The sequence below is a fragment of the Nyctereutes procyonoides genome, unplaced genomic scaffold (assembly GCF_905146905.1).
Source record: "Nyctereutes procyonoides isolate TBG_1078 unplaced genomic scaffold, NYPRO_anot_genome, whole genome shotgun sequence".
NCBI lineage: Eukaryota > Metazoa > Chordata > Mammalia > Carnivora > Canidae > Nyctereutes > Nyctereutes procyonoides.
The window spans coordinates 4,852,143-5,140,500 of NW_026575140.1; the positions used below are offsets into that span (position 1 = coordinate 4,852,143).

The 288,358-nt window shown below is 44.1% G+C and overlaps 2 protein-coding genes across 5 annotated transcripts; both read right to left on the minus strand.

The window, feature by feature from the left end:
- Nucleotides 1-32,525: 32,525 nt before the first annotated feature.
- CDH11 (cadherin 11) lies at nt 32,526-179,816 on the minus strand. Of its 4 annotated transcripts, none has more exons than XM_055305676.1 (13): nt 179,694-179,816; nt 117,374-117,498; nt 78,807-79,206; nt 73,836-74,130; nt 70,825-70,944; nt 68,732-68,899; nt 64,041-64,228; nt 57,854-58,107; nt 51,691-51,827; nt 50,909-51,042; nt 50,560-50,677; nt 36,020-36,271; nt 32,526-33,864 (listed from the first exon to the last, which is right to left on the minus strand). In XM_055305676.1, exons 3-13 carry the CDS (start codon nt 79,032-79,034, stop codon nt 33,368-33,370), a joined length of 2,391 nt encoding a protein of 796 aa, XP_055161651.1. In that variant the 5' UTR covers nt 79,035-79,206; nt 117,374-117,498; nt 179,694-179,816; the 3' UTR covers nt 32,526-33,367. The 4 variants fall into 4 exon arrangements, with proteins under 4 accessions (XP_055161651.1, XP_055161652.1, XP_055161654.1 ...); XM_055305677.1 differs by lacking the exon at nt 179,694-179,816 and adding an exon at nt 177,466-177,695; XM_055305679.1 differs by lacking the exons at nt 117,374-117,498; nt 179,694-179,816 and adding an exon at nt 87,214-87,275.
- LOC129496599 (basic proline-rich protein-like) lies at nt 179,690-181,732 on the minus strand. Its single transcript, XM_055304702.1, has 2 exons — nt 180,048-181,732; nt 179,690-179,849 (listed from the first exon to the last, which is right to left on the minus strand). The coding sequence occupies exons 1-2, from the start codon at nt 181,730-181,732 to the stop codon at nt 179,690-179,692; spliced, it is 1,845 nt and encodes a 614-aa protein (XP_055160677.1).
- Between the last annotated feature and the right edge of the window lie 106,626 nt (nt 181,733-288,358).

Genomic DNA, 288,358 nt, shown 5'->3' on the forward strand with positions numbered 1-288,358 from the left:
CTTTTTGTTAACCTGCAGCTTCAAGTTTTCATGAGCTAGAAACAATATTCTTCATAGCGTGTGTCCTCACAAAGGAAGGCCCCTCTGGGGTCTCCCTGAAGAGTGCTCCATAAGCTGGGACAGCGCTATTACAGACAAACCCAAGGCACAATCAACTCCCCAGACTGGAGGAACAAGTCTCCAGTTGTCCTCTTGATTTCACCTCTGGAATGCTCCACCTCCCTGGCCTACATCAGAACCCCCCTGGCCATGCTGCCTCGGCCTCGGGCTGGGTCACACGCAGCCTCCTGGTTGCCACAGTGGGTCTCTGGGTGGTCTCCCTGACACGGGCCCTAGGATTCTCAATGAGTCTCTAAAACGGTGATCCTCAGGTATGCACGAAGCGTGTGGTCAAGGTGGGCAGAGTGAGCGGCTGAGGAGATGGGGGGAGGAAATTAGTATCCAGCGAGCATTCTTTAAATGTGAACCAGCTTAAAAATACATGTGTGCGTATACATGTACACATCTCTATGTGCACACGCCCACAAGGAGGCATAACAGCACGTGTGTGCCTTCACACTGACAGATACATGCATGTTGATATAAATATATACAACGATAGTACTTGTCTAGCTAACCACTTAGCTATCACCCTGGTGCACCTATGACTTCCGGTGCTTTTCACCATCATTCTTAGACATCCACAAAAACAATGCTCCCGATCATAGGATGTCCTAAAGGTCCCTCCTAGCTAGACCTCAGACCTTTCATCTGTTTGAGATTACGTATTTGTCAGAGGGAGAGAATGTTGACCTTTAACTTCATTGTCAGAGGACTGGAACTATAAGCAATGTCTCTTCCTTCATTCATCATTCGGTGGCTATTTATTTACAGTTTAGGCACTGCCTGAGCTGCGGGGTTGCAATTATCAAAATAATTCAGTATCTCTCCAAAAGGTTTACAGTTTACTGGAAGAGACAGGCGAGTAGATGGGCGATCAATGGGATAATTTCTGCAGCAGAGAAGTATGCAGGATACTCATCCCCCTCCAAAAAAAAAAAAATTCTCTTGTATATGCCAAATATGCTATTAGAAAGCAGTAATTTTAGGAAATGGTTTTGCTCAAAGGAAACAGACACTTAAGAAACTAAACTATGGCAGCAGATAGTTTAAACCCAACAACTAAGCATCTCTTGATCTTGCTTTTGAATAAAAGAAGAGGAAGACACTAATGAACTCCTGATAAGGCTCCTTATCTGCTAAAATTTGGAGGGACAAGACAGTCAAAAGCCAGAAGGAATCAGAATCAAGGTAAGAAGAAATAGCTGAAACCCCAGTCACTTTTATGGTCTGTATACGGTGATGGTGACACACGCCTCTTGCCACGGTACAAAGGTGAAATGGCGACATGTATCAGGCCCACCACCATGATGTGGTGCTGAGAATAGACGGCTGATACCTGATAGCTCAGCTTTCTCTGTGAGCATGACGTCTCCATGGTCTTGATGATATATTTTTAAATTAGATTATTTTTTGGTTATTGAGTTGTATGAATCTTGTAAATATTGTGGACATTAAATCCTTAACAGATGTAGGGTTTGCCATCAAAAAACTTTCTTAATATGAATTCCTTAGTTAAATCCTTCAAAGGACTTGAATATTTTTATGACCCTTGATGGTTTGTGTACTACGTTCCAAAAGGTCTCATTGATTTTTCCCATCTCCTGTAACATGACAATTTACCAGTTGACCCCAAATCTAAAACACCAGATTACTCTATTTTTTCTCTTTTTTTGGTTATATAACAGATAAAAACATTCCATCTGTGTCCTCATTGCTGCTTATGATTTGTTCTTCCTCACTTGAGAATTTTTCTTTACTAACATATCTATCATATCTGGAATCATTTTATCAAAATACAAATTCTACAAGTATTTTAGATATCGCCAAGTTCACTGATGATTTTAAGTACTTTTTTTTCTGCATCTGACTTTTTATTGCACTGTAGAGAAAATTTCATTTTATGGGGATAAAACTATTGGATTTTTCCTTTAAGACTTACCGCTTCAAAATTGACAAGTATTTTCTCCTAGAAAGACATCAGAAAGTGTTGATTTTGCTTTACTTTTCCATGCTTGTGGATTATTTTGTACATAAGCCCTTTACTCATCAGGAATCTGTAATCACTGCCAATGCAAATGATTTATTGACACTTGCACCCCCTCAAAGATCTGCTAAGTTTTACCAACATCATTTATAAAACGTCCCTTCCCTCCAATTATACAATGATAAGTTGAAATCATATGGGTAAGTACACATACACGTTTTCCCTCCTGTCTCGTTGATCCATTTGTCTGATTTTGTACAAGCACCACGCTGTGTTAACTTTGCTTCTGTATAGTAGATCTTTATATCCAAAAGAGCTAGCATCTCCTAATTCTTTAAACCTTTACTTGACATGTATATGCCCAAGTATATTTTATAGTAATTTTACTTAGTTGCAGGACATTTCCTTTTGATGTTTTATTTAGGATTACATGAAATATATGCATTAACTTGTAGAGACATATCAAGCAAATGGCTTGGATTCTTCATAGTAAAATTTCATAACATTCCCAATGCCCCTTAGGAATCAAAGGAAAAGGTGATTACTTTGTGCCTCTACTCAGGACTTAATTTCGATAGTGCTCCCTTAGGACCAAATTTCTTACCTACTAGAGGTCCATATGTGTTATAAGATTTTTATTTCTACTTCCTGACTGTGACATTAATCAAACAAAGCAATAGCAAATCAATGACTGGCAGTGGACTTAGATTTTATCTGCTAAAGGGATGCCTGGGTGGCTCAGCATTTTAGGGCCTACCTGCGGCCCAGGGCATGATCCTGGAGTCCCAGGATCGAGTCCTACGTCAGGGTCCCTGTGTAGATCCTGCTTCTCCCTCTGCCTGTGTCTCTGCTTCTCTCTCTCTCTCTCTCTCTCTCCCTCCCTCTCTCTCTCTCTCTCTCTCTCTCTCTGTGTCTCATGAATAAATAAATAAAATCTTAAAAAAAAAGATTTTACCTGCAAAAGAAAAAAAACATTGGCAGTGCCATGCTGAGTTTGGGTGCATAATCTTGGCTTGAGAATAGGAAAAGGGTCTGGTGATTATGCAGGGCAGTCACGTTGGGGTACCAGCCTTTTTTTCTATGCTCAGTTCAAGTATTACTGATATTAAATGTCCGTGTATCACCACAGTAAGCATGTGTAGCTATTAAAACTTTTCTTTCCTGAGTCATTTGAGGTAGACATCTTAGAGAACATTATATATTTAAAATTTTCATCACAACTCTAGGAACACTGAAGCTTTGGTTAGACCTGGATAGTTTATGAGAGGAGAATGAACTTTAATTAAGGTCTTGCTACCGGTGTGGCCCTGTTGGGCACTGCTCGGACTGTGCCACCTTCATTTCTCATGAACTCTCTGAGGGAGGGACGTTTCCAAATCCTCATTCTATGGCTGATGACATTAAGTTTCAGAGTCGGGGGACTGAAGTGTCCATAACAGACATCTAAGCCCCTGTTTTGGCCCATTCTTGCTTACTGGCGTATCTTGATAACTTGCAAAGAAGTCTTTTTGAACACACGTGTCTGAACACCTCTGAGGACAAGCACTCAGGCCCCTTCCTCCAAGGATAGCTCGATTCATTCTGGTTCAACTTTGGTTTGACCATTTAAAAACAAACAACAAAACGACACTCTTTATATTAAATTAGATCCAGTTTCCTTACCATTTCTAACCTTAGGCTTTGTTTGAATGTTCTGAACTTTGGGAAAAAAATGTTCTTATCTCTCCGCTGAAATACAACACAAAGGGATTGGAGGCGTCAACCATTCCCACTGAGTGACAAACTCAGCATATGCAGAGACAGAGAAACTGGTCCCAGTTCTGGTATCCTCACAGTTAGGAACTTTTCCAAAGGACCGCATCCTTCATCCTGGGGGCAGCAAGGAAATCCCGTTTCCTCTCAGCTGTGGGGCTTTCACCGAAAACTCTCTGGACTTCATCCTGATCCCGGGATAACCTGTGTCCTCAACATCCATTTCTGAGATTGTTCAGGGAGATGTCACCTTTCCTTTCCCGTGAAGTAGAGAGAAACCAGAATTTTAAATGACTTTTCTTTCATTTCCTTTGCCACCTCTCAGGTGATAGCTTTTCAGTGTCTTGTTTGATTCGTCTTTGAGTCCTTTGGAGAATGGATGGGTGACTAGTCCCTTAGTGAGTCTTCCTGAAATCTCATTTCTCTCGGCTCTGCTTCAGAGAGGAGCTAGAGACCAGGCCGTTCAAGGTTATGCCCTCTAATGAGGGTCTGGAGTAACAGGTTCCTGGTATGGAATTTGATGTCAAGAATGATCAACATCCAAACTGTATGAAATTATTTTCTGACTCCAGCTGACCATGCACTTTTCTTTGCAGCTACAACTTCATTAAGTGGGGGAGTGAGTTTCCAACAAGAAAAGGTCAACATTTCCATTCGGGCATTCAAACATCTCCAAGATGGGTTTGAGGCTTTAGAGTTCTATTGATCCTGTCCTCCTCATGCTGAGCACAGAACTTTGCCCAGAATAGATGGGCCATGTCAATCAAAGCTCACCAGTGGGGCTGTTTATTTTCTGTTTGATTCACGGGGCTATCAAATATTGAAGTTGAAGGAGACCAAAGTAATTCTACTTCAGTATAAATTTGCAGATGAGACTTTACTTTCAACAACTGATACATTCCTGAAACTAAAATTCATGAAGAATACTTTGAAACTACAAACTTTTCTCCTGCGTGGATTTGGTCTATATTTACCAGATACCCATAAAACATAAAAACACTAAAGCTGGGATTTCCAGAGCAGACACTGAATCTGTCTGAAAGAAACTATTGTGATTAAGTGACTTAGAAATGGAAAACACTGTTGATCAGGGAAGAGGGGTCTTGGTTAGGAACATAACAGATATTGGTGGCATTCGCACATGCGGAGATGAAGAATATGCTCCTGAAAGAAGGGATGGTCCATCTGGGACTAGTCTACCTAAATTACATTAATAATGATAACAAGTTCTTAAATTAACTGTATACTTGTATACTTTTATGGCAATTAATTGCATCCTAATATTTTAATTTAATATATATATATTATATAAATATATTATATTATATATATTTAATATGATATATATATATATATATCATGTGTAAGCTTTTCTTCCCAACAGCATAAGTTATACAATAGATTTTGTTCATCAGTTTTTTTAATGAGCCTCATACTTTTGAAGCTATTTCTTTCCCTTCTCTGAGTGGATTACATCCATACCTCCTCCCCCAAACCTGAAAGATATATTGAAAAGCTTTCCTGACATCATGCAAAATCTTCATTTTCCAAGTTGGCCTTTGTCTTTCCACTCCAAGATCACTTGCTTTAATGTTTAACACTAGCAGTGAATATATCAACTCAACATTACATAAAATGATCCAATCACTTATAATCACATTCACCTTGGTCTAAGGGGTTTTTACAAAACTTTGAATATATGCCTTCATGTTATTTTGTGAATGTACATAGATCTCCAGCACCTTTATATCTCTAGCATCTTGGTTAATTAAGTTCATAGGTTTTATATTTTACTTTTTCTGTTTGTTAAAGAGAGATCAGTTTCTCCCACTTTAAGCTTTCTTATCCTTCTTTTCTTTGAAGAATAAGGTGGCCAGATTCTGACTTTCCTGACCCAGAATTTATTTTTTTAATTTATTTTTATTTTTTGAAGATTTTATTTATTTATTCATGACACACACAGAGAGAGAGAGAGAGAGGCAGAGACACAGGCAGAGAGAGAAGCAGGCTCCATGCAGGGAGCCCGATGTGGGACTCGATCCCGGGTCTCCAGGATCAGGCCCTGAGCCAAAGCCAGATGCTCAACCACTGAGCCACCCAGGCATCCCCTGACTTAGAATTTAATACCTATGTTTAATATGAATTTTATGTAAGTTATCTCTTTACATGAAAAATGTATGAATATCCAGTGGATATGTAAGGTAATTGTGAGAAACTCCTATGGCTACATATGTGAAGGCCCTGCCGTGGGAAGAGGAGAGGAGCCTGAGCAGAGCAGGTCTTCTTGCCTCTATTATATTGCTCTGTGACATGAGTTACAGTGATCACAGCTCCTTCTACCCTTTATGTCTGGAAACTGGTCAAGCACCCAAGGTGGTGCTTCACTTCTACTCCGAAGCAGGTCTTGTGGCCTTTTCTGCACCCTCTCACTTAGCTGACCTCCGCTCACTTCTGGAAGTGACCCTGAAGAAGTCACCATTTACCTGGGTAATGTTGGGTCTTGATGGTGACTCTTTGTATGTCCCCTCTTTGTGCTCTTCTAGTTGCTTTTCCTCTGGTCCCAGAGTTAAGTCCCCTTCCTGAGGGCCACATAGGGCTGCACAGACATGGCTAGCAATGTATGTGAAGGTTGTACTGAAGGTTTTATTATAGTGGAACAAAGTGCAACCTACTTTTTTTTTTTCCTCCTCAAGACACAGGCCACACTGATTGCCTCTTCAGAAGTAAGACTTTCTCATTCTGGTTCTTTCCTACTCGAGAGGGATGACTTCTTCCCAGAGCAGTTGATAGCTGGAGTACCCATTCTCTTTAGGAAGTACTGTCCCACCCCTATTGCCAGCACTGCCTCTAGGAGTGTGGTCTGGTTATGACTGCCATGAGATCCTAACATGGTGCACAGATGTCAGCACCTTTCTCAAGGCATGAGTTACTCATCTTTTATGCCTCCACACATGAGATGACCTGGGCTGACACTGGTTTACTTAGTCTCTTCCCATAATGGCTTCAGAAAAATCATTATTTTTATTTTTGTTTAAGATCTTAAAATTTCATTTGTTTGAGAGAGAGACAGAGAGAGAGCATAAGAGGGAGAAGCAGACTCCCTGCTGAGTGGTAAGCCAGATGCAGGGCTCCATCCCAGTACCCAGGATCATGACCTGAACTGTAGGCAGATGCCTAACCAACTGAGCCACCCAGGAGCCCCTATGGCTTCAGAAAATCTTGATATCAATAGTCTCCTCATCAAGAGAAAGCCAACCTTGCACAATAAACTAATTGACTGACTTCATCCTGTCCCCACATACTCCTCCCAAGCTCATCCTCCTCCCTGTTTCCTTTCTCTTCATATTCCCACCACCTTTGAACATACAAAGTACATTCAGCAAATGTTGTGATGAACCTGGACTTGGGTAGGTGTTGTGGGCAGAGCTAACTTCAATAAGAGGGGTCAGGAAAAAAGTACTGAAGGAGTATCCATGAGGAAGAGTAACCATTTTGACGGAAGCAATGTGGGGAGGTGTCATGGAAGTAGTATCACAAAAGTTGGCTCTTGAATTAGGTGATTATCTGAGAACAAGCACCCTTTATTACTCAAGTGTATGCCAGGAATATTCTCTATTTGTACATCATTGATGTGATTTTATTTCTTTTCATCTCTTGGGTGATACCCAGCAGCTCATTCCATTAATTTTTACCTAGAAACTCTGGCATACTCTCTCTGTGTCTTAATATTTATCTTTCTAAGAACTCCCATACACTGCATGGAAATGTAAATTGATGCGGAAGTCTTGCAAAGCAATTTGGCATTAATGGATCAAGAGTCTTAAAAATGTTCATACAGGGTTATTATGATCCAGCAATTCCACTTCTAGAAATCCATCCAAATGAAATAACCTAAGACATAGGGGAAAATAAATATGCAGAAATATATTTGCAGAAATATGTTTATCAAACCATAGTCTCCCATCATGTTGACATAGCAATAAAAAAACTAAATAGATAATGAAAGAAATTATTAAGTGATAATACATTCACGTGATGGACTGTTATGCAGCCATTAAAATGGTGCTTCTGATGTATTGTGAAGAGAAGCCGATAGTGTAGAAATGTACATCGAATATGGTAAACTTGCCTATGAAAGAAATAGTCTAAAAGCAAAAAGAAGTAGGGTGGGGGAAAGGAAAGGGAACAGAAATGTTGGCAGCCAGATTCTGTGTCAATTGTTTTCACTCTTTTGTTTCTACTTTACTGAACATTCTAAGTACTTTGAATGGAAAAGCATTATTTTTTTTAGTGTATAATATTTGCAGTAAATTTGTAAGAATACTTTTTCACCAAAAGATTTATATTCCTCTTTGCCAGGGCCATGTTTTGTGCATAGAGGTGTACAGCCCAGATGTCTCCATTTGCTTTCCTTCGTTATCAGACTCGGATCCCCATAAATTTAACATATGTCTGAGTCTCCTCCGCCCACACGCACATGCAACATCAGACACTGAGGCCAACTCACTCCCTTCCTGGTCAGGGTCATTTCCATCCAGCCCACCCACAGAGCACAGAGAGTCTGGCTATTTTATTTTATTTTTAAAAGATTTTATTTATTTATTCATGAGAGATAGAGAGAGAGAGAGAGGCAGAGACACAGGCAGAGGGAGAAGCAGGCTCCATGCCGGGAGCCCGACGCGGGACTCGATCCCAGGCCCTGGGCTAAAGGCAGCGCTAAACTGCTGAGCCACCCAGGCTGCCCTGGCTATTTTAATATACAATAAACATACATATTTCTTTAACTTGTCTGGTGATTCTCACTCTTACATTTTGCTCAATACACAATCCCAATTTATTAAATCCAAACTCTGTTCTGATCCAGCTGTTACTCCTACTGCCCCTGTCTTGGCGAGCTCCATGGTTTGGTTTCCACAAGTGTAAATATCAGCTCTTTTTGAAAGGTCTTTGCACCTTATACTGCAAGTCTTTCTGCTACCCCAGAACATTCTGTGGCAAGATTTCCATAAACTCTTACAATCCATGTTTAACGCCAGTGCATTCATTCTTCTCACATTTTGTGATGATGTACGTATTGTTGCCTCAGGTCTTCCACTGCCTCCACCTGTCACGTACCTCAGATCATCAAGCATGAAATTTAGTCCAGGTACTAAGTGAGATTGCCCAGTAGCCTCCTCTGCAGTTGGATCTGCTGCTAAAACATACATAATCTCATGCTGGTCTCTTTCTTACCATGTTCTCTCTTTTTTCTCTCCCTCTGGAAGAACTCCAGCATGGGCACCTCCACTTTGTATAATTAACCAATAAACAGGCATGTTTAGAGTGCCGGCCACTTGAAAAGTTTAGTGCCACACCTACGGGAAAGCCAGAGAAAGAAAAATAGATGTTCTTTCCCTCAGAGATCAAATAGTCTAACAAGAGAGATAAGATGGGTTTGGTTAGCACCTAAATCTAAAGTATAGCAGATAAAACAAGCAGAGGAAAGAGGACAGGAAGGAAGGAAGGAAATGAAGAAAGGAAGGAAGGAAGGAAGCTTCCTTATCAAGCTCCTTCCATATGCCAAGTACATAAAAATCTGCTACAGAGAAATAAAGCCAAGGATTTGAAAGAACTCGATAAGCACTCTCAACTATATTTATTTTCATAGAAAGAACAGAATGATAAATGGAAACTGAATGTGTTGGGAGAGGGGTGAATTTGGAATCCAAGCTTAAGAAATAGAAGTTTATACAGATGAAATCAAAATTACAAAAAAACAAAAACAATCACTTAGAATGTCTAGAAATTTTCCCAAGGGATACTTGAAAGAAGGAATAGGTATTTAAGAAAATTTACTAAAATCTCAATACAAAAAGCAAGAGTCTATGATATTTGAGTGAGGACACACTTCTTTTCTTCCTAGCCTTGTATTACAGAAACTCTGTCCTGGGCACGCTACTCTGGGCAGGTGCCCCCAAGAAAATAAAGTTTGTGTCTTCCCAGGCTCACCCTTTGGGGTCACCAACCCACTTGGGAAGCGCAGGCTGCTGGTAGTTTTTATCCCCAGCCCCATATCATAAAGGCTCTCTGTTCTATTCCAGTCAATAGTGACTGAAAGGTATAAGGCCCCTTCTTCTACCCATCCCCTGCTCCTGGGGGAAGCTCAATTTCAGGTGGGATGGGTCCAGAATGCTTCTTATCCACACCACCCTCTATCAACTACACCCCATCACCTCGTTCCCAGTGCAGTGCTAGAGAGGGTTCCATGCATGCTTGCAAGCTGAGAAGACCATGCGCTCCTACTTTCCCTCAGTGTTCACTAAGAGAACATCGGTGTCCCTCTGGGGAAAGTGGGTCCCATTCCCAATTCCTTTTCAGTCCCTGGAGGAAAGGCAGATGGTACTGACATGAGCTCCACACTCTGATTCCTTGCCTATGGGTGCACTATGGTCTGAATGTCTGAGTCCTCCCCAAAGTCATGTGTTGAAATCCTGACCGCCCCCCCCCCAAAGGTGATGGTATTAGCACATGGGGACTTTGGAGGTACTAACGCCGTGAGGATGGACCCCGCTGCAATGGGGTAGTGGCTCATAAAAGAGGATCCAGAGGGAAGTCTAGCCCCTTCTACCATATGAAGACACAGTGAGAGTGCTGGCTATGAACTAGGGAGAGAGGCCTTACAGCTATGCTGGCATCACCCATAGCCCAGGCTTCTAGCCTCCAGAACTGTGAGGAATAAATGCTTGCCATTGACAAGTGACCCAGTCCATTGTATTTGTTATAGCAGCTCCCAAAGGACTAAGACGATGAGCATTGTGGAAAACAGATGATCTTGGTGGAAATCAGTTCAGAGGTGGCAGGTAGATCCATGATAGAAGCAAACTGGCCCAGCTTACAGGCACCTAATAGAAGGAACCAAGGAAACCAAGAGAGTGGAAGACCAGAGTCAATTCTGGAAGTCGGGAAGGCTATGCACATGTGCTAGGCTAAATCCACTCATAAGGAAGCAGAAAAGAACTTGAATTTTTCTAACCATACACTGACCCCTTCACACAGAGCAGGGAAGCCTCTCTGGTACGTGAGGTTTAAACACAACCCTTGACCAAACACTAGGTACTTTGATGCAGAGGCAACCAGGCTTAGAAATGAAACCATTCTCAACCTTGTCAGTCTGGAAGACGGTGAGCATGCCATGGATGTACCTATGTAGGAGAGATCAGAGGGGAAGCTCCCATCTACAGTACCTGGTTGAACATGGGGCAAAATGCCATAAATTCCTTAAACTCTAATAGCAGCCTCCAAGCCCTACACATATACAGTGGTAGAGGGTAAGAACACAATTAGCTCAAGGGGCTTATGCACAACTTTTGACCAATACGTGGTTCACGCGGACCCAGGGTGAGCACTAGCAGCCTGTCTAAAGATGGAAAAAAAGGGCTGAGGGGGTCTGAGTGGGACATTGGAGACTGCACACTTCTGGGGGAAAAGTCTTTACGGAATTATTCAGCCAAGTCACAAAGCAAATTCATTGACCAAGCAAATGAGAAACGGCAATGACCCCCTGGGAGAGATTAGTTACCAGAGTTGCTACAACATATTATTTAAAATGTCTAATTTTCAACCAAAAAATTACAAGACATGCAAGAAACAATATATTGCTACAATACATTATCTAAATGTCCTATTTCCAATGAAAAATATGAGACACGTGAGAAATAGTCACATTAGACAATATATTGTATGAATTAATTTGTATGTAATGTTCAGAATGGGACAATGCATGGAGGCAGAAAATTGATGAGTAGCAGGAGTTGGGGAGTGAGGCTTGGGGCCATGGGTTGTGACTGCCTGCAAATACAGTGCTTCTTTCAAGGGACTGAAAATACTCTAAAATTAGATTGTGCTCATCATCACATAACTCTGTCAATATATTAAAAAAAGCATTGAGTTGTACACTCCAAATTCAAATCTTATGACATAGGAGTTATATATTAATACACTTGTCTAAAAAGTATGTTATAATTTGTGCTGGTGGCCTTCATTATATGGTGGCTACCTAATACACTGGGGTAGAGATGGGTACCTATAGTTTTTGGGGAGAGTTGGTAAGGAAAAATAAACTCAAGCAGAACTTTTAAATTACCTTTTCTTAGCACTGACATGTTATTCTGGAATGAGGGGTTTGAGACAAAGAGAAGCTAATGTGTTCCATCTAAGAATGTTCATTTTAGGAGAAATATTTGTCTAATATTAATTATTTTAGGAGAAATATTTGTCTAATATTTAGTCCAATGTCCTCTTGTATTTATGCTGCAGGAGAAAGAGTGGTCAGATGCCAAAAACGTATAGGGGAGAGATTCCAGAAAAGAGATGATGACTTGGAGTGAAAAGGAAAGAGGAGCAGAAATTGGAGGATGATCAGACTGAGAGGGGAGGTTGTTGCAAGCAATGGGCTCTGCATGCCCCAAAAACAGTGAGAAGCAGTAGATCTGGTTTGAGGACTTCTGGAACCCGCAGGTCTTGCAGACCCCTCACTTGAGCGGACCTAGATCTTCCAGGTGGTCTTCAGCTGGGATCTCTACGGGCGTCTGCTGAATGACACTGCTGCCTTGATTCCTGCCTGCATGCCCATAGTTGGTAGCTGTCCTGCTCGCTTGGTGGCTAGGCTTTCAGTGTTTCTTGGTGCCTGATGGGAGATGAGGATGGAAGAGGTTAGACTGGAATCACGGAAGGTCTCAAATACCTTGCCAGAGGTTGGCTTCCATCTCGTTCTGTAAGCCGTGTTGACTTTGAAGCAGCTGGCAATCACAATCCGATTCGCAGTCTAGAGCAATGTTTTTGAGCACTCTCTTGGGGACGGGATTCATGAGACTAGATGAGGTAGGGTGAGAGATGGCTGAGGAGGCTGTTTCAAGTGTCTTCATAGAAGCCAATGATGGCAGTCGTAGGGGAAGAAGCAAGAAACATTTCGAAGGTAAAACCAACATTCCAATGACCAATTATTTGTAAGAGTGAGAAATTGGAGAAAGGAAAGGTACGGGCCAGGCCTCAAGCAGAAAGTCCATTACAGTTGTGATCTGAGCTCGGCGATCTGGTAACGTTTAGAGCAGAAAAGGAAAAAGAATTGAAAGCAGCAAAAGTTGAGTAACTCAGATTAATTGAAAGCCAACTCGGGTTTTTTTTTTTTTTTTTTTTTTTTTTAATGCCCTATCCTGAATGTCGATCAGGGCAATGAAGCTGGAAGGATGACTTTCTCTTCCGTTAATTTTCTTTACCCGGTGTAACTTCTCCCCAACCTCTCTCCTCCTCCTCCCCCTAAACACGTTTCCCCGGGTCCCATCCGAAGGGCCTCATCTGTGTTCTTTCTCCCGTCTCCTCCTCACATTGGACCTCCAAAGCCACAAACAACCAGCCTGGCCTTGCAGGTTCTGCCTCTGGGGACAGGCGAGGTCAAGAAACCCAGCAAGTGAGCACAGAATCCATGTAGCCGGGATCACCAGCTTGATAGTTCGTTCCATCACACATTCTGGACTTGAGAGTCACCGAATCCTTTCCCTGGAATTCCTTAGTATTTGTCAGGCTCTACAGGTTCTGCTTCGGTCACAAAGCAAAGTCCCCAGCTCTACCAAAACATTTTATCATTTTTTTTAATTAAAAAAAAAAAAAGTAGCAACTAAGATGTCAGAGCACAGCCACCTGTTGGAAAACACCCCTTTCTGCCCACAATGCTTGGGGCAAGCCTGTGGGCCGGGACAACTGAAGGCCGGGACAGTTGCTGCACAGAGGGATGATGGAGATGACGTTTATCGATCGTATTAACAGATGCAGTCACCTTCCTGCACCCCCACGCATGCCAGATGGGCCTAAGAGGGACGAATGAATATGTGAAGAAGATGTTCCGTCCCATGCTTGGCCCGAAGGCGACCTCCCTTTGTCCCCGGAGCTTTGGCACCAGCATCTTCTGTTGCCCATTTTCCCAATGTGTTCATTTAAGCAAATTCCTCTCTAGAAAGTATTGGCCTGTCTGTTGCTTAGTCTACGAAGCAGATGGGGTGCACTTTATAGTTCAATCAGGAATCCAAATTAAAGTCATCGGCTTGTTCTTAATGGGATTAATGGGAGTTGAAGAATCCATGCTGGCAGCCTGAGAAGCTGTCTGGCGTTGACAGGAGGCCCGCCCCATGTTAAGTACACACGGGTGTGCCAAGGGGCTGGATCTCCGCCGCCTGGGGTTTCGGATCTGGACCAGAAAGCCCGCTAAGAGGGTGGCACAGGGTAGAGATGCTCTAAGCATCTCATTGTTACTAAGGCCAACAAGTGTTGGAGCCTAATGCCCTTGCCCATTTATTTTATTGAGGTGTAAGTTATATGCAGTAAAATTCACACTGTTAAGCACATGGTTCTGCTCGTCTAGACACACACAGTCCTGTGACCACCACGGTAATAGAGACATGGAAGCGAGTTCCCCGATCCCCCTCTGTAGTCACGTTCTCCCCCAGCCTCCAACCCTTGGCAGACGCTGGTCGGCTTGCGTCCCTACAGTCCTGCCTTAGCAAGAACATGATAAAAATGGGAACATGCAGAATGGAACCTTGTGAGCTTCTTTCGCTGAGCATAAATGCTTCCAGCGTTCATATATCATATATAAGTGTTCATATATATGTGTATCACTAGCTTGTTCTTTTTATTGGATGTACCGCAGTTTATTCACTAATCCCCCAGTTTACGGACATGTTAAGCTCTGTCCAGTTTTTAGTGACGACGAATAAAGCCACTGTAAACATTTGCATACAGGGTTTCGTGTGGACATAAGTCTTATTTTACTTGTTTCAATGCTTCAGAGTGTCTATGAGGAATTACTTAAAGGGTTTCCAAAGCAGTTGTACTATTTTGCACGTAACCAGCACCGTGCTGGAACTCCAGTTGGCCCATGTTCTCACCGACACTTGGTATTTTGTTGTCCGTGTTTGTTTTATGTCAGCTCTTCTAATAGTTGTGCAGTAGAGGCCATCAGTTTGGCTCTCATTGTGGCTTCAATTTGTGTTTCTCTCACGACGAATTCCGTTCAGCATCGTTGCATGTGTTTATTTTTCATCTCTACACCTTCTTCAGTGAAGTGTCTGTTCAGATCTTTTATTCACTTTTAAAAAATCTGTTTTATAATCATTGAACTTTAAGAGGTGTTTAGGTTTTCCAGATACAAGTCCTTTAACAGAATGTGTGAGTGCGGGTGTTATTTTTTAACGAGTCTGCGACTTGTTCTTTCATTAAGAGCAGAGGGTTCATAATTTTGATGGAGTAAAATTTGTCCAGATTTTTCCGTTATGGATCAGGCTAAAAAAAACTTTGTCTAAGGCAAGGTCACAAGGATTTTCTCCTATATTTTCTTCTTGACATTTCATAGTTTCAGGCCTTAACATTGAGATGTATTAACCATTTTGAGTTAATTTTTGTATAAGGTGTGGACAGGTGGAGGTTCTTTTTTTTACACATGGATATTTTCATTACAATTACATTTTCATTCCGATCTTAATCATTATTGTTGCTCATAGTTTCAATTTATATATCTGAAAATATGTACCACTTAATTTGTTATTTAATTAACATTTAATTTTACTGTTTCTCTTTTCGTCTTTTTCTTCTTCATCCTTCTCTCCCCCTCTTCCTCCTCCTAATTCTTTTGATATTGAAATTGCCAACAATTGACTATTTTGACCTATAAAAGCAGAAATTTAAGCTGGTAGGTCTCTTCTTACTAAATTGGTTTTTGACATTTCTCCATATGTGTTATGAATAGATTTTTGTGTCTGTTGCCTTCAACTTCTTATTTTTCTCAGAAAGTTCTCATTGTAAACCAATAATATGATTCTAGCATTTAACAAATGTCAAGACTGAAAGGTACACATTTTGAAAGAATATGTGAGAATTAAACCCATGAGCGAACATCATTTAGTTGGACAACACCACTGACTCACTCCTGCCCATAAATCATGGGGAGATGAAGTCATTGAATAGTTATGGGTCCAGGCCTTATGGAAAAACAATTTGAAATTAGCTTTCAGATGTCCCCCTTTTTTGGCAATTTGTCAAAATGAGCAATACCTTCTGAAAATGCAAGGTTGGATACTCAAATATATCCTGCAAGAAAAACAAAAGGGCAAAGCATTAAATATTTTGATATTAGAGTTCATAGGGTTCTTTTTTCCTCCCCCGAGAGGAAAAAAGCTGGATTTTCTTAAAGAAGGCTTTATAAAACTTGTAATATTTCTCATAGTAATAATGAGAAATACAGGTGTTTAGGCCCTATATTACCTCCTATATTACTCCTGTAACAGCTCCATCCAACCCTAACATTCCTGGGCTTGATAAGTGTATGTAGAACTGGCAAAAAAAAATAGGACCCTTAGATCCTATCCTAATCTCTGACAGTATAGATAAGCAATAGTCCTCACCAGTGATCCTGTAGCATCTCTTCAAATACTGCCGGTAATAGGGAGCTTAGTGTCTTCCAAAGATGTAAATAGCATAGTCCTCAGTTCTTCCTTACACTGAGAATATGTATTTGTTATTATTCCCACCCATCAACTCACCTAGAGGAAGCCCAACCCCACCCCATAGGATAATCTTTGGGGTTATTATCAGTCCTAAACACGTCCAGACAGGTCTGTTTTCTAATCTAATAACACTCTGACCTTTCCTCCTTATCTTTTTTTTTTTTAATTTTTGTTTGTTTTATTTATTTATGATAGGCACACAGTGAGAGAGAGAGAAGCAGAGACACAGGCAGAGGGAGAAGCAGGCTCCATGCACCGGGAGCCCGACGTGGGATTCGATCCCGGGTCTCCAGGATCGCGCCCTGGGCCAAAGGCAGGCGCTAAACCGCTGCGCCACCCAGGGATCCCCTCCTCCTTATCTTTTTGAAATGTTCTAAAATCTTTTACCACTTAGACAGATGTCAATTTGTTAGTGTTTTTTGATAACTGGAGTTTTCACGTCTAGAAACAATTGTGCAGTTGTGGTATGACCAAGGAAGCCAGAAATCTATCATCTTCCCCCTTATTCTTTTGAACAAATAAAGGTCTGTATTTGGGAAATAAAATGATTACAAAGACAAGACATTAATGCCATAATGAAAGCTCTGTGTGGGTTGGCTTGGATGCCTGCGCTAAACTCCAGTCAGAGCTCCTCAACATGACTATCTTGTCCTTCTTATTCTTGTATTATTTTTCTCCAAGAGATCCATTTCATATGGTGTAACTGGGGTTGCTCTTCTCCTCCCCACTGTGTGGTGTGGGCTTCCCCAGCCATGGTACCCTGACCCCTGCTCAGTGGGATTGGTTCAGGGACTGCCATCTTCTTCTCCAAGCCAGCCTAGCCTTTTCTTGAATTGTGCTAGAACCATCATTTTGTTTTCTAGCATTATGGACCTAAACAATATGTACACCTGGGGCTATTTCAGGCTAGGGTGGTTAATTTTACCTGCCAACTAGGCTAGGTTACCCACCATGCCCAGTATTTAATCAAGCATTATTTTAGACATAAGGTGTTTTTCAGATTTATTTACTTTAGAGAGAGAGGGAGGGAGAGAGAGAGAGAGAGAGAGAGAGAGAGCAGGGGGAGGGGCAGAGGGAGAGGGAGAAGGAGAGAGAATCCTCAAGCAGACTCCCTACCAAGCAGGGAGCCTGACACAGGTAGACCCTGAGATCATGACCTGAGCTGAAGTCAAGAGTTGGCCAATTAACTGACAGCCACCCAGGGGCCCTGAGATTGACATTTAAATCAGTAGACTTCGAGCAAGGCACATTGCCCTCATGTCCAATCAGTTGAGGAACTTAATAGAGAAAAGACTGCTATTTCTAGAAGAAGAGGAAATCCTGCAAGCTGACTTTGATTCAAACTGAAACTCTTCCCCAGGTGTCCAGCCTGCCAGTCTCCCTGCCGGTTCCAGGCTTCCCAAGCCCGCACAGTCATACAAGCCAATAGATCTCTCTTCGCTCTGTGTGTGTGTGTGTGTGTGTGTGTGTGTGTGTGCATCAGCACACACAGCGATACCGCTGTCCACGCTTGTGAACATACGCATGCACCTGGTTCTCCATGTTTGAGTGACACTCCTGGGTAGATTTTCAGAAGCAGAATGCCAGCCCATGACAACCTGGCTTATGGAGACATCTGACAAATTAATTCTCCAAAGAAGTAAACCAATTTACACTTCCATTGTCAAAACATTAAGGCATTTAGTTCTGTGAATTCTTGCCAATATTACTGTTATAATTTTAACATTTTTTGGTTCTATCTTGTTTTCACTGAAATAGAGCAGTTTAAATGCTACGGTAGTTTAGTATCTATTTATTTGATTACTAATTGGTAGGAATATATATATGCATATGTATATATATGTGATTTGTTCTATGTTTTGTTGGTTAAATTTCCTCTTTTGTGGTTTGTGCATAAACTTTACTCATGTATCTCTTAGTATCTTTTTGATTTATGGGAGCTGTTTGGATGTTAATTATATGGTCCCTTTACTTGCTCTAGTTCACATAAATATGCTCCCTTGTCTATCTTTTGCCTTCCTGGTTCAGTTGCCTTTGCTCTTGCTTGTTCCCACTGCTTGAAATGCTCTTTCACTGGGCGTCTCTGTGATTAGCAGCTCAGCCCTTCAGGGTTTCACCAGGACATCACCTTCTCAGTGAGGCCTTCCCTGGCCTGTATAAAGTTTGAGGATTTTCTCTCCTCCACCTGAAAGTTTCTTTTCACTTTCCCTAGTTCATTTATTTTTTTTCTCTTTACCACTTGTCACCATATAACTCTAGCTATAGCTCTCTATATAGATGCATTTACTGATTTATCGTACTGATTTTCTGCCCCCCTCCACCACCAGAATGATACAGCAGACTACTTTTGCTAAATATTGATGAGACTTCATTCTCCTTATATGTTCTGCCCCACTCTATCCTGTTTTAAGGAGGCTGCCAGAATGTTTTGTCCTTCCGGCCTCAAGGATATTTGCCCTGCAGAAAGCAGACATAGCCTAAAGCAAAATATTGTTTCAGATTGTTTATAAAAGTTTAGACTCAATGAAGAAATAATAACAGCAAGCGGGGAGACATCCAGTACTTCACCTCCACTCTCAACTAAGACAAAGAGGCGTGATGTCCCTCTGACTGAGCTGACCCACAGGCTACCCTTCGGCATGACCCCAAGGACCTCGGCGTACGTCAGAGGAGATGGGGTGCAGGGTGAATAAAGAAGTGAACCTCCGGACATTAGATTTTTTTATTTTTAATTCTAGAGAGTCAGGACTCTAATTCGGCCGGTGTGGCTTGCACAAGCAAGATGTTTGTTGAAACTACATAGAGATGGAGATCAAAGTTCGTTTCCCCATTTCCCAGAAGGCTTCTGGATTCCAGTGCAACCCTGAGTAGGACATTCAGGGAAAACCACAGGTGGGGTTCAGTTCCCCCAGTTTGGCAGAATGGGCATACCGCACGGAGATTAAATTGACCTAAAAGAAAAAAGGAAGGTAATCCTTCTTCAGGACTGTGGTCTGAGATGCAGACATACACACTTTCCCTGGGAGAGTTGGTGGTTGCAGCTCGAACCCAGTGACACCAAAGCAACAGAGTTGGGTTGGTACTTAATCCAGTAGGATGTTTTGCCCGCTGATAGCTACCCCGGAGAGACCTTATCATCCCAAGTGGCAGGCTGTGACTGTGGACCTGAAGGAACCATGTTAATGGGCTATAAAGTAAGGCAGGCAGCCAGTGGTATCTCCAAGCAACTGCATTTGGGTCACCTTCTGGCAGCAATGCCATCATACCCTGACCAATAGTATGGGCGGAGGAGTGTTGGTCATATAGCTGCTGGCTCTTCACATCTCCATTACGTAACACGGAGCCCCCTGGCTTACGAAAGGACTCCCCTCAGGTGGCTCCCTTGTCCACTTTACCTTTACTCCATGTGGCAGGGCATTGCCTTCGGTGGGATGGCATTCACTTCGGTTCTGTGTGCATATATGACGTATGCTTTATATCACACCTTTCAGAATAGCTCAGAACCTTTCCTCAGATGTGGTCTGTACGCCAGAAGCAACAGCGTCACCTAGGAGCTTGTTACAGACGTATAATCTAGGGTTCACTCCAGCCCTACTGAGGCAGTTTACAACAAAATCTCCCATTGATTCACACGAACATTAACATTTGAGATGTGCTGGCGTAGATCGGTCGCTGAGCAGGTAGCTCAGCCTTTACTGTGGGTGCGTTGGCATTTCAGTGGTCAGGAATCGCCCCTAGATACTGGCCTTGGGTGCAAAATTTAAGGGCGTGCTAAAAACTCAGTTATCAAGATAAATAAAACGTCATCCAAATTTGTTAAGAAAATAAAAATTAATGATGATTAACGAAAAATTCATGATGAAGAAAATATCAGCTTTTATTTATTTATTTATTTGTTTGTTTGTTTATTTATTTATTTTTCTGCTTCTGCATTTTGGCTCTGTCACTGTTAGCTGTATGGCTTTTTTTTTTTGTAAATTTATTTTTTATTGGTATTCAATTTGCCAACATATAGAATAACACCCAGTGCTCATCTCATCAAGTGTCCCCCTCAGACTGCCCATCACTCAGTCACCCCCACCCCCCGCCCACCTCCCCTTCCACCACCCCTAGTTGGTTTCCCAGAGTGGAGTCTCTCAAAATATCAGCTTTTAAAATAAAGACAGTTACTATTATTAATGTTTCCTTTTACTTCTGGTTCCAATACTGCTAGATAAGGCAATGATTAAAAAAACACAGATTTGTAAATACCATTCTACTCTGAATCAATTGGTCTTGGATAAGGGCAAGGTAGTACCCAAAATAGCAACAACCGTCAAGCCAGATGAGCATTTATTTGTTGGAGAAAGCAAGTCATCTGTCCTATTAAGTTTCCTATCAAGTTATGTGCCTGGGTCAGGACTTAATTATTGCCTGATCATCCCCAGAACCTAATCCATGTGAAGGCCAGGACTTGGTGTATTTTGCTGTTGTTATTTTCCCTGGGCTCTGATGAGTTCCCAGGTTGCAATCAGGTGCTTAATAAATATTACTAATTTAGTGAACAAATAAGTGGTGATTCATCTGTACAATGTAATATTGTGTAGCAATTTAAGTGTTTTCTAGAGAACCTTTTAGCTGATATTGGATACTCCTTATATGTTAAATATAGGAAGCATAAAACTGTATAAACAATATGAACCCAATATTTTTTTTCCTCCCAGTATCTCTATATCTTGGGGAAGAGAGTTATCTTTTTAAAAACTAGCCTTAAAATTTAAACCTACAAAGAGATGTTGATATGCTGCAATATTTCTCTAAGATGAGTACGATCAAGGTTTATGTACCTTTTCTTTTCTTTCCTTCCTAGAATAGGCTAATCACCCTTCTGCATTCATGGGAAAAGTCGCCCCGGCCATCAGGAACCTATCACACTATCAACACACTGGAACGAAATTATTGGTAAGATGACCATAAAAGTTTTTACCCATAATGGGTAAGTTTGGAGAATGAAAAGGGGGCACTATTCAAAATTATCCTATGACTGCAAACATGAGGACTGCCTTGGGAAGAACCAGGACATGTGGTCACTGTGGTTATTAGTAATACCCCACAGGAAAACTCTGCTTCTACTAGTTTCAAATAAGCAAACAAAGAAACAAAAGAATGGCTAGGAGGATCTTCAGGACTTCAGTCCATCTTGCTGGAAATTAAAAAAAAAAATCTCACATAATCAGTGGTATCTAAAATATATTCTTTATTTAGGGTTGTATGAAAAATGTTGAACAATTGAAAGGGAATCACTATGATTATTAAACGGATTCAATTTCTAGAACAGAGTAGGCTGCCAATAAATTGTCCATTTGATCTCTGAGTGTGAGAATCATGTGCGTGTTGCACCCCATTACAGGTAAGAGCAGACGTCAAATATTTAGCAGAATGACTAGAAACTATTTTAGCTCCCTTTCTGCCAACTAGTCTGGGTTTAATAATCCATCATAGCTAAAACAAAAACCTATCTTATTGACTTGAAACTCACTTCATGACAAAGCCCACTACATTTTTGTGGGTCATTAAAATGGGATTTTGACACTTTCTTTCATTTAAACATTGGCTCCCTGAGCAAAAACAACCAGAAGATCCCTGTGTGCAGCTCACATAGGGCTATGCCCCTTCATTTAGAGAGAGTCTCTTCTTTGGCATCAGGGATGCCTAGCTTTTGGTGCTGTAGCTTTTCAGATGTTGAAAAAGCTAGAGGGCAACCCTCATATGGGGTTAACAATTGCCGATCACCTACTCCCCCACAGTATCTGAAATCCCTGTATTAAAGGAATGATGTAGTCATATGCTTTCTGATCCTCATTTGATTGATATCATTGCTATTAATAAATGGTACCGAAAGGAGAAGCTGAATGAAAAGTCCCACTCAAAACTACAAATTAAAAGCCTAGTGTTGATAATGATTATTATTGTTATTTGGTACAGCCAATAATTATTTATTGAGCCCCAGTGTATGCCAGGCACTGCTCTGGACTCTGAGTGTACAGTGGTGAACAGCACAAATCAACTGTCTTCATGGGACTGTCACTACAGTGAAGCAGGGGACGTGAACAGTGCACACACACATAGGCATTCATTATGATGTTGGGTGGGGGTAAGTGCAGAGACAGAAAAAAACGAGATAAGTAGCTAGAAAAGTACACAGTAACAAGAACTCAGTGTCATTTTATCTAAGACGATCAATGAAAAGCTGAAGAGGTGACATTTAGGTAGAGCAATGGTGGGTAGGCAGGGAAGGTCATTCTTGTATCCAGGCATGAAAAAAGAAAAATCTTTAGGAAGAAGTGATTTGACAGCTAGTAATTCTGCTACTAGATAGCTAATGCACAAGTAGGAGAAGTGCATTTTCTTTCCAGATCCTCTTCTCAGTCTTTTGATTCTTCTTTCCTTCCTTCCTTCCTTCCTTCCTTCCTTCCTTCCTTCCTTCCTTCCTTCCTCTTTCTTTCTTTCTTTCTTTCTTTCTTTCTTTCTTTCTTTCTTTCTTTCTTTCTTTCTTTCTTTCTTTCTTTCTTTCTTTCTTTCTTCTTCTTTCTTTCTTTCTTTCTTTCTTTCTTTCTTTCTTTCTTTCTTTTTCTTCTTTCTCTTTTCTTCTTTTTGTATATTTTTTATTGGAGTTCAATTTGCCAACATATAGCATCCCACCCAGTGCTCATCCCATCCAGTGCCCGTCACCCAGTCACCCCCACCCCCCGCCCACCCCCCTTTCCACTACCCCTAGTTCATTTCCCAGAGTTAGGAGTCTCTCATGTTCTGTCTCCCTCACTGATATTTCCCACTCATTTTCTCTTCTTTCCCTTTATTCTCTTTCATTACCTTTTATATTCCCCAAATGAATGAGACCATATGATGTTTGTCCTCCTTCCATTGACTTATTTCACTCAGCATAATACCCTCCAGCTCCATCCACGTAAAAGCAAATGGTGGGTATTTGTCATTTCTAATGGCTGAGGAATATTCCAGTGTATACATAACAGTGTACATCTTCTTTATCCATTCATCTGTTGATGGACACCGAGGCTGCTTCTACAGTGTGGCTATTGTGGACGTTGCTGCTAGAAACATCGGGGTGCAGATGTCCCGGCGTTTCATTGCATCTGTATCTTTGGGGTAAATCCCCAGAAGTGCATTGCTGGGTCCTAGGGCAGGTCTATTTTTAACTCTGAGGAACCTCCACACAGTTTTCCAGAGTGGAGGCACCAGGTCACATTCCCACCAACAGTGCAGGAGGGTTCCCCTTGCTCCACATCCTCTCCAACATTTGTGGTTTCCTGCCTTGTTAATCTTCCCCATTCTCACTGAGGTGAGGTGGGATCTCATTGTGGTTTTGATTTGTATTTCCCTGATGGCCAGTGATGCGGAGCATGTTCTCATGTGCTTGTTGGCCATGTCTACGTCTTCCTCTGTGAGATTTCTGTCTTTTGATTCTTGAAGCAAATTAACTTACTTTCCACAACTTCAGTTCTCTCATTCATAAAATGGGCTGTTTGGATACCATCTTTGTCGTCAAGACTCCCAGCGTACCAGTGAATTCAGTCTTGCCCTTCACCACCCACCCTCTGCCCAAACATCATACCTGTGTAACAGATGTACTATTCACATTATATATATATATATATATATATATATATATATATATATATATATATGTAGCTTGGGTTTTTTATTGTTTTTTTAAATTATTATCTTTTTATTTATTTAGCTGAACAGATATACTTTTAAATGTTTTTGCAGCCAATTCCAATGTGGAGGACAGGGAGATTACCCCATCATCAAGCAAACTATGAACACGCAGCTGGATGTCCTACTCAACTCTGACACTATTCTGACTTGGAGATAGTGTCAGATTCCACAGATGAAGGACTCAGTCCAGTGAGACTGTCCCCACCCCACCTTGCCAACTTCAGATGCTAGCTCCAAATGCAGGTGGTCTCCTGTGCTTCTGATTGACCGGCTATAGATCAGAGGTTACAGCAAACCCCCTCCCCGATTTAATTAATATGCTAGAGCAGTTCACAGAACTCAGAAAAATGTTTTACCTACCAGAGTACCGGTTTATTATAAAAGGATATAACTCAGGAACAGCCAGATGGAAGCAGAGCACAAGGCAAGGTCTGGGGAAAGGCTCAGAATTCCATGCTTTCTCTGAGTGGCCATTCTGCCCAAACCTCAGGTGTTCACCAGCCTGGAAGTTCTCTGAATCCCGTCCTTTTGGTTTTTATGGAGACTTCATTATCGGCAGGATTGATTAAGTCATTGGCTATTGGTGGTTAATTCAATTTCCAGCTCTTTTCCCCTCCCTGCAGGTCTGGGTGGAGGGCCTTCAAATCCCAACCATCTAATCAAATGGTTGGTCCTCCTGGCAACTATCCTCTATCCTTAAGTGGGGTCCAAAAGTCATCTCATTAACTGAACAAGGCACCTTGGTTGTTTTCATCACTTAAGAAATCCAAAGGGTTTTAGGAGTGCTGCCAGAAAGGGGAAGAAGATTAAACATATTATTTCTCATTATAAATTGCAATATCACAATTTTAAAAGGAAACATTATATTATTGCTATGAGTGGAAAACTCTCCATAGTACAGAGGGTAACTGCACAATAAATACATGGAAAGAAAACCATTTTTATTAAATTCTAGCTACAGATTTGCTGCTGAAGACTTTAATCTTGAGGCTTTATTTCCCATTCCTAAAAGAGAATCTACAATAGCTAGACACACAACCTCAAACTAGCCCTTACTCCATTAGAACAGGCAATAAAAATTTAACCAACACCCTTAAGAGGCCAACAATTATTTATTGAATATCTACAACATAGCAGGCTCTGTTCTAGGCTCCAGGTTACACAGTAAAAAAGATTAAACCTTTGCTCACCCTGAAGCTTACATTCTAGAATGTAAATACATTTACTGAAAGGAAACTGCATTGAAAAGTTAAAAATAGGGACGCCTGGGTGGCTCAGCGGTTGAGCATCTGCCTTTCGCCCAGGATGTGATCCCGGGGTCCTGGGATCGAGTCTCACATCAGGCTCCCTGCAGGGAGCCTGCTTCTCCCTCTGCCTGTGTCTCTGCCTCTCTCTCTAAGTCTCTTATGAATAAATAAATAAATAAAGTCTTTAAAAAATAAAAATATCAGAAAGCAATATGTGCTCTTGTTAAGGAAAAAATGATTCATGACACTTGCCATGTCCCAGTGAGGCACACTTTATTCAAGTAGGGCTACTACAGAGGGACTTTCTAGTAGGGAAAAGAGCAGAGACTCAATTCCAACTTGAACAAGTGAGGATTTATGCCCCAGAAGCAGACAGGGATCAATGGATAGAAAATTACTAATTAATTCTTTCTAGACCTACACAACAGGATTCTTGCTGAAGTGAGGCAAGGGTGATTAAACTGAGAGTAGTCAGATACTAAGGGTAGGGAATTTTCACTACATTGACTTAACAGGATTCTTGCTCAAAACAGATTCTACAAAAACAGAAGAATGGCCAAATTCAGGCCTTTTGGAACAGAGGACTCAGAGGAGCCTGATTACAGTTTGGTCAAAGTAGACGGTCTTTGTCACTCTGCAGAGAATTGCAGATGGGAAATATGGTGGACAGGGAATAGGAGGCTGCTTTAGACTGGGTGTGTGGTCATGCAATGAGCCAACTTAGAGGGAAGTGGATTCCCAACAGAATTCCCAGCAGAATTGTGAGTACATTATCTGTTTAGTAACTTGAAAGAGAATACCTTTCTCCCTTTAAAACATGTTGTTAATTCAGTGTCACTTTTAAACCATTTCTTCCAACCATCAGAGATGCAGAAATGCACATTCCACACTTGGAAAACAGTGGACCACTGGGATCAAGAGTCCTTATAGCCTGGGCCTAGGCATCACCATTTCCCTGCTGGCACGGAAGTTACTGGGCTGGGAGCACCTCTGGGGCCATTAATTTCTGCACAACAAGATCCAGTCCCCATTTTGAAGCCTACCCTGAGGCCACTGGATCAAGTCTTCCAAAGAGAATCCAAAGAGTCCCTTAAATTTGCTTCTGGATCTGAGGTTAACTCTGGAAGCAATTACAGATGCTGGAAAGATCCAGTTTACAGTAGGAAGAAGCCCAAATCACAGCAAACACAGCAACAATAGAATCATTCATCTTTGCAGCAATTTATACATTTAGCTAATTTCCTATGTAGGTCATACTTTCTGGAATTCTTGGAGCCATGCCAGACAGAGATTACACATCCCTATCATATAAGGTAAACAAGACCCACAGAAATTAAGCAAATTTTTTCAGGGCTAGCAGGTCAGACACATCATCTGACAGCACTTCCGTCTGTTCAGGTTGCTTTGGACCCAATTTGATCTGAGTGTTTTTTGGGTGACTATGCAGGGAGGAATATCAAGTCACACAAAATCTAAATCCAAATTATTATAATGATTCTAGTAAGAGATAGGGTGGGGAGCAAGAAAGGATACCCAGATGAATTCTCTTCTCCATTTCTAGGAGTTTAGAATTCTGTAAATTTAGAACACGAAATGAAGGATTTATTTCCCTTTATCCATCCATCACTGTAATCCTGCCCCGAATATTTACTTTGTGCCTTTTTTGTGCTGAACATCCAAAATGTAGGAGAGAAAAGGCAGATGCCCCATAGGAAGCCTAATCTAATTTGCTAGGTCAGCATCATCAAACTGATCACCTCATTACTAATCCATAACAGAAAGTTATTGGAAAATTGTACTTGCAAGCACACTATTATTTCTTCCACATGCCAGTTAGTGTCAGTAAAAAAATTTAAAAGGAGAAATTTACTATAGTATCAAATAATTTCCAATTTTCTAAGTGCTAAATGAAGTAAAAATTGTGGTTAAATTAAACTCATTGGAGTTGTTAAGAAAGAAAAGAATTCCAATAAAATTATATGTCTTTGAATCTAAATATTTTCAGAGAATTGTGTCTACAAAGAAGGAGCACTGTTGTTTCAACAAATGAGCAAAAATATATCAAATATGAAATTCCTTATATTAGAAATGTCAGTTTTTGCAGTTCTTGACAAGCTCGTCCAAATTTCAAATACCATATGATATATAGTTTCTATCCAATTCAATACAATTCATAATCATGTGAATTTACTTATTGTCTTCTAATAAAATATTTAAAAGCTATTTTGCATGTTGCTTTGCCAGTTTTATGCTACATATTGCAATCAAACAGAAGTGAACTCATTTGTCAGAAAATTTGTCTTAATTTAAAAAAAAAGATTATTTTTGGCGGTAGGAAACTTGCTCATTCTCTGCCTCAACTAAACTACAATTTTCTACATTTTATTGTTGGCTCCAGAGAGAGACAAGAGTAAACTGATTTTGAAGAGGAAACGAGAAGCATGAGGTGGTCTATTCCTTTACCTTGTCCTGAAATCTGGAACAGGGAAAAGACTGTGGACACTAACCGTAAAATCACCCCCTTCTATGAAGTGTTTCCCCTGTTCTAGGAGCTGGTAGTGGCTCTAGACACAGGAGCTTATTGACCCTTTGCCACCCCTTGGCAGTGTGGAGATTGTTATTTGCATCGTGTGTTTGTGGAAGACGAAGTTCAGAGAGGTCAGGATGCCTGTCTGAAGTCCCACAGCTGGTGAGTGCTGGAGCCACGTTTTGCACTTAGGTGTGTATTGAATGCCACACCCGACAAGAGGTATGTTGCTTTCACCCTTGAGCTGAAGAGTCGGGCTCTGAGCAGTATGGGGTGCACTGCCTCTGCGAGACCATGAGAGAGAACCAAGTAGTGGCAGTTAGTTGGTTAAATCGACAAAGAACTATAGAATCATGTTCAAAATGAGGAGACACTTGGAAGGAAGAAGGCCCTTTGGACAAGATGGCAGCCTCTGTCATTAAAAACAAATGATTAGTTGAGTTAGTCTACGAGATGAAAATTCCGGGCTCACCCCTAGGCCATTGGGACCTGAGAGACGTGCCTGACATGAACTTTTTTAAAAACACAATTTTAATCCCATAGAATGAAATATCAAATTTCTGCGTGAAGCATAATACAAGCAGCTATAAAATGGCTACTCGTTTTTTTTTTTTTTTTTTAATATTCAACTTTCAACACTCACATTGTAGAAGCATGTGGACCCCCACAGCAACGAGGCCCAGACCTGTCCCATCTGTCAGTCTGGATGTGGAAGGGGGTGCTGAGGCAATGGAGGCCTGAGTAGGCCCCCCCGCAATCCAGCTCTGCAATGAACGGCCAAACCCATGGGGGAGGGATGGGGGGAGTTTGCCTCCCATCTTAATTACCCGGTTTCGGCCTAGTCACTGATGATGAAGAATAACATCATTGTTGGCTCTTGAACCTGTTTAAAGGATAAGTCCCTGGACCCAGATGGAAGAAATGGGACCGATCCCATCCAGCTTTGACGACCGCTTCCCGCTGATGCTTGGGAGAGACGCTCAGCCTCCTCTTCACCATCTCCACCAGTATGGCACATCTTTTGCCTTCTAACAGGACTGAGATCAGCTTTCCACATCCCATCTGTGCTCTCCCACACAGCAGGAGCTCAAAAAAAGCCTCACTAATTGATGAAGAGAATTAGCGAATTAACTAATAGTCCCTTATTTTTCAAAGCATTTGACATACACGGATAAGGTTTCTGCTTACTGATTATCCTTATTAATAAAACTAAAGTCAGCATTACTCGTCAGCACCAGAGGGACTGACTTACTTCATGATAGAAACACTCCCCTCAGTTGACAGAGAACAGTGAACCCCAATTAGAAACATGGTCACTCTGGAGACTAAGTATCGTTGGATGACCTCCACTCTATGTGCCCACCCCACCTCTGTAGGGAGCTAGCAGAAAATCCCTGTCTCTGATAACCTACCTGACAGTAGCTCCATCTGTCACACGAGCACCTCCAATTTACAAGTCTAACAGAAACTTAATTCAGCTTTTTCCCCCACTTCTCCCTTGGGATTCATAACCACAGACACTGAGGTCACAAGTCAGTCCATTTTTCAGATAAAGAAGCTGAAAATCAGACTGGCATTCTCCAATCAGCCATCACATCTGGATAATCTACCTTATTGATGTGCCATCATCCACTCAAGAAATAATCCTCACATACTCGTTGTGTTTCAGGCACCATGCAAGGACCTAGGCTTATGGTAAACACGATCCCTGCCATCCTGAAGCTTGCACCCTGCTGTGGCAGCCAGACTCACCCCCACAGGAAAAGCCAGTAAGTAAAGTAAGTTCAAAGAGTTGCAGCGGATACAAAGGAAGCCAACAAAGCACGGCTGACTTTGGGTGGAAAGGGAGCCCGTTTAGTCTGTAGGAGGAACTGATGGGCGGCTAGTGTGGTTGGAGAACAGTGCACTGAAAAGAGAATGGGATAAGATAGTTTGCAGGGTCCTGGTCATGGAAAGCAACAAAGTAAGGGAATTGGAATTTGTTTAAAGACTTTGGGAAACCAGTGAAGGGGTTTGGTTATGGGGTCTTGTGATCTGAGTTGTGTGTTAATATCCTTCTGGCTGCTTTGTGAAGAAGTTGGAAGACAGAGAGAATGGCTAAGGGTTTGTCTCAGTCCTGGATCAGAGGTGAGGATGGCTGATGGCAGCCTCTCCTCCTTCCCATCTCCCATGTACTGAATTGTTTGAGGCCCTCATTATATCTTAACTTCCACAAAAACATTCTTGGAATGCCTGTAGGTGGAGATGTTCCTAATCTGTCCTCCAAACTGCCTACCTCGTAGATTTAGCCACTCTTGGGCTCAGAGATCCTGATTCACTTCCTACCTTCCACTCACCACCACCACTTCCTACCTTCCACTCACCACCAACTGCACCAGGAAGAGTCCTACAGAGGCTCTCAAAAGGAGGTGAAGGAGACTCACAATTAGCTAGGGACAACCAAAGATACTTGTGACCAGGTCCCACCTGCCATGCAGATGCCCAGTCTTACTCTGGGCACCATGAATCTGCATTTGTAGGTGGTTTCTCCCAGTGATGTAGATCATCTGCTCTCTTCTCCTCCCCACCATCCCCAGGAACACTGGCCTTTAAGATATAATTTAGCTGAACACAAGATCTGTCCAGAATGGCTGCACCTGACCTACCCTCCTCCATTCATGGTCAACATCTCACCATCTCCTGTTATGTCTCTTATATATTTTGTTCTCTCAATCTTGAGGGAGAGAAAGCGTCCTGATTCACTGTCTGGGAAGGTGAGTGGGCACAGAGGTTGTTGTTTTATAATTATAAGGCAACAGGAAAGACATTTTGGAACAGGATCGAGAAGACCAGAAGATGTCAAGGAAGGTAGCAAGATTCATTGTACATCCTGAAGTCACTGGCAGGGTCTACCAAATAAGATTTTGTTGAATGAATGAATGGTCGAATGAATGAATGAATGAATGAATGATGAATGCAGACAAAAGCCACTACTCAAGGGCAAGAAGAACAGAGCAGTGTTCCTTCTTTCACTGAATCGGTGTCATAAAGCAGTAATTACTCCATATCGAAATAAGGGAGAACCATTTAAGTGAAGATTGCTTTTAAGGCAATATGTTCCAAATGAAAGAGGACTCCACTAGTTGGGAAAGACATTTTATTTCCAAGCTTCTAAGAGGGTTCTACAAACAATAGAGGCTTAAAGTAAAAAAAGAGAAGATTAAGAAAAAAGAAAAACAAGTATTTTAACTATTGAAAATTAGACAGCTTTTTTTTTAAAAAAAAAAAACTTAAACATAAAAAATGTAAAAATGTAGTTGTCAAATCTAATCTAAATACATTCCTAGACAAAAAGGATCATCCATGGTGATGGGGTTACTTACAGCTGTATTCTTGTTTAAGTGCTATTCATCTTCCTTTTGAATTATTTCTTTATTTCAAATTCAATTGGAGATCTGTGCAAATCTAGCAAAATATTCTTTGGATTACAAAAACTACATAAAAAATGAACAAAACCTGCAATTATGGAAGTATTGAGAATGTGCAATCCTTCATTGCAATGAAAGATTCCAAAGTGACATTGTCCACAGAATTTATTCCACTGAAGGGTTCAGACAATTTGATTTTAATGCAAAGGAAAATGAAAGTGAGCACTTCATGAAAACATTTCTCTTCTTATGCATTTGGACTGACTCATAAAAATAGAATGTAGCAGGATATCAAGAAATGCTCGAAACAAACTTTCACAATAAAGTAAAAAAAAAAAAAAAGGAAAAAAGAAAAGACAATCTAAAAATTGTCTGCAATCCAGGAGAAAGCCTGTGCCTTGTGTCTGGGGGGAAAGAGGGAAAACACGTGTAGCATGACTCCGTGTGCCATGTGATCTTTCCCCGAGTATTGCTACATTTTGACGTTTGGCCCAACTGCACAGGTGAGATGTCCTTCGCCGAAGTCCCAGTCCCCAGGCAGCCAGGTGGGTCTTCCAGGGGCAGGAGGCTTCGGCCCTCAGAATCCACCATGGTCCCTGCGCTCATTCTGAGCTTATTGCCCAAAGGGTATTTTAAAATAAAGGTCTGGAAATGAATTGCTCTCTCTTTCATCAAAATTTGAAATGCCACATTATTTTACGAGGAGTTACATTCACAGGAGGAACAAATAAGTGATTTCAAGAGTCAAAGTTGTTACGATATCCTGGCAAAATCAAAGTCACGGGAAATAGAGTAACACCGGATGTTTGATAATGACACATGGCAAATTTATACTTTTGACTCTTCAGCCCCCTCACCCCCTCAGTGCTCAGCATGGGGCATATAACACACATCCATGGACCCTCATGGATCCATCCCTCATAGACACCGAATTGCTAATATGCAAGATAAATGCCCATCATATAACAAGCACTGCAGACTCGGAGACTGACCTAGATCGTTAGCATCCTTCGTTTTCAAAAGATGTATGCAAAGGGAAGCCAGGAAGCTGACACTGAGAAAGGCCGAGAGAGCTTTACACGGTGTTGCAGACTCGCGTCCGGAGAAAACAGATTTGATTTTAAATAAACAATAAAAGCAGCAGACTACAGCAGCTCACGAAAAGGGGTATGAAAAGATCACAATGATCTTAAATTAGACATATAAATGGGTCATCAGAAACACGTTTTTCAATGTTAAGAATGAAACCCAGGATTAAAAAAGAATCTGTTTTTATTTCAAAGGTTGCTTCTTATATTGAAGCTCATATTAAAGCAACAGTACAATGTTCATAAAATATAAGTGTGATGCCGTAACATTTCTTACATGTCAGAATACTGATATTTGTATGTATACTAAAATAAGAACTTTAAAATTGTACAAATAGATACATTAAAAATGGCATAGAAATAGGGAGCCTCTCACTGAAACAAGACAGTTATATCTGGCACGTATTAGTTTAAGATGAAAGTAGAAGCAAAAAGATTTACAAGAATCAGCAGTAACAAGATTGATGCTCAAGAGACATAATTGTACATTGTATTGTACATACATTGTATGGGTTTAAGCTGGCTGAATATTATATATTTCAAGTTTAAAAATGCACTACATATAGAGTGTCCGTAGTTTAAGGCGAAATTACAGCTCAGAACTGTTGTCCTTTCTAATTTTGTGGAAGCTTCTTTGACAAATAAAATAAAAAAAAAAAAAAGAAGAAGAAGAAAGAAAGACTTAGATGTTCGTAACACACAAACAATTTCCCTTCATTGTAAGTTCACCGTTAGACTTCTCCTTCACTTAAATATTTTGTACGCCAAGTGGTTTTTCTCTAGGGAAGTTGATAAACAACTTCAATATTTGCCTTTTTGCGAGAAAAGGTACTTCACAGTATTTACCACTTTGATGTCCTTGCAGTTTTATTAAATGTATCCTCTCTGTAAAACTTTGCTTGTTTTAAATGAGCCTTTCCTTGTTTTAAAAAAATACCTGTTTACATATCTTCTAGATTCTTCAGAACGCCAGACACAGTTCTTAAGGCCAAATTTGTATCGTTATTGTTAAGAGTCGTCATCAAAAGTGTCTTTGGAACCGTACAAGTCTGCTAGTTTCTTAAAACGAGGTCCCCAGTTCTGTAGGTAGTCATAGTCCAAGTCCGAATCTGTGGTGGCCGACTCTAGGGAGCTCAGGGACCCGGCCACCGAGCCCCTGCCTTCGTAACCGTAGATTTGGATTGAATCATAAGGAGGGGCAGTGGGGTCATTATCCGCCTCCTGTATTCTCGTATTGATGAAGTCATCGACGTCCACGCTGTTGGGTGCCGGCCGGAGCCCGGGTCTAGGCATGTACTGATACTCGGGTTTTATGTCTTTGCGAGGGATGAAGCCATTGATCCCGTCTGGATTCTGGAGGGTGGCAATATCAAAGGCTTCTGTGTCTTCCTCCCCACCCCCTTCGTCGTCGTACGTGATGATGTTCTCACGGACGTCTTCCTCCTCAAAGACGATGAGTGGTTCTTTCTTTTGCCTTCTCAGGGTCACAAACAGCACTACGATCACTACAAGGAAAGCACAGGAAAGTGAGCACAGATCAGGTGTCCCTGGAGTCCGTGCCCCCACCCCCCAACCTCGAGCCCTGCTCACCGTAGGGTGTGGGGGCCTACGCTCAGAATAGGAACCAGTCTATCACTCTAGGAAACCAGAGCTTCACCTGGAGTCCCCCAAAGATGCGCAAAACCACCCTCCACCTGGCTCTTCCTCCGCCAAGCGCTGCCAGGAAAATAGGATTCCAAACCAACTGGCAGCTGGAACTATTCTGAGCTCTTTACGAGTCCGACACTATTTGGAAGTCATCTTCCTGAGAATTAGGAAGATTCTAAATCGACTGGTCTACAGCCTCTTAAAAATGGCTTATGTTGGTTTCTTTTTCCAAAAGGGGACAGCTGTGTCACCAAAGCTGATGAATAAGGACAGAGACCTGCGGTCCTACCTTTCTATAGGGGTGAGGCTCGGTCCTGCCCAGAGGGCCGGGGTCAGAGCAGGGGGGTGATGAACAGTGATCCTACTGGACCTTCCTAAGAAACTTACCGTAAGAACCACTGGGGAGGGGGGGTGCTTATAATGACCCCCAGGAGACAAATGTCCTCTATTTATTCAAACACAGGAAGGTAGCATCGGCTGTACCCCAGGGAAAGCAGCTGTGTCCTCCCTGAGAGGCAACTCCCCTATGCTCAGGAACCTAGGGTGGGTGGGCAGCACTGCCTAACAGGAAACTGAGACACAGCTCAATTCTTCGTCCTCCACCTCCTCACAAGAGGCTTCTACAATATTCCATGAGAACGGCCTCCACACATGCAGCTCCGCCAAAAAAAAGGTTTGTGCCTGAATCTGGCAAGAGGCTGAGAGCCCCTCCAGGGCCACCATCACTGGGACATACAAGGAGGGGGGAGTCCTTGATCCCCCAAGGCTGGATGCAGCACCCGGTACCCAATTCTCAGGAACTCTTTGGGGACCTGAACTCACCGACTCTTCCCTACGCAGCTGGGCCCCCTCAACTCATTCAACGGAGAACCAAACACCACGGGCCAAGCATGAATTCCGTGTCAGAAACCCCTGGGTGTGCAAGCTGATTCTCCTGCTGCCTGACTTCTCTTCCCAAAGCCCGCGGAGGTCAACCGAGGGCACCGCTGTTCTTACCAGAGGAGATCAGGGCGCCAGTGGGGCACCAACCCAGCCTGCAGGGCGGGAGAAGGCCCCTGGGTCCGGAGGGGCGGAGGCTCGGCCCGATGCTACGATGCGCTTGGCCAGGCCCTGAGGCCTTCCTGTGAGGTCTCTGGCCTCGAGATTAGTCTTTCCAGCTCTCGCCCTTCTCCTTCCTCCACTAAGGCAACCGTGGCTCGAACCCCAGGCCTCTGCCCACTGACCTCTCCTGCATGACCTCAGGGGCGCCCTCCGCACCCCGCTGCCGCCCTGCAGCCCTGCCATCCTGCAACTGCCCCTCGGAACCTGGCCTGACCCTGGAGAGTGCACAACCTCGACCCCGCCCCCACGCCCCGCGGCCCGCCGCCCCCCCCCCCCCCCCGCCTTTTCTCCGGTCCTGGCCTCGGCCCGCGGCCCACCCTGGAGGCCGCCTGCACCCCGGGGAGCCCCTCCCCCATCGCCTCGGGTCGTGGCCTCCGCCGGTGGCCCACCCTGGAGGCTGCCTGCACCTGCGGGGAGCCACCCCCATTGCCCCGGGTCCTGGTCTACGCCCGCAGCCCACCCTGGAGCCCTCCCCCTCCCGCCCTCGTTGGCTCAGGTCCTGGCCTCCACCCGTGGCCCACCCTGGGAGCCCTCCCGGCCACCCCCGTCGACTCAGGTCCTGGCCTCCGCCGGAAACCCACCCTGGAGGCCGCCTGCACCTCAGGGAGCCCTCCCGGCCTGCCACCCCCCCCCGTCGTCTGGGGTCCTGGCTTCCCCCCCGCAGACCACCCTGGAGGCCGCCTGCACCCCGGGGAGCCCTCCCCCTCCCGCCCTCGTCGGCTCAGGTCCTGGCCTCCACCCGAGGCCCACCTGGAGGCCGCCTGCACCCCGGGGAGCCCTCCCCCTCCCGCCCTCGTCGGCTCAGGTCCCGGCCTCCACCCGAGGCCCACCTGGAGGCCGCCTGCACCCCGTGAGCCCTCCCGCACCCCCTCCCGTCGGGCCCCCGCCCCCGCGGCCCGCGGCCGCCCTTACCCAGCAGGATGACGATGCAGGCGAGGATGGCGATGAGCGCGCCGGTGCTGAGGCCGGCGTTCAGCACGTAGGCCTCGGCGTTGCAGGAGAGCAGCGCCCCGTGCACGTCGCACCCGCACACTTTGATGGTCAGGGTGTTGGTGCTGCTCATGGGCGGGATCCCGCCGTCGCTGATGACCACGGGCAGCAGGTACAGGTCCTGCTTCTGGCGGCTGAAGCCCCCGCGCCGGGCGTACACGCCTGCGGTGCTGTCTGCGGGGAGAGCACAGGGGCTCGCGGCCGGCGCGCACCGGCTCCGCACCCCCCCCCCGGGTCTCCACCGCGTGGGGCCCGACCTGGCACCGGGCCGCGCCTTACTCCGTGGATCCGAATGCCCACACGGATGCGGCCTTGGGCGCCCCGGCCTCAGAGCAGCGCAGGGTGGGCCTGGGCCGCGGGCGCCCCGAGAGCACAGACAGACCGACTCCGCACGCGGGGGTCACAGGACACACAGAAAACCCTTCTTCTTCACGTTTGCACGTTCCTGCTCGATGGCCAGCCTTTGGCCAATTGCTGTGCCCGTGTGCGTAAGAGATCTCCAGCCCACACACAGACCTCGCCCAAACCGTAAACCCACTTGTGAGCCCTAAAGGAAAATATTATCTTTGAGGACAAAATATTTTATGAACCCAGCAGCAGCTGTATAGTTTCTTTTTTGTTATGTTTAAAATCCAATTTTAAGGGATCCCTGGGTGGCGCAGGGGTTTAGCGCCTGCCTTTGGCCCAGGGCGCCATCCTGGAGACCAGGGATGGAATCCCACGTCGGGCTCCCTACATGGAGCCTGCCCCTCCCTCTGCCTGTGTCTCTGCCTCTCTCTCTCTCTCTCTCTGTGACTATCATGAATAAATAAATAAATTAATTAATTAATTAACTAAAAAAAAAATCCAATTTTAAGGTGTATAGTTTCTTTGAAATCTAGGCACCATCCACCACCTCATTAAATATGTGGTACCTCCTGCTCAAAATAATCCCGAGGTCTCTCTGTTGTCCACACAGCACAGCCCCCTCTACAGAGCAAACCACGAGATTTTCCCCTTATGATTCTACTCCACTTCCAGGGTCTCATCCCACCCATCCCAGTGGCCCAGGACAGCCGGACACGCAGGCGGCCTTCTGTTTCCGCAGCACACCCAGCTTCCCACCTGCCCCTTAGCCACTGTCCGGCTTCCCTGGAAGCTGTTCCTGTAGCGCGACAGCTAGACTCCTCAAGCCTCAAAACTGGACTGAAAAGTCATCGCGTCAGGGAGGCCTCTCCTGTCATCTCCTTCGTGGCCCACAGCACCCTGTGTTCTTACAGAAACCCATACCGCACCGGTGTGCCACTGTTGGTGGGCTTAACCGCTTCGACCTCACCTGGACTGTGAACTTCAAACACTAGGGAACTTCATCCGATTCACCTCAGTCTCTCCAGTGTTGGACACGCAAGAGACATTCAGTAAGTATTTTCTGAACACATGGCACGACTGTGTTCTGAGAGAAGTTAAAGCAAAATTCCAGATGTTGGCTTCCATATATTGATTTTTTTTTAGAGATTTTATTTATTTATTCATGAGAGACACACACACAGAGAGAGAGAGAGAGACAGAGACAGAGACAGAGACAGAGACGCAGGCAGAGGGAGAAGCAGGCTCCATGCAGAGAACCAGACATGGGACTCAATCCCAGGACTCCAGGATCAGGCCCTGGGCCGAAGGCGGCACTAAATCGCTGAACCCACCAGGTGTCCCAAGCTTCCATATATTTCACAATCTTTTGTGACCTAAGCCCCCAGCTACTTCCTCATCATATTTTTTTTTTTGCAGATCTGTACCAACCCAACGATACCTTTTTTTTTTTTTCTTCAGGTTGTATGCTCTGGGGGAAACACGGGTAACCACAAAAGAGGTGAGATTTTTAGTGTGTTCGATCAAATTACATAGTACACACAGTGCACACGCACACCTTCAGTGTGGCCTGCCTCTGCCTGTGAGTTCAGAAGCAGTAACTTGCAGCGATATGAGTGTTATAACAACATCATCACCCAATAGCCGGCAGGTTTTAGGTGGACGGACAGTACCGTGAATTAGTTCTTGTCATAGGAAGAAATATCTTAGAATCTCAAAATTAAATTGATATCTTCTAGATGAAAGGAAATGTAGTAGTACATTTTATATGAGATGAAATATATTAGATATAAAAGGTAGATTGAATCTGATTTAGGGGTGAGAAGATATTCTGAGGACTGCAGAAGGCAAGGGGTGTGAATGCCCTGATTTTTGATAAAGCTGCATGAGGACAGATTCTCTGCCCGTCGTTGCCAACATCTCAAACAAAACAAGGCAGAAGACTTAGCCCCCATTTCTGTATTTTTTGAATTGCATAACTGGCATATATTGTCCTTATCACTGGGAAAAAAATTATATGTACTATAGAGAACCATGAAAAAATAGAGTATGTTGGCCAAATAGACTATTAACTGAAAATTCAGTTTCCTGACTGTTCGCTCCTGTTGAGCTTATACCATTGTTCTATGCCTAAGGATCACAAAAAATTTACATGTCTAAAACAAATTCTTTCAAAATATGCGATTTTTCCCTTCTCATGCATTGGAGTTCAAATAAGACTTTGACAAATGAAAAGTGACACTATCTACCCCATTTTAATGATATGAATTATCACTAATGCCACTATGAATAAAAGTGAAAATTAAAAATCAAAGAAGAAAAGGGAATTAATTAAATAGCTTGGCCAAATACACTTCTCCGATCTGGGCGACAGCCCCAACAGATCATTTATTTAGTTTGTCTACTGGGTCACACCCTGTCAGCCAGGGTGTTGTTTGGAGGGGATGTAAACTGAGTGTTTTGCTTTTGTACACCTGCAGAAGGCACAATTTAAAATCTAGTCTTCAACGTGTCATCCACGAAAAACTTAGCCTCCAGGTCACAGCATGCCAGCCTCCACATGACAGTACCTGAAAATCGAACGCGAAAGGGAAACTCGGATCTGGGCAGGACGCGAGCAGTGAATGCAGCACGTCTGGTGAATTCTGAACACGCGAGTCCCCTCAGACACGCGCCAACTATTCTATAGAAGCTCGTCTAGGTACCCGGATGACCGAATCACTTGAGCCTCTGAGCGACAGACCTGTAGAATCTTGAGAACTTTAAAAAAGCAAGTTCTTTTATCCAAACATGTTTCACATATGGGTTTTAAGGTTAGTTTAACAGGTGGGAAAGAGGTGGACTGGGCGTCTCTCCTTGGACATACGCCCATCAACATGCCTTAGAAGGCCTCATCTGTCCTGTAGGGCCTCACTTGGTCATCCTTGAAATGAGGACACCGGGTGATATCAAGCGTGCCTCGCAGGTACCAAATACTGTGCTCAAGGTCACACAGGTTATCACAGGGCTCAAGGAATCCTTCTACCAGAACGCTTAACACCCAGGACTGCCATCCTCCAGGGCTGGTGAACTAGAGGACGGTAGACTGGCACGAGGCATTAGAAACGTGACTAACCAGCCTGGCATGGCCCTAAGGTGGTTGATGTCATTTAAATGAATTAAAGAGTTCCCCCCTCTAAATCCAAGTGGCTCCAGAACAACGGGAGAGTAAGCCTTTTTTTTTTTTTTTTTTTTTTTTTTTTTTTTTTTTTGTGGGGATAGCCATTTTAGAGGGGTCGGTGCTGTGTCCTGTGATGGCCTTTCTTGTGGTCCCTTGTGATCACTGATCTTCTAGTAACACAGATAGAGCCACCACTGTAGGCAGGAACTTCATAAAACAACACCTCTAGATAAACAAAATGAAAAAGAAACAAACTAGCCATAGCACTAAAAATCACTATTCTGGAAATCAATTCTGCATCCTAAGTTTGACTACAGATTTTTTTTTCTTTCATTCAAATTAGCAATCACTGTTCATCTATGTTTAAGAGGGCCCCCTTATTTTGGACACACATATCCTAAGGTTTATGGGTGGCCTGTGGATAAAAGAGCTTCTCCTGAGGCCACATTTTCAGGCAAGTGTCAGACTTGCCCCATGGTTCATAACATGAGGCAGAACAAGGCAAATGTTATCAATGTTTAAATTTCCATCAAGAGATTTCTCAGATCCTCCTCCTTTATGAAGTATCCAAAGAGCAAATCTCTCAATATTTGGGGTCAAACAAGCTTGGGTTTGAATCTTGAATCATCTACATATTAATCGCCTGACTTTAGTCATATTAAGTAAATGTCCTGTTTCTATCTTCTCACCCAGGAAACTAATACTTTTAAATGTTAAAATGATTCCATTCATAAAGGTACTTAGCGCAGCGACAGACTGTTGGAGATGCTCAGTAAATATTAATTCTTTCCTGGAAGCGATCCTCTCTCAGCAATAAACTAACGAGGAAGAGGAACTTATTGGCAGAGAGAGGAAAGTGAATTCCTGGAAATGTCATAGCAGCTTGGAATGCAACTGCCTCCGCAGAAGGGCTCATCATCCAGAGGTAAGAACAGAGTTCATGCTCTTCAGTCCTGGGCAACATATTTCCCGTGGTAAGAAATGTTTTTCAAGCACCTTGCTTTTTCTTACCGACAGCCAGTGTTCTCATCCCTGGCCACAGACACCTCACTGGTTTCATTTTCCCTCTAGTCCAGCAAAACCTTGCAAATGGGGTCATTAATTACTAGAATATGTCATGCACAAATTGTAGTGTTTCTATTAATGGAAAATAAATTCAGATTTCAAAATTTTATGTCTACATCCTGGACTCCTAATTACATGCTGTTTTTACCTGCACACTTTGTCATTACACTAACACAATGTAAAGGTACCTGATAATGATGGTCTCCATGGTACCCGTTTGGGGATGCAAACATAAGGGTTATGATGATGATGTAGCCCATCGGAGGGATACATACAACTGACATGAAAGGGGAAATTATGATGGGGAATCAGCCCTCGATAGATAGACTACGCTGGATGCAATCTTGTATCAGCCAAAAAAAAAAAAAAAACCACCGGGAACATGTTTTTGTTTTGTTTTCTGTCGGATACAAGATTTTGCAAAATGGGCAGCATATGGGCATAGACCCTGCATATAAAAAAATCCGAAAAAGAGAAACCACTGCAGCAAAGGATTTGCATGTTGTGGTCTCCCCATGACGTTAGGAGGAAGGCTTGACCTAAGGTGAAGGAATGAGTCAGCTCAGTAGCGTCCTCGAAGCTCTTAAGATGGCCTTTGGTTGGCTACTCTGTTTCCTCTGTCCTGTCATTGTTCAATCTGATCAGATGAGGTCCCCTCTCTAGAGACTCTTAGAGAGCTGACGCCGAGCCTTGCTCCTGTTTTGTTCACTTCCGACCCAAATCTACGTGCTCTATCCTTACTGCACAAACCTGAGATGAAGTAGGTCAATCTACCACTTTAGAAGCTCCCACGCACTTGAAGACAGTTATACAGTCAGTTGCTAGAAGAATAATCATTATTTGATTACTTTCCTCTGAGCCCTACCACATATTTCCCTAGAAATGTGGCAATAGCTCTATCAGGATCATGGAAAAAAAAACGTATGTATGTATATATACAGATATATACATCTACATACTATACATATATATATATATATATATGAATATAGTATGTGTCTCAGAAGTCTTAATGGAGTTTTAAGCTTTAATACTTTTATAAGTATATATGCTACGCAATTGCAAAAGACATCATTGGAATGTTTAATTACTTAGATTTAATTTTTTTAATCTTAATTTTTTTTTAAGTGAATTACACCACTGTGGGACTTGAACTCATGATCCCAAGGTCGCAAGTCACATGCTCTAACAAGTGAGCCAGTCAGGTGCCCCTAGTTATTTAGATTTTAAATACTCATTTAGATATGTGATTATTCAAAACTTAATTGAAGCTTTTGATGCCATATTTGCCATCCTCAACTGAGGAACTGAAATAATAGAAATTTCAAATAAAACTTGTAAAGTTTGTATTTTTTATATTTTGGATATTACTTCTGCTCATAGATGACCTTAATAGCTTATGTATACATATTAATGAAGAAAATTGTCTGACCCAAGACTCTGATGGCTATAATGTCTTCCAACTGAGTTAAGGAGTTGTACGCCAAGAGGAGATCATCACGATCTTTTAATTAACACCTTTGATACTGAGGGATCAGCAAAACATGAATTACAATACATAACATTGCAGGAATAACTTTATATGCATGTGTGCATGAGACATCTAAGTGTGCACTGTTGGTTGGTATTAATAGACTTTTCTTTATTGTATTTACCACTTCCCTTAAAATTAACTCTTCCGCCATTGTTGTACCAGGAAAATTCTCTCCTCCGTGATAGGGAGGGAAAAATAAACGTACTGCCTAAGTATTTCTTGTTTTAAGACAAGGACAACTACCAAGGAATTCAGTGAGATATAAACATTTAGGGTCTTTAAGTGAGTTGAGAAATCCCAGGAGTTAGTTAAATCAGTGACCAAAGGAAATCTTGAAAGACTAATGTGTCTGTTCCACCAAAATGACCTTTTTGTTGTTGTTGTTGGGCTGGGGAGGGAGTGAGTTCCCAGATAAGCCATGTTGTAATGGACAAACTGCCACAGTGAAATTCAGGCAGGAAAGGAACATAATTATTTACACAGAGAAAATGGCAGTGCATTAAAAGACATCTGCCATTTTGATCTGCCAAGAGAGCATCTTCCATATTGAAGCAATTAAGAGGGAAAAAAAATTCCATAGAAATCTATTTGGCTATCTTTAAATAACAAAAGTAAAAAACCAGAAGCATATTTTGATGCTATCTGATACTGCTCATTAAAAAAAAAAAAATGTTCTAAGCTTAGGGGGTAAAAAAAAAAGGTGAGGTGGGAGAGAAAAAAAGATGTTTGCTAATTGGTCTAATCTGGGTGAATCTGTCGTGACTATCCTGATTTATTCAGCCAAACCTGCATTTCATGCACATTTTTTGTTGTTTTGGTTTGATTTTTGCATTTTTTAGTAGTTCAAACTAAACTCTGAATGCATCAGGTATCAGAGCTCATTTGATCTTCAACTTGGCCCACCTTAGATAATACACTTGCCAAATTTCAAGGTCATCTCTGCCTGGATCCAAACCCTAGATGTCCTATTTAACTTTGTGGAATAATAGATAATGAATGGAAAGAAGAGGTGGGTTATGTGCTACTGACTCCTCAGAACATTCCAACATTATAAGGTGGGTGTTTTTTTCAGCCTGAAGCTTATATCATAACATAATCATTTCCCCCTAACCATAGTGGATCCCTGAAATTTCTGAGACACATCACATTTCCCCCCCCCCCCCCAGACATTCTTTCATTTTAATCCTTGCATTTGGTCTGTAAGTGCTGGGACATTGCCCCCACTGAGCTCATGTTCTAATGGGAGACAGACAGGGAAATGAGTATTTAAAATGCAAGAAAGGGAAAAATATGAAAAACTATGGCAGTGTCCCTTCCTCATAGGATGGAGCACTCAAGACGGGACGAGGATAGCCTGCAAAGCTTTGCTTCAGTGACTTCATTTATGGGGAGACCTGAAAGAGGAGAAATAGGCAGGAGGAGTCCATTCCTGGCAGAGCAAAGTATATCAGAACAGCTCATTTTCCCATGATTATGGAAGATAGAAAGAAGAGACTGTAATCAGGGAACTATGAAATTACCTAGTTTTTGATGGAAGTCACGCTGACACAAGATACAGAAGAAACATCAAAGGTGAAGAATGTCAAATGAAATAGGGAAGCTGCTGCCCAATGTTGAAAGGGCTGCTCTTTCAATTTGTTGACTTAAAATCCTAAGAGTATTTTTGCTGGTGTTAAAATAGGGGCTTATTGCAAGCTCCTAAAACTGCCCTCTCTTGCTCAAATGACTGAGCAGTGTTTCAATAGCTAAATAACCCCATGATCTGATTTGCCTCCAACTTTCTTATTGGAGAGCAAGCAACTCTGGGATTCTGGGAACCTGGGATGCGTTCCACTGTGCCTAGCTTCCGTTGTTTCAGTGCCTTCCTCTCAAAACAGCAGCTCAGTCTATGAGTTAGGACTGATGTAATAATTGGCAATTAAAAAAAATAAATGAAGCAGTAAGAGGATTAATTATGTGTCAAATATTTATGTTAAGATTGTTCCCCTTCTAGCGATAAAGAGTAAAACCAATCATTTAATCGCTAACCCTTGCTCTTCCGCTATATTTTATCAAATGATCACTGTTTGGAAGAAGAGGTTTGGAAATTAAAAATATGAGGTTCAATATTAGGATATTTCAATTTAATTACTTTAACAAATCATTAGGTTAAAGGACAAAATCATACTCTCCTCTGGTAAGAATTCAAAAATTGTGATAAAAACTGAACATCTATTTTTTTTTTTAAAGTTCCATGCCTGGCCTGGAGCCCAACGTGGGACTTGAACTCATGACCCTAAGATCAAGACCTTAGTGAGATCAAGAGTTGGATGCTTAACCGACTGAGCCACCTAGGTGCCCCTGAACATTTCTTTTTAAAAAAAAAATAAAATAATGATGGAAAGGAAATCTCCTAAAATACATACCCCACAACACAGATCTTAGTTTGAATATCACTACCAATATTATGCTTAAGGGTGAAACTTTAGAAACTCTTGACTAACACGTAAAACAAGAATGGCTGTTATTATTGCTGTTATTTAACAATCTATAAGTGCAAATATATACAAATAGACAGCATAAAAAAAACCCATCAAATGTTAAAAAAAAAAAGACAAAGCAAAATATTATTTAATTTTTATGTGGTTGTCTCCTTAGAAAAATCCAGAAAAATTAGCTGGGGTGTTATATCACTTTAGAACAATGTACAATAATAAACAAATTAATTTAAAAAGCTATAGTTTATACTAAAAATGTTCACTTAGGAAATATAATTTAAAAATCCACTTCACAACAGCATCCAAAATATAAGGTAGTTAGCCATCAGCTTAATAAGAAATACATAGAAGACAATTACAAAACCTTCCTGATGGCAATAAAAAGAGAACTGATTCAGTGGAAAGTCAGATCACACTTCTGGATGGAGAGAATATTTAAAAAAATTTTGTTCTTAAACTATAAGGTGGGTATTCTTAAATTATAAGCCATAAATTTGAGATAAACTCAATAAATTCACAAAGATACTTATTAAGCACTTGAAAAATAATTCTAAAAATGATCTGCAGGAACAAAGAAGCCAAAGTCTGAGAGTAATAAGAGTAATAAAATGAAAATAATGTAGAGAAAGCATCTGTCAGATTTTAACATATATGCATATGAAATATTAAGGAAAATTATAATACCAGAGCAAATAGAATGGTAGAATTGAAGATCCAAAAAATCTCGTACAGTTGACTCTTGAACAATATGGGCACTGGGGTACCAGCCCCCCATGCTGTCTAAAATCTGCTTATAACTTTTGACATTTCCAAAACTTAACTAATAGCCTGCTGTTGACCAGAAGCCTCACTGGTAACATGAACAGCTGATTAACACATTTTTTGTATGTTACATGTTATGTACCGTATTTCTACAATAAAGTAAGGTGGAGAAAAGAAAATATTATTACAAAAATCCTCAGGAAGAGAAAATATGTTTATAGTATGGTACTGGTTTTATCTAAAAAAAAAAAAAATTCCATGTGTAAGGGGACCTATGCCATTCAAAAATCTGCTTTGTTCAAGGGCCAACTGTACCATGTAATATAGATAACAATAAAGATAGTGCTGTGAAGCAGGTGGGAATGACCAATTATTTCTTAAATGATATTTAGGTAATGGCCAACAAATGGGAGCTACACAATTATTTCACATGGACAAATGGTTGAAACGGAACACAGGATGTGTAAGAAAGAAAAAAAAAGGTGAATATTGACATCAATTTTGGATGAGGAAAGCTTTGCTAAAGATAATATTAAACAGAGAAAAACTGGTACTCAAAGTACAAGGTCTATAATTATGAACACAGCACAATTAGAAGCGAAAGGGCATTGCACCCCTGAGAAATTCTATGTAGTAGGCATGACAGGTCCAAGGTTAATAACATCCAAAGATGGAGAGACTTTACAAGTCAATTGCAAATTGATGAATATACAATTTAAAAAATGGACAAAGATCATGAATAGCCAATTTACGAAAGAAAAAGAAAAGAAATGATCAATACTTATTTTTAAAGATCCTAGGTTTACTAATAATGAAAGTCATTGACATTATGGACTGTGATTATATTTCACTTCTCAATTTACCAATGATTTTAAAAGAGTAATAATATCTAGAGTTGGCTTGACTGTGAGGAAATGAGTCCCGAACCTATTTTACTTATGGTATTATAAATATTTCTGGTAGTATACATATTTCTGATGGACACTTAACTATCAAAGGCTTTGGATCCAATAATTCAACTCTAGAAATTTATCCTAAAACCCTAATTAGATATTTGACAAAAGAGTGTGCAAATAATGTACCTACACCATGGTCAACTGAGACCAGACACCTTTACGATAGAAGTTAGGAAGATATTCAGAAGAGAATGTTGATGTAAGCATACTGATGCCGGTAAATGTGTTTCATATATTATTAGGTGGGAAAAAATGGACATGGATCTCATGATCGCCTTTTATAAAGCTCATATATACGTGCATGCCAAAAAAAAAGTCTGGACAGAAATGAAAACGAGCGATGATTATTTCTGATTAGTCTATTACCAAGTTATTATTTATAAAAGTATTTCTGCTTGTTTGTATTTTCTAACTTTCCTACAAAGAATATATGCTAATTATATAGTACAAGGAAATCATGAAGTTCTTTGCAAATATAGATTACTACAATTATCGTGGCTGTGATTTAAATTGAACCTGAAGTACAGTGTGTCTGTCCCATTTCCCCTGGAACCTTAGATTGCATGGAACTTCAGATTTTTCCTCTTCTGAAGATTATTATTTAACTATAAGGTAAACAAAGATTTTTTTTTTAAAGAATTAACTAGAAAAGACATGAGCTTTATATTCACTGTGTAGAGTGTATACCTGATGGAACCCTCCAAGTACCCAAGCTTGTTCGTTATTTCACTGATAGGCAGTGTGGCCTTGGGCAAGTCTTTGAAGCTCCTGATGTCTCATACTCCTTTATCCAGGAGGTGGGGATGAAAGTATCCATGCCTAATCCCACGAGGAACTAAATGGATTTGAGGAATTAAGTGAAACAATGGCCATGACAAAGTTTTATAAATTAATGAAGAGCTAGCTAGATGGGAAGGGTTTTTCTCAACATTTTTTTCTTTGCACTTCTCTCATCCATTACAGATTTCTTGTGTTTTTAGAGATGCCATAAGTCTGATATTTTCAAAGTAAATGCATCTCAAAACCAGGGCAGGTCAGCTCTTCATCTGCCCGAACAGCATCATTTGTGATATTAACAGCCCAAGATGGACTTAAATGTTGAAGAGTCATCCAGTGTTCTACTCACCGGCTCCCTGCTGAGTCATCTGTGAAGCTTGGCTACAGAACGGAGTAAGGGAAAAATGAAATAAAAGACTTGGGTGTATTCAGATGGCTTCCCTCGTATTTCTAAAGACGTGTAATGCTTATGGTGAGTTTAGGCAAACACAATCCTGATTATTTACGTGGCATAATGGAAGTAAACACTCAAGGAGAAAGAAACCTGATGCTTTTACTCAGCGTGATATAAACCATTATCTCATGTTTTCTATGGAAAACAGTCTCAGCCGAGAAATTTGGTAACTCAGTAGGCTATTAATAGGATGTGGAATGTGATTACTCCTTTTGGATTACTTCAATATGTAATTACTTCTAGGAGCTAGCAGAAAGAGACTCTATTAAATGATAATTATAGGACTGTATTTGCTTTAAGGTTTTGTAATAGCTCTAAACATGGGAGTTTTCATTAACTGTTTGCCATAGTTAATAAAGTCATTTTTCTTAAAAAGTAGCAATTCCCTGCAAAAGTGGTAGCTCCGCATAGGATTAGACTCTTACAGGGAAGAGCAGGGGAGACAGATTGTGTACTGGGCTGGCTCATCCATGATAACAGAAGCTCTTTGAAAATATCGAGGGCTTTCCTGAGGTGTCGTGACAAAGTAAAATACTTCTAACTCCCCAGAGAATAATGTTTTAGTATAATGTTTTCAGATGGTTAACAGCAGCTAAATATTATTGTACACCTAAAAACAAGGAAGACAAGGCAGGTGATGGAGGCGACGTTGGTGCAGTGAGAAAAACCTAGAAACACCTGCTGTGTCCGGAGGTGTCCAGCCATAAAACAGGAATGTTGCTGGGCATACGATCCAGGAGTTAGACCACAAATGTAAGTTGGGGATTATAAGAAAACACAGAGACGAGTCTGACCATAAATATTTGAGTCAAAAGATCATAAAAGAGGGAGTGACGGACGGTGCATGTGAGAACAGCGGAGTTTTCCAGAGTCAATCACCTTACTATTGATAAAACTAAATGTATGCTGAAATATTTTGTGAAGAAGTAACTTCTTCGTCATAAAACTGGCAAACGCCTAGGCTTATGTCAGTGTAGCAATCTATTGACCCGGGGTGGGACCCCAAAATAGTTTGAAAATTAAGAAAAATCCAAGAGTGGAGGCAGAGATTCTCGTCCTCTACCCCGAAGTGTACCGTATCTTAGAAAGCACTATGAAAACACTGTATGCTACCTTCTTCAGGTTAGCTCAGGAAACACTTACTAAGTGGCCACTACATGCCAGGGCCTCCCTGCTTTGGAGAAACGTTTCTTTATGAAAGGAAATTCCTATATTACACACGCGCACCACTAGTGCTACGTGAGCTCCCTGTTGAAAACTACTCCTCTATCTCAGGGCTGTGCAGAGTTATCTCTCAAAGGCGCTTGAGGCACTCACAGGTGCCCATCAACCAAAGCCAACAAGTAAAAGACAAAACCCTAGATGAACTATAAAATTAAAGCACTTTAAGTACTATTTCTATTTCAAAATGATAGGAATCATTTACTAAGTGAAGGGCAGGTTGTTTCCTAGGGTTGCTTGAAAACACAGGTCTCTCGTGCCACTACCTTCACACCCAGGCTCTCAAGAGCATATCCACTGCGAAGAGCAAGGCATCTGCAGAGAAAAATCTGTCGTGGCACCTAGGACATTTTATCCTACAGTCTCCTTTGATATGTGCTTGATTTAAAAAGGCCATCATTAAATGTTCAAATCAGCTTCAGAACTAATAATAAAGTATGTTGGATCATATCCCCTCAAATGCAAGTAGCGTGGGGAACTCCTGGGCTTTAATAATCAACCGCTTAGGGCCAGTGGTTACGTTAGGGCTGTAGCCTCTAGCCTCTGAGAGCCTGGATTTAAAGCCGCATAGGTCTGACTCCTATGCGGCTGATTGACTCTGAACAAGTTACCTGGTGATTCTGCGCCCCATCTTCCTCATCTTCAAACGGGAAGGATAATAACCACCCTGACCTACAGTGTGCCGAGAGAATGAAATCAGAGATTGGGGGAAGGGTCTGGGCCTGGTGTCTGGAGCGTAGCTGCTGGGATTTATAATACTGATGATAGTGATGACAGTGATGGGGAAGCGACAGTACATATTAGGTTAACTTGAGCTCCCCGAAGCCTGATCTCAGTCACTGGGAAAGCAATCAATCCATAACCCGGCGCCCAGCGAATGTGTGGCTACCGAAAGCGTATGTACTGAGGGGGACCACCTTTTATTCTTATGTCAAATGATGGCATTTGTCTCCCCGTTATCCACAGACCTGCCTTGTCACAGGCTCATAGGAACAGCCGCAGACCAAAAATAGCCTGGCCAGAAGTCAAGAAACTTATTTTTTGATCCTGGCTTGCTCCCAGCTTTGTCAAGGGACTCTATCAGCTTGGTCCTATTCAACAAGAACAACTACTTCGAACGATTTGTAAGTCTAGAACCTCTCGGATGAAATGCGAAGCAGGAGTGACATCAGATGTCGCCATATTTCTGGTGGCCAAATAATGCTTTGCTCACACCCTTCAGGCAATAATTCTGCAACCACCTTTAGGTTTCAAGCTCTGTACCCAACCACACCGCATTAAAACCGGGCTTGGAAGGGAAGGCCAGCTGAAAGACTACACTGCCTTACAAAGTTGAACTAATCTCTTTTAATGCTTTATTTGATATCAATATTCATAGAGCCATGCTTCCCCCCAAGGGTTTATCAACCTCTTAAAAAAAAGATAAATGAAGTTGTTTGCATACTGACCCCGTAAGCTTCCCCACATGGTTTCCCCACTGCTTCATGAACATCAAAGCCAACAAAAAGAGTAAAATAAAATTAGAATCACTTATTCATATGCACCAAGTGAGCCCACACGGCTCAAAATAAAGGTGGCATTATTATTTCTTGTTTGTTCTTCAACAGAGAGGCATTATTAAGGTTAGGGAAAACACTTGTGCTCTGCAATATAAAAGCCATTCATTCGCCCATTTCTACTTCTCTGAATGCATAGGAACCTTGGTACGAACCTCTGTTGTCTCTGACTGTGAAATTTGGATTGTGAATGATTTCAGGGGGTAGACTGAAGATAAATCTTGGTCCATTGGCTGTGTCATCCTTGTCATCTGCACTAATTGTGACAATTGGCTGAAAGAGAAAGGTGGCCCATAAATAAATCACGCTGACATTGGCACATCATTTATTCAAAACTTCCTGGCCGGCCAAGAAGGCTGGGTTTAACAAGAGAACATAGTTACGTTAAAGTAGGGCTCTGAAACCCTCTTGGGCAGTGGGAAGTATCTCTAGATGAAGCTCTCAAGACTAAACTCTGCTTCCAAATGCCCTGTTTGCAGCCAGGGAAGGAGAAAGCATCATTACCTGGTTAGAAAGTGGCTTGGTCTGATCACTCTCACAGATGAAGCCTTCATAAGGGGCAGCAAACTTGGGAGCGTTATCATTGACGTCAAGGACCCTGATGGCCACCGGGACTTTGGCTTCCTGATGCCTATTGTCTGAAAGAAGAGAATTCAGACAGTAAATACAAGCCCTCCGTGACATTCGAGTGTGTGATCGAGTTTGAGAACCACTGGTCTTTAGGTAAACAAACACCCCCAAATCTTGGCTCTAAGAGTTCTACTGCTCTGGGTTTGTGGAGGGATAAAGTGGGGGATCCTTCGGTGATGGCTGTGAGCTTCAAGCTGCTGAAGGCTATCAGCTCCCTTGCCAGGACTATTCCCCAGGTCAAAAAAAGAAAAAAAAGAAAAGAAAGAAAGAAAGAAAATATCTCTGTGTGTTTCTATCTCTTCTTCGATCGATGACCAAGAATAAATTTTAAAGTTTGAAAAAATATGCTTAAGACTAAAAAATATATACTATCTCAGCTGTCTGCCATTTTCCAAAATATCTATAGAGTCTGATGGAATAAAATTTGGGAAGATAGAACCAAAACCCTTAGGGGAGGGATGCCCGGGTGGCTCAGCAGTTGGGCGCCTGCCCCTGGCTCAGGGTCCTGGGATCGAGTCTCATGTTGGGCTCCCTGCGAGGAGCCTGCTTCTCCCTCTCCCTGTGTCTCTGCCCACCTCCCCCCTCTCTCTCTGTGTCTCTCATGAATAAATAAATAAATCTTAAAAAAAAAACAAAACCCTTAGGAGAATACTTACGGATTTCTGCTGCAAAAACGGATATGTTGAGCCAGGCGGTTTCCTCTCTGTCCAAAGGTTTCGTGGTTTTAATAAAACCGTCTTCTGGATTAATAGTGAAAAACCTGTCGAGGTCAGTATGACGATCGATTGAATACCTAAGCAGAATGCAAATGAGGCAATTAGACAGAGACATTTTGAGCAGCTTAATATTTGAATATTTTCTCCATGCTATGTTTAAAACAACTTTTTCAATGAATTGCTTGAACTAGGTTTCCTTTTTAATCAAATTTACTTTTTAAACTTCCTACATGAATCTTTTATAGAAACTATTTTGCCACATTGGGATTCTTTATTCAGTACAATGAATGAAAGAGCTTTTAGCATATATTTGATTGAGAAGCATAATGACATGTTGCATATTTCTTCATATTTACTACAATCACCCACCATTTGAATATTTATGAAACTGCCTTTGGGTGGGATTGCCTTGCTCCCAAACTACTCAGAAAGTCACAAATGTATCAAACCTTTATCAGATTTTTGCATTGCATATTAAATATCAAATAGTTTCAAGTTTATCTAAATTTATCATCAAGGATCATTTATGGTCCTAAAAAATCAGTTTTCTCCTTATTTAAAGAAAAATGCCAACTCTATTTTAAATGGATTTATTTAGTTTATTTATTTGGTTTTAGGGATTCCCGGGTAGCTTGGTTCTGAATTCCACGGTGAAATCCGCAAAGCAGGCTTGGTGATTATTTGTAGAACAAGCTCCCCACACTACCATGATGGGCTGTGCCTAATAGCATGGCTGGAAGGTTTCAGCTACTCCTGCCCACTAGAAAATTTGCTTTTTTTCTAATAAAAGACAAAATAATTTCCAGAATATTACTGGACTGTGTTTATGCCAAAGTGTAGGAGGGCGAAGGGACAAGAAGAACGGCCTATATTGAGGTGTAGTAAGGTAAGTTGCCCAGGACACCCGGAGTTCTAAGTACTGGAGGGCTGACTTTAAGAAGTCTGTTGAATTCCAAAGCCCCTTTCCTTTTCATTCTGTCATCCTTCCTCCAAAATGAAGAGAAAAGGTGATTGGGTTAACTCTGGGAGTCATCCTGGGCTTCATAACTGGGTGGCTTACTGCTCTTGGAGGGCTAAGCAGCACTTTCCTAAAGTTCACAGAATACATAAGTCTGAAGGCGTTCATCAAGGGTAATAAAACCCAAAATACGTTAAAGGTGACAAAGACCATGGATGGCATAGAATGTACCCTCTTCAATGTACAAATGATGGGATTTGCTAATGGCCAATCATCTAGTTTCTGGGGAAGCCAACACTAGAATCCAGATCTTCCAATTCTAGATCATGTTTCCAGAGGGGTCCCCCACATGGAGCAGCACTTCACAGGACAAAAGACAAGAGCTCATCCTTTGAAGCTCCCTGCGGGGATGGAATGATGAATCCCTGCCCCCCTCAGGAAACTGAAGATAAACCATTTACACCTCGTAAATGTCGGAGAGGCTCAGTTAACACAGCCTTCAGCAGATAGCCCTCTGTGAAAAGGAGGCAAAAATAAGAGACTGTCTCTTTCCCCTGCCACCAGGGAGTTAACTATCTAGTTGACATGACAAGACACACTCACGGGGAGAGAGATAATTAACAATTCAAAGTGTTATTCTCTAGAAACAAAGGGCATGCATGCATTTTGAGTTCGTAAAGTCCTAGATGCAAGTTTATGCTCCAGCACTTGTAAGCTCCGTGATACTGGAAAAGTCTCTTAAGTGCTTTGAATCTCAGCCTCCTTATCTTTTAAACTGGAATATTAGTAGTACCTAACTTTTGGCTTATTGGTAGGAATTACAGAATTACAGGAAATTACACATTAAGATATATAACCTAGCGGCTCGCATACTGTAAACAGTGCAACAGAGAGTTGCTCTTCTTCTTGTTGCTGCTGTCACACTGCGTGGGTGGATCATGGCAGCTCTCAAATGTCAGTCTACAGAGTATGACCTGCATCCCACCGCCAGCGAAAAATCATAGAAGGTTTTCGATTAGAGGAACAAAGAAATGGAATTGGACTATTGCGATGATTAATACAGTAGGAGGGACAAGATGGTCTAAGCAAGAGAGAGTGGAGGAAGGCCAGAGAAATGGTTAGGATCTGAATGAGGCGATGGGTACCGGAAAGGGGATAGGAGTGAGAGAGGGGACGCAAGGCTGTGTGGCGAAGAGAGCACCAGTGGGACACAGTTGATATTGGGGAGGCTGGGGGAGTCCTGGAGAGTTCCTCGGCTGGGTGTCAGAAAAGGAGACATTGAGAAACACAAAAACAAAACCAGCTTAGCAAGCAGATGAGGTTAGACTCCCCTGGCGACATGCTGCCATGCTCGGAGAGTAACAAGCCAGGCCTACCTCAGGTTTCACAGATGCAAGGTGAAGTAGGTAGGATGTACTTTTTTTACAAAAGTGTGTCACCATAAGTATGAGCTCAAAAATAAGAATAGGTACAGAGTAGAATTAGGGAGAAAGATCAGCCCTGAGGCAGAAAATAAATCTGGAGCATTAATTCAATCATGCGATGGGTAGGAATGCTGTAGATGAGGGGACGGAGAGAGAGAAAGGTGCAAGTCAGAAGGACGTGTCTCAGGGACTCCCCACTGTCAGGCCAGGGATCTGGTGAAGACCCCAGCGTGGTCCTGTCTGACGCACGAACAGATTACTGCCAAGGTAGCTAAGAAGAGAGACTGCCTCCGAAAGCCAAGAGTGAACAGAAGCGTGTTGAACGCTACAGAGTCTGAGAAGAAAGATCTGCAGAATTTCCGCAAGCTAAGAGTCTGGTGGACACTGTAATGTCCTACCCAGGTGTCCGAGGGCATGAATTCCTATACAGGTGAAGATCAACAATCAGGGAATTAGGTAGTGAGGACAGGAGGGCAGGAGGCAGACTGCGTAAGAAGCTTTCAATGCTCTGTAATTTGTTTGGGGAACAGAGACGGAGCGGGTAAGGGGGGTGGTGTTCAAGAGCCATACTGAGCATCTTTGGATAATTATAGACACAGAAATTGCCGACACACACAGAACAGCTACCAGTGAAAACATGACCCAAATAACCAATCGCAGATGCGGATCCTGGAGACATGAGGCACAGAGGAAATGAGCAGTTGTTCCAAGAGTTTTTACGTCATCTCTCTTCCAGAACGTTGCTACGGCACCTCGATACTCTCAGGCCAAAGCTAACTCATTTAAAATCTACACCATGGCCATTTTGGAGTCGTTTAAAGGTGTCGGTACACCACTCCTCAGTCATCACGCCACGTATCTTCCTGCCTAGAGAGAACACCACCCTCAAACCTTCTTGGGAACTCGGTTTGGTGGTAGCGGTTAGGGTAGAGCAAGAAACTCAGAATGGACTGAAGACGGATCTGGACTCCAGATTCAGCCCTCCAGATTCAACTGCCAGGCACCTTTGAAGAATGCACCCCCCCGCCACCACCCCAAGCTCAGTACTTCCAGTCCCATCCTAAAGCAGTCATCGCTTCAAAGGGTGTCTGAGGATTAGTTTAAATAACATAGACAACACCTTGTCTGGGGCTAAGCAGATGCCCACTAGAGGGCAATTCTCTTCCTTTCTCCCCGAAGAGAGACAACGTTCAAGGGTTGAAAGGCAACTAACAACCTTCTCATTCGGGCCTTCCTCCTGCATTTCCTTTGGTGTCAACAGGAAAACTCCACTGTTCTTGGCAAACATTTTCTCATGCTCAGATTTGTCTACTCTTTTCCCCAGCTCTACCGAGGTATGATTGACAGATAATAAAAAGTCTATATATAATGTATGCAATAGGGTGTTTTGATATAAGTATTCTTTGTGTAATGATTACCGTGGTCAAGCTGATTAATAGGTTCATCGCCTCTCATGGTTATCATTTCCTGTGTGTGTGGCGAGAACACTTAAGATGGACCGTCTTAGCAAATTGCAAGTATACAATACATGTTTAAATAGGATTATCAGGCTGTACATTAGATCTCTGGAACTTACTCATTTTATGAATGAAAGTCATACCCAAAGACCAATATCTCCTCATGTTTCCACCCCTTAGTGGCAACTACCCTGGCAACCACCATTCTGCTTTGTGTTTCTCAAAGTTTGAATTTTTAAGATTCCACAAAGTAGTATCATGCTGTTTGTCTTTCTGTGTGCCTGATGTATTTCTTTTAGCAGAATGACTTCCAAATTCACCCAAATCATCATAAATGATAGGATTCCCTTGTCCTTTTAAAGCCTAATTTATATATATATATATATTATATATATTATAATATATATATATACACACACACACGTACACACACATATATATCACATTTTCTTGATCCATTTATCCACTGATGGAGACTTAGGTTGTTTCCATGTCTTGGCTATTGAGACTAATGCAGCAGTGAACAAGGAGTGCAGGTATCTCTTCAAGATAGAGCCATTATGAAAAACAGGAGAGCAGTTCCTCAAAATGCAGCTGGTGGCTGAACTGTTCCTGTGGCTGTAGCTTATCTACCCTGGAACCAGACAGACTGTCCCAGGCCCTCTTTGAGTGTGCCGAGGACAACACATAGGGAGTCACCGAGATTTTGTGTGGTGAGCACTGTGAGGTGGAAGCTGCATCGGATCCATCGGTAGGGTGTCTTGGAAAAATTTCTAGAAAAGGTGACACCCAAGGGGTGGTGGGAAAATGAGTGTCATGTGCAAGTGTGAAAGAAGGGGGAGCAGGGCTCCCAAGCGGAGGAGGAACATGCGAAGGTCAGGAATCAGGAGAGAGTAGGTGAGGCTTCAAAGAATAGGAAGTGGAGCAGGTTAGCTGCAGCTCGGAGTCTGAGGCTAGAGGAAAATGGACCAAAAAGGGAAGAGATGAGCAGCGCACAGCAGGAATCAGGGTGGAGAGGCTTCGAGAGCCTTATACTAAATAAGAGAGTTGGGATTATTCTGGAGGGAGCTGCAAGGGGGAATGATTTGATCACTGATAACGGAAGTCTGAAGTCTCACGTGATGTTTGGAAGTAGAGTTAAAAATGCTCAGTCTGGCTATAGGACAAGAGAAAGGTGGGGGAGAAACACCAGAAGGAGGCAGAGGAAGAAGTCCAGGCGAGAAAGGAATCATTGTGGGGCGCCTGCGGGGCTCAGTCCATTAAGCCTCTGACTCTTGATTTGGGTTCAGGTCGTGATGCCGAGCCCTGAGTCAGGCTCCACGCTCAGCACAGAGTCTGCCTGTCCCTCTCCCTCTGCTCCTCTCCTGCTCTCTCTCTTACTCTTTCTCAAATAAATAAATAAAATCTTTAAAAAAAAAAAAGGCATCAGTGGAAGGGCCACGGACAAATAAACCCCCACTAGACTCCAAGGCCGGGGCAGGTGTCAGTTAGCCTAGCACTTCTGGCCCCATCCCCATCCTCGGCGTCCTTCTCCGGCTGTCTTCCTCCCTTTCTCCTCTCCCTCCTCTTCCTCAGAGCCTCATCGGTCACTAACACAGGTGTGGGGGCGCAGGGTTCTGAACCACTTTCTAGCTAGCTTTGTTAAGGCACAAAGATACATTCGCAATAGTGAAAGCAGCCTACAATTGTACGGCCCTTTGTTATCTCTTCAAAGTGCTCAGCTGCCATCGGATAGACAGAGCGAGTCTCCTAGCTCCCTGTTCCCTGGCTGTGTCGTCCTGGCCGAGTCACATTGCACCCTCCCCGGCCACCCCAGACACCATTTCCCCTCAATTGACGTGACAATAATTCCTATAAAATAAAGTTGAAAGGCTACATTAGATCATGTGTCTAACGCAAGTGATAGGGTCCCTGGAGCCTAGAACGGTGTTCAATACATTGTAATCATGATGACTACCTCAGGTCCTTACTCCTGCCTCCCCACAGTTCCCTGAGGCAGGCCCCACTGAGAGGGGCATCACCTAGTACACACGGGCCAGTCTGCGGTGGACAGAAAGTAGGTAGGTTGAACAAGCCTGTCCAAAAAGTTAGTGGCAGAGAGCAAGGAAAACTCAGGTCTTCTAAAGCTTAGTCTCGTGTACACTGCCTTGATCCTGATCATCTTGGGCCCTTTCTGAAACCGAAGGATGTGCTTCCCTCAGGGCTTTCCTAAAACCTCTTGCCTCTAAGATTCCTCATCCAGGCATTTACATAAATGCCTGTACCTTATGGGGCTGTTGGCAGCATCAGGGTCTTTGGCATGCACTCTCCCAACCACAGTGCCAGCGGCTGCATTTTCTTGGACTTCATGGATGTAACTCGGGGCCAAGAACATGGGGGGCTCATCAGCGTCTTCCACTGCAATCTTCACCGTCACAGTGTCCTTGAAAGGCCCGTTGCTGATGAACTTCGGGTCAATGTGCACGTTGGCCGCCTCTACCTTCAAGCTGTATGCTCTTTTGGTTTCAAAATCTACGGGCTGACAAGAGAGAAGAGAAGATTGACAACCAATTCCTCGAAAGAGTCGTGAAGAGAAAGACCGGATTGTTTCACAGGGCAGAGTGAATAGCTCCTCAAAGGGAGAAAATCGGGGTCTATTCAATATCCAATTACCTGAGCCATTCGGTCAGAAAATCAGACAAATCAATTGCTGAGGTGTGGACTGTGCTCCGTGGGTAATTCAGGAGCACAACAGACACAGAAGGATCACATCATCGAAAATGAACTTCATTCTATAATGACAACACTAAGGCTGTCCAGATCACTCCCTAAAATCATCCAAGGCGAGGAATTAAAACACTACAAAAGTAAACGTTGTGGCCCATTCTGTAAAGTACCAAAAATCTCGGCAATAAAAACACCCACTGAATTTCAGCACAAGTATGTCTTGTTAAAGGACTGTTCTCGTTCACACACACACACACACACACACACACACACAGTTGGCTGTTGACAGCCTGATTTTTGGTTTTCTGACCATGCAGCATTTCCCAAAGTCTGGGACCCTTACCGACATGGCCCTTAAGATGACTTCAGGGACGTTATGGGTGATTTTGGTGGATGGATTTGTTGAATGACATTAACTTACTTATGAAGTTACTTATTGACACTCGTATTCCTTTTCTAATTCTTCCATTACCAGACACACCAAGGATACCTCAATATACCTCAGGATAGTCCTAGTTTTTAACACATATGATGTTTCCTAATCTCCTTTTGAGAGACTGTGATACGACTGTCTAGCTAGAATGTAATGACGTCATGCTGTTTTGTTTGCATCCATCTCTAGGTTACCCTCCATTTAAGGCAAGTGATAAAGGCCACTGAGAATAAGGCTTCCCTGTTAAAAGAATGCACATATGTTTAAAAGAAGCCCACTTAAAGAATAAAAATATCAACAGTAGAGATTTTATGCAGATTCAAAAAAAAAATTGAGGAGTTAGTATTTGAATGACTGGAGTTATTGAGAAATTGATGGGAAACACTCCGTGTTTCTGAATGAGCGAATCAATCAGCAAAAGGTGAAAAGTACAGCTGTGGCAGAGAAACAAGCCCTGATGCCTAGGAAACAGAACTTTCTAATTAGCACTCTGGATGATGCTGAACTACCAAATGTTTGGAAAGAGTTGGGTCTTTTAAGGTTAGCATCTGCCTGCCATGCTGTTGTCAACCGCCTGGCAAACGCTTATTGTGAATGGGCATATAATCATAGGGTTTAGTCCTGACCTAATTCTACAAAGCTCAAAATTCAGGATGATTCCAGTTTTGGGGAGGAGAAACACATTCAAAGTTTTTCCATCATCTTCCCAATCCTTTCACCCCAGATTCAGGGAACACTGTTCTTCCTGAAGGAAAATCAGACCCTGGTGATCCACCCTTCTGGAACTCAACAGCTTCTTTGTCCTTCTCTGGGTTACTGAGCAGCAGAAAGGAATGTTTATTGATGGGCTACAGGTATGAGATTGCTGCAATTTGTCAAACATCTCTGCCATTATTACACAAAATAGAGAACTGCAATATCAGAGTTCTGAGACCAGGTAAGGAGAAGCATTCTAACCTCAGGTAAGCCTGTTGATGCTCTCAGAGCAGAACTCCTGGACCTCCATTTAGGCATATGGCTTGGGACTCAGAGTCCAGAGCCATGGTCCCAATGGACAGCACTGTTCACGTTGAGGCTAGTATAGTCACCCTGCGGTCTGCCCAATACTTTTCAGATTCTAAGCAAAAGTCCCCAAATCCTTGCAAACATTTTTCTGGAATGCCCTTTCCTACTTTAGTGAGACCTGACTAAGTCTTCAGGTGGTCAGCGCAATCCTCATTGCTTGTGAAGTCAACTTCCCTGAGCCGCCTTTCTGCAGCCCCTCGTTCTCACCCCTGCCGGGGGTGGTGGGTGGGGGGCATCCCAAAGGATCCTGTTGAGTCTTGTTGATCTTTGCTTCCCCACTCCCCAGGATTGACTGTAACAAGTGAGCATCTACACTAATTATTTTGACTGAATGGGGAGCAGGGCTGATGGATGAATAACCTTTACACATTTGCCTACAATTTATACCTTGACTCCTTCCAAAAAAAAAAAAAAAATTAAGGTAGTTTCCCCTGTGAACATTTATATCCATGTTATGAGTAGTTGAAATAAAGCTAAATGAGGCAACACACTTACGTAAACCATAAAAATCTTAATACCCCTTAGTTTACTAATCCCACCTCTGAGATTTCTCCCCGAGGGATTAATTCAATAGAAAACCAAAACAAACAATATTCGAAAATGCATGGTGTTTGTCAGACATAATAAAGGGTTATATCTAACCAGGGAAAACATACCCACAAATCACCAAACCCAACTGTGAGATTTTATTAAAGAAATAATGGTCCATCAATAGGATGGGATGTTATGTAGTCATTGAAAATGATTATGTGTGTTATATAACAGCATGCAAAATGTTTGTGATGTGCCAGTAAGTTAATAAATCAGATCACTCTATGATCGCAACCGTGTCAAATGTTATGTATCCACATGTATATGCGTGTGGACAAAGAGTAGAAAAAATACTCAGACATAAAACTAGTGATATTAAAATAGTGGATATTTAAATGTCTTCTAATGCTGCGCTCACACTGCTTTACAAGGACTTTATTTGGTTGAAAGTAAATAGCGCAGAAACTGCGCCAGGATCTCGGGGCCCTAAACAGGAGCCCCCTTGATCAAGGGTGTTGCAATGAACAAATTGGATTCTCCTCCCCAAGTCCACGGAGCCATCGACATGTTTCATCTTCACTTCGCACTGGTTCTTTGGCTAACCGCACAGAGCCTGTCTGAATATCCTGAGGGCAGGTTCTCTCTTCTGCACCATTACACCTCTGACACTTGCTGTGTCTGACACGGAGTCAATACTCAAGAAATATTTATTGCTTCCTCAGCTATTTGATACGTGAATGACTCTACTTCCTAGATATCTCTTAAACTCCTCACCCTAATCTCTTCTGCCTTCTTCAGTTCTCGGTAATTTCTCCCTTGGATTCCAACAACAGTGTTTCAACGGGTCCCACGGTATCCATCTCAAACTCAAGACTGAATTTATTCAGGTTTCTTCAGTGTAGCCTTCAATGTACACCAGCCCTTCAGGAGCTCTTTTTTTTTTTTTTTTCTCTTCTTACCTATTTTGGGAATTCCTACTTCTCTAGGAGTAAATTCTTACTCGTATAAGAAGTTATTCATAACCCATATTCATAGATTTTATCACACTTGGTTCTCAACTGGGGAGTGATTTTGCTCTCTGTCACCCCGGGGATATGAGGCAATGTCTAGAGCTATTTTTAAATCATCACAACAGGTGGGGTGCAGTAGTCTGTGTGCTTCCGTCTAGCAAGGAGAGGCCAGGGAGGACGCTCAACTTCCTGCAATGCACAGAACAGCCCAGGATGACCAAGAATCATCTGTCCTGAAATGTTAATAGCACCCAGGCTGAGAAAACCTGCTCTATTTTAATTGTCTTTTCACTTAACTGTTCTCTTCAACTGTGACCTCCCGATAGCCCGGACTCTGTCTCAACTTAAGACGTCCAGCCTCTCACAAGAGGCCTGATGACAAAGGGTAAGAACTCAATAACTCTTGATAGAAAATGGCTGAATGAAGAAATGAGTAAAAATACTATATTAAAGAATATTTTAAGAGAAAATATGTGTCTATGATCTCTCTTTAATCTCATATTATTAAACCACATATAATGACTTCCATAGGCTCCATCATTTTAAACTATTGAATTCACCCCTCAAAAATTCTTTTCTTTCCTGGTGGACATTTAGAACTTTGTGCTACAAGTTGAAGCAAACGTCCTCTTCCTAAGGAAATAACATCTTACAGTGTGCTAAACCTAAACTTCAGTGCTTTATAGAAGATTATTCCTTTGCCTGGAATAAACACACTGAATTGGGGGGGGAATGTGCAAATTAATCAATGCAGAGAGCTCATTTGCAATGTGTGAGTTCCATGGGGTGATTTAAATGTTTCAGGATATTAGAGACATAGTAAGTGTTTACACCCTGCATACATTGAAATCAGGTGACAACCTTAGCATAACCAACTACCCAATTACTTGAACAAGCGAAGGGTGGGAGGCAGGAATTGCCGATGTCAGTGCTCATATGTCAGTGTCATACAGAAGGGATAGTGATATTAATTAACAAGGTAAGTTGACAGCTCTATGCTAATACACTCAGCTACTTTCTAGAGGAAAACCAGAGGGCATGAGTACCATAGCCCTTTGTGGCTGATGATCAGACTGCCGTGGCCACTAATTCACTGTCACTAATGTTGACTTTTCCAAGTAGCCAAAGTTCACCTCAACTTCCATATTCTTTTACAAAAGAGTCATCTCCTACGTTCTCTCTGTTTTGCGTCCCACGGTATATCTCCCAAACCCAACAATGTCCGCAAGTATTGCAAAAAGTCAGCTTCCTAGAGCACATCTCTCCCGGCTTCCCTAACTAAAAGATTCCTCCCAGGAAATTTCTCAACCTACTCCTGCCTGCTCTCCAGCTACCAGCCTCTTTATTGATTCTTCAAATTAATTTTTTATCGGTGTTACAGTCCAATCTTTCCCATCACACCGAGGAGCTTAATATTCATGCTACAAAACCAAGTTGAAAATGAATGCTTGATTAAAACCAAGGTAATCCCATCATCCAATTCAGATTTAATGCTCCACACACTTTGATGATGGAGAGGTGTTGATTTCTCAAGTGGTAAATCAGGGGGGAAAACCATTTTAGAAAATACTGTAACTATTTCTTCACTTGAAAGTGAATCTTATGTGGCTTCCTTTATAATCCTTTTCTGGCCCAGCTGCTTCCAAAATGTCTTGAGTAGTAAGTTGAATGCCTTAGGTTTGAATTTCACATCCATGGGCTGCCAGCCACGTGACTATGACGAGATCAAATTATTTCATCTGTCTGAACCTCAGTCTCCTCATAATTAAATTGAGGTACCATTGTCCATTGGGATAACACTATCTACCTTATATAATTTTTCTGAAAAATAAATGTTTGTAAGATGTTCAGATTTCATTTAGCCTATATTTAGTATATTATATTTTATAAAAGATTTTATTTATTTATTCATGAGACACACAGAAAGAGAGAGAGAGAGAGGCAGAGACACAGACAGAGGGAGAAGCAGGCTCCACGCAGGGAGCCCGACGTGGGACTTGATCCTGGATCCTGGGATCATGCCCTGGGCCGAAGGCAGACACTCAACCAGGGAGCCACCCAGGCATCCCTAGCTTATATTTAGCTTGAGTAAATTTTAGATTTTTTTTTTTTTAAAGGACAAATAGTAAAGTCCTCTTTGCTGTGAGTTAATTCCAAGACACAGTTTTTAAGGGCATTTCAGCTGACTCTGGGGGGTGGTTCATTACTGCTGATTCACGGGCTCAATCTTGAGAGAGAATCAAGCAGAGGATTGGCTCAAGTTTCACAGAGGGCCCAGCAATGCAGTGGCCCTTAGAGACTTCAGATGGGAGACATTCTGAACAGCCAGTATGAACCGACTTAGCTGGGCAGAGCCAAAGAAGGAACCCCTTACATGCTCATGGCTATTTCTTCAAAATCTAGCTTTATCTAGCTATCTACCCTTCCAGGTAAAAACTGTGCCAAATCACAGAAAAACCAACAAGCAGTCAGCTGGCATTCCCAGCCCCCCTTTGCTAGCCCTCCCTAGTAGGAGGGAGGGGATGCAGTAAGAGAAGGGGACGCAGTCCTGTTATGTCCCCAGAGCTGGGAGCGGAACCGTGAGGTCAAGTCAGGCCCCAGCTGCCCATATTCTCATTTCTCAGCCTCCCAGTGTGTGTTCCCCACAGGTCACCTTGGCAGGGCTGGCCAGCCTGCTCACACACCTGCTTCCTCACCCTAACTCACCTTTTTCAGTTTGACCACGCCCTCCTGTGTCTCATAGTCCGTCGTGATCTCAAACAATTCCATACCGTCTCCATCAACAATATTGTATGTGACTAAGCCATTTTCTCCAATATCTGGGTCTTTTGCCTTTACTCTTCCTACTTCTTCCCCGGGGACAGCCGCTTCTGACACAGACATCTGGTACACGCCTAGAAGAAGAAGACATCTATTTTTATTTCCCTTTTTATTTGGCAGCTGTAAGATTTTAGATTTCATTGAATCCCAATAAATTTCTCAAAGGGTTTGAAATTGAACTCTCTATTGATTGAAAACATGAAAGTAGTGAATGGATGGGAAGGAGGATCCCACATGGCCTGCTTGTCAAAGAAATGTGTTCTACAAAGGATGATGAAACAGTATCAGGGTCCAGGGTGATGTGGTGGGGTCACCTGCCACATGTGAGAAAGGAAAACAATTCTCAGTTACATTTCCCAACAGGAAGTGATGGAGGACCACGTACGCCTTTATACATTCAAAGAGCAAAGACACCTTTTCATGTCTTCTGAGTGGTCCACCAGTTAATTCCAAGGCACTGCCAGATACCCAGGAAAACAACCTTCTCTTTAAAAAACTTCCACAGCCCCATATTTTTTAAACATCAAATGCAAATTTTATCCTTCGAAGTTTGACTCTTCTAACTCTATATATGACTCTCCTCTTAGACCACCTCTTTCACTGTTTGGTCAATAAGCACTGCCTTATTGGGAAAGCTTTCCCACAGTGTGGTCTGTCCATATATATTTATTTAACATTTACTGGGAACCTAATAAGTGCCAGGTGCTCCTCTAGCCCCTGGTGACTCAGTGGTAAATAAAACCATCAAGTTTCTTCTCTTACTGAGGCAAACTGAAGAGAAAGAGAGAGAGAGAGAGAAAGCAAATGTAGACCTACTATGATGTCATTGCCAGGAAGAAGACAAATAAAGTAGGGTAAGTGGTAGAGGGTAACAAGACTGTGTGACTGTATGTTTGTGTACAGTGGTTTGCGAGGGGGATGGTGCGTGCCTGAATGCACGTCTGGGTGTGCGTGAGTGTGCGGTTTTGCGGTACACACATGCGTGCATGAGTGTCAGTGTGTATATGCATGTGTGTGTGTGTACACTTGTGTTAAATATGTCCACGTGAGAAGAAGAAAGAGAGAGAATCGAGATTGATTTGACGTTGTTTGGTCCTTCAGAGAAGACATCCCTCGGAAGAAGGCATCCGAACTCCCTTGAAGGGAGTTAGCAATCAATCCTGTGAAACTCTGGATATAAAAATTACAAAGTGAAGGACAAATGGCAAAAATCCCAAAGTGGGCACATACCAAAGACATACAGAAGCAAGAAGTCAAGTGTGGCTGGAGCTTTCTGTAAGAGGTGAGGGCACATGGGTAGGCTGGGACCCATCTATGTAAAAAGGCCATTGCAGGAGAGGGAAAGACGTCAGGTTTTGTTTAAACTTGGTGGAAGCCCCTAGAAGGTTTTCAGTAGAGAAGCCAGAGAGATGATCTTATCTGCATTTTCACATTTCAAAAATATGATGTGTGAAATAATATAGAGAAACATGGGCTGGAAACCTTGTCTCTACCACTTCCCAGCTGAGTGGTTTTGGACAAGTTACTTAAACTCTTCTAAGTTTTAGGTTCCCTGCCATGGATTTTATCAGTTCTAATATTCTGTCTATATTTATCTATATTATGTGGCTTCGAATGTTTTCAGGTTGACCCATGTTGAACCTAATCACACCATAATCTGCATAGTCAAGGACAACTGGAGGTGTAGTCGTCGTAGATAAGCCTCTGTAGACAATTACCAATTTACACGAAGCTTTACAGAAACCTTTTCTGAGCTGGTTTTCTCCAAATCTCATTAGAGTTCGTGCAATGACCACAGTTTCTGCACCGAAGCCTTGTAACTTTATTATATGATCGTGTGTGAGCCAGGGCACTAATGGCTGCCTGCTAACAATCCTGTTTGTTTTCTCCTTCTACACACCAAACAATTTTGCAGTGTGGATAAGGGAGCGTGAAGTCTGTTAGAATGCTCTCTGAGCCCTAAGATTCCTGGAGGTGATGAACCCTGTGCCTGGCCAGGCGAAGCAATCTCTCTTCCCCTCTCCTTGGGCCCCACGAGAACTGCTTCTTGCCTTGTAATCCTACCTCAGTATCTCCTTTGTGCAGATGGTTGACTTTGGATTCCTCTGAAAGACCGTGGTGCCTTCCTGGGGCCATATTGTTTGCCTGCCTTGTTCCCACGTTTGCAAAAAGTGCCATCGCTCGGACAATAAACCCCCAGGTTCCACCAGCTACTCTCCTAATCTAGTGTCAAATCCTCCGCGTACGAGCAGCACCAGCAACGTTACAATCACACTGTACCTCTGTCTATATCTACATGTCCATAAACAGATTTATGTTCAAGTTCTGAATTTTCTATATTTTCAAAAAATTTTTTGATTAAGTCTTTAATTTTAATTCCACTGTAGTTAATGTGCAGTGTTATATTAGTTTCAAGTGTACAATATAGCGATTCAACAGTTCATACACCACTCGGTGCTCATCAGGACAAGTGCCTTCCTTAATCCCCATCACCTATTTCACCCATCCGCCCCACCCATCTCCCTTCTGGTAACCATCAGTTTGGTCTCTACAGTTGAATCTGTTTCTTGGTTTTGTTTGATTCTTATTTTTTTTTAAGATTTTATTTATTTATTCACAAGAGACAGAGACAGAGAGAAAGAGAGAGAGAGAGAGAGAGGCAGAGACACAGGCAGAGGGAGAAGCAGGGTCCATGCAGGGAGCCCGACATGGGACTCGATCCCGGGTCTCCAGGATCACACCCTGGGCTGCAGGCGGTGCTAAACTGCTGAGCCACCCAGGCAGCCCCACATTTTCCTAATCCATTCATCTATCGATGGACACTTGGGCTGCTTCCATAATTCGGTTATTGTCATAGTCAGGAATGCTGCTATAAAGACAAAAGTGCATGTATCCCTTTGAATTAGTGTTTTTGTATTTTAGGGGTAAATGCCCAGTAATGCGATTACTGGATCATAAGGTAGTTCTATTTTCAACTTTTTGAGGAACCTCCATACTCTTCTCCACAGTGGTTGTGTTAGTTTTCATTCCCACCAACGGTGCAAGAGGGTTCCCCTCTCTCAGCATCTTCACCAATACCTCTTATTTCTTGTGTTTTTGATTTTAGACATTCTGACAGGTGTAAGGTGGTATTTCTTTGTGGCTTTGATTTGCACTTCCCCAATGGTAAGTGATGTTGAGCATCTTTTCCTGTGTCTATCGGCCATCTGTATGTATTCTGTTTCTGTCTTTTGCCTATTTTTAGCTGGATTATTTTTTGTTTTTTTGGGTTACTTTGCTACATTCTTTGCGCAACTTACTACACCTTTCACGGAACCCAATTTTATCTGTAAAATGTAGGCTCTTGTAGAGATACTCAATAGTAGTTACTATTCATTATATGATAGTAGTTGTGATTATGATGATTACTAATCTTTTTTAAAGATTTTATTTATTTATTCAGGAGAGAGAGAGAGAGAGAGGCAGAGACACAGGCAGAGGGAGAAGCAGGCTTCATGCAGGGAGCCCAACGTAGGACTCGATCCCGGGACTCCAGGATCAGGCCCTGGGCTGAACACAGGCTGCCTGATGATTACTAATCTTAAAAAATCATTTCTTCTTTTATTTCCCTCAGCAATCCTATCAATTTTGTAGGAGGACCACAATCCCCTAGATAATAATACTGTTGTTGAGAACTTATGCCAAATATCATAAGATTTCATAGTAGTCTATTTAGTTCTAACAACACCCTATTAATTAAGACCTTTGGAAGACTGTATTCTCTGAAAATGGCCAAAGCCATATCTCCCATCCCACATGCTTTTCCTTCAACATGACTTCGACAGTCTTTCCATTGAAAAATGAGGTCCTCTAGGACTCACTTAAGTTTGAGTAGTCTTATGACCACAGTGGAAATGATGTCATTTCTGTAGTTAGGTCACAAGAGGCAATACAGTCTCTGCTGGATATCCTTGGGGCTCTCACTTTCAGAACCTATCCACGCCATTCCTTGGTGACCCCCACATGGAGAGAAACCAACAACCAATGCCAACGCATCAGCCATGTCACTGAGCATTCTTTGAAATGGATCCTCCAGCCTCAGTCAAGCCATCCTCACTTGGTGCTATGGAAACAAAGACAAGGGGTCTCCTCCAAGTTTTGCCCAAATTACAGACTTGTGACAAAAATAAATGATTATTATTGTTTTATACAAAGGTTTTGGGCAGTCTATTTTAAAGCAATAGATAAGTTACTCAGGTACTACTACCTCCAGATTAGAAATGAGAACATTGAGATAGAGAGGGATTAATTAATTGCTAGACTGCATAGCAAGTATCTAGTGAAATACCTAGCAAAACAGATTTTCTGTATCTAGGATCACAGAATTTTTTTAATCTCTTTTTTAACTTACTACTTTTATTCTATTTTCACTTTTTTATGCGGCTGTTGTATTGTTTTTGTTTTCATTTTTTGGCATGAATGATAAAGAGACTCCATTCTTCTAGATTTCTTCTTGAAAGCTGAGTAAAGCAGGAATGGGTCAGAGAAGGGCTGGCTGTGGCACCATTAAAATGTGAAAGCCAAGCCCACCTACTTACTCTGCGGAAACTTTGGTGGGTTGTCATTGACATCAGTCAGTGTGATCGTCACTTTGGTTGTCCCTGAGAGGCCACCCATGTGTCCACCCATGTCCTTGGCCTGGATCACCACGTGGTACTCCTCCTTGGCTTCCCTGTCCATGTTGGGAAGGGCTGTCCTGATGATACCTGGACAGGTGAGTGGGAAATATCATATCATTGATAACAACATTAAAACAACAACAACAAAAAAAGTTCTAGGCATTGGGGAAGCAAAGAGGAATAAAACAGAACCTGCCCTCACACAAGAGTCACTTCAACATGATAGTTATAGCTAAAAATAGCCATACTTAAGAGCACCATATAGATAGATGTCTTTCTCAGCAAATTGTCATAATTATTAATATAGCATTAAAATTTTATGTGCTTTATATGTTGCATTGTAAATGCAAGTAATAACCTCACTATTCTCAGGCATAACACTTGAGGTTCCTAAAGGATGAAATATTTGAGGGCCCGTTGCATGGATACCCATGACTAGACTCATGCTTTTGAAATGCCAGCAGAATCTTTTGAAAGTCTATCCCAGCGCACAATTCTTAGAATTCAACCTAATATGGCTTATATTAGGTTAAAAGTAGGCAGCATGTATTCCATGCAATATGTTGAAATGTAATTATTAAATTTTAAAAGAGTGAGCCAAATGAGTTAAAAGTACACACAATGCTCATACAAACATTTACTGTTTGTACTCCTACCACCCATCACCGACAATGGTGGTAAGTTAATGATCAAATTCTACATGGTCCCGGGCTATTAGCACATGATTGGCATGAAAACCACGCTCACTGAAACCTCTTGAGAACATGTCCAAGCTGCTCTTCTTCTCTGCAGATATGGTAACATTTATAGTGGAAATAAGAAGAAAGCCTCCTGTCCCTCTCTTAGCCCTGATGTCTGTATTTCTCAGCAACACCCTTGAACTCACTGAGTCTCATGTCTGATCTGTCAAACACTTCGGTAGGTTCAAATAGGTTATTTCTAACCAGGAGTCCTTGAGAAAAATGAAGGTTGCAACTGGAATTCCTCCATCGGTTTTCAGCATCTCACATCTGGATGCTAAAAATCTGGGTGCAATCCCACATTGATCCTTAGTTAATCTGGAAAGGCTAAACAGCAAATGCCTTTGATGGAATCATAGCAAGTAACCCCACAGGTTGTGTTCTGAAGCAAAGTGGCTACAAATAAATAATAACAAAGGTCAATGGAAATTACATCCAGCAAATGGACGAAATGTCTGATTGACAGGCCCTATGTATACATATTAATATATATATATATATTCATATAATTAAAGTATACCAACAAATGTGGTTTATTAGTAAATATCTTTTAAATGTATCAGGCATATTGTACAAAAAGAAAGCAGTTTGGGGGAATATATTATAGATTAGAAGTTTCACAAGATTCCAGTGTTTATTCTAAACAAAGGACCCCGGAATAAAGTTTGGGATAAATGAAGTGGAACAATTTGGTTTTGGTGGTTATATTTTTTTCACCCTTTTGATTTGCTGTCTTTTTTCCTGTAAGAACTGTGCAGAGCCTTCTTTCTGGATAATGCCTGTTGGGGATCTGTAAGCACAGGGGAGGAACATGCCACCTCCTAAACACATGTGAACATTATTAACATCCATTCCCAGCACCCCGCGTGGTGGGCTGCAAAGCAAGCTTTGAGAGCTGCCAGTTTTCATCAGCCCTCAAGTTCAATGGGTCTTCACTGGGGTCCACAGTTGATACTTACGAAAAAATTCAACTATTTTAAGATATGCTCTTAAGTTTAAATTAAATTTTAAGATATGGTTTTAAAACAAAGGTTGTATTTTAAGATTATATTTATTAAAATGGCCTGGTGACGGAGGGGCAGAGACTATAACAGATAAAGTTCGTTGGAAGCTAACCACACCCAGGCACATGCACGCACAGTGTCTACTCCTCCCCACAATCTTATGAGGTGGCCTTCCTCATATTTGAGAAGACTGAGACTCAAGTAGGTTTAGTGAGTCGGCCTGGACTCCTTATGTCGTGTCATGGGTCACAGCGACATTACACGGTACCTGTCTGTGCTTCCACTGAAAAGTAGGGCTGTCCTTCCAGGATACTGTACACTAACTTGGCGCTGTTTCCATACGTAGGATCATCGGCATCTGAGGCGGTCACCTGGATGACCGACGTTCCTTAAAAAGTGAAATAAATTCATTAGCAACACCTCCCCAGCTTTTTAAGTTCTATTCCAGTTTATGAAGTTCCATCTTAAAATTAAAAACTGAGAAAAGCCCTACAATTATGTAACATGCTCTCACTTCTCTGGGGGTAGAGGTGTAAAACAATCTTCCTTTCTTCCTCCTTTTCTTCCTTTCCTCTTTCCTTCCTTAAAAACAAAACAAAACAAAAACCCACACACACACACAAAAAAAAAAAACAACGCCCATCGCTTAAAAATGAACTTTCTAAATTCCTAGTACATTGTGCTATGCTTAGCAGTTCAAGTAATAATAACATTATTGTGAAAACATTCTAAGACCCATGCAGTTGGAATGTACGGTACATCAAATAATTAAATAAAAATCTTCTCAAAGAGTATAATAAAGAATAATTAATGATGAATTGCTTTTTGTAAAAGGACAGAGAGCAGTCTTCCATCTGTAGCAGAGCAATAAATATATCGTTTTATTGTTGCTTTGCATGTAATAAAATAGCTCCTAATACTACATTCTAATTAATTTATGGCTGTAAATATTGCACAGAATGTTGTTCCCTGGTGACATGAAAATTGCATCTTCCCACCTCTAACGGGTCTGGCACTCATTTAATAGAAACCACCCATAGACGTCGGTGGGTCCGAAGGCCAGGAAACCAGAGAAATGAAGGGAGATGAGATATTCTGTTTCTCCTGGAAAAGCCTCTCTCCTTTGACGGTCACAAAGACTGGAGGCCCCAAGGTGCCGGGTGACAGAGTGGGGTGTGGTGCCAGAGGAAGAGAAACGGAATTGAGGGCCTTGTGCCAGGCGCTGTTTCGGGCACGTCCCATGCGTTGTGCCAGCCTCGCTCTGCTTCTCACGTTGACATCGGCTGCATTGTGAGGAATTAGGTGTGAGAGGTCTGAACGTTTGCAATCTATCTTGCTAAGTGGATTATCGCGAGTCCGGAGTCTAACCCTATCCAGCAACCAAGTGAACGCAGTCTCTCTGTGACATTTGCAACAGAGGGCAAGGTTCCGTGTGGGGGGCAGGGGAGCCCGTTTACACAGCCTCTGTCAACCCTTTAATTTACTATTGTCAGTGATTTTTATGCGGTGTAAAAGTCAATCTTGCTTTTTTTCTAATTACTTTTCTGTAATTCATTATTTGTTGCAAATGGCTCTTCTGGAACTCTTCCCGTTCAACCAGGCACTATTCTAGGTAGTAGGGGTCTATAAAGGGGCAGAGCCCCTAGTTTCTACCATCGCGGTAGAGCTAGGGAAATCATCAAGGCTCTATGCTTCACTTGCTTCTGGAACTCCGCTAAATCCATTACGGCTCCTTGTAATTTCCATCTGCGTAACTTAACCCTCCACACGGTTTAGATTATCCTCACTCTATAGATGACACAATGAAAACCGAGAAAGATGTGACCAGTCACCCAGGTTCACCTGGCTGGTGAGGGGCACGGCCAGGACTTCAATCTGGTACGACGACAACAGACTCTACTCTCGTAAGCCGTGGCAGAGAGCCTGGGTGTCATCCCGAAGCATCAGGAGCCCCCAGAGGTGGGGACAATGTAAATTCCTCTGGAATATTCTTCTGGATGACCGGTCTTTCCTTCTGGGTCAGTTGCCGATGCTACTGCTGTCCCCTATTTAACAATCTGGCTCATGTCTGCTTCTTTCTCATTAACATCCCTAGGTAAATACCAAGAGACTAAAGGGCTGGTCATGGTCAGGGAAGAGGAGCAAGGAGTGAGGCCTGGACTTCATAAAACATGAGAAGAGCCTGACTTTATCTGGAGGATGAAAAAAAAAAAACGAGAGATTCTTCTTCTTCTTCTTTTTTAATCCCGAGTTCTACATGCAGAGTGGAAAGAGCTTAGGGTCTCAGGGTTACTTCTGCATCTAACTTTTCTTGAGCAAGTTGGTTCCTATTCTTGCTGCTTGGTTTTCTCATCTGTAAAATGGGCAGCTTGGCTCTGGTGATCCTTTCATCCATTTGGGCTCTAAAATCTCCGATTCATATAATCGGACTCATTCCCTGATCAAAACAGCCCTGATGATTGTCTGAAAGACAAACCCTTCCATGTGTCTCGAAAGACCACAACTGCATGCGTTCTATGAAGCCTTTTCCTGCCAGGAAAAGGTGTCCAGGGGAAGAAATCTTTCGGAGAAATATTCTTTAACAGTGCAGGGTGTCTTCAGGTCTGACGAAAAGATAGATCTACTTCTAAATTGTTCTAGCAGGTGGTGACATAGTGCCATGGTTCTATGTGTATTCTGTGGCCACTAAATAGCTCAGGTGCCCTGGGATGAATTAGTTGACCTGTTTGTAGCTTGGATTTCCCATCCGCAAAATAGGTCAGAGGACCTACCTCACTGCAAAGAGGAATCATCGCAAAAATTAAACGCAGCGATGCCGTGTAAGTCATTAGCTAGCATGAGGCCCGCCTTCAACCAGTATTGCCGACACTGGGACTCCAACAGACATCAACGTGCACTAGTAACTGGACCACGCGGCCTCGAATCCCGTAAGATCCCACACTCTTCCCCTACTCTTTACAGAAAGGGATACTAACGCTAAGATAGAGCCAACTGGATCCGAGTTACATGGCGAAGGGGCGCCCGAGCCCGGATAACAGGATCGGGTCGTGTTCTCGCCACTCGGCCACACGTCCTTGCGTTGTGTCAGTTTAGGTCTTAAAATCTCGGGTCCATTTTAAATATTTGAAACTTCAACTACACAAATAACATTTCCTGTCGCTACGCCATGGAAGAGGCGCATAAATTCACCTTTCCTGATTTAGGAGAAGAGGCACCCGCCCGCCCACCCACAGGGACCCCAGGCCTGCAGTTGGGGTCGGCCTCCCCTGCCCTACGCACCCACGTTGGACCTCTCAGGCACGTTCGCGTGATAGGTCTCGTGCAGGAACTCAGGAGGGTTGTCGTTAATGTCCTGGACCTTGACAATGAACTCCGATGGTGGCTCCAGCGGCCGGTTCGTGTCCCTGTCCACCGCCTGAGCCATGAGGGTGTACTGGGCTCTCTCCTCTCGGTCCAGTGTCTTGGTGGCATGGATGTTCCCTGATTTGTCATCAATCACAAAAATGGTTCCGGCTCCTTCACCTGAGAGAATGTATTTAATGTTCCCATCACCAGAGTCAATATCGGAATGAAGCTAGGGAGAGAGAAATCGAGATGTTAATCCCGGGAGGGATGCCACGGAGAGACACGGACTCACTCGAACGCCGTTCGCTACAGGACGCTCTCCACGTCCACTCACTGACGCAGACCCACACACACACCGTGACAGGGAGACGCTCTCACTTTTTGTACAAGTGAGCATGGAATCTTAGAGAAGCTACTTGCCGGGATCCCTGGGTGGCGCAGCGGTTTGGCGCCTGCCTTTGGCCCAGAGTGTGATCCTGGAGACCCGGGATCGAATCCCACATCGGGCTCCGGTGCATGGAGCCTGCTTCTCCCTCTGCCTGTGTCTCTGCCTCTCTCTCTTTCTCTCTCGGTGACTATCATAAATAAATAAAAATTAAAAAAAAAAAAAAAGAAGAAGCTACTTGCCTTGGCCAAGGTGGCACAGCTGGGTGCAGTGAACCCGGCGTTCAAACTTGACCCTGAGTTTTTTAGATTTTAAGATTGACGCTCTCCCTCATTAATATGCACACATAACAAAATAGATGCACAGATTCACATTCACACAAATACGCACACAAAATACATATCCACACGCACAGTAATGGGATTATTTTGTTTTGTTTGTTTGTTTTTTTGGGGGGGATTATTTTGGAAGAAATATATACTTGACCTAAAAATTAAAAAAAAACAAGCATTTATGCTATACATAAGCCTTCTCAGTTCTGCTTCCCACTTCTTGGATTTCTCTGCTCACACGCAACGGTTGTTACCAGTTTCTGCGAATCCTCTAAGACACCGGGTTTTACGCATTATGCTAGGCTATGTGTACAGAGAGATGCATAAATGTCCCAGCTTATTTTTGTGCAACACGCCACTGTCCACCTCTGTTCTCCTAGAACAGTAAACTCAGGAGGCCTCTCGCACTGGAACACGTGGATCGACCTCACCCACTGGATGGATCTGTCATCCTGCTTTAGCTGTCCTCTCCCAAAGGACACTAAGGTCGCCTTCAGGCTTCCGTTACTACAAGCAACTCATCAGTCAGACCCTCCCAGGGGACCCTCCGTGAGAGACACGAGGCGTGAGGGCCTGGGGATGTGGCCTGCCCGGAGGAAACGCCCCATCTGATCCTAGGCACTGTGGGGGTAGGATGGCTTGACAAACACACAGCTTCTTACACGATACAGAGAACCTTAAACATCTCTAGGGGTTTTCTTCCCTCCTCTGACGAAGCCCAGGGCAACAATGGTACTTGCCTAAGTCCACATTTGGCAGGGCCAGGGCAAGACCCCGCTCTCCTGCCTACTCACCCCTGCCTTGATTCTGCTCCGTGCTTCAGAACGTGGAACCAAAGGCCACGTCTGACTTTCCTGTAGCGACAACACTTCACCTTTCCTCGATGTCACCTCCATGTGTGAAGCTTCCACCCTCACCTGAGTGCCTCTGCCCTCTCTATGCCACTTGTCAGAGGAGAAAAGCATTGCTTTCACCATTTCCACAGGCCTCAAGGGTAGCCGAGCGGCTAGGAAGCCCTTGATTCTACCCCCATGTGAGAAACCCCGGCATAAACCGAACAGTGTTGTGCGGATGGCATTGATGATAATGACAATATTTCTTATTTTCAATGACAATTTAATACTGATAGTAGAAGCAAAGTGATTTTAATATTATTATCGATGCCATTTAAATTATCATTGTTATGACACCGAGCCCAGAGAGCTTGTTCGGAATCACAAAGCGGGGTTGCACACACTGCTTTTTAAACATTTTTGTGTTGTTGTGAGTTCCCAAAAAGCATCTAATTGATTTGCGGGGCCTCCGTGAAACACCACCTATGCCAGCGTGGGGACAGACCTGCGGGCATAAATCGGGAAGACCGTTTTGATTCTAGTTCACAGTCTTTCTCAGGAAAATTAAAAATAAAGACATACTTTGCTTCGGAACTTGTTAACATTTATAACAAGCTTTGTGTGGTCATGGAATAATATTTAGTACGTTGCCCCTGAATAAGGCAGTTTGTGAGTTAAGTATGAGGCTGTTGAACGGCCTCCAAAGGATGAACGGAATTGCCCGGATCCGGATCCTCTTCATAGGATTTCCACGGTGAGGGCAGGATCCCTGCTGCCGTCCCCCTGGCTTCTCCCCCCAACACCCCCCTCCACCCTGTGGTTTGCATTTGTCCGTTTTCTCTGCCTCAGACCTGGCAAAAGTTAGGGGCTCAGTCTTGTGAATAAGAAACAAGGAAATAAACGCTTATTTTAAAGGGAGTTACTAGAAGGGACGTTTCCAGGGGCTTTCATGTAGCACATGTGAGCGTGGCCAAGTTTCTGTAACATTAAATGGATTCTAGTTCATGATGAACCAAATAACTGCAAAAGAAAAATGTAAAAACATAGCACTCAATATTTTTCTCTACTTTGTTTTCAAATCTGGAAGCTGGATATCAATTCCTTCTTTTTCTCCCTCCAACAAAGATGACCCATACAACTGACAACGGTATTTATTAGGTTCGACACAAAAAGCAGTTTGGGAAACCATTCAATCCTATCAGGGGACCCCGTTGCTGCGGCACACACAGCCAACTGCTAACGCCAAAGACTGATGGTGTCCCCTCTGCAGAGCACAGCGGGGCACAGACTGTGTTTCCTGCAGGAAATCTGAACGTCCGTCGCTTGCCAAAGTCTACTTTTCCAGAGCATCGTAAAGCACTCAACCTTGAATGCTGTCAACTCAAAGGTCATCCCGTCTACTCCCGTTCACAGGGAACTATGCATCTGCATTATCTCCAAAGGAAGAGCCAGAGGATCCAGACACCTTTTTCTTCGAACACCATCTCATCTGATGTCTCACTCTCCGTCTCCGGTGCCTGTATTTTAAAGACCACCAACTGCTTACTTTCCTCCATGCTTTTCCCTACGCTCCCTTCCAGCAGGCATGTCAACTGCTTACAAGGAAAGGGTCCTCCAGGTCCTGTCCCTTCCGCAGTCCCCCACCCCGACACGCACACTGTTCCCCATTGAGAAAGTCCCCAGGCCAAAGGTTCTACACTCTCAGAGCAAGTCAGGCATAGCTCCCACGTTGTTCGAGCTGCGCGGCTCCCCCCATGACTGAAGCCTCGTCTTCCTCTCTGGGCACAGAGCCCATCTCCTCATGGAGGGAATTCACATGCCAATTATTCCCCTGGGTTCCCATTTCCCCAGACTACTTCTATTTTGGGTATAATCTTTCCATTTTGGGGGTATACTTGAATGAAATTCTCTCGGGACACGTCTGTGAAAAGGCACTTTGCCACCCGAACAACCTTATTGAGATGCTAATAGGAACCCCTTCCAAATATGTCAATTATATAAATATGCATTGCTGTTCTCATGTTAAAGAACAGCTGAAATAACCCGTCGGGATATCGGAGGCCTAGCAGTTAGCATCCCGCAGATCTCCTCTTGTCCTCTCTCCCTTCAGTGGATAACCTCTCATCCTTCAGGTCACACGTTATCATCATGTTCTCTATGAAACCTGCCTCTAACCCTCCCAAACGTTCCCATGTACGTGTATGATTACTTCTGTTGAATTTCTTCGTCATCCTATTCTTTATTTTAGGGTGTGTGTGTGTGTGTGTTTAAATTTATTTTTTTTAATTTTTATTTATTTATGATAGTCACAGAGAGAGAGAGAGAGAGACACAGGCAGAGGGAGAAGCAGGCTCCACGCACCGGGAGCCCGACGTGGGATTCGATCCCGGGTCTCCAGGATCGCGCCCTGGGCCAAAGGCAGGCGCTAAACCGCTGCGCCACCCAGGGATCCCTGTGTGTGTGTTTTAATTCCTTAGGTAAGTGTGTCTTTTTCACTGGGGTCTGAACTCTTTGAAGTCAGGGATATTTTAACCCTAGTTTTGCCATTTGCCCACCTCTTCCCCAGAGCTCAGGAGGCTTTCATTCTCGTGTAGATGATCACCTGTCCCCTTGTAGTTAAGGCCGCTATCCTCTGACAAAGGGATGCACGGTTTAAAATCAATGATAACAGGTGACACATTTGTTAGTGTATGTTGGACTGCCTGCCCTTTGCACTTTCTTGGAGGAGGTTCACAGGGAAGGCGGTCCAAGTACTGCTAAGACTCTCAAGTCACTCCAGCTGGGTGTTGCCACTCCTGAGCCAAGGCCACAAAACCCCACCCATTCTTAAGACACAGCCACTCATCTCATGGAGTATTCATTTACAGAGGCCGCCCTAAAACTGGGCTTAGTACCAGGACCTTGGGACAAGGATGACACTGGTCCACTCCAGTGAAGGAGACGGACAAACACAGACCCATGTAATGTAAGAAGGAAAGCTCTCATGAAGAGCAGGGAGGGTTCTGAGAAGGCAAGGGGGGGGGGTGCGGATAGCCTACGCTCAGGGAAATGCCCTCCGTTGGAGAATGGATAAATAAATAATGGTTTCAACTCAGTAGACTATGGTGCAGCCATTGAAAATGGAGTTTAAAGGTAGACTATTAAGTGGAAAAACAGAAGTGTTGGTAACATGGTCAACTCTATGAATTGAGAAGAAAAACAAAGGGCTGAAAGGATGTTTGAGCAATGATCTTATGGTTCTTGTTGAAGCACCCTTAGTGGGTTTGCCCCGTCCTGGGAATTTTCTTTTTGGGTCATATCCTCCTACTGGCACGGCGGAGAGAGAGACAGAAGCCCTGCGGGGCAGCAGCCTTACCCTGCCCACGAGCACGGGGTCAGGCCCGGTGTACTCCTCTATCACGAAGAACTGGTTCCAGACCCAGCCTCTCTTGGAGCGCTGCAGCACCTGCCCCTCCTTGCCCTTCTCGTGGTGCCCGTGGAACGAGGGGCGCAGGTGGCTCCGCCGCTCTGTGGCCAAGGCCTGGCTGTGGCACAGCACGCCCAGGCACACCAGGGCGGCTTGTAAACAGTAGTGCTCCTTCATTTTTGGTTACGTGGTAGGCACAGGAGAATGCGGCTGTCACCCCTTACACCGACCCTGTGGCGGCCTGGCCGGTGGTGGCCTCCCGGACGCGTCACGCAGACCTCTCTTGGAGCGGAAGGTCTCTGCTCACCGAGCACATCACGTCAGGGCTGCGCACTCCCCCAGTCGGCTTCTGCAGGAAGAGAGGAAGGGCAGATTAGCGGCAGGCTCCTTCCCCAACTCCTTCAATGCCACCCCATACACGGTGGGCCACAGGAGCGCTGCCTTTGGGTACTGAGGGGGCAGGATGAGGAAGAAACAGGCCCCGGGCTCACTCTCGCTCGCTTACTCTCTCTCACAGCTCACCCCATGGCAGGTGGGATAAAGACACAGACAAAGAAACCCCTCGAGGTCTGTATGAGGATGGACGCGTGTGTGCTGTGCAATCTAGCTGCCAAGGTCTCAGAGTCAGTTTAACCACTGACTAACTCTGGGTTTGGGGTAAGCTAACAGCTCTTTGCACTCAGCTTGCTCATTTATGAAATGGGGATGCTAATCATACTCACTGCAAGGTTGACACGGGGATTAAATGACTTACGCCTCTAAATCCCTTAGCACAACGTCTGGTACACAGCAAGCACTCCATACTGATCTGTTATTATTATTGATCACAATTGTTCTAGGGTATGTTTTCATAATGGGGAAACTCTGGGCATATGAGAGTCCAGGAGATGAACATCTAAGGGATGGGGATTAAGGGTGGACATGGCGGAGAGTGGGGGCAGCTGTGGAGACTCCCCAAGTGCAGGGTGGCTGTGCTCCACCCTGAAGCAAGAGCTACTGTGATCAGAAGGGAGTAGATGGGAGGACCGTGCAGAGGAACTATGTTCCCCAAAGCCCGGAGCTCGCCACAAGCACAGCACATCCCAACGTTGGTCAGCATGACTGGATGGTATAAGGAGAAAGGCAGCAATGGACCCCGCCAGAGCAAGGAGACTGAGGCAGATCCTGAGAAACCACCCATGATCACAAAAACATGTGTCAGTGAAATAATGGGTTATCCTCATGGTGGATAAATGAATGCTATGGTATCAACTTAATGAGCAAGATTTGCTCTTGTTGGATCAAAGGTCCACCCGAGAACCTGAAGATCCTTCCTTAACCTGACAGTCTTAGAAAGGATACTTTATAAGCTTTTTTCAACCACGTGACGCAATATGAAAGAGCACTCCCCACCAGCTGGTCCAAAGACCTTGTTCCTGGCACCCAGTCATGGCTCAGCTACTCATCAGTAGAGGATGAGCCTTCCACAGCCCTCGTAGATTTCTGACCTGCAGTTACTCTGGTCTTCAATTTCTGCCTTGGGTTCCTGGACTTCTTCACTAAACCTAGTTTTGCTGCTGCTGGAAATTTAATTATGTCCTTTGGAACTCCCCTTGCTTCTTCCCCTCTCTTGGCACCCTGCAATTTCTTCTGGACAATTGTCATCTTCCCCCGGTGTGCCACCCAGACTTCAGCTGGAACCCTAGGTCCCAGAATCAGGCAATCCCCATTACCATGCCCGCCAGGGACAAGAGCTATTCACAGAAGATTGTTAGGCATGGAGGGTAACACTCTGGTACTAAAGATGACACCTCATTTCAGCACCAGTGAGTCTAAATGAGGTGAGCCTCTTGAGCACTGCAGAAACAAAATCATGTAATTCTTAGCTATCTAGTACTAAGGTAGTGGTGATAAGGGGAGGAGAACAAAAGGGAAGGTGCATGAATCTTGGCATAGTGGCATGTACCTAGACCTGGAGGTCAGATAGACCTCGGTTAGAATACCACTTCTACATCTTACAACATAGGTGACGTTGGTCATATCAGTCAGGCATCCTGAGCCTCTAGGAGTGGTCTCATCTAAACCACGGGGAGGGCAAGTTGCTGCCCACATACGGGGCTTCATACAGAGTTGGGAACTGGACACAGCATGGGTCTCTTCCTTTCTTCCTAGAATGCCGCAACCCAAGCCCATAGGTGTCGCTCAATAGAAGGAGATGCTCTTGCCTTGCAGATGGAGATGCTCAGAGAAGGATGGTGAGGTGTTTTCTCTAAGAGAGGAATTGAGGCATAAGAGGTACATGGGGATACCATAGCCATCTGGTCTTGGTAGTCTGAAAATAAGGGAATTGATGAAATTCTAATTTGTTGGAGCAGGACATTTTTCTTTCTGATGGTCTTTGGCTTCGCCAAGCCAAGCCTTTCTGCTTCCTTTGTCATATAGCAAAATGTATCTAAGAGGCCACAGATGTGCAGATAATTTTGGGTGTCCATCACTGCCCCCCCATATATTCTATAACGTATTTTGTTAGTCTCTATTCGAGGAATAGGAGTCCAATATCTGTTGGAGACAGACATCTCAGGGTATGGTGAAGGTTGTGTGGAAGAGAGAGAGAGATTAAAAAGGCAGTGTCATCATTCAACAGCTTCGTCCTCAGACTTGGGCATGCTAATAATACATCAAATGCTGCTTCTTGCAATCCAAACTAACTGTGTGAAAAAAAAAAAAAAGCACAGAGAAGGGACCCAGGAGAAGTCAGATCCTAAAATGAGTCAATGTGAAGCAATAGAACGATCCCTGGTTTAAGCCAGGAAGCCAGATATATGGTTGAGAATCTGTCAGTACCTTATCATGGGACTGCATCATTCCTGTGTTGGTACATTCTCTCCAAAATAAAGCCTTTGGGTGACATTTTCTACAAATGGCTTCCAGTTTCATATTCGTGATTGGAGCTCCAGTGAGTGATTGTTGGGGATTTCTTCTGATTCATATGCTGTCTCTTTATTAAACTGGATGCATCTTAATGATTGGAATTATACCTTATATATAATTATAGATCCAGTGACTGTGCTTTTGAAAGCAAGCCATCAGGGATGCCCGGGTGGCTCAGCGGTTGAGCGCCTGCCTTCGGCCCAGGGCGTGATCCTGGAGTCCCGGGATCCAGTCCCACACCGGGCTCCCTGCGTGGAGCCTGCTTCTCCCTCTGCCTGTGTCTCTGCCTCACTCTCTTTCTGTATCACATGAATAAATAAATAAAATCTTAGGAAAAAAAGAAAGCCAACAATAAAAGTTGAATGTATGATCTGAACCACATACTTCAAGTGCAAACTTGATACTGCTACCATAGAATCTCAAGAAGAAGAAACAGAAAAGACCATATGGTGCGACAGCGACAAGATCCCTGCCCATTTTACACCATGCCAAGTATTAAGTGTTCATTCACATGGTGATAAATTATTCTTGCATATAAACTGTGAAGTGTATTTGAAAGAAAGGGTTTAATTAAAGTTCATATTTCTGCACCTCTTTCTTCTGGCTGCCATTTTGCTGTAAAGCACAATTATTTCTGACACCAGAAGTGTTAAAACTAGATGACAACTTTTCTCCCTTGATAAAAAAAAAAAAATCTAGCTTGATACTAATGAATTTAAGAGTTTCCACATGACCCAAAAACAACGAACCCATTACCAAAAAGATGAAATTTTCTACCTTCTTCTTTTGAAAAGAATAGCAAAACCAACTGGGCTCTTAAAAATAACTCATTATTTGAAAGTACTTATATGACTATATGTAATATGTAATATTATTTTAAAGATTAGTCTCAGATATATATATATATATGATGAATTTTAAGACATAGCTTAAAAAATACTCACTTTCAGAATGAAAACTCACTTAGCAAAAGCTTTCTCTAGCTACTGTTCTCATAACTTTACAAATACTAATTCAGCTATTTATTTCGATAACAAATTTATGAATAGGTACTATCAATATTCTTATTATAAAGGATGAGGAAGCTGGAGCCCAGATAAGTGAAGCAATTTGTGCAAAGCTATGCTTCTGGGAAATAGCAGAGCTGGAATTTGAACCCATGCCATCTGGCTCTGGTGTCTGTGTTCTTAATCAGTGAACAATACCAACTCCTGCTATTTGTTTCTGTCTCCATTCGTAAGGAAATGATATGGTTCCTATGCTGGATACTGGAACCTAGAAGGCACCTGAAGTAAACCAACGCTAGACCTTGGTATACACTAACAATATGACTGATTAAAATAGTAATAATAGTTAATATGCATCCAGCATTATGATCTGCCTAATACTCTTCTAAATGCTTTCTATGAGTTGAGTCATCAAATTTTCACAATAACCCTTCACCGATAGTAGTATTGCTATTGTAAGCAGTCTGAGGCATAGCCAAGATTAAGTCACTTGCCCACGGTTACAGAATCAAGCGGGTGGAGGAGCTGGGACACGAGCCTCGGATATTTGGCTCCAAGACCTGTATCCTCATCCCCTACGATCCTGCGCTACACCGCCTTTCTAAGAGAAGGATGCTGAGCAAATATAGACACACTTCGTGATACACACATAACAGCCTTAAAATGATAATAATTTAAGTTTTGGTGGCACCGGTGGTGGCTAAAATACTAAAACCAAACCAGAAAGAGGAGGATAAAGCATTTTATCGCAGTGACCAAAGTGAAGACGAACAGGAAGTAATTGCATCAACAACACAGTACAACCAGCCTTTAAACAACACATTACGCAAAAGTTAATCTTTGCTTTTTTTTTTTTAATTCTTAAATGACTTGTTTCAAAATTTCTAAATGTATAAGTTTCAAAAATGTGTTCAGGGAGATTCATTTTTTTTTTTTGTTTGTTTGTTTCCTTAAAGAAATGCTTCTAAAATCTAGAGACCTGATTGATGTGTTCAATGGTAAAGAGTTTGCAGGGAACATACGTGAAAATTAATAGGAGACTGCCCTCCTAAGAAGACTTTGACATCAGTAATAATTAGGGAAATATATCAATGTTCTAATTGGTTTTAATAAAGACCCCCAAGGCAAGTCTCAAACAATCCTTCCATTAAAGCACTTTCTAGCAGTACGCCAGGATGTCTAAGCATTGGGGTTCCACTGAAACATATAGGCGGACCTCATTTTATAGTGGGAGCATATTGCTTGCAAGGAAAAATAAATGCTGTTGAAAGTCACAGGAGTAATAACATGACAGGAAAATGGATTTGCAAAACCACCAGCTCTAAGTGGAAGGCTCACCCCTCTATCTTGAGAGCAGATAGCCCGTCATAAGCTATTGCGCCTTGAGCATAAAACCCTCTTGCTGTGCCTGCTTTTGTCTCCGTAAAAGAGAATGACATATACGGGTGTTTAAGCATATTTGGACTCCTGCTGGAAATTGTTATCGGGTAGAGAAAGAAAGACGAAAGCGCTTAGCAGAAAGCGAGTGGCTTTGGTTTTTCAGCTTTCTCCTCCCCACAGAGCTGGAAGGATCAGACGGGCTGACCTGTTCTTTTCATTTCCAGGGAGCTAATTTACAGTTAAAGACGGGTTATCGTCACGTTAGGAATATGATCGAGGCCCACACCAGAACTCAAAACCCCATTCTGCATGTGCAGGTCCCCTTGCGGGGGAGCCCGGGGGGCTCTGCTCTCCACTTCAACAAACACAGCTTTGTGACCAATCGGATTCTATTATGCAAATTAATTCAAGCATATTTTATTCCCCGTTCAGATCTCATCACTCAGCACTGGGCTGGTCTCTGGTTTCAAATCAAATCACAGGATTTATGCCAGGCCCGTGGAAATCACGGAGAATGGGGAAAGGAAGCATTAGAAGAACCACTGAATCCTAGTTCTTCTTCCCTGATTCCTACACTTGGAGCAAAGCGTAAGCTTGGGGTCGTGATCCCTTCTGCTCAGGTGCAAAACACGGGAAAGACGGCGGAAAGGGCATTGTTGCTCCACGGCCCCAACACCAAATTCCAGCATCAAAGTGTGCAGCAAATGGGGCCCCTTATCAAGGACCATAACGTTCTCTAGGGGAGAGGGGAAAATTTTAAAGTGCTTCAATCTAAGTCTGATTCTCTACTTCCAGAGAAATAGAGAACCACATGAGTATCTCAGCTTTGAAAGTGGCAAGATCACTCACTGCCTGGTGTTGGGCAGACCCGTGTCCAATCCTGGCTCCATCACTTACAGGCTGCCTAACATTAGGCAACGACTGTAGAGGTTATCCTTGACCAAGTGCTCGATTTTTCCAGGGATGGGCACTCTACGCAGGGCTTGGCACTTATATCATTTGATGGCACCTTTACCACGACTTTTATGTAAAGATCACCCAAATTGTATCCGCAAGGATAGTGAGGCACAGAGCGGTTGAGAAAGTCACCTGAGGGAACACCCTAAATCACTAGCAAGGCTGCAATTCAAATTTAAGTTTATGTGACAGCAAAACCCATGCTTTAGCTTTAGCTGACTCCCGAACCCTGGGAGTCCATGTTCCTCATCTTTGATACAAGGAGACTGCACGATCCATCCTCAAGGATCATCTCAGCTCCAAAACTGTATTCGATATTGAAAATAATCCTCGTTCAACAAGAATTTCATTTATTTTTAAAGGATGTACAACCAACCTTTATATCCTCAGGCTCGCACGGCCACAAAGTATCATTGCAATCCACCATCACTTCCCAGACCCCAAACATGTAGAATCATTCCGTGATTATTTACTTAGCTCTTCAAATAATTAAGTAAACGTCCATTAATAAGATGATTAAATACAATGTGTGCAATGAAGTACTTGTTATTTGTGCTCTACTCAATCCTTAAGACAGTCTTTTTCTCACTGTAATATCTTAAAATGTTAATCATCAAGATGAATAAAATATGTCAACACATACAGGAAATAATGTCAGCCGTGTCATCTCAGTCTGTGAATAAACACTGTCTATGAATGTGTGGAAAGAGAAAGATTTTATTTTCATTTTTTTTTTTTTGCATGAGCTAAAATACCTGAGGGAAAATTAGGGCACAAATGGCAATGATAAACAGATGCTCAACATGATGCAACTTCATTTGCGGTATCAGAGGCCTGTACGTAAATCTCCCTTTGTCTCAGAGCAGTAAATATCTATAAAGCTTTCTTTATTTGCTGGTTCCTTCATTCAGCAATAACTTTTCACAGTGCCAGGCCTGGGTTGGACCCCGGGGGATACATAGGCTGCTGTGTACCTCTGCTCTGTATGTAGACCGTACTTGAACAACAGTGAGACAGTCTCCTAGGCGGATGAATAATGGTGTGATGGGCTCGGTGCAAGCAGGACTTCCGTACACAGTACTGAGGAAACAGGGAGCACACCTCTACAGATGAATTTGTACCATATCATTCTGGTCTTTTGGTCCTAGCCCACTCCAGCTTCTTCCAAGTAAACACCTATCTCCACGATCTCCACCATCTGAAGCTCCCACTCTCATCTTGAGCCATGGCTGATTGAGCTGCATCTACTCCAGGAATAACCAAATCTTAAATTGATCGCTGATTGTTTTCCCCTGCATAATCTGGCTCATAAGGACAAGCTGGGTGAATAGGATCTGCCTGGGAACTTGAACAAAAGAAAACAGGAACCGTGTTCCAGTGAGTGAGGGAACTCAAACAGGAAGGTGACGGGCTGCCCGAGGGATGGCACAGTCATCCTCCATGGCCAAAGATTTGGTAAAATCAAGGGTATAAGCAAGCCACTTAGTAACCAAACAGAAACAAACTTGGTCTCTGTCCCTAAGCCAGGTATAGGGCACAACACATGGCCCTCTGTTCTGAAAATCCTGGTGATCAAGGACTGCCCTCCGGTTGCTGTCTACTTGGGCCCCAAAATACTGATCTTCTTTCTGTTCCTGAGTTTCCATATAGGGAATGACAATAGGTCTCCTCTGAGTGAGCCAACTGGAATGCTTTCTTTAATCCTCAGACAGCAAACCTAGAAAACTATAATAATCAAGAGGAATAAGTTAGGTGGTTCTGATAAAGGGTGCAGCACTATAGTTGTGGAGATCATTTGTTCACACATAGCAAACGCCTCCTTCATTTATGAACACACAAGAAACACTGGAGCCACAGGGAGACTTTCACAACAGAAGTCAAGACACTTGTGTTCTGGCAAAGGTTCTGTCACTGAACAGTTGTGGAACTTTAGAAAAAAATCCTTCTTCCTCCTAGACTTTCTACTTCCCCTAAAAGAGGAGGCCGACAATAGCCTACTAAGGTCTTCCACGTCTACGGAGGCCTGTGAGTCTGTGCTGCGCTGAGACACAGCAACCTTCCCCAGATGGAGGTTTCACCTAACTTAGAAAGTCTGGACCCACCTGGCAGGACTGCTCCATGCACATCTCCAGGAGGCTGCACTTACACCAGATACAATGGTAGTGGCGCCCTCTGGAACGAGACGGTGCAGACCGTGTTAATGTGACAGGCTTTGAGTCCCAACATAAGGATCAGAGCTTCACCTGGTAGGCAATGGGCATCCAGAGACTGGCGGAATCCAAGCTGTCGGAGGTATACAGGAGAAAGTGCCACGAGAACTGGGAGTTCTGACACAATTGTTAAGAGCATGGGCTCAGGAGTCAGGTGGGGTTAGAGGAGTAGAGCTCAAGAGTTCCCGCTTGTTCACCAGGTGTATGACTCGGCCTCCATGAGTCTCCATGCCGCCATGGTGAAAACATGAGGACCACTCTTAGAGGGAGAGTTTAAAGGAAAGGAGATGATGCACGGGGAGAGTCACGTATGAACTTGACATGGCCTGGCATAGGGCAGGTGATCAATATGATAAATCAGGAATTTTGTTCCTTCAACAAGAATACACAAGTATGTAGTAAAAGCCCCGGATACGCTGGTATGACCTACTATCAATAAAGTGACTACATACAACATGTAGTAAAGTGCGAGCCTTACGGAAGGCTGAAAGAGGCTGTCCATTAAGAGGAGATAAGCAAAATAATACTTAGAACAGGAATTGTTAAATACGACAACACAAATAAATGAGGGAAATGAGATATAGTAGACAGTGTTGTCCAAGAGAAATATAATGCATTACAGGTATAATTTTAAATTATGTAGATGCCACATTTTTAAAAGTTTAAAAAATGGGTATGTTAATTTTAACAACATATTTTATTTAATCTAGTATGCCTCAAATGGTATCATTTTAATATGAAATAAATATATGAATTATTGAGGTATTTTATACATACACATGCTCCGGTTATTTATTTATTTTTGGTCCTAAATCTTCAGAGCCCAGTGCATATTTTAAACTTACAGCACATCTCTGTTTGGACTAGCCACATGTCAAGAGCTCAAAAGCCTTATGTGGCTAGTGGCTACCATCTAGGACAGCACAGGAGATTCTAGAATATCTGGATAGAGAAGGGCATGTGGCCAACAAAGATTTATTACAGTCATTCAAATGAGGGGTAACATGTTCTAGATAGGAAAAATAAGCCTCCGGTAGAGGAAAGGAGGCCCTTCTGGAAACCATGCAGATGTGTAGGGTCTTGGGAACGGGACAGGTGGAGGACAGAGCATGAGGCTATAGTCTGAAGATGGTGCTGCTGTTCCTGGCTTCAATAGGAGAGGGACTGGTCTGGGGATAAAGAGCATGCATTTGGTTTCAGACGTGTGAAGTTTGTGAAGCCTAGGGACTGATGCTCACGTGGAAAGTTTCAGAGTGGAGCTAGGTTTCTGAGTTCTTCCAAGAGGAGGCATCATCAGCGTTACCACTTCTGTTCCCAGTCTGGGCGTCCCGCTGCACTCTGTGCTAGAGTCCCAGAACTGGATGAAACCCTTCCCTACACCTTCCACTCAGTCTTTCTTCAGAGGACAAATAGGAAAAGGGAGATAGTGAAATGACAAGCAACTTGTGCAAAATAAGAAAACAAAAGCAAAAACCAATGTGAACAAAACCTGAAGTCCTCCCTCTGGAGAGGAAAAACGAAAGAGAAAGCACCGAGTGAAAGATAATTTATACAGCATCTACCCTGCCCTCTTGCACCCCAAACCCGGCTTAAAAGCAGTCGTCCCTTGCAAACTACTTCTCCGGAACTAACCAGTTCACATTCTCTAAGGGAAAAACACATTCATAAATAAGGACCTGGGAGCTCTCTTTGAGGACTGACAGTGGAGAACAGGAAGAGGGAAAACAATCTGCATATTATCGCTGGATATTATCTGCAGGGAACCACTTTCCACAAAGAATATTTTTTTTTAAAGTATGAACAATAAGGGGAGGAATTATCCCAAGGTGGTCCTAATAACTGACAAGGGCTTGATGTGGTTTTTCTGAAATAATTACTAAGACAAGGGGAGAGAGTGCTTTAAATCACCACTGCCGAGGCTTCAGAATCCTGCAACAGCCAGCCTGTGACCCCAATCCACTGTGGTCCACATGCAGCCATCCGGCGTAATCAGCCTCCGAACAGAAGTGAGGAATGCAGAAAGTCAAGCTGCTTCCAATTATCGGAAGCTAGATTCTGACCAGAGTGTGGGTGGGCTGTTCTGGAGGTCTCTTTCTAACCTACCTCCCCCAACCATGCTATCACGCTAAGAGCAGACTAAACTTTGCCACATTTTTAATGGCTTTTTTTTTGAGGGGGGGAGGGTATCTTTACATATACCACAGAAGGTTTTCTCCCCCTCTTATTTTTAGAAAGTAGACACCAACAATAGCCTCATAATGATCTCATTGTAGTCTCAAATAATCCAATCTTTGAAGCCTGATTCTTTCTTTTCAGATGTATTAACGTCATTTATCAAAAGTAATGGGATTTTTTAAAAAGTTGAACATAAAAGAAAAGTAATGGGATACAGCAAACCAGTCAAGTGCCTTGTACATGTGCAGAGCATTTTCTGAAGCATATGCTGAGCACTTTCAGACAGGCAGGACTTTCAAAGGCAACGTTAAGTGTCTTTTGTGGGTCTCAGATAATATGGTTCACTTAATTAGATTTTCCGTAATCCCAGGTTAATCCTATTGTGAATTACAGATGTGAATTTTGACTTGCCTGGCAGAAACATCTATTGCTACAAATGCATTTCTGGAAAAAAAAAATTACCTTATTTATAATTCATTACTGGAATCATTACCATAGGGACTGCCTCTTTTTCTCCTTCCTCCAAGTAGAAGTGACCATTTCCACTCCCTTGGACCACATTGGCCTTTTAAGCAATTTAATAAGGACACTTCTAATAATTTTTGTCCTTGATTATGTCTTCCTCTTCCCCAAGATATATGGAGTTCTCTAAGAATTAGGAACATACCCAATTCCTCACTGAATTCCTTGCAACTGAGTATAATGTGTATAGCTGGCATGGCCTCTGTCCTTCATGAAGCTTAACATTTAGACTCGTGTCCCTAGAACTTGACTGCACATTAGAATTAGCTGAGGAGTCTTAAAAATTCCATTGCCGGGCCTTACTCAACACCAAGCAAAATCAATGAAAACCAGGTATCACTACTTTTGAACTTCCCCAGGTGGTTCTGGTGTATCTTTGAGGTGAGAACCGCTGGGCTAGAGCTACGCCATCCAATATGGCGGCAACCTAGACACACGTGGCCTTTTAAGTTTAGTTCATTAAATTAAACACAATTAAAAATGTACGTCCTCACTTCAAGTGCTCAGTGGTCACTTTTATTATTGAAAAAAAAAGTTCTGTTAGTATCTGTTGGTTTTAGGCTCTAAAAGATCTTCATCTGAAGCATAAAGGGTCTATAGAATGGAGAAGATATACAAGAAAGAACACTCTGCTAGACACGCAAAGGTCTGCCACAAACTCATTGTGCAACGCCCGGTGGTCTAGACCTCTGTTTTCCTATCTGTGAAATGAAGGGCTGGATAGGATGGATGGCTCTCCAGAGATGACCAGCAGAATGTCCCGAAAATCTAAGAGGGAAGAGGCCACAATGGGTGGGGACAGCTGAACGGGTCCCCCCCGCCCCCCACACACAGCCAACAGAGGTGCAACCAGACTCAGCAAAATGTGTCCTTGCAAAGCTGTTCTGCTGCATTAAAAAAAAATAAAGGAAGAAAAGAAAGCACTTCTGAGATCTTGATACCGAACAGACTCCCTCTCTCAGCCCATCAGTGAGTTAGTAAATTCCGGCTTCAGCGCCCATGATCTCCTGGGTTAGGGAGGGGGCCCAGCTCGGGGAACCGTGGGGCCACTGACAGCTGACAACTCACTTCACCTCCCTGAGCCTGTTTTCTCTTATGACAAAAATAGGACGAATGATGCCTGACCTCCCGGGTTCCCCAGTTAATCTGAGGGTGGAATGAGATAATAGGGAAGGTTTTTATAAAAGTGTAATGGCCGCTGCCCAGGTGAGGGGAGCAGATGGAGAAATCCTGACAGGAACGGCAACTTCCATTTCTTTGGGTCATTTTTTATTAAAGTTTTGGCTTTTAGCAGCACAGGTTGTAGATGAATGCAAACGACCCGTCAGCATTACAGGAAGGAGATGCGACTCCACTCCTCTTCTCTGCGAGGGATATGAACTCTGTCAGGGGCTGCCAATGGGCTCCTCCCTATACCGGGGCACATCTCTGTGCTCCTGGACCCAGAAGGATTTTGCAGTGGTGACTTGTGAGGATACGGACCCTGGGTGTAGCTCCCCGACTGGGGGATGGCGTGTGTGGTGGCGAGACGGCTGATTCGAACAAGAAAAGCTGTGAAAATAGATCAGAGCCCCAGACTCAATAGGGATCCAGGCCAGAAGGCCCTCTGCAGAGACCAGAGCCTCTCAATTATCCATAATCGACGATGGGAATGGAACAATCATGGCAAGTGTGGCCAAAGCTGCCAGGAACTTGTCACATGAGATGGCATGGGCTTTTCCAGCTGGAGAAGTTCCAGGAGGCCATCCTGGCAAAAAGCACTCATCTTCCATTCAGCCTCTGCTGGGCGAGGACAAGGCCATCCCTGAGCACCTAGTGCGGCAGGCCCTGCGCTAGGTGCTTCCCGTGCGTTCTTTGTCGCCTCTTTCCCTCCAGCATCCTCAGGATTGTTGTGTTATTGCATCCATTGTCCAGATAAGGAAACAAGGGCATGAGGCACTTCACTTTCGGAGCACTCCCTTTAGCTCAGGTGACTAGTTAGCCCCGAAAATGAAACCTGAAGCCATAAATGGTCCATTCGGAAGCTCTTGCCTATCTACCCTTCGTGTTAAACTTCTCTGTAATTCTCCTATGGAGCTCTTATTATTATTTTTTTTCTTTCCGGGGATGGGCGGTCAGAACTCAGCTAGATTTTACTCCACATGTAAGCATTTAATAGCAGCCATTTAAGAAATATTGGTGGAGACTTGGATTTTCTGCAGTAGTTTAGTTAAGAAACATGTTCTTTGTCCTCAGGAAGCACATAGGTTACTGGGAGTCTTAGAGAATGGGTGTTTCGCCCAAGGGTCAACCATCACCAGCTCCTTTGATGTTTCCATAGAGGGTCTCCCCCCACTGTTGATGTTCTCCAGCCTGCCCCACTCTTCCAAGTAGTCCTTGAGTGAATGAAGCATGATTTTCCCCTCCCTCATAATGTTTTCCACATAAGAACAAAATTTTGCTCTACATCCTTCATTGCCTCAGCCTCCAAAGAAGGTGCTAATGATTAATAAAAGGCAAGTGGTGCAGGGGACCGTGGGAAGGCAGCCAGACAATAAATATCTTCTAACAAAGAAGCCAGCTCAACATGAGGCAGGTCTGTGAGATCCCATGAGCTAATCGTTGTTGAAAAGAATGGGCATGTTGCTCAGGGAAGGAGGAGTTACACGGTGGAAGAGGCAAATCCCACACATCAATATTTCATCTGAGGGCATGAGGTGAGGCCCGGAATCACTCTCTTGACAGGAAGAGCGGCTGTTACCCAACAGCTACTCACACCACTGGTCAATTCAGTACCCACGCTGCAAAGACTCAATCCTGTTTTCAACAGGAAAGAGGTGATATGAGCTGGGTTTTGTTCATTTGTTTGTTTATAAGATTACATAAAAAAGCAAAATAACATGAAATTTTAATCAGTTGATAGAGTACCAGTGTGACAAAGTCCAAACAGACATTTCCTCAGGCAGGCCCGTCTCCCTAGGAGAAGCACGCACAGCCAGGAGTAAGTTTTACCATCGCTCGCAGGCATCTTACATTGATCAACTAAGTACCTCCTTCCAAAAAGATTTTACTGGAAGAACAAAATCTGCAATCCATGGTACCACTGGTAATGCGGAAAGTGCTCTCTGGAATTACTCAGCAAGGGAAAGTCCTTTTAGATCACAGCTGCCTCATCCGCCAAGGAGCACATGAATGAGGAACAACAAAATGATCGCTCTACGTCATGAACTTTGCCATCGGGGACTTACGACATCCTTGGCAAGACATCCGTGATGGAAATGCCCACCTTTGCATCTCCAGGATGGCTGCTCATGAGGCCGCAGAAACATGGCTTGGTCTCCTGGTTCAGAGCCTACTCCTGCTTTTTTTTTTTTTCCTAAGATTTTATTTATTTATTCATTGGAGACACAGAGAAAGGCAGAGACACAGGCAGAGGGAGAAGCAGGCTCCCTATGGGGAGCCTGACGCGGGACTTGATCCCAGAATCCCGGGATCATGACCTGAGCCAAAGGCAGATGCTCAACCGTTGAGCCACCCCAGATGCCCCCCAATTCCTGCTTCTAATCCTACCATGATACTGGGTCCCTCAGGCGTGGGCTCTGTGCACCCCCGCCCCCAGTCTTAGGTCCAATCCTCCATCTATTCCACATCCAGACATTCTCAGATCTCAAGTCCAGCCATCTAACCAAGCACACCCAGCACTCACGAGGTAGGGGTCGGGGAGAGATTCAGAACTTGAAAGCTAGTTGATTTGAAGAATGTACACACTCAGAGAACAACAGCTCCAGATCAAGTTGGCTCAGTAAAATCACTAAACATGAAGGGAGGTCAAGATATACTCAGAATGGGAGAGCCACTTTATGAACAGAAGAGACAGGGCCTAGATCTAGGTGGAAGATGGGTAGGTTTCTGCAAGTAGAAATGGTAGGAGGGCACCATAGCCTCCTTCCCAGCCCTCCTCTGAAGGCAAGTTTGTACCCTGTTTCATGTGAAACTCCCCGTCTTGTTATCCCTGCAACTGCTGCTTTGCTGAGAAGCCTGGCTGGACTGCTGAGGGCTTTGAGGTTCCACTCAGGCCATGCCAGGTTTTTCTCCGGGGTCTGCCCCTGCCCCTAGCATGTTTACCTACTGCTTGGGGTCCCATCTCCACCTGGACAGGGGAGACAGTAAATGATGCTGCCTTATGCCTGTATCTAGGTTTCTCTGGCAGACACTGCGCTCTTCCCCCAGAGGATCCTCTTCGTACCGACCCAGATCAAGGACTCTGGGGTCTTAATAGGGTCTACTGCCTTCGAGCTGTTCGATCTCCCCACCTCCCAACACACTCACACATGCCTGTGTCTCACCTCCCTTCCCTTCTTCACTCTGCAGCAGAGATCTCCCAACAGACCTTAGGGCTGAGTCTTCGTGAGGTGCTGCCAGATTCTGCTCTGTCCTGTCCGGAGTGAGCTGAGCCAGGCTTTGGTTGATACATAATTTATGTCCTTGTCTTATGTCAGTATTGTACCAGTTTGCACATGGGCTCCAACAGATGCCCAACCCTCAGTGCTTGGGTAAACATTAGGATCTTGCTGCTGAGAACAAAGGTTTAAGTGGTACACAGGGATGCGTCCTGGTGACTTGGTTCCCACACAAAAAAGGGAATGACTTTTCAGGCTGAAGAGTGATGCCACCATAAAGTAAATGGAGTGCAGGTTTTTTGACAGGAGGAGGGGATGGAAGTATCGTTTGGGGAAAATTCAAAGCGAAACACAAGTGGGACCCAAATCAAAAGCTAGAAAAAATATTCCTGGGGTCATTAGAAAAGAGCCGAAAAGACATTTCATTGAACGTATTTAAGAGAAGCAAAGTCTTCAAATAATTACAAATCACAAACTCGGCACGGAGATCGAAATGTGAGCATAAAAAGATACATTTTTTTCCCTGCAAAAAGTAATAAAGATATGATTTCTTTTTCCCAGTGAAGCCATCTTGGAAAAGAAAATCGTGATAAAAAGGAGAAACTCATATTACAGCAGAACAGTGGCAATTTTATATCGGTTCCTTAGAAAGTATGGGGAATTGAAACTTTATACTGAAGACAAGTGGACGTCATATATGCTGGCTAAATGGATTCTTGAGATGCTGTGCCCTTACCCCGTCGTGTGGCTTCGGTTCTCCTCAAAACAGTTCCTCTGCCACTTTCTCAATATCTTATACAACACAAAATTCCTACGTTTTTTTAAGAGAGGACCTGGCCTTAATGGGAATTCCCCTGGTACTTGCAGTCAGGCTTGTGGTGTGCTGAAGTGACAAAACCACTTTGCAAGTTCCCTTAAGGCTGTCTTAATGCGGCTGGTTTCTCTTGAGTTGTGTCCCATGTTAAACTAACTCTTGCTTTTCTGAGAGGAGATGGATTTCTAGGAATAATCATCACAAGCTTGCAAAAAGCACGTCGTGCTAAAGTAGAAAACTTATGACTTAGGACTGAATATTCATTTATTCATTTAAGGCTCAGAAAATCTGTGTGTTTCAAATTCTGTCATTCCCATGATGTCAAGTCTGTTACATCATAATGGCCATGTCATCTACTTTCGTGGGAGCTAAAGGTGCCAGACTTAGCAAAAAAAAAAAAATAATAATAATAATAATAATAAATAAATAAATAAATTAAATTTTAAAAAATAAAGAAAATAAAAAATACAGGACACCAATTAAATTAGAATTTCAGATAAACAACACTTGTTCTTAGTAAGACTATGTCCCATACAATTTGGAGGAATACATTTATACTAAAATTATTATTTTCTCCAATCTGAAATCCACATTTCACTGGAAGAGTGAAATTATCTGACAGAGTGAAAACTCATTTGTAAAAATTAAAAAAAAAAAAAGTGGACTAGGCAAGCCAATTTCCAAGCATCAAGTTATTTTTATCCGAAATCCCAGAGTCATTCTGTCCCCAAACATCTTCTATGTGAACTCTGAAAGCTCTGGCCTAGTCCTCGGGGAAGCAGCGTCACTGCACAGAGAGATCACATCTGGGGAAATGTAAACAGTTTGGGAACTTTTAACATCATTGTAACTGAGGTCAGAGAAAACCAAGGAAGGGCCTTGGATTTCCTCAGAGAAGATGGAACAGGCCCTTGGATATTGACAGGTGACCTCCGGTGTAAAAGGCCTAAGGATGAGAGGATTATCTGCAGTGCTAATTGATCGAGGAATTGGGAGTAATATCGTCTTTCATCCTCTGAGTTGACACTAGTTCTCAGAAAACAACCAATACCCAAATCTTGGAGTCAGGATCATTTATATTAGAAGCACATACCATGCGCGACTAGTAGGAACTTTCAAGAATGCAGCCCTCACAGATGTTTGTTCACAGACACACAAAAAATGGTAGAAATGCTTTCACCAAACTTGCCCAGAGCATGAGGTGGGAACCCAGTCCTGAGCTAAGAAGAGGCAATGACAAGAAGAGGCTGCCACGGTCCTCACAACTCTGGAAGCGTCAGGGTGGGTGGCGCCGGGAGGCAGCCCAGAACGTGGGAAGCATGTCATGAAAGGTGCTTTGATGGGGCATCAGTGGATGAGAGAGCTCAGTGGAGACACATAAACCAGGGTTCAAGGATGTGGCTGCCCATGGAAGATCTACTTGGTAAATCTGGATGGCGTCTTGAAGGCATGTACGTGAAGGGATGAGACCTTCCAGGGTAGGAAGGGCAATCCAGCCGCTGGGAACAACAGGAGCCAACACCTCGGACGAGAAATGAGAGTCTGTGTTCAGGTCACAGTAGGAAGTTGAGATAGTAAAAGTGCAAAGGCTGGGCAAGAAAGAGGAAGTGGGGGACGCCTGGGGGGCTCAGCGGTTGAGCGCCTGTCTTCAGCCTAGGGTGTGATCCTGGAGACCCAGGATCGAGTCCCACGTCGGGCTCCCTGCATGGATCCTGCTTCTCCCTCTGCCTGTCTCTCTCTCTCTCTCTCTCTCTCTCTCTCTCATTTTCTCTCTCTCTGCATCTCTCATGAGTAAATAAATGAAATCTTAAAAAAGAAAAGAAAAGAAAAGAAAGAAAAGAAAAGAAAGAAAAGAAAAGAAAAGAAAAGAAAAGAAAAGAAAAGAAAAGAAAAGAAAAGAAAAGAAAAGAAAAGAAAAGAAAGAGGAAGTGGTGGGGCGGGACATGTAGGCAGGTGGAAGACCACAGCTGCTCAAATAATAAACAGTAATTATAATAAAATTTGCTCTTTGGCCAATGCTCGGGTTCATACCTGTTCCACAGCCTGCAGAGTCGGAAAGTCACTAGCGGGTCAGCTGCCCACGCAGAAATAGCCACAGTGTCCCTCAGTCAAATTTAATGGGTGTCTGCTTCAGTTATTCGTTTTCCATCAGGATGTGTTAAGCCTTAGAACTGAGAAGCAGCCTATGGCTCAGATTCAGAATGAGTGCCTGACTGCTGTGGGGGGCAAAAAAACCCCAAAACAACCACCTGGGTCCCGCTTTCAAGGTCTGGTGGGTGGGGAAGAGGCAGGGAATAAAGAGAAAGGGAAAGACACTTACTACGTACCTCTACTGGGCCATGAGCAAGGCCATACTCCCTACAGTCTTAGGAGGCGGGATAATGATTCCTATGTGACGAATGAAACAAAATCGGAGGACTTAAGTCCTCAAGTTCTGACATCAGATAAAATGGCGTAACCTAAATTTGACCCCAGCTATAGGAAATAAGCCCAAATACACGTGCCAAGGGTTCTCCGAACCCCCAGCAAAAACAGCTAAGGCAAAGTGGCTCATGATATAACCAAGGTGGTGCCTATGCAAAGAAGGAAATTAATTTCATTCTGATTTCCCCCGATCTGTACTGTTTGTACCAAATCACAGCCATCTTTGCAAAATTAAGGGCATTAGTTATCTCCCCATTCAGTCGGAGCAGCATTACACTTGCATGCAGACGTTCCCAGCTAAGCGGAGGAATATCAAGTTTTTACAAAATCATTCATCAAGAGGTGAGACCTAACCCTGATTAGCGTTTCAATAAGAAGCCTAGGACTAAATAGAGAATAAGTGCACGATCACAGCGGCAATTAGGCACCTTCTCGACAGCCACATTTTTCCTTAGACCAATCGAGTTCAAGCAAATGAGAAATTTTTTCCTTTCTCTCTTTTTTTTTCCCCCTGATGTGAAGTGAACTGCCTGAAATAACTGAAGAGGTGACAGCAAGCTTGTTAAAGAAAACGTTTGCCCATTAAGCGAGGCTTAATTAAACAGAGCACAGGCGAATCATTCTTCCATCTAAGATGAGGTGCACCCTGGTAAAATTACTCGGCTTGCAGCACTTGGTCTGGGAGGCCTATGATGACACCCACCAGTAAACGGGGGGAAAAGATAACAAAACACGTTTAGGCTTCAAGAAATATCACATGTCACTTTGCAAAGCAGTGGATGAGTTGGAGATGCACACGTGCAAGTGAAGTTAATCAAAGATTACTTTCTGTCTCCAATTATGGCTGTCTTTAGATTTACCCAGAGTGACGAAGCTACATTCTCTTGTCCCCTTAGATGGGCCATTTGGAATTGCTGACAAGAGGCTTAGCCTCAGTACCACGAAGGGCTAGTGACAGGAATTGTCCGGGAGGACATTATCGGTGCTCCACGACGATGGGGATCACGTAGGTTCTGTTCGTCTCCTTACCTTCAGCAGGTAGCACGATACTGACCATGGTGGGGCGCAGAGCGGAGATGGGATTAGCATGGAATTAGGTCTCCCAAAGAGATGCTGGAGTCCTAACCCCAGTGCCTGTGAAAGGGACCTTATTTAGAAATACGGTTTTTGCAAATGATGAACTGAAGACGAAGTCATTAGGGTAGATTCTAGTCCAGTACTGGTGTCCTTATAAACAGGGGGGCTTTAGACATGGGGTGGGGGCACCATTCATAAGCCAAAGAGTGTCTGAGGGTATCAGAAGCTGGAGGAACATATGGCAATCCCCCCTCGCAGCCCTCGGAAGAAGTCAACTCTGCCGACACCTTGATTTTTAGACTTCTGGCCTCCAGAACTGTGATTTGATAAATTTCGGTTGTTTAAGCCACCCAGTGTATGGCACTTTGTTCCCATGGCAGCTCTGGAACACTCACTCAGTTGGGGAAGAGCAGGGTGCGGTCTGACCTGGGTGATTTCTCAGTCTCCCCGCCACCCTTCTTCCAGGACACTGGTCCCATGTGAGCCGGCCCAACTACCACGACCGAGGGCACTGGGGTTAAAGCTGGCCTCTGCTCGTCCTCATCTCACGGCCTCATCTGAAGAGCAGAGGTACTAGTATAGCACAGTTCTCCTCGCCTTGTTGTGAGGATTAAATGAGGTCATTCCTGTGATGTGCTGGACACTGTGTGGGGCATATAGCAAGTGCTCAGTAAACCCTACAGGGCATTATCAACATTGAAACCTTGGCGCCTTGAACCTCATAGTGGTAAGGTCAATTTTACATTGCTCTGATTTCCACTGAAGCAGCGTGGACATGGCTGTCACCGGACCGTCCAAATGGAGTCAGCTGGTCACCTGAGGTCCTTGGAGTCCAGGGAGTCCCCTCCTCACTGCACGGGCATGGCCGGGGTGTTCACACTGGCTGTAACGCGTGGTCGTCCACTCCATCCACCCACCTCCCCACCACCCAAGAGGAGGCATTGGAATCTGCCAAGACCTGGCCCTGCCAGAACTGACCTCTGAGGCCTGGAGGTCAGCAGGGCCAGTACGGTGTCGGGAAGTGGAGTGCTGAGCGTTGGTGGCGGCGGTCTCAGGGAGCCGCTGGGAGCCCACCCGGAGGCACGGACTCTAACCGTGATTAGCATTTCTCAGTGAGGGGCCGATGGGGAAAGACACGATGTCTGTCCATCAGAGGGGTAAGAGGACTGCAATTAGGAGGTTCCCGGGTCCCCTGAACTAGGTGATATACCGGGGGCTCTGTGATGGGTATCCCAGTTACTGTTCACCGCAGCTCAGCGAGGCGGGCATCACCATCTCTATTTCATGAAAGAGGGAAGTGTGGTTTAGGGGATCTTTGGTAACTCGGGGCAAAGTCGCAAAGCACATGGTGTGCAAACCTGGCGGAACCAGAGCTGTCCCAGCTAAGCACTGTGCCCCGCTGCCTGCTGGCATCTGCCGCACTGTCCCTGCTAGAAAGTCGCTCTCAGTCGGCGGTTACTAATATTTAAATCAGATTGAACACTGTATTGTCAGACCCATCTGCTGATAGTTTGTAGCCATATACTTAGAAAGGCATAAATGCTTTTTGAATGCCGGCAGTACGCGTCCTTAATTTTCTGCATTGTTTATGAATTGCCTGGAATAGAGCAATCACAATAATAATTCATACTTTATCGCACTTCGTCATTTACAAAGGGCTTTCACAAACATTAGCTCATTTTACACATCAGCCCACAAAGGTAAGGGCTATTATTACCCTCATTTTATTGATGGGGAACCAAGGAATAAGTCATACTCTTTAATGTTCAGGGATGCTAGTGAACAGGAAAGCTGCCATCCTGCGAGGAGGGCTTAGGCTGAAAATCCTGCCCCAAGAAAGGAAAAAAAATATTCCCTGATGGGGAACGAAGTTTCCACTTGGGAGTGGACAGCTCCCAAATCAACCACGATTCAGCCTTCAGTTGGATGCTTCTCCTCCAGAAGGACGCAGCTGATTAATAGCAGCCCGTGATGAGGGTGGCTCCCAATTACTGGGTGCTTGTCTCACGCTCAGCACTGAGCCGAGCCCTCTGCAGGCCTTATTTAATCGGCATTCAGCCCAATGGGGTTAGAGATGAAGATACTGAAGCTCTGAGAAGTAGTAACTCACCCAAGGTCAAACAGCTCGTGAGACCCCCTAACCGTCCAATCTTAGAGGCTTAACTTTTTAACAATTTGATTGTAAGGTGTGCTGACCCTTGAGCACTGCCTTTCTCATAGAGAAAAAAAATTCTATGGTGTCTTGTTTTGTTTTTTCCTCTCTCCCAGAGCCTCCTGACCCTCACCGTGGCTTGCGCTAGGTTGGGAATGCCATGCGTTGTTGACTCAAGGCTTGGCTTCCTTCTGCTCAGGACTCTACGAGGCGCTGGATCTAACACTGCACCTGCTTGTGAGGTGCCCATGTTCCCAGTCCTCAGGAACTGCGCAGACACCTGAATCCATGCATCCAGAAGTCCTGATGGAGAAGCTTCTGGCTTCTAAAACAATTGCAGATCCAACTCATTAGAGCCACAAACTCATGCTTCGTGGCATAATCTCCCAACACTGTCTTGTCTCTGGATACATCCGATGAGCTTCCGATATTCTCCCCAAACATATCCTTCCCATTTCCAAAATGATTCAAAACACAGACCCCCCAAAACAGCTCCAGAGGCGTCATGGGTGAAGACGGTGCCACAGTCGGGTCAGGTGCCCAGCCGAGGGTGGCTGACTCTGAAGGCGAGATGGGAGGCTTAAGTCTTACTCTGAACATCCATCGTTCACCTCTCTGCCAAAGCAACTAGGAGAAGACTGGATTTGAGAGGGGAGACAGGGCCGAAACGAAGAGGCCTGGGCAGATGGCGATGCTTTTTGTAAAAATTTGGGGTGAAAGAGAAAAAATGCTGCAACACAATATGCGGTGGCCTGAGCTCTCGGTCCATTAGGGGGAGCGGGGCCCCGCGGAGGTGACCCAGGGACCCGGACGGGAGCCAGCACGCGGGGAGCGCACCTGACCGCTCAGGCGGAGGCAGGGCCTGCCGCTGCAGCCACGAAGCTCTGGCTCGGACTTGAGGCATTAATCCAATTTCCCTTTCCTTGTGCCACTTACCAGCTGTGAGGCATCAGGCAAATTGTTCAATCTTTCTCGGGCTCCGTTTTCTCATTTGAAAAATGGAGATAAAATGCTCCCCCGCACAAGGCAAAGTGGCGGGATTAAATGACAGCAAGATGTGTCTGACACACAGTGGGCTTCTTCCCCTTTCCATCTTTGTCCTCTGCGATCCTTGATCTGTGAGCACGTAACTTCTACACAGAAGAATTCAGCCCCCGCCTCCTGCATCCCAGCAGCCGGAGCTCGGACAACCCCCTTGTCCACACGGTTACCCAGGGTGCCCAGGGCCAGCCCCTGAGATATGTCCCCGTGCGACCTGGCCTAGGCCAGAAGCACCCACAGTCTGGAAGCCCCAGGAAGCCTCACAGCCCCAGAAGCTGAGTTGTTTCCCTCGCTGCTATTTTCCAACAGGCTATTTTCCCTGAAAGGCCAGTAAATACAGCTCACATGAGCTTGCACATTTGGCGTGGGAGTGGGGGGGCCCTCGTGCTCAGGTACTGCAGTGCAAAGGTCTTCAGTGGAAGTAAGAACCCCCGAGTCAAGCCCTTGCCCTCACCTCAGTCTACCAAGAAGCAAGCTGAGGTGTAGAAAGGAGGCTCGCCTGGGCCGAGGCAGCCCTGCTGCGGGGCCAGCTCTGCACACCGACCACCTTCCTTTCCGGACTAAGAGGAGTGGGAGCCTGCAGCCTCTGCCGAGCAGGGATTCCGCTCCGCCGGGGAGCAGAACCGTGGGACTCAGGGCTGTGGTAAGCCTCGGCTGTCCCCCGGGGGTGCGGAAGCAGACGTGGTATCAGGACTTCTAAGGAGAAGCCTGAACCTTTGTTGAGTTAGGAGTCTGCGCTGGGTGTTTGACGTGCATGGTCTCATTTGATTTTTGCAACAGCTCCAAGAATAGGGACACTGTCCCTTCCCCAGAGATGTCCCCAGATAGTTCTCAGCATGCGCGGGTCCCCCCTGTATGGCAAAGATTAAGGGCCTTGAGATGGGCACGTAGCCGGGGCTCCACGTAATCACAGGATCCTTACAAGAGGGAGGCAGGAGGGCCGGAGAAAGGGGAGATGTGGTGACAAACACGGAGGGTGGTGTGGTGGGCTTCGAAGAGAGAGGAAGAAGCCATTAGCCAAGAGATGGATGCAGGAGGCCCTGAGACGCTGAAAAGGACAAAAAATAAGGTTCTCCCCTAGGGCCTCCAGAAGGAAACCGGCCCTGGCACCCACCTGATTTCAGCCCGTAGGACTCATTTCAGACTTCTGGTCTCCAAAATTCTCCGGTAATAAAGCTGTGTTGTTTTCAGCCACCAAGTTTGTGGTGGTTTCTTACAACAGCGGTGCCAGACTAAATCACCCATTTCGCAGATGAGCAAGCTGAAGCTTGCTTGGAATCCAATCACCCGGCTACAGTCACGGAAGCAGGGATGATCTACACGGGGCGACTCCGTGGCCCGTGCTCTTATATGCTGGACTACATCACGCTGGGGAAGGAGGGGGGCGGGTGCGATCTCACAACCTAAAAAGTGAAAGGGGGCACCTGGGTGGCTCAGCGGTTGAGCATCTGCTTTTGGCTCAGGTCATGATCCCAGGGTCCCGGGATCGAGTCCCACGTCGGGCTCCCTGCATGGAGCCTGCTTCTCCCTCTGCCTGTGTCTCTGCCCCTCTCTGTGTGTCTCATGAATAAATAAAATCTTTAAAAACAAGAAAGGCCTTCCTCAGCCCTGTGTGATAGTCAGGAGGGTCACAGTTTCCTGTTCTATTGAAACAAGAACAAAAGTCATTAGCTCGAGAGAGTAGCTGTTCCATTCAGGAGCACAGGTAGAGGCAGAACTGAAATCCCGACCCTGCTGGGCTCTTTCCAGGACGCCACTCCCGCCCCATGGACTGTGCTGCTTCTGAGTTTGTGGGGCATTTACATGGGCGCTGCCCTTCTGCAAGGAGAAGCACCTGCCCGTGGTGACCAGTGTGGGGTCAGCCAGCCCAGGGGAAGCCCTACCTGTGGCCACCTTGACAGGCTGACACTCGAGCCAGCTCTCCTCACAATGTGCATGCACACGTTGTGTGTGTGTGTGTGGGGGGTGCGTGGAGAAAGGACCTGGCTATCACCTGGAATCCATCAACTGCTGAGAACCCCGGTCTACACAGCCCCACATTTGGAAACACCCGGTTGCATATCTGTGATCCTACAGACTCCTGCATGGACATCAGCTCCACTCCGAGTCCTCTCTGGGGAGCCTTTCTAGGCGACACGCATTGGTCTAAGTGCTTTAGAGGTGGTATCCTCTTCAGTTGTCACACGGTCCCTATAGAACAGGCACCGCTTATTGGGTGGTTGTTATGGTCGCTGGGAGCAGCCCGGAGCACTCACCCTGCTAGCCGCGGGCGGGCAGAGACGAGATCAGAATCCAGGTGTTTCCACTTGTGAGTCAACCTTCGATGAAGGAGAAGAGCAACTACCCTGAAGGAGGCAAGGGCGTATTTCGGGAAGTATGAGCCTTTAATTATTACGACTGTTATTATTAACGCTATTATTATTTTATTGTTCTTTGAACGCTTTTAGAGCTAAAGAAAAAAGTCAACGGAATGGGAAAAGCGGATGTCAGCTGCGTTGAGACTCCCCCTTCGGAAATCCCCATCCCTCCCTACGGTGTGAGGACCCGATTGTATTTATGCTCCTTGAATGCAGCCAGCGGGGGGCTGCGGGATTCGGGCTCTGGCGGGAGATGCAGACAGAGCTTTTGTTTTGACCTCGCTGCTCAGGTTAATGCATCCCGATTCCTCCGCGGGCTGTTTCCCAGGATGCTGTCATTCCAGTGTCTCCGTGGAAGTGAATTAAATGCAGGAGTATTTACAAATCTTGAGTCAGATTTCCATCCTGCCCGACAGGATGAGAACCTGCCCCACCATTTACGCCAGTAAGCGGAGAAGGACATCAAAGCTCCGGTACTGACTGCAGGCGGGGATAATGACCCAAGTGGCTTTAATCGAGACAGCAAAGTGCACCTGCTCCTCCTGCGGAGGGGACAAGGAGCAGCATTCGCATCTCTGCTTAACGGGCAGGACACCTAACTCCAGCCTCGTCTCTAAACATCCGTGGATCCCACGACTCTATGGTTTCACCTCGACGTTCCGCTCGCATCGGGGGAGAAGGCTGCGGGGACACACGGAGGCCTGCGTGGGGGCAGGTGCACCTCGAGTGCCTGCAGCGGGGGCTGCGGGGCTCCTTCCGCACAACTGGTGAGAGAGGGAATGTGTTGCGGAGGCAAACCGGTCCCCTCTTTGTTGCCGTTCATGTTATTACTTCACTCTGGGATCGATTTTTCTGGGCACGAGCAAGGGGTGGTGGGGCGGGTGGGGAGCATCTGGGCTCTGGAGCGACGAGGTCTGGAGGTAAAGTCCCACCCAGCCCCACGACCCGCCAGCCACGTGCCTTCACGGGCAGGCCACGAACCGACCGGCCTCTCCATTTCCTCATCTGTAGAATGGGTCTGCGCTTCCTGCCTATCCATGTTAATGTGCCCTACCCGCCCTTTTTTCTTCTGTTTGAACTAAGCCCAATATTCTGAGCATATAACAAATTGATTAGAACTCAGCTGTAAAAAAAAATTAAAAATTAAAAAAAGAACTCAGCTGTGTAGAATTTGCAGACCTAAAAGATTGTCTTTTTGAGATAAAATCTGATCAGTATCATTAAGTCCACCCTTTGAAAGTGCACAATTGTGTTTTTTTTTTTTTTTTTTAGTTTATTTTCAAAGTTCTGCATGAATCCACCACTGCCTAGTTCTAGAACATTTTCACCACCACCCAGAAGCAAACTCATTGCCAGGAGCCGCTACTATATTTAGAACATAGGTTGCTAATCACCATCTTGCTATTCTTCAAGGTCCAAGAAATCTCTGAGGTTCACACTGTATTACTCCTGGACTTACCGTCAGCACCAAAGTGTCAGACATTTGATATTTCCCCTCCGCAGCTCTTAGATTGACAGCGGACGTCCCCTCAGCCCTGCCAAGTACATGGCATGTTCGTGCAGCTCAAAGGCCGTGTTTCCTGCATTTTCTATCCCCCCAGCACCTCAGCTCAAGGCTGAACACACACGTGGGTGCTGGCTAAACTCCTGACTTTTTTTTTTAATTTATTTATTTATGAGAGAGAGAGAGAGAGAGAGAGAGAGAGAGAGGCAGAGACCCAGGCAGAGGGAGAAGCAGGCCCCATGCAGGGAGCCTGATGTAGGACTCGATCCCAGGACCCCGGGGTCACACCCTGGGCCGAAGGCAGGTGCTCAACCGCTGAGCCCCCCGCCCCGGGGTCCCTCACTCCTGCCTCCTGCCTGAATGGCCAATCGTCACCTCTGAAGCCCAGCACGTCTGTCGTCGCTCTGCTGCCCCGCACGCCAGAGCCTCCGCAAGCTGTCACGTTCCGCGCTCACCCCCCAAAGCATGTGCTGTTCATTTTTCATCTTAATGAACTGTCCGGTCGAGTTTAGCAACGGGAACAGCGAGAGTAGCACGCTCGGGACGTCTTACGCCTTTTGCTATGGTCACACAGCTTCTCCCTCCAACGCCGGCGCATAATTGAAATAAAAGATCTCAATGGCGACAAACACCATTTGTCAAGAACGAAGGGGAGTAAGGGCTAGATCTCAAAAACTCCTGCTAACGAGCTTTAGAAACCTGGATCGTCGGGGTGCTCCCCGACTGACACCTGCCCAGGCACCGCAGCGCCGGCTACTGCTCTCGGTGTTGGCTTGGGCGCAACCACTCTGGGTACCAACCCCACGGGAGCCCTGATTTCCCGGAGTATTACAGGTGCACCCTCCCCCGGGGGAGGTGGGTCGGGAACTGGGGCGCCCGAAAGGCTGAGGGGGTGCACGGCCGCCCCAGCAGGGGACGTTCAGGACTTCGGGCGGCCCAGGCACGGGGCTGCTGGTTGGGCAGCGCCACCTCGATGCCCGCTGGGCCGGGCCTGCGGCGCCGGGGCCGGGAGCTCATCGAGGAGGAGGAAAAGACAAAAGGAGACGCACCAAAGAATAGTGTCCGCAGCCCCCGACGGCTGTGGTGAAGGGCTGGGTGGAAAGATGAAATGGGGAGCAACGGGCTGGGCGCGGGACGGGGCGTCGAGGCGGCGCTGGCTGCTGACCAGGGGCCGGGGGAACAGCCTGCGGGGCCCTGAGGCTGGAAAGGGCCGGGCCGGGGTGTGTCAGGGACGGCCCGGCAACACGGTGGGGGCCTGCATGTGATCCCGATGGGATGGGGTCATGACATACTGCTGGGGAAGGCCCAAGGGCCCTGGCGGTCCATGCCCCCCCACCCCCGCCGGGGCACATCAGGCCTACACCTGCCCCCGCTCCCTCCTCGCTTTTCAATTCGGCTTCGGATCGGGACCCCGTGCCTCAGGCCTCCTCGCTGGCAGCCGGGCTCTCCTGGGCCGCCCCGACCCAGCCCTGGCGCTGGGCTCCCTGGAAGGGCCGAGGGGGAGCCCCCCACCCCCCTGGGAGCAGGACTCCTGTGTAAGCAAGGAGCAGGGCCCAGCGGGGCTTCTCTTGCCCTCCACCCGCGCCCGGGCAGCCCGAAGGCTCCGGCCACACACACCACCTCCCCCAGGGGCAGGAACAGGACTGAAATCCGTCTTGATTTCAGGTCCCTGTGGCAAGAGGTCCCTGCTGTCCCGCTTCCCGGGTGGCCCACGCTCCCGTTCCGGGGAAACCATGGAGACCCAGTGCATGCAGGGCTCACGGGGACCCGGGGCCTTGCCACCCACTGCTCAGGTGGCAGCCTGGGCACCCGAGGGCAGTGTCGCACGGGGCGCCCACTGCGTGCCCTGGACCACCCTGCGGGGGGAGCAGGGTGGAGAAGGGCGGCCGGTGGGGGCCCGACGACAGGCTCGGGTCACCCTGTGGCACCTGGGCCAGGCCGGGCTGATCGAGGCCACACGGGCAGGCTGCCCCGAGGGTCACGGTTGGGGCTGGAGCTGCCACTCGAGGGCGCTGAGGAAGCTGCACCTGCGTGGGGGTAGGGGTGTCCTCTTGGCCCGGATGGAAGGGCGGGGGGCAGTCTGGGTTGGTGGAGCCCGAGGAGTCCTCGAGGGACCAGGGCTCAGAGTCACGGCTCCCACCACGCCCTGGCTGTGACCCCGGGCAGACGACAGCTATCCCCCAGACTCTGCTCAACCTCCCTGTGCCTCAGCTTACTCTTCCAGAGAATGGGATGCACAGCGTCCCCGCGCGGGGCTCAAGGAGCAGGATGCACAGACGCTGGGGCAGCAGGACGCTGTCCCTCTGGAACACGGCCCTGGGCAGCGGGCACTGCCGTGTGCGGGGAGCCGGCCACACTCAGCAGCAGGGGCCCGGGGACAGAGGCCGCCTCCCCCAGGAAGGCCGCTCGCCCAGCCCACGCCCTGCGATGCAGGCCCCAGCACTGAGCAGCCCGCCTGCGGCCTGGAAGATCTTGCAGGCCTAGAGGCGGTAAGTGGCAACGAGGTCACACGGGAAGCCACACGGGCTTCTCCACCAGGCTCGTGCCTGGGCCCGAAATACTCGAGAGGCTCACGGGAATTTTTTTTTTTTGCCTGATTATTAATTAATTAATTCATTCATTCATTTATTCATTCATTCATTCTTTTTTTCCGATTATTTTCTTAATGGAGATATAATTGACATATGACATCATATTCGTTCCAGGTGTACAACATACTGGTTAATACGTTTACACTGCAAGACGATCACCACCATAAACCTGGTTAACACCTGGCACCCCATTTAGCTGTATTTTTTTCTTATGACGCGAGCTTTTAGGATCCACTTTCTCAGCAACTTTCAAATATACGCTACGGTATCATTAACTGTAGTCAGCATGCTGCACACTGCGTGCCCAGGACTGATTTATTTTATAATGGGGAACTTTGTACCCTTTGATCACCTTCACCTATTTTGCCCACCCCCGTCCCCCGACGACCCCCTGCCTCTGGCAACCGCCAGTCTGTTCTCTGTATCCGTGAATTCGGTTTTACATTTTGTTTTGCTTTGTTTTAAGATTGTACGTATAAGTGAGATTGTACGGTTCTTGTCTTCCTCTGCCTGACATATTTCCCTTAGCGTAATGCCGTCAAGGGCCATCCACGTCGGTATAAACGGCAAGATTTCCTTTTTTATGGCTACATAATATTCCTGCGTGACACTGTCCTTATCCACTCGTCTGTCTGTGGACATGCTTCCGTGTCGTGGCTACTATAAATAATGTGCAATGAACATGGGGGTGCAGATATCTTTTCAAGTGAGTGTTTTTGCCCCCTCTGGGTAAACACCCAGAAGTGGAATTACCGGGTCATACGGTAGTTCTATCTTTAATTTTTTGAGAACCCTCCATAGTCTTTTGCACAGTGGCTGTTACCACTTTACATTCCCACCAAGGGTGCACTGAATTCCCTTTTCCCCACATCCTCACACAGCAACTTTGTAATTTCTTTTTTTTTTTAATTTTTTTTTTATTTATGATAGTCACACAGAGAGAGAGAGAGAGGCAGAGACACAGGCAGAGGGAGAAGCAGGCTCCATGCACCGGGAGCCCGACGTGGGATTCGATCCTGGGTCTCCAGGATCACGCCCTGGGCCAAAGGCAGGCGCCAAACCGCTGCGCCACCCAGGGATCCCCTGTAATTTCTTTTAAAGTCAGAAGGGGAATTAATTGCCTTTTTTTTGGAGGGGGGAGATTATATTCGTCTTTATAACAAATCACCCATAGAATATATTTATTTTTTATGGTAGAAGGAGCTCTTGAAAGTGAAGGTGCCTGGGGTCCATGGAAGGCATATGGAAACCCCCCCCCCAAGGCGCCAACACTTTGGAGGGAAAGAAGTGACCACCTGTCCCACTGGCCCAGGGAACCCCACCCGGAGGAGAGGACTCTTCTCTACATATCTAGAGAAATGGGGAAAGAGGCGGAAACCTCGTGCAAGGGAATCCGTACGGAATCACCCCAGGGAGTCCCAGGACTACCAGCAATAAGCTATGGATGGAGCATAAATGGGGGCTGATGTGGGGATGGCTTGGGGGCTTCAGGAGACGAGAGGGAGGGGAGGCGGGATCCTGGCCGTCTTACGAGCCACGCGCCCTGTAACTTATCCTGCAAGAGACCATGGTCTTCCGAAGCTTAAGCTTTTCAAGGTAAGCAACTTTGCATTTGGATTTTGGAGAAATCCTGCAACAGCTTGGAGGAGAGGTGCTGAGGAGGCCGTTCTCCCAGGAGCCGGGGTGCTGCCACCCTGGCCGTGCCCGGGGGAGCACGGGGTGCTCGCTGCCCTCGCAGGTCCCGCTCCGACCCCAGAGGACCTGAAGGCTCACCAGCAAGGCAGGCTTCTTCTTTGCCCCCAGCCTCATGTCAACGGGTTGGGGCAATGAAGAACAATCCTGCTGGGTCCAGGTTTCAAGTGGAAATTCTGCAGTGAAAGTGGGGAGCGTGGAGAGGCCCGAGACAGGATCTGTTAGGGACAGACACACGGTACTCGGGGGAACTTACTAGACGTTCGTTTAGAGAGGCACCTTCTCACCCAGCCCTTCCTGGCAAGTCTGTGGCCGGATTTTTCACAGTTCATTTTCTTATAAAAAAGAGAGAGAGAGAGAGAGAGAGAAAGAGAGAGAGAGAGAGAAAGAAAGGAAAGAGAATGTATAAGAACTGTTGCTGTGGCAACCTAACAGCCTTTGCAATGGTGCTGAGATTCTAAAATCCAGAGCCTCTTGAAAAGATGAACTCACTGGCCCCTCCGCGATTTTTCTGAAGCTTCCAAATAGAGGCATCTGCCAGGTGTCAGGCTGCAGCCTCCTAGACCCTCGGCAGACACAGCTAATTGGAGGCAGATTTTAGCACGGCCTGTGACTGGTCCTTCTCTGCAGTCTCCGACTTCCTTGAGCTCCGAGGCCCCCACAGGGCACGGGGTAATTTGGGTTAGTAGCCTCCGGAGGAGAGGCCGATTCTCTGGCTTAGGAATCACGCGAGGCCACCGAGAGCCGACAGGCCATGGCCTGATTTTTTTGTCCTGCCCCAGTGGGAGCAGCGGAACCTCCTGGACAGAACATAAGGAAACAGGTAGACGCAGAGGGTGGTCGGGGGACACCCCCTCACTGGCATAGGAGTCCCACGAAAATAGGAACCACAGTAGGTCTTATTCCCAGGTGAACACGTGGCATTAGTGCGGGGCAAAGCGTCAGTCGACGGGTGTTCCATGTGCGAATGAAAGGCTGCCTGGCCAGGAAGTCCCTCCGTAGAGATCTTACCCCGCCGCTCTCAGCTCCACCTGCCTCCTCCAGCTGAGATGCATCTCTCTGGCTGCCCCCCCCCCAAGATCACCATCACACGGTCTGCAGAGAGCACGCACATGTCTTAACACAAAGCATGAAAGAGGCCGCGAAGGATTTCAATAATTATTTGATGAGTGACTGAATGAATACCTGAAAACTATCCTCCTGGGCCCAGAGCTCTTGACCACAAAACCATCTCGCACTGTCTTCTTGGGTTACTTCCTGCCCGTCACAGTATTCAGAGTCCCTCTCACGTAGAATAAAACCGTCCCTTGCCATGGCATGCACGCAGGAAGCGCGCAGATGATAACTAGAGCAGTGCTCGGGGGGCTTTGATCTCTGAAAGGAGAGAATCCTACACCAGGCTTTGAGGTTGCCGTGCTGAAGCTGACAAACAGAAGACCTCTACTGTCTCAAGGGCCGGGTGTCGGAAGTGAAGGGATCAGATTTTACCCGACTGTGTTGTGTGTTCCCACCCCGGACCACTGGGCCCAGAAGGCAAGTGCAGAGAGCTCGCTCACCTGCCCGAGACGCTCCCCGCTTGCTGAGTGAGCACCTGACAAGGCAGGGAGAAACCTCTGCCAGAGATGAGCACAGGTGGGTATCGAGTGGCCCAGAGAAGGGCCCTCCCCGCTATCTCCATCCTGGAGGCAGATTTGCTGCTCATGGCATCTCAGAGCAACTGACACAAGGAGGACCATGTTCTAGATTTCCAGGAAACCTGGGGTGTCCAGGAAGTAAGTGCTGGGGAGGCAAAGCCTCACACAGATCTCTGGGTAACTGACATCCAAGCTGTACCTTAATTAGGGATTAAATCCATACAATCGTTGCACGGAACATGGCAAATGATTAAAAAAAAATCAGCTATCTTAGATGATGGGCTTAATTTTTATTATTTTTTTATTTTTTAAAGGTTTTATTTATTCATGAGACGCACACAGAGAGAGGCAGAGACACAGGCAGAGGGAGAAGCAGGCTCCATGCAGGGAGCCCGACGTGGGACTCGATCCCAGGATCCCGGGACCGTGCTCTGAGCCCGGCGTTGAACCATTGAGCCACCCAGGCGTCCCTGGATGATGGGTTTATATGAATTCATTGTGTTATTTTTGCAACTTTCTTCAGGTTTGTGATTTTTCTTGCTTTTAAAAAAGTTTAAAGTCAAAGGAGAGCAAGTCAAATGAATAAGGGGGAAAAAAACCTAATAAAGGTTTCTTTTTCTAGAACAGCGTGCATACCAGTGTGTGTAGTCAGATACCCTCTACATATGCAGAGGTGGAGAAAGTGACTCTGTGGATACTTGTGGTTGTAATAATCATCCAGGAAATCTCTGGACAGCCTCAGAGGAATCCAAAAATAGTAACTGCCTCCACAGGGAAGGAAATTCATGGATGAGAGGAGGCGCGGAGGGAGACGGGATTCTCTGTAGACCTTTTATCACCTTTTGAATTTCAGACCATCTTCATCTATTGAGCTGTCTTAGCTGCTTAAAGATAATAAAGATGAAAACAAACAAACCACCTAGTCACGACGAACAGTGGCCCTAGAACTGTACTGAGCCTTCTCTCTCTCTCTCTCTTTCTCTCTCTCTCTCTCTCTCTCACTTCTGCACTACAAGATCCTTCCTGGCCTTTTCTTGGTAAACTCCTACGCATGCTCCATGTCTAAATCCAAAGGTCACCTCCCCACTGAAGCTTCTCTTGGTTTCGTCTCCCAGAGTCACCCCTCGACGCTCCTAGGGCAGCCTGGACCTGTCTAGAAGGAGCTATGCATCACGGTTATTTGTCTGCCATGGTTATTTGGCTCCATCACACAGAGGGAAGTTCTTCTAAGACACGGCTTTAGTTTCACTCCTGTATTCCCCCAAAGCATGTGCATTTGGCCCCCCTGTTTCATTTCCAGCACTTATTCCAATGGCTAAAACAAGAACAGTCCTCAAGAGGTGGATGGTTCTCTTTGCCTCCTCGCCCTGTGTGTTCCCTCTCACTCAGTGAACACACTCAGCTGCATCCTAATGCCTTAGCCAGAAGCTGCCGGGGCTCCTTCAGAACCCACGTGGAGATTTAGGCCATGGCCACACCCGGAGAGCCATGATACAGTAGCCCCCTAACTTCCTTAGGACTGCAGGGCAAGCTACGGAAGGGTGCTCAGGAGGAGGGACCCTGGCCTCCCCCATTGTTGATCGCGTCCCTTAGCCAGTTGACTTTCAGCTCTCTGGACCTCAGGATGCTCGTCTATGAAAGAATCGTGATGACTGCACGTACCACTCCAAGTCCTGGTGACGTCCGACAAGATCGCGCAGCAGAGCGCAGTGCCTGCCTGCGGGCAGGCTCCCTAAACACCAGCTCTCACTGTTGTTACCAGGCGTGGCCTCGGAGTCGTGTTCATCGGTAGCTAAATACAGCAGGATTCAAGACCCGCAACTCCGGTGGAAGGTCTGTCCTTTAGCATTGATCGGGGCCGAGATAGGCCCCTCGTGTTGCCCCGCACATGAGCGCTGCCCGTAATTCTCAGCTGACGGCAGGACCCACAGTCACATCACACGCACCCAAGATCTGCAAAGAAGTCCGCAGGTGGACTGTGTCTGCTTTTTTATTCAGGTGACACCAGCTACAGACAGATACTTGGCCTCTTTCTCCACAGTGGCCTACATCCCGAAATAGGCAATGTGCATTCACAGACAGACCCAGCAGGCCCGGGGGGTTGGAAGGCAGGCTGCCAACATTTCGAACGAAGCCGAGCCTGGTGGGTATACTTCGGCACAGGTGAGCCTCAGCCCTCCCCCCCTTCCCCACCAAAGTGGCTTTTGGGGATTGATTTTTGTGCAAATGAAAGATAACTGGGTGACCTGTGACCACTGGGCCCTGCTGATTAGCACTCATGCGTGTAAGCTTTCCATGAGCCTAAGGCCAAATACTTTCCACTTTAAGACAATCCTATCTGTGCCCCAGTGCCCTAGAATAAAGGCCCAGGGAGGTAGCAGGCGGAGAAGCCCTATCCTGGAGCTACCCCAGGTAATTCTTCCCCTGCTCTGAAGAGGAACCCAAGGGAAGTGTGTGCCAGGAATGAGGTTCAAGTGGATCTCCCTGGAGGTCAGCCAGAGAGCTGATCTTGTAGGCCCAAACCGCTTCCCTACCACTTGTTAAAAGGCTTTCTCTTTCTTTATCCCTCTCTCCACCCCATCTCTCCTTTTCCTTCCTACCTGGACGTTGAGCACTTTGTACAGAGCAATTAACGGTCAGCTCATCGATGAAAAGGGAGGTGCCCCTCCTGCTCTGCGAGCCTACCCGGCACACCGCAGGTGCCTTCCCGAAATGCTGCCATTGTGAATTGACGGGGGATCAAGAATCTGAGTCTGGAGCCTAAGCTGTTGGTTAATTGTGTTTTGTTCTTCGAAACCTTACAGTATAATCACCAACAAGTCTTTCCTTTCTTTAAGGAGAATAATAATTAAAAAAAAAATCCTCTCTGTAAAACAAGAATCTTAGCCCGAAAGATCAAACGGCCATTCTGTTTGTACCACGCTGTGTTTTGTTTTTGTTTTTGTTTTTTTAACCCAAGGGGGTTACAAGCATTAGAATAGTTTACCTTCCTCTCCTTGGAAGAAAGCTAAGCAAGATTCTTCAAAACAGGCGTTCTTAATTTCTAAGCAGAAAAAAAAAATAATAATAAAAAGAAACTAACAGGTTTCCTGGAAGAGAAATTAAATTCAAGTACTTTCTATTTAAGTTCTGACTCTGCTTCATTGATACCTTATTCTAATTGTCCCCATTATCTAGAAAAATAGGAAATGTCGGTTGCATATTCTGTTGAAGAATTCACAGGGCCGATGAAATGAAGAGACCCATTTGGCTTGGCAGAAATGAGATGATCATCACTCACAGACATGTCTACAGGAGAGATGCGTCTCATCTGCTGAGCCAGGCTTCGGAGGAGCAAATGAGTGCAAAATATGCTAATTTGCGGGGAGCCAGGCACATACTCCAGATCATACTGGTGCTTTCGCAGGGAAGTGCCTCTCCGCTCCCTGAAGGGCATTTCCATTCACTGGCTTATTTCCCATAACAAACATGGGCCAGAGCAAGGGAGAAAGAGTTGGGGAGCTCCCCAAGTTGCAATTTTGTCCTCCAATAGATCCACATTCAAATATGAGTATCCAATACCTGGGAAGTCGCCACAGAGATAGGGTCTAGTCATCATCTATGTCACAAAAGCTTGCAGGGGGTGGTGGGGGGACTGGAGCGGGTGTAGGTAAAGAGTCCCGCCTCCCTTGCAGGAACTGGTTTATCTGTTTGTCTGTGTTTTTGGTCCACAACAGAGCAGATTGATTCAGGGCTAAGAGACTTAAGCTCCAGCTGAAGTCAGACTTCTTAATGATAAACATTTCCAAGGATAAAAATTACGTCAATATGGCCAGAGGCAAGTGAGTTACATTCTCCAAGACTCGGTTTTCTCATTTAGCACATCTTGGACATTTATAATACCTACCTCATTAGGTTTCTGCAAGGATTGTGGGAGGCCACAATGTCTTTCAATATCTTGTTTGCCTGACGTGTACTAGGCACTCAGTACCTGTTAGCTGCCATTATTATGACTTTTCTCTCTGTAACATCAGCTCCCCTTCCTCATGTTCTAGTCAAAATATAAAGTCTCTATTCATGTGTTTGATGGATATTTATTGGGAACCTACTTTGGTCCAGACACAGTGCTTGCAACTAGGAGCACAGTGGTCCTCAAATAAGTCCTGCCCTCAAGAACCTCCGGGTCTAGCTGAGAAGACAGGTAATCAAATAGACAATTCCAGCCCACTGCTGACAACGCAGTAGACGGTGTAATCTCTGACTACCAACGTGCTGTAGAGGAGATACCCACGGCTCAGCCTTCAGGGATGAGAGAATTCTTTAGAGGTGCTGAGGTCCAAGCCACGACACAAAGCGACCAAGAGTTGGCTTGGGAAGAGAGGGAGATTATCGGGCTTTGGGGAAGTGACAGTTGTATCCTACAGTATCCCACAGTGGAGGTGTCTGCTAAAGGCTGGGTGGACAGAGAGAATGGCCAAGAGAGGAGTCCAGACAGTAAAACAGTGGCTCCTACCCCGAGAGGGTCCCAGACATTTACGAAGGAATTCAGATCTCTGACACTAAAAAGATTAAGTAGGAAAGTAGCACCTATCGGGACATAGGGATGTTGTTTACAGTATTTGTATGGAAGATGTATCAGGGGCAAGGTGACTGGTCGGGTGGCAACCGTCATAACTCTGGAGAAAGAGGACCAGGCTTATGTTTGCAGGATGGCAGTGGGGAGACAAGAGATATTAAAAAAAATATATGTATTTCAGAGATAACCAGACTATCATCAGTAGGAATCAACAGAAATAAATTGCTTTTGGAGGTAAGGCACTGAGAGGCATACAGTAGCACCTCCATATTTCTGACCTGGATGAATTTTGATGCTACCCCGAAACACGACATAGAGGACAAAGTTACGTATTGGGCCTCTGCATTTAAGGCATCTGTTGGACATCCATATGGAGATGAGACATAGACATATGGATTGATGGACTTAGAACCCTAAAATGTAGGGAGTCATGCCAATAGAATTATTTCTTACATTCTATCTGGATAGCTGGATGTTCGATAAAAATAGCTCTAGTTATCACTGACAAGATAGATAAGATAAAAGGATTCAGAGAATCCTAAAACTTAAGAACGGTTAATGACCCTAGGTCCAACTACCCTGTGGCCTGGAGAGGAGCTCATTAATCGAAGGGTACAGGGACAGTGAGGGGCAGAGCTGGGCCTGAGATCTGAAATCAGCCTTTTTGGCTTATGATCTTGTGGTCGGTCTTTGGAGGTCTAAAAGGTTCAGCCTCCTGGCCATGGGATATAAGCCTCCCTGTTCATATTTATAGAATTCTCTTCAAAAGAATAAAAGGAGGAAAAAGCAACATGGCAATTGTCTTAGTCTGCCCAGCTAAGTCTTTCCTTGGGAACCCAGTTCCTTTTTGCTCCTCTGAGTTTTCTAGTCATTCCTCTCCCACAAATATACAAACAACAACAACCACAAAATCCATCGCCCTTGTACTAGTACAGAACAGGTGTTCACTAAAGAGAACCCAAGAACAACAGCGAATAATCACATTCTTCAAAGACTCAGAAACTAGGCCAACTTCCGTCTCAGATTCTGCTTTTGATTTGGCGCAGGTTCAAACAAAGGCAGGTTGGAGGAAGGGGCCTGCTGGGCATCATTTCCATCCCCACATTCATAATACAGTAAAGTAGCTCCATCTTACCTTCTTCACCCATTGGATACCTGCTGCCAATTTCTATAACACACTCCACCCATCGGATTGGTCACTCAACAAATGACAAGCGGAACGAGTGTCACAGGGCCACGGAGTCGAAAATACGGTGATTTCTGCAAAAAGTGAAAGGATCATTATTAACCTGGAGGCGACATGAATCAACGAAATGACACACTACTAGACACCGGGGATACACCGTTGCACAGACAGGCTTTTCTCTTAGAGCAGAGCAGTCCAGGTGTGGAGAGAAAGATGTAGGCAAAGTATTGCCATCGTGCGAAAACTGGGGAAAACCTGCCGTGGGTTTAGAACAACCGAAAGATGGTGTGACTAACTCTATGTGCACTTAGTACTTTGACGAAAAGATAAGAGCAGCCATCATCCAGCCCCCTACCCTTCCTACGGACGTCACATACATTTGCTCTGCCACGAGCAACAGACCTGTAGGGGGGATAGCAACTCTCGGAGCCCGTTTCTGAGATGACCCACGTTCTATCTGAGTCCAAAGTAGGTCCCCTCCCTCTGCAAGGGGGAGCCACTGTTCTGGTGCTGCCAGAGCCTTGTGCAATGACAGTCCCAAGGGCACAGAGGGACAGCGGTGGCTGCGGTGATAGGAGATGTCATCCCTACACCAGCAGGCCTGAGCACGGGGCGGACAGAGCCGCAATTCTTCCTCGAGACTACATTTTTCTCTGCCCCCTCCCGCGCTACAGCACTCTGGATTTCTGTGTGGGGGCCGTGTTCCGCCTGGATTCTGGTCTGATTCATCCTCATATCTCCCAAGTGTCTAACACATTCCCTAGCCCAGAGCAGCTGTTCAATGTATGTCTGTTCAGTGAATGAAGAGAGGAATACGGGGCGTCTGAACAGCTGTCGTCTTCAAAAACTGAGGCACCGAACCAAGGAAGGTGGTTGCTGGCATAGCTTTAACACAATGGCACGAAGGATTTCTTGAATGTCCTTCATCTCCAGGGTTTCTACCTTCTAGGATCAACCCAGACTGCATTAGCATCTGAAACAGCTCCTGGGGCACCCGGGTGGCTCAGTCAGTGAAGCGCCCCACTCTTGGTTTTGGCTCAGGCTGTGATCTCACGGTCATGAGGCCGAGCCCCGCATCCAGCTCTGCACTCAGCGTGGAATCTGCTTGGGATTCTTTCCTCCTCCCTCTCCCTCTGCTCCTTCCCCTTGCTCTCTCTCTCTCTCTCTCTCTCGCTCTCAAATAAATAAAATATATATTTTTAAAAAAGAACGGAAATAGCTTCTTATTTGACTTTACTTATTATGCTTCTTTTTTTGTTTCCAAATCCATTTTTCTTATCTCATCTTGGTTCCACCCAACAGCTCCTCCTCATGCACCATGCCTTCCTCCCCCCCAAAACAGCAATGACAGCAGCAACAAGCAAACACCCTCCTTGGTGAAGGGCTACAGATAAATTACGTATCCAAAATGCGTCCATAGCATCTCGATACGGTGATTATAGCAAGAACAAGGAAATTTCCTACTGTGTGCTATTTCCAGGATGTTGAGGACAGACTAGCAATGGGATTATTCGCAGATGAACATGGAGTCAGAGAGAAAAAGCCACCTGGACGATTCAGAGAACACATAACTGATGAAGGTCCCTACTTTGCAACCACACTGCATGTTGAGCCAGTCTTCAAAAATGGCCCCCTCCCAAATGAACCATACGTCTCACATATTCATGCCCCAGGGCCCCTCCTCTGTGAATCTGAGTTGTCTGTCCTTGGGTCACCAATGAAACATAGCAAAGGGACACTCTATGATTTCGAAACCGAGTCCTAAGAAACCTTGCAGCCTGCCTTGTGCTCGTGGAAAGCTGCATCTGGAAGAAGTCAGCTGTCATGTCAGAGGTCTAAAGACTCTAGACCCAGATGCTATGAGGAAGCCCCAGGTAGCCAAGGGGAGAAGCTGCATGGAAGGAGAGAGAGGAGAGAGAGAGAGAGAGAGAGAGAGAGAGAGAGAGAGAGAGAGAGAGAGAGAGATTGAGACGCCCAGCCGTACCTAGTTATTCTAGGCATCCGAGCCAGGGTGCCAGCTGGGAAGCAAAGATGCCATCTTGGACATCCAACTCAGTCAACCTTCATGCACCTCCACCATCTGACTACACAGCGTGAGAGACCCCAAGTGAAAACCACCCAGATGACTTCACTAAACTCAACTATAAAAGGTAATAGTGAATTGTTACAAGCCGCTAAATTGAGGACCGTGTGTTCCTCAGCAGCGGATAACCAGTACGCCATAAATGGAACAGGGATCTGCCACTGCCACGGCCTCACTAGTGCATTCTCTTTAAATACGTGTCACCACTGTGGTTGTCCTAAGCCCCTCCGAGTATCTCACCCCACTACGCGAAGGGTGAGACTCTTGGCCAAGGTGTGCAGCCAAAGAGATCCAAGGTGGGACCAGAATTCAGCAGACACGACAGGCTCTGCTCCTTCTCTCTGCACCCCCAGTATGCAGTCAGCTCGTAATACAGCTGTATCTGTAGCCAGCGTGCTTTGAAAAGTTTACTTCTCAAATCCATAAAATCTAATTGAACTCCCACTTGGCCTTGCACCGCTTACTTCCCTGCAAAATATCCCCTATAAAATCCCTTTCACCAAAAGTCTGCACAGACAATTAAGAGGTTTGGAAGGAAAGCAAAAATAGCTGGGTGAATTGTCTATGAATTCCGAGGACTGCAAACACTCGAGAGAGACAGGATGTAGGTTGTGTGGAAATGTTGGTATACAACTGTACCGAGCTTCTTAGAAAAGAAAACAAAGGCTTAGAAAAAAATCTTAGCTGTCTCTGTGCTTTCAGCAGAGTTGACGGGAAGAGAGCTTGTTGGGGCTGAGAGGTCCTTGCGTGTCTACTGCCCATCTTCTCTTTCCACTAGAGTCCCTGCCTGGAATGTTGACTTTCCTTCCTCTTCCCATGACTCCCCCAGACCTGGAGTCATGCGTTCCCTTCTGAGCCATGGAAATCCAATGTAGCCCCGTGGCATCTACCCTCATCTACTCTCAGACCGTCTCCTCGTCCTCTCTCAGGGCCTGTGCGCCATCATGGGCCTGCTCCGAGGACAGGGTCACGGCCTCTGCGCCCCGTCCAGTGCTGTGCTCAGCCACCGGCAGCCCTGAGCCCCCTAGGGGCACAGACGCCTCCTGCCGTAGATGACTGCGGAGAGACTGAGAAGTCAGGGGAAAGAACACGGAAGCCAAGGGCATCGAGAAGGTTGGGGAAATCTCTAGCAAGCGTACAGAAAGCAAGGAGAAACGCCAGGGAGGGAGGGTGGCACATTTCCCTTGCTGAGCTCTGAGTGTTGAGAAGGTTCCGTACATGCAAGTCCATAGGCTTCCCTTTGACCCAGAAGTCTCTCTGTCCTTCTCTGAGGGTCTCTGCTCCACATCAAGCACCTTGGCCTACAGATCTGCAAGTGTGGATGCTCTTCAGGAGCGTGGACTCAGCCAGGCCAGGCATGGGCTGGGATCTTGTTAACAGTACAGGGGCAACAAGGACAGCAGTAGGTAGTGCTGGGGGGTGGGGTCGGGGGGAGGGTAAGGGCTGGAAGTACTTGCATTAAGTTAAAATAGTTCCCACCTCACTGACTCCATCAACAGGATCCTGGGCCACCTGCTGTGTGTGCGATGCTGGTGTAGGTGGGGGGGGAGGGGGGAGAGGTGAAAAGGCCAAGAGCTGTCACGGAGGGGAGCAGGGGAGCCCAAGGTCACAGTGACAGCTCCATTTTATAGACAGAAGAAAGCAGCTAAGCGGTAAGTGCCCACATGCTTAGAGCCGGGGAGCCGCATGGCCCGACGGGTCCCCAACAACCCACCCCTCTCCTGGCGGATTTGAGGCCTGCTTCCCGGGGGAAATCATACCCGCCCCTCTAGGACATCAGCCCAGAAAACGTCTACTTTTTTAGTAAAACAACACAACAGAGAATCTCCAGTGCTTTGGTAGGGAGCTGACTGGAACGAACGGTGATTAAATAGATTAGTATTAAACCAACAGATGAAATCTCCGGGTTCGGAGGCCGCCACGTTCTGGCAAAGAAGCCCAGCAGAGGCCATGCGCCTTCCAGTTGGAGTGGAAAGACCAAGCGGTCCTGTCGTCCCACTGAAGCTGCTGCTGCGTCTAGTTCTGTGGGCAGGAGAAGGGGCAGCAGAGGGGCGCCTGGCTCTGCCCCTGCCCCCGCTCCCCCCACCCGCGACAGGGCCTTCTTCCTTTTGTGGGTGTCCTGTCTGCCTGACATTGCTGAAGGGATGAATAAACGCCATTAATAATCATCACTGGGTGTTTCTCTTTCCTGTTATGGCCCAAGTTCCAAAACCATATGGCGAAGCATATTTTGTAAGATAGGTTTATGGATTTTGAATTTTTTTGAAAAAAAATAGTGAGGGGGAGGAGTGGGCTCTTGAATGCGAGGAGACATTCGGTTGGAGGGCACGCTTCGCCCCTCCGAGCCCCTCTGACTTGGGGCAGGCGACTCCGGGCTGCACTTCGTCACTAGGCAATGGGAGTAGCGACTGGTTGGCAGGATGGCGCTCCGTGGGCAGCTGTGACCGCGGAGAGACGCCCGCTGTGTTCTCCATCGTGCATGCGACCTAAGGGTTAGCTTGGCCCTTTACCGTGAATTCACCACTCAGATGGCCCCCTGGCCCGGGCGCCACCCACAGAGGCCGGCGCTCGGCTCCGCGCAGCACAGACCCCGCGCACGGGGTGTCAACCCGGTGGACGTTTCCCACACCAGCCTTTCTCAGATGGAGACACGGCGCCTCAAGAAATTCAGGGGACCCTCAACCTCCCGGCTCCGCTCAGACGCCTGCTCCCATTGAGGGAGGAGGACTGCCTGGGGCTCACGCCAGCCTGCAAAACCTCCAGCCCAGGCCCTGCGCCAGGGGGGATGACGACGGGGATGACAGCGGGGACAAGGGTGGGGATGACGGCAGGGATGATGGTGGGGATGACGAGGCGGATGATGGTGGGGATGATGGTGGGGATGACCATGGGGATGATGGCGGGATGACGAGGAGGGATGATGGCAGGGATGACTGTGGGGATGACGAGGATGACAGAGGGAGATGACAGTGGGGATGACTATCGGGATTATGGGGGGATGAGGGCCGGGATGACTGCTGGGATGATGGCAGGGAGGCAGCGGGGATGACTGTAGGGATGACGGTGGGGATGACAGCGGGGATGACAGAGGGGGACGATGGCGGGGATGATGAGGGGAATGATGGTGGGGATGACGGCAGGGATGAGGATGACGACAGGGATGACGGGAGGGATGACGGCAGGGGATGACTGGGGATGACTGCTGGGATGATGGCAGGGAAAGCGGCAGGGGATGATGGCGGGGATGACTGTGGGGATGACTATCAGGATGATGGGGGATGAGGGCGGGGATGACTGCGGGGATCATGGCAGGGAGGCAGCGGGGATGACTGTGGGGATGAAGGCGGGGGATGATGGTGGGGGATGACTGCGGGGATGACGGCAAGGATGAGGGTGGGGGATGGGGGTGGGGGATGAGGGTGGGGATGACGGCAGGGATGACGTCCAACGTCGGCCCGCAGTTACGGGAAAACACCCCGAAAGCCGTCCTGGCCTCCGAGTGGATCGGCCGCAGCGGCGCTTTAAATCAAACTCTTAACACGCTGATCTCTATTTCTCCGGAGCAGCTTTTCTGAGTGAGCCATGCCTTTGGAGGCACCTAACACAAAGTGACAACCTTCGCCGTTTCCACAGCGCGGTGGCCGGGCGCAGAGAGAGCCCATTGTCACCATGGTAATTACCGCACAATACCTGGCGGCCAAGGGCCGGGCAGGAGGCGCGGGCAGCGGCTGAATCCGGCATTGTCCGGGCCCCATAAAAAGATCAGAAGCCCTGAAAAGCCAGGGAGCGGGATCTCACAGCTCTTTCGCTGGGCCCTGAAAGGACCTTTGTGCTGCCACCATAAATTCTGGGTTCTCCGGGCACTTGACAACTGAAGCCGGGGACAATAGAATTCTTGTGTCCAACAAAACACTCCTTGTCCGATGCCAGTCTTATCAGCCGCATTTACAAATGTCTTTCGTTGTACCCAAATAATTCCCCATTAGAAGGACTATTGGGAGCAGAACTAAATAAATATTCACAGCCTTTGTGATATCGTTGGGAAATGAATAAACAAACAGTCATCTAGCATATGAGCAGAGCCTCCTGCTACTCTACATTTTATCCCTATTTCTTGCCCAAATGATGTCGTTTCGATTTCTCTCCCTTAACGTGTCAAGAGCCGTGACACTGGAAGCGCCGCTTTGACTGGCCACCTCCTGCGCGCCCCGCTCCGCACCGCCCGGGGCTGCCCCCGCGCTGCTCCTTGGGTTGATCGGGCCAAGGCCCCGGGGCGGGGTGGGGGGTCCCACCTCCCCACAGAGATGGGGACCCAACCTCCGGGGAGGTAAGTCACTTAGGCAACACAACACAGCTAATTAATAGTAAAATACAAATTCAGATCTGGGGGTCCCTGGCTCCTAAGGCTCCGCCTCCCCGCTACGCCTTGATGGGTTCCCTACTGAACAGAAAAGGAATAAAACATCAGCAAAAGGGGGAAATCTAAGCACATCCACCGTAAAGTCACCAACGCACACGGAGTCTGTTTATATACTGTTCCAGAACCTGAGAACACTTAGCAGGAAAATAAAGAGGCTTTCTTCAAGAGAGCATATTTTACTTTTGCCCTAGAATACCAGCAATTTTGCATTTTAACCTTCCGAGGGGAGGAAGCGGGGGCAGGCAAACAAAAATAAACACAAGCCAGCTTCGGGAAGGTTTCGGGGATGTCTATGCAGTCACACTGGTAAAGTCTTAGAAAGAATCAGGGATAAAGAAAGCAAGCGGGGCGCCTGCAATCACGACCGCCCAGAACAACACTTAAGCCTCCTGCTGCGGTTTATTTTATTTTATCTTGCTTATCTGTCTCCTTGTTGTGAACGAACAGATCTCTCAGCATTTGACGGGAACGCACACAGCAAAGCAGAAACTCCCTTCCGGATGGAAGCACTGACTAGGAGGCAACACTCTTTACATTAAAAAAAAAAAAAAAAAAAAAAATCTGACAATATTAGAGCTCTAAATGGCTTCCTGTCGGGTCAGGAGTCGTCTACGCGGTCTGCCCCTTCCAATGTTGCATCCAAGGAAACTTCGAGCTTCCAGAAGACGGAAAGGTGAGATGTAATATCTGACACTCATTTTTGTCTGGCCCGGGTCAGTACATGGTAACCCTCGGCAGAGCTCGGCTTATTGGGCAAGTAGATGAATGGTAGTAGTTACAGGGAGAACCACCAGGAACCTGGATCCTAAAAATTTTTTAGACATGAAAATCTACCTTTTTTATGTACTTGATGTCAAAGTACAGGTAGAATTTATCATTTTTTTTTTAAGGACTTCAATGATGTCCTCACTTGGCCCAAATTGTGTAGCCTTGGTAAAAGCAATGTTGAGCTGTTCTGGTTTGTTTCCTAAAACACCTAAAATCTGCACCTAAGAATCGGCCATCATTTTGCAAACGATTGGCTATTAACAAGACCGGGTGACCAACAGGTACTTCCTGACGGATGGTAAATCCAACAACTGAGTTTGAAAAATGTGATCGATATTTCCCAAATGCTTCAGATGCCAAGTGAAGCATTTAATCATCTTTGAGGATTTAAGGGCATGGTTACAGCCATGTACACATGACGCGAACTATTTCAGCTCTTCTCTCCCCCCAGGAGCCAGGTGTTAAGTAGACACAACTTAATCCAAGCAAGCAGAGAAGATTTCTAATATTTATTGAGAGTTTGTAACGTGCCATGTCCTGAGCTAAGTGTGTGTGTGTGTGTGTGTGTGTGTGTGAGAGAGAGAGAGAGAGAGAGAAATAATCTTATACATCAGGTACTATGATTTTCTTTATTCTGTAGCTAAGAAAGGTGGAGTGAAATTGCCCTCATTCACAGAGCCACAGAGCACGGAAGCCAGGATTTGGACGCAGGGAGTTTGAACCAAAGGAATCCATCCAACAGCCATACGCAACTGCTCTCTGCAGACACAAATTAGGGCACTAATTTAGGAAAAGAGTCCAATGATTTTTTTTTAAGTGACCAGTGACTATATCATTTTACCAGACTACTAAACTATCCACGGGGAGAGAGAGACAGAGAGAGAGAGAGAGAGAGAGAGAACAGCCACTGACCAAGCACCTCCAAAGAAATGATGAACAATATATAGCTCAAGGCCTGAGATTTTATTTTATTTTATTTTTTTAAAGATTTATTTATTTATTTATTTATTTATTTATTTATTTATTTATTTATTTATTTATGATAGACATAGAGAGAGAGAGAGAGAGGCAGAGACACAGGCAGAGGGAGAAGCAGGCTCCATGCACCGGGAGCTCGATGTGGGATTCGATTCCGGGTCTCCAGGATCACGCCCTGGGCCAAAGGCAGGCGCCAAACCGCTGCGCCACCCAGGGATCCCCAGGCCTGAGATTTTAATAGTTCATCAAATCTGGGGAACTTCCATACAACCAAGAAATCAACTCATTTGCAAAACGCCATATTCACACACACACACACACACACACACACACACACACCCCAGAGCTTTTGCTCCATGCTGGAAGTAGGCACAGCCTGCTACCACCTCTGAAAGCAAGAAAAGCGAAATGCCCCGTCCACAGCAATGCGAATGATTTATGATATAACAGGAGAGCGTCCTCTCTGGGGCCATTATGCTTGGAAAGAAACAAAGTCTCTCAAAAATTAAGTGGGACTGTCCTTTTGCAATGTAAAATTAATGACATTTCCTTGAAAAAAAAATGCCATTTTGGCATTCACCCCTTCTGAGACACTGATCCTAGCGATCACAACTGTACACACTCATAATGTTCATACGCATCACGAAGGAAAAAGCTCGTATATTTTCTTGCCCGGTGTATGTCCATTGGACAAAGGTGCAAACTAAATGCTCCCAGATAGCTTTGGAACAATGGAGCTGGTAAATGAAGGACTGTGTCCCTGATCCTGAGGTCTCACCTACGTGCAAGTGCCTCTGACGGCCCACAGTCGGTTGTGACTTATAATTTTATCCAGGTACAAATGCAAATTTGGCCACAGGAGGACTGACACGAGCCAGCGAGCGAGTCTAGCAGGCACCCTGCGTCCTCATCGCACCTCATTAAGTCCAGTGGATTCATTCGGGGGCAGCAGCGGAAGCGGGTCATTAAAATGTTTCAGTTCTAGTTTGCTGCACTTTATTGGTGGAATGATATTCTTCACTTGTATACACAAATTGTGACATTCTTGAAGATCTAGGGAAAACTCACGCGCCAATACCAAGAATCTAATATCCCCATAGAAAGCTTTCTCCAGGCCGTTCCCTCAGGACGCACCTCCCAGATTTACGGATGTACACCCACCCTCAAAGTTTCATTTCTTTCCTTCTTTTGTTTTCATCTCTTTTTTAAATACTCAAATAAAGTCTGCTTTTACTAATTCCATTGATAAGAACGAAGAATAAAGACCAAAATAGCATTATCAACAGCTGAGTAGAGTTGGGTCATTTTCCCGGGCTGGGCTTGGGTCAACGGCGTGGAAGTGACAGGCAAATGTCTTGGCTCTGGGACATCTTCCATTGCAACTTTCACTTATTAAATCTCTCTCTTAGGACTTCATCCAAGAAACCACGCTGGATTTTCAAGCAGGTTTTCTCTATGCCTTCTTGGCTTTGATATCCGTGGTTGTCGGAAATCTAAGTATGTAAAGTTACACACACACACACACACGTACTACTCACTTGTTGGTTTCTCATCTCTGAGAAATACTTAGAACACATTTCTTATCTGGCAACTTATAAAATGAATTTTGACATAGGCTATTGGGGTGGATTTGAAAGTCACTAAGTTTCTTTCCTGTTTGGAGTCTACAAAATTCTAAAATTGCAATAATCAGTTCCCTCCCTGAAAGCAGCCCACCATCCCCCTGCAGAGCTCCGACCACACTCGGGGGACCCCTGAGCTAGAGGGATCTCTAGGCCCTATTCGCCCTCTAACAGTGTTTCATGGGCCCACCCTGGTGCCATGATGAAGACCATCCATACAAGGACGCTTCATGCGCAGAAGACGGTGAGGATGCAAGGGACCCCGCGGTAGCTGGTGGAGTGGTGACGAAGAGCTACAGCTAGGTTTCATGTCCCTGACAAGATGGACTGGTCCCCTTGAAGAAAGCCAGGAGACCCTCTCCAGGGGCCAAATCAAGTGGTTACAACAGCAAGCAAACAGGGAGGGCCCGGGGAGGGAGTTAGGCAGATGGAGGGAAGCACGGCCCCTGCTGGGAGATGGAAGTCAGGGCGGGGAGGCCCGCTCCCATGAGGGCTCTACTACTCAGCAGTCCCATGACTTAGGACTCTTACCTATAAAACGGACGTTCTTGGGACACGTGAGAGAGGTAATGCACCAAATTATGCTAATGTTTCCGGCACAGGCTTACAGTTCACTAAATATTATCAGTCAGCAGCATCATGAGCAAAAACTTACCAGTTTTCAACCACAAGGACTCTATGTTAAGAAATATTAAGGGGGGGGAATCCCTGGGTGGTGCAGCGGTTTGGCGCCTGCCTTTGGCCCAGGGCGTGATCCTGGAGACCCGGGATCGAATCCCACGTCGGGCTCCCGGTGCATGGAGCCTGCTTCTCCCTCTGCCTGTGTCTCTGCCTCTCTCTCTCTCTCTGTGTGACTATCATAAATAAATAAATAAATAAAAAATTAAAAAAAAAGAAATATTAAGGGGCTCCTGGTGGCTCAGTTGATTAAGTGTCTGCCTTTGCCTGAGGCCATGATCCCGGGGTCCTGGGATTGAGTCCTGCACCGGGCTCCCTGCTCAGGGGGGATCCTGCTTCTCCCTCTTCCTTTGCTGCTCCCCTTGCCTGTGCTCTCTTGCTTTCTCTGTCAAATAAGTCAATAACATCTTTAAAAAAAAAAAAAAAAGAAAGAAAGTAATAGGGACGCCTGGGTGGCTCAGCAGTTGAGCATCTGCCTTCGGCTCAGGGCATGATCCCAGATCCTGGGGTCGAATCCCCCATTGGGCTCCCTGCATGGAGCCTGCTTCTCCCTCTGCCTGTGTCTCTCTCATAAATAAATAAATAAAATATTTTTAAAAAAATTAAAAAAAAGAAATACTGAAGAAATGAGTGCAACGCCTGACCCAAGAGGAGCCCCACAAATTGCTACTATTATTTTTGACGTTAGATGACAATGAGGCAGGACGTAGGCAATTCTCTTCCAATCCAGGTCTCAACAAAGAGAAAGTCTCCATTTGTACTAACGCCTGAACAAGCATCTCTTTTTAGAAAAGGTTGTCTCAGGTCCAGAATAGATTTGATTATATCGTTTCTTTCAATTATATCAAGTCGGGGGCTACTTTCCATTTGTCACAGGAGGTACTAGTTTAACTATCGATGATAGTGATATAATTTTCCTCCCAAAAATATTAAAAAAAAAACCATAATGAGTCAAAAGAAAATATTAAGCAAATAATTGTGTGGGTGGCACCTCAATATTTTGAAGACAACCATGAATGGCTTAATGATGATTTTACAGATGGAGAGATTAAGCCCTGAGTGGGAAGTGGGTGAAGAGGACGGCCCACGTGGACCCTGCCTCTGGCGGCCCAGGCCTCTCTGCAGCCCCTCACCCATCCCACGGGCTGGGCCACGTGTGGGGAGGACGGTGAGGAATGACTGTGCTCCTCTTCCAAGGGTGGGAATGAAATTCAAAGGAGGGGACAAACGTCAGCCGAGACCTGGGGACAGAGGTGGGCGCAGAGCCTAGTAGCTCTCCAGGAATCCAAGTCTTCATGGAGAAGAAAGTAGGCTGGAAACTCACAGGCACCGAAGCCACCTCGGTCCGTCTCTCCCTATAATTCACGGCACTCATTTTACAGGTACTTGACTTTATTCCCACGAAGTTTAAGGCCCCCCACAAAGATGCAGGCGCCCCAGAAACAGCCGGTGCTGCTTCACATGGTGAAAGTGAGAAGAGGAGAAATGGCAGCAGGAAGGGGCAATCGGAACACAGGGTCGGGCGCCAAGCCCCGGCGGAGAAGTCCTAAACCCGTCGGGGCCGCGTGGCACCAGGGGCCGAGGACACGCAGCCAGACACAGGAACCCAGAGCCCACCCAGCGAAGACTGGCCTTCGGGTCCACCACAGCCAGACGCTCCGGAGACAGACGCCGGACGCCCCTGAGCCCATTGCTGCCGCCGGGACGCCCCGACCCTGCCGCAGCCAACGAGCAGCACCCTTAGCGCAAAGGTCATCGAACCAGAATCCTGGGCGGCGAGCAGCGGCCGGAGCCCAGCAAGGGGCCCGGGGCCTCCCACGGGGGCGGCCGCGGCCAGGACCTGGGCCCAGGAGGCCGTGAGCTGCTCCCTGGGCTCCCGGCTCGCTCCACCGCGGGCTCGAGCCACGGAAGGGCTCGAGGTCTGGCCCCTGCTCTGGCCCTGTGCTCGGCTGGTCACGTGCACGGCCCCTACTTGCAGTGGGGGACCTGAGGACGCAGAGGATGGTGGCACCCCGCGGCCTCCAGGCCGCCAGGGCCCAGCCTGCTGCCCGCTGCACTGTGACCACCCTGTCGCCGTCCGGGTGGCTCTCCGGCAGGGGGCCAGCAGGCTGTGGCCTGGCCTGGGGCAGCCAGGTTTGCACCCACTCGGCCCGGCTCCTGCACCTACCTTACTCGCCTTTGCACAGAAGGCGCGTCCCCCTTGTCTTCTCCAGGAGTGTCCTGTGTCCTGCCGGGCCCTGGCCGAGTCGCGGCCTCCTGACAACCCACCTCCCTCCCGGCCTCCCAGGTGCACAGCCGCTCACTGGCCGCGGCGCCACCTCCGTCGGGCAGTGTCCCCCGCGCCTGCGGTGCCAGATGCTGGGCCACACGCCGGGCAGCAGCCCCGCGGGGCCTCCTGGCAGAGGGAGGCTCACTGAGGGCAGAGCGGGAAGACGGCAGAAAGGTAAAGCCGACAGGTAGGGACACGGAATACAGGAACCTCCACAAGGACGCTAACCCGGCGGCGTCATGCCCTCCCGGCCCCTGGCCTGCCACCCCACCCGTGGGCTGCTCGAGGGGTCTCCTGTCGCATCTGCGGCCTCCTCCTCTGTGCGCCCTGAGCCGTAATCACAGCGAGCCAGACTCGAGGTCTCGGGGCGTCACCAACCACCAGGCCGAGGGCTTCCGGGGGCCCAGAGGCCGTGGCAGGGCAGGGCGGCGTGGGGGGTGCTGGGGTCCCCAGCTAACTGCTTGCTTCCATTCAATCCACAGCCAGGGCTTATCCACTTTATACATATCAGGGTTTGGGTGCAGGCTTTATATACCAAAATCTGAATGGAATCCACGGAATCGAGAGGCGGAAAAACAGAACTAGTGAGTCTAGGAGGTAAATGGCTCCTGTGAATCCCTACAGAACCTCACTGCAAACAGACGTGCACGTAACGGTATGGACGGGCGTACACGGCCACAGACACACGTGCACGGGGGCGGGGGGAGCGAGGGCATCACACGGGAGGGGGGCGGGGGCAGAGTGCGGAAGGGGGAGGACAGGGACGCCATAGGGGCTAGCCCTGGGCCGCCAAGGGGCCGAGCTCCTCCCTGCCCCGCTGTCTCCCTGGAGCTCCGCCGCCTGGCAGTCTGACCCTCCTTCCTGACCTGGAGGATGTGCAGGTGCCGGCCTCTCGCGGAGGTTCAGGCTTGGAGGTGGGGGCCACTTAAGGGCAAACAGAGGGAGGGAAGGAGGGGGAAGGAAGTAATGCGTGAAGCAAGGGGTGGAGGAGGGAGGAGGGAGAGGAGGGAGGGAGGGAGGAAGGAGGGAAGGAAGAAAGGAAGGAAGGAAGGAAGGAAGGAGGGAGGGAGGGAGGGAGGGAGGGAGGGAGGGAGGGAAGGAGGAAGGAGAGGAGGAAGGAGAGAAGGAAGGAAGGAAGGAAGGAAGGAAGGAAGGAAGGAAGGAAGGAAGAAGGAGGAGGAGGAGGAGGAGGAGGAGGAGGAGGGAGGGAGGGAGGGAGGGAAGGAGGAAGGAGAGAAGGAAGGAAGGAGGGAAGGAAGGAGGGAAGGAAGGAAGGAGGGAGGGAGGGAGGAGAGAAGGAAGGAGGAAGGAGGGAGGGAGGAAAGGAGGGAGGGAGGGAGGAAGGGAGGGAGGGAGGAAGGAAGGGAGGGAGGAAGGAAGAAGGGAAGGAAGGAAGGAAGGAAGGAAGGAAGGAAGGAAGGAAGGAAGGAGAGAAGGAAGGAAGGAGGGAAGGAAGGAGGGAGGGAAGGAGGGAGGGAGGGAAGGAGGGAGGGAAGGAGGGAGGGAAGGAGGGAGGGAAGGAAGGAAGGAAGGAAGGAAGGAAGGAGGGAAGGAAGGAGGGAAGGAAGGAAGGAAGGAGAGAAGGAAGGAAGGAGGGAAGGAAGGAGGGAGGGAAGGAGGGAGGGAAGGAGGGAGGGAGGGAAGGAGGGAGGGAAGGAGGGAGGGAAGGAGGGAGGGAAGGAGGGAGGGAAGGAGGGAGGGAAGGAGGGAGGGAAGGAAGGAGGGAAGGAAGGAGGGAAGGAAGGAAGGAAGGAAGGAAGGAGGGAAGGAAGGAGGGAGGGAAGGAGGGAGGGAAGGAGGGAAAGGAAGGAGGGAAGGAAGGAGGGAAGGAAGGAGGGAAGGAAGGAAGGAGGGAAGGAAGGAAGGAGGGAAGGAAGGAGGGAAGGAAGGAGGGAAGGAAGGAAGGAAGGAAGGAAGGAAGGAAGGAAGGAAGGAAGGAGAGAAGGGAGGAAGGAGGGAAGGAAGGAAGGAGGGAAGGAAGGAAGGAAGGAAGGAAGGAAGGAAGGAAGGAAGGAAGGAAGGAAGGAGGGAAGGAAGGAGGGAAGGAAGGAAGGAGGGAAGGAAGGAAGGAAGGAAGGAGGGAAGGAAGGAGGGAAGGAAGGAGGGAAGGAAGGAAGGAAGGAAGGAAGGAGGGAAGGAAGGAGGGAAGGAAGGAGGGAAGGAAGGAGGGAAGGAAGGAGGGAAGGAAGGAGGGAAGGAAGGAGGGAAGGAAGGAAGGAAGGAAGGAAGGAAGGAAGGAAGGAAGGAAGGAAGGAAGGAGGGAAGGAAGGAGGGAAGGAAGGAGGGAAGGAGGGAAGGCAGGCTACTTTTGGTGGCCCCGATGCCACATGGTGCTGCAGGCAGCTGATGGAGGCTCATGAGCAGCGCCTCTCTGGGGACGCCACCCCGTGAACACGGTGACCTCCTTCAAGGACCGATCCCAAGAGGCTGGAGCTGCGACCGAGCGCACACTTTCACGTCACCCCGTTTCTTTCTGTCTTTCCCGTTGTTTGCTCCTGAAGAAACTGAAAGGACCGGGTCCGCTTTCCCGAGCAGTCACATCCGCACTGCTCCTGTCGCTCTGCCTTCCAGTCACACGCCACCCAGCCTCAGACATGAGGACAACGCTCCTCGCCTTGGGGAAGACTCTTCCTCCCTAAGTCATCCTCATTGTTTAAATTCCAAAAGAAAAAGAATAGAAAAGTAACCAAGAAGTCATGCTTTTGATTGACTCCAGGTTTCTCTATGTGCGTATGTCAAGTGTCCTTTGCTCATTAGGGAGGGGGCCTTGGAGCTGTAGCAAACGGACTCCCATGGAATCAATGACTAAGCGCAAGGCCTCTAGATATTGCCAATCACTTATAATCCCACTCTACTTCACCCAGATTCCCAGGAAGAATACTATCCTTCACTTCCTGTGAAGCCCAAAGTGCCTTCTTGTAATAGGAAAATGTGTACGACGGTGCACGCTGCCCCGCAATGCAAAGCGGTTCTTGCCCAAAGTCACAATTATGTGAATTATAAAGCAACGTGGAAAAAATACGTTGGACCATTTCCACGTAGTTCATTATGAAAGAAAACCTTTTCTCCAGTTACAATAATGTAAAAAATACTCCCAAGTTAAGTCCTGGAAGGGAGGAGAAAATTAAGGACTATGAGTCAGAGCGAGTGAACGGTGGGTGATCTTTCCCCTTTCTGCTTCCTCACTGGCTTACATAATTGTTAAAAAAAAATATTATCTGTCCTGGACACAATGTTTTGTTTTTTGTTTTTTTTTTGCTTTTACAAATTCTCACCATGCAACTGTGTTTCTTTTGCAGAGTAAATACCTGAGCCAGCCACACCCCCAGAGAGCCCTTGGTGTGATCACTGAGCGTCGCCTTCACTCTCCTGTACCGTCCAAACAAACCCCCACCTGAGAAAACAAAAATTCCAAAACAAAAAAAAAAAAAGCAAACACTAAAAAAAAAAAAAAAAAAAAAACCTACTCTACTTCAAGATGCAAAACGACCAGTTAATGCATTCCAAATTAGAAACAGGAAAATAGCTCATGACACTAAATGACTGAATCGGTGACGTGCCAACTGAAACACTGATACCATCACTTTGATTCTAAAATACCCTCTGCTGTGGGAGAAGCCAAGAAGGGAGGCCAGCAGCTACCAAACAGGTAACATGAGCTGGTTCCCTGGAGGCCCCTTCGGCCCTTCAAGGTCCTTCATCCAGGCTTCCCCACTGACCACCTCAGTGCACCCGGGGCCGCGCTGGGAATCCGTGATGAGCAGAGGTAGGTCCTTGCCCTGGAGGAGTGTACAATCCTCATCTAATTTGGCTGCTCTTAGCTTAAGCCTGGGTAGAGTTACACAGAAGATCTCTTGAGATTTTCCTCCGAGTCCAGAATAAATGAGCCAGGAACCAGATAATGGGCTGTAAATACCACAGCTGGCTGGCACGCCAGGGGTGCCGAGTTCAAGCCCAGGCTCTCACGCGGTGACCGTGGCCAGATCTCTCAGCCGCTCAGAGCTTCAGAGGGAACAATCAGGCAGCGAGTGGGCTGAAGGTCTTCCTTCCAGTATCTTAGGGGGCAACCGATTCATTCGTACTCGGCGTTTTCACAGACTTCAGACTAAGCTATAAACAGAGACTTCAAGCAGTAACATACCGTAGATTTGAGAGGTTACAAGAGATTTCCATCACCAGACGAAGAATGTGTAACTATGGGGGGTGATGATGTCAACTAAACTGATGGTGGTGGTCGTTTCACAAAATTCACGTATCTGGAGTCATCATGTTGTATGTCAGCTCTATCTCAGGAAGACTGGGGGAAGCAACTAAGCCAGAAGCCAGAAAGCTTGGAAAGAACCCTGGGCACTCTTCTGTCCACAAAAGCAAATACCTATCCAGAAGGAAAGGGGAGGAAGGAAGCGAGGAGCTGTGACTATAATCTCCAGGGGAAGGTTTCAGGTTCAAGTCCTGCCTCTGGCTTTGGAATTAAATATATGTCAGGGCATCTGGGAGGCTCAGTCGGTTAAGTGTCTGACTGTCGATCTCAGCACAGGCCTTGATCTCAGGGTTGAGAGGTCAAGCCTTGTGTTGGGCTCCATGCTGGGCATGGAGCCTACTTTGAAAAATAATATATATTATTTATATAAATAAATATATATTATTTATTATATATTAAAAACATATCAATATGTATCATATTAATATAAAAATGATATTTATTATTTATATAAATACTTATATTTTATGTATTATATATTAATCATATATTAATATATCAACATAAAATAATATATATTATTTATATAAATAATTATATATTATTTATTATATATTAATTATATATCAATACATTATATCAATATACAGAACATGAAGACTTCTAACTCTGGGAAATGAACTGGGGGTGGTGGAGGGGGAGGAGGGCGGGGGGTGGGGGTGAGTGGGTGACGGGCACGGAGGGGGACGCTTGACGGGATGAGCACTGGGTGTTATTCTGTATGTTGGTAAATTGAACACCAATAAAAATTAATTTATAAAAAAAATAAATAAAATAAAATAAAATATGATTATTTATGTAAATGATTATTTATTATATGTCATATATTTATGTATTATATTAATATATATTAATATATGGTTAATCGTATATTAAAATATGTTAATATAAATATGTAATTATTTATATAAATGATTTTTAATATATTTTAATATATACTTAATTATATATTATATTATAAATAATCATACATATATATATATTTTTTTAAGTATATCTTTGAGCAGGTGACTCAACTCTACAAGTAGTTTCCTCACCTGAAAAGTGCCATCTGTGAAGCCTAACCCACATGATATGCAAGGCACCCCGCACCACTCCAAGCACACAGACGGTGCTCGATACAGTTTACCCAAATTAAAATGATGAGTTAATAAGAATAGTATATACTGGAAGCTCCTGAATCTTGTTCACTTCTCCGTTTCCAGCACCTGACATAGGTCAGTCTCGTGGAAGGTGCTTTAGTGAAATAAATAAATGTTAACACTGATTAACTCATACTGATTAGAAGCTCTGATTGGCAATTACGCACCTACGATTAATTAAAAGTGAGAACACAGATCGGTTATGACTTCAGAAATGCAGCCTCTTTGGGGGCAGTATCTCTCAAAACGCAAAGTAAAATGACGATGCAAAGGTCACGGAATCTGGGACACGCCAGCAAAACCAACCTCCCACTTGGCTTCTGAGATCAGCAGAGGCCAAAGCCAGATGCCTGAGTCACGGGCCGGCAATGCTGCGGCAGGGACCAGTTGGAGGCATGTGCTGTCCCAGTAACTGTCCCAACTGAGCTCTTCATTCATTGAACAAACAGTTCAAAAGGTCCTTTGAGCAACTCCGTGGTGCCCTTTGGCAGAAGAGAGGCAAACAGAGCTGACACCAAGCGCGGAAGACGTGAGAACCCGTGCTCCGGGGAGAGGGCTAAGCAGCAAGTGAGAAGGGATCGATCCAGGGAAACCGGCAAGGCCATTAACTATTCCAGGCAAAGCCACGGGACTGCTGTCCAAAAGCAGAGTCCCAACATAGCAACAGAAAGTGTCAGCCTTCATTTAGGCGACCGCCACACGCCCCCCACCCCCTGCCCCCGCCCAGGCCTGCGTGCACACGCGCGTGTGTGCACACCGATGCATTCCCACGCACGCACACGGCCCAAGTAGGTAGAAAGGACTCTGAAATAACAGAGTGCACTTTGAGTCTCAGTGAGCAAACTGTTCTAATGCATTTATTCTGATGAGCCAGGGGGGACGTGGTGGCTCTGTAACTAGGTCAGGCACCAATTGGTAGTCAACGCCACAGAGCCCGAAGATTTAATGAGGAGGAGACCAGACAAAGACGCACGATGGAAATAGTGCCCCGAGCACGTGGCCCCAGACTCCGCAATCTGGCAGCAGGGTCCGGTCCACGCTATTTCTCCTGGATGCACCAGAACCACCTTCCAGAAACTCCTAAGATAGGCTGGGCAGCCCACGCCAAGCTGCTGGGCCCTCAGCAGAATTAAAAACAGCCCCTGCATCGGACGCAGAGGGAGCTGCGTGGACGGATGCAGAGGGACCAGCCAAGGCGGAGCAGGGAGCAGAGGCCACGGCCCAGGCGAGACAGTGAAATGGCCCCACCCCGACCTCAAGCTGCGTGCGCAAAGCCAGTGCCCTCTGCCGGATGCCCGCGTCCCCACCCCCCCTCGTCTGGGCTGGGCCGTGTCGCTGGCACCCGCGCTCCGGCCGGCAGATGGGGAGGCCAGGCTTGTTGAACCCAGTGCCTACTCACTCCACCGTCACGAAGGCCACCCAGCAGCTGCTAGCCACCTAGAATCTTCCTTGAGAGGCAGGATCCAGGGTGACAACAGGCCAGCTCCCGAAGGCGGCTTTCTGCTTTGCTCTTAGGGCATCTCCTGGGAGGAGACCAGACGCCGCAGGGCCGGGAGAGGGTGCAGCCCGGCTTTGTTCTGGAAAGCCCGGAGCAGCAGCCTCCCAGGACAGCCTGCTGGCAGGCCTGTGAATGAGCCACTGTGGTGAGACACCCCCCCACTGCTAATGAGCCCACGCACACGGCAGCCCGGGGGGGACGCGCAGGCCCCGCTGCACAGCAGGCAGAGCAGAAGCAAAGGGGGGGCGGCCAGGGTCCCCCACCTGGACTCCCAGCAGAGGGCCCTGAGCCATGGGCCTGCCTGGACCTCAACGCCTCCCCTCCCTTCCCCTCCCCTCCTGGCCCGTCAAAAAGAAGATTGTAGCCAACACTGTATGGGGATCTCTAAAAGGCAACCACCCATGTCTCCACTCTCGTGTCACTGTCTTCAAGAGCATTTTAACATAGAAAATGGAAAAGGGGCAGGTTTTCAGAGTGAAAAAACTTGGCAACCGAATACACGTTGAAGAAAAAAATGTGCATGAATTTGCTTTAGAACTTTGACGATCGGGGATCCCTGGTGGCTCAGGGGTTTAGCACCTGCCTTTGGCCCAGGGAGTGATCCTGGAGTCCCGGGATCGAGCCCCACATCGGGCTCCCTGCAAGGAGCCTGCTTCTCCCTCTGCCTGTGTCTCTGCCTCTCTCTCTCTCTCTCTCTCCCCTCTCTCTATGACTATCATGAATAATAATAAAAAAAAATCTTTAAAAAAAAGAACTTTGACGATCACGCAAATTCATTTTATGCTGTTTTACTGCCAATTTGCAGAGCCGAGGGGCGGGGGCTCTGGGGGCAGCTGCCTGGGTCGGACCCCCACCTCCTCCTACCTATGGACAAGTCACCTCACCTCTGGGTACACCTCCAGCCCCTCGTCCCCGAAACGGAGACCAACACAGTACCTCCCCCACAGGGTTCTCGGAAAAATTGAGGACGTTAAGGCCCGTGGCACAGCGGCATCCGGCAAGCCCGCCACACACGCCGCGCCGGTCCAGCAGCGTCCACGGTGGTGTAGCTTGGAGCTTCGCCGCTCCGCTTAGGACGCAGGGTCCTTGGGTGTGATCCTGGGGCTGGGGACCCAGTAACACACACAGGGCATGCAGGCCAAGTGGAAACCCCTCCATGCAAGATTACCTGCTGCAAACTTAGAATATTTCGAGAAAATGGAAACCAGAGCTCCCAGACCTCCTGCAGTACTTTGTCCTGCTCCCACCCTCCAAGAACCAGAAAGGAGAAAGACTGCAGATCTCCAGGGACCTTTATTTATTTATTTATTTATTTATTTATTTATTTATTTATTTATTTTTAGGATTTTACTTATTTATTCATGAGAGGCCTAGAGAGAGAGGCAGAGACACAGGCAGAGGGAGGAGCAGGCTCCCTGCGGGGAGCCCGACGCGGGACTGGATCCCGGGACTCCAGGATCATGACCTGAGCCCAAGGCAGATGCTCAACTGTGGACCCACTCAGGGGTCCCTCCTGGTAGCTTTTTAAACAACCTCAAAAAGCATTTTGAAAGTGCTGCAGTAAATATTGCTTATGCTGATCACCGCTTTGCTTGGCACCCTGAAAGTCTGGGCCTGGAGGGACTCCCTCGGCCCCTAGTAGCCCCGGTTGGGAGGTAAGTCCTCACTTTCCCAGCATTCCTCAGAGAGCCCGCGCCCACTAGTAGGTCACCTGAGCACCTCATTAAAATACCGCTTCTGCCCCAGGACGTCTAGGGCAGGGACCTGGGGTCCCACGTATCCAGCAGGTGCGCAGGGGGTGGCCAAGGGGCTGCCGCGCCTCCCCACGCTGGCAGGAATACTAAGCACCTGAGCTTCACTTTGGTGCGTCCCTTTAATGTCCTGGTTGTTTGCAGACAAGTTGGAGACTCTTTCATTATTCATGGGACCTGCTGTTGTTAAATCTGCAGCTAAGTCCTTGGACCCAGAGGCAGGGAACATTTGTTGTTTTGTTTTGTTCTAAATCAAACAAATAGAATAAAGCAAATACCCATTGACTCCTGGTGACTGCCCTTTGGGGAGTTCGTTTAACTTTCTCTTTCCCTTGCTCCTCCGCCTGTGGGAGCAGGGGCAGGGACGTCACAGCCGATGGGGCTGTGTCCTGGTCAGCACTGCGGAAACGCCCAGGCCCGAAAAGGAGCAAGTCGCTGGGAATAAAGCGGCCCCGGGTCAGTATACCGGGATCGGCCATCAGGGCACCTTTCACTGCCCTTCGGGAAAACTCCAAGGGACCACAAGCAAGAGCACAGAGCTTTGGGCTTTGGGGGTTTAGGCGGAGGTCCCATTACTTGCCAGCTGAGCTAGCTCGGCAAGTGACTGAACCTTGGTTTCTCTGTCTGGAATGTGATCCTAAAGGTGTCTAACACAGGACTGCTGCTCCGAGCCCAGTCACCCTTGCATGTGCAAGATACGTCAAAAATAGTTTTTCCCAAAGTCCAAAGTCCAGCACCTGAAAAACTGAACATTAATAAGAAGCTCTCGGGACACCCAGGTGGCTCCGCGCTTAAGCGTCTGCCTTCGGCCCAGGGCGTGACCCCGGGGGTCCCGGAATCGAGTCCCTCCTTGGGCTCCCTGCAGGGAGCCTGCTTCTCCCTCTGCCTGTGTCTCTGCCTCTCTCTCTGTGTCTCTCATGAATATATACATAAAGAATCTTTAAAAAAATAGTTAATACAAAAATAAGAAGCTCTCGTGGATGCCCCCTTGTTTGCCCCTTGGCAAACCTTCTGTTTCCAGGTCTGAGCCCTTCTCAGAATGTCTGCGTGTGTTCGAAAGAGTGTTTTTCTTTATAAATCTTCCCTAACTACTGCACAGAATACTGCAATAATTATTAGGGAATTAGTAAATCATCTTCCATCTTGAGTGAAAGAAATGGTTAATTTTTTTAAATTAAAATGCATGTGGGGGGCCCCTAGGTGGCTCAGCGGTTGGGCGCCTGCCTTCAGCTCAGGGCCTGATCCTGGGGTCCCGGGATCGGGTCCTGCGTCGGGCTCCCTGCAGGGAGCCTGCTTCTTCCTCTGCCTGTGTCTCTGCCTCTCTCCATGTCTCTCATGAATAAATAAACAAAATCTTAAAAAATAAAAAAAAATGCATGTACATGGCAATATCCTTAAGAAAGGAACCAAGCATCCCCGTACACACACGGCCTCGGGCTCCCGTCCTCCGCATCCCGCAGCCCTGTGTTCTCTACGTGGCGGGGCCTGGCTGGCGTGGCCGGTAACGCGCTCATCCCCCCACAATGTGGGGGTGTGCGTTGCCACACTGCTCGGCCAGCGTGATGAAGGGAAGGGGAAAGAGGACTGAACCCAATGGCTGTCAGCCAGGCCTTTAATTTTCACTGTGGTAGGAGCGGAGCATCAGACAAGCTTGCTTATCTCTGACAGAGAGGCAGCCACTCAGGCAGAGGATCACAGGAGTCCACATGTGCAGTGGCCTCTTAGGCGACACTGTCTGAAAGCCCTGGCCCCACTCTCCATGCGGGGCGAGGGGACTCTTCATCAAATCCTACTCACAGGACATCTGTGCCACTGCTCATGTAAACAAGCCCCTCAGCTCCCATTCAAGCATTGTTGCAAATTTTCCTCTTCTGGACACAATTGCTCCAGGCTGTGGGCCTCTGCAAAGAACCCTTCTTCCTCGAGGGATTTCTCTGTCTAAACAGGATTTATGATGATCCGTTGGCAAGGATCTTTGAATCACTGCCTTTCACAGTAGAGCAGAGGAGTACGTCAGGAGCATCTACCTCCAACAGCAAGGCATCCCTGGAGATTTATCTGTTTGGATGAAGTGGGCACAGCCCGATGCTCCCAGGATGCTGCCCCCCACCCCCCCCCCGGACAAGTGGCCGCTGCCGGAGATGACACGGCGTTCAACAGAGCGGCTGTGTGACCTCGCCGCAGTAGTCGAACCTCTCTGAACGCGGTTTCCAAGCTGTCGCTGCTCTAGGACGGAGACGGCGAGGGCTTAGCCCTGGGGCTACCGCTAGAGGCGGTTTCGGAAGGCTGCTAAGGAGGCTCAGGCGGCCGTGCGGGACACTGCATAGTCACAAATACGCGACGCGTGAACAGCGCAGTGCTTCTCCCAAAGTCCAGAAGCAGCACCGGGGAAGCTGGACGTTAATGAGACCCCCCCCAGCCGGGCGGTGATTTGCAGTCTCCGCCTGACATCATCAAGCACCTGGAGTTCCCTGCACCTGCTTTGGGGGGGCGGGGGGCGCCACACACCTGTGGTTTTCTGGAAAGGACACGTGATAAGAAAGAAGTGCACGGGCCGGGCCTGCCAGCACTCTGCCCCGGGGAGGGCCAGCGGGGGGCCGGAGGACGTGCTCGGGGTGCCTCTGGGGGTCGCGGGGCAGACGGACTGTGTTTCAGCTAAAGGAGCCCACACCCTGCCCCCACGCCACGCTCTGTAAGCTCAAATTTCATCTGTACCAATTCTAGAAGATTTTCTTTGACTTATCCGCTGCAAGGCCCCTTCCCACTCCCGCATCCCGGCTCCAGAGGCAAGGCCGTCTTTGCTTGTCCTTCTCTCTTCCGTGGGTGATGCGACAGGCCAGAAGAGAAAGCGCTCCGTCCCGGGGCTCCCGGGCTGCTCCCCCCGGAGGAGCCCCAGTAACTCGGTCCACGGACCGCAGCCTGGACAAGGGGGCACGGGCGCAGGGACGGGCAGACAGACGGGCTCTCGCTGATCCGGCCCACCCAGCCTGGGGCCTGTGGCCCTCGTAACCCTATAGGCACCCGGTAAGGGTGCCGGGGCACCCCTATTTTTTTTCGAGGGGCAGCTGAGACATGAGAGCCTAAGCAACCTGGCCACGGGCAGGAAGGGACTTATCAGGGACATGATGGAAGCCGGGCCTGCCTGATGGCACCTCCTGCACACCCTCCTGCACGCCCATCTGCACACCCTGATGCACACCCTCCTGCACACCCTGATGCACACCCTCCTGCACACTCTCCTGCACACCCGCACTGTGGTATCCTGGAGTGGGGAAATCCCACAGCCGCTCATGCCCACTCAAACACTCCGCGCAAAGGTCGAAGGAAGCAAAAGCTGCAGCAGGTGTGACTTCTGACCTAACCGTTCCAACATGGAAATACCTGAAAATCACTTGATCTCTCTAAAGGTCATTTTTTCTTATTTGAGAAAAAAAAATGGGCATAAGCAACTTCACCGATGATTACACGTGGATGAAACGAGATAAGGGAGCAAAGAGCCTGGCACCTCGTGGAAGCTCACTGCATGTGCGTATCCTCCTTTCTTGGCTTCAGAAAAAAAAATATATATATATATATGTGTGTATATATAATAAGGCAGCAGAATAAACATTTAATGTAAAGAGGATAATTAACACTGGAAACCAGGATATGGCCCGCTCCCACTACACAGGCGGTCCTCCAGGGCACAAACCCAATGGCGACTGAGGAAAGACCAAGGGAAAAAAGAAAATTAGCGAATGCTGACTCTCACCCACATGGTCTCCCAACATGCTCCGTGTAGCCAAGACAAGACGAAAGTGAATTACAAGGTGCCTGGAAAGGAACTGTACAGGTTTTACAATCAACACAATATGCCTAAAGGAGGAAATCCTTTTAAATTAAATATTAAGCCGTCACACAGCTACAGAACTCACCATATCGAGTTTCACAAATATTTATGATGGGACGCATAAAAGAGCTCTAACATCACAGGGGCTGCTCTTCTGTTCATCCTCAAGACTTTGCAGCATCTTACCTCTGCCTATCAAGGATAAAGCGGACCCTTTTCAGGCACTTGGCTTCGACCTACCTTAGCCAGAAAGGCGCCCGCAAGTTGTCTGTGTGCTTAGCACCCGCGTTGGCTTCACTCACAGATGGGGAACCACGAAGGTGTTTAGCTTAAGTGTGTCTGAGGCAGAAGGTGGCAATGATGATGATCCCCTGACTCCTGGGCTGTCCCCGCTCTCTCCAGCTGTCCCCCCGCAGGCCCAGGAGATGCATTAAGGCCGAAGGCAAACTACGGCATCGTCTGCTCGTTCTTCTGGACGTTTCTTTCCTATTCATATCCTGACGATATAGACGAGTGACACCACCCTCCCTGACGCTGAGAGTGAAATCCAGAGAGCTCAGTCTGCGGTGGTGTCTGTCTGCAAGGCTTTACAGTTCCTTGCTCTCACTCTGCTGCTTTCACGGGCAGAAAAGCGGGCCACGGCTCCCTACTAGTGAGTCAACACTCGCGTGCTTCCTGAGCTCAAAACCTCTGCGCTGGGCTCGACGCGTGTGATGCGTTAGCGTCCCCGGCAGCAGCAGGCCCACTTAACGTGGCAGGAGGGATGGGACATCTCTGGCATCAGCGTCGCTGAGGACGCTGCTTCCTGCTACACCATGACCCCAATAAGGGTGTAGAGGCCCCAGAGGAAACCAGGGGCTCCCCTGTGAACACACAGTTGAAAAGAATCTCCCCGTCGCCCTGGGAGAAACTGTGTCCAGAAACTTTTCACAATGCTGATATCAGCCTCCAAATATAAATAATTCTGGCCTCATAGCCATTGTGATCGATAAGTCACCAAGCATTTATCAGGTGCCCCGTCCTGCTGGGCTTTGCACAGTCGTGCTCAGGTACAAAGTAGGGGTTCCCGTGGGGGGATCCCGGCCAGTGACTCGGAGCCCTGCTCCGAAAGGACGACGCAGAGCCAACACCACTTGGGGAATCCGTGGCAGAGGCTTCCCCGAAACCCGGGGGCCGCTGGTGGCCCAGCCTCAGGCCATGTGTTCACCAATTGCTCTCCGGGCTCCCCGCCTAACAGTGACTGCGAAGGGACACCAGCTTTCAGGGGGAAAGTGTCATCATCCAGCGCGATGTGGCTGCGCTTGTTCCTGAAAAACTAGGGGGGCTCCAGTCGTGTGCAAGTACAGCCATCGCCATCAACTCTACGGATTTGGACAAGCCTTCCGCGTGCAGGGACACAGTGCAGGGGACCCAGGCAGCAACTCTTCACGAGCGGGCGCCGCACGCCGGGAGCTGGGAAACATCTCGGTGTCTGCATGAACGTCATGATCGAGTCAGTGATTACTAATAGAAAACCAATAGGTAGTGATCCCTGGGTGGCGCAGCGGTTTGGCGCCTGCCTTTGGCCCAGGGCGCGATCCTGGAGACCCGGGATCGAATCCCACATCGGGCTCCCGGTGCATGGAGCCTGCTTCTCCCTCTGCCTGTGTCTCTGCCCCTCTCTCTCTCTCTCTCTGTGTGTGTGACTATCATAAATTAAAAAAAAAAAAATAAAAAAAGAAAAAAAAAAGAAAACCAATAGGTAAAAAAAGAAGAAAGAAAGAAAAGAAAAAGAAAACCAATAGGAGGGAACAGCTGGCATAGGCTAGTTGGTCAGAAAACCATCTCCCACAGGTCTGTTTTAAGGGTGGAAAAGAAGCCTTGAAGGACAGGAAAGAATGAGCCATAAGAAAAAAAATGGTGTTTTTAAATATGTTCGTTTTTTTCTACCATGATATTCTTGGAATTTTATCATAGAGAAAACGTCAGTTTTCCCCTAAGATGTTTTCTGAATAGATACGTGTATATTTATATTCATGTGTACGCCGTTACTTTGATACTCGTAGTAGGATGCATCTCACCCTGTGCATGCGTACGAGTGTGTGCGGTGTGTCTGTGTTGCCCAATCAGCGTTCAGCTGTGACTCTGTGATTGGGTTTTGATGCTTAAATTCCCTCCCAAGGCCTGAACATGGAAAATCTTTCACAGCCCGGAGTCCTTCCCCTTCCTTGGTCCAGCTGAGCCCTCCAGCTTGCCAAGGGCACGGTCCAGTCACACCAGATCACTTGCATCCCTTCACCATGCCAGGTATGCTTATGCCTCTACCATCTGCACAACGAGAAACGGGATGACCTTCTTTCCCTTATCCACGAGGCAAATTTCATTTCAGTCCTTAAAACTTGTCTCTTCTCTCCAGCCTTGTCTGCCTGACTCATCAAGTGGAATTAATTGATCAATCTCCTGGAAAGCTCTCTTTGCTTTTTTATAATTCTGACTTCACATTTCATTAATATTATCCATCCAATGCCCAGGCTTTACTTATTGATATTTTTTTTCTAATTACCAAGATAATGCATACCCGGCATCAAAATTTTGGGAAATAAAATGCGTAAATAAGAAAATAAGCATTTCCTTCCACTATTTTTCTCCTAGTTCTTTAAAAAGATTTTGTTTATTTATTCATGAGACACACACACACAGAGCAGCAGAGACACAGGCAGAGGGAGAAGCGGGCTCCCCTCTGGGGAACCTGATGTGGGACTCGATCCCAGGACTCCTGAATCAGGACCTGAGCCAAAGGCAGGTGCTCAACCACTGAGCCACCCAGGTGTCCCATATTTTTCCCCTATTTTTACACAGTTGGAATCTTTCTTCTATCGCTTCTGACCTTGCACCTGCTAAACATTCTTTACGAATCCTGCTTCTCATGGAAGCATAGGGGCCTGCCAGGATGTACAACAAACTATATAACCATTCAATCCCTTACTACTGGGCTACTTGGTAGTTTAAAAGTCCCCATTATTGTAAGTAACAATGCAGCAGACTTAATTGTACATTAATCTTTGTCCATAAACCCGCTCATTCTCTTAGAATGGATGCTTAGAAGCAAAATTGCTGTGACCAAAGAGGTGAGATTTTAAACCTCTCTGTACATATTGCAGATTAATTCCAGCAAAGATATTTTAATTAGCACAGCCCACCAATATTATAACGGAATGTCATTACAGTCTCCCTGTCCCCTCATGGTAACAATCCCTCCCTCCACCCGCAGATTTTTTTTTTTTAAGGTGAAAAGGCATCGTTGCTTGAATTTCTCTTCCTTTGAATAGCAACATAGTGGAATTCTTCATGGGGTGATGGCATTTTTCTTATCCCTTTACAAGAGCTCTTTATTCAAATACTAAAATACTTCTTGAGTTCCTATTTGTTTTGAGTAGCTTCCAGATGTGCTCTTTAGTCATAATTTCGCTTATGATACTTTTGATGTACACAAGTTGGCACTTTAATTTGTTCATTCTTTTCTCTGTGATTTTTTTTTCCCTTAATGATTGTATCTTCACTTGCCTGGCTCCCTGGTGTACCATGACCTCCATTAGGACAGGTGTCCTACTTTATTCATCTTTGTGTCTCCAGCATTTTATGGAATGGCAGTGCCCGGAATAGAATCGTCACTCAATAAATCCTTGCCAGATTGTAGTGTACTGTATTTTCTTACTAAAGTAATATCTCAAATGATTTGCTTTTATATATTAAAATGTACATATTTATAATTTATATAGGTTGGGTATATTTAATATTGGATAATACTACATATATATATATTTACCTCTCTATATTCGATATTTCAGTATTTCTCTTAAATATTTAAATTGATGCATCAAACCACATATTCTGAGAATCGGTATAAAAATTTAACGGTATCCCAAGGATGAGCCATTTCGTGTCATGGTAATGATAGAATGGCTTTCACACAAGATAGGCAGGATCTGCTGCTGATTGCGCTGCAACAGAGCCTATCGAACGGTGGCTTCCTTGAGTTATCTATCAGTGTAGAATGTGGTTTGTCAGCATCAAAACCCAGAACGCCCCAAAGTAAGCCTGAATATTTTTTTTGTATTCTTCAAACCATAAAGACATCATTATCACTCAAAAATCTTCACTCTGAATATATTCTGAGACAAAACTTATTAATTTCAAAGAGCAATGTACTCTACAGATGTGTTCTGAAATCCACTGAAAACACAGTTGGGACCTGTAGTGAGACACAGAACGGATTCAAGGAAATGTCATGCGAAATCTGCACAGAGAGGGAGGAGAGCAAAGGAGAGAGAAGGGGCTGACAACCCACTTGGGTCCACGCCCTGTGCTCAGGGCTTCTCCAGTGTCACTGCTTCTCATTGTAGGTGGAGATTGCCCCTCCGCCCCCCGCCCTTTGGAGTAAACCACGGAGCTGCTGGTCCACCCACATCCTTTTCAAGAAGGTTCAGCTTCCTGGGCTATACCAGGTTAAGTTCTTCCCAAAGGTACCCTGATACCTGGCCAGGTAGAGGGCTCATCTGAGCATTGTCTGCCCCGGTGCCAACTAGGAATCTCACCCTTTAACAGGTGACAGCTATGTGGAGAGGAAGAAAGGAAGGGGCCAGGGCCCAAGCTCCATACAGGGTGCTACACTGCCCATAGGACGGGCTAGATGAGTGAGCCCCTCATCACGAGAAGGAGAACAGCTGGTTAAAAAAAAAAAAAAAGCGCCACCCAGTGTCTGAGCACAGGTCAGGAGAAGTAGACCACACCACCTGCTAGTCAAAGAAGCCGGAATGGATGCCTGACGCTCCACTTTCCCCGCCGAAATCCACTCAGAGTCCCGGCTCTACTCTTTCTCGCCTCAACCCAAATGCGAAATGCAAAGTCCAGGCTGAATTTAATTCCAGGAGAAACAAAGCCCTCTGGGAAGAAGGAATTATTTGTTAATAAATGTCTAGTATCATCTTCTTATATCCATTTATTTAGTCATTCATTCGTTCAAGGCTTAACACTCAATTAAAGGCAGAATGCTTAGTGGATAATGGAATGGATTCTGGCATCGGGAAGCTCTGAGTTGGTCCAGTCCACACCACACCACTGAGCCAGACAACCCCCAGGTGCCCCAGTGCTGGTTTAAAGGTGTTCACCTGACAATAACATATTCAGTTGCACAATTGCTTTTATGTGTTTTCTGTATTGTATCTAGGAAGAACATAGTTTAAAATAATATTAGCAAAAAAATAAATAAATAAAATAATATTAGCAACAAAATAAAAATCATCACTCTCCTCTCTTTGGGTAGGAGTTAATTAGCTTATAGGACTGAATAAAAAAAAAAAGGATTGCTGATTCATCCCAGTTTCCAATGTCTTCTGTATTTTCCACAAGTGCTTGAAAAATTATTTCTAACCTCGCCCATCCCTGTCGCTTATTGCTGGCGATTACCAGCCGGAGTCATGCAGAGGTTAAAACAGCATAGTGGAATAATTAAGCATAGGAGCCCCGAAGTCAGATAACCGGAGTTGTCACCCGGTGCCACATTAGTCACTGGACTCCAGCTCTCCGAGCTCGAGTTGCTCCTTCTGTAAAATGAGATAAGTAACTGTGCCTTCCTCACTGGGTGTGTTGGGAGTATTAGCCGAAGATTGTCATACCGGATTCTGAAAATAGCTTGAATAATTGCTTACATGATCTATTCATCAGGTGCTGAACGTGCGCCAGAGCCAGACCTGGAGGCTGGGGACACAGGGAGGCCGGATCCGTCCTTTCATCTTTCCTGGGAAACCCTCTCACTCTCTAGCTGCGGCTCTCTGTTTTGTGGCTGAAACTCAACAATTTTAGGCACTGCAGTTACTCTCCATTTAAAATGAGGGAAGTAAAGGTCACAAGACTACAACGCATATCCATGGTTACATGTCTTCTGACATTCTTTGGGCATTTGCTGATTACCGAGCCCTGGGCAGAGCACTTTCCTTCCCATGCCTCATTTAATGCTCAAAATCACCCTGTGAGACTATCATTATACTCTTCCTCGCATATGAAAAGTAAGGCTCCCAGATAATCGGTCGCTTTCCCAAAAGCCACACAGCTGTAAATGTCAAAACCAAGATTCGAACGAACTAGCTTTACCGGAGGAGCCTGCCCCTTGGTTGAAAACCCGGTGGGTCTCGTCATGCTATTTTGATGCTGCTCTTAAGGGACCAAACCATTATCTCCTTGGTAGGACCATTACCTGCTGTAAAGGCATCATTTGCCTGGGACATGGGTTCTAAAATCTCTTCTGGATTTCGGGATCTCTAAGTGGGTGAGATTCTCTAAAAGGAATTGTGATCTGAAAGAAGGAACTGTCTCGTCCTTTCTAGAAACTGGGACGGTGGATGGCCTGCAGCTAGCTAGCACCAGAGATGGAGAAGCAACACCTTGGGCCAGGTTCTCAGACTTTACAAACCACCCAAATCACCTGGATGGCTTCTTTTTTAAAAATTTTATTTATTTATTCATGAGAGACACACACAGAGAGGCAGAGACACAGGCAGAGGGAGAGGCAGGCCCCATGCAGGGAGCCCGACATGGGACTTGATTCCGGGTCTCCAGTATCAGGCCCTGGGCCAAAGGCGGCGCTAAACCGCTGAGCCACCCGGGCTGGCCATCCTGGATGGCTTCTTAAAACCACCCCAAGGGTGTCCGATTCAGAAAGTCACAGGGTGGGTCCCCCAAAATGCATTTCTGACACAGCCCCCCCGGGATGTCTGATGCTGCCATCCAGGGAGCACAGCTTGAAAGTCAAGTCTAGACTCCTGTGTGTTGGATCTGGGATATTAGGATGTTTCTTCTTTGTGCTGCAAATGCCTGAGCCTCTGCAGAGAAAGCTGTGATGAAGTAAAGAATGGGACGGTGAGGGTGGAAACTTTCTGAAAGTAAAAGCAAGCTAATGCAACACTTCTCAAACTTTAGAGGGCCTCACAATCACCTGGAAGCTTGTTCTAAAAGCGGCTTCTCAGAGCCCACCTAAGTGAAGGCCCTGGATGCTTCCTTTGGAGCAAGGTCCCCAGGTCATGCGGGAGCAGATGGTGCAGGGAGGTGCAGCCACCTCCTCTGAAACCTTGTAACATACAGACAAGTCCCAGGGCATGAAAGGAAATCTGTCCCACGACCCCTGGCTTTGAAGGCCAGGGTTTTTCGTCTAGAGATTGGGCATCCCACAAAGCTGTATAATATACTAAGTATAATAATATACTCTTATTAGGTATTCCACAACAGATCATAAGAGAAGGAAAGTGTATTAAAAATTTTTTTCATTTTTTTTCATGGACACATCTAAGTCAAATATTCGACTTTGGGATCTTCAGAGTGAATTTCAAATAAGAAAAAAAATGAGATCATTTGAGATGAAAGAAACTCCTAGACCAGCATACCCTGGACCCTTACGATTTGGAGCAGCCTTCAGAGTTAGGTGTGAATTGGAAATGTCCCAGAAGATAGGTACTGGGTAATCAGAGCTATTACATTTTGCACCTGACACAGTATCGCTTCCTCCAACAACGACAGCAGCATAGCCGGAGCAATTTCGATGTCTTAATCACTTTCCCTTCGTTTCAGAATCCAGGGAATTTAGTCTAATTCTCCATATCTTCCCTTAGGAATTAGGAAGTGTCAGCTACCACAGAGACTATGCAAGTGGCTTTGTATGAGAAATGTTTGCTGCAATTCAGAGGACTGTGTAACTGAGTTAACAAGTTGCAGGAAACACGTCTGCATCCTGGACTGGAACGGAGGGCCTGACCACGAGAAGGTATCGAGCAGCAAGGGCTGGATTATTAACGCCAATCATTCTCCACACGCCGCTGTAGTGAGCAAATTCTGAATTTCGTGCTCTTAACGTTTTGATTACAGTGGATAAAAATGATGGAAGTGAACAACCCCACTGCGGGCTACACGTGGAGAGGGGGCAGTTTATGCAAACCAGAGGGATTAGGTGGATTTTTCCTGATGCGACCTGTTCCATGGGACGTTCTCAGGGCTGATCCACAAACACCATGACTTAGAAAGAGAAATGTTGGTGAATTTGGCCAATCCTATCTCATCGGGTCCTTCTGCCAGGTGAGGACATCTTGAGAGCGTAGCTCAGTCTCCTGGAAGGTGTGCAGAGTCATCTTTTCATACAGCCAAGATTTCTGTGCGTGAGGTCTCCTTACTTTGACACTGATTAATGCCTTTTTTTCTGGTCCTTAGTAGTAATTAATCCTCAAGGAGGAACGCTTTGAAAATGTAGGGTTTAAAATAAACTAAATAAAGTTGACTGACTACGTAAACAAATGACAGGATAATGAATGGACAATCTTCTGACCCTCTCCTAACTATCATTCGTTACCATGATGATTTATTCCCTTCTGATTATTTTAACCAGTTCAAAAAATTTCAGAGTAGAGATTGTGGTTCACACACATTTTTTTTTTTTAAATCATGCACCTGATGATCAAGCCTCTACCACAAGTATTTTTCCATATGATGGAGACTTTCTTCCTAAATCTGATGAATGACTTCACAGATTCAGGTTGTATGAATGAACTGTTAGTATGTAAAGATTTCCTCCGAGGGATAGGCATGCAGGGCGTTTTTATGTTTAAAACCAATAAAAAAAAAATGTGATGAGTCATTTGTATGAGCTTTACCGAGGTACAATTTCCAGACTGTAAGAAACCACCTGGGAAAACACTTTTTCATGATTCAATCTTTGGGCTTCGGAGCGTTTCCTAAGGCGAGACATCCAGAGGTAAAAGGACAAAGACGAAGGGTCGGTAAATGTTTAGGCTCAGGATAAACGTTGCCTGATGCCCCCTGGTATTGATTTATGATTCCATCAGCAAGGTATTAGAGTGCTCATCTCATTTCACCCCGGTCAGCACGAATATTAGTATTGTTATTTAAGGCTCTGTCACTTTTAATGAAAAACCCAAGATGTCATCATTTGGTTCAAAAATGGAAACTGCACTTAAGAATTTTCATTTTCACTTTTGATGCACTTTGGCCACGTTGGTCCTTTCATCCTGCTTGGTTACGATGACGTGTTCTTCAGATGGATCTCCCTTATTGAAATTCTTGGTCAAAATTAAGGTTGAATGTGAGCACGCAGGCAAGTTGCAGGCAGCCCGAATAACAGCCTCACCTAAGCTAAGAGGGCGGGACTCGGACGCCGGGCCCCTGGTCCTGAGCTGCGTCACCCCAGCCAAGGGTCTGACGTCTTGGGCCAGCATGTTCCTCATCACTAAAAGCACAGTTGGGACAGCGGATCATCAGACAAAGGTTGCAGACACTTAAGCAGGCAACTGACATGTCTCCAGGTCATTTTTTGAGACAGGAGTCTCATTTTTTAAGAAGGAATGTTACATTGATTTAACAGACACCTAGAATCAAGTCAGAGTTTGCTTTCAAAGCAGTGTCTGTCTGGGCCTAGCAGACGATTAAGTAAAACCGTGTTTGAATAACACGAAAATGATTTCCAAATGTTCTTCTACCTTCTTGTTCCAATACCCTTTCTAAAAATTTGTTCTTAAAACTATCAGAAAATGGTAAAACAACTAATTATGCATGAATTACTCTCATGACTTATTCCATTCTCCTGAGGCATGCTGCGATTCAAAAAAATGAAGGATTTGTAACTGTTAGTTATCAGCACTTCATGTAACTTTTGATTCAAGTAACAAATAGCATTTCAGTTCTCTGTAGTCATTATGCCACTAAATTGCAAAGGAAAGAAGCCAATTCTAATGAATTGTAACCATAGTTTCTTTTGCGTATTACATATTAGAAGTGGGTAGCACTTTAAATTATGGTACACAAAACAGCATATAATTAATTCTGAATAAAAGATAATGTATTCTTGCTAAATACGAGTTATTTTAAAATCTCTTAATGAAGAACTAAGCATATGCTGTGCTGCACTGTGCAAGTGTTTAGCATATGCCGTTAGAGCCAACATTTTGCATTTATTATTATATTTATTTTCAATAATAATATATTATTTTAAGTGAACACAAAAAAACTTAATCACTAACATTCCAAATGTGGAAAATATATGCAAATTATAGGAAACTTTCTGGCTCCCCATAAGTTGTCACTAAATAACTTTTTGATGACATGGTACGATTGCAATTTGCAACAGAATGAGAAAAATGGAAAAGACTGTTACTTTTAAATCGCAGAACATATGCACAATGAATTTTAAAATTCAGATATGGAGAGAAACATTTCTATTCTGAAAATTGACATGTTCTGAGTTTTCATGGAATAACAAAGCTTAAAACCCAGACTTTAAGTTCGACCTGATTCAGTATTGGGTTCATAATTCCCTTTCTGACATTGTGCTTCCCCTTTTCAGATAATGTATCCTGAAGGTTCTACACTCTCACAACGACCACGCTGTCGCTCTGGACCGAGTGTGAGCCCAATTCCTCGTTCTGCCTCTTACATAATGTCATCACCGTTATCACCACCACCACCATCATCACCATCACCATTCAAACAACAATAAACCTTGGGCCAAATTCTTTTCAGTCTTACTCTCCCCATCTGCACCTTGATGATGCTTAATGGCCTATAAACCAGTCACGTGACCACGGGCAACTCCCCCCCTTGTCTCTAAGCTTTTAGAGCTCTGGGCCACGACATGACTCTGCTAAGGTCCTTTTTATTCCCAGCATGTCTTCCATCCCTTTCTTCAGCTCTTCTTGAGCACCCCCAGAAATACACAACAAAACCAGGTTTTCTAAACTCACATATGCTTTCTATTCTTGTTTCATTTAAATGTGGAAAGAAAAAAAAAACGTGGAGAGTAAAAAATGAATTGCAATATCACCAAAGCTTAGAATTAAAGACAAAATGTACAGTTTATTTTTAATTCAAGGTTTAGCTTCTACTCCAGAGGAATAATAACTAATTCATCAGAAACGGATTGAACTAGAAGGAACCACTCTTCCATCCTTCGTCAAATACCCCCAGATTTGAAGTAGCTTTCGATGTTCTTCTTTCTCAAGTACTAATGTGCGGTAATGAAAAATCGAAAAAGAATAAAATTTAAAACTAAACTAATTAATCATACCATCCCTCCATGATTGCTGCTATTTCGGAATAATACCCTTCTGCTCTCTGGTACGCATGGAGAAAGTTGAAATCACACTGGACAGTTAATTCGGTGGTTTACTTTGCACCTCTTAACATTTTATCCCAAGCATATGTCCCTGTAGCGACAGATTCTTTGTTAATATGCCCAGTGACATTACAGCTTATCATAAAAATATACCATATTTATTTCACCAATCTCTTGTTAGATATTTAAGGATTCTTTCTTTCTTTCTTTCTTTCTTTCTTTCTTTCTTTCTTCTTTCTTATGCTGAATACTTAATGCTTGCAATTACTTTAACATTTTAAGACATTTTGGTAAGCATTAATTCCAAAAAAAGTGAAATGAATATTGTAAAATCTCAGTAGAAGTGACATCATTATTTCAAAATAATTTTGGTGGTTTATTTTTCACCTAAACAGTCATCCTTAGCATTTTCTGTGAACTGCTTCATACATCAAACCAGCTCCATTACCAATGTCCTGAATTATCTCAGATTTCTTCCCACCACCACTGTTACCATGGAACAGAGATATTTATTTCTATATGCTTCTTCTCCCTCCAGATTAGGCTTCTCTTCAGGAAGATTCTAGAGGATTAAACACCATAGTTTCCGCGCTCTGCTTAAGGTAAGGCACCTAGTAGGTGCTCAATAAACATTAATTGAATCGACTAAAACATCCTGAAAATTATTTACTAGATCCTATCCCTTCCCCAGAGCTACAGATGCATCTCTTGCTCAAGTTGCAAAGATCCTTCTTTTTATTCTCCTTTATTCATATCCTGGCACATTCCACAAAAAATTCAGACAGGAAACCTCTTCTTCTTAAATTCATTCTGTCTTCTACTGCTAATGCTGAGCTGGATTTGCAAAGGACAAAGCTGTTCTTTCAGATGTCATTTTAACTGTTTATTCTGCAAGCATAAACAGGAGGATCAAACAATGTCACCTCCTCAGAGTATTCTTGGGAGAATGACCCATTTCACCTTTCTTTAGCAAGGAAGACCCATTTCACCTCTTTTTCTATTAGCTGACTCTATGACAGAGTCCATATGACAACTACCCCAATCTGAAATTGTCCCATCACGGATGCTCTCTGACTCTTCCAACAGAACCCTCACAGATGGCAGGGTCAGGCTTATTCACTCATTAGTCTCTATTCCACAGCACTGTGAATGGTACACCGTAGTGCGTCAGAACTGGAAAACTTCTCAGCGGCCACTAAGTTTAACCCCATTATTAAAAAAAAAAAGAATACACACGCACACTCAAAAACAGATGCCCCAAGAGGGATAGTTTAGCCCCAATATTAAAAAAATATATATTATTTTCATGAATATATTTTATATATAAATATATTATAAATATATAAAAATATGTATATATGTATATATGTGTATATATACATATATATATTTAATGCACACACACACACACACACACACACATACAAACAGATGCCCCAAGAGGGATAGTTATTTGTCCAAGGTTTATGTAAAATAACAGTATCTAGATGTGAATTTAGAATTCCCAACTCCCAGGCCAGGGTTCCTTCGACAGCTGCCCAATGATGGCCATCTCCAAGCCCGGAGTAGAGAAGGAGACCTTCACTTCCACTGAGCCCAGAGAGAAAACAATGCTTTGAACCAAATGGATAGGATCTCTCTCTTCTTTGTCTTTGGCACTATCCAACCCCTCTCTAAGTATAGAATTGCCTTATGCAGCCATTGGACTATCAACCTTAATAAAGATAGGGCAGCTATTATTATCTTCCTACTGGTAGAGACACTGGGGCACAAAGGAGCTAAGGAACATGGCCATACCCATATGACCAAGCCCAGACCAGGTACCAGGAGTCCACTCACAAGTCCATGGACTTGGTGCATCTCCTGAATTCTCCTGCAACACTTCAAACCACAAGCCTTTTCTAATCCATGCACAGACCAATGAGCCATGATTTTGCAGTGCATAGTGGTGTCTTCTCACCTTGAGAGAATTTACATAGAAGAAAAAGAAATAGACAAAAAGAACCCTGTGTTAATGTCATTTATGTTGTGACATGATAAAAAATTTTTTTGACAGATTCATCAAACTTCCAGTAGTGACAGCAGCAAACTGTTTCTATTTTTTCAAGAGTTCACGGGAGGCCAAAGGCCAAAAACCATCTCAGATGTTGTATCTGTTCATTATTTATTTCTGAGACTCTAAGGCTCTTAGAAGCCCAGTGACCCGCTTCCAGGCAGGTGAGCACTGAGGCCATAAAGGGAAATGGCCTTGTCTGAAGTTACTACAGGAGGCAAGTGACAGGTGCCCAGAACTCAGAGCTTTCAGTGGCTCTGAGAGTGGTGTGGTTCTGGAACATTCAGCAGCTCTGATTCACTCAGGTATATTATTCTATTTCTAGCTCATAGCATCTTGGCTCCTTCTGGGAGAAAGCCATGGGGCAGCACGTCTAAGAAATGTGGACAAGAGGGCAGGGGAGAGTCTGGGCTGAGACATGACCTTACAAATCCCATGGAAGTGTCACTATCTAAGCATCTTGGTTACTCAGCAGATCCAGTATACCTGGGCCCCTGCTTGAACTAAGCAACCCTAGAGACGCACCTGGATATATACATCCATGCACATGTGTAACCATATAGGCACCACGCGCATGTGTAACTTTTTGTTTATGCTTGGGGAATTGTTAAAGGTACTGGTCTCCCTATAAGGCCCTTTGGGAGAAATTCTACTGGCCTCAGTGTCAAGAAATGTTTTGTCTCACCTGGACACTAATGTATTATTATTCGGTGGTGCTTGTATAACCCTCGGTGTTTCTCCAGTTGCTTGGTTACTAGGAAACAATGCTCTATGTCATAAATTATGGTATGCTCTTTGTTCCATCTTTCCACCTTACTCTTACTTTGCCTTCATCCTAATTTCTTTAAAACTTCCCTTTCTTGAAATCTTAGCACGTTGCTGGTATTTATGAAGGCCACTTCAACACCTCTTGAGAACAGGAAAGGCCATAAATAAATGGACAAGTAAATAGGCCACACTGTTTGAGCTCCTCACATGGCCAACCACTGGGAATCCAATCACCTTTCTCCTGGCAGTCTGCCCAGAGCTTTAGTTAAACCCGAACAAACACTAATTCCTTATTAAGAAAGAGTTGGTCCTTACATCCATCCAAGGAGCATATACTCAAAGAACAGTCTTCTAGCTAATTAATTTTGCTTTCCGTTATTCAACATTCAAGAGGCCTTTTTAATGTCTCTAAATGTGCACAGTATAGCATGTATCAGAACATTCTGGAAATTACCAGTTTAATTATATCCTTGTCCCCCAGACTTTTAGAACTTTGAAGCTAAGGACTACGATAGTTCTCTCTCTCTCTCTCTCTCTGTGTGTGCCTAGTACCTAGCCCTGTGGCTATTCCTCAGTCAATATGTTGTTAGATAAATGGATGCTTGCTAAAATAACACCAGCACACACGTGTGCACGTCTGTACACATCACATATATTTATGCACGCGTGTACCTATATTGCCATCCACTACACAAGCATATCTCCCCAGAACCTGTGAGGCAGTGTATTATTATTATATGTAGGTAGTTAAGTAATGCACACATTCACAGAGCTCTTATGGGGCAGAGCTGAGCTCTGAGTCCACATCTGCCTTACTCCTAGCTCTTCCCAGGCTGCCGTATTTCTTCTCAGTGTGACGTCATAGTGAATCTCAAGACAGAATCACGAGTAATTGGTGGTACACAAAGATGTCTTCAAATATGGAGAACAGATGAGATACAGTGAGATGGGTAGGGCCAAGCATATCCTCATGCTGTTAAGAGGAATAGTGTAGTTTACATCACTTCACGCTCATCATACTATCTGGTAACTCTACTACACGATCCAAAATAACTTCTGGCTTTGGGAAAATGACACTTACTGTGTGTGACGGTCAGTTTAATGGGTAACCTTGGCTAGGTGATTGTCCCGAGTCATACCAACACTAATGGAGGTGTTTTGTCGATGTCATTAGAGTCTATAATCAGTTTACTTAAGTAAAGAAGATTATTCTTGATAGTCTGGGTGGGCCTGACTTAACCAGTTGAAAACCCTTCAGAGCAGAACTGAAGCTACTCTAATGAAGAGAAAAGTCCACCTGGAGAATGCAGCCATGGCTTCCCGCCCACCTGTCCAGTGGACTTCAGACTCACCTTGCCAACCCTCGCAGTTGCTTGAGCCAATTCCTTTCAATAAATCTCCTGATCTATGTGTATCCTACTGGTTGTTACCCTCGGTGTATCCCGACTGATACCCGATGTGTACATCAGCATTTAGAGTTAGGAAACTTCAGGCAACTTCACACTCAAGGGACCAGAAGAGGCTCTACAACCTCTGCTAGCAGCCAGCAATGCACTCTAACTGCCCTGAATGGCAGTCTTCTTACTTATGCCCAAAGGCCAGATTTCAACTGGTTCAATAACGAGAATGCTATGCCTTTCAGTTTGCACATTTTTTACAAGTTCTTGGAAAAAGTAAATCATAGTAGTTTATTATGAAGCCATTGTTGCAGAAGAGCATATGGATGATATCTCTGTAAAGCCTCTTTTCATTAATGACTTTATCTGGTTGTTTAACACACAAAAAAAGTTTCAGTTATGGAGAAAAACATATGTAGGTTTTCAAACTATGATTTTCGCACTGGAGAAGTGATTAATAGGCAAGAGAATGTATTAGTGTAAAGAGCAAGGGTTTGAGGTTCATGGGTTCTGAAATGAATGGACAGATTAGTTTCTTTAAGCCTCAGTTTCCTCAATTGTGAAATAAAATATACACACAAATCTCTATGAATGGTACTTGCTAGGGCCCTTCAAAAATGCATCTTTCAGATTGATCTCCATCCTCTAGGGCAGAGCTTCTGAATTTCAGCACTATTGGGCAAGGTAATTATTTGTTGGAGGAAAGGTGCTGCTCTGTATGTTACAGGATGTTTAGCAGCGTCCCTGGCCTCTACCCACTAGCTACCGCTATGACACCCCTACCCAGTGGTGACAACCAAAGATGTCTCAGACCTTGACAAATGTTCCCTGGTGGAAAAATCATCCCGGGTTGATAACCACCGTACTCTAGGAGTGCAATCATTATTATTATTTTTTATTTTTCTTTTTAATTTTTTCTTTAAAAAAATAAGTATAAAATATATAAAGAAGACCATAGTTCTATGAATTTTTACTAAGGGAACATGACCCTGTTATCAGCCCTATAACAAAGAACAGAACACACTGTGAGCTCCCCTACCCTCCACAAGAAGCCCCTGACATTCTCTCCTTTTGTAACTACTGGGGACTTTCAGGCAGTGAAATTGAGGTATAAATTTTAAGTCATAAGAGGAAATTAAGAATGGGAGTTTGCAAACTGGTTTCCGGTGTGATTTTTTCCCAGGGAACAAAGCCATACTAGAATAATAATCTAACTGGAAACCACAAGGTAGCAGGTGAGCCACCCAAACGCAGAGGAAGCTTGCCTGGAATATTGGAGGGGTACAACTATGGTAACCCTTGTGGGTTTTTTCCTTCCAACCTGAAACTTCAGCTTGTCTGACTCAGTGGAGAAAAGAAATGTTGTCAAAAGAGACCAAATGTAGAAGGGTGGGGGGATGAGATTGGGCAGCAACGGCTGGAAGAGCCAACCTGGCCAATGTGGCATCTTCAGGGAATCAGAGGAATGGGATGTGTCCCCGGGTCTTATGACATTCTTCTCCTTGTTATTCCTAAATTCCCTGGACACTAGGGAAGGGCGGACCAACATAGTCGAGTCGACACGCTTTCAGAGGTTTCTTTAAAACAGCCTTGCTAGTCCGGTTACAGGAGATATTTAAGTTCTACTCAGAGGGCAAGAAAATATCCGGGCAGCAGGCCAGGATGACACTCCTTCTCTGAATATATAATGTTAATGCTGTTGGGCATTTACCAAATTGCCCGCATTCATCTGCTGGAGAACTGGAGCTCTGTCTTTTCACTTTTCCTACCCCTACAGCATCTCACGTTGGGGCTGGACTATGGTAGGCGCTGAGCTAAGAGAAGCGGAGATGCAGAGACCAAGAGGTCGCCATGTGGAAATGTAGGCCAGATGTCCCGAGATGCCGAAGGCCTGTATCCAGTCCAACCGGGAGCCAGACCTCACAGGAACTTTCAAATTACACAGCCCCAAACTTCCCCTTTCTCTCTAAACTCTTCTGAGCTAGATTTTCTGTAACCTGTAGCCGCCACAACCTGCTAGGTGCAAAATACTCAAGAGGCTGTAAGTGTTGGCGCTAACGAAGGTCAAAGGCCTCTGATCAAATGCAGGAAGCAAGGAGGAAAGAGAAGAAGGATGAATCTTAAATGTCAGAAAAGAAATGACAAGAGATGAAATCGGGACAATAGCAAAATGAGAAAAACGGCCGTATTGACAGAGGAGCCAGAAATCAAATCAATAGTAATTGGCCATAGATTAGATGTGAGGTCTCAGAAACGAGGCCCCTCGAGATTTATGTTTGTTTTTTCATTTGCCTCTGCTTGGATACCTCGGTGGGAGAATGTCGGTATCACCGGAATATGGAATACAGGAAGAGGATCATATTTAAAGGTTTGCTAAGTTAGGTTTGGAATGCAGTCTGGGGACTCGCCAGTGTTAGGACGGTAGGTGAAGCTAGGAAGTCTGTGAATCATCCCAGCAAACCAGTGCGATGGGAGAAGAGAATAAATGGAATAAAACACTAAAGAAAAAAAGCACAAAGAATCTCCAATATTTAACAGAAAAGGCTGAGATGGGTGTCCAACCAAGATAACTCAGAAAAAAAAATTATTTTTTCTGGGGCAGAGAAACATCTTTTTTTTTTTTAATTTATGATAGTCACACAGAGAGAGAGAGAGAGAGGCAGAGACACAGGCAGAGGGAGAAGCAGGCTCCATGCACCGGGAGCCCGACGTGGGATTCGATCCCGGGTCTCCAGGATCGCGCCCTGGGCCAAAGGCAGGCGCCAAACCGCTGCGCCACCCAGGGATCCCCGCAGAGAAACATCTTAAGAAAATTGAAGAGACTGGATTTGGGGGAAGTTGAAGGGAGAGGCTTTCCCCCCACAATGGCATGTATCGGGCTACCCAAGATGGGCAGGTAAATGGCTGTGTTTATTGCCCCCTGAGAAAACGACCCCACATCCTTCCACCACAGCCTGTACCTCTTAACCAAGGGATTTAATGTAGGTATCTCTTCCTGAGTTGGAGGTTGAGTCACTTTTTTTCTTGTCACAGGCAAGAATCTGATCCCTTTCTCCCCCAAAGCAATCCCTCAGATATTGTGGGCTATACTTTATCAGGCATCATCTCAAAGCTTCTATCCATCAACCAAAGGAATTATGTTCTGATAATTTTATCCTTTCCAACCATTTACTTCTACAAGCTTGTGCTACACATTCACTGACTTCTCAGAACCCGCAAGAGACACAACTATTCTCCTAATACATCCTCACTAAGAAGGGCTTTCCTTGGAATAAAGGCAATGAACTCCCCCCAGGCAACACGGGCATGAACCAGCAAGTGCCGTGACAAAGAGGACCCGATTCTGTCCTGGAAGAGCCCTGGATTCACCTGTGATGCCAGTCAAGGTCTTCTTCCTCTAGGAGATCCAACTCTCAGGATAGTGGTTGGGATTTCCCATCATTACTTATGAAAAGTGTCGGCCATGATACTAATACCTTGTCCTCCTCTCTCCCTTCCTTCCTTTCTGGTCACTTTTCTTCTTCTTCTTTTTTTCCATTCTTCCTCCTTCCCTTCCTAGTCATCACTTTTCAGGCCCCTAATAATGGTAAACATCCTCACAACTGGCTTCCTCATGTGTACCAGGAGTACTCAGCTGGGATGGGCAGAGGCAGCGGCTCTCATTACCAAATGTCAGTTACTTCCTAATGCATCACGTCCTGATTTACACTATCACTACAGAAAAATAGTTTTTTCATTTGTTTTTATTTTATTTTCTGCTCCCTCAAACTAAAATATAAGGTCCATGAGAGTAGAAGCCGTCTGTCATGTCCACCCTTACATCTCCAGCCTCATTACTTTATCAGCACCCCATGAATACTCGCTACATGGATGGATGGCACATTTCTAGTGTAATGTATTTTGCTTTGTACTCACAGGTGTCCCACATCTTAAAGTCAGGTTGCAAGGCCTAAAGCTTGTGTCACTCTTAGCTCACTCATACCTTTGAAAGCCATGATTATCTCTGGTTGTAGATAAGAATGACCTTGGCTGGTCATCCCCTTTCTTTGGATCCCTCTGTTAGATCCAGCTTTGGGGTGGAGATTCAGGAAAGCTGCAATCAAACTAAGAAGAGTGAAAGAAGGTGGCTCCTGCAGCTGTGGTATAAAAGGTGCCACGACGGGCACCTGGGTGGCTCAGTTAAGTGTCACACTCTTGGTTTCAGCTCAGGTTATGATCTTGGGGTCCTGGAATCGAGCCCCACTTTGGGCTCTGTGCCCAGCTCACAGTCGACTGGAGATTCTCTCTCTCTCTCTACTTCTGCCCTTCCCCCTCTTCCCCTTCTACAATAAATAAATAAATCCTTAAAAAATTATTTTTTGTAGAAACTGTCCTTTGAGAAATCAAGACTTGCACTCTCTATACGGTATCTACTAGGTGCATGTGGCTACTGAGCACTTGAAACGTGCCTATTCCCAACTGCGATGTGTTACACATACACACACACACACCAGATTTCAAAGATATAGTACAAGAAAAAATAAGAGATAGCATATTAATAATTTTATATTGATTGCATGTCACAATATTTTGGATATGCTGGCTTAAATAAACTGCATCATTAAAGTTGTCACCTATTTCCTTTTTACTTTTTTAATCGGACTACTGGAGACTGTAAAATTGCATATATGGTTCACATTTGTGACTCGTATTACATGTTTCAAGGACAACACTGGCTTGGAGAGCTAAACTCCTGGAATTTCAATTATAAACATGTAAAAGCTCAAAAACAAAGGATTTGGTGGAGAAAATTGAGTTCTTAACATCTTCACAGTTACGCAAATATGATTCATCCTAGGAAAGAGACCACTATTTATGTCAATTTCTTTAAAAGGAAAACACGAAACCTTCAAAAGCAATGGAAAAGCTAGTTCTCATCAAATCCAGGGGAGTCTTGGGGCACCTGGGTGGCTCAATAGTGGACTGACTGGCTCTTGATTTCAGCTCAGGTCATGTCTCAGGGTTGTGGGGTCGAGCCCCACATGGGCTCTGCTCTGTTTGTCCCTCTCTCTCTGCTCCTCCCTCCACCTCATGTGCTCAATCACTCTCTCTCTCTCTTTCTCTCAAATACACAAAATCTTAAAAAAAAAATAAAAATAAAAAATCCAGAGGAGGCTTTGGTGTGTAAGAGAGAAACAACAGCTTAGTAAACTGGAGTGGAAGGAACAGAGGGGAACCATTTGAGCCACCGAACTTGGGTACAAAGTCTAGGTTGTCACTACTAGCTGTATACCTAGATGTGCAAGCTCACTGCACCTTCACTTCTTCTCTGCAGAGCAGAAATGATAATACACGTCTAACTCACAGGGTTGCTGCTGACATTTATCAAGTACTCACTTGGCTTTGCACGTGTCCTTGTCATGCCAATGGTGCAGATAAGGAAACTGAAGCAAAAAGAAGAACTCATATACGCCTGGCCAAAGGGCTCAAGACTGGTGGCAGTGGAATCTGAGCGCATTTAGTTGTTTAGTCTGAACCTTTTCAGCTCTTGAGCTTTTAATCACTCAGATCAGGTTTCACTGCTGTCATGAGAGCTGAGTGAGACCATGAATTTTTTTAAGGGATTTTTTTTTAAGATTTATTTATTTGAGAGAGAGAGAGAGCACGTGCCAGAGTTGGCGGAAGGGCAGAGGGAGAGGGACAATCTCAAGCAGACTCCCCGCTGAGCGTAGACACATGAGGCTCCATCTCATCGCCCTGAGATCATGACCTGAGCTGAAATCAAGAGTCGGCCACTTAACTGAGCCCTTGAGATAACAAATTTAAGGCACATGCGAAGGCCCTGGGAAGCAGCCGTCTCTATTGTTGAAAGGCACAACAGAGCATTGACGGGATATAGTATTAAAGTCATTCTGGGCCCCCATCAGTTCAAAATAAAGACCCAAACAGATGAAGAGGAACCTAAGTGGACTCTGGAAACTCTGATATATTGGTAGTTATCCGGAGCCTGTAAGATTGTTGAGTGTTCTGGGGAAATATATTCAAAAGTTCACCTATGAAATAGGAAGCCAAAAGAATTCTGGCCTCAGAGGTAACTAATACGCTTAAAATCAGTTCCTACATGCTCAGTATAGGGAATCACTTATACATGTCTTTCCTGTTCCTCCTCACACTCTGCGGATTTCTGGGTGCACTTATGCAGATCCAGCATCAACTCACAGTATCTTTTATTTAAGGTAAAGCATAAATTTCATAGAGATTGAACTATTTACATAAAGCATTTCTGGTTTTTGAAAGGAGCCCAGCAGGCACTGGGAATGAGGCAGAGGCAGAGCCAAACAATGGTGAAAGATTAGGGAATATTCCTAACTGGCTGAGCCACTGCCAGGAATGACCCTTAGGAATTTCCCAAAGGGTGTAGCTGGGTCCGGCATGCCGGGTGACCTCCATCTACACATCCCCACAGCACAAGGTCACTTCACGGAGGAACAGTCACATCTCAGTAACTATCCAACCTGGCACCTCTTGTAATAGGCTTGATTATTTCTGACAAACTCATTTCTTGTCCAATTTGATATGAAAATTAAAGTCGTATTAGCACCACGAGTGCCATGTGAATGGCATCCTCAATGCTCTACTGTAGCAAACCCAACTGAGCCTTGAAAAGAGGTTCAACACAGGTAAAGTTACGGTTTCCAAAATCGCTCTGTTTTGCCTCCAAATCAGCCCTGCCTGGGAAGGCGCGCTCAGTGGGCCGAGCTGATACAATCAATGTAACTTTCTCGGAAGGAAACCATCTTCAGAGAAAATGTTAATCAAATCGTTTCCCATGCAAATGCAAAAACAGGGGAAACAATACTGGAGATAGTATCAATATTTTCAACATTAAGCAAAGACAGGCAATCCTTGAAGAGTGATGCTATTTCCATGAATTTAATCAATTCACATTCTTATCCGCAAAGCTTCTGTAACTTGCCTTTGTTTTTAAAACCATTAATTTAAATGAGTCAAGGGACAGGTTTTGGAGGCTCTTTGCCAGAACTGAGAAGGAAGTCCTGAGTTCCCAACAGCCAATCATCAATTTGGTTTTCACTGTCCACATAAAAATCTGAACCCCTGGAGCTGGGTTAAGAAGAGAATAATGCACGTATTCTCTGGGTCAAGCAGGGTAGCCAGAGCTTTTTTATTTTTTATTTTATTTTATTTTTTGCTGGGCTGTCCTTCCAGATCCTCCTGTGGGGAGGCAATTTTCCCTTCGAACCCTCTTCTACTACGAAAGAGGGAACTTGAGTCCAGGCCAGGGAGGCAAGTTTCCATCTCTTGTCTCACAGTGAGTTGGTTAACAAAGAATGAATGGGCAAAGGATAGATCAAGAGGTAGATAAATGAAAATGCTCCAAGAATATTAGAGCAGATCAAGAAATACCCAGCACAGAGGCCCTGAGGCCTTTGTCTCTCGGAACAAGACTTTGTCATGTTGGTGTTTGCAATTTCATTTGCTCTTAAGTCCTACCTTAGAGAGACAAATGTGAAGCCTCTTAAAATCCTACGTAGGTGATTTTCTTATCTCTCAGAAGCCTGGGCCCTTATTAGTAGGAGTCAGTGCAGATACAGCGTGACTCTCCTCTCTCACCTTTTATATACTTTGTGCCAGATCCTGATGCCACACAACTCAAAGTGGAGAGTGCCCACGGATGGGCAAAGACTGGCTTTAGATGCCTCCTCTTAACAGTCCCTAGAATTACACTCTAAACCGTGGGTGCAAAATAACGTTCTGAAGTGACACTACTGGGGCAACTTCACCTATGCCAGGGCTGGAAAAGAACCAAAATTTTAAGAGAAATCATGGATCTTGGAAGCATAACTTCTTTCCCGTGTAGCACGTCTCTCCAAGTATTTAAGTCGTATGAGCACATCACGGAAAACGTGACAGTCTGTGTCACCTTCAAATCTTCCCAGGTAGGGAGAGAGCCAAGAACCCATCAATCCTAGAAACATTAGAAGAGCCACAGGAAAAGCTTTCTGGATCTTTCAGGCCTGAGTTCAAATCCTCTGCAACAATTTATCTGTGTGACCTTGGGTCTCCAGTTTTTGAGGCTGGGAAGAGGCGATGAGGTAATCCCTGGAAGGCCAAGTCCAGGGCACTCCACATGCCCTTCACCAAACTTCAATCCCCACTCCTCATCGAGACGATCTGTAGCAAGTCTCATGAATCTACCCTTCAACGCCTCTTACCTCCACGTCCCTACAACAGAGCAGTGGAATCTCCGCTCAAAACCCTGCTTGTTCACCTATTAACTGCGCGGCACTGGGGAAAGTCGTTTAACTACCTCGAGTCTTGGTTTCTATGTTTTACAAATGGGGATAATTATAGTCTCTACCTCACTAAAGTTGTGGCAAGGGCGGACTGAGATAATTTACGGGAAGTGCTGCGCCCGGTGTGTGCATATAGTAAATGCTCAGTGCACATCAGCGATGGTGATTCGGCTGCCACCCTAGGTGCCGCTTCATCATCTCTGTTGTAATCCCCTTCCTGCTGGCTTCCCTGTTTAGGATCTCTGTTCTTTCTATCAGTAATTCTCAATGCTGTTCCAGAAATCATTTAATAAAGCATTCAACACATCACTCCCCTTCTCCAAACCCTTCAAAGGCTCCCTAGGGCCTAGGGATTGAAGTCCAAAGCCCTGAATTTGGCATTCAGCATACTCCAGAGTCCCAACCTTATTACCCTGCAGGCATACTCTGCCCACTGTCGCTTGCTGGCATACTCTGCTCGGGAAAATCCAGGCTGTGCCTTCACCTCCTGGTGTTTCTGTTCACATGGCTTTCTCCAGAATGCTGAAATGTGATAGTCGGAAAACACCAAGTCAACGGATTTGTGGAAGATTAGGAGCCAGACCATTTTTGAGCTGGAAAAGGCCCCAATGGCCACTTTACAGATGAGGAAACTGAGGTTAATTGGCCTGCCCAAGGCCACACAGCTATTTATCAGCAATGTCAGAGTGGCACTAGGCTGGTCCACCTAGAGGGAGGGAATCACCAGGCAGCCTATTAGGGATAATTCATCAGCAATTGGCAGCAAACTTGCTGACAGGTGATCTTACTCCATTCGTGAGAAATGAGAAGTTATGCAGCCAATAGGCAAAGGACCCAAGGCATGCCTCTCTAAGTGAAAACTGGGTGCCTCTCTGGATTGTAATGCAGATCACGAGAGCAATGGGGTTGATGGGGAGAGGGCAGCTGAAATAATTCCATAGGACCCATCCCTTACTTCAAAGACACATCCTCTCGGGCTGCATTAGTCTCCTGACTAATGCTCCCAAATGCACTGCTGAGATTTGCTGAAGTTGAAGATCCTTTGCGATGTTTGCGGTAGGAGCAGTGATGAATAAAACACAAGAATCACCAATGTGTTATTTCGAAGGCTAGAGTGCCCAGCTTTAACTGCTACACTGCAATTTTTACTCTAAGATAATAATACTAATAGTGACACTTCATTTGTACAGTGCTCCTTAGGTTCCCAAGAATAATATAACAATGAAAACTACATCTTATACTACAGCTGTGTCTGTATATGAAGCACATAATGGAGCAAGGCAGTTCAAGAGCAATCTCCCATCACTATTGGGATACTTGAGGTCAAAATGTTCTGCGTTGGAAGTGTTTGCATACATAACCTCCGATTTTTCAGCTTGGGTTTGGATTTTAAATACGGTTTTGCTGCTACTGTCCATGAAATATTTCATAAAACCTTTAAATATGTTTTTAAATATTTAAAACCTTGAAGTACGCATGCTTTAATAGGTGACTAGAATTTGGTATCTACTAACACAGCTTCACCTGTCTGGTTAGTCATCTGTGGTTTGTGGTCTGGATTCGGGTCCACAGTGACCAGTCAGGAAGCATGACATATAGGACTTGAAATGCACGGCTCCACGAGTCCTGGGCAGCATGGTGATAACAGAGTCAGGTGTAGGCAAGGGGTCTCATCAGCCACAAAACCGAAGCCATTCGATATTCAACTACCTGGCCCATTAGGCAGTTCTGACATTCTGAGCTTGCCCTGAAGGCTTCCTTCTCTGGAAGGGTGATTTCCTAGAAAGGTGGGTCAGGAAAGTGATCTTGGTTTGGTATGAGGCCCACCTCAGAGGCAGCTTTTACCTGTCTGTCCTTGCTGCCCCAAATCGCCTCGCTGTTTGGGCTCCGACAGCTGTCACCTGATCACCTTATCCTTGGACCAACACAGAGGCCCTCCTGCCAGGAGCTGGGTACGGGGGCTGTCCCCTCCAGAAGGGGGATGTGACTTGGGGCTACTAGCTCATTCTATGGGGGCATCTTTCACACTCCCATCCATGCTTGGAGAGTTTCTATGTATTCCCTCCGGCCTTCTCCCAGCTGTTTGGCTTTGAATTTAGCATACTCTCTACTACCTGGCTGGGTTAGGGTTCCAATTTGGATCCTTGTCCCTGAATCTAGCCTTAGTTTCCTCTGGATAATATTTTTGGGAATTTTGCATTGGCATCCATGGGCCGCCTTCCCATACAACCTGCCCCGTCCCTTCCAAGAGACCAGTTACATACACACGACTCGCAGTTACAGTTACGCCGTCTGCCAGAGACCTCCATGGAAATCCCACCTCATCTACTAAGCCATCTCAGTAGGCTTCAGCATCGGTCCTGACATTTTGCCTAATTCTTGCTCAAATTAAACTCTCCCATGTTAATAAAGACTCCCTCTGACCTACTCTCATACCCTAGCACCTGATCATCAACATTTTCTTCAGCATTCAAAAGGAGCTCAAAGCCAGATACCCCACTCAGTACTGCAGTGGATAAGAGGTCACACGATAGTCCTGCAGAAACACACAGGGAAATGAAGCCACTCGGGTTTCTTAGTTCAAGGCAACAGAAACAGACTTTGGGTAGCACGTTCCTACCCAAAGTTCCTTCCCTACCCACGTTCCAGGAAGACTAGAGAAGCAGGCTCAGAAGATGGACAGGAATGTCAGGGAGCCTGTAGACCAGACACCGTCATGGAACAGGTGGGTGAGGGCACCTCACCTGCCTCCGCTGGACATGGGCAGTTACAGACATGGGCCCCCTGCCATGGTGGCCACGGTGAGCTCTCCACGGCCAGTGGTTATGCATGTGTGTGCGTGTTTGTGTCTGCATTTATGTAAGAAACTGAATCCACATTTAAGACACACCAGGAAGCTGGTGCTGAGTCTGTATTCTTCTAGCTTCCAGGAGGGCGAGGGAAGCAACTCTCTGGCCCTTCAGGCCTCTGGAGGAGAAGCGGCGCTCTTCTCTCTATTGAGAATCTTACTGTGAGCTACTCTCCAAACACAGGAAGGGGTTCCAAAGCTCCGCAGCCAAACAAACAAACAAGCAAACAAGATGACAAATACGCAGAACAAGGAATGACTAACATGTCAAATATTGTATCCCAGGCTGCTGAATCACTGAGAGGGAAGTGTCTTGTTTAATAAGATTCCACCCCTGCTCCTATTCTGGTTATTTTTATTGTTGTTGTTGTTGTTTTGTTTTTAACCCAGCACGGCTGGGGACTAAGTAAAGCAACTTGGAGTGTGAGGCTAGGACACATGACAGAGACTCTGGATCACAGACTTAAGGATTTAAACTTGAAAATGTTTGGGGAGACTGGATCCGTGGACTGAACCTCACAATATGAAGCATAACCGAGACATTAATAATCCCAGTAATCCGATCCTGGGCACTGGTTTAGGCACGTTTATATATTAACGGTGTTGACTATCAGAGCCACCCTATAGGGTAGATGTCATTAACCGAGCGCACGGATGGGGAAATGGAGAGATGGTTAGAGCAACCCTCTCTGCTAAATGTGGCAAGGCCAACCCCGGCAGCAGGGCAGCCTGACTCCAGCGCCTGTGCTAACAACCACTAAAGGTGCCTGTCATGTCTTACGTGCACAGCGACAGGTGGGGAAATGTGCCTTAACAGCAGCACATAAGGAAAAACAAATAAACAAATAAACTGTGGAGCATAAGTCCTCTGGGTGATGTGACTGGCAATAAAAGCTAATGTAATGTAGCCTCAGGCTGCAATAAAAGAAGTGTGTGGAAAGGAGGGGACAGTCTAGTGTTTAGCTGCCTAGATCTTTGTCTTCAGTCCTTCCCTCCATGGAGGCTAGAGCAAAAACAAATGGGGTAGGTGCTCACTCTGGAGATGTTGAAGGCTGAGGAAAAGGTACCTGGAAGGCAATAAATACTGAGTAACTGGAATGCGGACGAGGAACGACCTCCATTCTGCATGGCATCAAAGGCTTGCATCAAAGAACATGACCTCTGGAGAGATAGTTTGGCTCCACCTAAGGAAGTATTTCTAAAAAAGGAAAGTTCTCAATGCCTTGATGGTTTGCACCGGGGATAATGCACCGCATACCACGGATGATGCTCCAGCCACCATCAGTCCACGGCAGTCGCGAATGCCTTCCTTCCGCAGACCATCTTCGATCGCTGCCCTAGTTGGGGCTCATCGGTCCGATGGCCCCATTTGTTTGTACTTCCTTTGCTGCACTTACTGTTTGTAGCTTTGCGTTTTTATGGACAGACCTATGTTCTGCACCACTGATGATGTAGCAGCTCCCTGGGGGAAGGCCTTAGGATTCGACGATTTCTGTGTGCCCAGCCCAGAGCCTTTCATTAAAGTGGGTAACAAAGAAATGGGTTCGAAATCGAGTTCAAATCCAGCCTTGCCAGAAAGCCCAGTGAAGGCTTGCAAGAGGTGACGGGGGGAGATCCACTCTGCTCTGTTATCTATTCAAACATGGAATGGAGGTAGTAATGATAGTGACTGTGAGGTGGGACAGACCCGAGGGCCAAGGTCAAATGGTACAGTCTGCCAAATATTATCCAATGACATTGGATCGGCGGATTAGGACTTACAAATAGATTCACGGAAAGCCCCATGTTTAGGTGTCACAACTTAACCGCCTAATGACGGAACTGGTTGTATTTTTGTGTGGATACGTAGATAGATAGATAGATAGATAGATAGATAGATAGATAGATAGATAGATAATGGAGGTAGTGACAGGTTTAAATAAAAATCAGACCACTAGTAAACCTATTCTAAAAAACCCCACAAAAACAAACTTGCCCTTAGATACTGGTAAGAGACTGAGTTAAGAGCCAAGATCGCGCCCAGTTCTTGCTTTGTCTGCCCTAAATGACCCTGTGATCGTAGGCAAGTCGTGGCTTCTCTCTGGGTCCCCGGACCCTCCTCTCTAACTGAAGGTGGACTGAAATAGCTGATAATTCCATTAATGACTTCGCACCAACCGATTCTTACGTGGTAAAGTGGAATGTCCACTCCTCGCTCGGGAAGTAGAAGGTCCAATCATTGTACAGAACTTTTTGTCATCTGCTTTAATGAAAGGCTCTGGGCCTGCGTTTTTCAATTACCAGTTGGGGAACACTGGGAATGTCTGTTTTCGGATGTTTTCGTTCTGTTTTGTTTTCCTTGCAAAATCTTACCAGTTCATAGAGACACTACGGGGAAGTCTCATATTACATAGAATGTTCTTAGCTCGGTGCCTGAAATTAACTAAATGCTCAACAAACGCCGGATTTTCACTATTATCTGATACTGATTTTCAAATATTTGCAGGGCTGTCAGGAAGGGGAAAAAGTGATGGAGATCAGGGAGAAAGAATAACTAACAATTAGGAGAAAGTCACAAAAGAGGGGCATTTTAGGTCCCCCTATGATAGGGAATTTTAATGAACAGAATTAATGGGTCATAGCTACCGTGATAGGTTCCCTGAGAGGTAGTCAGCAGGCTGTCATGAGGACGTGTACGAAGCTGCGGGATTAATGGCCAACAGAGCTCATGCTGAAAGAAAAGCTAGACCAGAAGATCTCAGAAGCTCCTTTAATGGTTAAGATTTGGGGTCTCTATAGAGACACAGGGTCCGAGAAGTCCGCTCAGCTCTCGGTCCAGCTGTTTGTCTCTAGCCATCCAGGGAGACACCAGCTTGCAACATGCATCACATACAGTAGAAAACTCCTGGGCGTGTGGATTCAGGACAGACTGGGAAGGCTGGCTTTCCTTCCTCAAGCCCCGGAAGCCTAGACAAGGGCCCAGAATCCTCCCGAGACTCAGTTTCCCCATTCGTACAATGGAAATGCTCATACCCATACTTCACAGCATGAAGGCATAGAATAAACGAGGTGTCAGGTACAGCCCCTGGCACATGGTAGGATATGAAAGTTAGCTCTTCTTCCCTCCTTTTCCCAGGCAAACACAGGAGGGTATTTCCTTTCCTTGCAAGGCACACCCAGGAGGGACTTTGGGCCTGGGGTAGAAACACATGACACACAGAGGGCTCCAGATGGGACACAGCAAGACACCCTGGAAGGTCCAGGAGCCTTGGAAAGCCTGGCCTGACTGTGCCACTGACTGTGAAAACAGTTGGAGAACCATTAAGGGCTGCAGGGGGGCGGGCCATGATGGTTCCTGGTATTTTCTTTCTTTCTTTCTTTCTTTCTTTCTTCTTTCTTTCTTTCTTTCTTTTTTTTTTTTTTCCTGGTATTTTCAATGCTGCACCAAATCACGGTGCTTTTGCCTGCACCTGAGGGAGACCACGGGCCAAACCAGAGGTTCTTTAGCTATAGTCTCCCCAGCAGTCAAAATGGTCACTGCTCAACCCCCTTAAAACCCCAAACTACATTTACCTGAAAAACAAACAGGAATATGCTTGAAATGGAGACGATTTATCATGGGGCTAATTATCATTTAAGCTAGTCTGGAATAGTAATGAGCCCCTTTTAAATGAAAGCAAACCCTGTGATGAATATCTCAACAGCACATGCTTAGCAAACTTTCCCAGTAAGATATTACTTGAGGGCAACTTACCGCTGGCAACTCATATGTAAAAGGAACAGAGAGAAAATGCAAAGGTAGGAGAAGGAGGCAGGCACTTTTCAAAAGCCTTAATTATCTCTAAAATCTCCACTGCCTCTTGAATATTTTAAATGGAGGAGGGATGGATCACTTAAACTTCTGAAATAATTCAAAAAAAGGGAAGCACTAATAAACAATTCATCCCTAATTGGGAGAGGCCCCAATCTAGAGCGAATGTTCAGTGCAGGATTTTGGCCCCATAATTATAAGGAAGAACTGTTACCTGTCACTATTGGTCTATGAAACTGAATCCCGGGGCTGAGAGGACAAAATACTGAGCATTTAGTGAGCACTCATCATGAATCAGGCACTGCACTCAATTCTCACTTTACCTTTGCAACGATCCTAGGACAGGAGTTTTATTATGTTTCCCGTTGTTAGGGGTGAGGCACCTGAGTCTCGGAGATGTTACGTTGCTTTATCTCCGTCACATGCCCTCTAAGCACTGGAGCTCGAGCTAAAAAGAATCCAAGTACTGGGCAGGGCTGGACCCATAGTGAGTTAGATGAGCCACTGTCCTTGGGCACGAAATATGAGGGCCTGCCAAGGAACTCAGCAACCAAGTCGAACGATACTGTCATGCAGTATTTTAGAAATCACGTTGAGTGGAGAATGTTCATGAGCAAGATATCAAAATGTTGAGGAAAGACAAGGATCTTCCCCTGCACTTGCATGCCTTGGCCTCCTGCTCCTCACCCGAATCCCTTGCTGCCTGACTAGCTGCTCCAAGCCTCAGGCGTGGGGATGAGGGATGCAGCCTGGGTGCTCAGGATGTGATCACGGGTCACGCTCTCCCACAATCCATGGGGGGGGGGGGTTACGGTACCCTATCTGGCACATCTATCTCTGCCTGCAGCCTGGCCGGGTCTTACTGAGAATAAACACCGCAGGTGCCAGGGATGCTTGTAGTCCTCACCGGCTGCACTGACTGAGCCCAATGGTAGCTGAAAAGCCATCTCATGCATGTGAAACTAAAACCAGGGAGCAGCCTCCCCGACTCCTGTTGCTCTATTAGGTGACCCTCATCGTGTGGAAGACACTGCACCCAAAGCCAGTATCTTCCAGAAATCCCTACAAATTCTTAATCAGTGAAATCATGCCAGTGCAGAAGACCACGTCTCGTGGATTTCTGGCAAAGAAGGGAATTTGTGGAGGAAGCGCGTGAAGGTTTTTCTTCTCCTGCAACAACCAGAAAAATTCAAGAAAAATCCCCAGTATCCTGTGAGGAGTTCTCAGTGTCAGAAAGGCATAGCCTAAGACCCCGGCCACTGTTCTCTATGGCCTGGAAACCCGTGCCCGCTTTCTGGGTTCAGCACGTCACATGGGTCTGGAGGAGGGAGGCAAAGGGAGGGGGACACCAGTATTGGGCCTACCGTGAGCAAGAGCACCATTAGGCTCTCTCGCGGTGTTTTTTTTTTTTTTTTCTTCTTCCCTTACTTCTGTTCCTCTCTTCTCCTTCATCCTCCTATCTCACTTAATATCCTGGGGGTACCGGCTTCTCTGCCTGAGCTGAAACTTCCCCCTCTCAGACCATGAGAACAGTGATTTATCTCAATAAGAATTCTGGAACTCTGCAACAGTCTGATGACTAATTAAACCAAATAACAATGAAATTTTGCCTCCAGTTCTAACAAACATGCATTATTCACAAGCACTTACAATTTAAAAGTGCTTTCTTTTTTTTTTCTTTTTTGAGTTAAATAAACTGTCCAGTGGTGAGTGAGCATCGGTTTACAAAACACTTTGTCTTACTTTCCACTGAGTTACTTAATACTCCTTCCCATAATCCATTTGCATTGATTCCTTCTTCATCAACGGCCTTTGCATTCCAGCACACTCAGAGCTGCACTGGAACTGCGCTGCTGACTCACCAGGGAAGCAAATTGTATTCAGTTAAAAAAAAAAAAATACAAATAAAAATCCACTTAAGACAGTACTTATTTTTTTTAAATAGAGCTTGCCTCTTAATTATAATATAGCGTTAGTGGTTTTCTTTTTTCACATTATTCTTCTGAACTTTCATAATGACACTATCAAACAGTAACAAATATAAATCTGTGCAGCCTGAAATATGCAATTTAATCATAAGCAGTAATTTCCGTATCACGGAGGGGGAAAAAAAAAAGTCAAATGATTAAACTCCAGTGCGTGAGGACCAATCTTGAATTAAATTTCGCTCTCTGCTCAATTTGGGTTTTTTTTTGCAGCAAGATCAAGAACGGTTTAAAGATAATAGTAAAACATTGGCAGTTGTATTAAAACTGCATGCCCCAAAGTGTTTACCAAAGATCAAAGTGCTTTTCTTTCTTTTCTTTTTTTTTTTTTTTTGCAAATGGGAAATGTCTTGCAGACGTCTTCAAGACCTCTTGAGAGAACAGGCAACGATACCGCAGCAATCTTACTAATATTTCTCTTCTTTATGCATTCGTTTTCCTTCAGAGTCTCAAACGATGCTCTTCCTGGCAGGGACTTAAAAAAAAAGCCGGAAAATCCTCCCAGATCGCTGCCTTAGTGAGAGCTGACCTTGTCCCACGCACCTCCTGCCCAGACACTCAAGATTCTCCAACTTTCTAGTAAAGTCCAGGAAGGCGAGAGGAGGCTGGAGGTAAGGGCCCCACGACCAGAAAGATGCTGGGCCTGACACGGCGCCGGCGGCAGCCTGGACCAGGGCGAGCCGGGATCCGGTCTCCCCGGAGAGGCCCAGACAAGGCTGGTGGCAACAAAACCGCTTTTCATGGTGCCCAGCGCGGCAGCTGGGCCCCCGCAGCCCGGGGAGAAGGGTGCCACTGCCCTCTGGTGGCTGCAGCGCCAGCTTCCACCGAGGAGCCCCTGCCCGAGCGCCCAGGGCCCGGCCACCGGGAAATCGCAGCCGCCACAGGCCCGGTGGCTGTCCCTGCGCACAGGGGGGCTCGGGGCCTATCACCGTGGTCCCCCCGAACCCCCTCGGACGCGTGGTTCTACTGCTGTGCCTAAACCCGTCGCACTTTCTCCAGCTTTACTTTTCCTTTTTAACATACCTGTTGATGTCTGTCCCCGAGCCCACACAGACCGAAGATCTTTACGTATTTTAGGGGCGATGACATTGGATTGGAAAGGATGAGACGCCTGGCACATCCAGAACGGGGGCTCTCGACGAACCAGGTAGCTTTCTCTGGAACCATGGCCACTTCCACCAGAGGGAACACCCACCCCAAACATACCTCGGTCCCTTAAGTCATGGGCCCAGATTTTCTAGGAAAAGGACTCGGGCGTTTACAGTCATTCTGCAAACACCTGGAAGTTTAAGAGGAAACGTTTCCTACCGACTTTCAAACTCCACAGACCAGGGTTATTTTATCACTATTAGCGGTTAGATATGCTCATGAGCAAGGTGAATGCAAAATATTGAAAATAAGCAAACACAACGGTTATGCTTCCTGAACATGTGCCCACACAGATGCATTGAAAATGGAGGAAAACTAGAATGAGGTCTGTAGGTCTCCCTCAGACGGTTCTGAAAATAGATTTGAATATCACAGATCAAAGTGTGTGTGAACTGTCAACTTCGTAAGTCACAGACGTTCGCGGGCAAGGCCCCGAGACACATAAGCTCATGGGAGTCTGGCTCCGCGTTGTAAATCAAGCCTTGAGGTCAAAGTCATGGCGTTTCCCATACGAGGGTCCCCCAAACCAGAATCTTTACAAGGCAGCCATGTAATTCTATTCAAAGTGGAAGAAAAACCATGAATTATGAAGACAAGTGCATTAAAGGAGCATGAAATTGGTCTGTATGCCCCCAAATCAGGGCATGGCTCTCCGACCCTGTCCCCCTCTCCTCGCACAAGCAAACAAACAGCCACAGCCACAGCCACCCCTGCAAAGAGCAAACAAGAGTTCTGGGTCATAAGAAAATAGAGCCGTGACTTTTTTTTTTTAAATTCTCAAATTAACAAAAGATCGCATCTTAATTGAAAATAGAATTTAGGTGTCTAGTAATTTTACTGTCTGCCGTTTTGATAAGATTGCTGAACATAATGGAAGTTCTGAAGTGCTATCAAGATGGTCCACTGCTTCCATTAAAACTATTTTAAAAGCCCCTTTTTTTTTTTCTAGTAAGCAATAAGCCCAGTTTGAGTCAATCTACATGTTTGGGCCTCAACAGATGATCCTATCTCAGTTCTCTTCATTCTCCCTTGCCATCCCTTACCCCAGGGGTGGGGCAGGGTCGGGGGGGGGGGGAGGGGGGTTCCCTGTTCTCAAACAATGCAATAAAATAGCCAGTTTATGCAGACTCTGAAACGACAACAAAAATGACAGCAACGATTGTCATTAGCAATAAAGCCCGGCTGCAACACATTTTTAACACATTAATTTGCACCGTCTCAGAAGTAAGATGTCAAGCCCATTCTCACTCAAGCAAAGTTTCCTGGCCTCTCCTACGCCCTTCTCTGGTCTATACCTGGAAAAACTACTCACATTTCTTTGTACCAGGCAGGATTTCAGTTTTGCACGGAGGTTCCAATTCCCGGGCCCACTGGCCAAGTCTAAACAGCTAGAGCTCAGGAGTGGCGAACGTTAGTGCCCAGGAGCTTCGGGTCCCTCTGGTAGTGACCACAGCTCTGTCCCTTTGTTTTGCAACTTTTACTCCTTTGTTCTGCTGGAGGAAGACCAGGCTCCCTGCAGCTAGGGTCGGGCTGGGGCCACTTCTGCGCTCCGCTGTCTGCATCTCCCGTTTATAGGAAGAATAATCCCAGGACTAAGGAGAGGAAGGCCGGCCCCTTTCTCCTCCTCCCACGGCGGAGGCCCCCGCGCTGCGAGCCCTGCCCGGCGGCGGGTGGGTCCTCGCTCCGGAGAACACTCCCAGCGCCCCCGCCCCCCGGGGCCAGACACCCCGCAAAGCCATCGATGTCCGCCGCCGCGAGCCCCGGGGATGATCGATCCATCCTCCTGCCAGATTCATTATCGTGTCTTCCCTGTGATTAAACCGAAAACTTCCCCCTGCCTCAGATGAACCTGATCGGAGGGATCCGGGGAGGAAAGCGAGGAGGGATTCGCAGCCGCCCGGCGAGATGTCTTTGGGGGAAAACAGGAGGGGAGGCTCCGCACGGGCCCGCGCCCCCTCCTCGGGCGTCCCGGGGCGCCCCCTCCCCGTCCCCGGGGCCCCTCGCCGGCACCCAGGGCGTTAGCAGATGCTTGAAGGAGGCGATTTCTTAAGAGCAGTGCCACGGCCCATGGAATTCCCGCTGCGTTACCAGCCGAAGCAACAGGGCTTTCCGGCCCCTAGAAAGCCTTTACCCGGAGCGGGGGGCGCGCGGGGCACCCTCCCCAACACGCCTCCCGCCCCGGCCACCGCGCGGCCTTGGGGGGACCAGGGGCGCCAGCCCGCCCTCCCTGGGGCTCTGCCTCTGGGGCGAGGCGGGCCCTCCTAAGCCCTGCCCGGCCGGAGCGGGAAAGGGGCGCCTCCCGCCGCCCTCCGCACCCCGCGGCTGGCGCTCCCGGGCTCCGCCGACCAGGGGCGCGGGCGGCCGGGGGGCGGGGGGCGGCGCGGGGCGCAAAGTTCCCGGAGCCGCCGGCGGTGCCAGCGCGGGGGAGCGGGACCCGGTCCGCGCCGCCCGCCCACCTCCCCGCGGGGCCCCGGGCTCCGAGCCCACCGCGCCCGGGCCCCAGCGCGCCCCGCAGCCCGCAGCCCGCAGCCCGCAGTCCCGGCCCCGAGGTCTCCGCGCGCCCGGCCTCGCCGGGGGCGGGGGGCGCAGGGGGCAGGGACCCCGGGAGGGGCAGGGACTTGGGGAGGGGAAGGGACCTGGGAGGGGGCAGGAACCCGGGGAGGGGCAGGGATCCGGGGAGGGACAGGGATCCGGGGAGGGGCAGGGATCCGGGAAGGGAAGGGACCTCGGGAAGGGACCTCGGGAAGGGGCAGGAGCCCTGGGAAGGGGCAGGGACCCGGAGGAGGGGCAGAGACCCGAGGGAGGGACAGGGACCCGGGGAGGAGCAGGAGCCCTGGGAAGGGGCAGGGACCCGGGGAGGGGCAGGAGCCCTGGGAAGGGGCAGGGACCCCAGGGAGGGGTAGGACTCCTGGGAGGGGCAGGGGCCCGGGAAGGGGCAGAGACTCCGGGGAGGAGCAGGGACCCGGGAGAAGGGGCAGGGACCCCGGGAGGAACAGCGACTTGGGTAGAGGCAGGAGCCCCTGGAAGGGGCAGGGACCCCGGGGAGGGGCAGGGACCCCGGGGAGGGGCAGGAGCCCCGGGAGGAGCAGGGACCCTGGGGAGGAGCAGGGACCCCGGGGAGGAGCAGGGACCCGGGTAGACGCAGGCTCCCCGGGAGGCGCAGGGAGCAGGGACCCGGCAAGGGGCCGGAGCCCTGCGGAGCGCGCTCGCGTCGCCGCTTTCGGGAGGAGGCGCCGCGGGCGAGCGGGCCGGCCCCGCCGGGGGCGACTTTCCCCGGAGACCCGACCGCGGGCGGCCGGCGCGTGGGGGGCGCAGCTCTGCGGTCCCCGCCCTCCCGCCGCCTCGGCCCGACCCGGGCGGCCCCGCGGGGAGGCTGGAGCGCACCTCTGGCGCCTGCTCCTCCCCGGCCGCGTCCCCCAGCAAACCTTCCCGTGCCTCGGCGCCCCCCGCGCGCCCGGTGCGCCGCATTAGTGGGAGCTCCCCGGTGCCCCCGGCCGGAGGGCCCCATCCGGGGCGGGGAGCGCGGGCGGCGAGCCTCACCTGGGGCCGTGGGTCGGCGCGGCCGGCGGAGGGCCCGGCGGGGGCGCGGGGTCAGCCCGGCCGCGGCCCGGGGCCCGGTCCCAAGTCGGCGGCGGCTGCGAGCGGCCCCCGCGGCATCTGCGCGCCGCGCTCCCCTCGGCTGGCGGCGGCCGCGGACTGAGCCGCCGAGCGCGCCAGTGGCAGGAATGAGAAGCCGGGGGGAGGCGGCGGGCGGGGCGGGGGAGGGGGAGGGGAGGGGAGCGGAGGGGAGGGGAGGGGAGGGGAGGCCGCCGGGAGGGGCGGGAGCGGCGGGGAGGGGCGCGGAGGGGAGGGCGGAGAGGAGCCCAGGCCCCGGCGCCGCGAGCTGGGCCCGGCCGGGCTGCGGGGGCCCCCGCTCGCCGCCCCTCCCGCGGGCCCGAGGCCGCCCCGGCCCCCCGCCCCGGCCCCCCGCCCCGGCCCCCCGGGCTCGCACAGTCTGCGGCGGCCGAAGTTGGCTCCGGGGACGCGCAGCCAATCGCGGCGGGCGGCGGAGGGAAGCCGGGCGGGCGCGGGAGCCCCTCCTGCGTCGCCCGATCGGCTCCGGCTCCCGCTGGCCCGGCCGGGGCCTCGCCGGGAGGCCTGGGCGCTGCGCTGCGGGGGACCTGGAGCGGCCGCGCCCCCCGCGCCCCCCGCGCCCCCCGCCCCGAGAGCGCTCCACGCCGGCCTCGGCCCCGCGCACCCCCAGTTCCCGCAAACTCTGCTCGGGGCGCGGCGGAGAACCCGGGGACCCGCACCTCGGACTCGCGCCGCGCCTCGGGCCCCTGCCCCCGCCCCGCCCCGCCTCGGCCCGGGGGCCCCCAGGGCGCCGGCCCCCCGCGGGCAGGTCCAGCGGCCCCGCAGGCGGCCTCACTCGCCCCTCGGGCCCCCGCCGCGCACGCACCGCGGCCTGCGGGAACCGGGCAGCCTCGCCCCGGCCCCCGCCTCCGTCCCTCGGGCGGACCCGACAGGGCGGCGGGGTCGGGCCTCGGAATCCCCCGCGCACTGGGCGCCCGCTCGTGGCCCCGGGAGCCGTGCGCAGCGCACCCCGGCGGGGCTGGGGGGGCACCGGGACCTGCGGGGACCCCGGGCTGGACCAGGTCTCGGGGCGCGGGGCGGCGCACGAAGGAGGGGCGAAGGACGGCGAAGAAGCAAGGGGATGACGGGGCGCTGGCCCTCCGGGAGGCACGGACCGGGATGGGGGCAGGCGGGGCCGGGCCCGCGGGGAGGAGGCGAGCGGGCCCGGGGGGGGGGGGACGGGGGGGCGGGCCGGGGTGGCGGGCCGGCGGACCCCAGGGCCGGGGAGGACGAGTGGGGAAGCTCCCGCCCCTCCGGACCGCCCGCGACAGGGCGAGGGGCGGGAGGCCGGGCGGGGCCCCGGGGCGCTGCTCCCCGTCCAGCCGGGGCCGGGGCACACGCGGGGCAGCACGCGGGGCAACGGCGCGCGAGGCTCGGAGGGGTCGCTCGGGGTGCGCGGGGAGGCCCTCGGGGTGCGCGGGGAGGCCCTCGGGGTGCGCGGGGAGGCCCTCAGGGCTGGGGGAGGGCCTCGGGGTGCGCGGGGGCCTCGGGGTGCGCGGGGAGGCCCTGGGGGCGCCCGCCTCTCTCCCCGCGCGCCCGCCGTCGACGCCCCCCCACGCCCGCTCCCCGCTCCCCGCTCCCGGCGCCCTCGGAGTGGCCCCGGCCTCTGGACCGCGCGTCCCTGCGCCAGGCCCCTGCGCCGCCAGCGCCCCGCCCCAAGGCCTCCAGGGGACCGGCCTCGGGGCCCCGGCCCCCACCCCCGCCTCTGCGGCCTCCGCACTCTCGCTGCCTCTCACCCCTTGGTGCTGCCCCCCCCCGCCAGTCCCGCGCCCCGAGGCCTGGATGCTGGGGGTGCCCCGGGCCGCCCGCGGCGGGGGTGGGGCGCGCGCTGCCCGGCAGGTGCGCGGAGCCCCGAGGACTCTGTCCCGCAGAGCTGCCTGGTGGCCCGGCCGCCTGGGCGCGCGCCTCCCCTCCTCGCGGGCGCACAGGGAGCTGAAGCCGTCCAGCCCCTGCGATGCCGAGCGCATGTCCTGATCCTCCAGAAAGATTTCAGGGGCTCCGCTCTGCAGGCCTGGCCGCGGACGGCACCGGGGCGCCAGTGGAGGGGTAGTAGCTGGGACCGGCCCCCCGCTTTCTGTTCAGAATTCATCAAATGAGAGCAGTTGTTTTCTGTTTGTTGTTGTTGTTGCTGTTGTTGTTTGGGACTTCTTTTAGGCCCTCCCACCCATGAAAGATAGCATCAGCTGATTTCAAGGATAAGTTAAGAATCCTTTGGCAGATTTTCACGGACACAGCATATCTGAATCAGAGGAGGCCTAGTGTCTGGTCCTGCTCGATGTCCCTTTGCACAATCCATCGATTCTGTGCCTCTGATTCTACTCAAGAGAGCGGGAAACACATCCACACAAAGACATGCATCTGGAAGTTCGTAGCTAGAGTGTCCATAATAGCCAAGCTTTGGAAATGACCTATATGTCCCTCAATTGCCAAGAAAACAAATGTGGTATATCCACCAAATGGAGTAGTATTCACCATTAAAAAGAAAAGAAACACTGATGCACGTTACGTTATGAATGAACCTTGAGAACATGCTAAAAGCAGATACAAAGCCACATACTGCATGATTCCTTCATATAAATGTCCAGAAAATGCAAATTTGTAGAGACAGAAAGCGGATCAGTGATGGTCCTGGCTCAGTGTATGAATAGGAATTGACTACAGATGGGCATGAGGGAACTTTGTTTGGTGTTGAAATGTTCTAAAATCAGATGGTGGTGGTGGTTGCACAAATTTACACATTTAACTAAAATTCATTGAGTTGTAACTTTAAAAAAGGCCACCTCCTTGCCCCCCCCCCAAAAAAAAAACTGCTATACCTTTATTCCCTATGAGGAATCTGTGAGAGTCTGTGACCTGCAGTTGAGCCCAAGTAACTTAGGAAAATTTTACAATGCAATTTTAGATAAGAAAAAATATTTTCTTTTTTTTTTTTTTTGTAAGAGTTTTAGTTCTTATAGAAAGATAACCATACGTCTATTCAATAAGTTCTATTTTGGCGCCTGCTTTGGAGAGTCTTGTGAGTGTTAAAGCAAGTTAATTTCCCCCTTTCACTCTTCTAAGTGATTAATTCCTGGGAACTAGAGTTAGGTATTCCAGTTCGTGACATTTTAAACACACCTACACATAGACACAGTACAAAGTGCACATTTCAGAGGGGATTTTTTTTTATGACTATGTTAGGATCTGTCTTAGAAATCCATATCAAGCACTTGGGTGGAGTATTGTGTGATTACAGTTTAGATTAAAAAAGGAAAAGACAGAGAAGAAAGAACCCACTGACAGCTTAAATTAAAAGATTCAGTTCATCCAGGCAGCCAGAAGTTTGGGTGTTTATCTTAACTTGCCTCACCTTTCCTTCACCTTGTTCTTCAAGGGAGGAAGCCAGGGTTCACATCGCTCTGGAGCCAAGATTAAACAGCCCCTTAGGCTTCCTGCCTCTTCCAGTCCAGACAGAGATGAGACCCAAATGGCCCTTTTCTTGTCTTTGTCCTTGTCAGCATGAGGCTAATAATTTCCTGTTGGTTCCTTCATCAAAGGTACCAGGCTCTCATCCCTTTGATGCGCCTCTCCTCAGACTCTGAAGATAACCAGGCCCTGGTGAGTCAGTTCCTTGTTTCCACTTAGAAGCTTCAGGCTCCCCCAGGTCTTCTCAAAGCTTCCCGCTCCAGAGGCATCCTTTGGTATAAGGTGTTAAAAATGGGGCAAGATCCAAGCAGGGAGATGGTTTTATCACGTTGGGGTGGGCCCCAATCGTGCCTTCTCTAGGCAGAGGGAAAGCTCTGCGAAGGATGGAACAGGAAGGAATGCCATTTGTGAACCAACAGTTCACATAAAGGTTTCCACAGCTGGGTCTGCAGAGAAGAGTAGAAAAACCACAGGCCTTTGGTCTGTGTCTGATTCCCGGTTCTGCCTCTTAGTAACTGTGGGACTTTGGGTAAAGAATTTGGGATCCCTGGGTGGTGCAGCGGTTTGGCGCCTGCCTTTGGCCCAGGGCGTGATCCTGGAGACCCGGGATCGAATCCCATGTCGGGCTTCCGGTGCATGGAGCCTGCTTCTCCCTCTGCCTGTGTCTCTGCCTCTCTCTCTCTCTCTGTGACTATCATAAATAAATTAAAAAAAAAAAAAAAGAATTTATCTCCGTAAGATTCAGTTTCCAGTTCTGTAAAATGGGGCTTATTATCTGTGCGTACGTTGTTGCAGGGATTAAATGTGCCCACATATCTAAAGCCATCGAAACTGTGCTTAGAGAGGAGGCTCAATCAATGAAAGGTATTAATTACTGTTATTAATTATGAGGTCTGGTTCTTAGCATACCTTAAATGCCCCGAGCAAGAAAGGAGGCCTGTTAAAATTATGAATTATAATAATCGTGGAGATTGATCTTATTTTCAGTGGTGTTAGTAATAAAACTTCTGGCCAAGAATTTGATGGCGGTTCAAAGTTTACTGACACCGTAAGACCCATCGGAGGTCGTATTAGACGTGCCAACCCTGGGGACGGATGCGCTGGGTTCATGTCCTAGATTTGCCACAAATTCCTTGAGTCGCCCTGAGTAAGTCATTCCCTTTCTCTGAGGCTAGCTGTAAATGAGAGCTCACCCAAGATAAGTTCAGGGGAGGATCCTTTCAGAGCTAAGGTTCTAGGGTTTTAAAGTCCTACTCTCAGGGACAGGGAGAGCGTCTCCTTGATGAAGTTCCCCTTCCCACCGCTAGGAGTAGTCAATCTTCTCAGGCTAAACCCTGACTCCAGGCCACCCCCTTTCTCTGAAACAGACCCTTTTCAACTCTGAGCAGCAGCCTTTCTTTGTTTTCCTCCCTCATCTAAGTTCCCCAAGGGCAGGGATGATATCCTTCTGATTTATTATGCCTGTATCCTCAGAACCCGGTGTGTATTAACTACAGAAGTCCGATAAATACGTTTGATTAATTGATGATTGTTAATGAATATTTCGATTAAACTAAGATAGTATGTCAAATATCTCCGCGATAATACTAGCTTATGAATGACTCCAGCATCCAGTGGCCTAAAATAACAATTATTGGCTCTCATCTGTAGGTTGGCTGGGGTTGCCTGGCCCACCCAGACCGGGCTGGGCTAGGATAACTGCTCAGCTTCCTGTATTTTCCGTCCTGCTCCTGGGATTAGTTCGGGCATATTCTCATGGCAGTGGCAACTGCACAAGATGTCATGCAGAAACATGCAGGGACCTCTTGAGGTGCAGGCTTAGGACTGAAAATGGTCCCTTGTACCTCGTGCCTTTGTTGGCCAGAGCATACCACGTGGCCAGATTGAAAGATAAGGGGTTGAGTAATAGAATCTGCTTTTTAAGTGAGAGGAACTTCAGAGTTGTGTGGCAAAGGGTGTGGATACAGGGAAGGATGGAGAGTTGGGGCTATTATACAATCTCCCACAGGCACAAACAGCTTCGCAGCCTGCCTCCGTGCTGGGTCACGTTGGGTTGTCAGATCCCATGGGTTATATCCTATAATTCTAGAACATTAGAGGAGACAGAGTCAGAAGACGGTTTCAGCCTCCTACCAACCCTTGTAACTCTGTCCTTGCTTTAACTTTGAGGCTCCAGTTGTAAAGGAAGAAACAAGCAGAAATAGTAATGCAATAATAAGAATCGCTGGCTTATAAATAAAACCAGAAATTATCAAAATATCCCACCAAAGTATGTATTATTATCCCTATTTTGCAGATGAGAGAACTGAGACAACAGGAAGACCATATGCACTCCCCAATATAGTACAGCAGGTACGTGTTGAAGCTAGATTCCAACCTCTGAGTGTTTGACTCCCAAGTTATCCCAGTGGAGAAGCTCATTCAGCAGATGCTAGTTTTGATGTGAATGGGGAGCGTGTAGGGAAAAGGGAAGACTTGTCTCTAAGCCTGTAAGCCCAGGGCACAAGGCATCCATCAGATCCCTGGGCACATTTCCTGGGACACAATAGGTACAACACGGATATGCATGAAATGGTGAAAGTAAGGCAGGGAGAGGGAGGAGGGAAGGGCGACAGCGGCAGGGAAGGTAAGAATGAAATAAGGAGGATACAAGAAAAAAAGATATCAGCATGCTAATTTATTTGGAAAACCGTCCCTTCCACGGTGGGCAGAAATCTGTGGATTCTTTTTTTTTTTTTTTTAATTTAAATCTGTGGATTCCAAGTCTTCTATTCCTCGCCTTCTGGCACTGAGAACAGTTGCCTCATGCATGCGTCCATCCATGGTCTAGAAGGTGCATCTTGGGCTGATGCCTGAGGGCCTTGCTAGTGCCTTGCTGGTCTTCCCACTGCTCTCCTTGGATCACTCAAGCCGCACTTGCTTTTTGCTATTGTTCAAACACAAACATGCTCCAGATTCAGGACCTTTGCATTGGCTGTTCCTTCTGCTTCACACTGCCCCTCGTCTTTCTCCTGCCTTGCTCCCTCATTCTGCCCATTTAACCAGGACTTCTCTGCCTCTTCCATCAGCAGGAGCTCCCACCCAACACTCCAGTCCCCTGCAGTCCATCCCTTTCTCTCCCCTTAGACTGCTTAATTCTTATTCATAACATTATCTAGCTACTTGAGATCGTATTGTGTACTTTTATTTGTTTGTGTTTATTGTCCTCTTGCCCCACTACGGTACAAGCTTCAGGAGGGCAAAGGATTTCACCTCTCCTGCTCATTCCCGTATCTTCAGCATCTAATACAGTGCCAGGCATATGGTAAGCACTCAGTAAATATTTGTAGAATGAATACATGAATAGCAAATGCATGAAAAATGCTAACTGAATGAATGAATCCTGAAACCAAGAGCAGATGGATCATCTGCTTGAATCTAAGCATGGTACAAGTGTCCCTTGTTTACAAAGTGAATTTAATGATGCCAATTATTCACATTACAAAAAATGATTCTTCACTTTACCAAAGGTTTCATTCGGATGCTGGTTAAAACAGCTACCTCCTTCAGTGCTTTTAAAAATATAATCCAATTTTCAAAATGGTGGTGTGCAGACAACTTTCTAGAACATACGAATTTCCTAAAATGAATTACAGGTATGCATAATGACAGCCCTGCTTCTGATTTCTAATTCCGGTTTGTTTGCTGTGTGGACTAAGAGATTGGCTTATTAAACCGCCTCACAGAAGGCTATTTCAATGTTCGTATGTGCATACATTTACATTCTTTTTTAAACTTGTGAATAGGCGCATTTAAATGTGTTTGTGCTCCAGGAGAACCATTGGAAATGTTATTCAAGATCGGTACTGGCTTGCTTTGCAAATAGTCTACAGTTTGGACAATAGGATTTAAGAGAGCTCTGTGTTCCAATTTTTGTGAACGTTGGAGCATTGACCGTCTGTGTTGAGAAGGGGAAGGAAGAAATCATTGTTACCTGATGCAGAAAGCTTTTTACAAAAATCTTTCTTTAGCATCCTCAGCTTAAGACAGATGAACTTACACAGCATAGGCTGTATTTCAGCCTTTTTTCCCAGTTGTGCATATTTCTCTACCCTTTCTAGTGGCTTCCTTCACGGCTAAGAGCTAATAGGGTCTTTCCATAGAGCACAGGTAGGTCAAAATGGAATGCACCGGTGGCATATACACAGATGGCTTAGGAAAGAGATTTCTTCTTGGAGGAGGTATTCCAGAAAAGTCTCTCTATTCTGATTGATAGTCACCTTAGTTCTGGGTCTTCAGCCATGATTGATTTTTCCAGTGTACAGAGAATTGTTTTGAGCTATGAGTGGAATTTAAGAACAACACTTTTCATAGCTATTCATTGAATGCCTGTTAAGTGCTTTAATTCCAGTCCTTACAACGCTTCTACAAAGTATCCCCATTTTATAGGTGAGGACCAGAAAGCTCAGAGAATTGAACGGCTGACCCAACGGCAAACAGTTTGCTAATAAATGAATAATTAAACGTGATGTAATTGCTCGGAGTCTGCAAGGGAATATCATTGTGGAACTAATTCATACGGGAGAGGTTGTAAGGGGAGGTGAGTGAAGCTTTCGTTAAAGGTATTCATTTTCATCTGAGAATTAAAATATACGGAAGAGTTAAGATAAGTGTAGGGAGAGAACACGCCATGGAAGGAGTAGATTGTGTAAGAGTATTGAGGCACAATGGGACTTGGGGCATCTCAGGACCTAAAAAAGATTCATAAGCCTGGTGCTTAATGTACTCTGAGGAAGTACACAGAGACAAATAATCCAGGGCTTTGTACGACAAGGAAATTGTACCCCAAATGCAATGGGCAATATGGATTTTTTTTTTTTTTAAAGCAGGAGTGATCTGATTGTATTTGTTGACAAAGAGTGTTTGGGCTGTGAGCCAGGACAGCAAGAATGGATGCATGGTGAATCATTGCAGTTAAAAAGGAGAGAGGGCAGCTGGCTTGGAACACACAGTGCAGCAAAGAGGGATGCATACCCTAGGTGTGTTTTGGAAACAGAAGCAGGACTTCATGTTGAATTGGTTGTGGCAAGTGAGAGAGAGAAAGATGTCAAGGATCATCCTCATGTGACTGACTCAACCAACTGGGTAGATATAGGTGTTTATTATTGACTAGGAAAGGACTACAGGACGACCAGGTATGTGAGTATGAGACCAGGTGCGGGAAGTAAGATTCCTCAGCTTGTAGTTTTATGAACCCATTTTGGGGACTAGGCTGCTCCCACAAATATCCTCCTGGGTCAGGAAGGCAGTGTCACCTGATGTTTAATTAGATAAAAATATAAATCACTCTGCTGTGAGCAGAAGACCTGGATTGCGAACTCCGACTTTGGGAAAATACTTGCCTCACTCGGAGCTACTTCTCCTTTGTCCAGAACGAAGAGGCTTGCTCAAAAGATGTGTACATTTCTGTTTCACTCTAAAAGCCCATGATTACTGATTATGGTCACTCCAGGCACAGTTTTTCAAACCCATGTCCAAAGGATACATTTATATTGACTCTGTACAGCTGGAGGCCTGTCCTGAGACACAGGGGAAAGAGAACCTGGGGCAGTGGTAATGGACAGAAGACGCACAGAGGCGCAGTCCAATGACCCTAGTGCTCAGTGCAGAGGTCACTTAGGTTCCCTCGTGCTACCAGGTAAGGCCATTTGTCAACAATCCTTTGCTATCCATGACATCCGAGGATTTTCAGCTGCTTTTTTCTACCTAAAGTGTCCACGACATTGCTCGCTTCCCGTTTCTTCCTTCTCTGCTCTTCTCAAAGGAAGGAGCAGAACTGCAAGGCACAGAGAATGGACTTGGAAATTGAGCTGCCCAAGTCTGAATGCTGGGTATGGCCCTTCCTGGTACTGGGCAAATCTTTTACCTCCTTGAGCATCAGTTTCCACATCTGTAAAGTTGTAATGACATCTGTACCTGCTTCGGAGAATTATGGTAAGTTAGAAAGGGGACAATTCACGGTACCTAAAAAACAGTAAATATTCAGTGAATGTATTTCTCCTTCCACTCCCCACGCCTTTGCCACCTATCCTTATTATCTTTTTTTTTTTTTTTCTGAACTGAGCTAAGGGATCAAACACTTCAGAAAATACCCCCTGGCCTTTCCCCTCCACAGAGAATCTTGTGTATGATTTGATATTGCCACAGCATATTATCCCATTTGCCTGTCTCACTCCCATCTCTCTGTGAAAGGCATCTAGAGACCAGTAATTATTGATGCTTCATCCCTGTATCTCAAGCCTCAGAAGCATATGGTAGGTGTTCAGTAAATGTATGCTAACCTTTACTGCCAAAGAAGATATCTGAAGAAGAATGCATGGGAAGAGGGATGACAGAGAGGAGGAAAAAAAAAAAATCCTACAGGGCATGCCAGCTGCTCAAAAGAGATTTTGGTTTAGAATATGAAAGAAAAACAGTAAAAGCAGAATCCATTAACTGGCCCAAATTGCGTTAATAGTTCCCTGCTTTGTGACATATACTCATCATTTAGTCTTTAGTACAAGCAAGTCTTGATTGACTAAGAAACGTTTATCAAAAGGAGCAAAATTTACCAAGTGTGTTTACCCTGTGAAGTGCTCTCCTCCTATAGCTTCGCTTACATTCACGGAAGGGGGGACATGCACCCAGACAGTCTAATTTCTTTAAGTCGGATGAGTCACGGAAGCAAACATTGGAAGATGTGCTACAAAATAGTCAATCATCAGATAAAACTGTTTGGGATGGGGCAGATGTATAAAATGAAGTACGGCTATCTTTTTATCAGCCAAAAATATGCATATTTACAAAAGATTCTGTGAGAAGACATCGAGAGATTTAGCCAAACCGTCACTTAAATGGGGGTATGATTTCAAAGCAGGAAAGCAGCTGAAAATAGTAGTCAGTCCTCTGTGTCCTCTTCTTCCTAACCCTACCCCTCACCCTCGTGCCAACACCCAGTAATTGCTTTTCCATGAGAAACATCTTTTCCTTTTCCTTTTGTTAACCGTGTGGCTTCTAGAATACTTATATGTTTTATTTGGCCAATATCTGTTTTAAATATCGTGTTATAAATGGAAAATACCCAGAGCAGTAAAGGCAGTAGCTTCCTAATCGGTTAGTAGAAGAGGGGTGCCTTTCTCATATTATTACTCAATCTTATTACACTCATTTTGGGAAACTACAAAGCTAGATGATAAGCTGTCTGTCCAAGTTTATACAGCCTAGACGTTGCGGAGCTTGGGGGTCTTCACGTAGCTTTCTCATTCCAGTACCTGCGGGTATCTCTCAGATGTAAACGGACAAGTATTCAGTCCGATAGGATGAACACTTCCTAGAAACTGGACATTTAACGTCTTATAATACATCTATATCCTGAAGCCAAATGCATGAAAACCTGTCAAACTCTGCCTATCTCCAAATGCCCATAGCATTGCTGTCCTTGCATTCCTCCTTCCACATGCTTAAAACAAGCTTTCCCATGCATGCTCCAGGTCATTCCAATAAAGTCTCTGAAAATGTTCTGCTCGGGTGTCCTAACCTCCAAAAATATTTTCCTGATTCTCCTTGCCCCTTTCGCTCTCCTGCCTACAGTATTAATTTAATATCCTTCCTTTATGTTCTGGTCACCATGTGCCTAATTCTGATATCATACTTGCCTGGTCATTTATATATATATATATATATATATATATATATATATATATATATCCTCCCAAGACTCTTATTCTTTAAGGGTGGCAGCCATTTTTATACATAATTTGGGGATACATATCCCCAGCTATTTACATATCCCTAGAACCTGTCACAGTGCATGTGAGGATAAAATAAGAATAATATCTAGCATCTGTTTAGTGCTTACATGGGTGGGCACTGTTCTCAGTGCACATAGACTTAACTAATTTTCATAACATGCATGTGAGATTGCAACTACTGAAAAGGATCTTTCCTAGTGGAGGAAGGGAAGGAGAGAGGGATGGAGAGAGAGGAGAGAGAGAGAGAGATGTGTATAAAAACACATATACACCTTGCCTTTGCCAACATTCACACATCATAGAGCTGGATATTTCATTTCATCAGACCCTTGATAAGCTCCAACACAGAGAGACTACCAACCTATTTAACCACTTTGATAAACACTCAGCACAGATAGCAGGTGCTTCTCTGCCATCTGCGTTCTGCCACAGACTATGTTAGAGTCTTCAATCCTGGACGTCATAATGGCCATCAGGACATTGAAGGTCCTGGAATGTGAGCCACATCGAGACATGATTTGAGGATGTATAGTCTGGAGAAGAGAATGCTCTGGGGGTACATGATCACTTTGTTGAAATATCTGAAGGGCTGTCATAAAGAAGACTGATTTTATTTATTTTGCTTGGCCCCAGGGGGTACAAAGCTGAGACTAATGGATGGAGCCTTTGGAGGAGGAGAGCCAGTACTGTTCAGTCTCTGGAATGAAGAGGTTGGTTCATTTCAGGCAGAGAAACTCAGACTCTATGTCCATCTGACAGATATTCCCACGTTTCACAGGGAGAATATTACAGCCTCTTTTCAGTACAAATGTTCATAGAAATTGGAACAGGTCTAGTTAGAGTACTCTAGGTCTCGAATAAAAGTTTATTTCTATTAATGCTAAAACTACTACCACTATTGCAATTACTGTTAATAGTCATATACCAGGTGCCCTTTGGAGAGTAGCTACTGGGTAACAGGCACACGATCCCTGTACTAGACACTTTGCATTTTGGATTCACCATATCACTTAACTTGCACGGCAATCCTGAGGAAGTGATGTTATCAATTTCGTTTTTCAGTTGTGGGGCATGAGGCTCTAGGAGATGAAGCAATCTGTACAGGGTTAGCCAGATAATAACACTCCACCCATTGTGGGCCTGACCACAAACTCAGTTGTCTCTCTGTTTTAGGTGGGGTAGAAGTAAAGGGAGGAAAGACCAGAATAAAAGAGGAAGTCAAAGGAAGGGAATAATATATAGTAATATTAGGTCTAAGTGAGATTTATTTTGGGAAAAGATGGAACTCTGCTCCTGAAATGTCCAAATTTCTTCTATGTCTAGCTGTACATTGCCGGTTGTGTACATTGCAATTATCAATGACAGATTCATTTGTTTGATTATTTTTCTGATTAATCCATTGGATTCTGTGGCCACTGCACCCTTCATAGAACACACTGCCTCACAATTGCATGAGAACAGATCAATTTACATGTGTGGCTCATACACGTCTTCTCGAAAAGGTACATCAAGAAGGACTAAAGTAGGATAAGCAGAAGAGCTTGGGTAGGATTGGAAGATCAGAGATAAGATTCCGAGTTGTTATCAGTATATCAAGAATAATAAAATCAAGCATGTATTCAAAGACAAATGGTTCTAAGCAATGTTGATAGTTTCCGCCCTCAAGGTACTGAAAGAACCCAAGGTGGATGAGTTGATTCAGACAAATGGCCAGCCCCACCCGCGTAAATGTATAGAAGGCATAGAAAAAGTGCCTGTGCCTATTTTCTCACATGTCATGCTTTTGCCCACCATCTTCCAAGCGCTACCACCACCATGAAGTCTGTATTCACTTCTTTGATGCTTGAGGTTTTCTCTCCAGCTCACTGAGAAGCTACCCTCTTCATCAGAGAATTAGACACAGAATCACATTCTACGCGTCTATTTTTCTTTTCCACACAAGAGGGAGGAGATGCACACGGCAGGTTGCAGTATCACCAGGGAAATGCTAATGATAGATCTTCAGATGACCTCCCAGGATAAGCTAACTTTGGCTTTGACCTTTTTTGCTTTGGAAGTCCAAGAATTCAGTCTTGTCTGAGTCCCAGAGATGATGATTGATGAGAATATTTATTGTATTTTCCTAACACTTGAGTTATCTCAGTCTTAAGTGGAGGAGATCTGACAAAACAGAAGCTCACAATCCCAACTACTTTTAAAGCAATAAAGACAACTTCATTCACCAGAATTTCTCCTAAGAGGAATCCCATATGTGTTCCAAACAAATAAATAATACGTGGAATGAATAGCGAGCAGAAAGAAAATGTTCAGGTGGAGAAAAATGGTTCCCAAATTACTTTCTCGAGGACAATATAGCTCCAGATTTTTTTTTTTTTTGCTTTGAATAAGCATCTTGAATGGTTGAGAGGTGAAAAATTGAGAGTCAGAGTCAAGGTAGATATAAATTGTATCTGGCTGCTACATCTCACATGCAGGTGGTACCACTGTTATCAAAACTAGGAAATGACTATGGAGAAGAAGAATGTCTGATGGAGATATTTTCTAGATAAATGCAATATACATCCTCTCATTTTCCTGCCAGACACCTTCAATATGGTTTGTCATGTTTGATAATGCTTTTATGACAATGGATAATTGGGGGCGGGGATATTTAAAGGGCCTGAGTTATGAATCTGGATACTTTCCCTGCACCTTATAAACTAAAGGAGGAGAAGACATTTGGGTTACACATAATGATAGGGTAATGATACCTAGCTTTTGGGGCTGTTAAGAAGAGCAATCAAAAAAACAAGATGTCAACTATAAGGACATAGTACATATTCAACACGTATCTACTATCTTCTTAGGGGAAGGCCAACTAACATCAACTGCTTGCTCATAAGAATCTAAACATGTGAATGAAATTGGTAACAATGAGAAGACCAACAAGTGTGTGCCTGTGTGCCTGTGTGTTGGGAATTGTGTGAGAAGACTTGTTATAAATACAGATTTATAGGAAGCCGCATCAGTGAAGGAGATCACAGAGATGATCCAATTTTCAGTGCCCTCACACTTGCAGCCTCTTTGCCTTCTCTGTAACAGGACTAGCCCGTGTCTGACCTCTTTCCCACCTTCCACCACATACCTGGCTGAGATACATTGTAAATCTGTCTCATCTCCTGCTCCTCTTGCTTTTCTTCAGATATGTTACTATAAACAGTCTTCTACAACCAGATCATTCTGTTGTCCAGGAGTCATTTGTCTCTTTGTGATGATCATATTTATCATTTGTTTTATTTTAAGATTTTTTGTTCTGGTTGCTATTGTTCTGAGTTCCAGAGAGAGGAGATAGATAATTTATCAAAACCGCAACCGTAGGCAACATTCCCTGCAGAAAAAAGTATATGTTTCTTGAGCAAGGCATCTTGCTTTTCCCATCATTGACATCCCTGGAGTTTCTAGCACAGAGCAAGGCACAGAATAGAAACTCAATAAAAAGTCAGATGTTTCCAGGGATCCTCTTAATGGAAGAGTTTATATTATATTTTACATATTTCTTGCAACAAAAACTTTTGCCTTAAAGTCTATCACTGTTAAGTCTATTTTCTTGGGTTCCAGTAAATTAAAATTTGTAGCAACTTAATTTCTCTCTCTCCAAACACATTTGTAATGCTTGATATTCTTTATCGTGCGGTTTTTCTGTGTGTCATCTATCATTATACTGTGTTGCATTTCTTAAGGAGAAAGCCTACGCACAGTGTATTTTTTTTTTGCAAAAATCCTTTATTATTATGGCCTATAGCAATTAAAGCTTGAAATTAGAATTAAGGATTGTACATTTTGATGCAGGCGACCATATAGATGTATTAACATTGTGGCAAGGTTTTTCTTTGCAGGCACAAAGTTGTCATTAGGAAATATAATACTCATTTTTTGCTTGATTAATTATAGCAAAAGCATAACAAAATATATATTGTGTGTTGGAGCATGCACCATCTGCAAAATTATAAATCATGAATAAGCTGAGGTTGGAACTCAAAATATTCTGTAAGAAACTCACATAGTAAGTATGAAATTTGTTTTGTGAAATAGTTTTGGTAAAGAGAACTTACGCACTTAAAACATGAAGAAGTATACCTCGATAACACCATTCACAATCTAACATATCTGAGTTCTCCTCCCAACTAACCAAATCTACTGCGGCTTTAGGTATGTGTGACTTTGGAAGAAATTCTGATGATGGTACACAATAAACAATGTATTTTGTAATCGTAGCAAGACTTCCAAAAGAGCCAGATACCTTGCTAAGTGTTCTCTGTGGCTATCTGACTTCATTCTCACAGTGCCTTCGCCAAGTGGGTACTATTTTTATTGTTACTGTTATTATTTATTACCGTAAAACTTACATTCAGTGAGATACAGACAGGTGTATGATTTCATAAGCTTTGGCAAATATACACATTTCTGTAGCTAGTACTTCAGTCAAGAAGATAACTATGCCATTTTTATCTCTAATTTCCAGATGATAAAAGTAAATTTAGAAAAGTCGAATAATTTTCCCAGTGCCACACCAGTTGTGTATAGCAGAGCTGGGACACCACCTGGCCATACTATGCTAGGACACCCAGGACTTAGCTTCAATATCTATGGATTTCCTTGTGTTTCTTTTTATATCTATAATGGTATACTTTGGAGAGGAAACAACTTGAAAAGCTGAGTGGGACCGTATCTAACAGTGTTTCTTACAGTGTTTTTCAAAACCGCTAATCATTAGACTATCCTAGCTTTGTAAGGACAGAGATTCAGGCTTCACCTTTGGAAGTTTGATTTAATAGATCAGAGAGTGGACCTATAATCTGTATCTGTGCGTGTGTGCATGTGGTGAGAACATTTAACATCTACTCTCTTAGTGACTTTCAAGAATACAATACAGTAATCATTGTAATCATTAGATCCCCCAGAGCTTATTTATGTTATAACTTGGAAATTTGTATCCTTTGGCCAAAATTCCCATTTTCTCCACCTCCCAGCCTCCGGTAACCACCATCCAACTCTCTGTTTCTAGGAGTTTGGCTTTTTTAGATTCCATAAAGATGTAGAGAAAAGGGAACTCTTGTGCCTTGGTGGTGGGAACATAAATTGGTTCAGCCACTTCAGAAAACAGTATGAAGTTTCCTCAAAAAATTAAAAATAGAACTCTTATATGATTCAGCAATTCCGCTTCTGGATATTTATCCAAGGGAAATGAAAACAGGATCTCAAAGAGATAGCTGCCCTACCAGGTTTATTGCAACATTAGTCACAATAGTCAAGATATGGAAACAACTACCTATATCTATCAGTGGACGAATGGATAAAGAAGATGTGGTATATTAGAATATTATTGGAATATTCTATTCCAATAATCTATTGGATATAGAATATTCTATTCTAATATTCAGAAGATGTCCTCTTTGCAGTAACAATCTGAGATAGTTTATGTTTGGCTCAGTCATTGAAATGTTTATGTCCTTGCAGGAGGCAGGGAAAGCTGAAGGGTCCTGCCTTAGCTCTTCAGTCTTTGCCAAGTTCATTGGTCAGAGCTAATCCCACAACCCTCTAGGAAGGGAATGGAGAAACATGGAAAAGAACATAGGATTTGGGAGTAGAGTCGATCAATGTCTTTGCCACAGACAGGTTTTGAAAATCATTCACCTTTCTTTCTCTAGAAGTTTGTGTATATGATGCAGCTGAAGTAGATTTAATCTATTTTTTCTGGGAATCGATACCTTTACCATGATAACTCCACCTTAGCATGGAGTGCTTTTCCTTTTCTTCTCTTTGACGACTGGGCTCAGGAAAAGTGTCAAGCTATTATATTGATGTTGATGGTCTTGCCACCACTTCCCTTGGTCGCTCTTTCATTCCTTCAAGAAAGCATCATTTACGTTGGCCCTCGCCAGAGTGGCTGTATTCCCACCTGAAGTTGCTGACGGCTGGGTACCAGCTTAATGTCTGCTGATACTTAGAAGCAAAGGTTTTACAGTTCTAACCACTAGTGGTTATGAACCAAATCCAGTCAGCCTGGCTTCTGATCCAAGCTCCATCACGTACTACGTAGGTGAATTTGGTAAATGACTTAACCTCGCTGAACCTAACTTCCTTTTGAGTAAAATGGGGGTAATTATAGTTTCTACCTCATGAGACTGTCATAGCTGTTAAAAATGATAATCTCTCAAGTGCTTAGTATAGGATCTGGCATATGGGGAGCCCCCAATAAACTTTGTCTACTCTCTTTAATGGGATGTCTTTAAGACAACTGACCTGCCAGGATCTAATAAAAGGAAACTCCTCTGCATTGTTTCACCCAGAGAAGTAGAGTTCACTATCGCATTGCTGAAAGAGAAGCCACTTTCAGGTCCATTTTCCCACCTTGTTGGAAAGCCAGCTTTGACTCTGTCTTCCAACTCAAAATGATGATCTTATGAAAATTAAAATGAAATTAGTAAAATGGTGCTTTTTTCTCAGCTATAAAGGAGTTGCTAACAATAACTCACATTTCTCCTATTCTATTCTACATGAAGCTGCGTGTTATCTAACAACAGGAGGATGTTAAATCATGCAACGTAAACTTTATTTTCCCGGAGTGGCAAGTGAGCAATTTTCGACTTTCTGTTGTGACACCATTCTTTAGGTGGTGTCAGCATGCCTGTTATCAATTTCCCTTTTCATGAGGTATGTGCATCTTCTCCAAGAGAGCTGATTGAGATCCCTTCCCCAAGATTGTGGAGGCATTTCCCTGGATGACCGTGTTGGATTGCCCTTGAAAATGGTGCTTTCTTACTCAAATATGAAAATGCTGTAGGCTGCACCTACCTCAGAGATTCATAATATGTATTGTCACATCAGTATACATTGACACATCCAGCATATGTATTCCTAGACATTCTCAAGTAATATCTGTTTAGCTCTGTTCGACCGATCATTTACAAAACTAATTTGGCCATGAAAAATTTATTTTCACCAAAAGAGGTGTTTCAAAAACTGATGTATTTGACAGATCATGGGCCAGATGGATGATAACTTACATTGTGGAACCTGACCTGTTTCTCGGATTTAGAAAGATAATAATAAAGGAGCAATTGCTTGGCCTAATCTGGTTTTATAAAGCCAATGGGGAACATAAGCACATAAGTCTCATCTATTTGACAGGGCTGGGGCTAGAGTTGGGAAAGTGAGACAATTGTTACCAGTGGCACACTATCTAAAGGAGGTACCAAAAACTCAGTAATCAAAATAAATAATATTTCAATGAATAATTAAAAACAAATGCAAATTTCCACTAATAATGGCAAATTTTAAGTAAAGGCGGGATCAGTGTTACTAATTTTTCCTTTTGCTTCTGATTCTAATTCAGCTGTGTATAGCTTGTAGATGTACCTTTCTTGTTTCTTTTTTTAAAACTTTTATATTTTTTCTATCATGGATTTTTTTTGTATTGATTTTGATATTTTTAAAAGAGTACATTGAAGTACTATAGGCCTTGATTGCTGAGGGTTTTGGTTTGTTTTTTTTTTTGAGTTCTTTATACTTTATGCCCAAGACAGGTGCCCCAACTACTTCTACTTCCAGCTCTGCTGTTTTATTCCTGCCCAAATGCAACTGAGGGTGGAAAAGAAAATCCATTTTATCCTGTGCTGAGATTCTCCACAAAGTGAAAAGTAAGAAGAGATGGTACATCCATGTACATAATGGCATTATTTACAGTAGCCAAAAGACGGAAACAACCCAAATGTCCATCAACAGTAACTAGGTAAGCCAAATGTGGTGCGCACGCACACACACACACACACACAGGAATATTATTTATCCTTAAAAAGAAAGGAAAGTCTGACATATACTGTAACATGGATAGAACTTGAGGACATCACATGAAGTGAGTCAGTTGCAGAAAGACAAATACTGTGTGATTTCACTTACCCACCATGTCAAGAGTAGCCAAAGTCATAGAGACAGAAAGTAAGAATGGCAATTGCCAAAGAATGGAGAGAAGGAATGGGGAGTTGTTACCTAATGGGTACAGAGTTTCAATTTTGCAAGATAAGAAGTTCTGGAGATTGGTTGCGCAACAATGCAAATATACTTAACAATATTGATATGTACACTTAAAAATGGTTAGGACAGTAACTTTCATGTTACATATGTTCTGTCACCATTAAAAACATGAACAAAAGAAGAAATGACAAGGATCAGGGATAGAGGAGCTTGTGATCAGAAGCAGAACTTGAAAATGGGGATGAAGAGCCATAATGCCAGGAAGGGGAAGAGAGAAAACAGAATGGGGTGTGTAGCCGGGGTGACTTCTACTCACAGGGCTTCTCATCAGGACCAGGGTGCATCCGAAATTGGGCTGAAACATGTTCATTCAACATTAAGTGTCTTTTCTGTCTCTTTTAACTACTTTCTAGGGAAAAAGAGGTATTTAAATATAAGATAGATTTTGATTAGAGATCCTGTCTGTTAATGTACACCTTCACGGTGCTGATGGACTGGCCGAGACGTGCAGCACATTTTGGATGCTTTTATAGAAAAGCTAAGACTTATTTTTCTAATAACTCTTTCATCTGTAGCATCTAGTTTTTCCATTAGGAAAACTAAAATAGCTCGTGGAATTGCTTTTTGTCTTTCTACAATAACAGACACTGCAGTGAGCTAGTCACTTTGGGCTATATGTAGAATAAGATGTGGATACAATGAGAAAAATCTCTCTTCACTCCACACCCTTTTGGCAGAAGGACATTTTTTGACATCTTCTTCATGTTTCCAGGTCAGAGAACATCTTTCCTTGTGTGAATGGAAAAGAGATAATTTATAACAACATATGCTGAATAATGGACTGTGATCTCTTTGAGGGCAAAGAGCATCTATAAATAATTTTAATAACTCACAAAGAGCTTTGTTCTTACTTAGGTTTTAAGTAAGCATGGCTTGTTTGTTTGTTTTACTTTTTCCCCTACCTGAACATATTAGATGCTTTATTTTTTTTTCTTGGTGGGTTAGGCCGTGGTAATTAATGTACCCCAACCCCAGTGATTCAAAAAAATGAAAAAAAAAAAAGAATGTTTATTGCTCTTTCATATATTGCATGTTTGCTAAGTTCAGGTGTACCTCCATCATCTGTCATCTTCACTCTGGGCCCCATGCTAATGGTGGGGTCTCATCATTGTCATGACCTAGAGTACAACAAGGCATGATGGACCAAGCTGCTCTTGTTCAGAAGCACCACATCACTTTGTCCACATTTCATTGGCAAAAGCAGTTCACGTGGCCCCTCAAGTTTAACAGTGTAGATTTGTATACTCCTCTTTTAGAGAGGGCCCCCATAATGACAATAAGAAACTGGAATAGTTGGTAAACAGGAATACTCTGCAGGTGGTTGAAGAAAGAGAAGGAGAGCTAGTATCTCTACAGTTTACCGGGAACTTTATATGCTATTCTCGTTTAGCTGTCATTCTGTCTTGACCACAACCTGTGAGGTATATATCATTTTACTGTTTTCACAGCTGAAGAAGCTGAGTTCATGCTGACTCCATAACCTACCTAAAGTCACAGAGAAAGAATGTATTAGAGCTAGTGTTTGCATCTGTGCCCAACTAACATGAAGTCTGTGCTCCCCGCAAGAGTGACTCCTACATTCACATGTGGACAAAATGAAGCCTGAAACCTTTTTGTGCAAGTCACTTTTTTAAATAATGTGAATCGATATGAACACTCATATTAACTGATTTGGCAAATAGGATGCAGGGCATGTAAAGACTGATATAAATAGTTAACTTATTTTAGAAGCAGAAATAGTACTAAAAATTGCAAAGTTGGGATCCCTGGGTGGCGCAGCGGTTTAGCGCCTGCCTTTGGCCCAGGGCGCGATCCTGGAGACCCGGGATCGAATCCCACGTCGGGCTCCCGGTGTATGGAGCCTGCTTCTCCCTCTGCCTGTGTCTCTGCCTCTCTCTCTCTCACTGTGTGCCTATCATAAAAAAAAAAAAAAAATTAAAAAAAAAGAGGGTAAAAATTGCAAAGTTACTCCACATTATGCCTTTTTCCTTAGGAAAAGCATGCAAGTCTTATTGACCATCAAAATATGAGTGTTACAACTCCAAAAGATATATATATATATATATATATATATATATATATATATATATATATATATATATATATAAAATAAGATATATATAGAGAAGATATATATATAGAGAATAAGATATATATATATATATATATATATATATATATATATATATATATATACTATCACTATTTCTGGAGCATCAGAAACAGGACCAAAACATGTATTTCTACAAATGGCTAGAAATGGAGAAATCAATAAGTTCACTAATAATATAAGAAAAGAGTTTACCAACGCAGTGCATTGACATCAGCATAAAGTTAAAGGCTGGCTAAGGAAACCCAGTGGTTGGAGTACAAGTAAGTTTAACTCTTCTGGGAGGCTATATAACCAATCTTTGAAATCTCACTCAGATAACTCACCCCCACTCCCATTTCTGTTTTCACTTGATTCTAAGGACATTATTTGAAATAGTAAAAAATTACTTGGTATGAATGCTTTTCATCTTATTAACAAAAGGTGTGAAGAAAATGTGGAAAGAACCTGAATGTCCAGTAATGGGCAGATGGATAAGTAAAATCTGACTCATCTGTTTGAAGAAAGGTTACCCTACTGTTAAAAGACTCATTTACGGAAGTTCAAAGTTATGTGTAAAGATGATTTGGCTTTCATGTTAAGTGAAACAATTAGAATATAACATGGAATATATTATGATTTCCACTCTGTAAGACAAATGAATGGAAAAACAAACAAAGATACCTGAATATATAGGAACAGATAAGATAGGAATGCATACAAATGCTGAATCAGCTCATATATGATGTTACTGTTTGTGTATAGTCTGTATGACCATAGATTATTAGTACCCTTATTAATTTATTCTCCCAGTAGACATTTGTGGAGAGACTATGACATTATAGATATAGTGCTAGACACAGCAGTGAACCTAATCACCCAAATAGCTACCGTGTCCTCCTTATAGTGAAGAAGAGGACAAGTGAAGCATAAACACATAGTATGTTAGTTGATGAAACTCCTTTGGAAAAAACTACATAAAATAAGGGAATACAGTGCTATTGATGAGGGATTAGTTCATATATGTTGGTAGTGGGAGGTCTCTTAAAAATATGATATTTGGGGATGCCTGAGTGGCTCAGCGGTTGAGTGTCTACCTTTGGCTCAGGGCGTGATCCTGGAGTCCCAGGATCGAGTTCCACATCAGTTTCCTTGCATGGAGCCTGCTTCTTCTCTCTCTTCCCATGTCTCTGCCTCTCTGTGTGTCTCTCATGAATAAACACATAAAATATTTTTAAAAAGATGATATTTGTGTAGAAGCCTGAAAAAAGTGGGGGAGCTATCCAGGTAGGTAAGTGGAGACAAGTATTTGGACAGAAAGAACACCAGATACAAGACCCTACGAGTACTTGGAGTCTTCCAGGAAAAAAGGAAATGAATGACCTGAATGAGGTGAGGAAGAGCGGAGTATGAGGAGAGGCAGCCAGTGGGGGACGGGGAGTAGCTGATGGCAGGGGGTTCATGTGAGCCTTAAAGACAGTTGTCAGGATTATGTCTTCTACTGAATGGGATAAAAAGCTATTGGAGGATTCTGAGCTAAGATGTGGTGTGATCTATTGTAAAAAGGTCATTCTGACTGCAGTGAGGGGAGTAGTTTGAAAGCAGAGTAGCCCAAACAAAATGAGATAAGAAATCAGTAGCTTGGACCTGGAGATTGCAGTGGCGAAAAAAAAAGAGGAATGTTCAGATTTAAAATGCTCCAGAGACAGATCTGACAGGGTTTGCTTATGAATTGGAAATGGGATATGAAGGGAGAGGACTCAGTCATGACACTCAAGTTTATGCACTGAGAAACTGGTAAGATAGAATTGCCATTTATTGAGAGAAGGTTGTAGAAGGAGCCTGTTTGAACTTGGGATGGAAAGAAATCACAAGTTTGGTTGGGGATGAATTAATTTTGAGACATTTAGTCAAACAGGCAGATAAACACATGAGTTCAGCATCATCTGAATGAGATAACCTAAGGATTAAGTGCAGGATTAGCCAAGAAAAGGGTTCCAGGATTCAGTTGTGAGGCATTTCAGTACTACTTAGAGCTGGAGAGGAGGAGGGGAAACGGGGAAGGGAAACTGACAGGTGGTGACTAGTGAAGTAGGAAGAGAACTGAGTGGGTATTCAGAAATAATTGACAGTGGTCCCAGAAGAGATGTTAAATTAAAAGCCTAATTGGCACCTGCACCCCAATGTTCATAGCAGCAATGTTCACAACAGCCAAACTCTGGAAAGAGCACAGATTTTATTGACAGATGAATGAAGAAGGTGTATCTAGGTATACAATGGAATATTACTCAGCCATCAAAAATGAAATCTTGCCATTTGCAATGACATGGATGGAACTAAAGGGTATTATGCTAAGCAAAGTAAGTCAATCAGAGAAGACAATTCTATGATTTCACTCATATGTGGAATTTAAGAAACAAAACAGAGGAGCATAGAGGAAGGGAGAGAGAAATAAAATGAGACAAAATCAGAGAGGTAGCAAATGAAAAGAGACTCTTAACCATAGGAAACAAACTGAGGGTTGCTGGAGGAATGAGGGGTAACGGGATGGGAGAACTGGGTGATGGACATTACGGAGGGCACGGGATGTAGTGAGCAATGAGTGTTATGTACGACTGATGAATCACTGAATTCTGCCTCTGAAACTAATGATATACTATGTGTTAATTAATTGAATATAAATAAAATTACATTTAACAAAATAAATAAATTACAATGACCTGAAGCAATGGTCAACAAAAATGAAAAAAAAAAAAGCCTAATTAAAACTGGCACAAGGGGAAATGGGAAGGGGAGAAGTCAATACAGCAAGTGTCCATCTTGTTCTAGGAGCTCTCCTGTAAAGGGAAACAGAGATAATGGACAACAGTTTAAGGAGGCTTTGAGATAAAGGGAAAGCTTTTGGTGAGATGGGAAATGCTGCAATGGTTTTTATAGGATGATGAGAATGACAGAGTGAATAGGAGAAACTTGAAAACCCAAGGAAGAACATAACAGCAAAAATAGATGCTCTTGGCTGGGGAAGAGCGGGCCCAGGGCACCCTGGAGAAATTTGGCGTGAGACGCAAGTTGAGTTCACTCATCATAACGAGCAAACACATGCCCTTGTGGATTTAGATGCAGGAACTTGGGTGTAATAGGTGATGGATGCAGGTAGAACTTTCTCTTCTGATATAGCTTCTATTTTCTCAGTGAATCAAGAGAAATTATGTTCTTTTCCCAAGTCACATAGCAATAAATCATAGAGTCCTCTGGATTCCAGATTCCAAACTGGGTTCTTTCCATGACTCTGCAGTGGTGCTGCCTAAGCCTCAGGTAAAAAAGCAAAACTACATTAAAGACATCCTCATTTGTGTTAGTAACATTTTGAAGAGAGGTTATCACTCAATTACTGAAGTTCATATTGGAACTATTTTTATTGGCTAGAGGCATCCACTGAACCTTTCCATTTGTATGATAGTAATCCCTTAGCTGGTTTTCCTAGTTCAAGCTTAAAAGTAATAACCTAATGTCCACATCAAGATTATGAGGTCAGTATTGGTAATACCACCTTAAAATTAGTAGGTGAAGGCTCACCCAGACTAAGAAACTGCATTATCGTTATACCCTCACTCCCAGCATGGTTTATCAGGCTAAGTATTGAATGCATGAGATTTAGTAAATATCTCGTGAATTTTATTACTTAATCACCTCTCAGTTGCAACAAACAAAAAACCCATTTGCAAGTGGTTTAATGACACTACTGTTGTTTCAAGTCCAAGACAGTTTAGTTCAAGGACTCAGCATCATTCCACTGGACTAGGTTTCCATCAGCTTCACATTTTGCTGCCTTTAACTTGTAGCTTGTCCAAATAAGGCAGCTTGGCACACGAAGCTTGCACTCTCTAGAGGCTGAACTAAGGGAACGTTCTGTCTCACATGTCTTTAAGATCAAAGAAAACTTTTCTAGAAGCACTCCCAGATCCTGACTATACATTCATCTAGGTCTTATACCTGGACACACCTAAGCATTTGGGTTGGCAAAATACATGAGACCATCATGATGTGACCTTAGACCAAGAAGAATTCAGATCATGAAGGTGAGGCGGGCTCAATCTCTCTGAGGACATGGCCATTTAGAGGGTAATAAGAATAAGATCGGGGTGAGCAAGGAAGGAGGGGGATGGGAATATCTGTAGTGGGCAGCCAATCATCTTGTGTCCAAATGGAAGGATTAGAATTTAAACCTAGATTTGACTGTTTCCAAAGTCCAGGTTTTGTCCTTGAGAAAATAATTTCTTATCATGTTTCTTCCCCTTCTCCTTCTCCTCCCCTCCTCCTTTTACTGCTCTCTCTCCCTCACATATACTTTTGCTCTGAATGTTGTAATAGCCTATGCCAATTAGTTAAGCTTACTTCCTCATATAACACTTTAAATTAGCCCATAAATAGCTGGATTCTTAAAAACCATAGTCCTGAGCACAGTATAGTTCATGTATGATTGGTCTAGGGTCATTTTTTTCATAGGACTTTATTGATCTTGATTAAAAATTATCTTATGAAGTCATTAAAGAGTAGATTATTATACTAAATGAATTTACTTATGAAACTTAAAATCATATTTATAGAGGTTGAGGAATCCATTATCAGGCCTCTCATTTATCTGGTGATGGTTCTATGTCAGTGAGGCAAGAAATGGCCTATTCAAGGTCAAGGTCAAGTCTTTTTTTTTTTTTTTTATAAAGTCTATTGAATACGAACTGTATCAGGTGCTATATAGATACACCAAAGGTTTTTAAAAGGCCTTCAGGTTATAGCTGATGGGCCCTTCCCTCATCTTGAATCGCGGACCTCACCTGCTACCAGCTACTCTGGTTGGGGTTTCTTTTACATAGTTCATATTCATGGTTCATGGTTCCAAGTGCTTCATGGCCTTTGCAATGAATGATCTTTTGTCTGCAGTTAGTTAGTAACACCCTATTATTATGAAGCCACCCTTAACAACCATTTATAAGATATGTCCTCGCCTTCTAATCACTGGTACTCTCTATCCCATGTCATGGGTTATTTTTCTCCATAGCACTTTATGATACTGAGCGCACCATCTATTTATAAAATTGTGTTTGTCTTTCTTCACCCACCAGAAAGTAGTTTCCAATAAGCTGTGGGTTTTTTTTTCTATTTTATTCCTTCTTATACCTTGATTATGTAGAAAAGTGTCTAGTATATAGTAGACAATCAGTGCTTCTAGAAGAAATCAATAAATTGTCATCTGTACAGTTGTCTGTTGGGAATGGCATGTAAACCAATGGACAGAACATCCACCTGACTAACTTAGCAGCCATCCAACCATCCACCAAACAGGTCCCACCGCAATAACAGCATGAGATTCAGGAATATCACATGGAGTCAGGCTGCTTGAGATACACTTCGAGCTCCGCCAGTGCAACTTGATGAGTTTAAGAAAGCTTCTTGAAGTTTTTAACACTTAGTTCCTCAATCAGTGAATATTTTTTTTGTTTGGTTTGGTTTGGTTTTTGAGGAATTAGATTGTCTATATAAACTCTTTACACAGTGACATAGAATAAGTGCTCAGTATACACATGTACAGTTTTATTATGAAAAAAAAAAGAACTAGATTCAATGTGGTCATAGATTAGCTCTGCCTGGTGGTTCAGAAAAAATTAAAGAGGAAATAAGCCTAAAACTCAGGGGCTTTGTATAAAAGTATTCATCACTAAATAAAGGGTGAGGGTATGTAAAGCTTTTAGTTCCTTAAAACTGTTAAGTATATAGACACACCATTATTCTGTCTATCTCTGATCATCAATCGACTTTAAAATTGGAGTGAATGGTGTAGAAAAAGAATCACTTCCCGGGTGCTAAAGCACTAGCAAGTGGGATATACCTAAAAAAGTGCATTTTGACTTATTTTCTACTACAATTTTCTTCTCATTTCACATGCTAGTGGGCAAAAACAGGGAAGTCCAAAGTTATAGGCAACTTAGGTATGATGTTATGTAATCAAATGTAACTGAGTTGCCTTTTCCATCATATATTATGCAAATGATTTCTATAATAGCAAAATTTCTATATTATTTTGCTTTTCTTTTTGCTTCCAAAATAGAGGGTATGATGCTTTCTCCTGCTTACTTGTACACATATAACATACAGACCAATAGGCCATGATTTACACAGAGTAGGTACACAGAGAGCATTAGAATTCCAAACTGTAAACTGCCATGGTAATTTGTTTTTGCAAGTAATACCCAACTTGTGTCAAAGGAAGAAAAAAAACACATTATTACACTTAATAACAATTATTTAGGAAATGTTGAGTTGTTATTATTCTTTATTAGTTCTAGTTGTGTTCATGTTAAATGGATGAAAGCTGAGTTAAAACGTGACATTTGGGCTATTTCCTTAAAAAATGTGATTTCTTAGTCTTTAAATACATTTCCTTGGTTTTTGTTTTCATCTAGCCAACTTTGCTTCTTTAATGTTATTGAAAATTAAATTTGTTCTTTGGTTCGTTACAATGCTTAGCAAGTTAATAAGTTTATAAATCATAATTAACTACTACTTTGTGTTCTATCACCCTTTTGAATTGCTTTCTTTTTGACTTTTTTTCTTTTCCTATGTAATTTGCCACATGCATGCTTTATTTTAAAGATGAGTAGACTTCATTTTCATTTTGTGTACTAAGTTGGCTTCACTGAAAATGTGTAATAAGCATGTCACAAGTGATACACATAGGCGTGTGTGGATGCATATGCTTGCATGTGTGTGTTAACATACAAGTGTGTAGAAAAGCTTAACTGCCTTCCAGACAGCATCACTTTTTAAAGATTCTCTTCTCCTTTGCTGTGTGAAATCCCTGAAACATGTTGATTCCAGAATTCCATCAGGGACATTTCATTTCTGTACAATAAAAGGAAGTCAAATAAAGTATAATGAATTTTCAGACAGTTCAGCAAAGCTTTAAAATGTTCAAAGAGAGAGTCAAAAGGCCTCCGTCATTAGGATTTTACTTAGGGACTGTGGGTGAGCTTCATTAGAATGCGAAACCACAGGAGGCAGAAAGGATTCCTGCAAATGCCTCTTTTTCTTGTTTTAATTTTTTTTTATTATATCAGATCATACAGATCTTCCAGAGTGCCAGGTCTGGGAAGAACTGTGATTTTAGAAAGAAGAAGTGCAGAGGCAAGTGGTGATAATCACCAGGTCATGGACCTAACTGTACTAAAATATTTGCACATCCCCCCCCCATCCTCTGACACCCCGTGCCCTCACAATCATTCCTGTTCACCTGTTTGCCAGCACACATCATGCTCATCCATGTTCTTCTTAAACCTAAGACATTTATATTGCTTTCCTGAATTTCTGCCTTCCTCTCTCCCGGTCATATAAAGGTTTTCCCTGTTGTTTGCTTTTCATTCCTGTTGAAATAGTTTAAGTTTTACATATCAACAGTGATTGATGTTATTCCATGTATGGAGTTGCTCCCGGGCACTTTTTTTTTTTTTTTACAGTTCTCTCATGTTTTCACAAGTACAGTTTTTCCCTCTGCGAGATGTGAGGACAGGTGCTCCTTATTGTCAAAGTCTCAAACCTGTGGTGATGACAGTTGCTGCATCTTGCACTCACTTCTGGGATTATTTTGCTGTTTTTTTAGGAGGCATATTGCAAGATACCATCTTCTATATTGACCTTTTAATTGCTGCCACTACAAATCCAGAGACCCCTGCACTTCCTTTACCCCCAAGTTCCCAATGTCACATCTCCCACCTTTGATTGGCCAGGCCAGGTCAGGACCTGTGTCCACATCGACAGATAAGGATGTTTTGAAAAAAAATATAGTGTGATGACCCTCTGGATCCTCAGGAAACTCCACCCGGTTTTACTTTCCACCTTTGTCTCTGGTCTCGTATACTTGGTTTTTTTGACTGACTAGTTCCACACGCACATAATTTATCTTCACAGATACCCTTATGACTGATAACTCACTCGAATGCAGTTTCAAACTTTTCTACTCCAACTTTGATTTAAGATACTGGGCTCCTTCTTGTCTGCATAACATAAAATGGGTCTATAAATTAGACCTTGATGATACCAATCCCGAGAATAGTTTAAAAGTAAATTTTTGTGCAAAGTGGGAGAAGTTCAGCATTCTAGACCCAGAGAGACTTCAGATAAATGCTGTTAAAGATGAGAGGGAAATAACACCAACCCAACACTTCTCTGGAAAATTCTTTCTGCTGAAGTAGTCAGTTATGCCAGCACAGATACAGAGAATACTGGGTTTTAGTACCGCCTCTCTCATACACCTTCAATAAGGAATATTAAATAAACATCTTCGTCACTCTAAGATTTAATTTTCACATTTTCAAAAGAAGGAAACGTGATTTAAAAAAATTCCTAGCTCTTACATTATATGGAGGACCTGCTGTGTTACTTCACACAGGTATGGTGTAGGAAGGGGAAGAATTTATCAACCCCTCTGTCATCTGCCACACATCTCCGGTTTGACACGACAATGTTGGAGAAAATGAGGCATAAAGTCCTTAAAAACATAGTAGATTTTCAATTGTTTTTAGGTCTTATCATACACAGGGATTTAATCTATCTGTATTAATGTATTAGGGCACATCATAAATTAAAAGCCTGAATAATACATTCAATATCTATTTTTACTATATTGATTTTTGAATGACAGTAAAGCTTTTTCTTCCCTCCAGAGGCAGGATAGAGAAGGCAAAGAAGACTTCTCTGAAGTCTGTATTTGTCAGGTAGCTCACATTATGTTATCCTAAGAAAGTGTCCTCAAATCTCAGTAGTTGGCAACCAAGGATTATTCTCAGCTACTCTACATGACCATCATGTATGGATGTGGCCTGCACCAGGCCACTTTTATGCCAGGACTCAGGCTGAGAGAGGTTCTTCTTGGGAATATTGCTACTTTTATGCCAGAGGGACCATGCATGGTGTGACCACACAGTGACTTAGAAGTTTTTGCTTGCAAGGGTGCCTCGGTGGCTCAGTTGGTTGGGCATCCAATTCTTGGTTTTGGCACAGATCATGATCTCAGGGTTGTCAGATCAAGCCCCGTGTCAGGCTCTGTGCTCAGTGGACCGTCTTCTTCCCCTCTTCTTTTTCCCCTCCCTCCTCTCTCTCAAACTCACTCTCTCAAATAAAATAAATAAATCTTCTTTTAAAGAAGTTTCTGATTGCATGTGCACATGTTATTTCCGCTCACATTGTGGAAATAATGTGATTCACACAGCCAGACCAGAAGGCAACAAGGCCAAGATATCAAACCCTCTCCAAGGCAGACACAACAGGTATTGGAAAGTCCTGTATCAAAGAAGGCAGACATCTCGAAGTATTAGAGGAGAAGATGAAACCACGTGTAGACATCTGCTGGATGAAAATCATTTGGCACAAAATGCCAATACTCTGGTCCCTACTCTGTCATTGGTTTGCTAGGTGATCATAAGCAGTCCACTTAATATATCTATGAATGAGGCCATTTTTAATATAAAATAGAAATATCAGTCCCCTTTCCTACTTTCTGGAATTGATAATAGGAAGGGATTAGGCCACTGAAATGTCAAAGTGTTTTGCAAATCAGGCAAAATACAAACAAATAAAAATCTAGAGGGACCCAGATATCAGATGCCACATTGCTTATTCACCCCACAGGTCAGGGATTGTTTTAAACAGGGAGAGCCTATATTCCATAATCTGGCAGCTGCTGCAACATGGAGCAAGAAAATAAGGAAAGATGTATTTCATCCTCTGTAGCTTGGGAAAATATACTAATAAATGGTATTGTCTTCAAAAAGATGTCCAAATATTTAAAAAAAAAAACAATATCGTTTTAGGTGCAAAGGAAGTCTGTTCTTGATCTGTCTTCAGACTTGAGTAGGAACTGGATATATTCTATCTTATTAATGTTTCTTTTTAAAGATTTTATTTATTCATTTCAGAAAGAGAGAATGAGTGGTGGGGAGACAGAGAGAGAGGGAGAAGCACACTCCCCACTGATCAGAGAGCCAGACTCAGGGCTTGATTCTAGGATCCTGGGATCATGACCTGAGCTGAAGGCAGATAGATGCTTAACCGACTGAGCCACCCAGGTGCCCCAGAACTGGATATATTCTTAAGGAGAGGTCTAACCATGAGATCTGAATCAAGATATCAGCAAGGCCATGCTGCATCTCAAGGAAGGATGTATTTCAGGCCTTTTTCCTGGTTTCTGATAGTTCCCTGGCTTGTAGCAACATATGTCCAATTTACACATGACATTCTCCTCGTGTACCCTTAAATCTCTATGTCCAAAACTTCTGATTTTGTTGTTTTTTAAAATAAGGGTATCAGTCAAATTGGATTAAGGCCCACCCTAATGACTTCATCCTATTAGTTATATCTACAGTGACCCTGTGTCCAAATAAGGTGACATTCTGAGGTGCTGAGGGTTATGATTTCAACATATGAATCTCTGGGGACACAATTCAACCCATAACAAGGCCTACTTTAGTTTACTTTGTGATTTTAATTAAGTCATTTTTACTCTCTATCTTTCAAGACCAATTTCTTTAACTGATGTCTCTTTGCCAGAAGATGTCCGGAAGCACTCTCTGCTTCAGGATTCTAAGATTTGAGGTCCCAGACTCCACATGTGTTTCACAGAGGATAAAACCAATCTAGTTGACCAAAATATAATTTGACCTATTGATTTAAGAATCCATGCGTGTTACTGTTCTCCCTCTAAAGCTTTTGGTCTCAGGAAAGTACCATAAAATGACCGAACGGAAAGAAGCTTTCATTGCCAACTAGAGCAAACTGCCTTCCCTGTCAGGTGGTTTTCTTGCTTTTGCATCAGCACTTCCAGTAGTGGGAAACTCATTGCCCCTAAGGCCGTCTTCCTCATGTTAGGAGACCTAGAGCTGGTCAGATGTTCCTTCTCAAGTTGGGCCAATCTCACTCACTATAGGTTTAAATTTCATCCTCTGTGATGAGACTGAGCATGACATCTACTTACAGTCGATGTCAGCCCCTTCCCTACAGATGACATTTATTTTTGACACCCTAGAGATAAATATTTGAAGCAACAGCATCCAGGGAGAGAAGATGACTCAGATGTTTCTGGTTCTTTAATTATCAAGTCTCAATTCCAACTTCTTGAGCACTCAGTCTGAATCACACAAAAGCAAAAATAATGACCTACCCTATCTAGTGTTTGAACTGCTCATTGAACCAAGAGGAGAATATTCTATCTAGATCTAGGGCATTCTATCAGATAAACATAAGTTGGGGCATTTTTACTGCAGCCACTAAGGCAATTTAAAGAAAAAATATCTCCACACTACATTTAGGGAGACAGATTAATTATGACATGCTTAGAAACCATTAATATGTGTGGATGCCTATCAAGTAATTATTCAAACCCACACATTCACAAGAAAAATAGGAAGATTCTTGCTAGAAATTTACATATACAAATTTGAAAAGTTCATTTCTAAACTCTGCTATGATTTATACACCCACATTTTGATAATTTGAATTATGTATTAAACACATACTTTAAAAATACTTGTCATTATAATATGCTTTACACAACAATGTGTTATATTTCTTGCCGGGAATTCATTGTTAATATATATTTATAGGACACATTCAAATGTATCAAGAAATGTAGATGCATTTATTGGTAACAAATGAAATTAATGAAGCATCTGTGAATGAGATTTTAATTTACTGTTACCTGAAACTTAATAAAATCTTAAAGCCTGATTTATAAATTCATCAAGATGCTAAAAATGAGGAGTTTTTTTTTTAATGACAGGAGAGAAGGAAAATTAACATTTTCCTACTTTTCTCTTAGCACAAAGCACAATTTGCTAAAGACTTCAATGTGAATATGACATTGCAGTGACCTACAAAATAAAAGCAGTCAGAATCTAGCCTAGACAACCTACCAGCAAAATTGTATATGTGTGAATGTGTGTGAATGTGTGTGTGTGTGTGTGTGTGTATAATTTCATATATATGAAATTGACTATGATAGCTTCGAGGCAGCACATGGAGGTGAGACAAAAGAAAGATTATCTGAGAATAAAAACACAGAGCACAAAGAATGTTAATTGCGGTATTATTTAAAATACCATATTATAAAATCTCAATGAATCCTAATGAATCAGAGGATTTATTTGAGCCTGACAATGGCTAAGTACTTCTTAAAATGAAATCAAGAGAGATTAGAAAAAAAATAAAGGGTCCATCTTGAGCTTGAAAGTCAGGAAATGAGGAAGCATTGCCTGAGAGGTCAGTGGAGATCTTGAAAATCCGTTCTGATTTCACCAACATACTTAACTCTCTTCAAAGCTGGGTCTTTGTTTCACAGTCAAGTCATTAGACTCCACCCTTGGCAGTATTTTCTCAGCCCCTAGCTCTGTATTCCGTTGTTTATTTCTCTTTCTGCCACATAGAAATGGAGACTTAATAAAAGCATATTTTACTCCCAATCTGCTATTTCATGGTTCTTGCCCTGATAATCATTACTTCTCTTTATTGCAGAACAATTTCTTTTTTAAAGGCATGCATCTTGAATGACCATATTTATGTGCTGGCTGTTTCCTAAATGATGGCAAACTTCCCTTGAGCAACTCCAGCTCTTCTCTGTGGGTTGGGGACAAGGATGGATTGAATGATTGATGGGCTTCATTGGTGAACAAGGCTCCTGGTTTGACTCCCTTAGGCCAGAGCTGCACAACTTAAGCAAAGTGGAAAGTTGATAAATTACTCAAATATTTTTGTTCAAGTTACTCTTGAAGCCCCACAACCCTAAACAGATCTGAGAACAGAGGGAAAATGCTGATATGATTCCAAAGAACCCAAATCAAGTTCCTCTCCAGCAGAATAATGTTTTCCTTTGCCATATCCTATGGAAAATATTGTGGTCACTATCAGTAGACTCTGGATCAAGTCTTTAATGTGAATCCTCTGTAACCTCTCTTTGTACTTTAGTTTCCTCACCTGTGAAATGTGAATTCACTCCTTCATCTAATCACAGACTAATATATAACAATTGTATTGCCCTGGCTCCATGAATGAATGAATGTATTACTGAGCAAAAATCAGAGAGATTTAATAATATGTCCCCAGACTGTATAGGTACCAAGTGGCTGAGCCAGTGCTCCAACCCATTTCAGGGGTCCCAGTACACAAGGCTGCCTCTCTGGGAGAATTTGGTTTAAGGGGTATTGCACCAAAAAGTTGGAAGTGAAAATAACCAGACTCAGTCTGCCCAGCGCAGCCCTTCTCTGAATTTTTGCTTTTTTATGATTCTTGGAACAATTCCAATTTTATACTATCTGTACACATAGAAGCTAGACTTGCTTTCAGTTTATTTGTCTTGCTGCACCCTTAGCTGGCCATCCACTGACATCTTATTTCTCTTATCCCAGCTGCTTCCTTGAGCTCCTCCCACCAAGGGATTTGATGCAGATGAACAAAAAAGGGACCGTCAAAATACAAACAGAACCACATCTCAAGAATTACGCATAGAGAGAAGATGGAAGTCACATAAGTCACCCTGGAGTTAGAGGTCACACTCCTATAATTTTTATTCCTATGTAACTAAACACACAGTCATGGGATTGGAACCAAGCTCAATAGAAGCTATGAGTTTCTTTTTTTTTTTTTTTTCACCCCTGGCCAGACTTTTATTTTTATCCTTACCTTGTGAATCAGGTAGGAGTTTCTCTCCTTTTTTACAACATGTGATGAATCTCAAATAAAGAACCACCACCACAGAAATTACTGTGAATCGCTTTCCCCTCATGCTCCATTGGCCAGGCTAAAATATTAAGCATTTCACATGGCTTAGCATTATAATAGCAAGAGGGTTGAGAGAGCCTCAATCCCTACTTTGAAAAAGACTTTTCTATGTCAAATACTTTATCACATCTAGAGAATATATCTCAAATGAACAAAAAATTACCTCTAGTTCAGATCCCTGTGATTTTTAAAAAATCTCTCCAGTTCGTCAAATTTATTTCTGTCTCTGAGTCCCGTACCCCTGTAAATGACCTGACCCCATACCTCATAGCGAGTACCCTTAGTCAGAAACCTGAGGGCCATTTTAATTTTACCGCATCCCACTGCCATTTTGGTCCTTCCACTTTTTATCCATGTTGCTTCTCAAAGAGCCTCATGGAGCCAGTTTTAGCCATTTTCAGGCCTTCATGTTGACACAGAATGGTCTCTTTAAAATGTGATGTAACTGTTTCCCTTGCTTGTTTGCAAACCTCCACTGGACAATTTATGTCCCTAGCCTCATCCTCATCATCCACCAGTTGGTACCCTCCACTCCGTAGCCAAGTCCCTGGAAGTAGTCTCTAAGCATAATAATACTGTTACCATGCTATTTTATCAGTCTGGCACATTTTTCTTGCTGTTGTTTGCCACCCAGGAAGGGCCTCTTTACCTCTCCAGATCAGCTCATGTCACCTTTGTGAGGTGGTGTGTATTTCTTTAGCACGTCAGATGAAATTGCACATTCAGTACCTTTCTCCAAACTCTATCAGGGCACATCTATCACCACATTGCATTTATTTGGTTTCCTCTGTTCTACCTTGATCTTCTTGGGGCAGGAATCATGCCTCATCTAACTTTGTATTTCCAGTGTCCAACATAGGTTTTGTATTTAGAAAGTATCAAGTAAATATTTGTGGAATAAATAAAGAGAAGCACAATTTATTTTCTCAATTTCCTGTCATCTACCTCAGAACAACCCTTTCAAATACTATAGAAAATTATTTTCATTGTCTCAGATTTTGCAATAACTCAGACATCCTGTCTATAACACTTATTAATCATAATAACTTTGAAGTAATTTCTCTGTGCAAATACTCAGGGTCTCATCCATAACTAAGTGAAATACAGCCTAAAATAATCAATCATTATTTTCTAAACCAAAGACTCTGTAATTAAGGAGTCTATCAATGTGCCAACAACTTTTGGGTCTAGAAATTAATTTTTGTTTGTTAAAGGACTCTAAAGATAATGTAATATGGGCCCATTGTGAAATGAATTAATAAATTGCTTGTCTTGTCTTACTTGTTCTTTTCTATTTAAATTCTGTGGGAAAGAAGGAAAGTCTTGAGGTTTCATTCCTTTAAAAATTTGACATGATGCATACTTTTTCCCCCCAGTGTCAGAAGACTCATCATTCCTGCCATCATCCTATTTACTTGTATTTGGTTGTAAAATGCATGGAAGGAGGAATTGAACACCTGAACATTTATGTCAGGTGATATAGATAGTTTATTTCGTTTAGTTTTCTGTTGAGTTCTTCTTTCAACAAACATGTACTGAGTGCCTTCTATATATCATGTACACATTACTATCTCTCTTTTGGAAATGGTGCAAGTTGAAGTCCAGTGAATGAGTCTGAATTGACCCTGGGCTTCAAAATTAGTAATTGACAGCAGCAGGATCAGAATCCAGGTCTGTCTTACTCAGGTCCTATGTCCATCCTGCCACATCTTTGGTTTATAAGCATTTGATTCTAAAGCTCTTGATTTATTGTTTGAAGTATTTTCTTTGAAGCAGCTGATGGCAAGTTGAAGGAAAGCCCAGAGAGGCCAATATTCTTCTGAAAAGTTTCACTTGGCATGTAAGTAAAGCATTCCTGAGCTAAAATATGACTTGGCAATTACTTCATCGAGCCCTTTCATTTGAAAGATGAATGAACATTGACCATCTTCTATGGTCATTCATTTACTTACCCATTCAACCAATATTCATGGAATACCTACTATGTGAGCAACAGTGTGAACACTTATGTTAAAACATTAAACAAAACAGTTTTTTTTGTAAGCCCTTATAGAAATCAAAATTTTACTTAGAGTGATTGAATGAGAAACAATTAAACAGAAGACCCTGAAATGTTATAAATGTAGGGCTTATTGGATGATACTGATGTGTTAGGAAGATCATTTTTCAGACCTATGGAAGATTCATTTATAACTCACATTCACGTCAGAAATCTATGCCTGTCCCAGAAAGAATAGAGGGTTATAATGTAGTATGAGTTGGGAAGATTGAAAAGCATTCCATTTAGAGGGGTGGGAAAGAAGTTAATATCCAGTTTTCTTTCCCCATGGAGTCTACCCTGACTCACCCTGTCTGATTCAAGTGCTTCCTTACATGTGCTCTTAGAAACCTATGTATCTCTGTTGAGGCATATATCACCCCTTTATAGTTATAAAGTAAAATAACTATTGCCTCTACTAGGTTTCAAGCTTCCTGAGGTCAGGAATTAAGTTTTGTTCATCAGAGAACATCAGGAGCTTAGAATCTTCTCAATACCCATTCTTTGGCAAAATGGATGAATGGATTAATCAATGAAAACATCTGGCATACATTTTGGAAGGAAGTGAGTTTCCTTTGCAATGTTAAGTTACATAACATGAACATTAATGGGAATATCCGCTAAAGCCAGGGATGTTATACATAATATTGCAAGGATTCTGATACAGTAGGGTGACCAGCTGCATGAAAATGAATGGTGAAAAGGAACAAAGAGGAGTAAATGGAAGCAAATCAGCAGAACTTGGGCATTACAAGAAAATAAGTCCAGGAGATACACCAAGAAACTTTTAGAGTTAAAAGTGAATTCTGTAAAGTTGGATACAAAATCAATATATAGAAATCTGTGAAATTTCTATATACCAATAATGAAGCAATAGAGACAGAAATTAAGAAAATCCCATTTATAGTTGCATCAGAAAGAATAAAATACATAGGAATAAACTTAACCAAGGATCTAAAAAACTGGTATACTGAAAAATTTGACATTAATGAAACAAATTGAAGACACAAATAAATGGAAAGATATTCTATGCTCACAGACTAGAAGACTATGCTCACAGAATATTGTTAAAATATCTATACTACCCAAAGTGATCTACAGATTGAATGCAATCACTACCAAATTTGCAATGGCATACTTCACAGAACTAGAACAAATAATTCCAAAATTTGTATGAAACCACAAAGAATCCTAAATAGCCAAAGCAAACTTGAGAAATAAAAAGCTGGACGTACCATGCTATCTGATTTCAAACTATAGTACCAAGCTATAGTAATCTAAATAGTCTGGTATTGGTAAAAACAAACAAACAAAAAACAAACAGATGCATATGTCAACGGAAGACCTGAGAGCCTGGAAATAAACTCACACATATATGTACAAATAGTCCATGACAGAGGAGCCAAGAATATACAATGGAAAAAGGACAGTCTCTTCAATAAATGTTGGGAAAACTGGACAGTCACATGCAAAAGAATGAAACTAGACCACCACCTTATACCACATACAAAAATTACCGCAAAATGAATTAAAGACTTCAATGTAAGACCTGAAACCATAAAATTCCTAGAAGAAAATATAAGTGGTAAGCTCCTTGACATTGGTCTTAGTGATGTCTTTGTGGATCTGACTCCAAAGGCAAGGGAAACAAAATAAAAAATAAATAGGACTACATCAAACTAAAAAGCTTCTGTGCAGCAGAGAAAACCATCATCAAAATAAAAAGGCAACCTATTGAGATATATGCAAACCATATATCCAATAAGGTTAATATCCAAAATATATAAAGAACACATACAATTCAATGATAAAAAACAACACAATTTAAAAATGGACAGAGGATCTGAATAGACAGTTCTCCATAGAAGACACACAGATGGCCAACAGAAAAAATGAAAAGATGCTTAGTGTCACTGATTATTAGAGAAGGACAAATCAAAACCACAATGAAATATCCCCTAACACCTGTTAGAAAGACTATTATCAAAATAATGAGAAATAACATGTATTGGTAAAGATGTGAAGAAAAGAGGACCTCATACTTCTGGTGGGATTATAAATTGGTGCATCCAAAATGGAAAACTGTATGGAGATTCCTCAAAAAGTTAAGACTAAAACTGTACTACCCAGCTATTCCATGTCTGAGTATTTATCCAAAGAATACAAAAGCACCAATTTGAAAAGATATATGCTCATTGCAGCATTATTTACAGTGGCCAAGATACGGAAACGACCTGGGTATCTATCAATATATGAATGGATAAAGAAGATGTAGTGTATTTATGCAATGGAATATTACTCAGCCATGAAAGAGAATGAAATCTTGTCATTTGTGATAACATGGGTGGACCTTAGAGTATTAGGCTAAGCCAAGTAAGTCAGATGGAGAAGGACAAATAACATATAATTTCATTCACCTGTGGAATCTAAGAAAAACTAGAACAAACAATAAAATCAAACTCATAGATACAGACTGCTGGTTACCAGTGGAGAAGGGGGTTGGAGGGTAGGCATAATGGTTGAAGGGGGTAAACTATAGAGGTAGATAGTGAGTAGAGTTGGTGGTGATCACCTTGTAGTGCATACAGATGTCAAACTATAAAGCTGTACCCCTGAAACCTGTTTTAAAAAAAGAAGGCCAGAAGAAATTGCAACTTCATACAATTGCCCCATAACAGTGTTGTTAACAGGGTCGAGTAGTTCCTTAATGAATAGGGAATTAAAAGTTTATATCAGGAATACAATCAGCAACTCTTATGGGTATTTTACATAATTGCACTATAGATAGTGATATAGTAAGCTGTATGTAGTTCTTATCTCAATAGGCTTTAACTGTCCAATCAATAAATACTTGTAAATTGTTTTCACCGTGATGCCTGGGTGGCTCTGCCGTTGAGTGTCTGCCTTTGGCTCAGGGTATGATCCTGGGGTCCCAGGATTGAGTCCCACGTCGGGCTCCCTGCATGAAGCCTGCTTCTCCCTCTGCCTGTGTCCCTGCCTCTCTCTCTCTGTGTCTCTCATGAATCAATAAAATCCTAAAAAATTAATAATAAATAAATAAATAGTCTTCTACCTGTTAAACACTGGTATATAGCAGTACTTAAGACTAAAGGTTTAAGTAATTTTTAAAAAATATTTTATTTATTTATTTATTTATTTATTTATTTATTTATTTGAGAGAGTGTGTGCATGAGCATGTGAGCAGGAGGAGGGGCAGAGAGGAAAAGAGGGACAAACAAACTCTGAGCTGATTGCAGAGGCTGTCATGGGGCTTGATCCCATGACCCTGAGATCATGACCTGAGCTAAAACCAAGAGTCCGATGTTTCAACTGATGGTGTCCCCCAAGTGCCCCTAAGTGATTTTTAACTAAACATTTTATCACTGTTGCTTGCATAAGAATAAAGGAATTTCTTCAGATATTGGTGAAGGTGGGTGCATGTGTTGCCAGGACCCCAGACCACAGCTAGAGCTCAGATTGGACAAAACCAGTTAAGTCACCTTGTTTTCAGAACATTACTTTGGACAAAGCCAATATCTTGTCTGGATGTGCCAGATGTTACCATTTCTCATTTAATCTTCACATCATTTCTCCCTACGACAGCCAGATTTATCTTCCAAAGCTCATTTGCATTTTAAAATCATGGTTTTAAAAATAAGTAAATAAAATAAAATAAAATAATGGTTTTATTTCTGATTATAGGAGTGAGATATTTTCACTGTAGAAATTTTTGAAAGTCCAGAAAACTTCCTGACAAAGAAAAAATCATTGTGTGTTGCTGTATTTCCAGGATTATCCCATTTTAAAAAAAATGTAGCAAACTTATCAGTATAGGCCTTAGTATCCTTTTATTAATTACTAGATGTTTTTACATGTAAACATCCTTCTTAAATGGCTGTACATAATAATGACACTATACTTCCTACTTGTGGGAAACTATCCTAATCCACCAAAATCAGTTTCTTTAATCCCCACAACAAAGCTATAAAATACATCCTGCATATTATTATTAAAATATCTTCATGGGCAGCCCGGGGGGCTCAGTGGTTTAGCACCACCTTCGGCCCAGGGGGTGATCCCGGAGACCTGGGATCGAGACCCACGTCGGGCTTCCTGCATGGAGCCTGCTTCTCCCTCTGTCTGTGTGTCTCTTGTGAATAAATAAATAAAATCTTTATTAAGAAAAATGCCTTCATTTCACAGATGGGAGAATTAAGTCAATGAGAATGTACAGAAGTTTCCCAAGACCACACATCTTCTAAGGAATGGAGTCAGACTAAGAATGCAGACAACAGCTCAGAGCTTGCATCTTAACCACCAGGACCCCACTGCCCCCATGTGCCATAGTCTGTTATTGATCAGTCTTTTTTTGTTGTTGTTGTTATTGATCAGTCTTAATGCTACGCTAAATAGATTGTTATAAAAGTAAAATATCTGCATGGTTTCTACAAAATCACATAGTTTTATAACATATATAACAAAAATTACCAATTTTTTACCGAAGCTCGCCCCAAACTTTTATCTTTTACTGGGAAACAACTGCTCTGAAATCCCTTGGTCATTTTCAGAAAGTATTCACCTTTATACTTCTGAATAATATGCTCTCGTTTCTTTTTCATCTTTAGATTGACTTCTTGCGGTGAAGATAAGATCCTGTTCTTTTATATCCAGTTGCCCTTGTCAAACATTCCATCTCCCTCTCCTTCTCTCTACATTTCTAAACAATATCTATACATTTTTCTTTGTGTTCCCCCTCCCCCTTCCATTCACCCCTTCCTCTCTCCTTCCGCCATCCATCCATCCCTCCATCCACTCATTCATCCATCCCTCCATTTATTAATATTATTTTCCCTTTATGGTGAGCTGGCCAGTCTCCCCAGAAAAGAAGCCTCCCATTTCCTACAATCCTAAAATTACTCAGGAGAATTACAGAAGCCAAACAAGGAAAGGGGGTTTGAGGTGGAGTCCCACCCTTCAGTCTCTAGACATTCACTTAATCTCTCTCTTTTTGGGGTATGTTATCTCATTTAAATCCTCATCTGGTCTCATGGCCTGAGGCTGGCATTTCTGGTTCACTTTCTCTAAGTATTAACCTCATGCTCTTCCATTGGAGTTGGGGAATGGAAACTACCTGGTCCCAGAGTGCAAAAGGTCACCTGAGGATGTGAGCAACCTCATCAAGACATTTAAGAAGCCCTCTTAAGTTCTGTCTTGCAACTTGTCCCATCTTCTGAGACAACTGTAGCATCTGCTTTTGGAGCCTGCTCACATTTTCAGACACAGAATGGCTTGCTTCCCCGTCACTCCCCCAGCTTTCTGCATTCTAGTAAGTTTTTCCATGTGCTTTCTGCCTTCCAAACCTGTTTCCATTTCTTTTTTTTTTTTTTTTTGATTTCCTCTTTTGTTCTCCTTGGCCTTTTAGGCTTGAGCCTTTTTTAGTTTTACTGATTTTAGTGAACTATTAGGAATCAGAAGCAAGGGCAGCCCAGGTGGGTTTAGCACTTGCCTTCAACCCAGGGCATGATCCTGGAGACCCGGGATCGAGTCCCGCATCGGGCTCCTTGCACGGAGCCTGCTTCTCCCTCTGCCCGTCTCTGCCTCTCTCTGTGTGTGTCTCTCATGAATAAATAAATAAAATTTTAAAAATCACTTTAAAAAAAAGGAATCAGAAGCAAACCAACATGTTTAGCCCACCGTGTTCAGCAGGAAGTCGATAACGACAAATGCAGATAGTACCTATAACTCCATTTCACAGAAAAGGCAATTATTTTTTTTTTATTTTTAAAGATTTTCCTTATTTATTCATGAGAGACATGGACAGAGGGAGAAGCAGGCTCCTCTCAGGGACCCTTATGCAGGACTTGACCCTAGGACCCCAGGATCATGCCCTGAGCTGAAGGCGGATGCCCAACTGCTGAGCTACCCGGGTGCCCCCAGAAGAGGCAATTAAAGGAGAGTTTGTAGCATACTTAAGGTCTGAGTCAGTGAATTAGGTGCTCTTCTCAAGGTACTAGCTGTCTTTGGCTTTAAATCTGGATCCCCAATATTGCAATGTTTTCTCTATTTCCTTAGATATAACCAAGCCACAGCCCTTTATTTATTAGTCTGTTCTAAACTCTAAAGTCAGAAGAAAAATATATGTGATTTCCAGAACTTCATTCTTACCCCTCAAATTATCCTTAATTTATTTCCTTGAAATCCAGATAAAAAATATTATATATGAATGATCTAATAGCTTTAGGCCAGATTTGCAAGAACTGCAAATCTTGGGTGGGTCGTTTCCATAAAATGTCCCTACCCATACCTCAAAAACACATATAATCCATCATCAGTCTCTCAACTCATGAGTCGTGTTATCATCTCAGATTGATGCATAAACTTTGGGGAAAGTGTACATGAAGGCAGAGACCACCTGGATGACCTTTTATGGTTTCTTTCTTCCATGAAAATACTTTGCAAAGATTATTTTCTTCCTGTCTTGTGGCACAACATTGTTACGTGAACCATAGTGAATGCTTAAAAATAAGTTAATGAAAAAAAATTGAGTTAGTGCTGATTGCCAGTCAGCAGGGATCATACTGATTACTTAGTTTATATTTGTGCATTCTTTAGTTAATCTTTCCTTTTCACCTTGCTTTTTATCAACATTTTATTATAAATATTTTAAATATATAGCAAAGTTGGAAGAATTTTATAGTCACCACCCACATACCCACCACCTAGTTTCTACCATGAACATTTTACTTGTTTTGTAAATCACATATCTGTCTATCCATCCCTCTGTCCATCGTCAATCCATCTATTTTTTACACATTTTCAAGTAGATGGTAGACGCCTATACACTTCCCCTAAGTACTTCAGTATGCACATTACTAACTAGAGTTTAATGTTTAAGTTATTTTTCATGTAAAGATTTATATACAATGAAATGCAAAAATCTGAAGTGTACATTCATTGAAATTTTACAAATGCATTTCTTTCCTGGTCTTTTATTTTCTCTTCTGGTCTCTGCATTTATTCAATTCAATAGGTGTTTGTCAAACATATCCTTTGTGCCAAGCATTAATAATAACACATATTAATATGATGTATGCTAGACAGAGAAGACAGTAGCGAAGTCTCACAGTGGAAATCTGGGAGTTGAGCAATAGGAAAAGAAGTGTTACAGAAAGCATTTGTTACTGAAGAAGCCTATGAACAAAAGCACAGCAAATTAAAAAAAATACAGTTTTTTTTGAGCAAAATGAGTTGTCTTTTATAATTTGAGCCCAGTGCATGTGTAGTGGGGGAAGGGTAAGAGACATAACTGTTTCAAAATCCAAAATTCAAAACTAGTCATATGAAACAAATTGGCAAGAAATGAGGTGCTTAATGCTATATCACTGAGCTTAGGAGAAGGCCTGCACTTCCTCAGTTGCTCATTCCTGAACCAAAAATGACAATTTGACAACTCAGATTTCAACCTGTTTTATTTCATTGGTGAACTGCTGACATTTGCCTTTCATGTGTGTTTGGTATATTTGGCTTACTACAAATTTGCTTCCAAAATGTTTTAATATAAATATGTTTGGGGAAAACAACTGAGTGATTAACTAAATGTGAAAAGATCACTGTATAAAGTGCTCTCTTACTTAAATTTAACTATACCTGCATTTGCTATAAACTGAGGGAAAATGAGAAATGCGAAGATTCAAGATGAAAATTTAAAATAGCAAGAAAAAGGAAATAAACTCAGTTTAGATTTCTGGATTTATTACCTTGGATGTGACAAGGTACAAACCTTGTCATCATTCATTCATTGACCCAACATGCTCTGATGACAGATTCCTGATATGGCTGCTGTGTGTGGCCCTAAGTAGGGCACTATTTTCTTGACTATCCAGTTAGTCCTTTGACTTCTCTGCCATTATCCTAGTTCAAGATCTCATTTCAGGCAACCTGGTCTTCCTGCATCCTTCCTTCCTGGATAACTTTATCCATCCATCCTGAATAGTTTGTTAAAATGCATGCATGTTTATTCATTTATTTTTTAAAAATTTAGTGAGCATTTACCATACACCTGCTGTCAACACATCTTGCATCTCCTATGGTAATGAATATCATACTGTACTGCTATTTAATATGTAAAAAAGGAAAACAAACTTCTTTTTTTTAAAAAAGATTTATGTACTTATTTTAGAGAGAGAGTAGGGGGAGGGGCAGATGGGGAGAATCCTCAAGCAGACTATCTGCTGAATGCAGAGCCTGATGTAGGGCTCAGTGTTGGGCTTCATCCTAGGACCTTGAGATCACGATCTAAGCTGAAACCAAGAGTCAGATGTTTAACCTACTGAGCCACTCATGCACCCCAAGGAAAACAAACTTCTTAGAAGAACTGAGTTTGGGCCATTTTTCTTTAGTCTTGAAGTCATAACACACTGTCCACACAAACTATGTGATCAACAAATTTTTCTTATCTTGAGGTCTGTTATGTAAGGCAGAGGATATTAAATTGGTTCAGAGAATAATATAGAATGTTGAAAGAATAGTATGGGGGATTCTTTTGGATCAGAAAGGATGGATGGGATTTGAATGGAACCAGAGCAGAGGCTAGGCAATCAGAGGTGGAGAGAACAGCATATGTCAAGAAACAGATGTACCTAAGCTTGGTGCACTTAAATCAGTAGGATTGATCCCCTTTGACACTGGTGTACCTTATTTTACCTTCTTCTCTTCTTTCCAACCAAAGTTCCAGTCTTAACCTCATTCTTTCTCCTTGATATTGCAAAAGAAGGAACAGAGAGAGGAATTCAAGATACTGGCCAGAGAGTCCTGTTTTTCATCAATTGAAAGTATCCCACACTATCTGGAAGTAGAGATTTCCTACAACATCTTTTATAAGCCAAAATCACATAAAGCCAGAGAGTAATTACCACTAATTCATATGGAAAATTTTTAGCATTCCCAGACAAAAAAAAAAAAAAAACAAAAAACTATTTTAGGCTTTTCTGATACCTTAAGACACAGCTTGATAATGGTTGTACAAAATAAATCAAGATAAAGCACAGATGTTCACAGATACAGTTCAAAGCTCTAGTGACTGGATGCTGAGATGCTGAGTGTGGTTTCTGGGGAAGGAGTTTGGCAGTGCCACTCTCACTGATCGAGGTGTGCTGCCTCTATAATGGGTTGCTGCAAAACAAATGCTGAACACTGTTTTGAGTTTTCTTTATTCTTTCTGTTAGCAAAAACAGGTATGAATGTAGCTCTTTCATAAAACTTAAGTGACATAAAGCAAGCTCTTAAAAGGTGGGGGTACCTGTGTATCCATCTACTCATCCATAAATCCATCCATTGTCCCTATTTATCCCATCAAATCGCTTACCCATAAAGTCACCTTCATGTGATTCAATCTATTTTAATCAACCCAACCAAAAGAGTAATGGATACCTAAATCAGAAATGAGTGAAAATTACTTTTGCTGGCCAAAATCTGAATTGAGAATTGGAAATTAAAATTAGCCAGGCAATAAAAGATTGGGGAAAAGAGGTTACAGGCCAGCCAGTAAATGGTTCTACCAATGGCAATGACAATCAGCATATCGAAGGATTTGTAAATGGTTGACAACTAGTGCCAGATCATTCTCTCCACAGTGAGAAAGACACAAGGATTCCAACCACTCTCTAAGACACTCCTGCCAGCACAGGCCTACCTACATCTTTGCCAGGCACTACTGATTTCCAGACACCATGTTTTACCTGGGAACTGAATCCATTATTTAAGTGGGCCAACCAGTCTTCTATCCTAAAAGAGTAAAGAGCCAGCTACCGAAAGTGCCACTGGCAGATAGTTCTCAGCGGCCAATCCTCTTTGGAAAGTGTCTTGGCTGAAGAGTATTGCCTTGCTCAACTGGAGCAACCTATAACCAGTGTCTGGTTGACACTGTTTTAAAGGCGTATCTCTCCACTCCAACTTTCAAGTTTCAGAGCTCCTCACGAAGTCATTGAAATTCTTTGTTGAGACTACAGTGCTCTTGACTTCTCCATCTATTCAATTATGCTTCCTTCCTTTCCTATCTTTCTACTGGTGATGATCCCAAAAGTGGTCCATAATAAAGTTCCAGAACATTAGTCTCCATTTTAGAGGACCAAAATCTTCAAAAGAAATGAAACAGATAGATGTAAGTGATCTACTGAGACCCCACAGTCCCATCCTGCCCCTGCAGGAAGTGACTCATGATACTTTGAGGTCACTCTAGTGGAAGCCACACTAGCAAAAAGCTTTACTAATAGCTGAGTCATAGCCAGAATCCCAGATGATCAACATATCAAGGTTAGGGTGAGCCTTCCACATTATTTTTATCAAGTGTCTTTAGTTTACTGATAAGGAAATTGAAGTCTGTAGGAAATCTACTGATGAGGCAGGACAATATATCCTGTCATTGGTTTTCATCATGTTTCGATGTATCTTTTTGTTTCATGTCAAGAAAAGTAGGCGATTCTTACTCCTAGAATCGCAGAAATTGGGGAGAGGGGAGTCTGAGAATTAGGGATTGGGTAGCACTAGGGCCTTCATGCCTTCTTCAGTCAGAGATTAGCAAAGGCAGTCCTCCCTGCTTGGTATATCAGGCTGGGTGATGTAAGGAAGTTAAGTAAGCTTTTTTCCCCCACATATTTAAGGCTTATTCCATAACACACACTGTGATCTGCTACCTATCCATGTATGCTTGTATCAACGCATCCATCCTTCTCTCGCTTTTAAAGCTCCTTCTAGATACGAATGTGGGCAATGACTTGAATTCACATCAATCTCTCATTGCTACCACACTCTTTCCCATCTGTTTTCCTCTCCACATATGTTATTAACAGCTCTTTAGGTTATTTTGTGCAATTTGTTAAAAGATTAAGCAAGATAAAGACTAGGAGTAGGATCCAAGGCTTCCAATCTAGAGATCCTGGCACCAGTAAATAGATTTGTAAACCAAAAGCATAGATATAAATAAGTAGTTAGAAAGGGGAGGGAAAGAAAGAAAGAAAGAAAGAAAGAAAGAAAGAAAGAAAGAAAGAAAGAAAGAAAAAGAAAGAGTGCAATTGTACATATACAGATGGGAGAGAGAAGGTGAAACATATTGTAAATCATTTTAAAATTTAAAATTTCAGGTTGAAAATTATAAACTTAATTCAGTATCCAATGGGAACCAATAAATGTTTCTGAAGATCATGAAGATCTGGTGGTAGTGTGAAATATTAAATAGAGAAGGGAAAGATTGGAGGTGAAAACCCAGCTAAGTGGACTATTGCAGGTGTTTAGGAAAGAAGCCACAGGGAACTGCAGAAGAAACAGAAGCAGGGGAATGATATTAGAGGTGATGGAAAGAGTGAGTGTAAGGGAGATGAAATGATGATGTGAAAAGACGCTGTGTGTTGATGTTTGATATGCAGGGGATTTTGGTGTAGGTCTATTATTTTTGTTTTAGTACGGACTTAACATGTAAGTCACATTTTCCCTAAGGGGATAGGTATATATGACCTGATTCATATGGAAAATACTGAAATTCTGTAAATGCTATTTCTAATACTATGATTTGGAGAGGGGGGCATCTGGGGTCTAGAACCACCTCCAGGTACCTCACTTAGATGAACGGCTTGGTGGAGGTGGCTTTTCCTGAAATGAAGAAACTAAGAAGAAGACCAGAATCTTAGTCCGGCCACAGTAGCAAAATACCATGGCAGTCTTAAACAATAGACATTCATTTTTCACAGTTCCGGAGGCTGGGAAGTCCACAATCAAGGTGCCAGTTGATTCCATTCCTGGCAAGATTCCTCTTCTGGAACAAAGATGCCTGGTTTTTTGCTATGTCCTCACATGGCAGAGAGAATGAGAGTTCTAGTCTGTCTTCCCCTTTTTATAAGGACACTAATCTCATCATGGGGGTCCTACCCTCATGACCTCATTAAACCTAATTAATTCCCAAAGGTGCTACCTCCAACTACCGTCACACGGGGGGGTAGAGCTTCAGCATAGGAATTTTAGGGAGACCCGAACATTCAGTCTACTACAACCATGGTCGGGAATTTGCAGTTCATCTCTGAACAAGTTGGTGTGGAGATATTTTTTCACAGCACCAAAATGGAGGTGTCTGCTTGTTGGTTAAATACATGAGCTGGAATCAGAGAAGCAGCATATCACTAATGAAACAAATTTAAAAGCTGACCCATGGAGATAAATGAAACTGTGAAAACTGACACCAAGACGGAGCAAGGAAAATAAAAAGATGTGCATCCTGAATCCTGGATTTAATGGAACAATAAAGATTATAGTTTGGGAAACAGAATGGGAGGTTGCAAGGAAGAAATATAATGAGCCTTTAGAGAGAATTTAGTGGAAGAGATAACATGAATCATGAAGAAGCACAGAGGTCATAGAAAGAAGGCATAAAAGGAATGATGTGCAAGTGCATTGTGGTATATAGGGATATAGGGGCGTGGGGATATGTACTACACAGCAAAATTCCAAAAAGTGCTCTCATATGAAACACCAGCCCCATTAATTAACTCCTTGAAAGAAAGCTTATGTGGAAAGATACTTAGGGGATTGCTTTGAGCTCTGACATTCTTAGAGATTCATGAAGCAAATCACCTTATTAAAGGCTCTCACAAATTTAGCAGTAAAGCAAGTTGTTTCACCCAACATTTTAGAAACATATTAGAATAACGGATTCAGTTACCCATTTTCCTACTCAAGTATCTTTAATCAAATTAGTGTTCTTCAGGAAAGAATTTGGTGACTGCACATTGCATGATCAAATCCCTCCGGAAGATGGAGAGCAGACCAACTCGTTGCCAGAGATCTCAAGGAAAATAATTAGAATGAATTGGTAGGAGGGAAATGAGGTGGTAGGTGATAGAATTAAGGAGAAAAAGAAGCAGGAGGCAAATATAGGCTTTTTTTTTTTTCATGGGAAGAAAAAAAATGGGGATCATTTGCAGGGATACTGTGCTCAAGGGAATTCTTATTTTTTACTTTCTGTTTTGAAATGATCATGGACTCACAAGAATTTATAACACAATGTATGGGAAGTTCCCATATATCCTTTGCCTAATTTCCCCCAATAGTGGCATCTTGTATAACTATGTACAATGGTCAATATAAGGAAATGGTCATTGACATAATTCACAAGATTTATTCAGGTTTTCCTAAGTACATATGCATTGCTTTGTGTGTGTACATAGTTGTACACAATTTTGTCATGTGGGTAAGTTTGCATAACCACCACCACCACAATCAAATCAAGATACAGGATTTTTCCATCATCATATGGCTTTTCTTAACCCTTTATAGTTATACCTGTCCATCCCCCACTCCAGTCCTAAAGCCTGGAAACTACTAATCTGTTCTCGTCTCTATGATTTTGTTATTTTAAGAATTTTATATAAATGGAATTACATTATATATACCATTTTGAGATTGGCTTTTATGACTCAGCTCCGTCCCAGTTGTGATGCGTGTCAATAGTTTGTTCCTTTTTCATTGCTGCATGGTATTTAGGGGATAGATATACCACAGTGTGCTTAACCATCTACCTGTTGAAGAACATTTGGGTCGTTTATAGGTTTTGCCTATTATGAAAAAGCTTCTATGAACATTCATGTACAGAGTTTTGTGTGAACATAAGTTTTCATTTCTCTGGGATAAATGTCAGAGTGTAATTGCTGGGTTATCTGATATTTAATCCCATATTTAATTTTATAGGAAATTTTAGTCATTCTGATGGGCATGTAATAATATCTCATTGTGGTTTTAGTTTGCATTTACCAAATAACTAATGACGTTGGACATCTGTTCATGTACTTATTCACCATCAACATAGCCTCTTTGGTGAAATATTTTCATATCCTTTGTGCATTTTCTAATTGAATTGTTTTTGTTAGTTTTTTTTTTTTTCCTCTTGGGTTTCAAGAATTCTCTTTACATTCTAAAAATTAATCCTTTGCCAGATTTGTGGTTTGCAAAATTTTCCGCTAGTGGCTTGTCTCTTCATATTTTTATTAGGGTCTTTGAAGGGAAAATTTAAAAAATCTTGATGAGGTCCAATTTATCATATTTTCTTTTTAGGATTTATGCTTTTAGTGTCAAGTCTAAACATTTTTTTAAATCTTGTCATAGATCCGATGATTTTATTCCATTTTTTTATAAAAGTTTTATTATTTTACATCTTTCACTTAAATTTGTGATTTGTTTTGAGTTAATTTTTATACAAATTGTAAGTTTTAGGTCAAGGTGTTTGTTTGTTTGTTTTTGCCTTTGGATATCCGATTGCTCCAATACCATTTTTTGAAAAGGCTGTTCTTTTTTGCATGTGTCAAAAATCAGGTGGATATATGTATAGGGGTCTATCTATATTTGGGTTCTCTATTCTGTACCATTGCTCTGTCTTTCCCTCTGCCCCTACCACACTGTCTGGATTACTGTGGCCATATAATTACCCTTAACATCAGATGGGGTGGTTCCTTTACTCTTTATCATAATTGTTTTGCCTGTTTTAAGTCCTTTACCTTTCCATATAAATTTTAGAATAAGTTTCTCTGTCTCTATCTACAAACAAATAAATAAACAGAAAACCGAAACAAACAAACAAATCTGCTGGGATTTTGATAAGAACTTCATTAAGTCTATACATTTTGGGAAAATTGACATCTTCACTATGCTCATTCTTCAAGGGAATGTTTTTAAATATTTTCTTTTGAATTGGGAAATTCAGGGTTTTAGAGTAAAGGATTTAAAAGTATGTGTGTAGTTAAAGGTGGAACCATTGAGTAAATAGAGTTGGGGCTGAGGGCTCAGATGCAAACCTCAGGCCCAAACCAACATAAACTGGGAGACCAAGAACCCCAGGGGATTTCCTGACCAGCAATGGGGAGAAAGACATACCTCTGATCTTGAAACCAGTCCTCTAGATCTAAAGGGAGATGAAATTCCTTCTGGAAGACCGCATCCAATTCTCACCTCCAATCCAGTGAGAAGAGGGGATGAGAATTACTCTGGAAACCCATGTGGATCAAACTCCGCAATGAAGGGGCAGCACCTCAGAGAGACAAAATTTTGTTACAGAGAGAGAGGAGGAAGCATCTGGGACACAGGCTGCTTGAGGATTAAAAGTTTGGATCTGGCCTCAGGGGCTGTTCAGGGTTCCTCTCCCTTCTAGGATTTTGCTCGCAGCCTTTGTGATGCAAGACATCAGATGTCTCCATCCTTGCGTCTCACCTGCTGCCTGTCTTTCCTGTCTGAGTTCATGCCCCGCCAGTGCTGAGTGATGACGAACCTGGCGTGACCTCTCCTCACACTTGAAACCATTCTTCCCCACTAGTGGTCCCCATCTATATCCACCTGGCCTCGTCCTACACAAGCTGCTTAGCTTCTTGGCTAACCCGCTGATCCCTGGCTAAGAGTCTAGAATATATTCATCCATCAGGTAATACATACAGAAGAGTTCTGCAGACATGGCTGAAATGGAGACAGTAAGATACTGACCCACAGTGTAGACTTTCTGGTGGGAATTCTTATTGGCTTTTTTGGTTTGCTTTTTCATTTGTTCCCTCTGCCCACATCAAAGTCATAATCCTCCAACCCCTATCCTAAGCTATAGATTGCAATCTTCCGGCATCTAATTTTTACCTGATAGATTTTTAAGCTTGATGTCACCAACTCTTTCTCCTCTGATTTTCTGGATTTCTTAGGAGGAGTAAATCATTGGTTTTAACAGCACTTAAACTTCTCCATGTATGAAGTAACCTTACTGTGAGCAGCCTCTGGTGAACGGACTCTGTGAGCTCAGTTTTGGAGTGAGACACTCTGGAATGCAAATCGCAGTTTTACCACTTCACACCTCTGTAATCCTTGTCACATCAGGTATCTGAGACTCCCATTTCCTCATCTGACAAACGTAAATAAGAAACGTGCTTCACGGTGTTGCTGATGGGATTCAGTGACATGAGGGGAAGGAAATATTCTGGAAATCAGATAATGCAAAACAAACATTGTGAGTGTTCTGGAAAACACTGCATTTAAACATTTGAAATGGTGAATTCCATGTTATGTGAATTTCATCTCAATTTTTAAAAAAGTTTTATAAAAGTGCATAAGGCAATACCACACACTTGGGATGTATCCAGTACATCTCATTTCCTTTGCATCAGGTGGAAAGTTGCAGCTCCTGACAGAAATCTTGGGGCCTTTTGCTTTGGACCAAATGAGAATCACTTAGAAGCAAGCTTTGAAACTCACAAGAGATCTATAGGGAACTAAAGGGGGGGGGGCAGAGTGGGAAGGACTTTCCATGGCTTCTGATCATCCTAACAGCCAGCGCCGCTCAGCTGCCAAGAGTCTGGAGGCATCTTTGGATTGGGTTTTCCCTGCCCTTTGCTCCCTCCCAGGCTTGCTCTTGGCCAGAAGACTCTTCCCTCAGAAATGGAATGGTAAGGGCAACAGGGCAGGGCAGACTGTGGCTTTCGGATTTTGGTCTCCAAAGAGCTCCAGAAGCAGCTGGAATATTTCTTGTGGATGGTGATTGTTCACACTTAAACCCATAAAAAATAAAATAAAACTAAAGCGTGGGAGAGGAAGGGTCAGTGAAAATAAATGTCTTTTCTGGAAGACATCCCGCAGCTGTGTGCTGATACAGCACAGGGCCGATGTTGGGGAGCTCCCGAAATGCATAGCTGTGGTTAGGAGAGACAAAAGCAAACTCCTACCCATATGTCCCCACCCTTTCATGACCTCAACCCAGAAAGTAAGAGGAATTTCCTTAGCGTTCAGATTTCTCAAAGGAACTCCTTTCGAAGATGGGAGGATACCAAATCAGGTTTGTGGTTTGACTGTGGAGATTGGAATCAGACAATATGTTGGGGTTATTGGGCCGGAAGGCGTGTGTCTGAAATCAGGTCGTACCACTTGCTGATAACCTTGGTCAAATCCTATGACCTCCCAAATCTTCACTACCCCAATCTCTGAAATGGGGATCCTTATGTTTACTTTGATGTATTTTTGAGAATATGAGAGATTCTGAACGTGAAGAACATAATAGTGTTTGCCCCATACTGACCCAGCAGGGATACTGATATTGTTGCCCTAAGTACAGTCTCCCAACGTTCAGCCATCTTTCGGCCCTCTGTATCATGGGAATGCTCACAGACAGCAGACTCCTTTCCAATTGATGTTTATAGGTATTATTAACCAAGACGGAGAAAGGGACACCTGATATCCGGCCGGAAACCACGTAAAAAACACCTGCCACTTAAAATTTGTAAATAAACCATGGAATAATAACCATGATAATAATAACTAGGTTATTGTCAGTAAGAACGTGGTACTTTGTGATGCTTGTCATACTGCCCAGAGCTTTCATTTTCAAAGAGAGATTATGAAAACAAATTTGCCAATAGTTATTATAATGTACTTAAAAATAAATCCGCCCCTGTCTCAGTGATTTCATCACCGGCTCCCTAGAATATGTCTCTGTGCTTCACCTTGAAAAGACAGATGGGATCCAAAGATTAAAACCACAGGCTGTAATCACTTTCATGATACCCATTCTGAATTGGGGACAATAGTGCAGGCTCAGCATTATTCTAGAAATAGAAATCTCCCCACCACCGAGAGTGGGTACAAGTTGAGCTTTGATATTCAGGTAACCTTAAGAAAAAACCTCAAATCTTAGAAGAGGTTAACACCGAACAGCTAGGTACAAGAACTACCAAGGTGAGAGGTCAAAGAAGCAGGAAGTGATGGGGAATCATGGCTGGGAGCTAGTGAGACCAAGTGAGATCTGTAGGGATATGGCTGTGAAAATCCAGTTCTAAGGCAGTGAGTCCTATTAGAGCCCCGACATTGGGGCTCACAAAGTAACACTGTGAGCCTGGTATTGGACCCACAACATCATAGAAATGTCCCCTTTCATGTCCCTACCTTCTAAGTAGGGTTTAATGGCAACAAGAACAAATACCATGGGCTCTGTTGCAGATGCCAAGATGTCCCTTATGAATATACTACTGCCTTCCAAGGAAATGAAGTTAACAATTTGACATATGTTCTTTAAGATCTCCAATACAGTCGGGACACCTGGGTGGCTCAGTGGTTGAGCATCTACCTTTGGCTCAGGCATGCTCTTGGGGTGTCAGGATCGAGTCCCACGTCGGGCTCCCTGCATAGAGCCTACTTCTCCCTCTGCCTGTCTCTTCCTCTCTCTGTTTGTCTTTCATGAATAAATAAATAAATAAAAATCTTTAAAAGAAGATCTACAATACAGTATAAAATTAAAAAAAAACTATTAAAATTCTTAGGGTTAAATCATGTCTCTTCACTAAACAGGATGGCCTTGAGCAAATAACTTCACCTTCCTATACTTAAGTTCCTCATCTGTTATATGGGGTAATAGTGCCATTCTTTAGGGATTTTTTTGAAGATTCAGTGAGTGAATTGATCAATCCAGGTCAAAAACAAGGAGGTACTCAGCCAATTATATAGACGAGGTGGCTATCTTTACATATAAGTATACAGATTAACTCCATTATATTTAACCACTTCAAAATATTACATAGTATGATAGAAGTATGGTTGTTTAGCCAGTCTGAGGCTTATGGATATCACCATTACTTCCATTTTTGGTTTTTCAAATTAATATGAAAATAATCACTCATATCTTTATACCTTTAAGAAAATATATCTTTATTTTAAGATTTTTATTTATTCATGAGAGACACAGAGAGAGGCAGAGATATAGACAGACAGAGAAGCAGGCTCCTTGCGGGAAGCCTGATGCAGGACTTGATCCTAGGACCCTGGGATCACACCCTGAGCTGAAGGCAGATGCTCAACCACTGAGCCACCCAGGCGTCCCAAGAAAATATTTCTGATTGGGGTCCCTGGCTGGCTTAGTTGGTTAAGTGTCTGACTCTTGGTTTCAGCTCAGGTCATGATCTGAGGGTCCTGGGACCAAGCCCTGCCTCAGGTTCCACGTTCAGCATGGAGTCTGCTTAGGATTCTCTTTCTATCCCTCTCCTCCCACTCTCTCTCTCTGAAATTAATTAATAAATAAAATATTTTTTAAAAGAAATCTTTTCTGATTAATAAACTCCTTACCTTAAAGTATAGCACATGTATCTATCATCAACTTGTCCTCCAAAGTTTTTTTGGACTCATAGTGGGTGAGTGGAAGTTGTCTAAGCCCACAAAGTCGTGGTGGGTGAGTGGAAGCTGTCTAATCCCACAAAGTCATGTTTGTGGAGGAAGAACTGCCTTGAGGAGAGTTTTCTAGATCACAGAAGCAATGTACAATATATAAAAGTGTGGAGATATATAAGAGCAAAGGAAGGCAGCCCTAGAAACAGAAGAAGATGAAGCAGGCAGGGTTGAGGGGCTGGAGAGAAATCAAGATTCTAAATTTTATCCACCTTCCAGGTGTTAATGACTGCTAAGCTCTTGAAGATTTGTATCTTATCAAGTGAAATGAGTTCTGTATTATAATAATAGCAGCTGTCCACTAGAGAAGGATTTCCCAAAGCGGAGAATACAAACCACTGATGGTTTTAAAGATGATTGTTTGGGGTGCCTGGGTGGGTCTGTTGGTTAAGTGTCCAACTCTTGGTCTACGCTCAGGTCTTGATCTTATTATGGTCATGGGTTGGGTTCCATGCCAGACATGGAGACAACTTAAAAAAAAAAAAACAAAAATAATTATTCATGGAGTGTGACCACATGGCAGTAAATATTACAAGGGGCAGAAGTATGGCTTTTGCAGCAATCACTCAGTCCATTCAACAGCTTTATTAGTCATTGTTTTAGGGATTTTTTTTTTGTATTTATTTGAGAGAGAGCACAAGTGGGTGGAGGGGGGAGGGGAGAAAGACAAGCAGACTCCTTGCTGAGTGCAGAGCCCAACTTGGGGCTTGATCCCAGGACCTTGAGATCATGGCCTGAGACAAAGTCAGATGCCCAACTGACTGAACCACCCAGGTACCACATTGGTAATTTGTTTTCAACATCTATTAAAAACTGTTCTCCTCCTAGGGTGCCTGGGTAGCTCAGTTGGCCAAGCCTCTGACTCTTGATCTCAGCTCAGGTCTCAATCTCAGGGTCCTAAATTCAAGCTCTAAGCTCTGCATAGAGCTTACTTAAAAAAAAAAAATTGCTATCCTCCCTTTAAGTAACCACCACAAAATAGTAGGCATCAGGCTGAGCTTCTTCAGGAAGCAACAGTTTCTAACATTGTTTTATTTTTATGGTATTTATTTTTATGACCTTCTACTGGTAGCAGTCAATACCGGCTTGCCACGTATGACAGAAGCGTACATTTACTTTTCAAACAAATCAAACATGTAATTCAATTTTAATAGAATTTTGAGAAACACCCAGCTAGACTAGGAGAAGTGCGGGAAATGGATTGTGCGTAATTTCTGTATCAGCCAACCATCATGACTGCAACTTCAGTTTTACCTTTAAAATCATGGAGTTTAAAATAAAATAAAATAAAATAAAATAAAATAAAATCATGGAGTTTAGTAAAAACTCTATGCCTTGGTCTTATTCAGACGATTACAAAAATTCAATCAGCTTAAAGCACATGAGTTGGGGCATGGAGCTCACCACATGAAAGTGATTGCTCTCAAACCCTCTCCCACCAGTGTCCTCATGACAGTGACCAGAGCCTCAGATAAAGCCAGCCTGAGTTCTGGCCATTTATTTCAAAAGCCATTCCTAGATTAGGATGAAAATCACTGGAGCTGTTTTGGTCATTGATATCCTAAATCCAATTTGGGGAATGGTTTACGAAACGCAAAGGGTTTCACCCAGCTTCAGTAAAAAGGTTTGAAAATTCATGTTTGCCAATGTCCTTTGCAAAATAAACCCAAGGATAGTTTTATTGCAATGGCAATATACTTCCAGCACAAACATGTGGCAGATGCTTGAAATTTGGAGATCAAATCCAAAATTTCAGAAGCACATCTTTTTTGTATTCCAAGAGGGAGAAAGTAAGCCCAGAATTGGCCTGATTTGACTGGTTAATTTTTTTTTTCTGAATCCCATAAATGGAACTGCATATTTAGGAATTTTATGTTCACATAGTATTTATAGGTTATCTATGATTCCTTGAGATTCCGAAGAGTTACAGCTCTGTACTAGGCTTACCAAGATTTTTTTTCCCCCCTCTAAATGCCAAATAAGCTGAAATCTATCCTGGGAAACTGGTGGGTATTAGATATTTTTTTAGGTCATAAGTTAAAAGATTCCTAATACTCACAGACATTCTATGTCTAGGAATGTTTGTTAATTTGAGCCCCCTCTCTCTCCATGTGTATCTTTAATCTCCCCACCAGCTGTCTCCCATAAAAAGATATTTCTGTTTTTAGTTACAAATCTGTTTAGAGATAAAACTCACTCATAAATACACAACCACATGCAAAGATTTTTTTTCTGCTGACAGTATAGAAATAACTCCAGATGAAAAATATTAAAGTTTGTTTAGAAATAGAAAATGCATTCTGCTTCCCTCAGTGGAGGCCCATGTTTTGTAGATGTTCAGGGTCTTTTTGTGACTCTGAGTGAGCTTTTCTTGGAGAGCACAATCTTCTATTAACTCTGTGATTTAGCTCTTCAGGCAAAATTGTCGGGTGCCTTCCTAAGTGAGGAATGAACTCCTTTCTTGCAAAGGCAAGTACTGGTCACCTAGGAAAAGAAAGAAAGCCAAGAAGTGGGTTCTGTGCGTCGCCACACATGTACTTACTATTGCTTGAGAGACCCATTGAACTCTTTACTCTTATTTGCTTGTGCGTTGTTCCCTGGGAAGCAGGTGAGAGCTTATGTATTCTTATTTCTTCTTTTCCTATTTCTCTCAAAACCCAGCACCGTATTTGCCTGATAGTGTGTGATCAGTGCTGAGATATATTGTTTGCTGCTGATTAAATGGTCGTAATCTCATTATATAATACATTGTGCGAAAAAGAAAAGTATTCAGACATTGCTTCTTACCCAGTGATTCAGAGCTTCTGACTCTATCTCCCCCACATATTCATTACCAGTTAACTCAGTTTAAGGAAATGTTGCAGTGCTTTTTCTCCTGGATTGGATATCGTCTTAGCAAGCCTCACATAGCCATGCCCTACCTCCTGTCGAAGCTCATTCAGTACCGGCTGATACAATTTATTGTGACCTTATATCCAACAAGGGTAAATGAAAACAGACTGTTGCCTATACTACGTCGACCATGTAAAGGAGCCCCACTTTATGGATGAGAATATTGAGGATTGGGGAACTTAAATTACTCAGGTTTCTAAGACTATGAACTGCAGTCCCCGTGGACTATAGGCCTATTTGACTCCCAATCATCAGATAGTCCATAACATGAGGCTGCGGAGAGCTCATCATTTTGGAGAAATAGTTGAGTTTTCCTTTAAAAAGCCCAGGCACACCGAGAAGCCAGGTTTATCTACCCCAGGTTATAGAATTATTTCATCAAACACAATTATCATCCTAGGGTTCAAAGATACAACACGCCCGGAAGCACGAACCCTGGTTTTAAAACATTTGCGTTAGAACTTCATGTTGTAGATTCAAATCACCAACTTCTTCCAAAATTCAGCTGCTGCTTGCCCACCAGGCCACCTTCAGCGCGACCGTGGTTGCAGCAGAGGTCACACTTTCTCCCTCTACCCCAATAAAGCTCTGTCTTCCAATCTGCTAATCTTACAAACAGTAAAACCAAGACCCTGGAGGGAAAGGCATTTGTTTAAAGCTTCCCTCATGATAATTTTCTTATCCACCCAGACATACTAAGTCAGCAAATGAAAAACCTGATCTTTCCCCCATTTCTTCCCACATCCGGTTGAATTTTTTTTTTTCTCCTTAGGATCATTTCCTCAATTTAATGACTGCTTTTTATCCTCACTGATTTCTCTGTTTAAATGACTTGTGCGTGTGCACCCATGTTCATGGTTAAGGGGTGGTTAAGATGTTTACGTAAGGAAAAAAAACACATGTATATAAAATTCTAAAATCTAGATTACTTCAACAACTGTGTCAAAACGTCCTAACTGGTGTTTTGTTTCCTTGTGTCTACATTACCTTTTCTCCGTCCTCACGGAGAATGACATTTCATCAACATAAACTGATTATGCCAACACCTCCATGTCTATCCTACACAGTCCGATTTCTTGCGGCTTATGAGAGGAAGAGGAACCCTAGAACAAGAAGGAGTCTTTACTATCTGTTCCCAGCGTCCCTGCCTGACCTCATTCTCCATCACCACCACCACCCTCTAACTGCAAAGGCTCCAGCCACACTGAATTTCTGAATGCTTTGTACCTACTCCAGGTCCTTCGGTTGCTTCCACGGCTTTGCACATGCCATTCCCTCTCCCTGAATGCTCTTTCAGGGGCAGAGTTAGCTCAAAACTATGCCTCCTCACGCCCAGGGAGTGTTGCTTATCTGTGGTGCTCCAAGCAATATTAAAAATGGAAGAGTCTGTTAAAAAATGTTCTGTGTGTGCTAATCAGAGTTGGGGGCAGCCCAAGACCGTTTGCCGTTTCCAGAGTTAGACGCTGCAAGTGAAAAATGAGCTGACAAACTTAAAACCCTTTGCAGAAACCACTGGGGAGAGGATCTGGCCGCTGAGCAAACCGGGTTAATACCTGAATTACAAGGTGTTCGGGAGCACCCTCAGTTGTGGGGCTGCGCTGCGAACAAAAGCCTCCGAGCTGGGCCCCAGGTACCTGCCCCGCCGCCACCTGACTGTGAGCAATAGGCAGCGTGATCCTTTTTGGCCTCGTCAACCACTGGGCCCTGGGGAATCACTTTTTTTTTTTTCTATGTTAGTATTCTAAGAAGCATCCATGGGGTTGTTCTCAAGGCATTGGAGGGAATGAGAACAAAGACTGGTAACCAGGCTTAGCCTCAAATCTGCTTTGCTTCACAAATGAAAATTCCTGTGACATCACGTTGTGGTGGTATGTCAAGCTTTGGGTTTATTAAAATAATAGCTGATTAAGCTGTTACCCATGTCATCATGGAAAACAACAAAAAATAGCATCTTTGTGTTTCATAAGCTGGGCACTTTACATACATTATTTCATTTATTCTTCATCTTCTAAAAACATACTTAACATTGCCTGTTGGAGAAACCAGTGTCTAGAAACGGCTTTCATAATTTAATCAAACCAGCCATGGGCATAGGCAGGATTTGAACCCAGGTTATTGTGATCCGTGTTCAGCTCACATTCTTCCCACTACACGAATTTTTGTGCCTCCGTTGTAGTTTGCTATGACAAATTTAGAGCCTGTAAACTTTAGGTTTGCAGATCAGGGAGGCCAGAATATGAGAAATAAGATGATCATAGTTGCCACCCTGACCATCCCAGGAAGCCAGGGCAGCTTCTCCGAGGTTCAGGTTTCTCATCTGGGCTGGCTTATAAAACAGACGATTCTACTCTGTAGTGGAACCCAATCAAAACAACCTCCATTGACTTGCCAGGGAGTAAAGTCTTAAAACACACTGGTGATGTCCAATATTTTTTGAAGGTTTGACAAGAGAAACAATATTCTTGGAATATGGCCTGGAGTATACAGAGTCCATCTATTCCTCTGAGGACTCTAAATCAACTCCAGATTAAGCCAGACCATCCGCCATCAGCAGTGTACCTGCAGAGTATCATATGGTGTCCAACTGTCACCACCACGGGATGCTCTGGAAGTCTTTGCCTGGCCCACCCTGGAACTGAGCGAAGGGCAGGAACCGAGACCCTGATGACAGGGTTTGTCGTTGGGATAACATCAGTGCATGCTGTTACGTTTAGCTGACCAGGGCGTTTGGGTTGCATGCAATTCCCACCTCAGTTTGAGGATCAGGGATGACTGTGATACTTTGGAACATTTGACTTCCTTGCAAACTCAAGAGTAATGTGAATGAAGACTGTGAATTGCATAAATGGTGTGTTGTTAGATTTTTTTTTTTTTTTCACATTGTGGCTGGTAAGTTAGAGCTAAATGTGAGGTCAACTTCAGCAAGTGTATGAAATCTTATTCCATTAAAAGTAAATGGAGTTCCTCTGCCCCAAGTAGTGTGCTAAGATAATTGAATGCACAAAAAACAAACATATCTCCCAGTCTTATGAGGCTTGGAGTCTAGAGGAAGAGAAGGACATTAATCCACATATCATACTCATGAATGGATGATTATCATTTGAAATAAGTGTTGTACAGGCAAGGAATAGGGTTCTATGGGAGCGTAAAAGAAGAAAGTCTGACTTAAACTAAGGACTTTCCTGTGGAAATGAGGCATAATATAACAGGACAATTAGTATGTTGAAGATGGTGGAGTAGGGGTTGTGCAATGAGTTAATGATGAGAAAGAACTGCATATAGAGAGGGCCTGTCCCCAGAGGGTGTATCATTGTTCCCTAGAGATACTAGGTGAAGGACACTGTGGTGGGAGCTTACAGGATTAAGAGAGGTGCTGCTAAACAGACGTAAGGAAGAAGGTAGGAGCCAGGACCACATGGCCTTTCACATCAGGAGAAATAGTTTGTCTTCACCTGAAGAGTGTATGTTACCGTGACGTGCTCTTACAGAGCAGTGGGCCTCCGTGTGTGGTCCCCAGACCAGCAGCATCAGCATCACCTGAAGTTTGTGGGAAAGGCCAGTTCTCAGGCCCCACCCCAGATCTACTGAATGAGAAACTCAGGTGGAAGGGCCCAGCAATCTGGTTTTTAATAAGCCCTTTAATAATGAGATTCTGGTGCATCTGAAGCTGGAGGACTATTAAAGGGGCACAAATGTTAGGCAGGGGAATGGGTGTGGTGTGTTGATGGGGAGAGGTGGGTTTGGCATGATGAGGTCGGCATCAGGAGAGGGCTGAACTGGGTGAGGGTGCTGGGGGGACTGTGGAAGTCCTGGGAGCCTCCAGGAAGCCTGGGGGAAAATCCACATGAGGATCCATATTTGGCTTCATTGCATGGATGTGCCCTTGTCTCTCTGTTTCATTGTCTTCACGTCCTTCCTAATGTATATTTCCTTTATAGATCGCATCGCATCTAAACTTCCCTTAATCTGTTTTGGAACAAGGCAGGAGATATATATAAAGCACATATGTATTTTTAATTAATGAAGGGAGGTTATGCAAGAGAGGTAAATTACCTCTCTTACTTGAGGAGAGCAGCCCCGGCCATGGGGTCACTTCAAGGGGGAAGCTAGGCAGACAGTGGTCACCTACTGGCTTTGCGAAACTTTTCTGCCTCCCAAATCCAAGCTGCATGACAATGGAACATGCTGCGGTCTTGCCAAACTAAATAATTAAATAAAAGCGAATGACATGAAACTACAATTTCCAAAAATGATTTCTTTCCCAGTTTATTTCTCCTCTGGTTCATTTTAATGCAGTGGGCTTTTCCCTTGTTTGTAACCAGAATTCAGGACATAAAATACTTTGAATTCAGCAGGTTTCAGAAAATAAAACAATCAATGGTGGGTAGGAAGAGAAGAGGAGCTTTTGCGTTGGCAGTGCTGCGCGTGTGGACGAGGCAGGGCCTGCAAGCTAGCTGTACTGAGGACGCCTCTCTACGCACTGATCCCTAGCCCCATCTCCGGATTTGTGACTTTGCTGCCTTACGGTGTACATCAGGTGTCTCTCTTCTTCAAACCCCTGCATCAGATGATTGTAATGTCGACCCAGGATTAAAAACATCTGTACTAACTGAAATTTGGGAAAAGGGTGGGACACGGAAACCTCGGAACATACAGTGTAGTTTGCAGTGTGACTCCTTTACAGAATTACCTGCTCAGCCACTGGCCTGGCACATTTTGCATTCCAGGGGCAAAGTCTTGAGCCTGAAATCAAAGGTCTAGTTTCACCCTGAGCTATTAAACTACCCACATCAGAATGCCATATGGCGTGTGTAGTGCCTCCCTCGGAGCCACCCAAAAATAACTTTTCAGAAAGCATTTGTTGGGGTTTGTTGGTGAGGCTCACCTGAATCTGAGTGGTCTAGGGATAGTTCCCGAAGAAGTAAGTACCCCAACCCTATAGCATCAGAATTTGGGGAAATGGAGCCTTTGAGTGTATTCTACGAGTGATTCTCATATACTGTGTTTATTTTCATGTTATTTTATTTTGAGAGAGTGCCCAAGAGCAGGGGAGGGGCAATGGGAGAGGAAGAGAGAATCTTAAGCAGGTGCCACGCCCAGCCCAGAGAGCAATGCGGGACTCGATCTCACAACCCGGAGATGATGACCTGAACTGAAATCAAGAATAGGACGCTTGACCAACTGAGCCACCCATGCGCCCCGATTCTCCTATACTTTAAAGTCTTAGAACAATTACTGCAGTCACGGGCGCATTCATTCATTCAACAGGATTCATTCAACTCCCGTTACGTGTCAGGCACACGGAGCGCTGGACATACAGTCACGGGTGAGATAGCTGTGGTTCCTGACTCCCAGATTCTTCAATCTATTCTTTTGCTATTTTGTCTCTTCTTTCCGAGGTTCACAATCTACACGTAGGTACATTTGATTTGCCTGCTTTTTGTTAGCTTTAGCACTCTTCACGTACTAGTTAGAACCTTAGGTTTAATGGAGTTTCTGGCATGTTAAAAATGTAATCACATTAGTCACCAAGTCCCAAGTGCTTGGGTCTGTCAAGTGCCTCTTCAATCACTCTTTCACTTATCCGCTCACTTAGTTTTTCACTTATTTATTAACCCATTTATCCATCCACCTATCCATCCATCCATCCATCCATCCATCCATCCATTCATCCACCTGTCCATTCACCCATACATCCATCTGTCAGTGCTGGCAAAGTCTGCATGATAAGATAAAAATCATACCTTATTTGATTAATTTCCAGTCAATTAAGTAAATAAAGAATGTAGATTTTCCTTATTGTGAGGTTACACTGGATTTGCCTGCATAGCGTCTATAGCTCTTGGATCTCATATTACTTGACAACTCAGTGATCACATCCCAGGGACAGAGATGCAAACCCCAACATGCCCATTTATTTTGGAGAGCGTGTTTTCGTGGGCCCCTGATGGGAACATGCTGCTGAGAGCATCCGTTTCTGGGAAAACGCAAGGCTTGCCTGCCATCTCCAGTGTGATTGACTTGCTCTTGCTTAATGACGATTCCCCCATTCCCAACCACCCGCACCCTGCCCAGCTCTGCTAAGAATGTCAATTTCCTTGAAAACAAGGCTCAGGTTTTATAGCCACTTATGTCTTCTAACTCCTTCCGTTAATGGTATCGGTCCTAATGAGGATTAAACGGTCTGACTCCTGGCAACGAGAGCTGTAAGAACCTTAATGGTGCTGCAGCCATTTCATGCATGTCTTAGTGGCTAACACTGGCACTTTTGTGATTGAGACACTTTTGTGATGTACAGTGTGAGTGTGGGGGGCTTTACCACATTGAACCTTCCAGCGGGAGACAGCTCAAACACACCTCTACTAGGTGCTTCCTAGTTCACAGAGAATTTTTACATTCATGGTCTAAAGCACAACAGCCGAGGGAGGAAAGTGAGACAGGGTGGTGGCAGGGAGAGGGGGCATATGCTCCTCAAATGCATCTGATTCTTGAAGGTCGCATGGGAAAGAGAAAAGAGAACTGGTACAGCAGCCAATCCGACTCACCTGAATCCAGGCAGGTGCTCATTACCACCTGGCCATTCATACGTGGTCCCTGGCCCAGGAGCAAGAGCCTCATCTAGGAGCTTATTGGGAATGCAGAACGCAGCTCTCACCACGGATCTACTAAGTTAGAACCTGCATTTTAACGAACCAGGTCTGTAGGCAGCTTATGTATGTGAAAATGGGAGAAGCACTGTGTTTAGCTTAAACTACTCTTTCCTACCATCTACCCTTGACGTGACCACATCGCTGACGCTCATCTTTGAAAATCAGTGGAAAAAAACTACCTACATCTAATCCTTAAGAATTACTCTACTGCATGGAAGATGTTTTTTTATTAGTAAAGATGTTTTAAAATACTTTAATGTACAGTAATAGAGATTGAGTAAATAATGGTACCTCCATACATATTTTTTTTGCTGTAATTGCAGTGTTTTAAATAAAAGATTTTTAATAATTAGGGTGAATGCATACATATAGATATATGTGTGTATCTATATAGAGAACTGAAAGACATTGTATAAGTACATACAAAATAAATAGGAAAAACTTGAAAATATGAAATTATTTTAGTTATATTTTTATGCATAAACTTTTCATTTTAAAACACTTTTAGATGTATCAAAAATTTGTGAATATAGTATAGAGGGTTCCCATAGACCCCATACCTGGTTTTCCTTGATATGAACACCTGTCACGTTTGTAACAGTTAATAAAGCAATATTGATACATTACTATTAACTAAGGTTGCATTTTATTCATATTGCCTTATTTACCTGTGCCTTTTATGTGCCCCAGGGTCTCTTAGGATACCATGTTATGTCTAGTTATTGTTTCTCCTTAGGTTCCTTTTGGCTGTGGTAGTTTCTCAAAATTTCCTTGTTTTTGATAATCTTGACATTTTTGAGAAGTACTGTTCAGACACTTTCTCAAATGCTGCTCAGCTGAGATCATCTGATGTCTTCCTCTTGATTAGACTGGAGTTATGTGTTTGGGGAAGGAAGACCACAAACGTAAAGTACCATTTTCATCCCATCCTATCAAGACCACATATATGCTCTCAAGATGACTTAATCGTTGTTGATGTTAATTTTGGTCATCTGGCTGAGCTAGTGTTTGTCAAGTTTCTGTGCTGCAAAGTTATTATTCTTTACGCCCTCTTTTCCATCCTGTAGCCTTTGGGTGGATTATTCTATGCACAGCCCACACTACAGGAACGGGGAGTTCTGTTCCACCGCCTAGTGTGGGGATTATGTACATAAATTATTTGGCATTCTTTTGCATGGAAGATTTGTTTCCTTTCCCATATTATTTAGTCAGTGATTTTATTAGTCAGTGTGGATTCATCCATTTTTACTTCACGCTCAGAATTTTAATCCAATATTACTTCATTTTGTTACTCGAATTATTCCAGCTTTGGCCATTAGGAGCCCTTTCAGTCGGCCCCTGTGTCCCTTTGACATACCCTCGTTACTGATACTTATTTTTATCACTTCCTTATTTTCTGGAACTAAAGATGCCCCAAGTTCTTCTTGTATATTTTCTGGTGCTGTCTTAAAATTATCCGTTTTGTCAACAATCCTTGTTTCCTTTAGTTGGAGAATGGTATTAGAAACCAATATCTGTGAGCTCAGTGTGCTCATTGTCACTGGGGTGTCATTAAATCTAGGCTGTCTCGGACAGAGCAGGGGGTTATAAGTATATATCCTAAAATTATGTATATTCACACATCTATAAATATTTTTGTATAAAACCATCTGTATCTATATTAAGTTAAACATGAATTCCTATGACTACCTCTAAGTATAATCCATTACCACATAGATCATTCTGGCCTCCTCCCTTTGCTTCCGTGTAACCTTCCACTCAACAGTGGGAAACCTGGCTGCTACCATGCAGCATCATTTACTTAATTGTCCAACTCCAGTGTACTTGTGTAATGGTATGAGAATTAATAAGCCCTCCATTTGGAAAACAACTTTATTGATGAGAATATAGTACTTATGTACAGCTCCAATTGCCTTTATTTTCTAGACTCTACTCAGTTCCAGCATTATTTAGGTCACCATCCTTTCTCCACACCCCTTTGGGAATGATCATTTCATAAATTTATAAAATGGTTAGAGTCTTTTATCACATTATGCATTTCATTCTGGGATCCTATGTGCTCCTAAGTGACATTTTTAAAACTTACCTATGTTAAGGTTCACTCTTGGCTATAAAGTCCTCTTGGTTTTGACAAATGCATAAGATCATATATCCACCATTATACTATCATACAGAAGAATTTCATCTCTGTAAAATATCCTGTACTTCACCTACTCAATCCTACCCCTTTCACCCACTCCCTTGGCAAACACAGATTATTACTGTCTCAGTGGTTTTAGTTTTTAAACAGTGTAATATGATTGGATTAATATAGTACATAGCCCTTTCAGACTGTCTTCTTTACCTAATAACATGTATTTAGATTCATCTATATATTTTTGTGGCTTGATCATTCATTCCCTTTTAATGTTGGCTAATATTACATCATACAGATTTACCACAGTTTATTTGCTCACTTACCTATTAATGGACATACTAGGTTTTGGGAAACTGTGTACATGATAGTTCCTATTCATTTATTTTTTTTATGTGAGAATGGCCCATAATTTCTTGTATCTTTGCATGCATCAGGTTTTTTTTTTTTTGTTGAAAACAGATATTTTGAATAATAAAATGTGGAAAACTCTAGAAATCAGATACCCCACCTTCTCATGGTTTGTTGTAGCTGCTTCTTGTGGGTGGTTGTTTTTTTGTCTAGTGACTTTCTGAACTATTTTTGTAAATTCTGTATTATTTGTCATATGTGGCCACGAATGTCTGTATTCCATTTGCTTGCCAGTAAGCCAGTGTTTTGACAGAGTTTCCTTAAGCAACAGGAAAAGAAAGAAAAGGAAAGGAAAAGAGAGGCAAGAAAGCAAGAAAGAGAAGAAAGAAAGAAAGAAAGAGAAGAAAGAAAGCAAGCAAGCAAGAAAGAAAGAAAGAAAGAAAGAAAGAAAGAAAAAAAAAAAAGAAAAGAAAGACATTCTCAGTCTTTACAGATTGGTTCTGTGTTGGAGCAATGCTTAGATGGCCCTTTTATAACTCTGCCTCAGTCTTCATTCCCTGCTCATGCAGAGTATGAAGATCAACTAGAGGTGAAAATGTAGGATGTTCTGGGCTTTCTCTGAGCCTGTGTCTGGCCCAGACATGTACTCACTGTTCTCTATTACCTGGTATACAAAAGAGTTTTTCAAAGCCCTTCCTCTCTCATGCATCTCCTTTCCCAGGCATTTCCTCCTCAGGAACTCTGGTTTCTGCTCCCCTACAGAAACCAGTCTTGCGTTCTTAATTTTTCTAGCAATGACAAGCCCGTTTCATCCTCTATGGCACTGCATCTTATTTAAAGACTATGGTTCCTTCTGTGGCCAGAGTTATTCATAATGCCATCTACCCTTTCTCCTTTTCCAGACCTAGCAGGAGTTGCTATGGACCACATTGGTCACAACACAGATTTTTCATGCATCTGTTTTAGAACAACACAAGTTAGAATGGAAAAATAAAGCTGAGGGAGATTATGGAGCAAGTGTCTCTTTTGTTAGTTTGACATTAGGTAAGTCCCAACCCTGTGTAGAATTTTCCAACTTGGAGATAGAAGGAAGAATTGTATGCACATGTGCTATATTGACTGACCAGTGAGAGGGGATTGACACATCCACCACCACCACCACCTCCCTGTCATACTCCAAACTCGCTTCCAACTCCCATCAGCTCCTGGTCAGCTTGTTACCCTCCTCCCCAGGTACCGGCTCTCACCTCCATTGCCACTTCTGGCTTGTCCACAAAAAAGAAGGGCCTCAGGGTCTCTCAGGGTTTTGCTGACCTCTCTCTTGGTTATATCTGTAGTGCCTTTAGTCACTGTTTTGGCACTGAGATATTTTCATTATCTTTTTTCCACATCACTGATGCTCCTTCCAGCTCTTATGCCATCTCCAAGACCACTGTATTCACAAATATGGGCATCTCAGCTGACCCAGTTGCCCCTGCCAATGCTATCCTTAATGCAAAGATATATTTTCAAGTTGTACCTTGCAAATAATCAGAATATATACATCAGTAAGTAATCCACATGGTACTTTCCAGTTATTCCATCGTGAGCAGCAATTAGAACAAAAAATGATGATAAGATATTTTGTATCTCAAGGTAGTGGAGACACCTCTTGAACTCTCCCTGGTGTCCAGAATACGGGTAATGCTATATTTAGTGTCTCTTTTCCTGGAAAATACTGAATCAATTTTGACAAAATGTTCTCCCATTATTCTTCCTGGATGCAGAAATACCCTCTTTTTTTTTTTTTTAACATACATAACATCAGATTTAATAGTACCATTGACCAAGCTACAGGATTCTTTTACATCCTGCCAAGTCTTGACTGAATTTCTAAGCACATCTATTCTTGCCGTTGAATTGAGATAAATCTGTCATAAAGAAAACTATTTCAGATGACTAATCTCATGAATTTGGTGAGGGAATTTGACCTCTCAAGGGACAGCTAAGTTTCCTCTTTTAAGACCCTGATCTTTTGGCCACACATTGTTTAGTTATCTTGATTCTCTCTCTGAATCCCTATTTCCTTATAATGTCTACTAATTGCCCTAATTATATTGCAATTTATGAATAGTTCCAGATGATACAACCACTTTAATATAGTCATTAACCACCATAATGATTCCAAAATCATGTTGTGGAGCCCTCCTCAAAATCAAGGTATATATTCATGCCCTTTAGAATTCTACTGCATATGGTCACAGTAGATTGTATCCTGTAAAGGGATCAAGAAGAAATCAACACAAAAATAACTTGAATCCTGGCCCTGAAACAGACCTTACTTTCTTTAATAAATTACTCTACCTGGAAAATCCCATGTTTCTTTTTGACCTTTGACAATAAGAGTGCACCCTTGGATGACACTTTGAATCATTTATTTGTTTGCACTTTCCTTAACTTACTTTTTCCCCCATGGAAAACTGTGATCCATATATGACCAGTGAGAAGCATCAATGTATAGTAGGGAAAAGAACATTTGGGTCAATAAGACCTGGGGGTATACATATCGCATTGTCTTTTACGATTGTTTGATCTTGCTCAAGTGAATTAAACCCTCTAAATCTTAGTTCCCACACCTTTAAAATGTAGCACAGAAGCATGTCTCTCACAGAGTTGTTGGAAGGATCAAGGTAGATGTTTAATGCACCTGGCCCAGTGCCTTGCCCCCAGCGGATTCCCCATAGATGCTACTTTTCTGGTCTCCTCCCCCTTTAGCATGACATCCCCATGTGGCAATGAGTGTCCCCCAGGGAGGTATCCTTGGTTGCAGAATGACAAAGCATGATGTTCGCAATGTAGTCATTGCTCTAGAGGTCTGGTCACCGACATGGAGGACATCCTTCCCGGGAATCAGACCTGACTGTGTCCCAGTGGCTGCCACAACCCTTCACGCATACCTGTCCTGTAGCACCCACCGAGTTCTCCCAGTCTCAGTATTAGCCAGTTACCTCTGTCTGTCGTGTGGGGCTGCCTCTCCCCTGTCCCCTGGCTAGAGAGCTGTGCTTTGCACTTCTGCTCCCAGCACAGCCCACAGGGTGGAAGTGAAGGCGATGTTAACAGAGGGAATCAGGTAGGGCCCAGGCCAGAGTGGGCCAGCTGTTTCATTGGCTTGCACACTCAGAGATTCAGTCCTCTTCCGCTCTTCTCAGTCTGTCATATCTCAGTCTGATGCGTTTCTGATTCAGAAGCTTCTCCTGAGTGCCAGAAACTATGAGTTCCCTCCTTCCATCCTGACCCCAACCCTGGGAGGTGGGTACTGCCCCTGGTCTGCAGGGAAACAAACTCCAGTACATCACAGAGCACAGCCCCAGCCAAGCCACTCCCTGGAGTAGAACTGGGACGAGGGGGGGCAGTGTAACCCCCACATGCAGTGATCTCATAGGGAGGCGTTACCACTGAATGTGGGTAAGAATCTGCTCTTCGCCGGGCCCTGTGCTCAGGGACACATGTTCTTTTCTCATCTAATTCACTAGATCGTCTACGAGGGCAGGGATCTTATGTGTGTCTTGTTCTCTGCTGTATCCCTGGCACCTGACACACTGCCAGACGGAGGGTAGTAGCCAGTGACTATACGTAGGATGAATGAAACATTATGCCTCATGTCTCTGAGACGTGCTATTATTATGTCATTTATTATCTGTTAACTAGCTGGAGACTGGGAGAAGTGAGTAACTTATCCGTGGCCACACGGCTGTGAGTGGCCGATCTCATATGGTAAATGATGTCTGTTTGACCAAGTACTCGCCCTCTCCGTTATCCTGCCTCAAGAAAGACAGGTAAATATTTATGAGCAAAAGAAAAAAAATTTCTTTAAAAGGCGGCATTATCATTCTCCATCTGCTCTTAGTATGGCAACGCATTCTTTAGCAGACAAAAGAACTAATGGGTCATAAAACCCTTCCCAGTCCTGGCCTCTCACCTTTCTTTGTCTGTGTGTTGCTGCTTTCAGAATCATTAAGCCTGTGACGTTCATGGGGTAATTCTGAGCAGATGACAGTTGCCTCCGAGTCAAAAGCCATATCCCAACAGCTTAAATATAACAATGGTAGGTTCTTTTCAAAGGGTACATTTTCCCTCACAGCGGCCAGCTCTGCTTTCTATACAAACCTAAACATAATGATCTTACCCTTATGGGAGGGCTTGGATTGTTGCTTTCCCTCTTAGCTTCTATTAGTGCTTAAATTATACACTCCTAGTCTCCAGGGGTTTAAACTTGGCCCGGAGCCTTTCCCCGAGGCCCAAGGGTAGAGTTAGCTCAGGGCAGGAGGCTTCTGCTGCAGGCCCCTGCCGCCCGGGTACGGTCCTGCAGGCCCACGTTGGCTCCCGTATCATTGTCTGTCTAAAGGTCACCGAGGTCTCTGTAGGTGGCCCCCGCGCACTTTATGGTGGCGGGACCTCTCCTCTTTCTGCCTGGGGTTCCCCTGAAAGCAAGGCACAAAGGGGGCCTCTGCTCATCCGGCAGGGCTGCAAAGGAAATCTTTATTCAAATGCTTGAACGTCGGAGTCATCATTAAAGATGATAAGCGCCCTAGTGCTTTTCTGTTGTTGATGTTTTTCAAAAGCATGAGACCCCCCTTGTCTGAGTGAGCTCTGATTTGGGGGAGGACACAGGTTAGGGGCTTAGAGCACGGTGATCAGGGGAGCTAAGCAGCTACAAGGCAGTGAGTCGTGGAGTGGAAGGTGAGAAAGGGGAAGGGAATGTAGGGCAGTGGAGCAGCGAGGAGGGCGAGAGGAAGCTGTAGCTTGAGGGACTACGAGAAGGGCTGGAGCATCATGCTTTGATATTCTAGAAAGTCGTCTCCAAATGATCTTTTGTCACCGTTCTCAGGTCCTGTGATCTAAGGCTGATGTTAGAGTAATGAGGATTTTTTTTTCCCTCTAAAAATTACAGGAGAAAATAGTGGATTTCTTTTCTTTGTTCCCTTCCTTTATCTTTTTCCTCTTAAATGCTTGCACCTGCCGTGGCCTGTGTAGGGGCAGTGCTGTGCCTTCGCGTCACTCCCCAGTTGGGAAGGGGTCGCTGAGCGCTCGGTCAGCGTGCAGTCTACGGGTCTGGCGCGGGGATCTTGACGTGGACGGTCAGCTAATGCCCCCCTGGCCGAGCTCCCTGTTTATGATAATCAGTGGAGGAATTCTCTAATTCAGGATTCCACAGGTATGACAGGATGGACGGAGAATACTGGAACCATACCCTGGAGTGAGAGCCAGACACTGTATAACAGGCCGTTTAACTGGGCCGTGATTACGTACAACAGGCCACTGGTGGCATCCCGGGGATTTCTTTATTTTATCTTATTTTTATTTTTATTTCAATTTTTTTTACATATTTTTTATTGGAGTTCAATTTGCCAACATACACAATAACACCCAGGGCTCATCCCATCAAGTGCCCCGCTCAGTGCCCGTCACCCATTCACCCCCACCCCCCACCCTCCTCCCCTTCCACCACCCCTAGTTCATTTCCCAGAGTTAGGAGTCCTCATGTTCTGTCTGTCTCCCTCTCTGATATTTCCCACTCATTTTTTCTCCTTTCTCCTTTATTCCCTTTCACTATTTTTTATATTCCCCAAATGAATGAGAACATACAATGTTTGTCCTTCTCTGATTGACTTACTTCACTCAGCATAATACCCTCCAGTTCCATCCATGTTGAAGCAAATGGTGGGTATTTGTCGTTTCTAATGGCTGAGGAATATTCCAGTGTATACATAAACCACAGCTTCTTTATCCATTCATCTTTCGATGGGCACCGAGGCTCCTTCCACAGTTTGGCTATTGTGGACATGGCTGCTAGAAACATCGGGGTGCAGATGTCCTGGTGTTTCCTTGCATCTGAATCTTTGGGGTAAATCCCCAACAGTGCAATTGCTGGGTCCTAGGGCAGGTCTATTTTTAACTCTTTGAGGAACCTCCACACAGTTTCCAGAGTGGCTGCACCAGTTCACATTCCCACCAACAGTGTAAGAGGGTTCCCTTTTCTCCGCATCCTCTCCAACATTTGTGGTTTCCTGCCTTGTTAATTTTCCCCATTCTCACTGGTGTGAGGTGGGATCTCATTGTGGTTTTGATTTGTATTTCCTTCCTGGAGATTTCTGACACTAATCTCTATTCCCTTATTATCACAGAATTGCTTTGAACAGAAGTCTGAACATTGATCTCCTCAGGTTGTCCATCTTCTGAGGATCCCCTTCTGTATATTCCAGGTGATCCCAGCCCATGTTAGTTGGTGCTGCAAAGGTGGACTTCAATCAACCTTTAGTTTTAAGGCCTCAATTATTGTTCCAGGATTTCTCAACCTTTAGTGCCCACAGGTCTTGGTCATGTTGCTTTGAAGAAAGAAGGGGTAGACCAAAGGGTGGTGGGCAGCAAAGCAAAGTTGATTGGGCAATAGTACAAAGCTCCCAAAGAGGGAGGGGACCTGAGAGGGTTGCCATCAGAGTTTCTAAGTTTGGGGGCGTTTTATGGGCTCTTTGACCCAACCGTCTCAAGTAATCAGCATGTGCTGAATCGTGCCAATCAGGACTTCGTTCACGGGTCTGTCTCCGTATTTGGTTACTGTCTGCGTGCTGATGGTCTTTCTTGGCTGACAACTGGGGGCTTAGGTCTTAACTGCCCCTTGCCCATGATAGTAACAAATGCTTTGAGATTAATTTCCTTATTTTAGGATGTTTTACAGGAGTCATTTGTGCAAAGGCTGCAAAGCGGAATGCGAGAACCGTCCTGTCTAAGCTCTAAGACAGGATGACGGGGCTGTTTTATTTTAGTTGTCCTGACTCGATTGTATCCTCTTGTTGGGGAGCCTGGCCCTGACTATCTAACTGTCCAACTAACTCCTAACACTATGCTCTGCAGACGAGACTGCTGCCCCCAAGTCATCTTGGGAAACATCTATTCTCTCTTATTTCAATCTGAAGGATTTCTTTCTCACATGTGAGAACTCTGGGTTCTTGGGTCTCTGGGTTCTTCTTCCTGCCACAGCTCCAAAACTTTAACTTCAAAAGTAATTTTAGGATTGAATCCAAGTTGGAAATATATCTTACATTGGACACATGTATGGAAACGTGAGAATCTTTTAACACTTAAATAACCCTTCCAGGGACGCCTGAGTGGCTCAGCAGTTGAGCATCTGCCTTCGATGTGATCCGGGGTCCTGGGATCAAGTCCCACATTGGGCTCCCTGCATGGAGCCTGTTTCTCCCTCTGCCTGTGTCTCTGCCTCTCTCTCCTTCTCTCTGTCTCTCATGAATAAATAAATAAAAATTAAAAAAAAAACCCTTCCATCTGCAACCTCTCAAAATATTCTTGTTTAAATATTCCCCATCCATTTTCATATAGTCTCCTTTAAAAAATCCAGATAAATGCCCATTAAGGAAAAAAAATACTAATGTAAAGATTCAGACACTGTTAATTAGGATTACTTGAGCAGCTAGCCGCCCTCCCCCCCCCCATCCTTTTTTTTAGTGAATCCATTGTAGACAAAGAGCACAGATCATGATTTCTTGCTGGGAATATTCTTTCTTTATATGAGGGCCTAACTATGTAACATGTCTCAGTGTTCCATAAAGATCGCCATGAGTTCCAGATTGTCTACCTCCTGAATGGCTTTGAGAGTCATAAATTCATGTCCTTTTTATTTAAGACTGAGAATTGCACAGTTTGAATTCTGTCCCTGGTGTATTGTTTACTTCTTTAAGACCTTATATAAGCCCTCTGTCCCCTCCTAACTAGTTTTCCTGGGCTATACGATGGGGGAGGCACACCGGAAGGTAGCCTCCTAGTCTACTTGGCTGTGGTTTTGTAGTAGAAGTGCTACCTCTGCTGTTACCATCACTGCCGTTACCATTATTACCAATTCCATGACCACTGCTGTCAGTACTACCTCTAGTGTGACCGCTGCTGCCACCACTGTTTCTACGACTCCCAACACCAGTGCAGGTGCCTCATATTTGTATACAGGTTTCACTTAGAAAGAAGGGTTCCAATATATTTTCTGCTTTAAAACTACAAATCAGATGCTGCATGAGTCCTAAGGGGAGAAGTGAGCTGTTTCATAAATGAAAGACGCTGCATTTTCTTATCAGCAACATTTTTATTCCTCAGTCACCCATCATCACCTCAAGAAACCTTGCTTTGACTGAGTCAGCCTCTAAATTCCTACAGCTTTATTCATCTTGATTAAAAATAAAGTTAATTTGATTCTGTTGGATTTCTGTGTGTCCAACAGTGAGAGGACTGACCGGATTCTTGGCTACAGCCACTCCAGCAAAATACTATGCTATTTTAGAATTTTATTGTTGCTTTACCAAATTCAAATATTTTACCTGGAAATTGTTTTATTTGAATATTTCCTCTGGGGGACAGATTTGATTGATGTTATTTGCCCTCTTGAATATTAATGAAAATTTCCCTATGATTCCCCCCTATTCATCAGTGACAGATGATAGACTTAGCAACCAAGTTTCTACGCTACTGCTCTAGTTCCCACAGTAGCCTATGCCCCAGTGTCATTAAGAAGTAAAATAATTCTCATTTACGTTGAGATCCAGATTTATCGTAAGCAAAAGTCTCTTGTGCATTAGGTGCTTTATTTGGGATCATTTAATCATTTATCACTCTAGTGTATTTATTTTTTAAATGTCAGCCATAGTACTTATGGAAGTTGTTAAAATTAAACATATTTTTGGTAGCAACAATTAAACATATTTTTGGTTCTGAAGCAGGGATGCTTTGGGCTCATAGAATCTTAAATAAATTTATTAGCTTCATGGATGCCTATTGACCACATGGAAGCAGGGTATGTATAGTTTAACCCTGATGCAAAAGAGTGTACTTTTCTAAAGTCCAAAATCCTTTGTCCCACTGTAAGATTTGCATAGCATTTCTCTGATTTTGGCTCTCTTTTTTATTTTTTTATTTTTTATTTTTTTGATTTTGGCTTTCTTCCAACACAAAGCAGTTTCGATATTGTGGCAGGAAGTTGACCCATTCCTGAGATGGGTAGGAGAGGTACAATTTAACTTTGTTCATAATCTGAAGATCTCCATCCTCAGTGATCTGATCTTTTTATTGTGGTATAATTAATTCAGGAATCTTGTGACATATAGTACAGACACTGACTTGTAAGCACTAAATTACTTTCAGATGAACTCAGACATTCCTGAGACCTTGCCCCACCTCCCCCCAGGATGATGATGATTGAATCCCTCTTATTCGATGCACTTCCCATCAACCAGCAATACTTGACCAAAACAACTGTTTCAGTCGTATAATTCTTCTATATCAAAATGCAAAGAGGCAGAGAGCATTCGAAGACAAAAGAGAATTGCAATTATCGTTGGTGATGCTTTCACCAATCAGGAAATGGGAGAAATGAAACAGTAAATCAGTTCCTGACCTGAAGATCAATAACACAAGGAAATACTTGTCTGGGCAAGTTAGGCTGTGACCTGTCCTCAGAAAGGTAAGGATCCAGAGTAGTTTGCACCAGTTTCACAAAGGTCTCCTTTATAAGCCTGCCTCCTCAAAACTCACCAATATCACAGCATCTTTGTGCGGAAAGAGAATGGAGAACTGCAGTGGATATCACAGAGAAAATGCTGGAAAAGTAACTGCTCTCTTGAACGATTAACATATTCAGGTCCAGCTGAAAACAGTCATCACTACAGATGGAAGGAAGCAGCCCTCCTTTCTCCTTGAGAAACAGCGACGTGCTCTTGAATGGCATTTTGGCCTATCAAGTTTTTCAATTTGTGCACAGGGGAAGTTACGGCAAGAAGGCTTTGTTGAGGCCCATGGTGAGCTGGAGACGGGGGAGTACAGAGGGAGGCAGTAAAATGAAACCATCCCACAGCTGTGAGCAAACTCTGAATCTGGCAGGCTGTGGAGGGCTTGACAGAGCTTTTCGGAGATGAAACATGTGAACTTTACGTGAACACCTGGAGTTGCCTCTGTTCGCTGTGTCACAGGGAGAAATCTCATGCACGTGGTTTCTTCACATGTTATTCCAACACTGTAACCACATGAAGTTGACACCTCTGTGCTCTACTCCAAGATTCCACCTGAGAAGATGGGAGTTAAGGACTCTGAGAGGATTCTAAACAGAAGTCTCCTAAGACCACACAGTGTGATAATAGCAAATTGAGTTTTGGAGAGGGAAATTGAGAGTCCCAGTTCAGTGGTCTTGGTTCAGGGTCCCTCTGCTCGACTCTCTACAAAAGGGTTATGTTCTTTCTTAATAAGCTCTGCCTCTTTTCCCTCCCTAGTGAACATGGGACTCCCTTGAGTACTTTCCTGATACAAGAATCATTCTCTCTTACATACTTCTCTCTCTTTTTTTAAAATGTCAGATAAGAATATTGAGATTCTAGAGTCCCTACATCTTTAGAGTCCGATGCGGAGTTAACAGAGTATAGACTGGTCCAAAAGCATACATGCAAATACTAAGGCAATAAGGGGTTCGGTGAAGATTTTCCAGGTAAAACCTGTGTGTGTGTGTGTGTGTGTGTGTGTGTGTGTGTGTGTGTAACTTACCTGATTGGTGTCAAGTCCAAGTATGAGCGTCACCGTGACTACATCAAAAAACACGATTCTTGACTCCCTTCTCTAAATTCCTCAGATCAGTGAATGACACCGCCATTCTGCCATTGGCTCTGCCCAGAAATCTAGGAGTCATGAATTCTCTCTTCTACAACCTCTCATTCAGACCTACCAGGGAATGCCTGTGAGCTCTGCCTCCCAAAATGTATCCCTCTGTTGTCCGGATCTTATCACCTCCTTCCTACCACTTTCTTTTCACTCCACCATTGTCCACTATTGTCTCACATGGTTTGCTAAAACAAACAAACAAACAAACACAAAAACCCACCTAGTTGGCCTTCCATCCACTCTTGCCTCTCTGCAGTCAACTCGGTACACACCAGCCAGCAACTCCAAAAGACCTTCCTTGACTCCACTCTGTAAAATAGCACCCAGTCATTCTCTGGCCCCTTCACCTTGCTTTATTTATTTTCTTAGCCCTTAACATCACCTGGAACTATTCATTGTTATCCCTCCCATCCGTTAGAATGAAGGTCCCTTGAAGGCTTTGTCCAAGATTGTATCCCTAGACTTCTAATAGCCTTGACACATAGTAGGTAATCAAGAAGTATTTAACAAACAGATGAATAGGTGTAAACACTTTTGGTTGGTGGCCACACTGAGATTTTAAATATTGGGGATCCCTGGGTGGCTCAGGGATTTAGCGCCTGCCTTCGGCCCAGGGCATGATCCTGGAGTGCCTGGATCAAGTCCCACGTCGGGCTCCCTGCAGGGAGCCTGCTTCTCCCTCTGCCTGTGTCTCTGCCTCTCGTTCTCTCTCTGTGTCTCTCATGAATAAATAAATAAAATCTTTGAAAATAAATAAATAAATAAATAAATAAATTTATTACTCTCCATGAATATTTTATAATATATATGATTTTTAAAATCTGTGTATTTTAGATATGATATTATTAATTATGACAATTAAAATAATCTGATTGGAATGAGAGTCCTGCTCTTTAGATGTTGGATGAATAGAGTCTAGCAGTTAGATTTTATAAGGTCACTTGAGTTTCTCTTTCAGAGTCATGTTTTTTGTTTCGATTTTTTTGTTTTTGTTTTTTTCTTTTTAGAAAACTGTAAGTCTGTGTTGAAACTTGAGTGTTTTTGCATTTGAAATGATAAAAATGCTGATAATTTACTAGCTTGCATGTAGAACATGTTTCCATGTTCTAAATATACTGTTTTCCTTCTTTGTGGCTGGATGAGGCAGGAAGACCTATAGGAACTGCTTAAGAGACCAAGCTCTAAGACCATCTGCTAGAAACAGAATGCCTCTTCATTCCTTAACTCCTTCTCCATTTTTAAATTGGGAACTCCATGGCCAGGGCTTTCAGGAAACTTCTATCTATCTGTATTATTATGTGGGATTTTTAGAGGAAATGCGTCCTTATCAGTGTCTATCTCTAAATGGCCCATTTCTACCCTCAGCTCCTCAAATAGACCAGTCAATTAAGAGAGAGAGAGAGAGAGGGACTAGAAATAAAATCAGACAAGCAGAAAGCCATGCCACTGACCAACTGTTGTCTCAGTTTACCCTAAGCCATGTCTCTGCTTCTCAGAAAGCGCTGAGTGAAAGGAAGGAGCTGCAGGGGGCCAGGGTGTTTAGGAGCGTGGTTCTCTGTAGCAAGTCCACTGTTTCCCAAGTTGTTCAGAGCAAGCTTGTCCAGATAGGAAGATCGTCTTGTGTCTCCTGAGAATTCCTGGATTCTCCCTCTTTTTTTTCTCAGTCATTTCCTTAGCCGTGGCCCCTGTTGACAGCAGTGATGCATGTTTCAGCCTCGCTGTCCCTTGGCAAGCATTACTCATGATTCCTAGTACTATACACAGGATCCCAAAACTACCACATGCTCTGACAACTCTTTCCCAGATGAAATACACCCTCTAAGTCAGTATTTCTCCATGTGTAGTCTGCAACCCAACTGGGAAAAGATCACTTGAGATGTTTTTAAAAAATGCAGATTTCTGGCCCCCGCCTCAGACCTACTGAGCCAGAATTTCTTGGTGCGGGTCCTTCCCTATTTAGGAAGTCTTCCCGGTGATATTCATGGCCCATTTATTCCTGCCATGGAAGTCACCCTAGGTTCTCCTTGAAGTTCCTGAGTTGGGGAAGGAGAGGAAAGGCCATTTATCTGTGTGTGTGTGTGTGAGGATCGTAGGTGATATAATTAGATAAGGAATGAATTCATTAGAGGCCTCAGATCCAGTTCATTAATTGCAAGATAATAATCACTACCGTGTTTGTAAGCTTCTAAGGCTGGGAATTAGCTCTCCCGTCTCCATCTCCCCAGCATGTGGCAGAGTGCCTAGCAGAGTAGGCAATCAACCACGCTGAGGCTAGAGCAACCAAATCTGATTTCATCATCTCCTGCAAATGTAACCACGGATGCTATCAATGGTGGAAAAATAAAATAAGAGTCAGCAAGGCAATGCTTGATAAATACAAAAAATACCAAATTACATAGAATTTGATGATGGTGATGATGATAATGAATATCAATGACAATAAATATATCTAACATTCATCATATGCTAATGCCCAAAATCATTGTTAATTAATTAGTTAATTAATTAAACAACCATTTATCAAGTGCCTACTATGAGCCAGGAAACATTTTGGGCATTTGGGATAATCATCACACAAAGCAAAGGGCCCTGCCCTCATGGATCACATGTTCTTCATGGTAGTGGAAAAATAAGTAAGCATAGGGATGCCTGGGTGGTGCAGTCAGTTAACCCCCCGATTCTTGGTTTCAGCTCAGATCATGATCTCAGGGTTGTGAGATCAAACCTCATATCCAGCTCCACGCTCAGCTCAGCTCGAAGTCTGCCTAAGACTCTCTCATCCTCTCCCCTTGCCCCCAGCTCTCTTTCTCTCTCAAATAAATAAAAATATCTTTTAAAAAGGAGAAATAAACAAGCATAAAAATAATAAATAAGTGCATTATATCGTATGTTGGAAGGCGATAAGTGTCACAGCGAAAATAAAAAGTGGAGCTGGGTAGGAATCAATTGTAGAAAGAGGTAGTTTCCAGTATTCAATAGGGAGCTAAGTATCTTCTTTTCTGCTCATCAAATGATATGAGTATTTTCATTATTATCCCTATTTTAGAGGAGTGATTGAGTTTTATAAAGGTCTGTGAGTTTTCCGACGATCATACTCTTAGAGATGGAGCTGGCTGGAAATGCAAGGTAGCCATACTCCATGGCCTGGACTTCTGGGTTCCAATTTACATTTTCTTTCCCATTGGCAAATGATATATATACCACTTGCATTTAGGGTCAGCTGTGATGGTCTTCCAGTAGCTCCAGGGCGGGAGTAAGCAATTCCAACTTTCATAATCCCAGGCTTAATTACCCAGTGGGCACTGGGAGCCCTCAGTCACCCGCAGAGTTTTCTGTTCAAGCAAGACGCATGATTCTAATAAAGAATCAATAATGGAAGGTCCATTGCATATTTTCTTACTCACTGAAATGGGGGGGAAGCTCACTGGGGATTTCCCACTAGGGTAGAAGAAAAGGGGAACACAAAGAGGATTACATGTTTATTTTTAGTTTCAATTAATAATTTTTGCTGAGCTATCAAGTTTGGGGAGACTTTTTTAAAACTTGCAGTGTAATTACTTTCTAATTGCTGGAGATGAGTAGACATCTGAGTATAATCTTCCTTTATTTTTTTTAATTGCAAAACTATTGAACATTGTTTAATACACTCTGACACTTCTGTTATTACCTGAGAGAAAGAAAGAAAATGGTCTTAGGATCACGGATTATTTGTGTGAAAAGAGACCTCAGAGATTGCCTTGCCCAAATTCCTCATTTTAGAGGTGATGAGATTTAGAGGCAAGTGCCATACCTGAGATCCCTCAGACCGTGTCAAAGGAAAGACACCACATTTAGAAAATCATAGATTATTAGCCTGAGGAATCCTCTGTTACTTTCATCTCATTCTCTAGGTAAGGAAAATGAATCCCAGTGCAAACTCATTCTCTTTCTCATTGGAATCATACTCTTTCCTACAGATCCACTATACAATTCACTGACGTTCTGTTAATGCAAATATAAACATGTCATTCACTTAAAACACTTCAGTGATTCTCTGTCTCCAGAGAAAAGCTGAATTTTGCTTTTTCACTTTTACTTACATTTGCAGATACATCACCCGATACCGTCCTGCTGTGGTGGCTCTACCTCCATACACTCTGCTCTCCTCCATGCTTGCCCCTACCTAGAAGGTTTTGTTTCAGGTGTGCCCTTTCTGCCCCTCACTTTTTTTTTCCGGATAGGCATCCCTTCTCTGTATATGCCTATATCTTTGCATTTGTATGTACCACTAATACTTTATTTATGTCTGTTTTTTTTTTTTTCCATCACTGGAAGCACATTCAGAGCAGAGACTGTGATTTTATCAATCTTTGCTATTCCTTTGATGGGCACCATGACTTGCACAGAGAAAACCCACAATGAACACTTACTGAAAGAATGCATGAGTGAACAAATAATGGAATGACTTGTGAATTGGTAAACATTATGAATCTCTAACAATATTTCCAAAAGTATTTTGGAAGAAGAAAACAAAAGTAAAAATAGAGTTTTGGCCTCTTATTAAAAAGTCTCAAGTAAAGTATCTCCTTCTAAAATTTCATAAAATAGATAGAGGATTATAGATGAATGTGGGGCACCGGGGTGGCTCAATCAGTTAGACGTCTGACTTCGGCTCAGGTCATGATCCCAGGTCCTGGGGTCAAGCCCCACATCAGCTCCCCACTTAGTGGGGAGCCTGCTTCTCCCTCTCCCTCTGCCCCCAACTCATGCTTGATCTCTCTTTGTCCTCTCTCTCTCAAATAAACAAATAAAATCTTTAAAAAATATATAGATGAATGATAAAAGAATATTTTGCAAGGTGCTTTGTTGCTTTTTTTTTCTCTAAGCCTGTTTCTCCCTGTATAAATCTTAGTTTAGTTGATCCCCTCTGTTTTATAGAGTCATAACAAACTTTATTAAATTATACATATTGTATCTGAAATCTTCATTCATTTCTTTAAGACAGTAATTGAACTTATGCTAAATTTGTCAATATGCTCCAGAGAAGGACAAACAGACGAGTAAAATTAAAGGATCTCATAGTCCAGTAAGAAAGTTAAGCACACAGAATTAGTTTATGTCGAAAAATACTATAACTGATGGTCAAATGGATATGCAAAGAGCCAGGGGAGTTCAGAAGAGGCAAAAGATTAATTCTATTTTGGGAACCTGGAAAGACTTTATGAAAAGGAATCATCTGAGTGGAACCTTGCAGACTATTGACAGGAAAGGAGTTCATAGATCATGTTAATAGCAGAAATTCTCTAAGATATCTTGGATTTTTCTTGGAACTAGATAATACATGAAATCTCCTTGGAAGTAGTCTTATTATTTTACTAGAAATATTTGATGACCTCAGGAGTAATAAGGGTAAGTATTATTTAACCTGAGTTGTCAGTCTTTCAAAAGATTATTTTAGAATTCAGGAAGTCACCAGAAGCTAGCAAGTTAAATCTGCTTTGGAGGGCAAGCCCCAAAAGGTAATTTAGAAATAATAAAAGCATTGACTATAGTCTCTTCATTCATTCAATACATGTTTACTAAGGACTTATCGTGGGGAAGAGTTACACTATTTTGCTGAAGATGAAGATGAAAACGATTCACCTCTGTTCTTAAGAACTTGAAGTCTGCTAAGGAGTTAGCGTGGAACCAGTCAATACTAAGGTCATAACATAATTATTTTTCTAAAAGTACACATTCCATGGAGGTCATTAGAGGCTCACCAGAGCAGGTGCTAGCTGAGCTGACCCTTGGGAGATGAGTAGGTGTGTGCCAGGCATTCTGGAACAGAAACAGATAGATATGACATTTTAATAGGCACAGAGACAAGGAGAACACAGTGTGTTATTGGACTGAATATTTTTACAGATTCAAATAATCTTTATTTGCTTATTGGCAATAGCTCTTTGTGTTTTCTCTTCAATGGCCGGTTTAATGTTTATAGTAGTTATCTTACAAGAATGTTCTTCCATTTTCCCTTCCCTAGGCTTTGTGTTATGGTTGTCATACATTTTGCTGCTATGTGTCTATTTTTTTTAAATTTAAATTAAATGTTGTTAACGTGTCGTGTATTAATTTCAGGGGTAGAATTTAGTGATCCATCGGTTGCATATAACACCCACCCAGTGTTCATTCCATCACGTGTCCTCCTTAATGTCTATCGCCCAGTTGCCCCATCTCCGACCACCTCCCCTCCAGCAACCTTTGCTCTGTTCCCTCAGTTAAGGGTCTCTTAGGGTTTGTCTCCCTTTCTGTCGAAGGAAAAATAAAGTAAGATAAAAACTGCTATATATTTATAAACCACATACTATTTTTTTAATTTGCTTAAAAAAATTGGACATTTTAAAGAGATTTTTTAAAAATAAGCAAAAGCATCTTTTATGTGTACCCATATAGTCACCATTTTAGGAGTTCTTTCATCCCCTTGTGTAGGCTCCCATTTCCATCTGGTGTATTTCTTCTGTTTGAAGGAATTCCTTTAGCATATCATGTACTTCAGATCCACTCTTGATGGACTATCGCAGTTTTGTCTCTCTGAAAGTGGCTTCATGTTGCCTTCATTTTGGGGAGATAAATTCACCTGATCTATTCAGTTGACACACCCTCCCTTCCTGCACTCACAAGTAATTTCCCAGTGTTGTTCCACTGTTTTCTAGCTTTTCTAGCACTATTTACATTTCCATTCTTATTTTTGTTCTTCTCTAGATACAATGGTCTTTCCCCCCCTCTCCGTGGATGCTTTATGATTTTTCTCTTTATCTTTAAGAAATTTGAGTAGAATGGCTTTGGTGTAATATTCTTCATGATTTTTACATTTGTGGTTTGTGGAACTTCTTAAATCTGTAGGTTAAAAGTACTAATCAAATTTGGAAAGTCTTTAGTCACTATTTCTTTAAAAATGTTCCTCTCTTTTCAGGGATTCCAGTTACATGTATACAATACCCTTTGAAGTAGTTCAGTTCTGTTGTTCCTATATTGTTTCAGTATTTTTTCTCTGTTTCATTTTGGACACTATCTAAGACTGTGTCTTCAAGTTCATTAACCTCTTATTCAGTGTTTAACCTGATGCTAACTTCAAATAATATATATATTTTTACCACTAGAAGTTCATTTTGGGTCTTTTTTTTTATATCCTCCACATCTTTCCTTTACCTTCTTGAACATATGAAATATGTTTATTATACCTGTTTTAATGACTTTATCTACTCTCTGATATCTGTGTAATCCCTAACTCTGTTTTTATGAGTTGATTTTGTTCTTCATTATGAATGATATTTTTCTGCTTCCTTGCATGCCTATTAATTTTTTATTGGAAGGATGGTACTGTGGATTTTACTTTATCCAGTGTTGGATATTCTTGTATTTTTTAAAAATATATTTAAGCTTTGTTCTGGGATACAGATAATTTGTTTGAAGATAGTTTCACACTTTCAAGATTCACTTTTCAGCTTTGTTAAAGCAGTTTCAGAGCAATATTTCTACTGTGCAGTTGTTTTACCCCATGACTGAGGCAATGTTCTTTCTCAAGGTATTATTATTATTATTATTATTACTACTATTATTATTTACTCTGGCTGATGAAAGCACAACCTACTTTGAGCCCTTTGTGAACTCTGGGATTTATTATAACTGTTCTTTCCATATGGTTCTTTCCCCAACCACTAGAAATATTCTCACATGTATGCACTGATCAATAACCAGATGGAGACTTTGGGAAGACCCTCTGTATGTCTCCAGAGCTCTTTGTACAGCCCTTTTCTCCAGGTATTCATCTCCTCTTTAGTACTCTTGAATACTGTCCTGTAAATCCTGTCTGTCTTGGCCTCTTCAAACTTTCAACTCTTACCTCTTCACTCAGGGAGGCCAAGGTTCTATCTGAATTTCCTCTTCCTCCACTGTGGCCTGGAAATTCTCTGAGCAGTAAGCTTCAGGCAGTTGTAGGGCTTACCTCCTTGTTTCCTCACTTTTCTGAGCTACGTTTTGTCCAGTGTTTAAACAATAGACACACACTGCTAGATGCTAGAGTTGTGAAAGTAGACCCAGTCCTTGCCGTCACTGAATTGATCCCTTCTCAAAAAGAATAATATAAAAACTAATGGACTAATGGCAATAGAATATGATATAGAAATAAGTTGAGCACAGTTATCTGTTAGAATTTGTGTCTATTCCACAAATTTAAGGATCAAACCAGATAATACATGGATATCTCCAAATGCACTGCCTGATATATCCTAGTTTCTCAATAAATGTCCAAAGCATTGTGTTGAGAAGTAGTAACTGTTAAGAGCATCACTATTGAAGGAAAGGACATTAGTAAAAGTATGTATCTTTGTGGGGAATGTGGTAATCAACAAATTTGAAGCATTGGATATACATTAAGTAACAATTTAGTTGACTTGGCAAGAGCTTGGCATTTGATCATGTAGATTTTTCAATGCCAGATAAGCTCTTTGACAAGAAGTTTTGAACACCACATACACAATTGTATTACACGCACATACACACGTATATGTAAAAATTTTGCCACTTTTCCTTTGCTTGAAGTAGCTTTGATCAATCTCTAACCAGAAGTGTCATCAGTGAATAATGCCATGAGAGTCATATTAAACATATCCTGCACAAGTATATCCGGAGCAAAGATAAAGTGTTGACAGGATGATTGAGTTCCACTTGCAAAATTGATTATTTTACTTCCCAACTCTCCAGCCTTTAATTGAAATGGATAGATTTGATGGAGCACCCTTGGCCTTGGCCATGGTGTCTGGCAGAGCCTGAAAACTAACACCCTGACTTCAGAGGGCACTGAGCCAAAGGTTTCTATAGGTCAGTTCTCCCTCCCCACTCTGTCCCATTGATGAGGATAGGATCAATGGGAAATTGGCCAGGTCGCCACTCTGACGCCTTCCATCCTTAGTGCAGGCGAATAGGGTTTACGTTACCACAACAGCAGGGAATAAAATTAGATTTTACTGCGCAGCCAAATGTTCAGCCACCCATCAAAATCACTCCCACTAGGAGAAAAATATCCTTGCTGAAAAAAGAAAAATCTGGGAATTGTTTCTCCAAGATAATTAACTGGTTCCACTCTGGCTAAATTGGAAATTGTGGCTAAGTGATCCTGACCTCAAAGTATTGGTGCCACAATTTCCGCAATGACAACATTTTAAACCACCAGGTGAGTGATGCACAGTGGCCTAAGGAGTTGTGTAATATTCATTGAAGATGCAGAGGCTAAAAAGGCCATTGCTTCCTTGGTAAGATATAGGACATGCCAGAGAACCAAAGAGCTAATTGGAGAGGTTCCACTTGTTTGAAAAATCAATGTAATGACCTACTATAGAGAATTTTAGCACAAGGCACCTTTCCCATGAGGTTTGTTGGTATGTTTGTTTAGGAATGCCAGCATAGTCTTTGAAACAAGGGTATGTAACTGGCAGAATTACCTCACCTGCTGCACTTGGGTAGTAGACAAAATAAGTGCACTCCTGTTTCTACTAAAGTCTTAATAGAAGCTTATTGAGGAAAAAATGTGACTTGAAAAAGAATATGTATATGTGTACACACATATACACACATATGAATGATTACTTTCTATTGCTCTAAATATCACAAAGTCTCCCTCGTCGTTGGGTATATACTACACTCCAAAAATCTTTGGAAAAACAGATCAAAAGTGTGAAGAAGCCTATGACTTGGGAAGTGATTACTCCTGCCCCTTATTTAGCTAGTTTCTTTTCTGTTCTTAGAGGGCCTTCAAGACAGCTGATAGTTGAATGCTACCAGTTGCCTTTATCAACACTCTAAATGCTCTCAGTTCTTTCCTTGCAATGATGCCAATGTTTTGATCCCTCTTAATGATTTTGTTTGACGGTTGCTTTTTTCCCCTGTGCATTGTTGGAAAAAGAGTAAATTTCTAGTTTTGAACCTCTTGAAATTTTCTCCCTCCAACAATTTAAAGGAAACTTTTTCCCCCACCATCAAAGCAAATTTCTGTGTTGCATCAACAATAGACATAGCTATGGAAACACTGGATTTCTAAACTCTTACACCTGGCAAAATCACCAATCAGCCCATATGTTTCCTTCTAAAAGTCCCACATTCCTGAGGGGACTAAATATTATATTTTCTGAAGTCCTATGTGCAAATTTTTACGTCAGTTTTATTTATAGTGGCACATCAGAATGTCGGTGCAACATACATCTCCAAATATAATAGAATGATGAATGAATTATAGTACATTTAATCTATAGACTATTAAATAGCCATTAAAATGATACATGTGAAGACTTTCTGATGTTGTGGAGCAATATTTATAATGTAAAGCTAAAATAAATCAGTACAGAGAACTGCATATTTGCAAACACACAGTGCACAGTGTACACTCTTTTGTGTATTTTGCATAAAGAGAAGCATGTAAAAGTTAACATGTCACCAGAAGTTTAATGATGGTTGTTTCTAAGATGAGAAATTTTGCATACTTTTCTTTCTTGCTACATTTTACTATTCTATAAATATCTATGCATTGGATTTTAAAATGAAAGAAAACCAGAGTTATTTAAAAACAACTTGTCTGAAGGAAAAGAATGCTAGGTGGTTCCCCAGTCAACAAATTCACTGACTTTTTTCCCCTAAACCTCAGGAGTCATTGCTATTATCCCAGTGTCTGCTGAGAGAGAATCCAGTGTCCTCAGAGGGTAAAATGACTTGCTGGAGTGAATTGGTGACTTGATAACAGGGTCAGTTCTGGAACTTGTACACAGACATGGGCAGCTGCTGTGAATAGTTTGGGGTCTTCTGCTTCTGTCTTTCAACCAGCTGTTTTATGTCTTGTGACCTGTGGCTCAACAGCAATTGTAAATATCTGTTTCCCTCTCCATAAACGACTTTTATTGGAAGCATTAAGAACCCCACTGCTATAGCTTACTTCATGACATTTCCCAAAGTCACAAGGAATATGACATGACATTTTACAGGGCTGTGATTTTGCAAACATTTCTATAAAACACCATGAAAGTTTCTCATTAAACTGGACTAATTTGACCAGGACAACAAGTAGTTTAGAAGGTTTCTCCTTGCACCCAAACTAGGTGCTCCTGATTCATTCATTTTATCCTTTGTGGATCCTTTGCTAAAGCTTTGAGATAAATTGCCCTTAGAAGCTAATTCCTTCAAACTTCTCTTTACATTTGAGGAAAGACATTTGTGCCAACACATACTTTTATTAAGTGAAATAAAAACAGGGGGATGAAGTTCTTCTACTCTAGAAAGTTCTTTAAAAATTTAAGAATTTTCTCAAACTCTAGATTTACTAAAGCTAGATGTTTATCAAAGTGTGTCTTGTCAACATTAATAGATCTTATGCAAAAAGACATGGTTACCTGCACTGGAGAACTACTGAGTTAAGTGGAAAAAAAATATATATATATATATAAATATTCACTGCAGCATTTCACAGAATTCTTATTTGAAAAAAAAAAAAATTGGTCCTCCAGGAGGGGTATAGTGGCCTGTGGTACCAGGTGGTGATGTCTTCTCTGTAAATTTGGTCCTCCTCCTCTGTCTGAAAATTGACTCTGTCTCTTGAGCCTCACATGACCATGCCTGGCCAATCACAGAGCCCATAAAATTTCTGCAATAACAGTTTGTCCAACAGTTTCTCCAAGGCTGTTCACCTCTCCTGAGGTGGAAGCCCACCAATCTAGTAAGGACTTAGCTTAATTAAAGTGTTTGATTTGCATTCGATTGATGTAGGATAAATTCTTGCAGTCCTTAGTGTTGTTAGTCAGGGGTTAAGTGGATAACACTTGCTTATCAACCGTGCCAGCCAATCAGAACCTTCCAATCAATCCCTTTCCTTGCTATATTTTTCTTCATCATAGCATTTTCCATCATCTGCCACACTATGTATTTTCTGGTTTATTTTATTTATTGTTTCCGTTCATTCCTTAACATATGAGTTGAATGAGGGCTGAAATTTTCAGTTCGCTGGTGTATCCTATGTGATACATAGTCTCATAAATATTTGTTGTTAAATCCTGAGTAGATCAAGAAATATAGAGTGTGTGGTGTTTCTCAAACTTATTTTCAAATAGGATCCTTTATCCATAAAGTATTGGACCAGTTAATTTTCTGTGGAACATACTTCGTGAAATACTGTGTTTGAGTCCTAATAAAGTATCAATTTCAACATGGTTATATTTAAAGTGAGGAAACCAAGACCCAGAGAGGCTAAGTAATTGACCTAAAAGCCTACACTGCGCTTGAGGTTCATGCGTTTGAGTCCTTGATTCTCCTATATCGGCTTATGCCACCATGTAGAAAACGCCCACAGGTCCATGCCATGCTCACTGATGGGTCTGTCTCTTCTAGTGCGTGGACTCACTGAAGCATCAATATGATCAGAGAAGTTGGAATGGAATCCCTCCTTGGTTCAGAAAGCTGAGGGTGTGACTTCTCCAAGGCTGCCCAGCTCTGCGCTCAAGTGAGAGTTATACTATTCCCCAGGTGGCATTGCTAATGAGGAGGAAATACTGCTTCCAACTCCATGCTATCTGTTCACCTTTCAAAGGACCTAATTTCTCCAAAAGTTATAAAGGATATATAGCTAATGAAGCAAAACATGTGCTGAAAAATGCAGGTGTTACACATTGCACCTTCAGCATCCATTCAGCCGGCAAGTGAGTGCCTACTGTATGCCAGGTACTGTGTTGAGCACAAGTGATACAGAGCAGAAATGGTAGCACCTCTGTGAAGTTTGAACTCCAGTGGAAGGAGACAAACAAGCATCCAGGCTTTGATGGTTGTGATGCATGATATAAAGAGAGAAAGATAACAGCAGGTCTCTAAGGAGCTCAATTTTATTTTATTTTATTTTATTTTATTTTATTTTATTTTATTTTATTTTATTTTATTTTATTTTATTTTATTTAAATTTTATTTATTTATGAGAGAGAGAGAGAGACAGAGAGAGACAGAGACAGAGACAGAGGGAGAAGCAGGCTCCATGCAGGGAGCCTGACGTGGGACTCAATCCCGGGTCTCCAGGATCACACCCTGGGCTGAAGGCGGCGCTAAACCTCTGAGCCACCCGGGCTGCCCAGGAGCTCAATTTTAGATGGGACTCTATGAAAAGCTTTGCTGATATGCCCCTGGAAACTAGGTATATTCCACATGTCTTGCTCTTAAAGAGGAAGAGAAACTGCATCCATGCTAACCTAGCCCTTTGGCTTTTAGAAACCAACACTGTGATTGATTCTAGAGTTGAGTTCTTTCCCCTTTCCACTGAATAACTTGGCAGCATCAAAGAGCCCTCCAAAAGGACCTGGCCTTACCACTAAACAGATTTTATGCTGAACTGGACCTCAGATTAGATGGAAAGTGCTGTCTTGGAGGAAGATGCCAAGTGCTTTATGCATGTAATAGCACTGTTCTTCATTATCCATTATTTATCAGCCTGGGGAGATTGAAGGAGACGGAGCAAGACCCCTTAGTTTAATGTGAGGTCTTTATATTTCAGCTTTTTGAGCTCAAACCAAGAAAAGCTGTTGAATTGTTGTCAGTGAGCACACACATCATTGGCCAGCCAGCTCTCATCCTGAAATGCCCCAGACCTCAGAAATGAAGCCACATGAAAATTCGATCAAGGTTCTTATGGAGTTGGTTTTGGCAAGGAGTTCTATGGCAGGGCCATAGGAAAGGTGTGAGTGCTGGGGTTTAGGACAGATATTTTTCTCCTGAATTATTCTAATCTTTCCCCCACCTTAAAACAGCAGCTTTCAACCTTAGCGGTGCATTGGTGTCACTTGGGAGGTTAAACAAAAATACAGATGCCTGAGTCCCACCCCTAGAGAGTGTGATTTATGTGATCTGGTGAGAGTCTTGAACACGGGGATTTGTCAGAGCTTCTCAGGTAATCCTAACGTGCTTTTAGTGTTGAGATAACCTATAGATATAGGCATGAAGTGATGAACAACTTAGGTGTGGGCCGAAGGTCAACTATTTTAGGACTGTGCCAATCCTGCCTTGCCAGCCTTCACAAAAGATGAATTCAGTCAATGCTCAGATCTAAATTAATCTGTTCTCGTGCTGCCATTTTGACCACTTTAGACAAACTGGTCAATTTATCTATATTTAAATCACAAAAATGGTAAGGTTTCCAAGGTCATTTACTTCATAAGTGGATTTTCTTATGTGTTTGGTCTAAAGAGGCAGGATGGCTAAACCAGTATGAGGAAGTGATGAGGGAACTAGTGTGTCTCTCCTGGGCATTCTGCAGAAGGACAGCATGTCCAAAGAAGGTGGGAGCTGAGGAAAGTGGGAAGGGCTGAAGGTCACTGATCTATGATGAGTACGATGAATTTCATTGCAGGAGTTCACAAAACTTTTCGCCAGGAATCTTTTCTTTTCCTACAATATGCCTATAAATTGGATGCTGGAAAACTTTTCTTACAAAATGAATGCATTTTCCACTACAATATTTCATCATAAGCCTTTCTGTCTGCTAAGTGGAGTTTCTCTTTAACAGAATATAACCACTGATATAGTTCCAACCCAAAGCAATGGACCTCTGCTTCAAGTCTGTTCCCTCACAGGTCTTTTGCATGAGTGTGTGAGTTTTGCCACACTTTTTGGAAATTGGAGAGTAGAGGATGGACTTATACACCCATTCAGAGCCCCCAGGAGATCTGGACCCCCAGAAAGGAGGAAGGGAGCCAGTAGATATTAATTACCTATAAGGGGTCAGGTACTTTGCTGACAGATAGGTATTACCACCCTCATTTCATGGCTCAGGAGGTTTAGTCTCTGAGAGGTCAAATTACTGGTTCACAGTCCCAAGGCGGTAAATGGAGTTGGAACACAAATTGAGCCCTCCGTCTCTACTTCCCCCACACCACACTAACCCCTGTGGGGACTTCTGAATTTAGACTTTCATCAGTGAGAAACACTGCTTCTTGGCCCCAAAGGAAGCCACTTTTATTGAGTCTTCGAGATTTCCTCCATCTATCTCCCAGAATGATAGGCTGAGCTAATAGGCCCAATTAGGAAGTTCTTCTGGCTTCGACCCTGGACACATTAGAGTGTGTTGATCAAGAGAGGAGCTCTGGCTTTGATAGTCTAGGATTTAATACAACTGTCTCCCTCACCAGTCGTGCTACTTCAGGCAACTCACTAACCCATCCAAGTCTCAGTTTCCATCATCTGTGAAGTTGGGACAGTGACAGTGTGTACCACACAGGGTTTTTCTGAGAATTAAATGAGATACTCGTGCCACTAAGCACAGCACATTGTAAGTGCCCAGTAGATGTTAGCAGACACTATGTTTATAATCCCCATCTTCCAGGGCCAAGGTCACCATTTTGCCTTGAACAGGTCATTGACTGTCCCCTCTGATATTCATATTCCCTTGAGGCAAGGACTCAACAGCTCTGCCTGAGTGGTGTGATAGGTGCTTCAGCTTCTTCCTTCCTCCACACTGTGTATTGATCCCAACTCCTTGTGTCCCCAGCCTCCATTCAGATGGCAGTAACGCAATTGCTTATTTCAGAATGAAAACAAAGAAAACTGACTCCTCCTCTTTGAAGAATGGCTGAAAATCCTTCAATTTTATACTGTGTTAATCAGGCCTGAAAGAAGTGACAGAAAGCCAATAGCCAGGCTTGGAAATCTGTGAGAAAAAATACCCTGGGAAGGCTCATTGGTTTCTCATGCATAAGTGAAAGCCAAGTGGTTTCTTCAGAGATTCAGGAGCTATTGCTTTGATCACTGCCCAAGCCAGATCTGGGTGGATGGAGACAGGGGTCCCAGCTCAGGCCCACTGTCTCCACCTCATTGTTGGAGAGGACAACTGACTCCTGTACTCAGCTGCCTGGAGTCTGTGTCCTGTCCCCTGGAATGGCTTCCCTAGGACCCACCCTACACACATCCCATCCCCTGGGTCCCGTCCTATTTGTGTCCCAGGATTGCATTGCCCCTCAGAACACCACTATGGTTACACTCTAATTAAACTATTGAAAGACAAAGTCAAGGTCACAAACATCCACTCTTTCAATTATAGGTTCTATATAACAGCAATATCTGTGCTCCTCATTCCATGTGTAAAACACATCCCTATTTATTATCTCATTAGTAGAAGCAGCAATGCTGGGAGGAAGGTACTCTGATAACTGTCACCCAGTTATTTTTATTTGATTTGATTTATAAAATAAGAATAATAACCCCTATTTCACAAGACTGTTGTAAGGATCGGATAGGGACTTTTCTAATATATAGTAGCTATTAAATTATATATCCATGGAATCTGAACGAAAGGAAACCAATCTTCATTGGAAGCTCACATTCTAATAGTGGCAAAACTAGAATTGAATCCAGGTTCAGAGTTCTGCTTATCTTAGCCAGAGATAGAAAGCCCTGATGGGGTTTCTCAGGCCTAATTTATGTTATTTCTATAAGGCAACAAGGACAGGAGGAAAAGAAATGCCTTATAGAACATCATGGGAAGTTAACACTCTCAGGAGTCAACATGTCCAGATTTGAATCAAGTTTCATTTGGCACTATCTGTGTGACCTTGGACAACTCACTTTTATCTGAGCCTCAATTTCCAAATATGTAATATTTGCCTTACAGGATTTTCGCAATGTTTAAGTATAACCATATGTGTAAAGTCATATACAGGGTTTGGCACATGTAGAAAAACAGAGTGTCCAACTCAATAGTCAGGAGAAAAAAATGATAAATGGTAAGTAGGGGGAAAAGTGGAAATGTACACATGTGACCTGCCCACAAAACTAGAGACATGTTGCTCAGTACAACCAAGTCCAGAACTTCATTAGATCCATGGACTGAGCCCTGTTCTCAAGTAGAGTGGCTAGCACACGAAGAACATTAAAAAACTGCTGGGTTTGTGTTAATGTTAGTGAAGATTGGTGTGTCCAGATAAAATGTGCTATTTGAAAAGGTATTAAATTTCCTATTGATGAAGCTTTTCAAGTAAAGGCTGGAATTAAGCTATGGAGAAGATCCTTAATGATATTTCTCAACCCGTTTCAGACCCCATACCATTTGAGAATCAGTGGATTAACCTGGGAAGAAGAAATCCTGGTCCTAGGCTCCTAGAAGGGATAGTCCTCAGGGAGATGAGCAAAGCCAGTGAGATCAGCAGAGGAGTCAGGAGATCTGCTGAAGCATACCTGAGGACTAGGAGTCTTGTGAGTGGCCATAATCCCTTAGAGAAAAACCACACCCACACGTACATTAAAAAGAGCATTCCGTGTATGTTCTCACTCATTTGGGGAATATGAATAATAGTGAAGGGGAATATAAGGGAAGGGAGAAGAAATGTGTGGGAGATATCAGAAAGGGACACAGAACATAAAGACTCCTAACTCTGGGAAATGAACTAGGGGTGGTGGAAGGGGAGGAGGGCGGGGGGTGGGGGTGAATGGGTGAAGGGCACGGAGGGGGACACTTGACGGGATGAGCACTGGGTGTTATTCTGTATGTTGGTAAATTGAACACCAATAAAAATTAATTTATATAAAAAAAAGAGCATTCCTTAATGCAGGCATGGATTGGGAAGTATCATTTAGAATTAAGAGTTTGAAGCTACAGCAAACCTTTGAGAAAATAGGATTGGATCAGAGGAGAAATGGGACAAGTTAAAGGTGTCACAGTAGTCCAGTTGAGAGGTAGTGGTGGCCTGGAGTGACAGTAGAAAACCAAAAAAAAAAAAAAAAAAAAAAAAAAAAGAGGGTGGATGGATTACTGTTAAGATAAAAAAAAATAATTGGAAAGTTCATAGTCTGAAAAGCTTAGAATCAAATAGAGATAGAAATAGTGTGGCAGAGAACAAGCTCAGCTTCCACACCTACAGTCAACCAGGGCTTAGGTACCATCTTTGATCTTTATTGGCCTTGTAGCCTTGGGTGAGTCACTGTATCTCCCTGAGCCTCAGAGTCCTCATTTCTAAACGGGGTTAACAATGACGTATCTGTCATGAGAGCTCTTGGGATCCTTATACGATACCCCAAGCAAATTATTTAACACAGAAACCACCAACATTTATTATTCTCATCAGACCTCATCTATCTAATATATAATATCGTGCCTTATAAGCCTAATATACTAGGTATGAGAATTACGGTAGTAGTTACTTTTCTTTCTAACAAAGTTTGAACCCAGAATCCCTCATTAACCAGATGGCATACCTCATCGAAGAATCCCATACCCAAATCTCCTGAGACATCCCCAAAAGTTGAGAAAAATAGGTATCCATGACTTAACAGATGTCAAAGACAATTGGGTTAATATCTGGAAGAAAGAGAAGACACTTGATGTGGCTCTTAAATTTCAGTAATCAAATAATGATTACAACCCTACTGACAATGGAAACCAAGGGAATTTCTCTTGAAACGCTCTAGTATCACACAATGGAAATGGGGAAGCAGAAATCTACTGTCCCCTGGATGCGGGGCCTGGTGTGGAACAAGCTTGTCTAGGCCACAGGAAATCTTCTCTCAACAATTTCAGAGAATTCAAAGCACTGTTGAGCACACCCAAGGGGACGGAGCTCTCCGAGTATCTGTAGAGGCCCTGCAGGCTCTTCCCACTCATCAGTTCCAAGGGTTAAATTATTTAATTGGCCCTTCTTGACCGCCATAGTAACAAAAAACGGGTCTTCTCTGTTCACTTTTGCTTAAGATTGGAATAAACCCGTGCCTACTTTAAGGAACTGTAGATGTTGAAAGATGATCTGGGTTAACCTTCCCAACGTATAGAGAGTAACATTTCCCCCAAGGCTGCACAGTTGGCGAAGCCCTTGGCATGTATAACATCTCATTTGTTCCTTGTATGGATTCTGGGTGGTGAACGTTATCAATCAAGAAGGTGAGGAGGGAGCTTGCCCGTTGCTGCTGGTGTCGCCATTCCGGTGCCACCACATTGAGGATGTGTGCCCCTGAGTAAATTAATCCATCTCCTCCATCTTCAGTTTTCATATCACTGCAGGAGGCACTGGGTGTGTGATGGGGATGGTTCCTTCCCGCATGAAGCTTATAGTCTCAGGAGGGCCAGTGCGCCATGAATAAGTAAACAAATGCATAAATATGTAACTGTAAACTGCCAAAGCCCTAAAAAGAGGATAAATATATTGCTCTGATGGAGTACCAAGGGAAAGGGTCTATTTCGTTAAGGTCTCTTGGCAAAAAGGACATTAACACTGAGTCTTGAAGAAGGAAACAGAGCCTGGCAGGAACTGTTTGGTGATCCTACGTGGCCTCAGGTCAGCAGGGAAAATGGCCTCGCAAGGGATAATATACAACAGTCCCAAGCGCCCCTCCAGGTACGTGGGGTCTGCTCAAGAAATGGAGGCATGAATCTGGAATTTGCTTATTGCTGATCAAACTGAGATTCGAAATCAAGGAAGAAAATTGCCCAGGCTCAATAGCTCCTGCTGGGGGTAGAGAAGGGATCCCGACTCACTACTTCGAAGGTCACATCCTACCTTCTTGCTGTCAGAGCAGGTGCCAGTGAAAAAATCACATAGATTGACAAAGGCAGAGTTACAAAGTAGGTGGGAGGCCTGGGACCCCTCCCTGCCTGCATCATCCCAACTGCTGTCTCCCAGGGAGTAGCCATCTATGAGGCAGCTTACCTTCTTGGAGCAGATACCCCCACCCTTCTGAAAATAAGGCTTCTTTTTATTTATTATCTTTGACTCCTTCAACTTTAATTTAATTTGCCTTGACTAGGTCCAAGCTGCCCTGGAGCCCTCTGACCCTCTGAACTGGGTTTGGTTTAGGGCCCGTGCAGTGGAATGTGGGAGAGGAGGGCCTTCCAGTGCAGAGGGAAGAGGCCCTGGGGGGTGGTGGGCCTGGGGTGTCTTACAAATATGGAGGTGGCGGCTACATTGCAGAGGTCTAGGTGCTGAGTGCAATGCTGACTCAACCAGAAAGAAGTTGCTGCAGGAATGAAATATGTGTCTGTGATTTCATGAAGGCACCGTAAACCAAACAACACCCAATGGTGTTATGGAGCCCCTTTAAATTTACAGCCTGCTCTCTGTGGAGGGGCCTCCCAGGTCAGGAGCTGGAAGGGAAAGAGTGGTGCTGGTAGTGTGTGTGTGTGTGTGTGTGTGTGTGTGTGTGTGAGTATTTTCTGAGATGGGAGAGAAAAGAAGACATAGAGAGGCAGGGGAAAAGAGAAAAATATACAGTGAGTGAGGGACAAAGGGGAGAGAGAATGAAAAAGAAAAGAACCTGACACAGAAATAGAAACACAGAAAGAGGAAAGTAGATTGAATGAGTTAAGACAAATGCAGGGTTGGGGGGGGGGGTTGGAGACAGGGAGAGAAAGAACAGATGGATGGGGAAAAACCCCAAACCAGCCAAGTACGGTCAAAGAAAAGGGAAATGTTGAAAAGTGGAGAGAAAAACTCAATGAAAAAGGCATTGGAAAAAAAAAAAAAAAGAAAGAAAGAAAGAAAAGAAAAAGGCATTGGCGGAGAAGGATTGAGGGGAAAGGGAACAGGAGAAAGAAGGAAGACCAGAGAGGCCCTGGAGACCCCGAGAACCGAGCGGCCACCAGAGGAACAGGGTGGCAGCGCTGCAGGGCCTGGGCCGAGACACCCTGGCCTGGAAGGAAGGACGCAGAGGCGCCCAGAGACCCAGGGTGACAGGGAAGGAGCAGCGGACGCCAGTGAGGAAGATGACAAACAGAAGCTGAGACAAGGGGGGTCGGCAAGCACCCAGGGGCCCAGGCCCCCCACCCCACTACCCGGGAGCCCCTGAGCCCCCCGCTCTGTTCTGGCTTCTGCTCCTGCGAGGAGCGAACCAGGGCGGGTTTGCAGTGACAGGATTCATTTAATGAAAAATCTCCAGCTCATAAATGAGAGCTGCTAAAAGGGTCTCGTTTGCTTTCTTGGAAATGGAAGTGGGAGTTACTTAATATTGCTTCTCTGAGAAACAGGTATATATGTCAAAAAATGGCCCTTTCTATCCTCTCAAAGAAAACCCCAAACAGCTCCAACCTCAGACGGTGATTTTTATTACAACTTGCCACTCTCTGAGTGGACGTGTTCCGAATGTCTGCCGCAATCCTTTTCCCATTAGATTTTTGGATGACACTTACCGCAAGGGAAATACAATTTCTTGGTCTGTGAATTGTTTATGTCCTCATCAAAATATATCTTTAACGACACCCAGGGAGATGATTTTCAAAAGAACTTTCCAGTCTGCAGACTTTTCAAAATTCTCTCCTAAACTTCCCACAGTCTGTAGGGGGGCGGGGGGGTTTGGGGGGGCAAGTAACGCTGACTCTGGAGCCTTCAGCTTTTAGCACTTGGTGTTTTGTTTAATACCGACAATTATCTTTGCTATTTATTGGACTCCGGTTGTGGCTAGGTGCCTGACAGAAAATACCAAATTTAATCTTTCTCGCAACCCTGCAGGAGGGATTATCATCCCCACTCCACAGATAAGGAGATTGAGGTTCAGAGAGGTTAAAGAACTCGCTTGAGGCTCTGTTGTGAACAATAATGACATTGTAATTTATGCAATACATAATAGGAGGCAGATGCCGGGCATCAGCTCATCCCCCAGAAGAGCTCACACGCCTTTCCTGGTAGCCTTTTGTGAGAGTTCTGAGACTCAGAGAATTAAGGTAAGTTTTCCAGGCCCAGTGAGCAAATAACTGGTAGATCCAGAGCTCAAACCATGTCTGTTTAATTCCAAAACCTGTGCCCTCGATCAGGATGGCTGCTCTCTCTCCTTGCTCTTGCTAGAAAGCTCAACACCTCTCAAGCTTTGAGCTCGACGGCAAGGGCTGCATTTTATTATTATTTTAAAGATTTATATATATATATATATATATTTTTTAGAGAGAGGGAGTGAGTGAGTAGAGTTAGGGGGGGAGAGAGAGAGAGGAGGGGGGCTCCTTAAACAGACTCGCCGCAGAGCACAGAGCCAGACACAGGGCTCAGCTGAGCCGAAACCAAGAGTCTGATGCTTCACGGACTGAGCCATCAGGCACCCCGGGAAGGGCTACATTTTAGTCACTAGTGTGTTTCCCCCTAAGAATGGAAGTTCCCTGAGAGTGAAGACCTGCATCCCACTATGGGTGTCAATGCCTGGCATCTTGAAGAGGATCAATAAAGAGGTGTTGAATCTTTGAATCTAGCCCCTGCTGTGCTTGGGACACAACCGATGCTCCTGGCCTGTTAACTGGCCACACTTCAAGTCCAACATTTGCCCTAAAGATGCAAATCACGTGCTTTTCTAGAACAACGGCCAAGACGTGGGCTCTTAGGAAAACCCTCACCTGAGAAATTCTTGATTTGAAAAAATGGTTCTGTGCTTCCCCATCCATTCCTTCAGCCTGTTCAGACTTCAGTCTCATTTTTAAGTTTCCAACTGAAGAAAGGGCTTTGATTCATGTTCACTACTACACAGGGGAGGCCCGGACGCAATTGCTGCTTTCATTAGAAGACCGCTCTGATCAGGTTCTATTTACACCTCGACCTTGTTCTGGCTTTAATTTGCAGGGCAAAAGTGAATTCTGATTTAATTGTATGAGGGTTTTTGCAAACTGGTACTTATGAACTTTATAGTGAATTTTGGTTCTATATTAAACACAAACACTGAGTCCATGGCTCCAGGAGCAGAGCGTATGATATAGTAGACTCCCTTGAACCGTAGAAACTTTCTCCTGAGTCTCTGAGAGCAGTTTCTACCATAACTGGGTGCCAGATTCTGATTTTTCTCTATTTATAATAAAACATATTTCTTAAATTTTTTATTAGTGTTCAATTTGCCAACATATAGAATAACACCCAGTGCTCATCCCATCAAGTGCCCCCCTCAGTGCTCATCACCCAGTCACCCCAACCCCCGCCCACCTCCCTTTCCCTTGTTCGTTTCCCAGAGTCAGGAGTCTCTCATGTTCTGTCCCCCTCTCTGATATTTCCCACTCATTTTCTCTCCTTTTCCCTTTATTTCCTTTCACTATTTTTTATATTCCCCAAATAAATGAGACCATATAATGTTTGTCCTTCTCCAATTGACTTATTTCACTCAGCATAATACCCTCCAGTTCCATCCACGTCGAAGCAAATGGTGGGTATTTGTCATAAAACATAAATTGAGTTAAGACTGAGTTTTTATTAATATTTCCACAAACAGTGGTTCTTAGATATATGCCCTTCTAGATAAGAGGTCTCTACAGAAAGATGTGCCTCCTCCAGCTGTTTTAGCCACATTGCTTAATGGCAAACCAGCCAACAGCTTGACCCACCCAGCAACTTGGGAAAAGTCCCTGGGTTTTCTCTCGCAAACATTGCCCAGTGCAGAAAGCCATGAGTCTTCCCCATTTTCTACCTAAGTTTTCTTGGACACCATCCTTTACTTTTATTTCCTACCATATTTTCCGTATCCTATCTCTCAGGGAAAATGTACATTGTCTTCTATGAGTCGCCTAAACTTAGACTCTCCAAGGGATGCCTGGGTGGCTCAGCAGTTGGGCATTTGCCTTTGGCTCAGGTCGTGATCCCGGGCTCCCTGCATGGAGCCTGCTTCTCCCTCTGCCTGTGTCTCTGCTTCTCTCTCTCAGTCTCTGTCTCCCATGAATAAATAAATCTTAAAAAAAAAAAAAAACTTAGAGTCTGCAATTTAAGATTCATGGAGAAGAGGGCTCCTCCCCTACCTGAGGTATCCTGATAGTACAGTGACAACTACAGTAACTACTAGTTACGTATTTACTCTGTGTCGGGCCCTTTACTTAGTGCATGACATATATTACTTCACTTAGTAATCACAAAACTCTGTGGGAAAGATGTTTTCATTATCTTGATCTTACAGGTAAGAGAACTAAGCCTTGGAGAGGCTCAGTAAATCTGACACCAGCAAGTTGGCATGTGGCAGCAGCAAGATTCACCTGGTCAGGTAACCAATGGCCTTGCCTTTCCTGATCCTTGAGTTAAATAAATAGCACTGGTCTGGAAGACCAGATTCAAAATATACTGGCCCTGTGACCAATGTAAGCAATTTCAGTTTCTGAGTCTCATTTTTAAAATGGCCATTATAATAGTTATTTTGGGCATCATTTGCTGGGATTAAATGAACTGATGACCATAAAAGTCATAGGATTGGGTCATGCACATAGCATAAATTTAAAAACAAAAAAAGTTGGAAGTCATTGGAAATACTTTACTTTTTCCCTAAAAGGAAGATTTGACTCTAGCTCCTCAAGTAGGAAAAAAAAAAAGTTATTTCTTGAGTATCTATGTGTGTTTTACATTGTCCTATACATACAGAAAGATGCTGGGGTGAATGCTGTATTCACCAAAGGAAATTGGGATTCAAAACCGCATTTCTTGACACTTTGCTCTTCCCCCTACAAAATATGGCCTTTGTACATTAAAAAGAAAAATGACCAAGAAAAGCTGTCTATGAAAAATGTGTCTCTCTATCATCTCTCCAATCATCCCATTTATCCTAATGCCTTTGCTCAAATTTTCCTGCCCACTGCCTACAATGCAAAGTAACCAGCCCTCTTTGTTCTAACACCACATCTAGATGTTGGGGTTTCTTATGGGCAATTTGAAGATGGCAAATGATGACGGAATGTTCAATCACACACTGAACTGCCCTCCTGGAGTGAAATACACCACACGATGCTTAACTGTTTCCCTGCTGGTGTTTACTGGGGAGGCATTATTACCTCAGGTATAGAACAAGCAACAGAAGGCAGGCCGCAAAGACTAAGGTTTCCTGCTGCCTCAGGAAGCAGTGCGATCACTTTACCTTTTGATGCGTTCTTTTGTGCATCGATTAACAGGGTCACCATAAACCCCTGCAACCCTGAGCAATCAACCAGCTGTTGTAGTGGAAAGAAAGGTGAATACAATATAGGCTCCTGGTTCACCTGGACTGGGTCCAGCTGTCCCTTCAGAGAATTGGACACAAGTGTTGGAAGGAAAGGGGAGGGAGACGCAGATACGTGCCCTGTGGCTGTGCAGAATTTCTGGCAAGGGAGTATGATTGCAGCCGCCCTGAATGCCACCAGCAGTCAAGAGGCCCGGAGCCACTTAATGCTGACCTTCCTGGCCCTGCATCTGTTCCCCCAAATTTCCCATCTGTTCACTTATAAGACCCTCAATCTGTTATTCCTCCCCAAAGGATGACACTCCGTGGTCCCCCTGAAGCTGAGCAGACCATTCTAGCAGAGACTCTGAGTGCAGGCCTTCATTTACAGCTCACTCATTTGTTCATTAATTCATTTATTTACAGTGAGTGTGCTGGGGAAGGGGGTCACCAGGGAGGACCCTATCATTAGAGCCCTTAATGTTGAAGACCACCCATGAGAAGTCAGACAACATCTAAACAGCCAAGAGTTTTTTTTAAAATCATCTCAGGCCACCTTAGGAATAAATCATCAGATCAGCTTGTGGAGGCAGCCCACTTCCCAAAGAGACTGGTGAACCTACGAAAAATAGGGAACCAAGATCCCAGTAGGTCAGAGGCGCTGCCCTTGGTGCAGGAGATGCCGTGATGAATCCATCAATGTTCCTGCCCTCAAGAAGTTTGCAGTCCATCCCGTTATTCTGTGAGCAATGTGAACACATAAAATGTGTACAAGGAGGAGGAAGAGACTAAATCCTTGAAGATACTAAATATACATTAATGCACTTCACCTTCCCCATTCAAATCAACTTTTGAAGATGGAAGGAGAGCTAATGAGGACCCAGAATTTGTGGACTGAGGTGGTGGCAACCAGCAAAAACACAACATGGACGGATTGACCCAGGGTCAAGTACGGATGCATCTACTCAGAGCAGTAGGTTATTCCTGCTGATATGAAAATGACTAAGTGGGTGGTGGAGGGGCATCCTCTATGATGAAATCTCGGAAAACCAGGCTGAGTGAGGAGGATGTGGACATGGAATACAGGGAGACATCTTGAAACAGAAAAAGGAAGCCAGACAAAGATTAGAGAGAAGAAAATCAGGCCTCAGACAGGAGTGAATTTGCTGCCACTCGGTATTACTTCTTCCTCATCCAAATCTGAATAAAGAAGAGAGGAAGCAAGTGAGCAAGTGAGCTTCACATATTGTTTGATGTGGGGCTTGGTTGACACTGGAGTCTAAAGCTGTAGAGTGAGAGGCAATGATAGGCCCTGTTCATGGCGGCCCATGATGCATGGTATCTCAGATTCTATCAGGCCATTCCCCATCCAGCGGGCTCAAGTGCAGTGCATGTAGGGACAAGTAGCAAGACAGGTGGCAGTGCCATAGCTTAATACATTTGGGAATAAGATCCTAGGCAGAAATTTGGCTTTGATATACAATGCCAAGATACCTATAGTCATAGTGAAGGGACTAAGATCTGGGGCAGGTCTTAGGAGCAAGAAGAAGGACAAGAAAGGATCTGATGTCCAGAGTTCTCCCAAAGCTTAGGAAAGCTGGGGCCCTTGGCAGTAAGACACCTCTTGGTGTTGCAGTGATGATGGATCTGGTCAGAACATAACGGACAGCTCAGGTAAATGCCCTCAGTGGTGACAGTGGACCCAAAAAGGACACGCTGGAAGGAGGGCCAATATAAGTCGCAATCATAATAATTTCTGGTTGTCTCCGCATTGGAATAAATGGAAGCCTTGAAGTGCTCAGCAGTGATGATTATGCGAAAAAGAACAATGGCAGGCTCTGTAGTCAGTCAAACCTGAATCTGCTTTCTACCTCTCAGAATGATGATGGTGGTAATAATGGTGGTGGTGGTGGTGGTAGTGATGATACCTTTATCTTTGGTTACTGTAAGTGTTCAATGAGGTAATGAATAACAGATCTTTTGTGTATGGTAAGCAATCAATACATGTCAACTCCTACTACTAAAAAGACCTAGAATGTTCCTGTGATCAACCACATTCCTATCACTTCACATGGCAGCTATTATTATCCAAAACTCCGGTTCTGAGCCCCAACTTCCACCAAGATAACCACCGCCACCACAGCAATGACAATAGTAAAAATAGCTAAATATTATAGTGTTTATTATATCTCAATCATTCTAAGTTTTTTTTTAAATATTAACTCAGTGAATTATCAAAAATAGTACTTATGAGGCAGGGACTAATATTATCTATATTTTATAGGCTTGGAAATTCAAAGAACAGAGGTTCATTGATTTATCCAAAGTCACAAATCCAACCCCCCCTCCCCCATTTCTGATGCTTCCTCTAGGAAAGTTGTGTCCTCTACTCTATCATTGTTTGAAGCCCCCCAAAGCCCCTCTGTGTGGCCCAGCAAGCTGCGTGATTCATCTTGATGGGGTGGGAAGCATTGGTAAGGAATGCTGCATAAATCTCAACCTCATAACCTGGGAACTTCTACTCCAAAGACATCTCCACATCCATCAGGCTGAGGCCTGGGTGTGTTATTAGGGGAAGCACAGGGAATAATTCCTTCCAGAAAAGGGCTCTTTGCTCCGTGATTCATTAAGACATTCCCTCTCAGAGCTGCCTCTTGCTGAGGTGCCAGCAGCTCGTTTTCACAGCGGTACAAGAACATTTCTTTGTCCTCCAGCAATAGGGGTTCCAATGAAGATTTTGATTTCCATTTTCCCTTCTAAGAGGAAGGCTCAGAAGCAAAATTCTCATTAAATATTTATTTCCTTCTCCACACCCCTTTCTCAGTGTGTTAGATCCCAACAAACCTCCTTAATCACAGGGCAATCAAACCCTTAAGAGCTGAAAGTGCTGACTGAGAGGGATGGGTACCAGACATACTGAAGAGAAGGGTGGGAGACAAGGAGTTTCCTCTGGAATGGGAGGGAATTATATTGGTCAAGTGACCATGAATGCTGCTTGGATTTGAGCAGTTGGAAAATTTGGGGGATTAGAACAAACTCCCCTTCCGATAGCTGGAGCTCGCCAACACCATGTTTTGCACATGCCATCTCTCCCTGAACTCTTAAAGTATTCCCAAGTCAGCTGCAGTTTTTGTTCTCTGGTTCTGCATGATCACATCTCCTATGGGGTCATCGAGGCTCCAGTTCTTGACTATCCCAGCCAATGCTATCAGTGTCTGTCTCATCTTCAGTGCTGGGAGCTAAGTGACCCATCCACATCCACCACACTAACATGACAGAAGCAACATCACCAGCGCACAAGAATGTTCTAAAGGTTACTTCCTCCTGGTGTGAAATGGGTAAGCCTACTCTTCTCACCGTGGACATCCTAGCTGTGGACCTTTAAAATCTACATTTTAGCCTCTTTGTGTGATGGTCTGTGTAAAAAAACTGGATCTTTGAGATATTTGATTCTGGCTTCCCAATGGAATTAAAATCTGAATCCTGTCTATCTCCCTTAATTGTGGGGGAAAGACTTCCTCTGCCAGTATAGGTCTCATTCAATTCCCCCAATATGGATTTATCTGAAAAGATATGAAAAATGAGCTCAACCATTGGGGTTTGGGAAAAGCTGATTTTTATTGAAAGAGTTGGAGATCTGGAACCCTATCCCCAAGGTTGAGGGGGCAATGACTAGATCCAGAAAGCCCATATCCCTTGACTGAGACCTTTGCCACCTCCCACTCTTCCTCAGCTGAAATTTGACCCTCTTTGCCAGGGCCTCATTTCTACTTTGAACCCCTCGGGAGTGAACTGGTCTTACTTTTTGCTGACTCCTCCCACGTTCCAGTCTTCCAGGACACATTTTGCCTAGCTACTCTGGAAATAGATTGAGAAATGGATATTTCTAAGATTATGTTTTGGTGTAGGGTAGTGAAGATTAATGTTCTTCCTAGATCTAAAAAACAATTATTTTAACCTTAACAAAAGCCTATAAAGAATCTTCACTATAGGGGTGCCTGGGGGGCTCAGTTGGCTTGATCAAGTGTCTGACTCTTGATTTTGGCTCAGGTCATGATCTCAGAGTCATGAGATCAAGCCCCATGTTGGGCTCCGTGCTGAGTGCAGAGCCTACTTAAGATTCTCTCTGTCCCTCTACCCCCACTTCCACCTCTCTCTCTAGAGAAAGAGACAGAAAAGAAAGAAAAAGAACAAAAGAAGAAAGAAAGAAAGAAAGAAAGAAAGAAAGAAAGAAAGAAGAAAAGAAAAGGAAAGGAAAAGAAAAGAAAAGAAAAGAAAAGAAAGAAAAGAAAAGAAAAGAAAAGAAAAGAAAAGAAAAGAAAAGAAAAGAAAAAAAGAATCTTCACTGTAGACAGAAACATGGACATTTGGAGAGGCCCCTGTTCTTACCCGTTGAAACAGCCAGTCAACACAAGCCTAGAAATGGATTCAACCCAGCAAAGGCTTTAAAAGATTACTCTGTTTTGTGTCTCTCTTTCTCACATTCTGCGTTTTTATCTTTTATCAACACTTTTGGAAAAAGTGTTTAGAAAAAGCTGTTTAAGGTTGTGAAATCCATCATGATTGCAACCACACTGGTCAGATGGGGATGGAGGGGGCTCGG

Coding starts and splice junctions, on each gene's coding strand:
- CDH11 (XM_055305676.1), bottom strand. CDS start 79,034: ATGAAGGAGCACTACTGTTTACAAGCCGCCCTGGTGTGCCTGGGCGTG. Junction 74,131..78,806: donor ACCCCGTGCTCGTGGGCAGG/GTAAGGCTGCTG, acceptor CTCTCTCCCTAG/CTTCATTCCGATATTGACTC. Junction 68,900..70,824: donor TTCAGTGGAAGCACAGACAG/GTACCGTGTAAT, acceptor TCACCTGTCCAG/GTATCATCAGGACAGCCCTT.
- LOC129496599 (XM_055304702.1), bottom strand. CDS start 181,732: ATGCGCTCGGCATCGCAGGGGCTGGACGGCTTCAGCTCCCTGTGCGCC. Junction 179,850..180,047: donor GCGGGGGCCCCCGCAGCCCG/GCCGGGCCCAGC, acceptor TCGGCGGCTCAG/TCCGCGGCCGCCGCCAGCCG.